The sequence below is a fragment of the Hyla sarda genome, chromosome 5, assembly GCF_029499605.1.
Source record: "Hyla sarda isolate aHylSar1 chromosome 5, aHylSar1.hap1, whole genome shotgun sequence".
NCBI classification, from domain to species: domain Eukaryota; kingdom Metazoa; phylum Chordata; class Amphibia; order Anura; family Hylidae; genus Hyla; species Hyla sarda.
Window position 1 is genome coordinate 168,133,650 of NC_079193.1, and position 253,477 is coordinate 168,387,126.

The window sequence follows — 253,477 nt, forward strand, 5'->3', positions numbered from 1 at the left end:
TAGTCCAAGGGCAGAGGGAAAGATCGAAAGGGGGTCTCACTCCTATATATTACAGAGAAAGTTCTTTTGTTTTTGGATTTCTTTTTTTATTTATTTTTTACCACAGTGCTCTCTGCTGACACCTCTGTCTGTATCAGGAACTGTCAAGAGCAGCATAAGTTTGCTGTGGGGTTTTGTTTTTGTTTTGTTCCTAAAACGGACAGAGGAGTCAGCAGAGAGCACCGTGCACAGAAAAAAAAAGAATTTTCTCTGTAGTATATAGCAGCTACTAAATACTGGAAGGATAAAGATTCTTTAATAGAAGTAATTTACAAAGCTGTTTAACTTTCTGGCACCAGTTGAAAAAAAATTTCTCCACTGGAGTACCCCTTTAACCTGTTGGGGACTAAGGGCGTACAGGTATGCCCTTGCTCCCTGGTACTTAAGAACCAAGGGTGTACACGTACATGACATCATCCCAGGACCCCCCCTTGTCGGCGATCGCTTTGATTCGTCAGTCAATTATGACAGTGATCCGATCGCCTGGAAAATAAGGATGATCCGAACTTTCAGAAACAGCCCCGACCATCCTGAACGATAGGAGCGAGGTGGCAGGGGTGCCACTCCTCCTATCCCCTGCCATTGGTCAGTCCCAACCGACCGACCAATTGCAGGAGGGGGCGGGGGGGGGGTCAAACGTCATGATCCCCCGCTCTGCTTGTCCCTGGAAGTCTGGTCAGAGAGTGATTACCTTGGTGATAGTGCCTGGACACGGTGGTAGCAGTGGCGGTGAGCATGACCGGCGGCAGAGGCGGGACAGCAGATGTGACCGGCGGTGAAGGGGACAGTGTGGGCGGGCCACAATCAGAAGATCGAGGTAAGTGATCTTCAACTGTGGCCCCCTAGAAGTTTCAAAACTACAACTTCCAGCATGCCCAGACAGCCAATTGCTGGGGATTGTAGTTTTGCAACATCTGGGGGGCTACAAACTGTGACCCTCCAGATGTTGCAAAGCTACAGCTCTCAGCATGCTCAGACAGTCCAGGTATGCTGATAGTTGTAGTTCTGCAACATCTGGGCCTCCAGATGTTGCAGAACTACAAGTTCCAGCATGCCTGGACAGTCTGGGCATGCTGGGAGTTGTAGTTTTGCAACATCTGAAGGGCTACAGTTTGGAGACCACTATACAGTGGTCTTCAAATGTGGCCCTCCAGATGCTGCAAAACTACAATTATCAGCATGCCCAGACTGTTCAGGCATGCTAGGCATTGTAGTTCTGCAGCATGTGGCATTTCAGCCTGGGCATGCTGGGATTTGTAGTTTGCCCCTCCAAACTGTGCCCCTCCAGATGTTGCATAACTACAACTCCCAGCATGCCCTTCAGCTGTCAGTGCATGCTGGGAGTTGTAGTTTTGCAACAGCTGGAGACACATTGATGGAGAAACAATGAGTTTGGGTCTGTTACCCAACCCTTGTGCCTCCAGCTGTTACAAGACTACAACTTCCAGCACACACTAACACACAGTGCATGCTAGGAGTTATAGTTTTGCAACAGCTGGAGGTACACTGGTGCGGAAACACTGAGTTAGGTAACAGACCCCAACTAGGTGTTTCCTCACCAGTGGGCCTCTAGCTGTTGTAAAACTACAACTCCCAGCATGCATGGTCTAACGGTGCATGCTGGGAGTTGTAGTTTTGTAACAGCTGGATGTTTCCCCCCCCCCTCCCCCCCATGTGAATGTACGGGGTACATTCACAAGGGCGGGGGTTTACAGTGAGTTTCCCACTGCAAGTTAATAGTTCTGCAAATTTCCTGCCTCAGCTCAAACTCCCAGCGGGAAACTCGCTGTAAACCCCCGCCAGTGCAAATGTACACTAAAAACACTACACTACACTAACATAAAATAAAGAGTAAAACACCACACAAACACCACACATATACCCCTTATACAGTTCCCCCCAACCCCCCTCCCCAATAAAATTGAAAAACATCTCGTATGGCACTGTTTCTTAAATGGAGCCTCCAGCTATTGCAAAACAACAACTCCCAGCATTGCCAGAAAGCAATTGACTGTCCAGGCAAACTGAGAGTTTTGCAACAGCTGGAGGCACACTGTTTGGGATACACTGCCGTAGGGCACACTGTTTGGGATAGACTGCCCAGTGGCTTGCAACTGGGTTTGCCCATAAGCAAATGTAATGTGCGTTTATTTGTTTTTGTATTTTTCTGTTTAGGTGTGTATTCACACACAAGTTTGTTCAGAGCAGTTTGCTATTCCACCTGTATAGGGAATAGTTAATGCTCTGAGCGAATGAGAACTCAGGTGGAGTTATTTAGCCAGAGTAATCCTGCATTCTGGGGCTGGTTAGTTAGTTTAATGCCACCATGTCTGTGTGTGCAATACACTTCCAAGTCTGCTTGAGCATGCACCTTGTATTTATCCTATGATATCATTTGAGTTTTAGCCATGGTTACATAGTCTTTTAGTCTGTGTTACATTTGTCGGTTTTAGGATTATGTCTGTTTAGCTTTGTCTGTGTTCACACTGTCTGAGTCTAGTCTAGTTTTACCTGAGCTCTGTATTTTATATTCCTGTTTGGTATCCTGGTTCTGTGTCCCAGTGTGAACAGTGTCTTTTATATTTATATCCTGTTTGGTTGATCTGATCTTTGTACTTGTACCTATATGTAAACAGTGTTCTATTTTTCCCATTCAGTTTTAGTGTTTTGGCCCTCAGTTCTTCCGCTATCCCCTTCATCTCTTGGATTCTGCTGTATACTCATATCATGTCTAGTTTTCCATTTCTGGCCTGTGACCGGCTATGTTTATTTGTTTTTACGCCACTGCACTTTAGCGCAGGAACGGACTGGCTCCAAGTTGTCGACTCACCATTTTGGGTGAGTGGGCAAGTAGGCAGGGAGAGATGTTTTAGGGTCCGTTTAGGGCTCACTCTCTCTGTCCTCCCAGTTGGTCCCTGACTGCAAATCCCTAATTTAGGCCTCAAATGCACATGGCGCTCTCTCTCACTCCTGAGCCCTGTTGTATTTCAAGGCAACAGTTTAGGGACACATATGTGGTATTTCGGTACTCGGGGGGAAACTGTGCTACAAATTTTTGGGGGCTTTTTTGCCTTTTACTCCTTATGAAAAGGTAAAGTGATGGTCTACACCAGCATGTTAGTGTAAAAAATGAACTTTTTTACACCAACATGCTGGTATTGCCCCATACTTTTCATTTTCATAGGAGGTAAAAGGAAAAAAATACCCCCAAATTTGTAACACATTTCTCCCGAGTTTGGAAATACCCCTTATGTGGATATAAAGTGCTTTGCGGGCGCACTACAGGGCTCAGGAGTGAGAGCGCACCATGTACATTTGAGGCCTAAGCTGGAGATTTGCAGAGGGGTGGCTGCTGGTTACCGCGGTTCTGACATAAACGCAAAATAAATAAAATAAAATAAAAACACCCACATTTTGATAACTAAACCCCTCACGGAATGTAACAAGGGGTAGAGTGAGCCTTAACACCCCACAGGTGTTTGACAAATTTTATCGGTACCATTTTTGTCTTGATCAGGCTTTTTATTCATTTTTTTTGTATGGTATAAAAAGTGACCAAAAATACGCTATTTTAGACTTTGGAATTTTTTTTGACGCGTACGCCATTGACCGTGTGGTTTAATTAACAATATATTTTTATAGTTCGGACATTTACGCATGCGGCGATACCATATATGTTTATTTTAATTTTATTCTCGCAGTTTTTTTTTTATTGAGAAAAGGGAGGGGGGGGGGGTGATTCAAACTTTTATTAGGGAAGGGGTTAAATGATCTTTATTAACTTTTTTTTCCACTTTTTTTTGCAATGTTATAGCCCCCATAGGGGACTATAACATGCGGTACATTGATTTAATACACTGATCACTGCCATTGTATCGCAATGGCAGGCATCAGTGTTTTCGGCGCTTGATTGCTCAAGCCTGGATTTCAGGCTTGGAGCAATCAATTGCCGATCGGACGCGCAGGAGGTGGGTAAGGCACCCTGCTGCGTTCTAGCTGATCGGGACAATTTTACCGCGATGGTCCCGATCAGCCCGACTGAGCTGCCAGGAAGCTTTTACTTTCACTTTAGACGCGGCGATCAACTTTGATCGCCGTGTCTAAAGAGTTAATGCCAGACATCAGCCCAATCGACAATGTCCGGCACTAGCCACGGGTCCTGGTTGCTTATAGCAACCGGGACCCACCAGGTATGATGCGCGCTCACCTGCTGAGCACCCATCATACCTCAGGAGACGCTTATGGACATTTATAAACGTCCATATGCATTAAGGCTCACAGTACCCCTTGTTATGTTCTTTGAGGGGTGTAGTTTCCCAAATAGTGTGCCATGTGTTTTTTTTTCTTTTTTTTCTTGCTGTTCATGCACCATGGGGGCTTCCTAAAAGCGATATTCCTCCCAAAAAACATTTCAGAAAAATTCGCTCTCCAAAATCCCATTGTCGCTTCTTCCCTTCTGAGCCCTCAAGTGCACCGACAGAGCACTTTACATCCATACTAGAGGGAAATGGGGATTACAAATTTTGGTGGGCTTTTTCTCCTTTTACCCTTTGTAAAAATAAAGAATATGGGTCTACAAAAACATGTTACAAAAAAATTAAGATTTTGCTGCTATTCCTGTGAAACACCTAAAGGGTTAACAAACTTTCTGCGGGGGTGCGGTTTTCATAATGGGGCCCATTATGGGGTACTTCTAACATAAAGACCCTTAAATTCACTTAAAAACTGAACTGGTCCCTGAAAAATTCAGATTTTGAAATTTTCCTGAAAAATTTGAAAATTGCTGCTAAGCTTTGAAGCCCTCTGATGTCTTCGGAAAGGAAAAACATGTCAACTTTACGATGGAAACATAAAGTAGACTTATTGTAAGTGTAAATATAAATAATTTGAAATGTCAATTTTCCTTACAAGTAGAGAGTTTCAAAGTTAGAAAAATGCGAAATTTGGGGATTTTTACCAAGAAATTAGGCAAGTATCAACGAAAATTTACCACTAACCTAAAGTACAATATGTCACGAAAAACATTCTCGGAATCAAATTCATAAGTAAAAGCATCCAAGTGTTATTAAAGGGGTACTCCTCCCCTAGACATCTTATCCCCTATCTAACTGCTGGGGATCCCCGGGATCTCGACTGCAGCACCCACCTGTTGCACTGGAGGCTCTCATCCTAACGCCTCATGACCACAGTGACGGGAGATCGTGACGTCACGACTCTGCCCCCATGTGACATCACACCCCGCCCCCTCTATGCAAGTCCATAGACTACCATAGACTTGCATTGAGGGGCGGGGCGTGACATCACATGGGGCGGAGTCATGACATCACGATCTCACGTCACCGTGGTCGGGAGCCGACGCCTCCAGCGTTTCTGGAAGCCACAACAGGTGGGTGCTGCAGCTGAGATCCCGGGGGTCCCCAGCGGCGGGACCCCCGCGATCTAACATCTTATCCACTATCCTTTGGATAGGGGATAAGATGTCTAGGGGAGGAGTACACCTTTAATGCTTAAAGTGACAGTGGTCAGATGTGCAAAAAATGCTCTGGTCCTTAAGGTCATAATGGACTTCGTCCCCAAGGGGTTAAGACAAATTCTATTACAGCATGACTAAAGTACAAAGGTTAGGAATAATCTCTTACCAATGATTTTAAGTATAAAATCCACAAATAGGATAACATTGGAAATTGTCTTTTATAGAAATGAAAGTGGGGTATAGGATATACTATTTGTATGTATAATCACTGAACACTAGAATGGGGATTTACAGTATCTGGGAAGGAGGGAGGACATTTGTGATAACATATATCTTCTTTAAACCTCCATTTTTAATATTTCTGTAAAGTTGGATACATATCTCTATAGAATGTACCAGGAACATACAGAGGTAGCAATTGTTAACATGATCCCTGGCACTCCATAGAGCATTGTGTCTGGTGTACATCATGGTGGGAAAATGTTTTTACCTAGTAACTAGCAGGGATGGCTTCTTTTCTGTGATTTCATGCCAGGATCGAAACTTCTCACCCCTTTGTAGTTTTAGCATATCATTCTACTGTTTCCCATCTGCAGTGTATAGTTTGGTCAACAGATGGCACTGTAGGTGAAGAAAAAGTCATACAAAACAGTACAGTATACTGCAGCACAACATGCAACCTAGAAGTCTACCCTGTGTTCTACAGACCCAACAATTCCCCAGTATGTGTGGCACGTATAGTACAATATAATGATCATGCTGTGCCTCTACCGCATCCTGCAACAGTTCTACTGAACGGTTAGCTAGCAGGGCATTAACCGGTATGAGCTGAAATAAAGATTTTTTGGTTGCTGCCTCACTAAATAATTAAAAATCTTTCTCATATAACATAATTTGTCAAAAATGACACCAGAAGTAAATCTTTTTCTGTCCTCCTGTCTGTAAAGACTGACTAAATAATGATCTATGTAACAACTAATTCCTCAATTGTCTTCTCTTTAGATACATTGTTGTAAATGTAACATTGTAATATTTCATACAGTAGGTAATAACTTTCATCTCGGTTGTCCCCTTCGCAAATGTTTTCTATATATATAAATCTTTAAGAAAGATTTTGTTCTCCATTCAATTTTCTAAAATTTTTTGTTTCGATCTGAATTTATTCGCGACGAATCTACAGGGTGGGCCATTTATATGGATACACCTTAATACATTGGGAATGGTTGGTGATATTAGCTTCCTGTTTGTGGCACATTAGTATATGTGAGTTGGGGAAGTTAGTTTCAGGTGCTGCACATCTCGTATCTTCACAGCATAGACAATTTCCTTCAGATAACCCCAAAGATTAAAGTCTAAGGGGGTCAGATCGGGAGACCTTGGAGGTTATTCAACTGGCCCACGATGACCAATCCACTTTCCAGGAAACTGTTCATCTATGAGTGCTCGGACCTGGCACGTTCCCTGAGTTTTTCCAGCAAGATGGTGCACCACCACATTATGGGTGTCAGGTCCGAGCATTCCTAGATGAACAGTTTCCTTGAAAGTGGATAGGTCATCGTGGGCCAGTTGAATGGCCCCCAAGGTCTCCCGATCTGACCCCCTTAGACTTTCATCTTTGGGGTCATCTGAAGGCAATTGTCTATGCTGTGAAGATACAAGATGTGCAGCACCTGAAACTACGAATACTGGAAGCCTGTGCTAGCATTTCTCCTGCGGTGTTGCTATCAGTGTGTGAAGAGTGGGAGAAGAGGGTTGCATTGACAATCCAACACAATGGGCAGCACATTGAACACATTTTATAAGTGGTCAGAAACTTGTAAATAACTCATGAAAGAATAAAGTTATGATAAAACCAAGCACATAATTGTTTTTCTTGTGAAATTTCCAATAAGATTGATGTGTCACATGACCCTCTTCCTATTGAAAAAACAAAAGTTGGATTCAAAATGGCCGACTTCAAAATGGCCGCCATGGTCACCACCCCTCTTGAAAAGTTTCCCCCCTCACATATACTAAGGTGCAACAAACAGGAAGTTAATATCACCAACCATTCCCATTTTATTAAGGTGTATCCATATAAATGGCCCACACTGTATATTAAAAACGGCTATTTCTGGCCTACAGAGAGCCTCAATAGGGGTATAGAGTGGAGTGTGCTGGGGTAGTGAAATAATACTGTTATTCAGAATAACAAGCAGATTACCGGCATTGCTTTTAGAATCACTGCCGCAGAGCGGCACAATCACAGAGTCTGGAGGTGGCATCAGTATGAGGAGACCATTTAGTGGCTGAATGACACAGTGTGGAGGTGTTGGCAGCATGATGAGACCATATAGTGGCTGAATGACACAGTGTGGAGGTGTTAGCAGCATGAGGAGACCATATAGTGACTAAATGACACAGTGTGGAGGTGTTGGCAGCAGGTGGAGACCTTATAGTGGCTGAATGACACAGCGTGGAGGTGGTGGCAGCATGAGGAGACCACATAGTGGCTGGATGACACAGCTTGGATGAGGCTGAAGCATGAGGAGACCATATAGTATTTGAATGGCACAGCCTGGAGTTGGCGGCAGATGAGGAGACAATAGGGCCTCACAATCTCTAATAATAAAAGATGAATTTGGAAATTGCAATTGAAGATGTATAGTATCTAGAGCTACCATAAACATATATAGGTGATGTCCTAGGCTCAGCAGCATCACTAAACTATGTAGTTGCTATATGACTCATACAGGAGCAGGCAGCAGCATGAGTACACAAGAGGGAATCACAACCCCTAACATTAAAAGGTGAATGTTGAAATCTCTATTGAATATGCATGTTAGTTAGTGCTACCATCCAAAAATGTAAGGCCCAAGCCCAGAAGCATCAGTAAGCCAAGTAATTCCTGAAAGACACAGGAGCAATCCAGAGCAGGCATCAGCAGTACACCAGAAGGTTTCATATCACCTTACATTGAAAGATCTATGTTGAAATTTCTATTAAGCATGTATTTAGCTCATGCTAAACATCCAAAAATTTAAGGCCCAAGCCCAGAAGCATCAGTAAGCCAAGTAATTCCTGAAAGACAAGAGCAGTAAGGCACAGGCATCAGCAGTACACCCGAGGGTTTCATAACCCCTTACATTGAAAGATCAATGTTGAAATCTCAATTAAGCTTAAGGCACAGGCATCAGCAGTACACCCGAGGGTTTCATAACCCCTTACATTGAAAGATCAATGTTGAAATCTCAATTAAGCTTTTATGTTAGATAGTGCTACCATAACAAATATTGAGTTAATATCCCAGTCCCAGCAGCATTAAAAAACTATATATATTGGCTGAATGACACAGCCTGGAGGTGGGGAAAGCATAAGGAGCCCATATAGTGTTTGAATGGTACAGCCTGAAGGTGACTGAAGCATGAGGAGACCATATAGTGGCTGAATGACACAGTGTGGAGGTGTTGGCAGCATGAGGAGACCATATAGTGGCTGAATGGCACAGCCAGGAGTTGGCAGCAGCATGAGTAGACACTAGGCCTTCCCAATCCCTAAGATTAAAAGATGAATTTAGAAATGTAAACCAAAGATTTTGGATAGCTAGTGCTACCTACCATAACACTATTTTTATTCCCAGACCCAGGCCCAGCAGCGGTATCAGTAAACCATGTATTGCCTGAATGAATGACACAGCCTGAAGTTGGATGAAGCATGAGTACACACCAGGGATTCACAATCTCCCCCAAAAAACACAAGAATTTTTTAAATTTAAAATGAAGACTTTGGATAGCTATTGGTACCTACCATAACAACATTTTTATTCCCAGGCCCAGCAGCAGTATCAGTAAACCATATATTGCCTGAATGACACAGCCTGGAGTTGGCTGAAGCATGAGTACACACCAGGGCTTCTTAATCCCCAAGAAAAAGAATTTTAGAAATTTTAAATGAAGATTTTGGATTGCTGGTGCTACCTACCATAACAACATTTTTATTCCCGGACCCAGGCCCAGCAGCGGCATTAGTAAACCATATATTGCCTGAATGACACAGCCTGGAGTTGGCTGAAGTATGAGTACACACCAGGGCTTCACAATCCCCAAGAAAAAACACAAGAATTTTTGAAATTTTAAATTAAGATTTTGGATAGCTGGTGCTACCTACCATAACAAACTGTTTATTTCCAGACCCAGGCCCAGCAGCAGCATCAGTAAACCATATATTGCCTGAATGACACAGCCTGGAGTTGGCTAAAGCATGAGGAGACCATTGAAATGTATGATTTTTTTTTTTAAATTTAAGATTTGAAATTTAAATTAATGATTTTGAAATTGAACTTTTAACTCCCAAGTTTTAGTGTCCCGGCCCCTGGCATGTGGGTACAAAGGGCCAAATCTAACAAGCCCCCACAGGGCTCATGTGGCTGTGAGATGTAGGCGCAACGTCTCCATTGCCCTGACCAGCCAAGGCAAAGAACAGCATGGGAAGAACAGCATGACACCTCCGAGCCCTGCACACATGGTATGCTGAAGGGCCACTGAGACTTGTCCAGGCAGTGGAGGCTGAGGACACGGTGGAGGATGAGGAGGCAGAGTCACACACTGTCACAGGACCAACAGGCTGACAGAGTAGAGCAGGAAGTAGCATGAGAACACAAGAGGGGTTCACAACCCCTAAAATTAAAAGGTGAATGTTGAAATCTCTATTGAAGATGCATGTTAGGTAGTGCTACCATCTAAAAATGTAAGACCCAAGCCCAGAAGCATGAGTAAGCCAAGTAATTCCTGAAAGACACAGTCAGGAAAAGGCATCAGCAGTATACAAGAGGATTTCATAACCCCTAAGATTAAAAGATCAATGTTAAAATCTCAATTAAGCATGTATTTAGCTAGTGCTAAACATCCCAAAATTTAAGGCTCAAGCCCAGAAGCATCAGTAAGCCAAGTAATTCCTAAAAGACACAGGAGCAGTCAGGAGCAGGCATCAGCAGTACACCAGAGGGTTTCATAACCCCTTACATTGAAAGATCAATCTTGAAATCTCAATTAAGCATTTATGTTAGCTAGTGCTACCAGAACATATTTGGAGTTAATATCCCAGTCCCAGTAGCATCAGGAAACAATATATTGGCTGAATGACACAGCCTGGAGGTGGGGAAAGCATAAGGAGCCCATGTAGTGTCTGAATGGTATAGCCTGAAGGTGGCTGAAACATGAGGAGACCATTGAAATACAACAATTTTAAATAGAAATCTAAGATTTTGAAATTGAAATTGAGGATTTTGAAATTAAACTTTTAGCTCCCAAGTTTTAGTAGCCCGGGCCCCGGCGTGTGGGTACAAAGGACCTAATCTAACAAGGAGTCCCATGTCACAACAATGACAGAGCCTGGAGGTGGCATCAGTAGGAGGAGACCATATAGTGTCTGAATGGCATAGCCTGGAGTTGGCTGAAGCATGAGGAGACCCCAGGGCTTCACAAAAATTGTCAGAATACCACCTTACATTCAAAATAATAAAATGATAGATACATTCTCTGAAGAAAAGGATCCTTCATTAGATGACAATATGAGTATTATGTGTTCCAGTGACAATAGCTCACCGGAGGAACAGGAAAAAGATGATACAACTTAATTCTGCAACTGAAGAACCACAACAAAGAATGAACGACTTAAAGCCTACTGGAACTGAGGAACTTCAAAATGGTAAATCTACCACCTGGGATAGTCAGTCATTTCCAACAGCCAGTGGTCAGCATTCACAGTTCCCTGTTTCTGCTAGTCCTTGGCAATATTCCTTTTATTTCTGGTCTGGTAACAACATGGCAATAACGCTGGGAGAGTATATATTGCCTGAATGACACAGCCTGGAGTTGGCAGAAGCATAAGGAGACAAAATAGTGGCTGAATGAAACAGCCTGGAGGTGGCAGCAGCAGCAGCATCAGGAGTCCTGAAAGTGACCCGGTGACAGAGTGGTGCGGTGGGTGGCAATACCAGTACCCGGTGATGAAGGTGGCTGGAATGTTTGTAACTGGGGAGCAGTGCCTTAAATCTGTTTGGCACTATACATATTTGTGCAGTGTTGGTGTAGCACCATGGTCAATCTACTCTGATGCATCTGGCATTAGTGGGTGGAAATCCTGGCTGATTCATGCCTGATTCATCTTGCTGATGGAGCTGGTAATGCTCCTGCCTCCCCACCCCTCCCCAGCAGCCATGGCAGTGGAAGGTGAGCGCAGAAGGCCCCCCCGAGTAAGACCTGCTAGTGGATGGACGATGGCGCCAATAGGCATCAGCCAACTGACTATGTAGGATCTCGTTGTAGTAGGTCAGTTTGTCCTCCCTCTCAGTGGGTGTAAAGAAGGCACCCATTTTGTGCCGGTAGTGAGGGTCCAATAAGGGGGAGACCCAGAAGTTATCCCGCTGCCGAATGGTGACAATTCGGTTGTGACTGCGCAAGCAAGTGAGCATGCATCGTGCCATTTGTACAAGTGACTCGGAGGGACTCCCTGCCTCCATCTCCACTGCATACTGCCATGGTGTGTCTGGGTCCTCTGTCTCGCCTTCCTCATTACCCTCTAGCTCCTCTAGTTCCTTATGCTCCTCCTCTCCTGTTAGATGACTAGAAATACCGCCCATCTCATCAAACCAAAACTGTACTTCACTGTGCCCCTCATCCTCCTCCTCCAGTTTAGCCCCCACAGGGATCACGTGGCCGAGAGATGTAGATGCAACGTCTCCTTTGCCCTGACCAGCCATCGTTTCCAACACTTGTTGTAGGAAATGAAGCAGTGAAATGACGTCGTTCATCCCGTTAACCTGGCGACTTACGTAAAATGTGGCTTCCTCAAAGGGCCTGAGCAAACGGTGTCACGTATGAGCTGCCACTGGTTCACAATGAAGTTACACACAAGATTACCCCCATCTGCTTGGATCATCAAGATGGCTTTTCTCTGTTCGTACAGTCGGTCCAACATATGCAGGGTGGAATTCGAAAGTGTGGCAACGTCACAAATCAGACTATGTTGGGGATACCATTCTGAAGCTGCAGCTCAAGGAGGGTGTGCTTTGCGGTGTACGAGTGGATGAAGTGCATGCAAATGGGAGGAACACTTCAGGAACTGCTTGACAACTAGATTTAACAAGTGTCCCATGCAGGGTGTATGGGTCACATTTCCTTGTCGCAGCGCGGCCACAATGTTCTTCCCGTTGGAGTCACCATGGTTCTCATTTCCAGTTTTTGTGGAGTAAGCCATGCTCCGATTTCTTTACGAATTACTTTTAGCAGTTCATCCCCTGTGTGACTCTTTTCCCAAGGCAAACCATATGAAGAACAGCCTTACACCGCCGTGCCCTGCACACATGGTATGCTGAAGGGCCACGGAGGCTTGTCCGGGGCGGTGGAGGTTGAGGACATGGTGGAGGATGAGGAGGCGGAGTCGCACACAGGACCAATAGGCTGAAAGCATGGAGGAGGAAGCGGCGGGACCTGTTCAAGTTGGGGTTGTGGCTGTGCAGGAACAACATTCACCCAGTGAGCCGTAAAGGACATGTATTGTCCCTGACCGTAGTTACAGCTCCAGACATCGGCGCTGCCGTGCACTTTTTGTACACATCGACAGGCTCAAGCACTGGCCCACCTTCTCTCCCTCAAAATTGTGCAGGGCTGGTACTGCCTTCTTTGCAAAGAAATGATGGCTTGGTTCTCTCCTTCTCAGCAGTTCAAAACAAAAGTAGAAACGAAGCCAGCTCACCCCTGGTCCGGATGTCGAGCACGGAGAAAGTGCGGACTTGCACTCGTAAGCAATAAGAAATATGGAAAGAACTCCAGCTCAGGTGCAAATCAAATCAGTATAGCTTTATTTCACATCACGCCAGAAGCAACAGGTAACAGGTCGGAAGTGACGCATTTCGACCAGGTGCTGGCTTTAGTCAGTAAACTGCCACACCGCCGAGTAGCTGATTTTCCCACCAACAGTCCGCACTAATTGACTGCTACTGCGACTCTCTCCAGGAACCCCTGTTCCACTACCTCTCGGAAAGGTAGGCTGCCGTGCAGCAGGTGGTCTCCCCCGGGCAAGTTTGGCTCCAGAATTTCCACTTCTGCCACCACGGTGACTGCCAACCATGCTACTGCCTTGCTGGCTCAGCTGCTGCCTGACGGGCAACCTGCAACTCTTGTCCTGATGATGATGAAGCCCCCTCTGAACCCGGCTCCCAATTGCGATCTGCTTCATCTTCATCATGGAGTTGTGTCTGCACGTCACTGATGTCCTCCTCAGGTTCCTCAACAGTGTCTGCTTCAGGACCCTGAACCCTGGCAACACCGCCTTCCACGTCACTCTCCTCATCACTACTTGCCCACCTAGCGGAGGAAGCGGCGCATGTCTCCTCCCCTTCTTGGCTGGAAAGCAGTAGATGCTGACTATCCTCTATTAGATCGTCCTCAGTGAATAGTGGAGCGGAACCCACAGCATAAGATACTTCTGTAGGAGAGGGAACAGCATAGGACAGAGGCAATGGGAGGACAGGGACTGCTCCCGGGCCATACCAACTGAGGGTTGTGTCTGAGGAACCCAACGACTGTTGACTGGGGGTGTCAGATGTCACTTGTGATGAAGTGGATAACCGTGTTAACCAATCGACGACGTCAGATGGGATTCTGGTTGAGACACGACCGCTAGCTGATAACGGGAGCTCAGGCCTCTCGCTTCGACTCCTGCTGCCACTCGCCCCTAGTCTGCTGCGACCTCTGCCTGAAGGATTTAGGCCTCTGCCACTCCTCTGTGCATGTCCTGGCACTTCACTGCCAGACATACTTAGTGCCTATATGAGGGGAGTACAATATGCTTGACTACTCTTAAAACAGCACTTGTCTAGAGCAGCAGAAGGTGATTACTTTTGGCTGTCCTTTCACAGTATGTAGGCCCTTGGAAGATTAACAGGTACAAAATAGTACGCTACTTAGATGTACGTATGCGGTATGCAATGATGAGGGCAGAAAAATGTGATACATTACACATTAAAAAGTCTGTATTTCTGTAAAACACCAGCCGGTGGGTACTATTGCTTGGAGTTTCACAGTATGTAGGCCCTTGACAGATTATCAGGTACAAAATGGTACACTACTTAGATTTAGGTTTGTGGTATGCACGTATGAGGGCCAAAAAAATGCGCTACAGTACACTTTGAAAACTTATTTTCGTAAAACACAGCCGTTGATTACTTTTGCCTGGACTTTCCCAGTATCTAGACTTGTTACAGATTTACAGATACAAAATAGTAGACTGCTTTGATGTAGGTATGTGGTATGCACTCATGAGGGCAGAAAAATGCGCTTGTAACACTCATGTTTCTGAAGACAGGAACCCCAGTGGATGTGGATCCGCTGGACCTGTGTGACAGATGACTCGGACCGTACCAGGGAGCGGAGTCTAAGGTGCCATTGGTTGTCACCAGAGCCTGCTGCAAAGCGGAATGGACTTGCTGCTGCAGGCGGCACCCAGGTCGCCACCCCTGGCACGGCTCGACCACACGGGCGGCTGAGGAGATGCGAGGCACAGGAGGGATAAGGCAACTCATATTCTGGATAGCAGAAGGTCAGGGCAGGCGGCACAGTAGCATAGTCAAAGCAAAGCAGGAGTTCAGTAGGCTATCAGGTACAAAATAGTACACTACTTAGATGTACGTATGCGGTATGCACTTAGGAGGGCAGAAAAATGCGCTACAATGAGCCTAAAAACTCTAAGTTTCGTAAAACAGCAACCGGTGGGTACTATTGCTTGGACTTTAACAGTATGTAGGCCCTTGACAGATTAACAGGTACAAAATGGTACACTACTTAGATGTACGTATGCGTTATGCACTGATGAGGGCAGAAAAGTGCGCTACAATACGCATTAAAAACTGTATTTTTGTAAAACACCAGCCGGTGATTACTTTTGGCTGTCCTTTCACAGTATGTAGGCCCTTGACAGATTAACAAGTACAAAATGGTACACTACTTAGATGTACGTATGCGGTATGCACTGATGAGGGCAGAAAAATGTGCTACAATACGCATTAAAAACTGTATTTTTGTAAAACACCAGCCGGTCATTACTTTTGGCTGTCCTTTCACAGTATGTAGGCCCTTGACAGATTAACAGGTACAATATAGTACACTACTTAGATGTATGTAACCGGTATCCACTTAGGGGGGCAGAAAAATGGACTACAATGAGCCTAAAAACGAGTGTAATTTTTGTAAAACACCAGCCGGTGAGTACTGTTGCTTGGACTTTCACAGTATGTAGGCCCTTGACAGATTAACAGATACAAAATGGTACACTACTTAGGTGTACGTATGGGGCATGCACTTATGAGGGCAGAAAAATGCGCTACAATGAGCCTAAAAACTTTTTGTAAAACACCAGCCGTTGATTACTTTTGGCTGTTTTTCACAGTATGTAGGCCCTTGACAGATTAACAGGTACAAAATATTAAACTACTTAGATGTATGCATGCGGTATGCACTTAAGAGGGCAGAAAAATACGCTACAATACGCATTAAAAACTCTGTATTTTTGTAAAACACCAGCCGGTGAGTACTATTGCTTGGACTTTCACAATATGTAGGCCCTTGACAGATTAACAGGTACAATATGGTACACTACTTAGATGTAGGTATGTGGTATGCACGTATGAGGGCAAATAAATGCACTGCTGTAAACTTGGAAAAAGTATTTTCGTAAAACAACAGCCCTTTAGCAATTAGTTTTCCCCGTCTTTTCACTGTATGTAGGCTTGTTACAGATTACCAGGTACAAAAAAGTGCACTACTTAGATGTAGGTCTGTGTTTTGCACGTATGAGGGCAAGAAAATGCGCTACATTACACTTAAAAAAGGTATTTTTGTAAAACACCAGCCGGTGATTACTTTTGCCTGGACTTTCCCAGTATCTCGACTTGTTACAGATTTACAGATACAAAATAGTAGACTGCTTTGATGTAGGAATGTGGTATGCACGTATGAGGGCAGAAAAATGCACTACAGTCTGCTGAAAAAAAACGTATTTTTGCACAGCAGCAGGAGACAACAGTGCAGCACCACAAAAAACAAAAATGCTGAATAAAGTGACTGGAAGGTTAATGGCTGGCATAAAAATCCTTCTCAGGGAGAACAAGCAAAGCACTGCACTACTTTCTGTCCAAAACACTGATGTGACTGGCAGTTTGAAGTGGAACGCTGCGGTATGATCAATTCAGCGTGTCTGTGTAACACACAGAGACATGCAGCCGTCCTATCCCTCTGCAGTGTATGGCATGAAATGAGCAGCTGCAAAATAGCTGCCGATTATATAGGGCTGTGACATCACAGAGGTCAATGAATGCTGATAGGCTGCATCCTGCATGTGATTCAGGGTCATCCCGCCTACCTCCCTTCCCGCCTTGCCTTCCCACCTTCCCAGCATCCCCTGCCCCAAGTACTGACATGTGTACCCACCATTTTAGGTGTCCTGGAGCCTGGAACGCTGTAAAATGAAGTTTAATGAAGCGATTCGTGCCCTACAATCGCAGCGATATTCGCATTAGTTGCGAATTGAATACATCCTGAATTTCGTGACAAATTCGGGTTAGTCTGCTTCGATTCGCTCATCTCTAATAAAGTGCTATATTGTGCTCAGTCTTTTCTTACATAAAGGTCCTAGGTCATCTTGTTTTAGGTTACAATATTCAGTGTTTCTTATTGTTCAGAGTCTTATCAGGAGCTATGACTTTACTTCTTTGACCTCTGACCTGTTTGTGAAACTATCTTCTTCTCTGAAACCATTTGTTAGAATAACATATAATTTGGCAGAAATGTTTATGGTCACCTCCTGTACTAAGTTGGTTCATTTGCATAATCAATATGGCCACCATACACCAATAACATTTAGATAGCATTAATAATAATAATAATCATAATAAAAATCATAACTCCTTTATGTTTTCATCCACAGACTAGTATGAGGGCTTGTTTTTTGCGTGACCAGTTTTCCTTTGTAATGACAACACTCATTTTACCATAAAATGTATGGCGCAACCAAAATAATACTATTTGTGTGGGGAAAGTGAAGAGAAAACTGCAATTTTGCTTATTTAGAAAGCTTTTGTTTTCACGCTGTACAATTTACGGTAAAAATGACATGTTTTCTTTATACTGTGGGTCAATACGGTTTAAATGATACCATGATTACATACTTTTCTGTTATTGTACTGCTTTAAAAAAAATCACAACATTTTTAACCAAATTTGTACGTTTAAAATCTCTCTATTTCGCTGACCTATACATTTTAAATTTTTCCATATAAGCAGCGGTATGGGGGCTCATTTTTTGCGCTGTGATCTGTACTTTTTATTAATACCACATAAAACTTTTTAAATAAATTTTTTATCAATTTTAATTACAAAAAGGCAGTAATTTTTTTTTTTTTTTTTTTTACGTTCACGCCGTTCACCGGACTGGATCATTAACATTATAATTTAATAGTTCGGATATTTACGCAACGCGCAATACCAAATATGTTTATTAATTATTATTTTTCAACTTTTTGGGGGTAAAATGGGAAAAAGGGACAATTTAAATTTTTATTGGGGGAGGGGATTTTTCAAATTTTTTTTTGCTTTTTTTATACCTTTTTTTTTTTTACTTGAATTTTTACACTTTAATAGTCCCCATCTCAATAACTTGATTGATAATACTGCTAAGTGCTATGCATAGGGCACAGCACTGATCAGTGTTATCGGCGATCTTCTGCTCTGGTCTGCTCGATCTCAGACCAGAGCAGAAGACCCCTGGAGACGGCCAGAGGCAGGTGAGGGGACCTCCGGCCGCCATGCTGGATGATCGGATCATTGCGGCAGCTCTGCAGGTGATCGGAGCATTCATTTTATTGACCACACTGCCGCAGATGCCATTTTGTGAAAATTAGCAGAAATGTTTGTGGTCACTTTCTATACCACAATTGATCACTAGATTTGATGGAAATATTGGATTGTGCAATATTCTACAAACACAGTTTTCTATAAAATTACTGGTCAGAACAGTGTGAAAATTAACACACATGTTCATGATCACTTTCTGTACCACCATAGATCACATGATTTTGGCGGCCATATTGGATTGCACAATATTCTGCAAACATAGTTTTCTCTAAAATAACAGGTCAGAACAGTGCAAAAATTAGCACACATGTTTATGATCACTTTCTGTACCACAATTGATCACCACATTTTGTGGCCATATTGGATTCTACAATATTCTGCAAACATAGTTTTCTCTGAAATTGCTGGTCATAACAATGTGAAAATTTGCACACATATTTGTTATCAATTTCTGTACCACCATGGATGACATGGTTTGGCAGCCATATTGGATTGTGCAATATTCTGCATACATAGTTTTCTCTTAAATTAATGGTAAGAACAATGTGAAAATTAGCAGACAGGTCGATAATCACCTTTTTCACCATCAGGGGGTCACAGAAATCATGTACTATAACCTGGCTGTGCAGCTTGGCCACCTGTTTCGCTGCTTGAAGCTATATTTTTATTATTGTCTTTATGTTGTGTACGGGCGTGACAAAGACAATAAGAACTTACTTTAGTGGGCATTGTATGCTGCTATTGTAAAAACAAATTGTACAAGAGTTTGTGGTGTTTGTGTTCCAGGACTGCTTTATAGTCTAATACTATATGGGAGCTCAGAGGAGCCTAACTATTATATGGGGGCACAGAGTAGGGACCTAATACTACATGGCCAGAGTGGGCACTATTACGGTGTGGGGGCAGTACAGGGGGGTTTGTTTTAAGGTAAGGATGGTGCTGGAATCAGGGGCCTAAAGTGTTTGTCCTGCAGATTCTGCAGGACAAAAGTCTGGAAAAGTCTTCAAGATCACCTGATCCAGATGGGGAAGAAAAAAAATGTGAAAAACTCTGATCAAGATGTCACTTGCGACTCACTGGATGTAACTGCACTGTGATCCCTTATATGGTCTACAGAGAACCTGTATAGAGCTGGTATCTACCATTATATGGTCACTGTATGGGATAATAGGAGTCGCTGTAAAGTTGACAATATTCAGTAAAAGTATAGTGATTATCATTATGTGGTGGTAATGTCCAGGTGTTGTGTGTTGGTATTATTGTCTCTTGTATACTGTTAATATTAATGTCTTAGTATACTCGGTTTGGCCAGTAATAGTATAATTGTTATGTGTATGGTGATAAAATTAGCTTCTTGTATACTGGAATTATACTGGTATACTGGATTTGGTAAGTAACGGTATGATGGTAATACGTCTGGTGATAATACCTCCTTTATAACAGTGTTAGTTAATGACTAGGGCTTATTGCCTTTATCTAATCTGAATAGAGAACTGAGAAATATTGGATATTAAAAGGCCACAATAAAAGTTAAAACGTATTGTTGTATTGTCCATAGTATCCAAAGAGAATTTAAAGACTGCACTCACCCCAGTAGCGTTGAAATACCTTAGTCTTTATTTAATATTCAGTGGATAAAACAGACACAAAGCGAGGTGCTGTACACAGGCAGGCAGGGACTGAATCAGCGACAGCTGTTTCCTGCGTAGACATGCACTTCTTCAAGCTTGAGGAAGTGCGCGTCTACGCAGAAAACAGCTGTCGCTGATTCATTCCTTGCCTGTCTGTGTACAGTTCCCCGCTTTGTGTCTATTTTATCCACTGAAGATTAAATAAAGACTATAGTATTTCAACACTACTGGGGTGAGTGTCGTCTTTCAGTTCTCTTTGGATATTATGGACTGTGTTGATTAATGACAGAGCACCACCATAGAGCATATAGTGGAGTCTGACTGCCCAAGCCTATGCCTCCATTAGTGTGAACAGTGCCATAATTGATAAGGGAGTGCCAGGCAGATCTTTTACTGCTGAGTTATTGTCGTATTGTATTAAATGTCTATGTCTGTCTGCAACCATTATATTGCCATTGATAGCTTACACATGGTGGGAAGATAAGCCTATAAGTTGGTGCAGGCACATGCTTGAATGGGTAGTTGCAAAGTTTAACTCTTTCCGGTTCTTTAAATTTACATGGAGAGACCCAGGTCCACACTGGGCGGGTGGGTGGACAAGGCCACCATCAAATGGCCAGCAAGTTCCAAGCATGAGTCCATTTCTTATGAGCCAAACTTGCATACGGAACTTGCTGGGCATTGTACAGTCACCTCGCCAACCTACCCTCAATTCCAGTGATATAATAGTAGGCTCCTTATGCAATTCCCTAACCTAATAGAGTAGTCAAAGTAGCTCCAAAGAAGTAATTTAGTTTAATTAGGTTTTCTGGTTTAGAAATCCAGTTAGCAATACCCTTTTTGTGAATTCTTGGTTTATGGAGACTTAAATAATAAGTTAGAGTCAAGAATGGCTTTAAAGTGCTCCTCTCTATTCTGAAGGGCTTAGCAAATCAGTGCCACTATGTATAATATATATCCCAAAATTGCATACATTTCTGTGAAATGAATACCTATCTCACAATATTGGATCTAGGTGAGTGATGTTCTGGACATGTATATTTATTTGGATCTGTTTCGTGTATAATTAGTTGTATCTGTGAAATCCAAGTAAAATAAACACAATTACATCATGACTAATATTTTATTTAAAACAGGAAATTCACATTATGAAGGCTTGCAAAGCTTTCTCAAAACAAATATTGTGTCAATTTTATTTGTTTACCTTGGAACATTGTATGCGGATCAGCAGCTTTAAATGTTTAAAGGGTACCTTTCATGAAAAAAAATTTTTGGACATATTATAGATTAATGTATGCTGAATAACCTTCCAATAGCATGTTATTAAAAAATATGCTTCTTTCTATTTAATTTTCCACTTTGAAAAAATGACCACTAGGGGTCTCCCTACCAGTCCTTTTTTTGTTTTATAGATTTCAGAATCATGCTGGAGTCCTAAATCTCAGACTGTATCCGGAACACAGACAAACTCACCACTGCTCACTGCCAGGGAGCAATGTTGCGCTTGTCTGTGTCCCGCATGCAGTCTGAGATTTAGGACTCCTGCATGAGTCTGAAATCTATAAAAAAAAAGGACTGGTAGGGAGACCCCTAATGGTCATTTTTTCAAAGTGGAAAATTAAATAGAAAGAAGCATATTTTTAAATAACATGCTATTGGAAAGTTATTTTGCATACATTAATCTATAATATATCAAAAGTTTTTATGATGAAAGGTACCCTTTAACTCCAATTCAATTCCACTGAACTGTTAAAGAAGAAAATTCCTCTTCTAATGGTTATATTGCGTAAAATGCTGGAGACAACAATTTAAAAGAATAGGGAAACTGCCATGAGTTGCTGCTGCAACATTAGAAGTAAATTAATACGTAAATTACACCAAAAAGAACAGAAACTGCACGTTGGAGTTGGTCTAAATAAAACAAAAATATAGTTGATCTTAACTTAGAAAAAAAAGTACAAATTTGAAAAATCTTAAAATGTGCCATAATATCAATCAGCCTCTTTGATAAATCTGACAAAAACTAGTTATTGACGTTTGTACTGTCTTAGAAGTAGACACAATAAATATGGCCCACTGTCTTTGTTTAGTCCATATTAGAGTGATTCACTTACGGAATGCATAGAAGCCTAAAAGATTGTTCAATTTTTTCACATAAAATGGTAAGGAGTAAATTTGGTTATGCATCAGGACCTTCACAGTAGCAGGACACCCCAATCTGCTTGTTTCTGGTTATGACTGACATACTTATGTCCCAACATGTACTGCACTGTTTAAGGGCCTTAAAAGCCCCGTATAACACTGTTAGGTCCCCTCAGAGTGTATCTATGTACTTCTGAGCTGTTTTAAGGCAAAGATTATTTTAAAGTTATGGCAACATGTATGGCTATGGGTAAATGGATGTTACATGGTGGTGTCTAAAAGGTTGAATAAAGACTCACTGCACTAGCGTATTTTTTTTTAGCTTTTTAAAATTAAATGTTCAAAACATGACAGGCATTGAAGACGGATGCCTGTCGGTGTTTATATGCACATAGATGTATCGAAAGAAGCAATGGCTTTTTCCAAGTGATTCAAACTTATCCCTTTTTGGCAAAAACAACAGGTTATGTGCCTGGAAAATAAAGAAGTAATGGCTTTTTACAAACATTCCAAAAATGATTCCCATTTTGGGGCATAGCAACCGGATTGGCATCCAAGAAAGAGCAGAAAAGTGACACAAAATCCTCTATTCACAATTAGTGTCCCCCCACAGAGATCTTCACCTAACACCTGTTATCTCTAAAATGGCTCCTGAAGCTATGTGCAAAGGAATTATGGGAATTCCTGAGGTCATCTGGTCCTTCCTGATGTTATTTTAGCAGGTTCTGCCGAACTGAACTGTCTGTAGCTTGGGTTATACCGGATTAGAATTTTTAACAAGTTCTACAAGTGCAGTTCACTCACTCATCTCTACACACAATCTGACATTTCCCACAATCCCAACAATTCATTAGTGACTTTATAAACAAGTAAATTTTGAACATATGGGCATTTTTTAAGGTTTCATTTATAAAAGAAAAATTAGTCTAACCGATATAAATAATCTAGTGAAGTCACCACAGTAATGACTCTAATAAGCTCTGATAAATAAAATGAACTGTAACTTTCTTATAGGGCTATTCTCAATCTTATATTACAATCGACTAGTAACTGTAATATCAAAATGCCTAAAGCTTTAAAAATAACCAATTAAATATTGGCTTTGCTGAGCCTAGTGCAATTTCGGTAAATGTAAAGCAATATCTAGTCATTAAGTTCTACTATGCAGCTAAGGACACATAACTCATTGTCAAGTGTTTAAAATATACATTTAAAAAATTTACTGATGGAAAAGCATGTTCAGATGTAACAGTTGGTCATTTAATGGGTACTGCAGTGGAAAACAATCTTTTTCATATTTGTAAGACAGATTTGTAAATAATTTCTATAAAAAAATCTTAATTCTTCTACTATTTATCAGCTCCAGAGAAAGTTGAGCTATTCTTTTCAGTCTGACCACAGTGCTCTCTGCTGACACCTCTGCCCATATAAGGAATTGTCCTGAGTAGGAGCAAAACCCTATAGCAAACCTATCCTGCTCTGGACAGAACATACAGAAAAGAACAACTAAACTTCCTGTGTATGAAAAGTACTGGAAGGATTGAGATTTTTTAATAGAAGTGATTTACAAATCTGTTTGACTTTTTGGCACCAGCTGATTTGGGGGAATTTTTTTTTCCATCGGAGTACCCCTTTAATACAAATAATCACGGTCCTGAGATATTTTAGTAATTCATTCTGGAGCAAATTGACCTCTGCTACATCTTCGCTGAAATATATTTATATACCTTATAACTTTCCTTCTTGTCTATTTTTAATTATTTATTTTAAAAACATAGCACCTACTGTATTTGTCACAGATGACAAATATGGGAGAAGCTGGCAAGTCACTATGTTTCACATAGTATTTTTTAAATGAATCTGTTGCCCCATAAACTTCAGTGGATAGAATAGTTGTTTTTTTTCTTCTATTGAGATTTATTTTATTATCCATTGTTTTAACCATGAAATCATCAGTCATTAGATTAAGTGTTTTTTTATGTTAGCAGGTTTGATTGGACTAAACAGAGGAATGTTTTGCAAGTCATGTTTTCCCACTTATTGTAAATGATGTCTATTGCCAAGATAGCTGAAAATTTAAACATTTGTGCCCAAAACAAAATCCCATCAAACAGGATGAATGCTTTCATTTACTTTCAGTTCTGAAAGATCTTTTGCTGAAAACAAACAATAGAAATTGACATAACAAACGAGTGTAAAGAAATGAATCTGACAACGAATATGATTTTGTAATCTATGAGGAAAGTAGAAAAAAACTAAAGTAATGATTGGATCATTCTTCAATATAATGTATCATTTTGGATGACGATTAAGAAACATAGAACACAACCGAATTCATGAAGTGCTAAGCATTTTGCAATGTTATGGTGGCTGCAGTAGTCTCCGAAGTTTTGCCTGACGTGATTATGCGACAACTGGTCAGCACTGGGTGTGAAGAAGGCCTTCGAGATGATTGGTCATTGCATAGTCAGCATTGTCAGTCAGAAGTTTTCTCAGTGGCCTGTAAAGAAAATAAATTCTGTTAAACAGCTAAATATACGACCTACGATGGCCCCGACATACGATAATTTTAACATACGATGGTCTCTCAGAGGCCATCGCATGTTGAAGGCAGCATCAACATACGATGCTTTTGTATGTCTGGGCCATCGCATAAACGGCTATCCGGCAGCGCAGACTTCTTCAGCTGCTGCCGGATTGCAGTTTACAGTGCCCTGGTGGTCCGTTGACGATCACTTACATGTCCACGGTGCTCCGGACCGTCCTCTTTGGGATCCCCTGCATCGCCAGCGCTCTCCTTCGTCGTCATCATGTCGCCACACACGCTGTCCCGTCATCCAATAGGAGCGGCGTGCATAACTACGTGATGACGGCGATGTGAGAGCGAAGATCCCAGGCAGTGGAGACATTTCGGAGCAGCGGGGACAGCCCGAGGACGAGGCGACAGCGATGAAGGGCAACATCCAGGGCAGCGGTGACGGTCCAGAGCGGCGTGGACAGGTGAGTATAACTGCCTATACTTTACATTGCACGCATTCCTCAATATACGATGGTTTCAACAAATGATGGTTCATTTGGAAAAGATTACCACTGTATGGTGAGGGACCACTGTAATATCCCTAGGATATCAAATAACCTTAGTCTACAGTTTTGGGGGAAAATTACTAAAAGCAGCATTTTATGCAGCATATTATGTGAAATTCTGCCTGTGTCTGCTGTTACTGTATTTATTGGCATCGGCCTTTCAATAAATCCAGCACATCTGAGGCTGCCTGTGCTACCGATCATCTGTTCAGCACAGCCATAGTACCTAGATATAAACAATGTAGAAATCCGTAAGCCTTGGCTTCGAGTGATTATATCCCATTTTTAATAACTTATTAATCAGCTCTTCCAGACTCTTGTTACGTCATGTAGGTGGATTTCTACTATGTTTTTTTTACTTCTGTAGTAAACCATAGTGTATTTTTTCCTTTACTAATTTGTTTGAAATTTTGGCCCTCATTTACTAAGCTCTTTCTGATTTTTTTTTATTTTTTTTTATGTTTGTTTTATGGAGCACGCTGTTTGTGACATGACAGAGCCAGGGATGCAGTGACATGCAACATAATACACCAGAAAACCAAATAAAATAAAATAAAACCCTTCAAAAGGGGCATGGAAACAAATATATATGGGAAACCTGCATATTTATTAAGGTTTCCTACTGAAAAAAGAGAATTCTGAAAATAACCCTACAACACCCCATTACCCAATCCCTTCACCTCTGGCCCTATGGAATGTATTGGGTTTGTTTTTTTCTAAGTGATTTTGCTTAGAACTAGGTTTCTTAGTTATGATGTGTGTTTAATCTTTCATGTGGAATGCAATTTAGAATTATTTGTTTTCCCCCATGGGCCAAGAATTCAGTGTGCGCCAAAAAACCTACACAAATGCAAATATTAATAGATAAATGAGGGAAATAAGGACATGGATTACTAAACCTACTAAAATCTATTATTAAACCTATTAAATACAACCCAATATTGTTTGAAAATAAGGGCCTTTATTTAGTTTCATTCTGAACAATTACTCCTACTGCTTTATTTAGCCATTGAAGGGGTTATCCAGGAAAAAACGTATATATATATATATATATATATATATATATATATATATATATATAAACTGGCTCCAGAAAGTGAAACAGATTTGTAAATTACTTTTATCAAAAAATCTTAATCCGTTCAGTACTTATGAGCTGCTGAAGCTGAGTTGTTCTTTTCTGCCTAAGTGCTCTCTGATGACACCTGTCTCGGGGATTGTCCAGAGTAGAAGCAAATCCCCATAGCAAACCTCTCCTGTGCAGTTCCCGAGACAAACAGAGATGTTAGCAGAGAGCAATGTTGCCAGACAGAAAAGAACAACTGTCGCGATGCCGGCTGGCAGGTAGTGGACCCTCTGTGCCAGAGAGGGATTGGCGTGGACCGTGCTAGTGGACCGGTTCTAAGCCACTACTGGTATTCACCAGAGCCCGCCGCAAAGCGGGATGGTCTTGCTGCGGCGGTAGTGACCAGGTCGTATCCACTAGCAACGGCTCACCTCTCTGGCTGCTGAAGATAGGCGCGGTACAAGGGAGTAGGCAGAAGCAAGGTCGGACGTAGCAGAAGGTCGGGGCAGGCAGCAAGGATCGTAGTCAGGGGCAACGGCAGAAGGTCTGGAAACACTGGCAAGGGACACACAAGGAACGCTTTCACTGGCACTAAGGCAACAAGATCCGGCAAGGGAGTGCAAGGGAAGTGAGGTAATAAAGGGAAGTGCACAGGTGATGACCCTAATTGGAACCACTGCGCCAATCAGCGGCGCAGTGGCCCTTTAAATCGCAGAGACCCGGCGCGCGCGCGCCCTAGGGAGCGGGGCCGCGCGCGCCGGGACAGAACAGACGGGGAGCGAGTCAGGTAGGAGAGCCGGGGTGCGCATCGCGAGCGGGCGCTACCCGCATCGCGAATCGCATCCCGGCTGACAGCAGGATCGCAGCGCCCCGGGTCAGAGGACGTGACCGGAGCGCTGCAGCGGAGGGGGAGAAGCGAGCGCTCCGGGGAGGAGCGGGAACCCGGAGCGCTCGGCGTAACAGTACCCCCCCCCTTGGGTCTCCCCCTCTTCTTGGAGCCTGAGAACCTGAGGAGCAGACTTTTGTCAAGGATGTTGTCCTCAGGTTCCCAGGATCTCTCTTCAGGACCACAACCCTCCCAGTCTACTAAAAAAAAATTTTTTCCTCTGACCTTTTTGGCAGCCAAAATCTCCTTGACCGAGAAGACGTCCGAGGAGCCGGAAACAGGAGTGGGAGGAACAGATTTGGGAGAAAAACGGTTGAGGATGAGTGGTTTGAGAAGAGAGACGTGAAAGGCATTAGGGATACGAAGAGAAGGAGGAAGAAGAAGTTTATAAGAGACAGGATTAATTTGAGACAAAATTTTGAAAGGACCAAGATAGCGTGGTCCCAACTTGTAGCTAGGGACACGGAAGCGGACATATTTAGCGGAGAGCCATACCTTGTCTCCAGGGGAAAAAACGGGGGGAGCTCTTCTTTTCTTATCCGCGAATCTCTTCATGCGTGAAGAAGCCTGTAAGAGAGAATTTTGGGTCTCTCTCCATATAATGGAAAGGTCACGAGAAATTTCATCCACAGCGGGCAGACCAGAGGGCAAGGGGGTAGGGAGGGGGGGAAGAGGGTGACGGCCGTACACCACGAAAAATGGGGATTTGGAGGAAGATTCAGAGACCCTGAAGTTATACGAGAATTCGGCCCATGGAAGGAGATCTGCCCAGTCATCCTGGCGGGAGGAAACAAAATGTCGCAAATAATCACCCAGGATCTGGTTAATTCTTTCTACTTGTCCATTGGACTGGGGATGATATGCAGAGGAAAAATTTAATTTAATCTTGAGTTGTTTACAGAGAGCTCTCCAGAATTTAGACACGAATTGGACCCCTCTATCCGAGACAATCTGCGTAGGCAACCCGTGAAGACGAAAAATGTGTACAAAAAATTGTTTAGCCAACTGAGGCGCAGAAGGAAGACCAGGAAGAGGGATGAAATGTGCCATTTTGGAGAATCGATCAACGACCACCCAAATAACGGTGTTGCCACGGGAAGGGGGTAAATCAGTAATAAAATCCATACCAATCAGAGACCAAGGCTGTTCGGGGACAGGCAGAGGATGAAGAAAACCAGCGGGCTTCTGGCGAGGAGTCTTATCCCGGGCACAGATAGTGCAGGCTCGCACAAAGTCCCCAACATCCGTCTCCAGAGTCGGCCACCAATAGAAGCGGGAGATGAGTTGCACAGATTTCTTGATGCCCGCATGACCTGCGAGATGGGAGGAGTGACCCCATTTGAGGATTCCGAGGCGTTGGCGTGGAGAAACAAAGGTCTTTCCTGGAGGAGTCTGCCTGATGGAGGCAGGAGAAGTGGAGATCAGGCAGTCAGGTGGAATGATGTGTTGCGGAGGGAGATCAACTTCTGAGGCATCCGAGGAACGAGAGAGAGCATCGGCCCTAATGTTCTTATCGGCAGGACGAAAGTGAATCTCAAAATTAAATCGGGCAAAGAACAGAGACCACCGGGCCTGGCGAGGATTCAGCCGTTGGGCCGACTGGAGGTAGGAGAGGTTCTTGTGGTCGGTGTAGATAATAACAGGAAATCTTGATCCCTCCAGCAGATGCCTCCATTCCTCAAGTGCTAATTTAATGGCTAGAAGCTCTCGATCCCCGATGGAGTAGTTCCTCTCTGCTGGAGAGAAGGTCCTAGAGAAAAAACCACAAGTGACAGCATGTCCGGAAGAATTTTTTTGTAGAAGAACAGCTCCAGCTCCTACTGAGGAGGCATCAACCTCCAATAGGAAGGGTTTGGAAGGGTCAGGTCTGGAGAGCACGGGAGCCGAAGAAAAGGCAGACTTGAGTCGTTTAAAGGAGTCCTCTGCTTGAGGAGGCCAAGACTTGGGATCAGCATTTTTCTTGGTTAAAGCCACGATAGGAGCCACAATGGTAGAAAAATGTGGAATAAATTGCCTGTAATAATTGGCGAACCCCAAAAAGCGTTGGATAGCACGGAGTCCGGAGGGGCGTGGCCAATTTAAGACGGCAGAGAGTTTGTCTGGATCCATCTGTAGTCCCTGGCCAGAGACCAAATATCCTAGAAAAGGAAGAGATTGGCATTCAAACAGACATTTCTCAATTTTGGCATAGAGTTGGTTGTCACGAAGTCTCTGAAGAACCATACGGACATGCTGGCGGTGTTCTTCTAGATTGGCAGAAAAAATTAGGATATCGTCCAGATATACCACAACACAGGAGTATAACAGATCACGAAAAATTTCATTGACAAAGTCTTGGAAGACGGCAGGGGCATTGCACAGTCCAAAGGGCATGACCAGATACTCAAAGTGTCCATCTCTGGTGTTAAATGCCGTTTTCCACTCGTCCCCCTCTCTGATGCGGATGAGGTTATAGGCGCCTCTTAAGTCCAATTTAGTGAAGATGTGGGCACCTTGGAGGCGATCAAAGAGTTCAGAGATGAGGGGTAAGGGGTAGCGGTTCTTAACCGTGATTTTATTAAGACCGCGGTAGTCAATGCAAGGACGTAGGGAGCCATCTTTTTTGGACACAAAGAAAAATCCGGCTCCGGCAGGAGAGGAGGATTTACGGATAAAGCCCTTTTTTAGATTCTCCTGGACGTATTCGGACATGGCAAGAGTCTCTGGGGCAGAGAGAGGATAAATTCTGCCCCGGGGTGGAGTAGTACCCGGGAGGAGGTCGATAGGGCAATCATAAGGCCTGTGAGGAGGTAGAGTCTCAGCTTGTTTTTTGCAGAAAACATCCGCGAAGTCCATATAGGCCTTAGGGAGACCGGTTACTGGAGGAACCACAGAGTTACGGCAAGGGTTACTGGGAACCGGTTTTAGACAGTTCTTGGAACAAGAGGACCCCCAACTCTTGATCTCCCCAGTGGACCAATCCAGGGTTGGGGAATGAAGTTGAAGCCAGGGAAGTCCAAGGAGAATCTCCGAGGTGCAATTGGGGAGGACCAAAAGTTCAATCCTCTCATGATGAGATCCGATACTCATAAGAAGGGGCTCCGTGCGGAAACGTATGGCACAGTCCAATCTTTCATTATTTACACAATTGATGTAGAGGGGTCTGGCGAGACTGGTCACTGGGATGTTGAACCTGTTGACGAGAGAGGCCAAAATAAAATTTCCTGCAGATCCAGAGTCCAAGAAGGCCACTGTAGAGAAGGAGAAGGCAGAGGCAGACATCCGCACAGGCACAGTAAGACGTGGAGAAGCAGAGTAGACATCAAGGACTGTCTCACCTTTGTGCGGAGTCAGCGTACGTCTTTCCAGGCGGGGAGGACGGATAGGACAATCCCTCAGGAAGTGTTCGGTACTAGCACAGTACAGGCAGAGGTTCTCCATACGGCGTCGTGTCCTCTCTTGAGGTGTCAGGCGAGACCGGTCGACCTGCATAGCCTCCACGGCGGGAGGCACAGGAACAGATTGCAGGGTACCAGAGGAGAGAGGAGCCGAGGAGACGAAACGCCTCGTGCGAACAGAGTCCATATCTTGACGGAGTTCCTGACGCCTTTCAGAAAAACGCATGTCAATGCGAGTGGCTAGGTGAATAAGTTCATGTAGGTTAGCAGGAATTTCTCGTGCGGCCAGAACATCTTTAATGTTGCTGGATAGGCCTTTTTTGAAGGTCGCGCAGAGGGCCTCATTATTCCAGGACAATTCTGAAGCAAGTGTACGGAATTGTACGGCATACTCGCCAACGGAAGAATTACCCTGGACCAGGTTCAACAGGGCAGTCTCAGCAGAAGAGGCTCGGGCAGGTTCCTCAAAGACACTTCGGATTTCCGAGAAGAAGGAGTGTACAGAGGCAGTGACGGGGTCATTGCGGTCCCAGAGCGGTGTGGCCCATGACAGGGCTTTTCCGGACAGAAGACTGACTACGAAAGCCACCTTAGACCTTTCAGTGGGAAACAGGTCCGACATCATCTCCAGATGCAGGGAACATTGGGAAAGGAAGCCACGGCAAAACTTAGAGTCCCCATCAAATTTATCCGGCAAGGATAAGCGTATCCCAGGAGCGGCCACTCGCTGCGGAGGAGGTGCAGGAGCTGGCGGAGGAGATGACTGCTGAAGCTGTGGTAGCAACTGTTGTAGCATAACGGTCAGTTGAGACAGCTGTTGGCCTTGTTGCGCAATCTGTTGTGACTGCTGGGCGACCACCGTGGTGAGGTCAGCGACAACTGGCAGAGGAACTTCAGCGGGATCCATGGCCGGATCTACTGTCGCGATGCCGGCTGGCAGGTAGTGGACCCTCTGTGCCAGAGAGGGATTGGCGTGGACCGTGCTAGTGGACCGGTTCTAAGCCACTACTGGTATTCACCAGAGCCCGCCGCAAAGCGGGATGGTCTTGCTGCGGCGGTAGTGACCAGGTCGTATCCACTAGCAACGGCTCACCTCTCTGGCTGCTGAAGATAGGCGCGGTACAAGGGAGTAGGCAGAAGCAAGGTCGGACGTAGCAGAAGGTCGGGGCAGGCAGCAAGGATCGTAGTCAGGGGCAACGGCAGAAGGTCTGGAAACACTGGCAAGGGACACACAAGGAACGCTTTCACTGGCACTAAGGCAACAAGATCCGGCAAGGGAGTGCAAGGGAAGTGAGGTAATAAAGGGAAGTGCACAGGTGATGACCCTAATTGGAACCACTGCGCCAATCAGCGGCGCAGTGGCCCTTTAAATCGCAGAGACCCGGCGCGCGCGCGCCCTAGGGAGCGGGGCCGCGCGCGCCGGGACAGAACAGACGGGGAGCGAGTCAGGTAGGAGAGCCGGGGTGCGCATCGCGAGCGGGCGCTACCCGCATCGCGAATCGCATCCCGGCTGACAGCAGGATCGCAGCGCCCCGGGTCAGAGGACGTGACCGGAGCGCTGCAGCGGAGGGGGAGAAGCGAGCGCTCCGGGGAGGAGCGGGAACCCGGAGCGCTCGGCGTAACAACAACTTAACTTCAGCAGCTTATAATTATTGGAAAGATTAAGATTTTTCAATAGAAGTAATTTACAAATCTGTTTAACTTTCTGGAGCCAGTTGATAAAAAGTTTTCCCTGGAATACCACTTTAAACAAAATGTTCACTACTCACACATTTCCTTGGAATTAGTCTTTCAAAAGTTTAGTTCTTTTGGGATTCCCATTTGATATTTTAGGAGAAAGTAACTTGGTTTTTGTCTTGTCTTTTGATAATCTGAATTAGGAAATGATAAAGAGATAACAAGTTATTAAACAGTATAACCTCTGTTACTTTGTAAGTTATAAATAAATATACATAGTGAAACCTCTACAATAGACAACCTCTTTAAGAAGACCACTGCTTTTCCAGACTAGATTTTAAGGTCCATTTATTATGCATGCTGGTTCTTTGAGTACACCCTCTCCCTAGATGATCAATTTTTAAAGCAATTTTTGGTGGCCGTCTGAAAGAGGTTTTACTGTTTAAAAAAATGAAAATAATTTATCCATCCAACCAACCTAACATTTACAGTATAAAATCCACAGGAAAAAAATACTACAGATGACTTGCATGATGTTGACAAATATGATCATCACTGAAAGTTATGCTTCTCTGAAACATAAAGCTTAGTGAATCCAGCCTTCTGCTTTCAGCCTAGCTGCTTCATATTAGTTAACTCCATCTGTGCTTTGCTCTGTTGCCTTTCAGTAACACATTGCATTGGCTTCTTCTATGATGAGGTCATTAAGGTTGCTTTTGCCAAATTGAGGACTCATTATGTGGCAGGTTTGTTCCTCTAGCCTGGTTTACCATTGCCTGCATATGACCTAGCTTTGTTCCTGGACTCTGCCCATGTGTAAACACTTGAATTATTTTCCTAGCCGTTGTAGCTTTATACCCAGATCCTATCCTTAGCCTTCTTCTGACTATGCTTCTGCCTTGCCCTTCTGATGCCTTGCCTGGAATATGTCGTTCTACTTCTACTACTCATATTGCCTGTGTCCAGCTTTTGGTACAACATCCAGCTAGTCACTGGTGACTCTCTGGGGGCAACCACTTAGGTATACCCTGCAGGCAGCAAAGTCTAAAACTTCTTGTGATGATATATATATAGATGAGCTAACTTACAGTAAATTCGATTCGTCACAAACTTATCGGCTCGGCAGTTGATGACTTTTCCTGCGTATATTAGTTCAGCCTTCAGGTGTTCCGGTGGGCTGGAAAAGGTGGATACATTCCTAGGAAATAGTCTCCTAGGACTGTATCCACCTTTTCCAGCCCACCGGAGCACCGGAAAGCTGAACTAATTTATGCAGGAAAAGTCATCAACTGCCGAGCCGAGAAGTTTGTGACGAATCAAATTTACTGTAAGTTCGCTCATCTCTCTCTCTCTCTCTCTCTCTCTCTCTCTCTCTCTCTCTCTCTCTCTCTCTCTCTCTATATATATATATATATATATATATATATTAGCTGAGTACCCGGCGCTGCCCAGTTTTTCATACTTTATCCTTGTGGGGGAGAAAAAGCAGCAAAGGAGGAAGCTTTTGTCCTCATATGCTGTCCTGAAATCCTGACCTCATATTCCCTCATCATATCCCGACCATAAATCCCCTCCTCATATTCCAACCTCATATCCTGTCCCAATATCTCGACCTCATTTCCCATCCTCATTCTGACCTCATATCCCATCCTCATTTCCCGTGCTCATATGCCATCCTCATGTCCCATCCTCATATCCCGACCTCATATCTCATCCACATATCCCATCCCCGTATCCTGACCGCATATCCCATCCCCATATCCTGTCCCCATATTCTGACCTCATTTCACAATCTTATATCCCGACCTCATATCCCATTTTCAGATCCCTTCCCCAATATCACAACCTCATATCCTTTCCTCATATCCCGTCCCCATATCCCATTCTCACATCCCGTCTCCATATCCTGTCCCCATATCCCAACCTCCTATCCTGTCCCCATATCCCGACCTCATATCCCAACTTCATATAACGTCCTCATATCCCACCCTCATATCCCATACCCATATCCTGTCCTTATATCAAAACCTCATATCCTGTCCTCATATTCCTTCCCAATATCCTGTCCTCATATCTTATCCCAATTTCTAATCCTCATATCCCGTCCTCAGGTGGGGCTGAGCTGTGATGAAGATATTGTAAATAAAAGGGGTGTGGCTTAAAGGGAGAGCGTGTCTTTGTGATATAGGGCATGGTATGCGGGGTGGGTGTGGCTTGCCAGCCGGACTGACGCATTCACCAGGAGATGCGAAATGGAGCCTGTGGAGTGAGGTACCAGAAGTTTCATATACTTGTATGGGACTTGAAACAAAAACCCCATACTTCACAATTGGGGGTAGGTTAGGGTTAATTTAACTATGATATATATTTATTTGACATATAAGTAACATGTGACCAAGTATTAGTGAAATATCTCCAGCTGTACGGAAGTTATGCTGGAACATACATTTCCCATAGATTTGCATGAACAAAACCCTGACCATCGCAAATGGGGGTAGGTTAGGGTTAAATCAACAGTTCTATATTTTTATTTGACATTAAAGTAACATGTGTACAAAGTTTCATCAAAATATCTCCAGCCATTTGGAAGTTATGCTGGAACATACATTTCCCATAAACTTGCATGGGACTTTAAACAAAAACCCCGACCTCTGCAAATGGGGGTAAGGGTTAATTTATCTAGCCTATGTTTGTAGTTGATATGTAAGTAAAGTGTGTACCAAGTTTCATGTTAATATCTTTAGCCGTTTGGAAGTGATGCTGGAACATACACACATATACATACATGCACACATTGAGGCAAATTTATCATTGGCTTTACACCACTTCAATGCTCTAAAAGTCCCTGCAAATTTTGGGCAATTGCGTTTTTTTGCGCATTTTTTGGTAGAAAATCTTTCAAAGTTGTCTACTGTTTGGTGCACCTTACACCACTTTTTGCAGTGGAGCTTATTCATTGTTTGCGCAAAAAACAATTAGAAGTGTTTTTTGTGCAAATAGTAAATTTTTACACAAGAATACACCACCCAAAAGGACACGTAAGAAAGTGTCCTACCGAGACAGCCAAGGGATGCTAAATTACAACTACTCCGATCATGGGACAGAGTCTGTCCTATGATGGGAGTAGTTGTAGTACCGCAGCACTCAGGGACAGCACTTGCACATCCCCCGGCTGTGGGACTATTTTGGAACTTTTACGACTGCTATTGCCATCAGGGACAGACTCTGTCCTTGATGGGAATTATTGTCCAGGGGCTGAGGGACAGATCACAGCAGGATATTTTCCAGAGATCCGCATTTATTAACTTAACAAGCCGGCAGCACATGCGGCCCAGCTGCGCTCCCCACCGGCTCCTGTCTACAGCTGTCATAATTCATAATCCCCGCCGCCGGGAGCTCTGATTGGTGAATAGCTTTTCACCAATCAGAGTTTCCATCTGCCGGCGGCAGGGATTATGAATTATGACAGCTGTATACAGTATTCCCCCCCCCCTGGAGCAGGCAGGAAGCGCAGTGGAGCTGCATATGCCGCACTAAGGATAACTTAATAAATGCAGCTCCAGGTGTGGAATACTGTATACAGCTCTCATAATTCATAATTCCCGCCGCTGGGAGACAGGAGCTCTAATTGGTGAAAAGCTATTCCCCAATCAGAGCTCCTGACAGCGGGGATTTTGAATTATGACAGCTGTATACAGGAGCCGGTGGGGAGCGCAGTGGAGTCGCATGTGCCGCCGGCTTGTAAAGTTAATAAATGCGGATCACATCGGGTCTCTGGAAAATGACTTGCTGCGATCTGCCCATCAGCCCCTGGAATATAACTCCCATAATGGACGGAGTCTGTCCATGATGGGAGTAGTAGTCCTTAAAGTCCCAGAAGAGTTCCACAGCCGGGGGATGTGCAAGTGCCATCCCTCAGCGATGCTGTACAATTACTCTCATCATGGGACAGACTCTGTCCAATGATGGGAGTATTAGTCCAAGGGCAGAGGGAAAGATCGAAAGGGGTCTCACTCCTGAGACCCCCAAAGACCTTTACTGCTCTGCCCCCTAGTGATGTCATTAGGGGGGGAGCTAACAATTCAGGTCTGACTCTGTTCTCATTATGCATTTGCGTTTTTCCAGCTGTTGTTTAACTACAGCCCCCCATGATGGGAGTTGCAGTTTAGCAACAATTGGAGGCTCCCTGTTTAGGAACACACTGCATTATGTGCGCTCTCCCCAGGGAAGAGCGCCAAAAATGTACTAACCTTTTTTCTTTGTTTTTCTTTTCTTCTCATTTCAGATATGTAAATGCAGAGGACTATATCAGATTAGGTGGATTGCGACAAGGACCAGCATTTTTTAAAATTTCAATAAAAGGGTTAACCATGGCTGTGAGGGAGAGTTTTTTTTAAATAACATTTTTTTTCAATGTGTCATTTTTTTTTATAATTGAATCTTCAGGCTTAGTATTGGAAGCTGTCTTGTAGACGGAATCCATTACTAAGCCGGGGCTTAGCGTTAGCCCCAAAAACAGCTAGCGCTAACCTTCAATTATTACCCTGTTACCCACTGCCCCAGGGGTGCCATGAAGAGCTGGTACCAACAGGCCCGGAGCGTCAAATATGGCACTCCTGGGCCTAGACGATAACAGGTTGGCGTTATTTCGGCTGGGGAGGGCCAGTAACAATGGTCCTCGCCCACCCTGGTAACATCAGGCTGTTGCTGCTTGGTTGGTATCAGCCAATGTTAACCCTTTAATTGAAATTAAAAAAAACGCTGGTCATCGTCGCAATCCACCAAATCTGACACAGTCCTCCGCATTCACGTATCTAAAAACAAAAACAAAAAAAAGGTTAGTACATTTTTTGTGCTCTCCCCTGGGGAGTGAGCTCATACTGCAGTGTGTTCCTAAACAGGGAGCCTCCAATTGTTGTCATCTGATTACTGTATCCTGTATTACTGTATCCTGTATATACAGTCATCTATAGATGGTTGTATATACAGGATAGCGCACAAAGATTTAACCCAGAACTGCTCAGCAGCAGCGTGGGTTAACTCTTTCCTTGCTTGGCTCCTGTATAGTATACATGGGTACACTGTGCACTCCAGTATACTATACAGCCAGCGGAGGCACTCTTTGGACTGGGCGCTTTGCATCCGACCCATGGAGTAATACCCTGATGGCAGTGAAAAAATTGCACAAAAGTGGGTACAAAAGTACAAAAGTGACTGTTTCCACACATCAGCAAAAATGCAAGAAAAACTGACAAAATCAGATCTTTAATTGTAATATTCATTAACTAGATTTTTTGGTATTTTTAAACTGTGAAGAAGTAATAAATACTCACGTTAATCTTTTTTTTCTATTACCGTTGACAGAAGGACAACCTGCTTTTAGCTCTGGAGGAGGATATTTGTTTATCCCCACTGTAAAGAAATCAACAGATGTACATTCAAAAGTTGTATGAGAAAAAATAGATCATACAGCTGTCAATAAATATGGCAATAACATTTTTGTGATGATTTCATCTTGGAATATTCTTCTATTGCTTCAAAAAGTAGCCAGAAAGCTAAGGCTAAACAAATAGGTATTTTAGTGTAGTTGCCAGTCTTAATGGGGTACTCCTCTAAAAACCTTTTTTTTTTTTTTTTTATCAACTGGTGCCAGAAAGTTAAACAGATTTGTAAATTACTTCTATTAAAAAATCTTAATCCTACCAGTACTTATCAGCTGCTGTATGTTCCAGAGGAAGTTCTTTTCTTTTTTGAATTTCCTTTCTGTCTGACCACAGTGCTCTCTACTGACACCTCTGTCCATTTTAGGAACTGTCAGGAGCAGGAGAGGTTTGCTATGGGATTTGCTCCTGCTCTGGACAGTTCCTGAAATGGACAAAGGTGTCAGCAGAGAGCACTGTGGTCAGACAGCAAGGAAATCCAAAAAGAAAAGAATTTCCTCTGGAACATGCAGCAGCTGATAAGTACTGGAAGGATTGAGATTTTTTTCATAGAAGTAATTTACAAATCTGTTTAACTTTCTGGCACCAGTTGATTTAAAAAAAATGTTTTCCAGGGGAATACCCCTTTAAGACAGATTGCCAGTCTTCAGAAAGAAGTTTTGTAAACTCACGAGCTCAGTACAAATAAAGCAAAAGTGTAAAGTAAGAACTTATACTTCTATATACCCTATTATTGGCACAAAATAAGCACAAAAAGCTGCATTATTAATGAAGTGTGGTCCTAACTTGTTTTAGTAGACATTTCTTTTTTTTTAATCCATTTTTAAAGCCACATTTTGGCATATTAACCCCTTAAGGACACATGACGTACTGGAACGTCATGTGGCCACTCCCGATCTATAACGCAGGCCACGGCGTGGCCCCGCGTCATAGCGGGTCGGGCCTGACCTCTAACAACAGCCAGGACCCGTGGCTAATAGCGCGCGGAATTGATCGCTGTGCCGTGCGCTATTAACCCTTTAGACGTGGCGTTCAAAGTTGAACGCCGCGTCTAAAGTGAAACTGAAACCATGCCGGTTAGCTCAGTGGGCTGTTCGGGATAGCCGCGGCGAAATCGCAGCATCCTGAACAGCTTAGAGGACAGCGGGAGGGCCCCTACCTGCCTCCTCGCTGTCCGATCGCCGAATGACTGCTCAGTGCCTGAGATCCAGGCATGAGCAGTCAAGCGGCAGAATCATCGATCACTGGTTTCTTATGAGAAACCAGTGATCAATGATAAAGATCAGTGTGTGCAGTGTTATAGGTCCCTATGGGAGCTATAACACTGCAAGAAAAAGTGAGAAAAAAAGTGAATAAATATCATTTAACCCCTCTCCTATTAAAAGTTTGAATCACCCCCCTTTTCCCATAAAAAAAAAACACAGTGTAAATAAAAATAAACATATATGGTATTGCCGCGTGCAGAAATGTCCGAATTATAAAAATATATTGTTAATTAAACCGCACGGTCAATGGCGTGCGCGCAAAAAAATTCCAAAGTCCAAAATAGTGCATTTTTGGTCACTTTTTATATCATGAAAAAATGAATAAGTAATGATAACGATCAATAAGTCCTAGCAATGCAAAAATGGTACCGTTAAAAACTTCAGATCACAGCGCAAAAAATGAGCCCTCATACCGCCCCATACACGGAAAAATAAAAAAGTTACAGGGGTCAGAAATGACAATTTTAAACATATTAATTTTCCTGCATGAAGTTATGATTTTTTCCAGAAGTACGACAAAATCAAACCTATATAAGTAGGGTATCATTTTAACCGTATGGACCTACAGAATAAATATCAGGTGTAATTTTTAACGAAAAATGTACTGCGTAGAAACGGAAGCCCCCAAAATTTACAAAACGGAAAAATAGGAGAGAGGACAGAAAATACCACAGGATACGGAATAGGAAATTGTGGAAAGGAAAAAGCAAAAAACAGGGTTTTAATTGTGAGCCCTACTGTATAGAAATGATATGAAGACTCTGTACACCGCCAACAGTTACACAGGACTTGTTTTATTCAGGTATCTTAGGCAAAAAGGACAAAGCATTTCGGCGCGTTGTCCTTTTTGCCTAAAACAATATAATTTCAATACAGTAACGCTCAGAATTGAAACCCCCGTTTTTGCTTTTTCCTTTCCACTATTTTAAAAATATGGATTGGTTTCATTTATATTTAAAGAGTATATATAGTTTGGACAAAAGGCTCCACATTTAAGCTGATCACAAGTTATTCCACAACTGGGACCCAAACAATCAGCTGTAATCTGTTAGGGAACTGGAAGCAAGTTCTTCATTCTCCTGAGGCACCACCTTAGGGAAAATGGAGTATTACACAGCTCCCATAGACAAGAATGGGCTACTTGTAATGTACTTATGTTCTACCAGAGTGTAAGGTGCTTTTTGTAGCATCTCTTAACCTTGGCTAATATATGGTGGGGGCTACATTAGAGAATTTTTTATTTAATTTAGAGATAACTCACATGGAAAAGTATTAGCCATACAATATTATGATATTAAAACAATATTTCATAGCACTTACATTTAACAGAGTTGAGAAATGCCCGGGTGAATCTGGTGGCATATCCAAAGTTTGGTTTGGAACCTTGGCCAAGCTGTAGCAGATGATGTTCGGTGGGACTGCTTGCAAGTTCGATCAACTCAGTATTATTATATGTTTTACCGATAAAAAGTACAAACAGAGCAAAACCTTGACACTTTGCTTGAAAAGAAGCTTCCCTTAAAGTTTGTTTATCCCAGTGACTTGTCTCTCCAGATAATATCATGATAATGGCCTTATTGTTCTTTAGGTCTGATGTTTTAGACATGATGTTTTCAAGCATCCATTTCAATGAAAGCCCAAAGGCAGGGGCATCTCTTAGACGATGGGTGTTTTCTTTGAGGTGTTTCTTCATAAGCTCTGGACTACTATATGTTGAAAAATCAAACTCAAGGTAAGGCTCCCCATTATTTTCTGGACGAAAGCCAGGGGGCGCACTACTGACTACAGCCACTCGAGCACCAGTGTTAGTAATATCAAGCCCATCAATCAAGGTACTAATGAAGTTTCTAGCTGCTTCAAATTCATCAAGTTTCATGTGATAGGAGCTATCCAGGAGAAAACCTACATCCATAGGGGACTTTTTCAGTGCAGAATTACTTTCCGCACAGAAAACATCCGGTTTACATGTATCTAAAAGCAGAAATAAAAGACATAACTATTTAGGAAGGAACAATAAAACTAAATTATTGTTTTTTGTAATTGTTTATAAATAAAGAAGACAATCTCAATAAAATCTTCAAACAATGTTGGGAGTCCAAACTTAGTTTGCCTCTTAAGGACACAGCCCATCTTGGCCCTGAATACGCAAAAAATTTAACTGGCTGCCTCATCATTTTTTCTTCTTGTCTTTTAAGAGGCATAACTCTTGACTTTTCCATTCATAAAGCCATTCAGGTTTTTCAGTAATTTATAATCAAACCATTGATTTTACCATAAAATGTACGGGTCAACCAAAAAATTATTATTAATAACAATTTTGCTACTTTTGGCCCCGCCAAAATGTATGTATACTTGTATAACCTGTTACGTACACTCAGTATATACCCAGTGTATAAAAGGTGGGTAGCTCTTTTTAACAAACAGATCAGCACATTATTGACTTCATACAAGCTTGTCTGTGTATTCATTAATGTAGCTTCTCATTTGGTCAAATTATACCTCTTATCCTAATTTGGACCCACACATGTGACCTGTAAGTGGATACTTATCCAGATCATTCTTAAAGGGGTACTCCAGTGCTTAGACATCTTATCCCCTATCCCCTATCCTACAGGGAGGGCGGCGTGTGACATCATGCCCCCGCCCCCATGTGATGTCACGCTCCGCCCCTCAATGCAAGCCTACGGGAGGGGGCGTGATAGCTGTCACGCCCCCTCCCGTAGGCTTGCATTGAGGGGCGGAGCGTGACATCACACGGGGGCGGGGGCATGACATCACACGCCGCCCGCCCTGCAGTCGCCGGTAATCAGTCCCGGAGCGAACACGCTCCGGGGACTGATTACAAATGGGGTGCCGCCTGCAAGATCACGGGGGTCCTCAGCGGCGGGACTCCCGTGATCAGGCATCTTATCCAAAGGATAGGGGTTAAGATGTCTAAGCACCGGAGTACCCCTTTAAACCTGTAATGTTAAGACACACTGAGTGATGCATCCAGACAGACCTATTTTCATCTTAAACTGTCTAGTCTTAGGCTGGGTTCACACCACGTTTTTGCAATACAGTTCCCGTATCAGGTTTTTGAGGATTCCTCAAAACCTGACTAAACTGTATCAAAACGTGTGTACAAATTTTAACCCGTATACAGTTAAAACCGTATACGGTTTGAAAAATGACATCCAGTTGCATCCGTTTTTTATGAAAAAAAAGTATACTTTTTTAACTTTTCACTCCATTCTGAATAAAGTTTTACTTGTTTGATTGAAATTCCAAGAAAAAAAACTGTGCAAAGTCAAAAACAGTATGGTGAAAACCGGATGGAACTGTATGCACATACAGTTCTGTACGGTTCCCATTGACTCCCATGTTTTAAAAAAACTTATACGGTTTAATACAGTTTTTCAACCGGACCTAAAACCGTGGTAGACTACGGTTTTGGGTACAGGAAAAAAACCTGACAAAACCGTACAGGATGCAAAACGGACACAACGTGATGCATCTTTTGGCATACGGTTTTCAATGGAGAGTCAATGCATATGGTTTCCAATACGATTCCATACGGTTTTCACATAGAAAACGTATACGGGAACTGTATTTCAAAAACGTGGTGTGAACCCAGCCTTAGTAAAACTAAGCAAATGTTTGACTATGTCTGTTTACTTTTAACATTTAGCTACAATAGATTGGGTAAATTATTACAAAAAAATAACGCATCATAGACATAATCGTGATCTGAAAAAGTAATTCTCACTTCTTACCGTAACAAAGGGTGCACTTCATTAAGGTTTGTAATTGTAATTTATATTCCCCATTTGCACTAATCTCAACCAGCCGAAATGTCCCCGAGTCATCAATCTGTTGAAACATCATAAGGTTGTTAAAAAAAAAACAAAAAAAAAACCTTTATATTAGTTTCTGATTAATATTCAATATAGTAACAGTTCTCTATTTTTTTTTATTTATTGAAAATGGATCCAAGCATCAATTTTTTTGTCTGCTTTGACCAGTGTGTCCTTACATTGCTCTTTACATGCATTTCTTTATAGTTTGTGTTTACAGCAGTTTTTGGAGATGGTGTTCCCATTTTCTTCATATTCTCCTTCCAAGACCTATGACTATATTTATATCATCATAGCCTTATGGATCTTGCTTTTTGTGAAATGAGTGGGCTATTCAGGGACAACATAGACTTTACCAAATAATGTATTGATATATATATATATATATATATATATATATATATATATATACAAAAAGATTATTTGTGCAGTGAAAAATATTTTGCCATGGTTGGTTGTGTTCTTACTAGGTTCACTGAGTGGAATAAAAGGCATGTTAATTTTATCCTGTATTTTTTATGTTTTACTATTTAAATGGGCACTGGCATTTAAAATTTTTTTTTTATATGTTGTACATCTTGACAAAATATTAACCTTTCTAATATACTGCATACAAAATTTTCATTTCTTTTTATAGAAATCATGGCTTATAACATCATGGCTTATTCCAAGCTGAAGCACAGGCATGGACAAAGTCCAGTAAGTGGGGGTTGGCTAGCACTCCTCTGTGTCTGATAGAACAGGAGAGAGCACAGAGGAGTACTATCATACAGGATAGAGCACAGAGGAGTGCTAGCAGACAGGAGAGAGCACAGAGGAGTACTATCAGACAGGAGAGAGCACAGAGGAGTCCTATCATACAGGATAGAGCACAGAGGAGTGCTATCAGACAGGAGAGAGCACAGAGGAGTACTATCAGACAGGAGAGAGCACAGAGGAGTCCTATCAGACAGAAGAGAGAGCACAAAAGAGTACTATCAGACAGGAGAGAGCACAGAGGAGTACTATCATACAGAAAAGAGCACAGAGGAGTCCTATCAGACAGGAGAGAGCACAGAGGAGTACTATCAGACAGGAGCACAGAGGAGTCCTATCAGACAGGAGAGAGCACAGAGGAGTGCTATCAGACAGGAGAGAGCACAGAGGAGTACTATCAGACAGGAGAGAGCACAGAGGAGTACTATCAGACAGGAGAGAGCACAGAGGAGTACTATCAGGCAGGAGAGAGCACAGAGGAGTACTATAAGACAGGAGAGAGCACAGAGGAGTACTTTCAGACAGGAGAGAGCACAGAGGAGTACTATCAGACAGGGGAGAGCACAGAGGAATACTATCAGACAGGAGAGAGCACAGTGGAGTGCAATCAGGCAGGAGAGAGCACAAAGGAGTCCTATCAGACAGGAGAGAGCACAGAGGGGTCCTTTCAGACAGGAGAGAGCACAGCAGAGTGCTATCAGACAGGAGAGAGCACAGAGGAGTGCTATCAGACAGGAGAGAGCACAGAGGAGTGCTATCAGACAGGAGAGAGCACAAAGGAGTACTATCAGACAGGAGAGAGCACAGAGGAGTCCTATCATACAGGATAGAGCACAGAGGAGTGCTATCAGACAGGAGAGAGCACAGAGGAGTACTATCACACAGGAGAGAGCACAGAGGAGTCCTATCAGACAGAAGAGAGAGCACAAAAGAGTACTATCAGACAGGAGAGAGCACAGAGGAGTACTATCATACAGAAAAGAGCACAGAGGAGTCCTATCAGACAGGAGAGAGCACAGAGGAGTACTATCAGACAGGAGCACAGAGGAGTCCTATCATACAGGAGAGAGCACAGAGGAGTACTATCAGACAGGAGAGAGCACAGAGCAGTGCTATCAGACAGGATAGAGCACAGAGGAGTGCTATCAGACAGGAGAGAGCACAGAGGAGTACTATCAGACAGGAGAGAGCACAGAGGAGTCCTATCAGACAGAAGAGAGAGCACAAAAGAGTACTATCAGACAGGATAGAGCACAGAGGAGTACTATCATACAGAAAAGAGCACAGAGGAGTCCTATCAGACAGGAGAGAGCACAGAGGAGTACTATCAGACAGGAGCACAGAGGAGTCCTATCAGACAGGAGAGAGCACAGAGGAGTGCTATCAGACAGGAGAGAGCACAGAGGAGTACTATAAGACAGGAGAGAGCACAGAGGAGTACTTTCAGACAGGAGAGAGCACAGAGGAGTACTATCAGACAGGGGAGAGCACAGAGGAATACTATCAGACAGGAGAGAGCACAGTGGAGTGCAATCAGGCAGGAGAGAGCACAAAGGAGTTCTATCAGACAGGAGAGAGCACAGAGGGGTCCTATCAGACAGGAGAGAGCACAGAGGAGTGCTATCAGACAGGAGAGAGCACAGAGGAGTGCTATCAGACAGGAGAGAGCACAGAGAAGTACTATTAGACAGGAGAGAGCACAGAGGAGTACTATCAGACAGGAGAGAGCACAGAGGAGTACTTTCAGACAGGAGAGAGCACAGAGGAGTAATATCAGACAGGAGAGAGCACAGAGGAATACTATCAGACAGGAGAGAGCACAGAGGAGTGCAATCAGGCAGGAGAGAGCACAGAGGAGTACTATCAGACAGGAGAGAGCACAGAGGAGTACTTTCAGACAGGAGAGAGCACAGAGGAGTGCTATCAGACAGGGGAGAGCACAGAGGAATACTATCAGACAGGAGAGAGCACAGTGGAGTGCAATCAGGCAGGAGAGAGCACAAAGGAGTCCTATCAGACAGGAGAGAGCACAGAGGGGTCCTATCAGACAGGAGAGAGCACAGAGGAGTGCTATCAGACAGGAGAGAGCACAGAGGAGTGCTATCAGACAGGAGAGAGCACAGAGGAGTACTATTAGACAGGAGAGAGCACAGAGGAGTACTATCAGACAGGAGAGAGCACAAAGGAGTACTTTCAGACAGGAGAGAGCACAGAGGAGTACTTTCAGACAGGAGAGAGCACAGAGGAGTACTATCAGACAGGAGAGAGCACAGAGGAATACTATCAGACAGGAGAGAGCACAGAGGAGTGCAATCAGGCAGGAGAGAGCACAGAGGAGTACTATCAGACAAGAGAGAGCACAGAGGAGTACTTTCAGACAGGAGAGAGCACAGAGGAGTGCTATCAGACAGGGGAGAGCACAGAGGAATACTATCAGACAGGAGAGAGCACAGTGGAGTGCAATCAGGCAGGAGAGAGCACAAAGGAGTCCTATCAGACAGGAGAGAGCACAGAGGGGTCCTATTAGACAGGTGAGAGCACAGAGGAGTGCTATCAGACAGGAGAGAGCACAGAGGAGTGCTATCAGACAGGAGAGAGCACAGAGGAGTACTATTAGACAGGAGAGAGCACAGAGGAGTACTATCAGACAGGAGAGAGCACAAAGGAGTACTTTCAGACAGGAGAGAGCACAGAGGAGTACTTTCAGACAGGAGAGAGCACAGAGGAGTACTATCAGACAGGAGAGAGCACAGAGGAATACTATCGGACAGGAGAGAGCACAAAGGAGTCCTATCAGACAGGAGAGAGCTCAAAGGAGTCCTATCAGACAGGAGAGAGCACAGAGGAGTGCTATCAGACAGGAGAGAGCACAGAGGAGTGCTATCAGACAGGAGAGAGCACAGAGGAGTACTATCAGACAGGAGAGAGCACAGAGGAGTACTATCAGACAGGAGAGAGCACAGAGGAGTACTATCAGGCAGGAGAGAGCACAGAGGAGTACTATAATACAGGAGAGAGCACAGAGGAGTACTATCAGACAGGAGAGAGCACAGAGGAATACTATCAGACAGGAGAGAGCACAGAGGAGTGCAATCAGGCAGGAGAGAGCACAAAGAAGTCCTATCAGACAGTAGAGAGCACAGAGGAGTGCTATCAGACAGAAGAGAGCACAGAGGAGTCATATCAGACAGGAGAGAGCACAGAGGAGTGCTATCAGACAGGAGAGAGCACAGAGGAGTACTATCAGACAGGAGAGAACACAGAGGAGTGCTATCAGACAGGAGAGAGCACAGGGGAGTGCTATCAGACAGAAGAGAGCACAGGGGAGTACTAGCCCACTCTCCCTTTGTCCATGCCTGTGCTTCAGCTTGGACATGGCCACGATTTTATTAGCCATAATTTATACAAAAAGGAAATAAAATTTTATTATGAAGTATATTAGAAATGTTAATGTTTTGCCAAGATGTACAACTGATAAAACATTTTTGAATTTGAGAGTTCAGAAGGAATCTGATGGTGAGGGCAAACAAGGAGGCATGTTAGGCTGTAACAACTTGGCCCCACCTCCCACACTTTATTAAGAAATAATAAGACAATTTTTTAGTTCTTAAAAAAATACTCACTGTATGAACTGTATTGCAGCAGTACTTTGGGATCTTAACCTACTAAAGAGTTTTTTCTCTGCACATTGATATAATTGTAACTAACAAAGGTATTTATGGGGTCATCCCTAAGTTAGTAGGGTTAATGCCACTATGGGCAAAATTTTAAGTAATATCGGGGGTATTTTTTTTTTTTTTGCGTCTTTCCGCCAAAGTTATCATTATGTTACTTTGGCTGTTATAACTTTCTAGAGTCAGCACAGGCGGTTTTTGCGACTTTTCGCTGCATACTTGTACCTTTTTAAAAAGTTAATTCATGACCACTGCAATTTTTTTGACTTATTCGTTGACTCATTTAGAATAATTTGCTTTCTAGTCTATTACGATTGTCACACAACGTGAGCACAAAAAACACTGTGCAAAACTTTTGCAACAAACAAAGACAAAAAAAGCCACCCAAACAGCTTGATAAATCCCCTATATTTCTGTATCTGAGAAGCCAAGAATACTGCCATGAACACAATTAATGTTTGCTGACTAATCTTGCACTTTACCTCTACACAGTGTCGAATATTAATCTTACTATTGTTCTGTAGTCGCACCCGTAGCATATACCTGCAATTCTACTAGTTGCCCTCTGCTCACTGGAGACAATATTCTGTTCCACCATAAGCTGTGAAACATTTTTTTTTTTTTTTTTTAACCATTCTAGAATGTTTTCTATTCTATATATGTGAATACTGCTTTTACAGGTCTTCCTACTGAAGAATGTCCCAGCACAAGGAAACATTGATGTAAAGGATGGGGTGGACAGGATGGGCAGGAAAAAAATTACAGAAAACTAAGCTGACTAAAGAACATCTGTATACAATAAGTGCGCATAGTAGTATGCTATAACATAACGTATATTCACTGCAGAAAAAAGCATGAGAACAGCACATGTACATAAAGTGAATTAGGTGTCAGTAGATGCAATAGGACAGGTCACATTGCTGTAGAAAACTGGAATCCCTGCAGCAACCTAAATGAAAGAAAGTTTAGAGAAGCTTTAATTATCAAATTAAACATTTCACTGCTCTAAATATTCATCATGAAGCCCTCGGTAATGACTGCGGGAGATAGGTAAAATGTTGGCATTGCCTTATTATTCATTGCAGCGATTTACTACACACTTAAATAAAAAATATCGTCAAACAAAATGTACAAAAGGGAAAATCTGATGATAAAACTCCTTTTTACCGAAAAAGCCCGTTTTAATGCAGGTGCTGCAGTGAATGTTATGACTGCAGGTATGATCCCAAGAGCGTTGTATTCCATTGTGGCGGTGCTGATGGAAGCGGGGTCATCAGTGCGACCATTGCTGAAGAACACTGCTATTTTTCGTACAGTGGCTCCTTGCAGGGATCTCTTGAAGACATTTCTGGCTACAAAGCTCATGCTTTTTCCAATATTGCGCCCATCAGTAGAACTTTCCAGAGGTATGTTCTTCACTGCATTGAGTAATTTTTCTTTGCTTTGGAAATCAGAAAACCTTACCAGATACCTGGGGTATTGGTTGTAGGACATCACAGCCACTCTTGCCCCAACAGGACAGTTAGTTCCTCTAATAGTAATGTTATTCAATATATATGTGACAATTTCTATCATTTTGTTATAGGTCTCTGGTTTTACATCTTTTGACATATCCAATGCAAACACCATTTCTGTTGGATACACAGGGCAAGGGGTTGGTCCTAAGACGGAAAAAATGGTTATAACATGGATGGGTTAGTGATACGTGATGGAAGTTTGCCTTCATGTGTTCATAACTAATAAAGAAAAAATACAACAATTCGATGATCCACTGACCACCTACGTGCCAGGTAATAATGATAGACTGGGATCAAAAAATGTGGTATTCATACATACACAAGGCAGCTACATACAGATACGGTGGATTGAAAGGGAGTGATCTTTAACTGTAAATTTTAGATTCTATATCAAATAAGTAACAAGTTCACTACACAATGATCAGTCATAACATTGAAACCATCCTACAGATGCCTGATCAATATGGAGGCCAAATCAATACTTTTAACTCTTTGTTATGTTGCTCCAACCATTTCTGGGCCATGCTAGTAGTGGCATTGTGCATTTTTCTGGAAGAGGCCATTACTATAAGAGGTAATACTTAAGATGCAATGATGTTTCCATAGGAGGTATATGTCAAAGAAGCATCACACTGCTTCCACTATCTTATTTTTGTGTCTTCCTATAGCACATCCTGGTGCCATCCCCTCCCCATCTAGCTTTCCATGTGATATAAAAAAAAAACATGCTTCATCAGATACTCCAATGGAAAACACTTTTTTTTCCCTTTCAACTGGCTCCAGAGAGTTAACCCCTTAAGGACCAGGCCATTTTACACCTTAGGACCGGAGCGTTTTTTGAACATCTGACCACTGTCACTTTAAACATTAATAACTCTAAGACGCTTTTACCTATCATTCTGATTCCGAGATTATTTTTTCGTGACATATTCTACTTTATGTTATTGGTAAAATTTTGTTGATACTTGCATCGTATCATAGTGAAAAATTTCAAAATTTGCTGAAAAAATTGAAAATTTTGCATTTTTCGAACTTTGAAGCTCTCTGCTTGTAAGGAAAATGGATATTCCAAATAAAAAAATTTTTTATTCACAAATAAAATATGTCTACTTTATGTTTGCATCATAAAATTAATGAGTTTTTACTTTTGGAAGACACCAGAGGGCTTCAAAGTTCAGCAGCAATTTTCCAATTTTTCACAAAATTTTCAAACTCACTATTTTTCAGGGACCAATTCAGGTTTGAAGTGGATTTGAAGGGTCTTCATATTAGAAATACCCCACAAATGACCCCATTATAAAAACTGCACCCCCCAAAGTATTCAAAATGACATTCAGTCAGCGTTTTAACCCTTAAGGTGTTTCACAGGAATAGCAGCAAAGTGAAGGAGAAAATTCACCATCTTCATTTTTTACACTCGCATGTTCTTGTAGACCCAATTTTTGAATTTTTACAAGGGGTAAAAAGAGAAAATTTATACTTATATTTGTAGCCCAATTTCTCTCGAGTAAGCACATACCTCATATGTCTATGTAAAGTGATCGGCGGGCGCAGTAGAGGGCTCAGAAGCGAAGGAGCGACAAGGGAATTATGAAGAGTACGTTTTTCTGAAATGGTTTTTGGGGGGCATGTTGCATTTAGGAAGCCCTTATGGTGCCACAACAGCAAAAAACCCTCACATGGCATACCATTTTGGAAACTAGACCCCTTGAGGAACGTAACAAGGAATAAAGTGAGCCTTAATACCCTACAGGGGTTTCACGACTTTTGCATATGTAAAAAAAAAAAAAAAATTTTTCACTAAAATGTGTGTTTCCCCCCAAATTTCACATTTTTGCAAGGATTAATAGCAGAAAATACCCCCCAAAATTTGTAACCCCATCTCTTCTGAGTATGAAGGTACCCCATAAGTGGACCTGAAGTGCACTACGGGCGAACTACAATGCTCAGAAGAGAAGGAGTCATATTTGGCTTTTGGAGAGCAAATTTTGCTTGGGGGGCATGTCGCATTTAGGAAGCCCCTATGGTGCCAGGACAGCAAAATAACCCCCACATGGCATACCATTTTGGAAACTAGACCCCTTGAGGAACGTAACAAGGTGTACAGTGAGCATTTACCCCCCACTGGTGTCTGTCAGAACTTTGGAACAGTGGGCTGTACAAAATTTTTAATTTGCACAGCCCACTCTTCCAAAGATCTGTCAGACACCAGTGGGGTGTAAATTCTCACTGCACCCCTCATTATATTCCGTGAGGGGTGTAGTTTCCGAAATGGGGTCACATGTGTTTTTTTTTTTTTTTTGCGTTTGTCAAAACCGCTGTAACAATCAGCCACCCCTGTGCAAATCACCTCAAATGTACATGGTGCACTCTCCCTTCTGGGCCTTGTTGTGCGCCCCCAGAGCACTTTGCGCCCACATATGGGGTATCTCCGTACTCGGGAGAAATTGCATTACAAATTTTGGGGGGCGTTTTTCCCTTTTACCTTTTGTCAAAATGAAAAGTAAAGGGCAACACCAGCGTGTTAGTGTAAAAAATTTATTTTTTTACACTAACACGCTGTTGTAGACCCCAACTTCACCTTTTCATAAGGGGTTAAAGGAGAAAAATCCCCCCAAAATTTGTAACACAATTTCTCCCGAGTACGGCGATACCCCATATGTGGCCCTAAACTGTTGCCTTGAAATACGACAGGGCTCCAAAGTGAGAGCGCCATTCGCATTTGAGGCCTGAATTAGGGATTGCATAGGGGTGGACATAGGGGTATTCTACGCCAGTGATTCCCAAACAGGGTGCCTCCAGCTGTTGCAAAACTCCCAGCATGCTTGGACAGTCAACGGCTGTCCAGCAATACTGGGAGTTGTTGTTTTGCAACAGCTGGAGGCTCCATTTTGCAAACAGTGGCGTACCGGACGTTTTTCATTTTTATTGGGGAGGGGAGGAGGGCTGTGTAGAGGTATGTGTATATGTAGTGCCAAGGGCTGTCTGGGCATGCTGGGAGTTGTAGTTTACAGGGTCCCAATACAGCAATGCATGTCGCTTTACGGCGACGTGCATTGCTGTAAAGGGCCCGACCGCGGCTGAAGATATACTCACCTGTCGCCGCCGCCGCCATCTTCCTCGCCGGGATCCGGGTCTTCAGGGACGAGGTAAGTACCGGGGCCGGTCCCCAGCACTCCCCCGTCCCCCGCCGCGTCCTCCGGTCTTCCTCCCGTCCTCTCCGGACTTTCCGACAGATCGCAGGGGATCGGAGGAGGTGGCAGGCTTGCCACCTCGCTCCGATACTTCAGCATGGTCCTGGCTGTCTGTGACAGCCGGGATCATGCGAAATTACCGGGCGGTCGGGTCCCAGAGACCCGATCAGCCCGGTATCGCCGCAGATCGCAAGGGCGATTTCCCTTGCGATTTGCGGCGATCGCCGACATGGGGGGCCTACATGGCCCCCCTCGGCGTTTGCCCTGGATGCCTGCTGAAGGATTTCAGCAGGCATCCAGTTCCGATCTCTGCCCGGCGAGCGGCAGAGACCGGAAATACAACAGGACGTTCTCTAACGTCCTTGGGCATTAAAGCCCAGGTAGTGAGGACGTTAGAGAACGTCCTATGTCCTTAACAGGTTAAACAGATTTGTAAATTAATCCTTCCAGTACTTATCAGCTGCTGTATGCTCCACAGGAAGTTGAGTTGTTTTTTCTGTCTGCCCACAGTGCTCTCTGCTGACACCTCTGTCCATGTCAGGAACTGTCCAGAGTAGGAGCAAATCCCCATAGCAAACCTATCCTGCTCTCGACAGTTCCTGGCAGAGAGCACTGTGGTCAGGCAGAAAATAAATTCAAAAAGAAAAGAACTTCCTGGAGCATACAGCTTGCTGATAAATACTGGAAGGATTACGATTTTCAAATAGAAGTCATTTACAAATCTGTTTAACTTTCTGGCATCAGTTGATATGAAGTTGATACCTACTTTGCATATCTGAGCACTGCAACCCCCTTCCTTTTTAGATAGATAGATAGATAGATAGAACGGGCCATCAAAATCTTACCTTGACAACAAGCTGAAAGGGAAGACATTTACAGTATTAGTGTTACGGAAAAATAGAAACATTTTAATTTAGACTACAGTTATTCTCTTCTTGTATAGTTACTAAGCCTATGTTCACAGGATTATCCTGATAGTATAAAGCTTTCTATGAACTAGTTTCCACTGCAGAATGTTTTTATGAAAGGGAATCATACAGCTATACTTGCTAAGAACTGTAAAACACAGATGGATAGTTGTTAGGGTATAAAGCAAACTGTACCTTTCCTGGAGCTGATGGTTTTTGCCAAACTTATAAAATGATCTTTTTATTTCTCAGCTAAGTGTCAAGAAGGTGGAGCCGAACTGCTGCGGGGTCTATGGCTGACACACTTACTCACACTTACCCTCACCTCCCAGCCCCTCTTTGATTGTTACAAAGATCCCTGTACATTAGCCAAGGAGGGGCTGGAAGGTAGGGGTGAGGTAGGTGATGTGCCAGTATTTTAAGCTAATGTCTATTTCGTGCTAAAGATACAGAACATGACTGGGAATGACCTATAGTGATTCTAACTCAACCCCTTTAAGCTGTAAAAGATAAAAGAGCATTTTTGTCATCTCGAGGGGCCTCTTAAGTAATTAATGATGAGACTTCTTTGTAGATAATTGTTCTGTATAGTTTATGACCTAATGAACTAGTTTTATAGTTGTGGTGTGCAATATAGGAATATGCTGACACTTCATTAACTGGGCTGTGTTTGTATGGCTGTGTTCACATGTTGCATTTTGTTGTACTGCGGTGCGAATTCTTAAGAGGCTATAACATGGGCAGATGCAAAGACGAAAAATTTTACCAGAGGAAGAATGTCCATGGAAGGATTAGGCTAATTCTGTTCATAGTTTCAATGTGATTCACGCTTTAGTTTTATTATAGTGTTTGGTAGATGGTGGGAACATTGTTTGCTTTACTGCTCGCACTCACCTAAGGGAGGGGGGGGGGCAGGATGCTAACGGGGTTTTACATAGATTTCAGGATAGAACTTATCAGAAAAGGCTAAAAGAACTTAAAGGGGTACAGGGGTACTCCGGTGGAAAACTTTTATTTTATTTTTTTTAAATCAATTGGTGCCAGAAAGTTAAACAGATTTGTAAATTACTTCTATTAAAAAAAAAAATCTTAACCCTTCGAGTACTTATTAGCTGCTGAATACTACGGAGCAAATTCTTTTCTTTTTGGAATACAGAGCTCTCTGCTGACATCACAAGCACAGGGCTCTCTGCTGACATCTCTGTCCATTTTAGGAACTGTCCAGAGGAGCATATGTTTGCTTTGGGGATTTTTCCTACTCTGGACAGTTCCTAAAATGGACAGAGATGTCAGCAGAGAGCACTGTGCTCATGATGTCAGCAGAGAGCTTGGTTTTCCAAAAAGAAAATAATTTCCTCTGTAGTATTCAGAAGCTAATAAGTACTGGAAGGATTAAGATTTTTTAATAGAAGTCATTTCTGAAGTCATCAAATCTGTTTAACTTTTTGGCACCAGTTGATTTAAAGTTAATTTTTAAGTTTTCCACCGAAGTACCCCTTTAATATGTATAGCTTGGAAGAAAGACGTGACAGAGGGAATATGATAAAAAAAAAAACTTTTAAATGCTATCCTTAATATAAGATAGGGTCAGGGACTATTGATAGTATTCAGAATATTGGACAAACTAGATGGGCCAATGGTTCTCATCTGACGATACATTCTAGGCTTCTATGGTTTTATAAAAAGTCAGTGCATGTAAGTATAGGCATTCTCTGTAAAACATAACTGTATTTTATGTAATTGCAGATCTGAAGCTATTTTTGCCTCTGGGTGTTGACAATATGAAAAGACACCCTCCCCTAGATTACTGTATTGTTGTGGGATTGTGGTTGCATAGCTAAGTACAGTATATCTTGTTGTTTTATTCCTGTTTACTTCTTTGATTTTTGTTACTCAGCTTTACTGCTTACATAAACTATATCTATTCACTAAGCTATTGTCTGTGAAAGTATTTACTCTTACACTCTATGATCCACCTTAAAGGGTACCTCTCATCAAATAAACTTTTGATATATTTTAGATTAATGAATGTTGAATAACTTTCCAATAGCATGTTAATGAAAAATATGCTTCTTTCTATTGTATTTTTCCCGATCAGTCCTGTCAGCAAGCATTTCTGACTCCTGCTGGAGTCCTAAACACTCAGAGCTGCCAGCCTGCTTTGTTCACAGCCAAACAGGCTGTGAACAAAGCAGGCTGGCAGCTCTGAGTGTTCTCCTTTGTGAACAAAGCAGACTGGCAGCTCGTAGTGTTTAGGACTCCAGCATGAGTCTGAAATGCTTGCTGCCAGGACTGGTAGGGAGACCCCTAGTGGTCATTTCTTCAAAGTGGAAAATTAAATAGAAAGAAGCATATTTTTTAATAACATGCAATTGTAAAGTTATTCTGCATACATTAATCTATAATATATCAAAAGTTTTTTTTTGATGAGAGGTACCCTTTAAGTGGAGACCATCTAAAGCATAAAAAACAAAACACTAAAATGTATGTGTTAAAAGCAATATGAAACAGCAATAATATAAGGTATTTAAAGAAATAGGAGCATACTTACGACACGTCTTCCTGATGTAGTCAATTAATTCACATGGCTGTATAACATAAAGAGTAAGTCTAATTATGGGGCAAGCATTTGGTTAATATATATGTAAAAGTATTGAACTTTACCCTAAATGAATATGGATCCAATACCAAATACAACTACTAGTTACTGATAATATGTCAGTAAAGCTATAAACTCAATTACTAGAGAAACTGCAACAAAGGTGCCCTGTATTGCTTGGATGCACAGAAAAACACATTGGGCCTCATTTACTAAAAGTTTCGGGTTTTTACTAGTGGGAAAAGTTGTTTCAGACTTGTAGGATTCCTCTCTATTTCCTATTAGGAAAAGTCCAGAACATTTTCTTACCAGCTTTTTCTAGGTCGATATTTCCAGCCATTTACCCACAGGATTTTCTGTGAATTCAATAGAAAATCGGTCGGGTTGTGAAACCACGCCCTTTTCGGACAGATCACGCCTCTTTTGTGACAGACCACGCCCCCTTTTTGGCTTTTCACAGTGCAATGTCGGGTTTGTTGGATTTTCCAGGCGCACACTGGCACAGACTGGCACAGACATGTCTCAGACACTCTTTGCCAAAATAACCAGACAAAAACTGGTGGGTTTCAGCTTAGTAAATGAGGCCCAATATTCAGTGTACAGGTAAGAGGTAAGTATCATCAGACATCTGGAAAACCTTGTACATGCCTATGATAGATAACATGCACAGAGCATTGACTTTAGACAATAAATTAACTTAAAAAGTACATACAGATCGATCAGTTTGGCTTGACATTCCTTTCGGTCCCTGGAGGGGAAATAATGGTGATGTGTTAGCTGGACATTATACACTGTCAAAACTACAAAGTGCTCCTTTATCAGCTTTGTCTGTGTCAAACAAACAGTATATATTCACAACGAGATGCCATGGCATGTTTCAAAATGGCAGGTCCAGTATATATGGTACCTCAACCAACTAATGTATTGTTTTGTTGGCACTCTATTAGCAATGTGGGGATTATTTATACGGCTTGGCTCTTGGTTTAATAATAAACAATTGAAAGAATGTCTCAATTATTAAAAGAAAATGCTTAAAATGATAACTGAAAGAATAATACTGACATGAATATAGTATAATGCTTTAGCAAATGTCTTGACCAAGTGTTATATTAGTCGTCTTACCCTCCTGCCTTGTTGTCCTGGTGAACCTGGATCTCCTATTTCTCCTTGTTCTGCAAACATCTGTGGAAGAAAAGTTATGTCTTTTATTTTTCTTGCAAAAATGAAATAAACAGTTATATATAAAAAAAAATGTAGATCAATTAAAGGAGTACTCCGGAGCTAGCCTTTTAAGGGGGAATTGGAGCATGAGGCAAAGTTATATTACATTCTAATATACTCACGTTTTCCATATGGTCTTCTTCCCGGTCTTCTCCTCGCTTTTCTCTCCGGCCGGAAGCTGGGTCTTTTGATGACGCTCGACCTGTATTTCTTCTTGATCCGCCGCCATCTTCGCCCGGTGACTCATCGCTCCCATGAGTCACTGCAGGCTGTGCCCGCCTCCCCGCCCGGAGTCGGATACTCCCCCAAAGTTAATTTATTCTGCGCATGCGCAGTACTACGCAAGTAGCGTAGGGCTAACGCTAGGCTCCTATCACTGCCTACGGTAGCCCTACGCTATTTGCGTAGTGCTGCGGCATTCTTGTGACACCGCTAGTGCAATGTTTCCCAACCAGGGTGCCTCCAGCTGTTACGAAACTACAACTCCCAGCATGCCCGGACAGCTCCGGGCATGCTGGGAGTTGCAGTTTTGCAACAGCTGTAGGCAACCTGGTTGGGAAACACTGCGCTAGTGGGCACATGGATCAGTGGGCTAGTGGGCACATGGATGGGTGGATCAGTGGGCTAGTGGGCACATGGAGAGGGCTGATGAGCTGGGAGGATGGGAGGAGATAACCACAAGGGAAGGAGCTGTGGGCGTCACTTTATTATAATTTATTATAATTTCCTGGGGGGGGGGGGAGAGGAGGGGGAGAGAGCAGCAGCTAACAGGAAGCTGGCGCAGGGAGTCATGGGAAATGTAGTCTTTATGACATGGCTGCTTACTGCTACAGGTGGCAATTACAAGAGAATGGCTGGGCCAAATTTGACAAATGAGGTATCGTTGGAAAGGTCTTTGAAAGAGCTATCAGATGAGGTAAACTTTTTTTAAGTCAGTAATAGGTTTTTAAGCTATTTTAAAAGCCTGTCTATGGGATGTTTCTGTTATTGTGCTTCAGAACCTGTCATCAGTATTAGACAACCCAAACCACAGGCAAAAAAAGAACTGCTACCATTCCACAATTCACAATTCCAGCAGACTAGGAACAGCTCGGAGATGCTCTGGCATGCCAGTGTAATAATAGTTTTAAAATGCCGCCAGCAACAAGGTAACTAGTCCTTGGCAGCTGGTGCCCACCCGATCTGCTTGAGTGACGTGTCTCTCCCTAGAAGTGCATAGGGTGAGACACATCCCTCAGAGCGGTCGGGCACAGAACATAGGCCGGGACTCATCCAGGGGACTAGTTACCCAGGTCCTTATGGCAATTTTAAACGATGATTACACTGAAATGCTGCAGCACATCAATGTAATTCATAGTGTCTCAGAATTGCGATGCCCGCACCAACTGATGACAGGTTCCCTTTAGGCTGCAATATCAGACATCCTATGAACAAGTGGCTCAGTTTTTGGAAAGAAGATGACCATACTTAAATTTTGCAAGCACCTCTTACAATAATACTCTAGAGAATTAAAACTTTCATTCGTTATACAAATACATACCATATGCCATGTTTGCTAAAAGGAGAATTGGGATTTCTTACATTAACCTCTTGCCGACGCAGGACTAGCCGGCTCGTCGTAATTTTGTGGGTACTTCCTGCATTAGGACGAGCCGGCACATCCTGTAGATAAACTGTCAAAGCATGTAAACATGCTGTGACAGTAAGGAGACATCGGTTGTCATAGACAGCTGGTTGGTTGCCAAGGCACATGCAGGACCCCCTGCAGCTTGCCCCGCCCCCTGCAGCTGCCCCCCCCCCCAATCGGCACCCACTCTTCAGGCGCATCAAAGTACTGCACTATATACTATTACATTTTCATGTCCAACTTTAGCGAAAACTCGTCAAACACCTGTGGGGTGTAACAGCTCAATGTACCCCTTGTTATGTTCCTTGAGGAGTGTAGATTCCCAAATAGTGTGCCATGTGTTTTTTTTTTTTTTTTTTTGCTGTCCTGGCACCATGGGGGCTTTCTAAATGTGGCATTTGAATCCTTTGAGTGGTGCAGTTTTCATAATGGGGTCAATTATGGGGGATTTCTAACATAAAGACCCTCAAATATACTTAGAATCTGAACTGGTACCTGAAAAATTAAGATTTTGAAATTTTCTTCAAAAATTGAAAGTTTCCTGTTATACTTTGAAGTCCTCTAATGTCCTCAAAAAGTAAAAAGTCAATTTTCCTTGCAAGCAGAGAGTTTCAAAGTTAGAAAAATGCAACATTTTCAAAATTTTCCTAAAGTTTTGGAATTTTTCAGCATAAAATTATGCAAGTATCGACAAAAATTTACCTCTGACATACAGTAGAATATGTCACGAAAAAACTATCTTGGAATCAAACTTATAAGTAAAAGCATCCCCAAGTTATTAAAGGGGTACTCCAGCACTAAGACATCTTATTCCATATCCAAAGGATAGGGGATAAGATGCCTGATCGAGGGGGTCCCGCCGCACCCCGTTAGAATCAGCCCCCGGAGCGTGCTGGCTCCAGGTCTGATTACTAGCGATCAATGCAAGCCTATGGAGGGGGCGTGACAGTTGATGTCTTAGTGCCGGAGTACCCCTTTAATGCATAAAGTGACAGTGGTCATATTTTCAAAAAATTATCTGGTCTTTAAGGTCAAAATGGGCTTCGCCCTTAAGTGATTAATGTGTAATAATTTTTTATATTTAATTGCCACATTTAATACAGTTATGTGTAACACACTATGCAATATTAAAGAGTTTATACTTACAATGTTTCCTTTTTGACCTTTTGGTCCAGGATCTCCTTCTATACCAGGGTTTCCTTGTTCTCCCTGGAAATATGTTACCAAAATTATACAAGTACAATATTTAGCACAAGTGAGTATGGAAAATGTAGTAATATATATTATTACATAAAACTTCCTCCTCCATTTGGGAGCCCTATTTCCTCTTCCCTCTTCCTACCAGCCTGATTAGCATCTCACTAAGGGATCTGCTTACTTGCTGCCCCCCGAAAGTCTAGTGGGACAGAGGGAAGGAGAAGGTGCAGAAGAGGTCAACTCAAATAGAACTGGCAATTAGAGATGAAGCCTGCAAAGGGGAAAACTGGTGAAAAATCCATACATACCTCTTATTAGATTCCTAGATCACTCTAGCACCGAAATATCAGAGTCTTGAAAGGATAAGCAAATACGGCTTTGGAGCCTTGAACATTTCCCTCAACTACACAGTTTGGCCCCTTAGTCTAATATATTATGTACAACAATTAGAAAGGCAATAAGCATGCAAAAAGTACCTTAACACCAATATCTCCTTGCCGTCCTTGTTGGCCCTATGGACAAGAGTAAATGTTTTATTAACATCTTTTATTTACCTAAATTTACCTATCAGGGTAAATCCCAATTGTGTTTTCCATGCCCCTCCCATTGGCAAACTGTCAAATTAGCATGCAGAAGCATACATGCTTGAACAGTCATTACAGGCACTACAGGGCTATACAGGCCATGTGCATTTACAAAGTCCCCATGCTGCCAGAACAATGAACCCCCCCCCCACATCCAACCCCATTTTGGAAAACTACACCCCTCATGGAATGTAATAAGGGGTGCAGTGAGCACTTACACCCCACAGGTGTCTGACAGATTTTTTGAACAGTGGTCCGTGAAAATGAAAAATTTTATTTTTCATTTGCACAGCCCAATGTTCCAAAGTTCTGTCAAACGCCAATGGGGTGTAAATGCTCACTGCACCCCTTATTACATTCTGTGAGGGGTGTAGTTTCTGAAAAGGTGTCACATGTGGGGGGGGTCCACTTTTCTGGTAGAATGGAGGCTTTGTAAACGCACATGGCCCCCGACTTCCATTCCAACCAGATTCTCTCTCCAAAAGCCCAATGGCGCTTCTTCTCTTCTGAGGCCTGTAGTGCACTTTACATTCACATATGGGGTATTTCCATACTCAGATAAAATGTGTTACACATTTTGGGGGTCTTTTTCTCCTATTACTCCTTGTGAAAATGAAAAGTATGGGGTAACACCAGCATTTTGGTAAAAAAAATCAAATTTTTCACTGTCACGTCTTACTTTAACGATAGTTTGTCAATTACCTGTGGGGTGTTAATGCTCACTGTTCTCCTTGTTACATTCCTTAAGAGGTGTAGTTTCTTAAATTGTGTGTCATGTGTTTTTTTTTTTTTTTTTTTTTTTTTGCTGTTCTGGCATCATGGGGGCTTCCTAAATGCGACATGCTCCCCAAAAAACATTTCAGCAAAATTCACTCTCCAAAAGCCCATTGTTGCTCTTTCCCTTCTGAGCCCTCTTCAGCACCCAAAGAGCACTTTACATCCACATATCCACATATCAGGTATTTCCTTACTCGAGATAAATTAGGTTACACATTTTTGGGGGCTTTTTTCACCTTTTACCCCTTGTAAAAATAGAAAAAATAGGGCTATAATAACATGTTAGTGTAAAAAATTGAGATTAAGAATTTTCTCCTCCACTTTGCTGCTATTTCTGTGAAACAATTCAATGGTTGACAAACTTTCTGAATGTCATTTTGAATACTTTGAGGGCTGCAGTTTTCATAATGGGGTCCATTATGGTGAATTTCTAACATAAAGACCCTCAAATTCACTTTAAAACTAAACTGGTTCCTGTAAAATTCAGATATTGACATTTTCGTGAAAAATTTGAAAATTGCTGCTAAAATTGGAAGCCCTCTAATGTCTTCAAAAAGTAAAAACATGTCAACTTTATGATGCCAACACTAAAATTTAATGCAAGTATCAACGAAAATGTACCATTATCTTAAAGAAGAAATCCACAGGGTAGGGGATAAGCAGCACAGCATAGAGGGTCCAACCGCTGGAGCCCCCCACAATATACGGGCGGGACTCCAGTGCTCTAACAGGGGTGCGCATCACGTCTACTGGTAGACGGACCACCCTCCATTCATTCCTATGGGAGTGCCAATGATTCCCAATTGCTGTACTCGGGTCTTTTTGGCCCTCCCTGTGATCACGGGGGCCCCAGCGCATGGACCCCCCCCCCCCGCGATCAGCTACTTATCCCCTATTTTTTGTAACGGATATCTCCTTTAAAGGGGTGCTCCACTGGAAAACATTTTTTTTATCAACTGTGGCAGAAAGTTAAAACATATTTATGTTGTGATCTGCACCCCTGGCTTTTCACCTGTCCACATTTCCATTGACCCCAGATTGCCTTTAGTGTTTGTATAGATAAGTGGTACCGACCCCTTGCTTTCTCTGGGTACAGTGCTTGTTTGTATAATGTGTGTATGTAATGTATGTATGTAACACACATCTATCATACATACACCCATCTATCACACAAACATCTATCATATATACACACACATTTTTGGTCTCGTAGAGGGGGACAGAGGAGTGTGGAGAAGACTTAAGGGTCTAGGTAGGGGGGCAGCCGAGCATGGAGAGGACTTAGGGTATGTTCACACGGTGTAATGTCCCAGGAGTATTCCACTCGGATATTCCGCTGCTGCAGAGTCTCATTATTTTCAATGGGATTCTGCTGCACTGTACACACAGCAGAAATTCTGGGGTCTGGAGGAGAAATACAGATGGGTCTGGAGGAGAAGGACAGAGGGGTCTGGAGGAGGAGGACAGGGGGGTCTGGAGGAGAAGGACAAAGGGGTCTGGAGGAGAAGGACAGAGGGGTCTGGAGGAAGAGGACAGGGGGTCTGGAGGAGAAGGACAGAGGGGTCTGTAGGAGAAGGACAGAGGGGTCTGGATTAGAAGGACAGAGGGGTCTGGAGGAGAAGGACAGAGGGGTCTGGAGGAGGAGGACAGGGGAGTCTGGAGGAGAAGGACAGAAGAGTCTGGAGGAGAAGGACAGAGTTGTCTAGAGGATGAGGACAGAGGGGTCTGGAGGAATAGGACAGAGTGGTCTGGAGGAGAAGGATAGAGGGGTCTGTAGGAGAAGGACAGAGGGGTCTGGATGAGGAGGACAGAGGGGTTTGGAGGAGGAGGACAGGGGGGTCTGGAGGAGGAAGACAGGGGGGTTGTGATTGGGATTTAGCTGAACTGAGAAGAAACAGTGTGTGTCAGTATTATTATTAGGCTAGGTTCAGACTATGGAATTTCCGCCTGCAATTCCGCTTTGAAATTGAAGGCGAAAATTCCACTTGCTAAAATGCATAGTGTAGTGAATGGGTTTCTGTTCACAAATTCACACTTCGGAATTTGTGAAGCGGAATTTGTGAATGGAAAATCCGCTTGGAATTTTCCGCCTGAAGAATGGCGTTGCTCTTTCTTCAGGCGGAAATCCGCGTGGAACACATTGCAGTCTATTGGAGACTGCAGTGTCCGTGCGGTCCTAGCCCCGACTGATTCAGTCAGTGCTGGCCGCACTCGGAATCTCCGGGCGGAAATTTTCTGCCTGGAGATTCCGTAGTCTGAACCTAGCCTTACAGGCACAGTGTGTTGCAGGTTATATTCACAAAGTACATTGCCAGTGTGTCGCAGTGTTATACTCAGAGGTTACAGTGTGTGGCAGTATTATATTCAGGGGGTACAGTGTGTGGTAGTATTATATTCAGGGGGTACAGTGTGTGGAAGTATTATAGTTAGAGGGTACGGTGTGTGGCAGTATTTTATTCAGGGGGTACAGTGTGTAGTAGTATTATCTTAAGGGGTACAGTGGATGGCAGTATTCTCTTCAGGGGTACAGTGTGTGGCAGTATTATATTCAGGGGGTACAGTGTGTGGCAGTATTATATTCAGGGGGCACAGTGTGTGATAGTATTATATTAAGGGGATAGAGTGTGTGGCAGTATTATATTCAGGGGGTACAGTGGATGGCAGTATTATATTCAGGGGTACAGTGTGTGGCAGTATTATATTCAGGGGGTAAAGTGGATGACAGTATTATATTCAGGTTGTACAGTGTGTGGCAGTATAATATTCAGGGGGTACAGTGTGTGGCAGGGTTGTATTCAGGGTGCACAGTATCTGGCAAGGGCATAATGATTATTGTCTTTATATAGAGGATCTGCTAACAAAGTAAGGAACCAATGATGTGCGGGTGTCAGACTCTGAAGAGAAGATGTAGCTGGAAGAAGTTCTGGTGCCCAGACAAAATGAAGAAGATCAGGTCATTAATATCCTTGAGTATTCTCCTGACTGTCCTATCAGAGCTGGAGTCACGATTGTACCCCGATCTGTGGCTCTCCAGGCATGATGGTAGTTTTAGCTTTGCAACAGCTGGAGAGCCGAGAGCCACTTGAACCGAGTTTGACCCCCACCAAAAAAAGGGGCTGCTTAGTCTAAAATGCCCAGACCTAATTTTGGTCCCAGTTAGACCCTGGCACAGGGGGGGGGGGGGGTTGGGGGGCCAAGTACTTTCCAGCTACCCCCTGGCACTGACGTCACATCACTTATATCTGTCATTTTCTGGCATGATTGCATCTGTGTCTCTACGGCTTATTGAGGAGGAGCGTATTGAGCATGGGCTGGGCCTCTAGTCTCTGGAGCATTCAAGAGGAGGGAGCTGCTGCTATAAGTTCAAAAAGGTGAAGACACACTGACAAAAAAGTATGTTTATTTATTATATTAAAGATTTGTCACATATTATCCCTAATGCTTCAGGACTCAGCATGTGGGGGCACAATCAGGATCTAATCCATACAGGGGACCCTGTCAGTGTCTTATCCATATCGGGGGCCACGGTATCTGGGGCAGTGTCATGCCATGACATTATTTCATCTATTTAAGGGGCCATAGTATTTAATTCATGGGGGTGTAGTATCATACCATTACAGTATCTAATTCCTTTAGGGGGGCACAGTATCAAACCCATAGTGTGACAATATCTAATTCATATGGGGGGGTACAGTATCTAATACAAATAGGGGTTACAGTGTCTAATCCATATAGGGGATCACAGTATCTAATCCATATAGGGGGCCACAATGTAAAATCCAAACGGGGGGCATAGTATCTATTCCATATAGGGGATCACAGTATTTAATTCATGCAGGGTGGCAAAATAATATTTAATACATATGTCATTTTTTTTTGGGGGGGGGGGGGGGGAGATGCCGATATGCCACAATTTTGACTAAGCATGACTACAAATTGCATACTGTAACTATGGCAAAAAAACTAAATAAAATAAGTTACTAGAAATCATAGACAAAAATTCTAGGATTTTTGCTTTGTTTTTGCTTTTATATCATCAATATCGCAATCTTACCTTATGTCCTTGTTTACCTGATGCTCCATAACTATCTCTGCCATTGTCACCCTATAGAACATATGTTTAGAAATTTTAGAGGTGTATTCCATTATTGCATATCCACTAACAAAATGAAAAAAGTATGTTTCTTATACATGTTTGTTATATACATTTAAATCTAAAGTTGTGAACAGTATAATAAACGGAGTAACTGCTAATGCAAGTATAAATACACTGCTCAAGAAAATAAAGGGAACACTAAGATAACACATCCTAGATCTGAATGAATTAAAGGGGTATTCCAGGCAAAAACTTTTTTTTATATATCAACTGGCTCCGGAAAGTTAAACAGATTTGTAAATTACTTCTATTAAAAAATTTTAATCCTTCCAATAGTTATTAACTTCTGAAGTTTTCTGTCTAACTGCTCAATGATGAGGTCACGTCATGGGAGCTGTGCGTGATGGGAGAATATCCCTTGCATGATGGGAGAATATCCCCATAGGAGCTGGACAGCTCCCGGGATGTGAGTCATCAGAAAGCAGTTAGACAGAAAATAGCAAATCAACTTCAGAAGCTAATAACTATTGGAAGGATTAAGATTTTTTTAATAGAAGTAATTTACAAATCTGTTAAACTTTCCGGAGCCAATTGATATATATAAAAAAGTTTTTGCCTGGAATACCCCTTTAACTAATCGTATGAAATACTTTCGTCTTTACATAGTTGAATGTGCTGGCAACAAAATCACAAAAAAGATTATCAATGGAAATCAAATTTATCAACCCATGGAGGTCGGAATATTGAGTTAAACTAAAAATCATACTGGAAAACCACACTACAGGCTAATCCAACTTTGATGTAATGTCATTAAAACAAGTCAAAATGATGCTCAGTAGTGTGTGTGGCCTCCAAGTGCCCGTATGACCTCCTTACAATGCCTGGGCATGCTCCTGATGAGGTGACAGATGGTCTCTTGAGGGATTTCCTCCCAGACCTGGACTAAAGCATCAGCCAACTCCTGGACAGTCTGTGGTAAAACGTGGCATTGATGGATGGATCGAGACATGATGTCCCAGATGTGCTCAATCGGATTCAGGACTGGGGAATGGGTAAATAGCATAATTGCCTTTCTCTTGCAGGAACTGCTGACACACTCCAGCCACATGTGGTCTAGCATTGTCTTGCATTAGGAGGAACCCAGGGCCAACTGCACCAGCATATGGTCTAACAAGGGCTGTGTGGCCCCCCAAAGAAATGCCCCCCCACACCATTACTGACTCACCACCAAACCGGTCATGCTGGAGGATGTTGCAGGCAGCAGAACGTTCTCCACCGCGTCTCCAGATTCTGTCACGTCAGTCACATGTGCTCAGTGTGAACCTGCTTTCATCTGTGAAGAGCACAGGGTGCCAATGGCAAATTTGCCAATCTTGGTGTTCTCTGGCAAATGCCAAATGTCCTGCACGGTGTTGGGCTGTAAGCACAACCCTCCTTGTGGATGTCGGGCCCTCATACCACCCTCATGGAGTCTGTTTCTGATAATTTGAGTGGACAGGGCTCTAGCAGTGCTCCTCCTGCTCCTCCTTGCACAAAAGCGAATGTAGTGGTCCTGCTACTTGGTTGTTGCTCTCCTACAGCCTCCTCCATGTTTCCTCATGTACTGGCCTGTCTCCTGGTAGCTCCTCCATGCTCTGGGCACTATGCTGACAGACACAGCAAACCTTCTTGCCACAGCTCGCATTGATGTGCCATCCTGGATGAGCTGCACTACATGAGCCACTTGTGTGGGTTGTAGACTCCATCTCATGCTACCACTAGAGTGAAAGCACCGCCATAATTCAAAAGTGACCAAAACATCAGCTAGGAAGCATGGGAACTGAGAAGTGGTCTGTGGTCTCCACCTGCAGGACCACTCCTTTATTGGGGGTGTCTTGCTAATTGCCTATAATTTCTACCAGTTTTCTGTTCCATGCGCACAACAGCATGTGAAATTGATTGTCAATCAGTGTTGCTTTGTTAATGGACAGTGTGATTTCACCAAAGTGCGATTGACTTGGAGTTACATTGTGTTGTTTAAGTGTTCCCTTTATTTTTTTGAGCAGTGTATATACTCCATATTGCCTGCATTACCTCGAGTCCTCTGAGTCCTTTTTGCCCAAGGTCCCCTTTTTCTCCACGATCTCCAGGCTCACCCTGCCAACAAACAGCACACAATATTTCCTCATTTGTACGTTATATGCACTTGTACTGACCATATTAGTTGTTATTAACGCTTATTTAAAGTCCTTATAGTATTCCTCACTTTGACTAACTTAACCCCTTCCCAACCCATGACATACATGTACGTCATGGGTCGCGGTAGGGCGTACATGATGGGGGCCCACAGGTCATCTGCCGGTAATGACGGACTTCGGCGATCACGCTGAGGTCCGTCATTTAACTGGTTAAATACTGCGATCCATACAGATCATGGAATTTAAACACTAAATGCCACTATTCCCTGGTGTCTAGTGGTCCCATACCCCCCCCCCCTCCCCCCGCGATTGAGCTATGGGTTGCTAGGGAAGCCCGAGGTCTTACCTGCTCCTCAGCATCTTCCCTGGCTCTGTGATTTCTACAAACTAACTTAGGCAGCCCTTAGCAATCGAGCACAAATTTCATAGATCCAGGGAAGATGCTGAGGAGCAGGTAAGACCTCGGGCATCACATTTATCTATGTAAGCCATCTGATGATGGATTATGATAGGCCCCTAGTGGGAGCCAAACAATCTGTATAAAAAGAAGTAAAAACATTTTTTTTAAAAATATTTTAAAAATCCCTCCCCTCATAAAAATTCAAATCACCCCCCCTTTTCCCCCCATTTTTAAATAAAGCACTGTACAAACAAAACAAAAAAAACATAGATTTGGTATCGCTGTGTGTGTAATTGTCCGAACTATTAAATTATTATGTGCAATGTGGGAGGAAAAAGGAGCCTTGGCACCGCTGGAGTCCCTTTGTGCAAATGCCCACTACTGCAGCTGTAATGTCCTGGACTCCTGATGTAAAGCTATGGGTGGTGCTACACGAGCAGATATAGAACATAGGCAATGATGTGTGTAGAAGAATAAATCGGAGCACTCACCCAGTAGAAGCTTGCAAAATCTTCAGGCTTTATTCAGCGTTGGAGCAGGTAACAAAAGCAGTGTGGGAGAGAGGATTGGCGTGGGGGGTTGGGCAAACGGACAGTGTTCACGCGAGATTCCGTGTGCTAGGTGTTATATAACACCTGAAGCCTGTTACCATGGTGAGGGGTGTAAACAAACTAAACAAAGGGGAAACAAGGTAACAAAGCATAAGGTAAGTTAAAAACAACTCTAAAACATACATGTGAATCAGATGTAACTGGGGTAGGTACGATAGCAATAAATATAACAAGCTTTTTTACATTTACAGAACAACTTCCGACCTGTCATTTAACCCGATCGGGCCTGTGGCATGTACTTTAGCTATCCACTTTGCTTCCCTAATGAGAAGCTGACAGTGTCTATTACCTCCCCTTCTGGGCTGATTAACTCTTTCAAGGGCTGCAAAACGCAATGCTTTCGGATTGCCAGTGTGAACAGTCCTTAAATGGTTGATTAATCTCGTGGCTCCTATACCACTAGTTATAGATTTAACATGTTCGCGAATGTGGTGGTATAGGGGGCAAATAGTTTTGCCTATATACAATAAGCCACACTCACAAAATATAGTATATATACCACGAAATTGGATCGGCACGTAAGGAATTGTTTGATATTAATTGTTTCACCTCCCAATTTTATCTCTTTTGATTTGCTGTTTAAAGGACAAAATGGACAATTACCACACAAATAATTTCCTACAGGAATGGATGCAGATAACCAATTTTTCTTTGGCTCACTTTTTTTATCCTAAATAATCATGGATTGTTTTATTTCTTTTGTAAGTGATTATTGGTTTGCTTTTGGTGGAATCTTTTAACTTGTTGTCATGTTGGAGTATGTACCAGTTTTGGTATATTGCTCGTCTAACGGCTGAATTCATAAGGGTATTATTAAATGCAAATATGAATAGGTCATGATTTTGTTTTTTATTTTTCATTTTGACTTTTGGTTTGAGCAGGTCAACACGAGAGACCAACTCAGCTCTCTGTTTGGCTTCCTCAAGAATATGTTGAGGGTACCCCCTCATTCTCAGTCTTCCACATAAATCCTCCACTTGTTTTTGGTAAATATTATAGTCATTTTTGATACGTTTTAGTCTAATTATTTGACTATAGGGTATACTATCTCTAGTTTGGGGAGGATGTGATGACTTGTAATGCAATAGGGAGTTTCTTGATAGTGACTTTCTATAGCCAGATGTAATCATTTTATTATCAACAATATTCAATTGGACATCCAAGAATTCCAATGTTTTGTTGCCAAACTGGAATGTAAAAGCCATATTTACTGTATTGGCTTGGTTGAGGTATTCGACAAAACATTGGAATTCATTCTGATCACCGCTCCCTATTAGTGTTGCTCACGAATATTCGCAATTCGAATATTATTCGCGAATATTGCGAATATAGCGCTATATATTCGCAATTACGAATATTCGTTTTTTTTTTTGTTTTTTTTTTCACAGTACACATCACAGTGATCACCCCTCTCTGCTTCCAGCTTGTGTGGTGTAAAGAAGGCTGTAATACTATTGTGTGAGACTGGCGTGCGAAAATTCGCATATACGAAAATTAGCATATGCTAATTTTCGCAAATGCGCATTTTCGCGTATGCTAATTTTATATATGCTAATTTTCACATATGTTAATTTTCGCATGCGCGAATTTTCGTATATGCGAAAATAAAACGAGAATATAACGAATATGCGAATATCCGCGAATATATGACGAATATTCGTCCATATATTGGCGAATATTCGCGAATTCGAATATGGCCTATGCCGCTCAACACTACTCCCTATTACAAACACATCATCAACGAATCTTCAAATCGCTTTGACTTGTGCGATATAGGGGTTGTCAGGGGAAAAGATATAATTTCTTTCAAATATGGCAAGGACTATATTAGCGAAACTGCATGAGATGGGTGTCCCCATCGCAGTTCCGCTAATTTGTCTATGCCATTGATCATTATACTGGAATACCTTGTTCGATAAAATTAGATGGACGGCTTCTGTTACAAATTCTATGAATTCTGATGATTTGTTTGTACTTGATAAAAATTCTCCCATGGCTTGAGTGCCAGCAGACCTTGGGATTCGGTAAATAAACTTTCCACATCAATGGAGGCAAGTTTAAAGTCGTCATGCCATTCAAATTGGTTTAGTGCTGAGATTAAATCTCCAGTATCTCGGAGATATGTTGGAATAGACTTCATAAGGGGAGAAACCAGCCACTCAATGTAACTTGATAAATATTATACTATGGGGCGCCCTGGTGGTGGTTTTCTCCCCTTGTGGAGTTTTGGGAGGATGTACCAGTGAGGTTTTATTGGATCAGTTGGAAGTAATTTCTCTGCTAGCTTAGTTGTTAGAATACCGTTCTCAGTTGACCTGCGCAAAAAAACTCTTAATTTATCCATTACTTGGGTCATTTGGTCATAGGAGAGCTTTTCATAAATTCTGGTGTCATTCAATTGAGTAAGTGCCTCTTTTTCGTAGTCTGATCTGTTCCATATAACAATTGCTCCACCCTTATCAGCTTTGGAGACCACGATATCATCTCGGGCTCCAAGCCAATTAAGGCTTTTTTCTCCTCCATTGTGATATTTAATTTAGCTTTGGGGTAAAAAATTGCTTTAACATCCCTACATACAGCTTTTTGGAACAGATCAAGACTACTTCCAGGAACTATTTGGGGATTGAATTTTGAGGGGTTTCCCCCTCCAAATTCTTCCCTGCCTTCATTCATATCTGGCATGATATGTTCTTCTCCTGTTAATGACAACAGCATTTTGATATTCTCATAATCTACATCAGTACAATCTTTAATGGGTCTAAATCCTAAGGGGCTAATCATACACTTTGTTTCACCCTCTCTTAGTGATGACTCATTTTTATTTGATTTTATTGTTGATGTGAAAAACTTTTTTAAATAAATTTTGCGCAGTCCTCGTAGAAATTCCTCTTCAAATAAATGGTATTGAAAATCCTTGTTCAGTCCAAAATTGAGTCCTTTATTCAGGACAGAAATACATGCTTCGCTCAGTTCCACATTAGTTAGATTGGCTAGAAGCGAGTCGTCCATCATTGTCTCCATGTTACCGTCTTCTTTCTCTTGTACCCTTGTGCTGGATTTTTTCCTCCTGCCGCCCCGTCTGGTTTTGCCCCTAAAGGGACTTGGGGTCCATGTTGAGATGTGTTGGCTGTGGTGTCTTGTGATCCCTCATCAGAGGTTGTAGAATCCGATTCAGTTGTTAAATAATCCGTTTTATTATATTTCTTTTGTGCTTTTCTTGTATTTTTATGACTTATATTTCTCTGTTGCGTTTTTTGTTTTTGCCATGTAAAAATGTGGTTACTGTCAAAATCGCGCTTGTCACGCAGGAATTTGTCTCGTTTTGATTCTCTTAGAGTGGTTTGCAAAGTGGTGAGTTTTTTCTCGAGATTTTGCATACATTGAGTGAATTAACTTTCATTCAATCTTGTGTGCAACTCCACTTTTGCTTTATAATTCTGCTGCGATTTTTTCGTATTCTGTGGTGTTCTTTTCAATTACCAATTGTTGTAAATTAATGGAATGTTGAAGATGGCAAGCATCCCATTTTTTCACAAAGTCCAAATCATCAATAAATTGGGAAGGATTTTTATATGCGCGTAATCCCCTTGGGGTGCGTAAATTGTCAGCATAGGCTTTCAATGAGTTAATGGTCCAGAAGGTTCTCATTTCCTGTTCTGCTAGGGAGCTCACTTTAAATTCAAGAGCTTTAGTGCTCAATACTTGGAGCTCATCCAAAGATTCACATGTCTGGAAGGAATTAATCGACCATGTAAGGACTGTTCACACTGGCAATCCGAAAGCATTGCGTTTTGCAGCCCTTGAAAGAGTTAATCAGCCTAGAAGGGGAGGTAATAGACACCGTCAGCTTCTCATTAGGGAAGCAAGGTGGATAGCTAAATTACATGCCACAGGCCCGATCGGGTTAAATGACAGGTCGGAAGTTGTTCTGTAAATGTAAAAAAGCTTGTTATATTTATTGCTATCGTACCTACCCCAGTTACATCTGATTCACATGTATGTTTTAGAGTTGTTTTTAACTTACCTTATGCTTTGCTACCTTGTTTCCCCTTTGTTTGGTTTGTTTACACCCCTCACCATGGTAACGGGCTTCAGGTGTTATATAATGCTTAGCACACGGAAGCACACTAGTGGCCTGACGAAGCACGATCTCGCGCGAACATGGTCCGCTTGACCAAGCCCCCACACCAATCCTCTCTCCCGCACCTGCTCCAACGCTGAATAAAGCCTGAAGATTTTGCAAGCTTCTACTGGGTGAGTGCTCCGATTTATTCTTCTACACACGTTATTAAATTATTATATTTCTGATCCTGCCAAGCACCAAAATTGCTGATTTTTGGTTACATTACATCCCAAATTTTTTTTATAAAAAGTGATCAAAAAAACAGAACTACACAAGTGGTACTGTTAAAAACAGCTCATGGCACAAAAACAAACCCTAAAACAGCTCTGTAGGTGAAAAGTTATAAAGGTGAGAACATGGTAATGAACAAAGTACCGTATTTATCGGCGTATAACTCGCACTTTTTAGGCTAAAATTTTTAGCCTAAAGTCTATGTGCGTGTTATACGCCAATACACTCCCAGGAAAGGCAGGGGGACAGAGGCCGTCGCTGCCCACTTCTCTCCCCCTGCCTTCCCTGGGGTCTACAGCCATGCTGCCGTCCCTTCTCACCCCCTGGCTATCGGCGCCGCTGCCCATTCTGTCCCCCTGACTATCGGTGCCGGCGCCCCATTGCCGGCACCGATAGCCAGGGGGAGAGCAGCGGCGCCGACAGCCAGGGGGAGAGAAGGGGCAACGGCACCCATTGCCGGCACCGCTGCCCCGTTGCCTCCCCCCATCCCCGGTGGCCTAATTACCTGGGTCGGGTCCGCGCTGCTGCAGGCCTCCGGCGTGCGTCCCCTTCGTCGTTGCTATGCATGGCGCGGCGCACTGACGTCATGCGCCGCGCAGCGCATAGCAACGACGCCGGGGACGCACGCCGGAGGCCTGCAGCAGCGCGGACCCGAACCAGGTAATTATGCCACCGTGGATGGGGGGAGGCAACAGGGCAGCGGCGCCGGCAATGGGTGCACTGCCCCTTCACTCCCCTGGCTATCGGCGCCGGCAATGGGGCGCCGGCACCGATAGTCAGGGGGACAGAACGGGCAGCGGCGCCGATAGCCAGGGGGAGAGAAGGGCCGGCAGCAGCGCTCTAGACCCCAGGAAAGGCAGGGGGAGAGAAGCGGGCAGCGACGGCCTCTCTCCCCCTGCCTTTCCTGGGGGTATATCGGGGTATACACGCGCACACACGCACCCTCATTTTACCATGGATATTTGGGTAAAAAACTTTTTTTACCCAAATATCCTTGGTAAAATGAGGGTGCGTGTTATGGGCCGGTGCGTGGTATACCCCGATAAATACGGTAGTTTTTCTTATATTTTAAGGTAAAAATTTTTTTTTTACAATAAAATGAAACAAAAATTGTTCAAGATTGGTATCATTGGAATCGTACAGACCCATAGAATAAATATGGAATGTCAGATTTACCGTATTTTTAACAAAAAAAAATGATTGCCCTAGAAATTTGTGCAATTCCATATTTTATTTTTATTTTGCCCTGCATATAATTTTTTTTCTGGCTTTTTGAATACAATGTATGATTAAAAAAAAAGTTAATCATTGGAATGTACAACTCGTTACGCAGAAAATAAGCCCTAATACAACTTTGTCAGTCAAAAATAATACTATTAACCCTTTAGATGCTGCGTCTAAAATGAAACGCCGCATCTAAAATGAAAGTAAACTGCTCCCGGTTAGCCCAGTGGGCTGTTCGGATCGCCGCGGTGAAATCGCTGCATCCCGAACAGCTGTAGGACAGCAGGAGGGTCCCCTTACCTTTCTCCTTGCTGTCCGATCGCCGAATGACTGCTCAGTGCCTGAGGTCCAGGCATGAGCAGTCAAGCGGCAGAATCATTGATCAACGGTTTCCTATGAGAGCTATAACATTGCAAAAAAAAGTGAAAAAAAAAGTGAATAAAGAACATTTAACCCCTTCCCTAATAAAAGTTTGAATCATCCCCCTTTTCCCATTAAAAAAAAACCCAGAGTAAATAAAAATAAACATATGTGATATCGCCGGGTGTGGAAATGTCCGAATTATAAAAATATATTGTTAATTAAATCACACGGTCAATGGCGTACGCGCAAAAAAATTCCAAAGTCCAAAATAGCATATTTTTGGTCACTTTTTATAAAATGAAAAAAGGAATAAAAAGCAATCAAAAGTCTGATCCATACAAAAATGGTACCGCTAAAATCTTCAGATCAAGGTGCAAAAAATTAGCCCTCATACCGCCCCATAAGCAGAAAAATTTAAGAGTTATAGGGTCAGAAGGTGACCATTTTAAAACGTATACATTTTCCTGCATGTAGTTATGATTTTTTTCCGAAGTTCGACAATATCCAACCTATATAAGTAGGGTACCATTTTAATCATATGGACCTGCAAAATAAAGAGGTGTCATTTTTACCGAAAAATGTACTGCGTAGAAACAGATGCTCCCAAAATTTAAAAAAATTAATTTTTTCTTCAATTTTGTCACACAATGATTTTTTTTTTCCTTTTTGCTGTCGATTTTTGGGTAAAATGACTGACGTCATTGCAAAGTAGAATTGGTGGCACAAAAAATAAGCCATCATATGGATTTTTAGTTGCAAAATTGAAAGGGTTATGATTTTTAAAAGGTGAGGAGGAAAAAATGAAAGTGCAAAAATGGAAAAACCTTGGCCTTGTTTTGAGAGGCAGTCTTGAAAACCCCTTTACTAACCCATTTGATAACCCCTTTACTAACCCATTTGATAATTCATTTACTACTGTAGACAACTTTTAAGCATTAAATCCCCCAAACACATTGAATGTTGACATTCTTCTTACTAACCTGTCCTAGAGCAATAATCCCTTTATTATCTTAAACTCCTATAGCTGTAACAATGTAACCTTTCAACATTCTAAACCTCAAGGTTGTTGCCATACTTTCATTATTACTGACCACAATGAACTTTTTCATTACCACTTGACCTGCTTATGCAAATCATGCTAAAAGGCATAAACTTTACAGCGATTTCAGTAATTTGTGGTAAAACTTGTGAAAACCAGTCAAAAACCACTGAAGAATAGGTTAAACTTTTTGACAATTTTGACAATTAAAGCAATATTGAAAAACAACATTGGGGGAGATTTATCAAAGGATTTAGACTGGTTTTTCCTGTCTAAATTTGTCGCACAGAAAGTCGCAGTCTAAATATGTGCGACTTTTCTGCAACTTTTGCTCTAGAGGATTTTTAGAACATGATGCATGCCAGTCTAATTTAGACGGAAATGCATTGCAAAATGCATTGGTGCTGAATTTATCAAGTGCGACTTTTGTGCGACAAGTCGCATCTGCCCAAAATACGCTGAAATGTCAGACCATGTTGGAGCAGGTCTAAATGCAGTTTAAGCTGTAGACCCTGAAGTCTGAGCACAGAATTTATCAAGGGCTGCGAGACCTTTGATAAATTAGGAGCACAATAGACAGGAGACTACCACATACACTGGTCTATAAGCATACCCAGAATAGACTAGATTAGTAAATGTCCCCCAATATATACAGGATTTATTGTAGAGTAGAAAATGTAATAACTGCCATGCTGATGGAGTGTTTTCCAAAACAATAATATAATATTCCACAAACCTTTTTCCCTTTCTGTCCAGGATTGCCTGGGTGTCCCTCATTGCCTTGAATACCAAACAGACCCTGTGTGAAATAGGATATGTGCAAATTTATATATATATATATATATATATATATATATATATATATATCCCTAAAACTGAAAGAAATGTAATTATTTAAAGTCTGTTACAATGATTTTGGAAAGTCTTCAGATGATTTAATTGTTTACATTTTGCTGTGTTGCAATATTTGCATGGACATAAGTATTCAGACCCTTTACTTTGACACATGACATGTATCTCTTGGGTCTCCCATATCCCTTGATCATCTCTGAGATGTTTCTGCACCTTGATTGGAGCCACCTGTGGTAAATTCAGGTGATTGGACAGGATTTGGAAAGATACACCCCTGTCTATATAGGGTCTCACAGCTGGTAATGCAAATAAGCTAAGCCATAAGGGGGAAAACTGCCTGTCTGTTCTGGAAAAAGTTACAAAATCACTACAACGCTTCATAAATCTAGTTTTTATGACCAAAAAGTAGCCAATTGTCAAAAAAGATATATAAAAGCCATCTGGAGGTTGCAAAAAAAGGTACCTTAAAGACTCTCAGATTGTGAGAAACAACATTGAACTTTTTAGCCTAAGCGTCATGTCTGGAGAAAACCAGGTCCTGCCCATGACCATCCACACAGTAAACCATGATGGTGGCAGCATCATGCTCTGGGGGTGTTTTTCACTGGCTGGGACAGGGGAACTGGTAAGGGTTGAGGAAAAGCTGAATGGAGCAAAGTAGAGAGATATTCTTGATGAAAACTTGATCCAGAGTGCTCTGGACCTCCGACTGGACCGAAGGTTCACTTTCCAACAAGACAATGACCCTAAGCACACAGGCGAGACCACACAGAAGTGGCCTAGGGACAACTCTCAATGTCCTTGAGCGGCTCAGCCAGACACCTGACCTGACCCTTATCAGACTACACTGGAGCGACCTGAAAATGGCTGTCCACCGATGGTTTCCATACAACCTGACAGATCTTGAGAGGATCTGCAGAGAAGAATGGCAGAAAATCCCTAAATCCAGATGGGTGTCACCCCCAAGAAGAATCAAAGCTGTAATCACTGCAAACGATTCTTCAACTAAGCACCAAGTAAAGGGTCTGAATACTTACGTCAATGCAATATTTTAATTTTTCCTTTTCAGTAAATTAGCAAAGATTTTTAACTATTAGTTTTCACTTTGTCATTATAGGGTACTGGGTGCAGAATGAATGGAAGGAAACTTTTTTTTATTTTATTTTAGCACAAGTCTGCAGCTTAAAATAGTGAAAGGGTCTAAAGCAGGGGTCTCAAACTGGTGGCCCTCCAGATGTAGCAAAACTTCAACTCCCAGCATTCCCGACAGCCGTTAGCTGCAGCAAATGGTTGTCCAGGCATACTGTGAGTTGAAGTTTTGAAACATCTGGAGGGCCACCACTTTGAGACCCCTGGTCTAAAGACTTTCTGAATGCATTTTACATTTAACTATACCTGAAGGCCAACTGGACCATTTCTTCCATTTTCTCCTTTAATTCCTGGGGTTCCTTCATCTCCCTGACAAAAAAGTAGACTTTTTTTTATAGAAGGAAGGACACAATATTTTTTATTATGGGTAAACCAACATTCAGAAACCAGGTGAGAAGATTAAATACACCCTATCATTCATTACCAGCATTACCAATAGTAACGTGAATTAATATTTTCTATAGAAGCTTATTTTGGAGAAAATATCGGTCAAACTTTATCTTTACAATTCAATTTATTGATTTTTTGAGGGCCAGTGTTTATGCAAAGCTCTCTTAGGACCCAGCCATGGAATCCTAAGGGGTTCTGGACTTTGCAACAACCAGATTTTTTCTGAACCGCTCAGATGTTGATTTTCAGATTCAAACTGACATTGATTCAGGTTTCTTTTCAATTGTGCCAGGTGCATTATCTACTTGAATGTGAAATATTAGGAGGAAAATAATATCATTTATACTTTTATACTATTTTCACTTATAATACACAAAATAGTTCTACAGACAGTTAAAGGCATAATAGATAAAATGAATGATTTCTTGTAGATGCAAAGCAGAAATAGAAATGCATGGTGGCTGAGACTCTTAAATCCTTATTTTTGTCATTTCCTGAGCAGTCATTAAAAATGAAGGCTTTTGGGACTGTCTGACATATAACAGGCGTAAATTTTGGCTAATGTAAACACTTTAAACCTGATAAGGCAGCGTACATATTTCTAAAGTTACAGCGAAAATCCAGTTATCAAGCTGAGGCCCCAAGGTTTTTCTTTACATAAATAACCTTGTCATTTATTCTTATTTTCATTCTTTTACTATTTTCTCTTTGTTGCAGTAACTAGTTTTGAATAAGCCAAAGACTCTTATGCTCACACCATATTTTCAGTGTGCTTTCACCATACACTCCAGGAATGCTCCCAGTATATTTGCCGGTTGTATCCATAGCTCATAATCAGCTCAACTTTCGGCACTCCTTAACCCCTTAAGGACGCAGGACGTACTCAAACGGCCCCTTTTCCGAGTCCTTAAGGACTCAGGACGTTTGAGTACGTCCTGTCAAATCCCGGCCCCCCGCCGCTAGCTGGAGGGGAGCCGGTGCCCGATGCCTGCTGAAATCGTTCAGCAGGCATCGGGGCATATCGCCCAGGGAGGTCATGATGACCCCCCATGTCGGCGATGGCCGCAGATCGCTGGACAATTCAGTCCAGCGATCTGCGGCAGATTCCGGGTCAATCGGGTCTCCAGTGACCCGGTGACCCGGAATTACAGGCTGTTCAGGGCCATCTCTGACGGCCCCGAACAGCCACAGCCAGCAGGGGTGAGGTGGCACTGGTGCCATCTCACGATCGCCCTAATTCGTCGTCCGGTTTCCCGGCCGTCCAATCAGGGCGCCTGCTGCGTGTGTCACTCCAGCAACAAGCTCCGCCCATCTTCCCGGAGGACGTGAGCGGGTGCGGGACGTGCACCCCGGGATCGGGGCCCCAGGAGCGGCGGCGGCGGCGATGACAAGGGACTGACCTGATGCAGCGTGGATTGTTGGAGGTGAGTGACAGCCTCCTGCTGTTGCTTAGCAACAGCTCCCAGCATGCAAAAAGGGCATGCTGGGAGCTGTAGTTATGCAACAGTAGGAGGCAGACCACCACAACTCCCAGGATGCCCTTATGGGCATGCTGGGACTTATAGTTTTGCAACAGCTGGAGGAACATTTTTTCTATGGAAAAGTGTACCTTCAGCTGTTGTATAACTACAACTCCCAGCTTGCACAAACAGCTAAAGTGCATGCTGGGAGTTGTAGTGGTGCATCTGCTGGTTGCATAACTACAACTCCCAGCATGCCCAATGGCTATCGGTGACTGCTGAGAGTTGTAGTTTTGCAACAGCTGAAGGCACACTGAGTTAAGTAGCAAACCAGTGTGTCTCCAGCTGTTGCAAAACTACAATCCCCAGCATCCCCAGCCAAAGTAGTATGCCTCCAGCTGTTGCATAACTACAAGACCCAGCATGCCCTTCCGCTGTCCGTACATGCTGGGGGTTGTATCTTTTGCAACAGCTGAAGGCACACTGGTTGCAAAACACTGAGTTTGTTACCAAACTCGGTGTTTCACAACCAGTGTGCCTCCAGCTGTTGCAAAACTAAAACTCCCAGCATGCACTGATAGACCGTACATGCTGGGAGTTGTAGTTTTGCAACAGCTGGATGCCCCCCCCCCAATGTGAACGTACAGGGTACACTCACATGGGCGGAGGTTTACAGTAAGTATCCGGCTGCAAGTTTGAGCTGCGGATACCCGCTCACGTCCTCCGGAAAGAGGGGCGGAGCGGGTTGCGGGAGTGACACACGCAGCAGGCTCCCTGATTGGACGGCTGGGAAACCGGACGACGAATCAGGGTGATCGTTAAATTTTGGCTGTCTTTTGGCTTTCTTTTGGCGGACAGAGCGGCACCCCATTAAGAGGGCGCTCTAGGCGGCTGCCTATTTTGCATATAGGTAGAGCAAGCCCTGACTATTCTATACAGACAAATATAATAGTAAGCGGATTTTAATCTTCGTTATAAGTGTATCTTTTTAATAGTATCATTATTTGTAAGAACTGTTTTATTTCCAAAACATTTGTCTCCTTTTCTGACTTTGGCTGTTGTTCACACGACAAGGGAAGAAATACAGTGAACCTTGATATCTTTACAACAAATGAGAACATATTAGATAAAATGAAATCTCCGGAATGACTAACGCAGACGCATTACCAGTAAATGATGCATTGTGGGAGGGGGAGGGGGGTTGGTTAGTTGGACTTGTCAAGCCCCACAGTCAGTCAATTGTCTGTGTTCTAAGGGCTAAAGGAAGATGTAGTATTACTTCAGCTGTTGTGGAAGTCAATGTCCTCTTCATGGTCCTTTGGCAGTAATACACATTTTACTAAACATCTGCATATATTCAATGTATCACACTCTGCACAAAGATTAGTGATGAAGGAGGGAGGAGAGTTTAATGGGTCAAACCTCAAAGTGCAGATTAGTCATACTAAAAGATGGAGAAAATGTTCATACATAGTTATCTGGTCCTTCAGTGTCCTATCAGTATTTTCTTTAGAAGTAATATTTTAGTGTCTCTAATATGTTATATGACTGTGGAGTTGTTTAAATCCCATAGACTTTTTTATTTGCTCTTTGTACTGTACCCTGTAGACATAGGTAAGACTTCTGTTTATTTCTTTTATAATCATTCTTGGGTAGAGTAAGGAAGTATTAGCTGGATATTGGTATTATACCAGAGAATAGGTTATATAATACTATGACTGATGCAGATTGCTTTATTTTCATTTTAGTCCTTTTAGTCAGTGCACCTTTATTTTTATTTATTTGCATTGTATTTTGGAGACACTTGAGTATGCTAGTTAAAATAATAGGGCTTATACATAGAGTTTTTACACATTACTAGCTGTGTCCTCTTCTTCAATATCCCATGCATTGACTTAGTTAAGACTTTGTGTTACCACATGTTGAGAAAAGGCTTTTATTGGCCTGAAGCTTTGCAAAAAAAATTTTATGTTTATTATGACACATGTGTGAGTACATTGGCAATGTATTTACACATGGATTATAATAAATATAGGGTGATTTAAAAAGGAAGGTGCAAAAATTATAGAATCTGTATTCTTAACCTAGAGAACATTTACTCATATAAAAAGACACAATGGCCCTCATTTACTATTGCAAACCCGACATGTTTTGTTGGGTTGTGTGCCAGATTCTGTCGCATTGCGCCAGAAATTCTGTCTGCGCCAGATTGTGCGCCAGAATTAAAAAAAACCCCGACTAACGCTCCCTTTTGCTTAGAAAACCCAAAAAAGGGGTGTGGCCACTGGGGAAAGGGGTACGGTCTCTGAAAAGGGCGGGTTCCCAACAGTTTCTCAAAAACCCAACATATTTACTAAGGTATCCACATAAAATGTGGTGGATTTGAGCTGAGGAAAACCCTACAGATCAGAGCATGTGTAAAAAAAAAAGCAAAGTGTAGGGAAAGTGGAAAATGTAGGGAAAGCTTAATAAATACTGTGGAATACAGTAAATACTGTAGGGAATTAAAACCCACAAAGAAACCTACACAACACTCTTAGTAAATGAGGGCCCATATCTGTTCAAGTTAAATTTATACACTGCAAATGTTAAAAAGGGATGTTCTTTGGTGATACGGCAGATATCTAGGCAGTAGTTCAGTTCTATCCAGACACATGTCAGTATATCCTCAAATATGACCTACAGTGGTTCAGTGATGCATTGTCTCAGGTTATTCACATCTTGTGACTGGAGGGGAAGGAGTCCTTCAGGTAGTCCTTTATGTAGTCCCACAGAAAGAAGTCACAGGATGTTAGATCGGGCGATGGTGGAGGCCAGCACAACATTGGTGAATCATTTCCTGCAAGGCCGATCCAATGTTTTAATAGAATTTCATTCAAGTATTGGCTAACATTCAAATAGAAATGTGGAGGTGCACCATCCTACTGATAAATTACATTTGCCAGATCTTCCTCTAGCTGTGGAAGAAGACAATTCTTTAACATGTCCATGTAAGTGCAACCAGTGACAGTGTCCTCAACAGAATAAAGGGGCTGTAGAGTTTGCACCTGCAGCTAACACCTTCACTTTGCGTAAGTCCCTCATGTACTTGATAAGGGCAAATGGCTTTTCTGAGCTCCAAATTCTAACATTGTGGCGACTGACTGGTCACATTATAGCTGAACGCCAGTCTGCCGACTAGTTCATCCTACTTCATTTGGCCCTGCAAGTCAGTGCCAAAGTCATGGCATTTCAGTCTGACTTTTAGTTTTGTCTCCCGAATAAGATGTAATCTGTATGGCTTACAATGGGCTGGTCTATGCTTGTATACTCAAATCCTGGTCACTGTCCTTTTTTAAGTCTTTGGGCGTCCTGGACTTTTCCCATGACATAAACACCCAGGGATTTCAAGTTTCTTCACACAATGTGAAAATGTATGCACATTTTTTGAGTTTATTCAGAAAGTTTTTTCTGTACTGTCCCCACAGGCCCTGTTCTTGCAAATTCCAACATGCAAAAAGCTTTTTAATGCTTTGATGTCACCATCTTATGTCATACTATGAAAGAATAATTCACCTTTGGCTCTTGATATTGAAAGCTGTGCTGTGATTGGTTGTTATAGGCAACTAAGCCAGTTTTGCTACTATGTCAAGTCACGGACCATTTACCATATATACTCGAGTATAAGCCGACCCGAATATAAGCCGATGCCCCTAATTTTACCCCAAAAACCCTGGAAAAGTTATTGACTCGACTATAAGCCTAGGGTGGGAAATACATCATCCCCCAATGTAATCATCCAGACCCCTGTCATCATCCAGACCCCCGTCATTAACACCCCCTTCATCATCACCACCTGTCAATCCCTTCATCAGTGGTCTTCAACCTGCGGACCTCCAGATGTTGCAAAACCACAACTCCCAGCATGCCCGGACAGCCATCGGCTGTCCAGGCATGCTGGGAGTTGTAGTTTTGAAACCTCTGGAGGTCCGCAGGTTGAAGACCACTGCGGCCTTCGTCATCATCCAGCCCCCCCCCCCTTTTGTTCTGTACTCACCCCCCTCGGCGGGAAGTTAGGGTGAGCTGGTCCAGGCTATCTATGCTGCAGGGACCGTCCGGTGGGGATGGTTAATCGTTGCGGGCTGTCCATTTTTACCGGGGGGGGCCTCTTCTCTGCGCTTCGGGCCCGGACAAGTGATGTTGCCTTGACGACGACGCACAGGGACGTTGCGCATGAGCGTCCCTGTGCGTCGTCCTCAAGGCAACGTCAATACTCCGGGCCCGAAGCACGGAGAAGAGGCCCACCTGGTGAAAATGGACAGCCCGGAATGACTAACCATCCCCACCGGACAGCCCCTGCAGCATAGATGGCCCGGACCAGCTCACCCTAACTTCCCGCCGAGGGGAGGTGAGTACAAAACAAAGGGGGGGGGGCTGGATGATGACGAAGGCCACAGTGGTCTTCAACCTGCGGACCTCCACTGGTTTCAAAACTATAACACCCAGCATGCCCGGACAGCCGACGGCTGACCGGGCTTGCCGGGAGTTGTAGTTTTACAACATCTGGAGGTCCTCAAGTTGAAGACCACTGATGAAGGGATTGACAGACGGAGAGTTCACTCGAGTATAAGCCGAGGGGGGCGATTCCAGCACAAAAAATTGTGCTGAAAAACTCGGCTTATACTCGAGTATATACGGTATGTAACTTTACCTACAGAGCTTTTCTATTGCACCATCCTTTATGAATCACCAGAGCACTAGAATCTCACTCCTGAGATGTTTGAAAGGGAATGGATGTGTCTTTTCTCTGTCAGATTTATAGAAGGATCGGTAGAAGGAAGGAAAGTACTATACTATCTGTAACACCCTCCTTGCTATTTTAGTGTTTATTATCTTTTTCTTTTATTAGTAAATTATTTTATTATGTCAATTGCTTTTGGATGAAAGTAGAACAACATGAGGCCCTTAGAAATAACTTCCTTTCACTGAGTGTAAATAAGAAAAAGAAAACAGTCTCTGGCGCCATGAAAGTTTTTGACCTTTGCGGCAAAATACAATGTTGATTTTAGTATGTACTGTAGTGTGATTTATTATTTAGATAATATGTATTCCCTAAAGAAACCCCTGCATTTCTTTTGCCTGGTCACAGCTATCTGACCCTGGTGCCTAATGGGACCCCAAAGTACATCTGCCCCATAACAGACCAGTATTATAATTAGCACATGGGGCCCTGTAGCAGATTTTGCATCAGGGCCCAGATGATACAAGTTATGCCTCTGTCACCTTTCTATGTATTGCCATCATTAAATCCAAACCAGTATTTTTTCCAATGCCAGTCCATAGGGAACAGACTACCAACCTGGTTCACCAACTTGGCAGAACACAGAACGTTCTTTACTGCTATGAGCTCTACATTCTCATTGCATAATGAAATTTATGAACAAACTTAAAGGAGTACTCTGGTGGAAAACTTTTTTTTTTAAATCAACTGATGCCAGAAAGTTAAACAGATTTTTGAATTACTTCTATAAAAAATATCTTAATCCTTAATCCTTCCAGTACTTATTACTTGAGGAAAACTTGGCTTCTGGCAACGAAACAACTGCAAAATAAGCTAAGGTAACACCTGCTATTACAAGAGAGGCCTGCATTAGAAATAAGCATTAAAACGAATAACGAAATTGTCCGAAAACGAAAGTGAAATGAATGATATATATAACGAATAGATCCGAAATAACGAATGCATCCGACAGCCGAACAGTTTCCGAATAGAACCGAAAAAATATATACGAATGCGTCCGAAAACAGAATAAAACAAATTACTGTATCTTGAAGGTTTAACAGAACCAAAACATTTTTTATCCGAAAAATAAACGAAACAAAACGGAAATTTTGGTCGTGCACAAGTCTATCATTTACCTACCCACATGTAAATGTGGGATCCAATATATTGGTCAGACTGTACAGACTCTTAGAGCGAGAATGAACAAACACCGCCATAACATTCATATAAAATTTATGCAACACAGTGTATCGAGGCACATCACCATGATCCATGCAAGTGACCCAGAGTGCGTGTCAGTATGCATAATCGAATCCATTCCAGAAGGGATTCACAATAGATACCAAAAACTGATCAAGAGAGAATCATTTTGGATTTTTAATGTAAACTCTTTATGTCCCGAAGGGTTAAATGAAATGATTGAAAAAACGACATTTTAGATAAATATACAGTGGGGATCAAAAGTTTGGGCACCCCAGGTAAAAATTTGTATTAATGTGCATAAAGAAGCCAAGGAAAGATGGAAAAATCTTCAAAAGGCATCAAATTAAAATGCATCAGGCTTGTCTATATGTTCATTTGCAAAGTACAAACACTGATTTTTGTGATGAGGATGTAGAAGAGGTTTTCTTCTGATGACTCTTCCATGAAGACCATATTTGTACAAGTATCTCTTTATTGTGGAATAGTGTACCACAACTCCAGTGTCTGCCAGATCTTTCTGGAGGGATTGTGCTGTCAAACATGGGTTTTGAATTGCTTTAACTTCCACTGTTCCTGATGACTGCCATTTCTTAATTACATTTCGATCAGAATGTATTGACATCTGAAAACGTTTTGCTATCTTCTTATAGCCTTCTCCAGCTTTGTGAGTGTAAACTATTTTCAGTTTCAGATTTCTAGACAATTGCTTAGAAGAACCCATGGTGCTGATTGTTGGGGCAAGGTCAGATGAGTCTGGGCATTTCAAACCTTTGAGATTGACATCACCTGGTCTTCCCAGATGATGATTGAGAACAATCCATGACACTGGCAGGTCCCAGCTTTGCAAAGGGGGCAGTGCATGCTATAAATTCTGCAGGGTGCCCAAACTATTGCAGACGCCATTTTTTTGTTTTCTGTTATTTTGAAAGTGTAAATGATGGAAATAAAATTTAACTTTTGTTGACATATTATAAGAATGTCTAATCTGTAATTTGATGCCTTTTGGAGATTTTTCCATCTTTCCTTGGCTTCTTTATGCACATTAATACAAATTTTTACCAGGGGTGCTCAAAATTTTGATCCCCACTGTACATGAGGAGGAACACTATTCCTGGCCATTGTCTAACTCATATATGGTATTGCTATGCAGATTTCTACTCTGCAGGCTTCATCTCTAATCTGCAGTTCTTCTAGAGTTGGTGGGCTGATCCCCCCCCCCCCCCATAGAAATGTATTGCTTGTCTTGCTGATATAGTACAAAGCTGAGCTGATTTTTAGAGAAGAACATGTGTGTGGCAGGAGGAGTGTGGGAGCTTGATAACAGGAAGAAGAATCATTTTTTTTATTATTCATCTATGCAACGTTTGTTCAAATGTCAGAGCCTGTTTTAAGCATTTAGAAAAGCTTTTTATACTGTCATATAATGTCAATACTATTGATTAATCAGGTTCTGGCTGTTCAGACCGACACCAATCGCTCCTAATCGCTCCGTAGGAAAAAAATTATATAGAAAGTATATGTAGTGGAACTCCTGCAGCGAGCAAAATTGGTAGCTGGGTGCTTCTCACAGCTGATTCTAGGAATCGGAGGAGGTCTAAGCACCCTAACTCTGACCAAAAAACTACACCAAAACCATGTTTCTATGAAATGCCAATGTTTTATTTTTTCTTTAATTATATTAACTCTTCAGATTCTGTGACCAATACCTTCTCTGTTTGCTCTGAACAATGGGAGAAGGTATCTGACACTGGCGTAGCCGCCGGGCACTACGCCAGTGTCAGGTTAGGGACCCACTCTAATGAGGTGGCCTTGACGTGGCGAGTGGGTCTGTACTTTTTGATCAAAATGTATACTAACAACCTGTTAGTTTTTGAAATTATGCTGAGAAGCAAGTAGATCAAATTACAAATGGTGGATGTGCGGCTGTGTTTCTCTTTTTGTGTTGCACATCTTTTGTTCCATTCCTGTGAGCCCCAGCAATCTCTGGGGTGATCTCTGGGGCTGATGGGTAATAAAGAAAGCCCAGGGATAAATAAAGGCTCCTAGGGATGTCTAGTCAGTGTCTGTTATGGTACATTTACATGGGTGTCTGGGTAAAGCACAGCTCTCCCTGAGCAGCGGGCAGCATGGCGGGGGGGAGGGCCCCCTCAATTTCAGATTGACTTTAATGGGAGCTTCAGTGCTGAACCATGCTAAAAAGAAGTGAAATAAAACATACATGAAATGTTCATTTTCACTTGTTTTACACATTTTAACCCTATAATAATATTAATTAAGGAGAAAAACAATGTTGAAATAGCTTTTTATACATTTCCTCATGCTGAAAAATATATCATATAAATTACATGCTACCATATTGTGGTATCCCGGTATCGCATCCTATACGGTACCTGTTTATAGGTCCCCATAGCCAGAGTCCCTAGGACATCGGTCTCCTTTTGTATAGTCCACCCCTAGTCACCTCTCACCCCTATAGTCATTGCTCTAGTCATATGCTCCTTATTTGTGGAAGTTTAACTGTATAAAATGTATATAAATAGTTAATTACCTGCGAGAAGCGTAGCAGGACCTGTGGGTCACGTGATCCGGTAAACTCTATGGTATTTCTGCTTGAGGACCTTTGGAGGTCCTTGTGACCTAATGCACTCATTTCCTTTGTGACGGTGAGTGACAGATGGCTGGACCAATAAAAATGGCCCTGCCCCTGCCCATATAAGGGTGCCGCGGCCATTAATCTCGCTCTTGTTTCCTGGCTGTTGATGAGAAAGGATCTGTGCTGCTGTCATCAGTGAGTCTTGGCCATAGCCTTGCGGCCACGGCTGTTCTATTCCAAATTGTGAGTGTATCAATCCCTAAACACTCTGCAAGACCACCGGACCTTATCTACCCCCTAAATCCGGACAGATCTTCGCAATATACCCTGAATTCAGAGACTATTATCTAAAGTCAAGGTCCGCAACATCTGTCAGTCATTGAAGTATAGAGAGACTGTTTGATTGAGACTGTTACTACTCTGTGGATGTACCGCAAGCCGTTAAGTAAAGTTTATGCAAGTTCAAATTCAACTACCTTGTGGACCTTCAGTCTTTATTCTTATGCACCTATTGTTACTGGGAAGGGCAGCGATAGGCCGGAGAGTCATCTCAGCATACTAGCCCTCAGCCTGGCGTCACAAACTATAGGGTTAACAATAACCCCTGATATACCAAAGCAAATCCCTGACTGTACCACCCCTACCCCTGAGGCCTACCACAAAGCAGCTACACAAAATGTATGCTTGAAAACAATTACCACATATCCAATAAGAAAAAAGGCCTAAAATAGTTATGTAGTCTTAAAATACAAAAGTTATTGCTGAGGAAACGCAAGGAAGCTAAAACAAAAAATTGTCTTGGACATTTAAGACAAACTTGGCTTAGTCCTTAATGGTTAATGTTATAAAATTCTTAAATGAATTAACTTTTTCCCTTTTTAAAGAACAATAAAATGTTGCCAAGGAAGCCAAGTTCTATCATTTTTTCTCAGGAAAGATCTGGGACTATCTGTAACTGACTTTTTCTTTGGTGAGATCATTTAACAATTAAGTGTTATTGTGCATGAATTTTTATCTGTTCTGTGACTCTGTTTCCTGACCAGCTATGTTTTCATGTATATACCTTCCAGATCTCATTATAAGTCAGTTTAGGGCTGCAAAACAGCTTAATAAATTGGACAATATAACTGTCCACTTTAAAATGATGGTAAATAATTATAAAATTTTAATTGTTTGAGAAACAAAGCAAAGGAATCATGGAAAGTGATAATTCCTTAAAGAGCTACTCCAGCGGAAAAATACGTTTTTAGATCAATTTGCACTAGAAAGTTAAACAAATTTGTAAATTACTGCTATATAAACATCTTAACCCTCCCAGTACTTATCAGCTGCTGTATGCTGCAGAGAAAGTTGTGAAGTTCTTTCCAGTCTGACCGCAGTGCTCTCTGCTGACACCTTTGTTTGTGTCAGGAACTGTCAGGAGCAGGAGAGGTTTGCCATGGGAATTTGTTTCTGGACAGTTCCTGACAGCAGACTTGTCAGCAGAGAGACTATGTTCAGACTGAAATGAACTATACAACTTTATCTGGAGCATACAACAGCTGATAAGTACTGGAAGGATTAAGATTTTTAAATATAAGTTATTTACAAATCTGTGTAACTGATTTGAAAACATTTGTTTTCCACTTGCTTTCCACCAGAGTACCCCTTTACTGATACCCAATAGCATAATGTGTGTAGATATTGCTTTTATAGGGGTATAATTGGGCAATATGGAATTCTAATAATCTACTCTCTGAAAAAGAAATCTACTTAAGAATGGAATAAAGAAATATCTACTGAAAATTTTCATTTCAGAGCATACTTTTTGGTGTTCTTCTTCTTCATGTAGAACAGCGTGAAACAAAATATATGAAAAAATGAAATTCTGGAATTTAATGGGCAATAATTCTTCTAAATACAACGTACAGTAAAACTAATATGTTAACTTTATTCCACAGTTCAGTACAATTGCAATGATACTGAATCATGGACTTAAAAAAAATTTAATTAATGAATTTAAATGATCCCCATATTCTTCTAAGTACTATAACTTTTTTGTCCAATGAGCTGTCTGAGGGCTAATTTTTGGCACTGTGATCTGTAGTTTTTAGTCATTTGCATTTAGGAGTGGGACTTTTTGATCATATTTGCAAATCTGGAATTTAGTATTATCCCATTTAAAGAACTTATCATGCAAGATCATTAAAATTATATTTAAATACTGAATGGCACGAGGGTTGCATGTTAGCATCCCTCGATATTGAAAGCTTGTATACCAGCATAATTAAAAATGAAGCCATCGAGTGCATTAGAGAATTGTTGAGAAGAAAGAATGGGGACCATGACTTTATAGAATTTGTGGCGGAAGATCTGTCTCTGGTCCTGTCCAATAATGTATTTCAATTCAACGATATATGGTACACTCGAAAAAGCGGCGTAGCCGTGGGAACACCTGTGGCATGTTCCCTGGCTAATCTATACATCGCAGCCTTTGAACAAGAATATATTTTTTCCGCCAATAACCCCCATCTTAAATATGTGAAGAATTACGTCAGATTTGTGGATTACGTCTTGATCATTTGGACAGGAACAGAGACAGACTTTAAAACTTTTGTAGAGACACTCAACAGCAAAAATAACATGAATTTAAAATGTACATTTAAAACCAGCAGCAGAGAGCTACAGTTTTTGGATGCACTAGTCCAAATTAAGGATAATGGGCTGTAGACGGTGGGATACAGAAAACCCACCGCCGGGAACACATTACTGCATTACGAGAGCTACCACCCCCAGCACACAAAAATGGCCATTCCATACGGACAATTTTTAAGGTTCAAAAGGATAAACCGTACCCAAATCAGTTTCAAAAACCAGGCAGAAGATCTATATAAACGATTACTAGACAGGGGCTATCCACACGATATGTTAACCAAATATTTACCAAAGCATATAATAAAGCTAACGAACAGGATCGAAATACTCTACTAGCAAGATCTACTCATAAGCATAGAAAGAGAAGGAGAGCCTCCACTGAAAATCATAGGTTCTGCTTGACTTTCGCATATAGTCCCATGTCCAACACTATCAAAAATGCTATATATCGTAATTGGTACCTAATAAAAAGAAAATACGTGCCGAATAAACCTATGATAGCATTCAAAAGCGTACCTAACCTTAGTGATACTATCACAAGTGGCAAATATTCCATAGTCAAGCACAACTGGTTAAGTGATTCCTCTCCAATAGGTAATTACAAGTGCAAGAATTGTCATTGGTGCCCCCACTATGCGACAGGTAAATACTTCTGCATAGGGGGAGTCCCAGTCAGAATACAATAATTAATATGTTGTCGTTCCGACTATGTCGTCTATTGCCTTACCTGCGAATGCGGACGATTCTTTGTCGGCAGTACCACCAGCCCTGTGAACGTCCGCTTTTGCAAACACATATATTCATTAAAGGGGTACTATGGCGCTAAGACATCTTATCCCCTATCCAAAGGATAGGAGATAAGATACCTGACTGCGGGGGTCCCACCGCTGCGGACCCCCGTGATCTTCCATGCCGCACCCCGCTAGAATCAGCCCCCGGAGCGTGCTCGCTCCGGGTCTGATTACTAGCGATCACAGCACGGCTCCGCCCCCGTGTGACGTCACGCTCTGCCCCCTCAATGCAAGCCTACGGAGGGGGCGTGACAGCTGTCGCACCCCCTCCATAGGCTTGCAATGAGGGGGTGGACAAAAGGCGACAAAAGCTCCGTTTTGTGCTAAGGATGCACTTCCTCCGGTCCTACGAACTCTTGTCTACAAACCAGAGCACCATAGTACTTTCAGCAGCGTTTCCCAGTAAGCTGTAGAGATCCTCCCATGTCCTCAGTGCCGTATGCACATCTATGAGTGATCTTTATTTTAATTGTTTTTAATGCACTTGCACATTTCTGTCACATGTTCACCTGCTGACGTCAGCTCCCACAGGTCTCATAACCAATACTGATGTCGACAGGAGGCATGATCTGAAGAAGTAGGAGTTTCCTATGAAACAGCTGTCATCAGTGTCTGGAGCACCCGGTGTCCTCACCCGCTGTGAATCATTATTATTCACAGGTGGTGAGTGCTATCCCTTATATCTATCTTTATATATTATATTTAAATAGTTTGGACATTTCCACACATGGTGATTTGTTTTCTTCTCTTTTTTTTATTTTTATTTTTTTTTATTTTTTTTGCAGTTCAGACTTTTTATTTTTTTTTAAATTTAAAAAAGGAGTCGAAGATGTTACATGGTAGCCACAGAGGACTTGGGTTCCCATGAAAACTGATTCGCCCCCTCAGGATTGCAATGCAAGGGGGCCATATAGAACTCTAACAAGCCTGTCAAAAACTCACTAGATACCGTGATCACAAATGATTTTGGAATTTAGTGAGTTAGATGACTAGCATCAGATTGACCTTCAATGCTGGTCACTGACAGTGAATGTCAGCTGTTGATAGCGCTGACACCTGCTGTGTTGGAAATAGTCTAAGCTTTAAAGAGTTAAAGGGAAGGTGTTTCCTATAGATATTTATTTATTTATTTTTGTTAGTTAGAACCATATGCAGTGCTAAAACACATTTTGTTATAAACTATTTTTGTTTCATGAATGAAAGTTTTATTTTCTGTACATATTTACGTGGTGGCCACCATGCCTAAGCTACTCATCTCCTCTGTTAGTTTAGAAAGTTGACTGATTGACTTCTATAAGATAGTGTTCTAGGAATGCTCTGTGACCTGTGCAGAGAGCCTTCTCAATCCACCATTGTCAATTGTGGGCCATGTGTGACGGCATTGGCCTCCAGCTTTACAACAGAAGTGTTACCTTTCACTTTAGTCCTGCCTTTCAGGAGAGTGTGATGACTACTGAAAAGTTATCTCTATGGAATATAAGGTAAGACTCAGTGGCTCAAAAACTGCTAAATTTCAGGCCACTTTAAAGGGGTACTTCTCTGGAAAACATTATTTTTTAAATCAAGTGGTGCCAGAAAGTTAAACAGTTTTGTAAATTACTTCTATTTAAAAATCTTAATCCTTCCAGTTCTTATCAGCTGCTATATGTTGCACAGGGAGTTCTTTCCTTTTTGAATTTCCTTTCTGTCTGACCACAGTGCTCTCTGCTGACACCTCTCTCCATTTTAGGAACTATCCAGAGCAGGATAGGTTTGCTATGGGGATTTGCTTCTACTCTGGACAGTTCCTGACATGGGCAGAGGTGTCAGCAAAGAACACTGTGGTCAGACTGAAAGGAAATAAAAAAAAAAGAGAACTTCCTGTGCAACAAACATTATACACTGATAAGTACTGGAAGAACTAAGATTATTAAATAGAAGTAATTTACAAATCTGTTTAACTTTCTGGCCCCAGGTGATTTAAAAAAAAAAATAAAAGTTTTCAGAGGAGTACCCCTTTAAAAGCCCCTTCCAAGATAAAGAAGATTATTCATTTATTTTATTAACATTGGTCATGGTGGGAGGAGGAATGAATAATTATAAAATGATACTCACACACCATCGATCCCCTGCCAGTGCTGGTCCCTGCTGCTTCCTGCTTAAATCTTGACACATAGAAAATGCCCTCTCAGCCAATGAAATGCTGAGACAGGTCACTGATGTGGTCATTGATTGGCTGACTAGAAATTTCCTATGTATTTCCTTTGTGTCAAGCAGGAAGCAGTGGGAGCTAAAATGGCACTGGTTGGGAATCAGTGGCAGGTGAGTACTATTGTATGCTCCCATCCATGATCACTTTCAAAGACTAAAAAATATTTGTCCAGAAAACCCTGTTAATATAGATAATGACATGGAAAATTAGGGAAAAAACTTTAACAGATGTTTTTTTTTTATTTATTTATTAATATATCATGAAAATTCTATTTAAACAATAAGTCATTTTCTGATAATTTATTGAAATAAAGTTATTTACCTGTGGGCCCCTTAAGCCTTGTTCTCCATTAAGCCCTGGCATACCAGGATCGCCTGTAGTCCCCTGTGGATGAATATTGATTATGTTTCTGCATCATTATTTTCACATTTAGCACATTTATCACATATCACCTGTTATCTGTCCATTCAATTATGTCTCCCCTGATTCCATGATTTTAATGTGAACCATAGATTGTAAAATAAATACAAAGGAAATATTGTACCTTTCTAGATGTTTTAAATAAAATATTATTTTCAGATGTCTTATGTAAAATGTATTACTGTTTGTGTTTTTTGTTATTACTGTGTGTTATTGTGTTGTTTTTTTTTTTTTTTACTAAGGTTGAATGACTTCTACCCACAAAATGTTGAGAAATCGGGCCTAGCTTTATTATCTAAAGGTGATTGCAATAAAGTGACACACAGGCCTCTAGTGACTACTATAGAATGCTGTAGAGTTAATCTTGGCTAAACAGTTTGATTTAAGCATACCTGTGGGCCGATAACACCTCTTCTACCAGGAAGACTCTGAAAGAAAATGGAGTTTTAGCATAACCCTATTTATTTTATTTCCCTTTGTTTATATAGAACCAACATATTCGGCAGTGCTGTACAAATATTGCAGTTCTCTACAAATACATTGGACATTGTTTTTTTTTTTTTTTAGAGCTAATAATCTATTACTATGTTATGAAGTATGATATAAAATGGACAACCTGGAGGAAACTTGTGAAAACACAAGGAGATCACACAAACTCAATTCAAACTTTAAGACAACTGTGCAAACCACTAAGCCACCGTGGCAAAATTATTTATCAACTGATGTGTTTTTCAGTAGTTTGTAATTATTTTTTTTTTTTTTGATTTTCTCCTTTTATAGCCTTTCTTGACCTGTTGGCACTTATGAAAAGTGATAATGTGGTATAAGGTATACACTGGAGATCAAAAAAAGGATAGGGGATAAGATGTCAGATCGCCGGGGTCCCGCTGCTGGGGACCCCGGGGATCGCTGCTGCAGCACCCCGCTAATCATTACTGCACAGAGCGAGTTCGCTCTGCACGTAATGATGGGCAATACAGGGGCCGGAGCATCGTTACATCACGGCTCCGCCCCTCGTAACGTCACGGCCCGTCCCCGTCAATACAAGTCTATGGTAGGGGGCGTGACGACCGCCACGCCCCCTCCCATAGACTTGCATTAAGGGGACGGGCCGTGATGTCATGAGGGGCAGAGCCATGATGTCACGCTGCTCCGGCCCCTGTATCGTACGTCATTACGCACAGAGCGAACTCGCTCTGTGCAGTAATGATGGCGGGGTGCCGCAGCGGCGATCCCCGGCAGGACCGCGGCGATCTGACATCTTATCCCCTATCCTTTGGATAGGGGATAAGATGCCAGGGGCGGAGTACCCCTTTAAGCTTGTTTCATAAATTGTATTTATTCTAAAGCAGAGAATAAAAATGTAAATAATATAATTGAAAAACACTTTCAGATACCTGCAAGTTATTGGTGATTATCTGCAACTGGTGCTAATTTCCTTAATGATCTGACAAACCCTATTTAACTGGCAGCCTAACTTTCCAGTTTTCACTGACTTTGCACAAATGTTGTGCCGTTCCAAAGTGACTGAAACCCTCTAGCAGCAGGTTGTCCAGTTGGGTGACCCTAAAAGCCATAGCAAGAGAAGTTGGTCGTTCCAAATCTGTGATTTCTAGAATATTGCATCTTTATAACATCCCAAACTCCTTCAAGTCCCCCAAGAAGGCTAGTCACCCTTGAAAGGCAAATGCAAGAGAGGACAGAATAATGCGGAGAATTGCCATGGGTAATCGTATCAACACTGCGGCTCGAATTGCTCGCCAGTTCAGCACTGAACAGGGTAAGGATCCCTCTCGTCATACAGTGTCTCGACATTGAAGAGCATTTGGTCTGAAAGCCCACTCTGCAGTGACCAAACCTCTCATTGCCAGAAATAATCTAAAGGCTAGACTCACCTTTACTGAGGAGCATGTTATGGGGACAGAGGAGAAGTGCTCCTGAGTTCATTTTAGTGATGAAATAAGTTTAATTTATTTGGGTCTAATGGGAAACATTTTGTTCCTCGACAAACTGGAGAAATACTGAACCCAAAGTGTGTAAAGAAGTCAGTGAAAGGTGGAGGAGGAAGTGTCATGGCTTGGGGAATGTTTTCTGCAGCAGAAGTTGGACCTATCATACAGCTACATGGACAAGTGAATGCAAGTGTGTATCAGAACCTTCTTCAACAACACATGGTTCCTTCCTTGCGTTCATCACTTAATCAGACAGCAATATTCATGCAGGACAATGCCCCCTATCACACAGCAACATTGAAACAATGAAATGGCCAGCCTAGAGTCCTGATCTAAACCCAACAGAAAATCTCTGGAAAATCCTTGGTGAAAAAGTTATCACCATGAAACCCACAACAGTCACAGAACTGTGGAAAAGACTGGAAGAAGAGTGGGTGAAAATCACACCAGAGCAGTGTGAGAGACTAATGATGTCCTGTGGCAGCAGATGTGCTTAAGTCATTCAAAGCAAAGGCCTGTACACTTTTTAGGGATTGGTCACTGGTCTAACCTTCAGAAAATGTTGTTAGAATCTTTCTCGGTGCTACAGTCATTGCTGTTCTCTAATTATTAGGGATGAGTGAATCGAATCTGATGAATCCGAATTCGTTACGAATTTCAGGAAAAATTTGATTTGCAACGACTGCGAATATCGCCGCGATTCGATTGCGCGAATTGCTTCATTAAACTCCATTTAGTGCGGTCCACGCTCCAGGGCATCTAAAATGGCTGATCAACATGTGAGGACATGGGGCAAGGTCATCCACTTCATCACAAGTGATATCTGACACCCCCAGTCAACATTCGGTGGGTTCCTCAGACACAATCCTCAGTTGGCATGGCCCGGGAGCAGTCCCTGTCCTCAAATTGCCTCTGTCCTATGCTGTTCCCTCCCCCACAGAAGTATCTTATGCTGTGGGTTCAGCTCCACTTTTCAGGGAGGATGATATACTAGAGGACAGTCAGCAGCTAAGAAGTGGAGGAGACATCCACCACTTTCTCCACTAGGCGGGCAAGAAGTGATGAGGAGAGTGGTGTGGGAGGTGGTGCTGCAAGCGTTCAGGGTCCTGAAGCAGACACTGTTGAGGAACCTGAGGAGGACATCAGTGACATGCAGACACAACTCGATGATGATGAAGCGGATCACACTTAGGAGCCAGGTTCAGAAGGGGCTTCATCATCATCAGGAGAAGAGGGTTGCAGGTTGCCCGTGAGGCAGCAGTTGAGCCAGCAAGGTGGTAGCATGGTTGGCAGTCAGCATGGAGGCAGAAGTGGAAAGTCTGGTGCCAAACATGCCCGGGGTAGACCACCTGCTTTGCGGCAGCCTATCTTCTCAGGAGGTAGTGGAACAGGGGTTCTTGGAGTCAGCGGCAGTAGCAGTCAATCATTGTGGACTTTTGGTGGGAAAATCAGCTACTCGGCGGTGTGGCAGTTTTTCATCAAGCATCCGGAGGATGTGAACCTGGTCACATGCAAGATGTGTCGACAGAAGGTGAAGCATGGCCAGGGTTCCAATGTTGGCACCACGGCCCTGCATCAACATATGCAGCATCACCATAAAGCGACCTGGGAGAACCATGGCTCCGATGTGGTGGTCCAGCCTTCTGCATCACCCAGTGGCACACCACTCCCTGTTTCAGCCAGCCAAAGCTCCACCACATCAGCCAAAGGGTGCTGTGTGTCATACCCATCCTCTGTTGCTCCAGATTCTCCTGCTCCACCTATTTTGAGTCAGTCATTCCGCCAGCAATCCATCGGCAAAGCCATGTCCAAGAGACAACAGTATGGGCCTACTGATCCAACGGCGCAGAAGCTGAATGTGCTCCTGTCCAAGTTGCTGGTGCTGCAGTCCCTCCCTTTCCAAGTGGTGGACTCTGCATCTTTGAGAGAACTGATGGCTTGTGCCAAGCCGAGGTGGAGAGTACCAAGCCACCCCAGCGCCGACGTGTGGAGCTGTATCTACGGTCAGGGACAAATAATGTCCTTTACGGCCCACTGGGTAAATGTGGTTCCTGCACAGCCACAACAGCAACTTGGACAGGTCACGCCGATTCCGCCTCCCCGCTCTCAGGCATTGATCCTGTGACAGTGTTCAACTCCTCATCCTCTACCGAGTCATCAGCCTCCACTGCACGGACAAGTCTCAGTGCCCCTCCAGCATACCATGTGTGCAGGGCATGGCGGTGTCACACTGTTCACATAATTCACACGGAAATAGGAACCATGGTACCGACAACGGGAAGAATATCTTGCCTGTGCTGCCACAAGGAAGCCTGAGACATGTGCCCTGCATGGCACACGTGTTCAATCTGGTTGTCACTGTTCCTGAAGTGTTCCCCCATCTGCAAGACATCCTAATAATGGGAAGGAAACTTTGCATGCACTTCAGCCACTCGTATACCACAAAACACACACTCCTTGAGCTGCAGCATCAGAACAGGATCCCCATCATAGTCTGATTTGCTACATTTCCACACAGTGGAATTCCACCCTCCATATGTTGGACTGACTTTACGAACAGAGAAAAGCCATCATCGATTTCCTGATGATCCAAGTGGATAGGGGGACTCCCCTGTGTAAATTCAATGTGAATCAGTGGCAGCTCATACGTGATACCTGCCGTTTGCTCAGGAACTTTGAGGAAGCCACATTATTAGTCAGTCGCCAGGATTGCGGGATGAACAACGTCATTCCACTGCTTCATTTACTACAAAACGTGTTGGAAACGGTGGCTGGTCAGGGCACTGGAGATGTGGCACCTACCTCTCACGGCGGTATGGGCACAGTGGAGCACAGTTTAGGTTTCGTGAGATGTCCAGTTTTTCTAGTCATGTGACAGAAGAGGAGGAGCAGGAGAAGCTAGAGGGTTATGAGGAAGGTGAGACAGAGGACCCAGACACATCGGGGCAGTATGCAGTGGAGAAGGAGGCAGGGAGTCCCTCCGAGTAACTTGCACAAATGGCACGATGCATGCTCACTTGTTTGCGTAGTGACCGCCAACTTTTCACCATTCGGCAATGGGATTACTTCTGGCTCTCCACCTTATTGGACCCTCAGGGGCCTTTTTTACACCCACTGAGAGGGAGGACAAACTGGCCTACTACGGAGACATCCTGCGTAGTCAGTTGGCCAATGCCTATCTGCGCCATCGTCCATCCTCTCGCAGTTCTGACTCAGGGTGCCCTCTGCGCTCACCTTCTACTGCCATGGCTGCTGGGGAGGGATGGGGTGGCAGGAGCAATACCAGCTCCATCAGCAGCCTGAGTCTACACTCGCTGATGAGTAGCTTTTTTCACCCGCATAGTGAAGCAACTCATCAGCAGCAGGTAGACCTGGAGCAGGACCCGAACCAGCAGGTGGTGGCATACCTTGACATGACCATGCCAACACACCTTGAAGATCAGCTGGACTCCTGGGCAGCCAAACTTGATTTGTGGCCGCAACTAGCAGAGTTTGCCCTGGAAAAGCTGTCCTGCCCGTCCAGTTGTGTGCCATCAGAGCGGGTGTTTAGTGCGGCGGGGCCATAGTAACCCCCAAGGAGAACTCGTCTGTCCACGAAAAATGTCGAGAGACTGACCTTTGCGAAGATGAATCAGGCATGGATCAGCCAGGATTTCCACCCACCATTGCCTGATGCATCAGAGTAGATTGACCATGGTGCCACATGAACACTTCACAAATATGGATAGTGCAAAACATATTTAAGGTGCTGCTCCCCAGTTGGTATTAGACCACAAGCAAGTATTGAGGATATGCATTAGCTAAAATGTAACTTTTCTTTTAATAAAAATATGTACCCACATGTTTTTTTTTTAAATCAAACAAAAGGAAAGATGTGCAAAAAACACTATGTGCCACCTACACCACCAAGTATTGATGTGATGCAAAAAGGGGTAGGGAACAATATATTTTCCATTGTAACCGGTGGTGGTAAAAACTTCCCCTGTAAGGCCCTACTCTCGCATTATTAATTCCTTTCTTGGCAAGTGTTACTCGCCCTAAAAAGGGTGGCCCCACACAGGAACCTCTCCCTATTTTCACCTACAAACACTGCCATTTCACAGGGTTTTTAGGTGGAAATAGGGAGAGTTTCCTGTGTGGGGTCACCCTTTTTAGGGCAAGAAACACTTGCCAAGAAGGGAATTAATAGAGCGAGAGTAGGGCCTTACAGGGGAAGTTTTTACCCCCACCGGTTACAATGGACAATACATTGTTCCCTTCCACCTTTTCAAGGAAAGTGTTACTCCTCTTCAAAAGGGCAGCCCCACACAGGAACCTCTCCCTATTTCCACCTTAAAACACTGGGAAATGGCAGTGTTTGCAGGTGGAAATAGGAAGAGTTTCCTGTGTGGGGCCACCCTTTTTAAGGTGAGTAACATTTGCCAAGAAGGGAATTAATAGTGTGAGAGTAGGGCCTTACAGGGGAAGTTTTTACCCCCACCGGTTACAATGAACCATACATTGTTCCCTTCCACCATTTAGAGGTCTTTGCATCACATCAATACTTGGTGGTGTAGGTGGCACATGGTGTTTTTTGCACACCTTTCCTTTTGTTGGATTTCAAAAAAAATTTGGGTACATATATTTTATCCTAACAATATTATTAAATATTAAGTTTTACATAATGCATATCCTCAGTACACTTTTAGAAAAGAGACCGTTTTCTTCTGCCTACCTGCCTCAGCTACTATTCTGATCCTGCCACCCACCTAATGCAACACATCTGATGCGAAGTTCTCCTTTTTTACCCACCTTCGTCACTGGGTACTGGTATTGCCATCCACCGCCCCACTCACCTGGTCACTTTCAGGAATCCTAATGCTGCTAATCCCACCTCCAGGCTGTCTCATACTGCCACCATGTGTTGTCCTTATGCTGATGCCAGCTGCAGGCTGTCTCATTCTGCCACCATATGGTCTCTCCATGCTGCTGCCAATTCCAGGCTGTCATTCACCCACTATGTGGTCTCCTCATGCTGCCGCAAACTCCAGGCTGTGTCATTCAGCCACTATATAGTCTCCTCATGCTGCCGCCAACTCCAGACTGTGTCATTAAGCCACTATATAGTCTCCCCATGCTGCCGTCAACTCAACACTGTGTCATTCAGCCACTGTATGGTCTCCTCATGCTGCCGCCAACTCCAGGCTGTGTCATTCAGCCACTTTCTGGTCTCCTCATACTGCTGCCAACACCAGACTGTGTCATTCAGCCACTATATTGTCTCCTCATACTGATGCCACCTCCAGGCTCTGTCATTGTGCCACTCTGCGACAGTGATAATAATGATAATGGGGAGGTTGTCAAGGGCGATCAAGAGAAGGCGGAGCTACTGAATGGGTTCTTTAGTTCTGTATATACTATGGAAGAAGGAGCTGACATTGGCCAGGTCAGTGCTGGTAACACATCATATAATGTATTGAACTGGCTTAATGTAGAGATGGTACAAGGTAAGTTAAGTAAAGTAAATGTAAGCAAATCTCCAGGGCCGGATGGACTACACCCAAGAGTTCTTAGAGAGGTAAGTTCAGTAATATCTGTACCCTTGTTCATGATATTTAGAGATTCTCTGGTGTCTGGTATTGTGCCAAGGGACTGGCGCAAGGCTAATGTGGTACCAATCTTCAAGAAGGGCTCTAGGTCTTCGCCAGGCAATTATAGACCGGTAAGTCTAACGTGCATTGTGGGTAAATTGTTTGAAGGACTTATAAGGGATTACATACAGGAATACATAGGGGATAATAGTATTATAAGTGATAGCCAGCATGGGTTTACTAAGGATAGAAGTTGTCAAATCAATCTAATTTGCTTTTATGAAGAGGTGAGTAGAAGCCTTGACAGAGGAATGGCTGTGGATATAGTGTTTCTGGATTTTGCCAAAGCGTTTGATACTGTCCCTCACAGATGTCTGACAGGTAAGTTAAGGTCCTTGGGCTTGGAAACTTTAGTTTGTAACTGGATTGAACACTGGCTCATGGATCGTACCCAGAGAGTGGTGGTCAATGATTCGTACTCTGATTGGTCCCCGGTTATTAGTGGTGTACCCCAAGGTTCAGTACTGGGCCCGCTGCTGTTTAATTTATTTATCAATGATATAGAGGATGGTATTAACAGCTCTGTTTCTATCTTTGCAGATGACACCAAGCTTTGTAGCACGGTACAGTCTATAGAGGATGTGCATAAGTTACAAGATGACTTGGATAGACTAAGTGTCTGGGCATCCACTTGGCAAATGAGGTTCAATGTGGATAAATGTAAAGTTATGCATCTGGGTACTAATAACATGCATGCGTCGTATGTCTTAGGGGGGATTAAACTGGCAGAGTCACTGGTAGAGAAGGATCTGGGTGTACTTGTAGATCACAGACTACAGAATACCATGCAATGTCAGGCTGCTGCTTCCAAAGCCGGCAGGATATTGTAATGTATTAAAAGAGGCATGGACTCAAGGGACAGGGACATAATACCCCCCCTTTATAAAGCATTGGTACGGCCTCACCTGGAATATGCTGTTCAGTTTTGGTCGCCTGTTCATAAAAGGGACACTGCGGAGTTGGAAAGGGTGTAGAGACGCGCGACTAAACTAATATGGGGCATGGAACATCTTAGCTATGAGGAGCGATTAAAGGAGTTACAATTGTTTAGTCTTGAGAAGAGACGTTTAAGGGGGGATATGATAAACGTATATAAGTATATAAATGGCCCATACAAAAAATATGGAGAAAAACCGTTCCAGGTTAAACCCCCCAAAGGACGAGGGGGCACTCCCTCCGTCTGGAGAAGAAAAGGTTTAGTCTAAAGGGGCGACACGCCTTCTTTACCGTGAGGACTGGGAATTTATGGAACGGTCTACCTCAGGAACTGGTCACAGCAGGAACAATTAACAGCTTTAAAACAGGGTTAGATACATTCCTGGAACAAAATAACATTAATGCTTATGCAGAATTATAAAACTACATCCCTTTCCCTTATCCCCTTACACCCTTCCCTTCAATTCCCTGGTTGGACTTGATGGACGTATGTCTTTTTTCAACCATACTAACTATGTAACTATGATTCTAATAGCGACACCTCTAATCTGCATGTCATACTGAATAACAGTATTATTTCACTAATCCAGCACACACCCTATGCGTGTTACAGCAAGGCAAAGTGCTCTACACCCCTATTGAGGCTCTCTGTAGGCCAGAAATAGCCGTTTTTAATACAGATTTGCGGCAAATTAATTTGGACCAAACCAAATTGTTTCGGAAAATTCGGTGAATCAGCCGAATCAAATTTAAAAAAAATGTGCTAATCTCTACTAATTATCATCCTAACATGTTTTTTTAAATAAAGGTTTTATGTTGATACACTTTGGTTATTTTGTAAAACACTATTCTAATGGCATGTGTACCCCTTACAAAAAATACTTCAAATGATGATCAATGTAGATTACATTATTTCTGAAAAAATCAAGTGTTCAAAAATTGGTCTCTAATTTGGATCTCCAGTGTATATTGATGAGTGGAAAAAAAAGTGAAAACTTCTACAATAAATCCTTTGATTCCATTAAAGACGTTTTTGACAAGCATTGGTGAAAGTTAATTTTCTTGTGTTGTCTTTTAGCAATATATACATGATGTTCATATTATGCAAAATACTTTAATTACTGAAATAACACATTGATAAATATCAAGATATGGTATCCTTTAAGGAACTAAGAAAGTTTAATTCTTACATCAGGTCCATTAGCGCCAGGTTCTCCAGATTCTCCTTCTATTCCAGGTTCACCCTGGAAAGGTTATAAATATATCAATGAATAAAGTATGGTATCATGCGAGTTTCTAACTTAATAGCATTGGTAATGGTTGAAGATTATTTACATTATTTACATGAAGTAAAAATGGGGAAAACTATATCTGCAATCATACAGATAAGGAACTTATTGTGGGGTCCCGGTAGTGTAGACCCAATATTATTTATCCTGTGGATAATAAGTATATAATAGAACAACTAATAGTTAATTGTCACAGGGACTTCACAGCACAGATAATAAATATATGATCATAATTCTCAGTGCAGGGAGCAGAGGTAATGATCAGGAATAATAAACAGTACTATCACAGTACACAGGAGAAAGAACTGTTACTTGTGGGGCAAAGTTGTTTTTGACCCTCTTAGTGGAGCTGTGATCTATGTTCCCCTCATAGTAGTGGTCCTCAACCCAGGCCTCAAGGCCTTTCAACATTCTAGGTTTTTTCAGTTACTCCATTGGAATAGCACAGGGAAAAGTTCAATATCTGGACTGTTGGGGAGCCTTCAGGACTGGGTTGACAGACAAACAATTCTCACATCTTTAATATACACGTTATTTTAGTAAATTCACATTCTAGTTGTTTTCCAACATTTTCATACACGCTGTCTGAATCCTACAGATAACTCAAATAATTTATGAGTCTGGAAAGACTGGGACTGCACTCGCTGTATAGCTCAACTATAACGCTGGCCTAAAGGGATTATAAAATGCCCTCATTATGTAGTAGACAATAACCTGCATTCCTGGTTCTCCTTTAAGACCTGGAGGTCCAGTTATAGTGCTGTCATTTCCAGGAGTTCCCTGAAGGCAAAGAAAAGTTTATACAGAAGTTAAATTAAGTGAATAAAAATAAATATTACAATTTTATTATGTACAGATGAATATTTTTTTTTTTTATCTTCAAGGGGCTAATACCTAGTTAGAAAGGTCACTTGACAATAAGCTGATCACAACATGCCCCCTGCTATAAGGGAAGGCAATCAGCTGTTATCTGTTCTCAGCTTTTGCGTCCCAAATTGTTTTGCAAGTTTCATGCACCAGATATTGCAACCAAAAATTCCCAAAAAACAGGCCAACTCTCTGCTTTACTTAGAAAACCAGAAAGGGTGCTCGGCTGATTGGAAAAGGGTTGTGGTACCAACAAAAGTGGAGTGTCCCTGACAGTTTTGAAAAATCCCAACAAATTTACTAATGTACCCACATAAAACGTGGTGGATTTGTGCTCTGAAATACTCGACAGCTTAAAGCAGGTGCAAAAAAAAAAAAAGCAAAGTGTAGGGAAAACTTGCCAACTTAGTAAATACCATGGAAAAATACCTGTCGGGAGAAAAACCCACAAAAAAAATTACACTCCACTCAGGGCCAATGTGTTCCATAGTTGTCAATGGAAAAATGGCCATTAGTGTAGGCATATGGGGAAAAAAATCGGCTGTTATTGTAACAGCCACTAAATTAGTTAACATGTTTTTCATTTTTATCTGTTTTTTGGGTAAAAAAAAAAAGGCCAAAAAAAAAAGGATACTGAAAAGAGAAGCCTCTTTCATTAACTCAATTATAAAATGTATTAATATACATCATATGTGCTAAGAATAATACATCATGTGGACTATATCACATAAAGTATGTGCACATATCATTATACACAATTAGTAGTAACTGAATGTAATGGTGCATTAATGCTATATTATGCATGAGCTGTATGTTCAGCAATACAATTTTATGACTAATTCACACTAACTTTTTGGTTATTGAGGAATAATCAATTGTAAATATCATTGTGAATGTATGAAAAATCATTCATATCATGTAAATTTACCAGGTCACCCTTCTGGCTTTTTAATCCCTTAGGTCCTTTAGTTCCCTTTAATCCAGATTTGCCCTGTTAAGAAAATTGGTTAGAATGAATCAGATACATTGTTTCTGTACTTGTTGTTCACCAGATGTTTTTAAATATAATGGTCTCTGCAGACTGAATAGACACCCTACTAGCTGCTCTCATAAGGCTGCATCAAACTGAAACTCACCGAAACCAGACAAAACAGCTGTAGGAGTATTACATAATAATACAAAAGGTTGTTGGTCAGACTGGCTCACCAAAGAGGACACAACATCATCATATACAGGACACATCATTAAGTACATCTTATATGTTATTCACCCCTTAAGAAAAAGTCAGCTGCAAATTGGGGTTGTATTTTTGCACCAATGGGGCCCATTATTGAGTAAGCCTGAAATCCTAGTAAGCTCTGAGATGCAACAACAGACAACCCAGTTGGCAGCTAGAAGACCTTTGAAATTATCAGTACTATAAATAATTTATCCATAGATGAGACAAAATAATGGGAAGTGGAAAAAGATTAATTACAGTCAAATTTAATTGACTGAATGTGAATTTATAGATGTTGGCAACCCTTTATGCCTAATCTTAAAAGTAGCAGTTTACCAGTTCTCCTATTTCACCCTTCTCTCCTTTCATTCCTGGAGGTCCAGACTTTCCCTAAAAAAAGATAAAAGAAATCTGAAGACGGAGACTGTAAAGATAAATAGAAGGTCATATGCATGTATAATAAAGAGTTTACCTCTTCCCCATGAATTCCATCAATTCCTTGTTCTCCATCTCCATTCTACATAAAAAAGGATACAAAATATATGACCCTGTTATTTTAAGCTGCGTTGTTTTAATATGTGGCAATATGCATACAATTGTGAAAGCGGTATACATTTGGGCATTTTTTACATACATTCCTCGTTTTGATTGGGTAAATAATGTAAAAATAATTCTCTGCATCAAATGTATGTATACTTCGCCTGAGAAAATCTCAGAAGAGTAAGTATTCTGCATATATGGTCAAAAATTGGTAAAAGTGAGGAATCAGATTCACCAAATCTAATTACCACTTGTAATCATAGAACAACGCTGAACAAATCTGCAGACAGACTGAATGCTTGATGATAAAGAATGTGACAAATTTCTCATGGTATTATGTGTCATGCGGTATTATGTTTAATATCAATCTAAAAGGCTGTGACACATGCAGATCTTGGCCAGAAACATAATAGCTTTTCATTTAGAAATCATTTGGAGGATGGGAAAATGAAGATAAAGAATATTATCTAAAAATAGTTTAACAATCTGTGCTCAAACATCATAAAAACATCCATTGCTTGCTGTTATTTTCAACTGGATTAAATGGGGTTGTCAAGGGAGTAGAAAAGATCCTACATGTTCTGCTCCCTGGTGCTCCACTTCCGCTCCCTGTTCATCTTAGAATTATACTGAGACGGGAGGGATGGTGTTTGTCCCGATCATCATGTGGGGGTTAAACCATACAAACAAGCAATGTCCAATAGATTACATGATGTTGCCGCAGCATCGGTAACATCATGGAGCTTTTGGACATCACATGTGGGCGTGGTTGTGCCAAATGTAATAATCGGGGCAAACATCAGCCCCCTCTTGTTTCAGAACAGTATACTTTCGAGATGACCAGGAAGCAAAGTGGAGCATCAGGGAGCAGAACAGGTAGAACCTTTTCTGCTCGCCGGATGACACTTTAATCCTGTTAAAAATAACAACACTAAAAATGTTACAGGCGACAAACAAACATACACAGAAATACAGACCTGATCTCCTGGAAGCCCTCTGGACCCCTGAGAAAGATGAAAAAAGGAACACACAAATATATTAATGCTTAAATAGCAGATTAACAAAAAAAACAAAACAAAAAAAAAAAAAATATATATATATATATATATATATATGCATTTATTTCTTTATGTGACACCTAATCCTTTATTGTGAATGATTTATTCTCCAGGCTGCTTCATAAGTTCATTGCCAGTCATCTCCGTTATGCCCTGGAGTAGGCTGAGGTTTGGACACTGCCTGTGACATTAATGTTGCTGTCTGAGGTGTCTAGTATGGAGCCTTACCTGTGCCTTTTTCCGTGTCTTTAGGTGCATATTATCTAGACCTATGCAAAATGGTCGTTCAGTTGACAGGCAAAAGTCCCCCCCCCCCCTCCCATACTATACACGTGCACTCTTCAGCCAAGCATACATGTGTTCTCAGTAAGGAAAAGGGAATAAATTGCAGCTTCATATGTCTGGCAACAGTTATCTCTTAGGAGAACAAGAGAGAGAGAGAGAAAAGTAAAGGCACTGTTATAGTTTTGGAAGTTTGACAATTGCTCCTCTCTGCTCTTCCTACAATGGATTAGGATGTCTGAAGTATAACTTCTGTATGGCCATGGCTTCCATATCATTTACTGATAGAGGCTTATAACCTCTAAGGCTGTATTGCACAGGCTGAAGGTAAGTGTACACTGACAGTTATACTGTGCTGTAGTACAGATGTACTGCAACATAGTATAACCTGTAAAAAGGGAAAAGTAAAAAAAATAAAAGGTTTTTAAATGGGCAATGTCACCAACTTTATTTTTTGATATGTTGTAGTACTTATGTACTACAACATATCTCTAATATACTTTTATTATTTTTTTAAAATTAAAATAGTTTAATTTACATTTGAAAACCGGGCACTAGGGGTCTCCCTCCTAGTGGCCGGCTGCAGCCTGGCGTGACGTCACGCCTGAAAAAGGACCGATGCGGCCGGGCATCGGTCCTTTTTCATTCAGCCTGCGCTCGCTCCCTGCCTGTCAATCAGACAGGCAGGGAGCGAGCGCATTGGCTCCCCGGCCACTGGCTGGGAGGCCACTCCTCCTGCACATCGCCACCACCTCCGTCTCCTCGTCGCCGCCTCCGCCTCATCGCCGCCTCGTCGCCGCCGTTGTCCCTGCACGCCCGCTGCCGGACTCTGCAGTAAGTTTAACGGGGGGGGGGGGGGGGGTTGTGATGGAGGGAACGGGGTATGGCGCGGGGGGGGGGAGGGAGATGGAGGGGACGGGCTAGCGTCGCATGTAACTAATAGTTTATCTACACAGGGTGCCTCCAGCTGTTTCAATACTACAACTTACAGCATGCCCTGACAGCCAATAGATGTCAGGGCAAGCTGGGAGTTGTAGTGATGAAACAGCTGGAGGCACCCTGTGTAGATGAACTAAGGGCGGAGGTCCCCCCCAGCAGGCATCAGTGACATGGTGCCTGCTGGGGAAGTCTGCCTGGTAGTGAGCACACTGCCAGGCAGACAAAAAGCATTTTTAATATAGTAAAAATTAAAATTAAAAGCAGGGAGGGGGTTAGGGATAGATTGGCAATAGGCAGGGACAGAAAGAAAAAAAAATAGGATGGTGGGAGCTACCCTTTAAATAAACTTAAAAAAATAAAATAAAAGCCCCTTTTTCAATAAAACCCTCTATTATCATCCACCAAAAAATAAACACCCAAACCTATACATAATAGGTATTGCCACATTCATAATGACTAATAAAACGATAATGGTATTTACCCCGCAAGGTGAACACCATAAAAAAATGGAATAAAAAAGATCAAAAGATAGCATGAATCGCAAAAATGGTACCAATAAAAAGTACTGCTTTTCTTGCAAAAAATAAGCCCTCACAAAATGGGGTAGGACGATAAGTTAAAAAGTTATGGAAGTCAGAACAGAACAACACAAAAAAAGGGGAAAAAAGGTAAATTGGGTATCGCCATAATCGTACCAACCCACAGAATAAAAATAACATACTTTTTACCATACAGAGAATGCCATAAAAAAAAAATTTAAACGCCAGAAAATTTCCAATTTTTCACAATATTTAGGAGTTTTTCACCAAAAAATGCTGCTTGAATCAACAAAAATTTAGTACTTATATAAAGTACACTATGCAATGAAAGAACAATTGCAGAAGCGTGTCGCTAAGTAAAAGCATGTCAGAGGTATTATCACTTAAAGAGACACAGGCCAGATTTGAAAAATTTGGCTTGTTTGTTAAGGTAAAAACAGGCGGTGCCCTTAAGGGGTTAGAAAGGAAAAAAGTGGCATCCAAATGCTATGTAAGTATGGTACACATACAAGCCATTTATTACATTGTATTTACCACAGCATATCCTCTTTCCCATTTCATATAAATGATCCTCTTCCCATATCTTGAATGATGTTATAAACTCATTATTACTGTGCCAATGTTTCAATATTTTATTAACAAACTTAAAATGTTTATTCAAAATGACATTGTTACCTTGGGACCTTTGACTCCTTCACATCCTTTGTCACCATGCTCGCCCATTGCACCAGGCAATCCTCTGTTACCCTTAAGAAGATAAACATCATAATTTACTTAATACCAACAGAATACCATAAATCCCCTATTGGTTTATTGATTTGTCTTATCTATTTATTTATTTATTTATTTATTTATTTATTTATAATTATACAGACTTTATTTATCATTCCATACAGTTGCTAACATGTTCAGTTTATCAGTTATTATATGCTCTGCTGAGCACTTCTGCCCCTTTGTTTTTGTGATCTGTGGGGGTCTCAACACCTGGAATTTCAGCAAACAAAATTATTGACAAGTCAATATGACATGTCAGAAGTTTGTAAAATGAAAGGCATGTGTTAAAGGGGTATTCTGACATGAAATAATTATCACCAATTCACTGAATAAGTGCTAGAATGGTGGTGACCTCTTAATCATAAGAATAGAGGACCGCTTATTCTCCTATTACTACCAGTTGTGTGGCCATAGCTAGAAGGCTAGGTTATTGTTGTCAAAGCCATAGACTTCGATTGGAGCAGCAGGGCACATGCTGGATTTTGGCTCAATTCAGACCCTCCACTAGTCAAATATGCTTTTAGTCCTTGTAAGTTTTAAAGTACATGTGAAGTTTATCTCATCATCTCAAGATTTACAAACTAAATTTGACAAAAAAATTAAATGAAGGCTGAATATAACTTTTTGGGTGACTTTGCAGATAACCAGATTTGTTTTGGGGTTGAAGAAGTTGAATGTTTGCAATATATTTACAGCTCACTGTAAAAAAAAAATTTTTATAATAAATCGTAAATTGTTGTCGCTTTTGCATCTATATCGGGATCAAGTACTAAATTAGGAAAAAGAAATTTGGAAACTCACATCTGCTCCTTGTTCCCCAGCATGTCCTGGATGTCCTTTTTGTCCAGGTAGTCCCTGTAGAAATGAAAATTATGTTGGACATGAGTTCAGACAGTAACATATTTATGCTTATTAGTATATGATTAAGGATCGAAATTCCTAAAGTGTATTGTGAGTAGTGTTGAGCGCAAATTTTCGAATAGCGAATTTTAATCGCGAACTTCATCACTTCCACGTGTCATCAGAAATTACTTAGACAGAAAAGAACAACCTTAACTTCAGAAGCTCATAAGTACTGAAAGGATTAAGATTTTTTAATAGAAGTAATTTACAAATCTGTTTAACTTTCTGGAGCCAGTTGATAAATAAAAAAGTTTTTTTCTGGAATACCCCTTTAACACAACACATCAGACATATGGCTACTTAGCTATGGATGTGTCCTTGAATTTAGTCAAGTACTACGATTTCTCATGATACAAATACAATATTGAGACATATTAGCAAAACCCTCAACAGGCAGCAGTTTACATCACCACCACTGGGTGGCCACACATAGACACATATAGCATATACATCTCCTGACAGAGTATTGTAAAATCTTTTTTTTTTTTTTTTTGTAAGCTAGCCATCTCTTGGCATGCATATTAGGATATAGGACCAGACTGCCGTTTGGACACCAGGCATATTACCCATGGGCCAGCTTGGCAGCAGTTCTGGCTGGTCCATGACCAATTTAACTATATACGCTTTTTATTGATGCGCCTATAGTTAAATGTGGCGCTAGGCTGTTAGGGGACTTTTAGGAGGAATCATTAGGTTTCTCATACAGATCAATGAAGTTCCGTAGAACTTCATTGATCTGTGTGCTCTGTAATCATTTGGTAGAGCCTGGTGCAGCCAGGGATGGTTTAAAGCTCCCTCTAGACAATGCTGTCAGCTTAGACTGCGGCGATCTAAAGGGTTAATAGCCAGCTGCGGTGATAACTGCATGCCAGCTATTAGTGGCGGCCCCCAGCAACAGCAATCAGCGGGGGGCCACCGGGTATAGAGCGGGCTCAAGTCAGGAGCCCACTCCATACACCCTCAGCGGCACCATGACGTACTAGGTCTGTCATGGGTTGCAAAGGTGCCTCCTGGGTCCATTAGGCTCAGCGTGACCCATTGTAGGGCCAGCCAAGGTCACCCTATGGACTGTTTGGGAGCCAGAGGTAAGTATGTTTTTTTTTGTTTCAACTACCACAAAAGTTATCTACTACTACTACTACGACGACCTTAAGGGGGCTGCTGCTACTACTACCTAAAGGGGAATACTACTACTACCACCTAAAGGGGCTGCTGCTACTACTTCCTAAAGAGGGCTCCTACTACCTTATGTGGGGTACTGCAACCATATACAGGAGACTGCAACTATATACAAGGCACTATTATTTACATGGGGACCTGTTTACAGGTTGCACCTGCGTGATGGGGAAAACCATGTAAAGGGACCTGCCTACCTACTGGAGTGACCTAACTACTTTATTGGGGGACGTATCTACTCCTTCTCAACCCACTTATCCACCCATTCTACTATCTGGGACCGGATTGAGAAAAGAAAAGTAATGACTCCAATTAAAGAAGACATCACCTATGAGTCACCCAATAAAACTGTACTGTAAACACTTATATGGTCTGCAAAGCCTGTGTAGAACTGATATCTACCACTATATGGTCACTGTATTGGGAGAATATTTCCTCCTTGTATTATTGGTAATATTGGTTCCAGTATACAGGATTTGGTGAGTAACAGTATGATGTTAATATGTATGGGGAGAGATATTATTTTGTTATGTATCCTATTATACCCAACAATGATGGGGTGCTTAGTTTTATGCACTGGCCTATTTTTGGTCCCTGTCAAGCTCTGTTTGAATATATTGAACCATGTGAAAAGGTAAGGAAGGACACATTTGTATGCCAAGTTGTTCCTGAAATAGTAAACCTTCATTTTTTTGTGCAGGAAAAATGTGCACATCTTTCAAGTATTTTTATTGTGTATGACTTGCTCTCTGCTCCACTTGTTCTGACTATGGAAAATCCATAGATGTCACAGAGAGTGGCAGGGATTTTGTTACATATGGTGCTCAAAGGGGAAACCAATAGCTATTTACAGTTGATCACTACTAATATAGACACTAGAGATGAGCGAATTTACAGTAAATTCGATTTGTCACGAACTTCTCGGCTCGGCAGTTGATGACTTATCCTGCATAAATTAGTTCAGCTTTCAGGTGCTCAGGTGGGCTGGAAAAGTTGGATACAGTCCTAGGAAAGAGTCTCATAGGACTGTATCCACCTTTTCCATCCCACGGGAGCACCTGAAAGCTGAACTAATTTATGCAGGAAAAGTCATCAACTGCCGAGCCGAGAAGTTCGTGACGAATCGAATTTACTGTAAATTCGCTCATCTCTAATAAACACAGTAAAACGTAACTTTTAATTTGCCAGCTATCAAAATACTCAAACAGTAAGGTCTCATCCATAATATCACAGTAATTTGTAACCAATACAGCATGTAGCTACATGCTAATGAAGTGAAAAACACCTACTATTGTTGCAGCTGCAGTCCGCAACTAATAGATTTAGATATCTTATGGACCTAACTGATGATTATTAAAAACAATATAGACATTGCCCCCCAACTGGAAGCCAAGTCTTTTCCAAGCAATGAAGGCTGTGTTGGGTAGTTATGAGATATTAAAAAGATTATGTAATTTTTATTGTGATAAATTTTTACTGAGAACGTAGATATTCTTTTTACTTCTGAAAGTAGCTTATTATAGTTACTATGGATGATCCAACTGGGGCCCTGCCAGTGACTGTTCTTTTTAATCCTGCTCCTGCTTGATTTCTGACCCCCCCACCCCCCCGGAAGTTGTGTGTTTCAATACTGCCCACTCCCACAACATGTGTGTCCAATCCCACCCACTCCCTCAAACATTTTGGCACATGCTTTAGAAATAGTACCCCCCCCCCCCCCATGCAATTTCAACACCCCCCTTGTGCCATTTCATTACCCTCTTTTTCAACCTCCTGTGGCATTTTAGAGGTTTGCGAGACTGCGCAAGATTTTCTGGGACCAGCCGTATGTTTTGTGACCACCCACTCCCAACTGCAACATCCTCATTATCACCCTCATTATTGGATCCCACGGTACCCGTGGGATCCCAAACCCAATGAAGGGCTCTAGATCCAACTGGCACAAATAGAACATATCATTTATTAAATCACTTATCTAAGCCACTATACAGTATGTATGTCTTAGTATGCACACGTTGGTCAAGCAAATTCACCTTAACTTTATTTTTTATCATGTATGTGAACTACAATATAAGTGTTGTTTGGCCAAGTATGCCATGTTTGACCCTCAATGTCAATATGGAGGCAAAGTGACTGGTGATAATCAGTATCTGTAGAGAATGCGGCTCACCCACTCTATTGTCGAGTGTCTGCTCTGGTACCACACAAAAGGCACTAAATGCAAATAGGCACAAAAGAACAGGGCGACTCTTCAAAGCCCACAACCTATATCTCAAAAATAGTGTCAGTAAAAGTAAGACAGGGTTGACTAAATGGTATCAGGGGTGTAATATAATAGCTGATGTATGAGCAGAAGTGTGGTCCCTTCTATCAAATCGATAACCTGTATGTCAGGAAATATACGGTGAGTCCCAAAATGTCCTTACTGCAAAGAAATGATGCATATGGGGACAGTGTAAGAGAGAAGCAAAGTTACGAGTATAGACCAATGATGTAGAATATCAGGGTTAAAGCTCCACAGTAACTATGATGACAACTGTTATTATGCTTAATGAAGTAAAATGTATTAGTGCACAGTCAGAAATAGATACAGCAGACAATATACTAAATATCACTAACAATAGCTAGGGATCCCTATGTGCAATAAGAGCTATAAGTATGAATTCATAATTAATATGGCTATAAAAACAACATATATAAGATAGCATAAAATCAAATAAAATACAATAAAAAACAAAAAGGGGGAAGGTGGTGGAACGTTACCGCAGTTGCAGTAATGGGATATCCTTGATGTATAGTTAATGATTATTCTGAAGTTTCAAATAGGTATATACTTTATTCCAACAACATACACAGTGCCAGATTGATGTTGATCTATTCAGCTCGCTCTGTGAGCACAACAGACGGAATGTGTGTAACAAAGGTATCTTAATCCCGGGCAGCAGTACTGCAGACTCTATCTTCCGCTCTGGCAATACCCATGTGCAGGGCCCGGCGTTTTGAGATGCTCTCCACCTCTTTTTCAACAGCTGAAAAAGAGGTGGAGAGCACCTCGAAACGCGTTCAGTGTCCCAATGTGGAATCATCACGCCACCAGCATCTTGCTGGATGATTGATATACATCAATTGCTAACTTTTGCTAATTTGTTTATGCAAGCTATTGGTAAGGACTGCATTGCTTCACCAGACTGCTGTATACCTGCCACTTCCTGATTACAACAGCTGAATGACTACAGGGCACAGCAAACCAACGGAACTGAGAACCCATACGCACAGACTGCACTACACTAGGATCACAGCATTTACCACTGCTGCTCTCTGAGGAAGATTCCTCTCACTTTGGGATACCGGGACTCCAGGCCCTGCATGTGGGTATTGCCAGAGCCAAAGATAGTGTCTGATGACCAGTACTGCTGCCCAGGATTAAGATACCTTTGTTACACACATTCCGTCTGTTGTGCTCACAGAGCGAGCTGAATAGATCAACATCAATCTGCCACTGTGTATGTTGTTGGAATAAACTATATACCTATTTGAAATGTCAGAATATTCATTAACTCTACGTCAAGGATATCCCATTACTGCAATTGCGGTCACGTTTCATCACCTCTCCCCTTTTTGTTTTTTATTGTATTTTATTTGATTTTATGCTATCTTATATATGTTGTTTTTATAACCATATTAATTATGAATTCATACTTATTGCTCTTATGGTGCATAGGGACTCCTAGCTATTCTTAGTGATATTTAGTATATTGTCTGTTGTGTCTATTTCTGACTGTGCACTAATACATTTCACTTGATTAAGCATAATAACAGTTGTCATCATAGTTACTGTAGAGCTTTAACCCTGGTAGTCCACACCATTGGTCTATACTTGCAACTTTGCTTCTCTCTTACACTGTCCCCATATGCATCATTTCTTTGCAGTAAGGACATTTTGGGACTCACAGTATATTTCCTGACATACAGGCTATCGATTTGATAGAAGGGACCACACTTCTGCTCATACATCAGCTAGTATATTACACCCCGATACCATTTAGTCAACCCTGTCTTACTTTTACTGACACTATTTTTGCGATATAGGTTGTGGGCTTTGAGGAGTCGCCCTGTTCTTTTGTGATAATCAGTATCTGTCAGACAGATAATCACAGCCGTACACTTTTGATTTTATAAATGATATTTGATATACATACTTTTTTTCCACTTTGTCCATGTATTCCCGGTGCTCCACTTTGTCCAAAACATTTACAGAATACACAACAACATGTCTTCTCATTAACATGGGACTAACAGAGAAATGCACATGTAATTAGTTACAGTTTGTTATAAAGTTTATATAAAACAGTTTATTATAGTGCAATTATATTTAATGTTTAAAAATTTACAAATTACTACAGTGATGGCAGGAATAGCAACCAAAATAAAGCACATTAAACTATCTATCTCCTATCCAATATATACTATGAAGGGGATTTATCATTCTTTTCAAACGTATGGCTTTTATATGACAATTTTTTTTAACTTACTTATGCTTACATGCAAACTACCGTATATACTCGAGTATAAGCCAACCCGAGTATAAGCCGAGACCCCTAATTTCAACCCAAAATCCCAGGAAAAGTTATTGACTCGAGTATAAGCCTAGGGTGGGAAATACATCATCCCCCCCTGTCATCATCCAGACCCGTCATTAACATCCTCATCATCATCACCGCCTGTCATCATCCAGACCCTCATCATCATCACCTGTCAAAATACATCATCCCCTTGTCATCATCCCACACATTCCCCCTTCATCATCCCCTTGTCATCATCCCACACATCCCCCCTTCATCATCCCCTTGTCATCATCCCACACATCCCCTCTTCATCATCCCCTTGTCATCATCCCACACATCCCCTCTTCATCATCCCCTTGTCATCATCCCACACATACCCCCTTCATTATCCCCTTGTCATCATCCCCACCCCCCTTCATCATCCCCTTGTAATCATCCCACACCCCCCCTTCATCATCCCCCCCCCCTTCATCATCCTCTTTTCATCATCCCACACCCCCCCCCCTTCATTATCCTCTTCTCATCATCCGCCCTCAGTGGTCTTCAACCTGCGGATCTCCAGAGGTTTCAAAACTACAACTCCCAGCAAGCCCGGGCAGCCATCGGCTGTCCGGGCTTGCTGGGAGTTGTAGTTTTGAAACCTCCGGAGGTCCGCAGGTTGAAGACCACTGCGGCCTTCGACATCATCCAGCCCCCTCTCACCCCCCTTTAGTTCTGTACAGTACTCACCTCTGCTCGGCGCTGGTCCGGTCCCGCAGGGCTGTCCGGAGAGGAGGTGGTCCGGTGGGATAGTGGTTCAGGGCTGCCATCTTCACTGGGGGCGCCTCTTCTCCGCGCTTCCGGCCCGGAATAGAGGCGTTGCCTTGACAATGACGCAGAAGTACGTTGGCAATGAACGCACCTCTGCGTCGTTGTCAAGGCAACGTGACTATTCTGAGGCTGGGCCCGAAGCACTTAGAAGAGGCCTCCCCGGTGAAGATAGCAGCCCGGAACCACTATCCCACTGGACCACCTCCTCTCCGGACAGTCCTGCAGCACCGGACCAGCGCCGAGCGGAGGTGAGTACTGTACAGAACTAAAGGGGGGTGAGAGGGGGCTGGATGATGTCGAAGGCCGCAGTGGTCTTCAACCTGCGGACCTCCGGAGGTTTCAAAACTACAACTCCCAGCAAGCCCGGACAGCCGATGACTGCCCGGGCTTGCTGGGAGTTGTAGTTTTGAAACCTCTGGAGGTCCGCAGGTTGAAGACCACTGCGGGTGGAGAGTTCACTCGAGTATAAGCCGAGGGGGGTGTTTTCAGCACGAAAAATCGTGCTGAAAAACTCGGCTTATACTCGAGTATATACGGTAGTTATCAAATAGTCGCACGACCTTGATAAATAAATTGCACGTAAGCAAATCCCGGGAAAACCTTATGTTAATAGCCAAAGTTCTTTATCTACCCTTTATTACCAGAAGCGTCGCTAGAGAGTGGCGGGGAGGGGGGCATACCGCATCGGGTGATGCCCTGACTGTCCTGCCTGGCACTAAATAGCTGCACTCCAACTATTCTGCAACAACCCATCCACCCTCCTCAGAAATAAAAAAATATTAAAAACATACTATGCCGCACCATGAATATCTGTACTCTGGCTTTTTGTTTAAATTTGAGCCCGCATTTTGTGACATTGGTGGGCGGAGTCTGAGGCTGGAGTTTACATCAGGAAGGAAGACAGCACAGCACCAACAGGCACATAAACAATAGTGAAGCCACAAAAAAAATGGCTCGGTATGTTACCCACCCCAAAATGTGCATGAAGCTGTACTACTATGGATGTTTCTTTTTTTTTTTAAGGAAAAATTTTTGCGCCACATATGGGTTATTAACATAGTCTGTAAAAATTCTTACACAATTATTTAGTGCCTTATTCTATTTTAACACAACGTTCATTTTAATATATAGTGGGTACGCCAGCATGTACATGTCCTAAAATTAACAAGGTGTGCAGTGTGTATTTTCAAACTTAAAATTAAGAGTTATTAGTTATATAATTAATTTCTTCTATAAATAACATTAACATTAATGTAGCAGCTTTGTTTCATGATGCAGAACAAGAACAGTTGTTAAAGTGGGTGTTAATGTCCTTTTCTGCAGACGTATGCACTTTCTGTAAGCCCGGTTGGACCTGGAATACATATACGACTTTTAAATGGAGATGCGACTTTTTTTCTTCATAAATTGCAACTATGTGAGCAGATTTCAGAAATGTGCTTTGGCATAAGCAAAAATCAAAAAGTAGCAGCATTTATAGAAAAGTCGCACGTGCACAAGTACGTGACACTTTTTTACGCATAAAGAAAATCTACTACAGGGCTTGATAAATCTCCTTCTATATACTTGTCTATCTAGGGTTTAGTATGTGTCACTAGTTAGATTTGCCTGGTGATCATAACATTATATGCCAGAGAGGTTATTAAAGTGACATTTCATATAAGAAAACTTACCGCTTGTCTGGCTAGTCTAACTCCAATATCAGGCATCCCGATGTGCATCTGATAACTGTACTCAAAGCCTCTGCCAAATTCTATATGTTTGATATCATCATATCCTGTTGCTCCTTCCAAGGCAATTGTTACTAAGGCAGTTAGCCCTAGAATGTTTATGTATAGAAAGGTTACATAATAAAATAAAATAAATATTGTGACATATTCAATAATTCATAATAAACTGTATCAGTATAGAGTAGAACAATAATAATCTATGAGGGGTCAATATATAAAATAAGCAAGGTTTTCACATTAGTTTAAGAATGTCATTAACATATCTAAAGGAAACGGACAATGTAGCAGTGAGTGACATATAGGACTGAATTGGTAGCCTTCAGAAATGTTGTAGCTCATAGAGAAGAGATAAGTAAAAGAGCCTCTGTTTGAGATGTTTGCTAAACAGAACATTTTTAAATTCATATGTAGTATTCCAGTACCTGTATTCCACCTGGGAAGTTGTGTGGCTGAGAAATCCCTTTCCTAACTGCATAAATCTGTGTATGTGGTAATGTGAGTTAACCTGCATAACTGTTTTTGCACGACATTACCTTATTAGCATTCAATGAGGTCTCACATCTGTGTAAGGGTTAAAGTGTACCTCCACCAATCAAAAGAACAAGCCGGTAGAAGTCTGCAAGGCCGCGTGCTCCTATCCCTCCTGTGTGTCATATGATTAAGACTGGCTTCATAGACTTATATTATAAGTATGTCTCATTTATGTGACAAAAAGTGCCCATTTAAGTGCCCATTTAAGTATTTGTATAAGCTGTAAATATAAGTGATTAATTGGTCACATGACATGCTCCCCTGCTAAGCTTCTAGGCAGAAGTTTTTTGAAAGCTGGGGAAAGAGTCCCTAGTCCAACCCCTTCTCTCCAAAGGTCTGGACCCAATGCAAGCCAATCTAGGTCTGCATAAGGCAAAGGCAACATTTCTCCAAGCTCTTCTTCAGACATACACTTAGTGTAAAGTGTTTCTCCAGAAGTTCTGTAAAGTTAAATCCAGAAGAGAGAGAGAGAAAGGTAACCCCAAATTGACTCTACCTCCTGGGAAAAGTTCAAGCCTATCCTGTTTAAGTTAAAGTCTGCTTCAAGCTTGCCACTAGTCTTGTACCAGTTTCAAGTCCTATTAACTGGGCCAAGTGTGTGCAGTGATCAAGGCTTGGAATATTTTACCTAAAAGATCGTCTCCAGTAAAGGCGTTATGCTCAAATTTCAAGCTCAAAGAAGGAGGAAACAGAGGAGGAAAAAGACAAACAAGGACCCCTCTGCACACATTAATCTCTTCAGTAAGCTATGAATGGAGTTAGTGGTGTGTGGCTCAACACGCCACACAAATTCTTCAACGTATGCCCTACACATAAAGAATTGTGCCACAATCCCATGAGTATAAGTACAGGGATGTGCACCACAGTAAGCCAACCTGTATCAACCATCCACAGTAGAGTTTGAACTAAATGGATGGTGTCCTGTCTGCATTTTACTAGAAACCTCATGAGTGAAAAGCACACTGGAGGTTTTCCAGTCAGTATATATCTGCTGTAAAAGTAAATCTAAAAAGTACAGACAGTGATCAACTTCTCCATCATCTACTTAATAAGTGTACTATTACATTCTGTTCAAAATAGAATGTATTTTTCTTCAGTGAAGTTTCAAGCTGTTTCCACATTAACAGATTGCCCAGATTTTTAGTTCTTGCACAAAGGGGAACAACCCTTTGACAAAAGCATTGTGGGCTTAAAGGGGGCCACCAGGTTAGCAAGACCACTCGGTAATGACATTTCCATCCTTAAGGGACCAGTACTCCCAACTAGTCTATGCTACAACACCTATCATCTTCTTGAGTACCACACATCTTTCTCAAATTGAGAGAACTGTTTTAAATTATATGACACATGACACAACCCAACTATATTTTTGTCGTCCCCTCTTGACACTACTTAACCATTCTATTCCAGTGTCAAATCGATCCACCTCTCTTTCTTTATCCATTAAACCCCTATAAAAAAAAGAAATAGCACAGTACCTTGTTTTCGTAGATTTTCTACTGTTTGTTCCAGGTCTTCAACATTTTCATCTAAGCCATCAGTAAAGACTAGCATCATCTACACAGCAAAAAACATTTATTAATTGAAGTAGAATTCATATAATAAGGAATATAAATTGTGTATCAATGACTGCACATGCCTTTGCTCTTCCTGTAACTGAGTTTTGAAACATATTCCACATCGACTGTAGAACATCTGATCTTACAAAGGAAGGGCCATTGACATTAGTGTCTTTAAGGCGCTGAGCTAAATCAGGACTATAGGTGTGAAAGAGAGGAGAAATTGATGTGTTAGCATTTGGCACATAAAAGGCTACACTGATTTGAGGGGTAACACCAGGGTTGCAGGTTGGACTTCTCAAGTTCATCATGCTGTTTAAGATATCAGTGATGTGGGCTTCTAGATGGTCTTGCCCACTGAATAATTTGGTATAATTGATATAGGATGAAACGTCAAAACCAACTACGACATCAACTGAACAATCTAAAAGAAGAGAAAGATACAATAAAGTTGTGTAAGAAAATATCAAGTAGTACAAACAATTATAACAATTGGTTTATTATAACATCTTCAAAGAATACTGGCTGTGGCCCAAGTGTACATTTACTTACAAATATATATTGCATTGTAATGCAAATGAAATTATCCATCCACAGTAGAGAAGGATCTGGGTGTACTTGTAGATCACAGACTACAGAATAGCATGCAATGTCAGGCTGCTGCTTCCAAAGCCGGCAGGATATTGTCATGTATAAAAAGAGGCATGGACTCAAGGGACAGGGACATAATACTCCCCCTTTATAAATCATTGGTACGGCCTTACCTGGAATATGCTGTTCAGTTTTGGGCACCTGTCCATAAAAGGGACACTGCGGAGTTGGAAAGGGTGCAGAGACGCGCGACTAAACTAATATGGGGAATGGAACATCTTAGCTATGAGGAGCGATTAAAGGAGTTACAATTGTTTAGTCTTGAGAAGAGACGTTTAAGGGGGGATATGATAAACGTATATAAGTATATTAATGGCCCATACAAAAAATATGGAGAAAAACTGTTCCAGGTTAAACCCCCCCAAAGGACGAGGGGGCACTCCCTCCGTCTGGAGAAGAAAAAGTTTAGTCTCAAGGGGCGACACGCCTTCTTTACCATGAGAACTGTGAACTTATGGAACAGTCTACCTCAGGAACTGGTCACAGCAGGAACAATTAACAGCTTTAAAACAGGATTAGATACATTCCTGGAACAAAATAAGATTAATGCTTATGAAGAAATATAAAATCTCATCCCTTCCCCAATATCGCGCCACACCCCTACCCCTTAATTCCCTGGTTGAACTTGATGGACATATGTCTTTTTTCGACCGTACTAACTATGTAACTATGTAACAGTGTCATTTTAGTGATGTAAATATTTTTTGTATTACACGGTGATGTATTACACATCATGTAAGCAGTACTGCCATACAATAATCCTTACTGCTTCTCTTTCTAAGCAAGTCCTTTTGAAGATCCGCATGAACATTTTGGAAAACTTAGATTAACAACATAACCATGTATTTCACAATAGCAAAGGGACCATTTGAAGCTAAAGATTAGATCATACTCACTGTTAGATGTTTTTGGTTCACATATATCTCTGACAATTCTCTTCTTAATATTTTTTAATTCATCAAAATTGTCAACAGAAAATCTTGAGCTTGAAGATCCGGCAATCTGAAGAAGCTGCGTTTCAGACACCTTTCCCACGCCCACAGCATAGGTATAAACACCTTTACTTCTGAGAGCTTCTGCCGGTTGTGCAACTGAATCACTTGAGATGCCATCGGTTATCACAAGTAATATCTGTTGTACACCTTCACTGATACGACTATTAGCTGCTGGACTCAGTAGGGCTGAATCTGTGAGTCTGAGAGCATTTCCAATATAGGTGTTTCCATTGAGCTTGACAATATCATTAACCTTTTTCTTTAAAGTTTCCTTATCCAGGAATGTTTTAAGTTGAAACTCTGTTCTGAATGTATCACTGTATTGGGCAACACCTACATGAACCTTGTTGGGACCAATGTCAAAATCTTCAATCACAGAAACCATGAATTTTTTCATTTTTATGAAATCTGGAACTACAATGCTCCCAGAACCATCAATCAGAAAGGTTATATCGGCCTGTTCTTGTTGGCATTCTGCAAAAAACATCAGTATCACATTAAATTTTATAAATATGGAATGAAACATAGAGAAATAAATCTGACACCAATATTGTACATGTTAAAAAGCAACTGGTAATATCATATCTGTTTGGAAAAACATCAGCAGTAATAATTGTTTCCTACTGTATTTATTGTAATTCCAACTATCCAAATACATAAAGAAAGGTTGATCAGCTTCCTATCAAACTAAGAATTGGTTCACGCACAGTAAAATGAAAAAGCAAAATACAGGTGTAAAATTCAATAAAAAAACTGACATATTTTTAATGTAATGATGTATATTATGGAAGTCTAATGAAAAGTGGCTTTCAGCTCACACAATGGCCCTGACATGCTATTATGAGCACGACCAATTTGGCACTTTGTGCCATAAAGTTTGCCTGCGCCATAATAATCCTAGGTGTGGTTGCCTGGAAAGGGGTGTGGTCAATTAAAAAGGGGCGTGTGGTCGCAACCCGACCTATTTCCTATTAAAGGAAATCTGTCATCAGTGTCACCTGCAAAATCCAAAACAAAAAGAAGGCGTATCTAGATCAGGTCATAACAATAAGTCACTTTATTGATACATAAGTGCAAAATGATGACATACAATAAAGACCACTTAAAAAATGTATAAGAAATTACAGACAGGTAGTGCAGGTGACACTGATGACAATGGCATTTACCTTGTTCCATTTCATGCTGTCGTTCTCATGCTGCTAGAGAACAGAAGCGGTGACATAACTAAGCTCCGCCAATGCTCCAAGTTGGGCCCGGAGCTGAAGATAAAGAAGAAGATAGCGCGAGAATGACAGCACGGAACGGGACAAGGTAAATACCATTGTCATCAGTGTACCGACAGGTTAGTGCAGGTGACACTGATTACATATTTCCTTTAAATTCACACAAAATCCTGTAAATAAATGGCTTCCAATTTCCACCAAGAAAAAGCTGGTCAGAACTTTCCTGACCTGTAAATCCCAATAATAAATAGAGTTGAATCCTGCAAGACTGGAATAATATTTCTTACCAATAAAAACCCAACATTTTTAGCAAATTAGGGCCATTAAGTAAAAATGGACAGATTTTTTTTACAACCAGGTAAATAACTGACATGACATAAATACTAGGGATAGTTTTGATTGCTAGAAATTATCCTTTCCAGACTAAATATTTCAAGAACTTTTTTCATGTCTATCAAATATTTAGTAAATAAAGGAGCCCTGGGCATCTATGACCCTATCACCAGTTCACTGGTTCTTCTTCCTTGAACCATTTCTTTGCCCTGACTTTTGTATACCAGGAATACCCTACAAGACCTTTGGTTTTGGAGAGACTTTGAACTCAGATAATTATGCTTGCCATTTTTTTTCTGTTTCCAACACATTCTTCTTAAAGGGGGACTCTGGAAGAAAACTTTTTTTTTTTTAATCAACTTGTGCCAGAAAGTTAAACAGATTTGTAAATTACTTCTATTAAAAAAATCTTAATCCTTCTAGTACTTATTAGCTGCTGAATACTACAGAGGAAATTCTTTTCTTTTTGGAACACAGAGCTATCTGCTGACATCATGACCACAGTGCTCTCTGCTGACATCTCTGTCCATTTTAAGAACTCTCCAGAGTAGAAAAAAATCCCCATAGCAAACATATGCTGCTCTGGACAGTTCCTAAAATGGACACAGGTGTCAGCAGAGAGCACTGTGGTCATGATGTCAGCAGAGAGCTGTGTTCCAAAAAGAAAATAATTTCCTCTGTAGTATTGAGCAGCTAATAAGTACTAGAAGGATTAAGATTTTTTAATAGAAGTAATTTACAAATCTGTTTAACTTTCTGGCACCAGTTGATAATAAAAAAAGTTTTCCACAGGAGTACCCCTTTAAAGAACTAACCACTCGCTTCCTAATATATTCCACCTCTTGACAGGACTTTATTGTTGTGGTTGATCAGTGAACAGTACTATATCATATTAACCCCTTTCCCATTATCTGTTGTGCACATACATCATGGCAATAAGGTACTTATCACTGTGTGACAGCTATACCTATCACTGAGCGTTTGTGGGCTTAGCTTCTGTCATACATAAATGAGCACCTGCTATAACTGTCAGGAATGGAGCAGGGCTCCGATCTTGACAGTTAACCCTGTAGACATCGCAATCAGTGTGATTGTTGGATTCTGATGGTTGCCATGGCAATCGGAGGCTAAATCACACTTTGGCTTCCTAGTCTGACAGTTATGGTAGCACAGGAGTCCCCGTCATAGACTAGGCTCCCCAGGCTGAGTGTCAGTATAAGGGTAAGGTCACACGTAACGGATCCACAGCGTATTTTATGCTGCTGATAAGTGACCTGATCCATAGTGTGCTTCCAGCTGTTGCCACCCCCACCCTGCCTCTCCACTGGCCTGCTCGCAGTGGCAATCCACTGCTCCGAGCTGCTGCACAGGGGCCTGCGAGTTGACAAGTGCACCGTAGTGTACACAGACATTACGGAGCAGCCGCGATATCTGAGTACACTGCGCATATGCGTGGCGATTCGTAAGCCTGCAGCCACCTGTCAATTGCAAGTAAGCTATAGTCATCTAATTGTCATTCATCAAGTCAGTCAAGTCAAGTCAAGTCTACTGTCGAGTCACCGTGGCCTGCATTATAGTTTGTCAAGTCCCTGCAAGTCCCAGCAATCCTACGAAGTCTCTCTGTGTCACTGGCCACCTCTCTGGGATATTGGCTGAACTGCATAGACTGTACCATCTGTCTTACCTCAGTAAAGTTACAGTTACCCTTAACCTGGCCTTGGACTCTTTATTGCTCCTGCCTAACCTAGTATTAGCGGTACTACCTTCGGGTGGTTATAAGGCCAAACCACACCCTGGCGTCACAACAAGAATGGGTTAATACCATCTACCCCTGGGGCCATAACGTCTGCCCGTTCCACCTCACATCACACCCTGTGGTGCACCACACATACGTACCCCTTAAAAGTATCAATAAAATCTACAGCTCGTTCTCCAAAAAGCGAATATTGTGCTTGATAAGAACCCTAAGAAAAAGAGCCTCAAAATCCACAGGGTGATTCTTAATTTTTAAAGGGGCTCTCCGGTGGAAAACTATATTTTTTTAAAATCAACTGGTGCCAAAAAGTTAAACAGTTTTGTAAATTACTTCTATTTAAAAATCTTAATCCTTCCACCACTTATTAGCTACTATATGCTCCAGAGGAAGTTCTTTTCTTTATGAATTTCCTTTCTGTCTGACCACAGTGCTCTCTGCTGATACTTCTGTCCACTTTAGGAACGGTCCAGAACAGGAGAGGTTTGCTATGGGGATTTGCTGCTACTCTGGACAATTCCTAAAATGGACAGAGGTGTTAGCAGAGAGCTGTTACGCCGAGCGCTCCGGGTCCCTGCTCCTCCCCGGAGCGCTCACGGCGTCTCTCTCCCTGCAGCGCCCCGGTCTGTCCCGCTGACCGGGAGCGCTGCTCTGTCATGGCCGTCGGGGATGCGATTCGCACAGCGGGACGCGCCCTCTCGCGAATCGCATCCCAGGTCACTTACCCGTCCCGGTCCCCTGCTGTCATGTGCTGGCGCGCGCGGCTCCGCTCTCTAGGGCGCGCGCGCGCCAGCTCTCTGAGACTTATAGGGCCAGTGCACCAATGATTGGTGCCTGGCCCAATTAGCTTAATTGGCTTCCACCTGCTCCCTGGCTATATCTGATCACTTCCCCTGCACTCCCTGGCCGGATCTTGTTGCCTTGTGCCAGTGAAAGCGTTAAGTGTTGTCCAAGCCTGTGTTACCTGAACTCTTGCTATCCATCTTGACTACGAACCTTGCCGCCTGCCCCCGACCTTCTGCTACGTCTGACCTTGCCTCTGCCTAGTCCTTCTGTTCCACGCCTTCTCAGCAGTCAGCGAGGTTGAGCCGTTGCTAGTGGATACGACCTGGTTGCTACTGCCGCAGCAAGACCCAGTCCCGCTTTGCGGCGGGCTCTGGTGAACACCAGTAGCCTCTTAGAACCGGTCCACCAGCACGGTCCACGCCAATCCCTCGCTGACACAGAGGATCCACTACCTGTGAGCCGAATCGTGTCAGTAGATCCGGCCATGGATCCCGCTGAGGTGCCGCTGCCAAGTCTCGCTGACCTTACCACGGTGGTCGCTCAGCAATCGCAGCAAATTGCCCAACAAGGACAGCAGCTGTCGCAGTTGACCGCCACGTTACAGCAACTTCTGCCTCTGCTACAGCAGCAACCATCTCCTCCGCCAGCTCCTGCACCTCCTCCGCAGCGAGTGGCCGCTCCTAGCCTCCGCTTGTCCCTGCCGGACAAATTTGATGGGGACTCTAGACTCTGCCGTGGATTTTTGTCTCAATGTTCCCTGCATATGGAGATGTTGTCGGACTTGTTTCCTACAGAACGGTCTAAGGTGGCGTTCGTAGTGAGCCTTCTTTCAGGAAAGGCCTTGTCTTGGGCCACACCGCTCTGGGACCGCAATGATCCTGCCACAGCCACAGTCCAGTCCTTCTTCGCTGAAGTCCGGAGTGTCTTCGAGGAACCAGTCCGAGCTTCTTCTGCCGAGACTGCCCTGCTGAACCTGGTCCAGGGTAATTCTTCAGTGGGCGAGTACGCCATCCAATTTCGTACTCTTGCTTCTGAATTATCATGGAATAATGAGGCTCTCTGCGCGACCTTTAAAAAAGGCCTATCCAGTCGCATCAAGGATGTGCTGGCCGCACGAGAGATTCCTGCCAACCTGCAAGAACTTATCCATTTGGCCACCCACATTGACATGCGTTTTTCTGAGAGACATCAAGAGCTCCGCCAGGAAAAAGACTTAGATCTCTGGGCACCTCTCCCACAGTCTCCGTTGCAATCTACGCCTGGGCCTCCCGCCGAGGAGGCCATGCAAGTGGATCGGTCTCGCCTGACCCAGGAAGAGAGGAATCGCCGTAGGGAAGAAAATCTTTGTCTGTACTGTGCCAGTACCGAGCATTTCTTGGTGGATTGCCCTATTCGTCCTCCACATCTGGGAAACGCACGCACGCACCCAGCTCACGTGGGTGTGGCGTCTCTTGGTTCTAAGTCTGCTTCCCCACGTCTCACGGTGCCCGTGCGGATTTCTCCTTCAGCCAACTCCTCCCTCTCAGCCGTGGCCTGCTTGGACTCTGGTGCCTCTGGGAATTTTATTTTGGATTCTCTGGTGAATAAATTTCGCATCCCGGTGACCCGTCTCGTCAAGCCGCTCTACATTTCCGCGGTCAACGGAGTCAGATTGGATTGCACCGTGCGTTACCGCACAGAACCCCTCCTGATGTGTATTGGACCCCATCGCGAAGTGATTGAGCTCTTCGTCCTCCCCAACTGTACCTCTGAGGTCCTTCTCGGTCTGCCATGGCTCCGGCTTCATTCTCCCACCCTTAACTGGACCACCGGGGAGATCAAGAACTGGGACTCTGCCTGCCATAGGAAGTGCCTCTCCCCCCCTCCCAGTCCCGTCAGGCAAGCCTCAGTGCCTCCTCATGGCCCCCGTCCTGGTGACACACTGCCCCGGGCTTCGCCCTCCGTTGAGGAAACACTCCATTCTTTCCCTGTGTCCTCGTCCCAGGTAAAACAGTTGTCGGACAAAAAAAGGGGGAGACCTAAGGGGGGGGGTACTGTTACGCCGAGCGCTCCGGGTCCCTGCTCCTCCCCGGAGCGCTCACGGCGTCTCTCTCCCTGCAGCGCCCCGGTCTGTCCTGCTGACCGGGAGCGCTGCACTGTCATGGCGCCCGCTCGCGAATCGCATCCCAGGTCACTTACCCGTCCTGGTCCCCTGCTGTCATGTGCTGGTGCGCGCGGCTCCGCTCTCTAGGGCGCGCGCGCGCCAGCTCTCTGAGACTTAAAGGGCCAGTGCACCAATGATTGGTGCCTGGCCCAATTAGCTTAATTGGCTTCCACCTGCTCCCTGGCTATATCTGATCACTTCCCCTGCACTCCCTGGCCGGATCTTGTTGCCTTGTGCCAGTGAAAGCGTTTAGTGTTGTCCAAGCCTGTGTTACCTGAACTCTTGCTTTCCATCTTGACTACGAACCTTGCCGCCTGCCCCCGACCTTCTGCTACGTCTGACCTTGCCTCTGCCTAGTCCTTCTATTCCACGCCTTCTCAGCAGTCAGCGAGGTTGAGCCGTTGCTAGTGGATACGACCTGGTTGCTACTGCCGCAGCAAGACCATCCCGCTTTGCGGCGGGCTCTGGTGAACACCAGTAGCCTCTTAGAACCGGTCCACCAGCACGTTCCACGCCTATCCCTCGCTGACACAGAGGATCAACTACCTGTAAGCCGAATCGTGACAAGAGCACTGTGGTCAGACAGAAAGAAAATTTTAAATGAAAAGAAATTCCTCTGTAGTTTACAGCAGCTGATAAGTACTGGAAGGATTAACATTTTTAAATGGAATTCATTTACAAATCTGTTTAACTTTCTGGCACCAGTTGATTTGAAAAAAATAAAAATGTTTTCCAGTGGAGTACCCCTTTAACCCCTTATCGACCAAGGACGTATATTTACGTCCTTGGCTGGCTCTCGTGATATAACGCGGGGTCACGCGGTGACCCCCCGTCATATAGGGTCGGTCCTGGCATGTATCTGAAGCCGGGACCCGGGGCTAATAGTGCGTGGCAGCGATCGCGGTGCCACCCGCTATTAACCCTTTAGACGCGGCATTCAAAGTTGAACGCTGCGTCTAAAATGAAAGTGAAAGCTGCCCGGCTGCTCAGTGGGGCTGATCGGGACCACCGCAGTGAAAATGCGGTGTCCCGATCAGCTGGGACCCGAGCGGAGGTCCTCTTACCTTCCTCCGGCGTGTCCCTTCGGCGATTGATTGCTCCAAGCCTGAGATGCAGGCTTGAGCAATTGACCACCGATAACACTGATCACTGCAAAAAAAAAGTGTAAAAAAAAAGTTAATAAATGTGATTTAACCCTTTCCTTAATAAAAGTTCAAATCACCCCCCCTTTTCCCATAAAAAAACACACCATGTAATTAAAACTGAATATAAACATATGTGGTATCGCCGCATGCGTAAATGTCCGAACTATAAAAATATATCATTAATTAAACTGCACGGCCAATGGCGTACGCGCAAAAAAATTCCAAAGTCCAAAATAACGTATTTTTGGTCACTTTTTATATAATGAAAAGATGAATAAAAAGCGATCAAAAAGTCAGGTCAATACAAAAATGGTACCGCTAAAAACGTCAGATCACGGCGCAAAATATTAGCCCTCATACCGCCCCATATGCAGAAAAATTAAAAAGTTATAGGGGTCATAAGATGACAATTTTAAACGTATAAATTTCCGTGCATGTAGTTATGATTTTTTCCAGAAGTACGACAAAATCAAACCGATATAAGTAGGGTATCATTTTAACCGTATGGACCTTCAGAATAAAGATCAGGTGTCATTTTTACTGAAAAATGTACTGTATAGAAACAGAAGCCCCCAAAAGTTACAAAATGGTGTTTTTTCTTCAATTTCATCGCACAATGATTATTTTTGGTTCGCTGGGTAAAATGGGTAAAATGACTGATGTCACTGCAAAAGTAGAATTGATGGCGCAAAAAATAAGCCCTCATATGGATTTTTAGGTGCAAAATTGAAAGGGTAATGATTTTTAAAAGGTAAGGAGGAAAAAACGAAAGTGCAAAAAACGAAAAACCCTCAGTCCTTAAGGGGTTAAGGCCAAAATAGGCCACACCATTAATGTGTTAATATGATACTATATTAATATTTGTATTCTCTTCTTATGCAATCTGTCTTTACATTAATAGATAAAATATTTACATTTTGCTGGATTAGAAATACCGGATTGTATGGGAATGCACGGACAGTGAATGGCCTGTCCACTGATACTATGGCAATATTATTTTATTACAGGAGTAGTTTATTAAATAATATCTGTAGTCTCTTCTGATTTATGCAGTATGTTTTACAGTAATAGATATAACACTTACATTTGAATTTGATGGATATGAAATATTAGATTGTGCAAAGACAACACTACAGACTATCTCTACAGGATATAGTTTGTGAGAGGTATTTACTGTAAGAATATTACTCACCTGTTCTTTTACATGCAGCATCTGAAATATTTTTAAAAATATCATTTAATCCATCGAAGTTGTCAACAAAGTACCATTTGCCCTTGGTTCCTGCCATTGTCTTTAGCTCTTTAGTTTTGGCCTTATCTACACCAATGGCATATATGACAATCCCGGCGTCTTGTAGGTGTTTTGAGACTTCAGGAAGTTGATCCTGATCATGAGATTCACCATCAGTTATAACAATCAGATATTGAGGAACCCCTCTGCGTTGACGGCTGCCTTGTTTTTCTGTAAAAAATCTTTTGGAAAATTCTAAGGCCTCAGCTGTGTATGTGTTTCCTCCTATCGACCGATCATCTTGAATAAACTTAATAATTTCCTGTTTATTGTCATGTTCATTAAGGTAGAATAACCTATGAGGGTCATCTGAATATTTAAGGGCACCAAACTGGACATTATTTGGACCAACAATAGATTTATCCACAAACGATATAATAAAGTTTTTCATTGTGACATATTGCTCATCACTTATACTGCCTGATGAATCCATAATAAAGACAATGTCTGCAACTTCTATTCTTGCACATTCTGTAGATATAAAAAAGACATGTAAATCAGAAAAAGACTTTAGCTAAGAATTATATTAAACGTTAAGATTATTCAAATGTCTTTTAATGTACATGCTGAAGTTTTTAGGAGCCTGTGGAAGGGAATTAGTGTACAACAAGCTTAAACTGTGTCTACGTTTTTTCACCCAAGTGTGTCTAAGGACTAAAGTATAGTTGTGTCCTTTCTTACCTCATGGCTCAACATAGCCAACCATGTGTGTCACAAAATTACTTTAAAAAACATGGTTTTGTGATACTTTTGTTATCAGTGAATGTATAATACATGCCATATGTGTCTATGTGTGGCCATCTATTGAGATTTATCTGGATTCCTACCTGTTCAGCCTGTAGTTTATGAATGGCCACATCTGCTAGAGTAGTAGTTACTTATTATGGGGACCTCCTCTATAAGTATACCCATATGCCCTACTATGATATGTGGGTAGGGTCTGTCTTCACTGGACAACTCCTTAAAGGGGTATTCCGGGCAAGAACATCTTATCCCCTATCGAAAGGATAGGGGATAAGATGTCTGATCGCAGGGGGCCCGCCGCTGGGACCCCCCGCGATCTCCCTGCAGTAGCACGCATTCTATGCGTAGCTGCGTCTGAAGTTTCAGAAACCGCCGGGCTTCCGAGACGGGGACGTGACATCACGCCACGCCCCCGCCATTCATTTCTATGGGAGGGGCGTAACAGCCGCAGCGCCCCCTCCCATAGACATGAATGGAGGGGGAGTGGCGTAACGTCACGTCCCCGTCTCAGAAAGCCCGGCGGTTTCTGAAACTTCAGATGCAGCTACGCATAGAATGCGGGCTGCTGCAGGGAGATCGCAGGAGGTCCCAGCGGCGGGCCCCTCGCGATCAGACATCTTATCCCCTATCCTTTCGATAGAGGATAGGATGTTTTTGCCCCGAATACCCCTTTAAAAACTACTTTTATGTTTCACATTGAAAATTCACTATTAGCTTTTGTTTGAGTTTATTATAATTGCTTACTAAATGCATTGTTAGGGAAATAAAAACCACTTTCTTAGAATAGAATGTCCTCAAAATAATTTTCAATGAGAAGGGAAGTTTACTTCAAAATATACATATCATTTTTTTTCTTCATAAAAAAATCCCAAACTTTTTCAATATGACATTTTGTGTTGTGTATAATACTTTTATGGGCCATGTACATTTGTTGTATACTGACCTTCAGGAGGATTGCATATTCCAAACACTAATTCATCTTCTATACTTTTCAGTGTATCAAACGTTTCCAGATAGTGCACTCGTTCTATCTTCCCACTTATTTCTAAAAGTTGAGTCTTATTTGCATTAAAAATGCCCACAGAGATTATGTTCACACCACTATTCCGCAGAGACTCAGACTGAAGTTTAACGTCATCTTGTGATTGTCCATCTGTTATAAGTATGAGGAATTTATTCACCTTGGGTCTGGCACCTTTTTTTTCTGTGAAGTATGGAGACAAATATTCCAAAGCTTTCCCAGTGTATGTACCCTTCTCCATGTATCCCATTTTGTCAATAGCTTCCCAGATAACAGCTTTGGTTCCATTTTTATTTAGCTGTAGCACCTCCATGCTGTCATCACTGAATTGGACAATTCCAAACTGTACCTTATCTGGCCCTACCTCTGTTTTGTTCACCAGGTTTTTCATAAACTCCTTCATTTTTTGGAAATTATCCCCACCTATACTTCCAGAACTGTCCACCAGGAACATTATGTCAGCCTCTACATTTTGACAAGCTGTAAAGACAAAATAACACTCTAGATAAGGATTTCTCATAACCTCTCAAGGTAATAGCACTTAAAAAAAACCAATAAATAATTTCATCAAAATTAGACTACAAATAGTTCAAAGAAGTTTAAATTAAGGTATGTACACACAGTGTAAAATTTAGCAGTGTATTTTATTTTAACTGTGCACTTTCATCTGCAATGGGCAAAAATGGGGCCACAAAAAAAAATTGTGGCCACAATTTTGTTGATTATGTCTGAAAATGAGCAATTAAAAGAAGATACATTGGTAAATTTGACACTATGTGAACATACCCTTATATTAACAACTCTACAAAAGAATGTGTTTAACCTTTTCATATTTACACCAAAAATGGGCAATGTTTCTGTTTCTTGTAATATTACGATTTAACATCTAAGCACACAAACTATTGGAAAAACCTGTTGTGGACTAAATTATGTTTGTTGACTCAATGTTTGAAATTCAGCAATGTTTAAAATATCTCCTTAGTTATAGAGGTGGTTGACCTCTAGTGCCACTACGATAAGGAATAAAGATAAGGAACATTTACTATGTTCAGTTCATATAATGAAGTTAGAGAGGAGCGAATTTTTGAAAAATTCGTTTAGGCCGATTCGCCAAATTTTCCCAAGAAATTTGTTTTGGGCCGAATTTATTTGTGGCAAATTGCTATTAAAAGCAGCTATTTCTGGCCTACAGAGAGCCTCAATAGGGGTTTAGAACACTTTGCCTTGCTGTAACACGTATAGGGTATGTGCTGGGTTAATGAAATAATACTGTTATTCAGTATGACATGGGGATCGGAGGCATCGCTATTAGAATTACTGTCACAGAGCGGGACACAATGACAGAGCTTGGAGTTGGCATCAGTATGAGGAGACAATATAGTGGCTGAATGACACAGCATGGAGGTGGCAGCAGCATAAGGAGATCATATAGTGGCTGAATGACCCAGTGTGGAGGTGGTGGTAGCATGAGGAGACCATATAGTGGCTTAGTGACACAGCCTGGAGTTGGCGGCAGCATAAGGAGACCATATAGTGGCTGAATGATACAGCCTGGAGTTGGTGGCAGCATGTGAAGATCATACAGTAGCTGAATGACACAGTGTGAAGGTGGCAGCAGCATGAGGAGACCATATAGTGGCTGAATGACACAGCCTGGGGTTGACAGCAGCATATAGTGGCTGAATAACACAGCCTGGAGTTGGCGGCAGCATGAGAAGACCATATAGTGGCTGAATGACACAGCCTGGAGTTGGTGGCAGCATGAAAAGATTGTACAGTGGCTGAATAACACAGCGTGGAGGTGGCGGCAGCATGTGGAGAACATTTAGTGGCTGAATGACACACCCTGGGGTTGATGGCAGCATGAGGAGACAATATAGTGGCTGAATGACACAGTGTGAAGGTGGCGGAAGCATGAGGAGACCATATAGTGGCTGAATGACACAGCCTGGAGTTGGCGGCAGCATAAGGAGACCATATAGTGGATGAATGACACAGGGTGGAGTTGGCGGCAGCATAAGGAGAACATATAGTGGCTGAATGACACAGCCTGGAGTTGGCGACAGCATGAGGAGACCACATTGTGGCTGAATGACACAGCCTGGAGTTGGCGGCAGCATATAGTGGCTGAATAAAACAGCCTGGAGGTGGCAGAAGCATGAGATGACCATACGTAGTGGCTGAATGACACAGCCTGGAGTTGGGGGCAGCATTAGGAGACCACATAGTGGCTGAATGACACAGCCTGGAGGTGGCAGAAGCATGAGATGACCATATATAGTGGCTGAATGCCACAGCCTGGAGTTGGGGGCAGCATGAGGAGACCATATAGTGGCTGAATGACACAGCGTGGAGGTGGCGGCAGCATGGGGAGACCATATAGTGGCTGAATGACACAGTGTAGAGGTGGCGGAAGCATGAGGAGACCATATAGTTGCTGAATGACACAGCGTGGAGGTGGCGGCAGCATGAGGAGACCAAATAGTAGCTAAATGACGCAGCGTGGAGTTGACAGCAGCATATAATGGCTGAATGACACAGCCTGGAGTAGGCGGCAGCATGAGGAGAACATATAGTGGCTGAATGGCAAAGCCTGGAGATGGCGGAAGCATGAGAAGAACATATAGTGGCTGAATGACACAGCCTGGAGATGGCAGAAGCATGAGGAGACCATATAGTGGCTTAGTGACACCGCCTGGAGCTGGCGACAGCATGAGGAGTACATATGGTGGCAGAATAAGACAGCCTGGAGTAGGCGGCAACGTGAGGAGACCATACAGTCGCTGAATGACACAGCGTGGAGTTGGCGGCAGCATGAGGAGACCATATAGTGGATGAATGACACAGTGTGAAGGTGGCAGCAGCATGAGGAGACCATATAGTGCCTGAATGACACAGCCTGGAGTTGGCGGCAGCATGAGGAGACCACACTGTGGCTGAATGACACAGCCTGGAGTTGGCGGCAGCATATAGTTGCTAAATGACACAGCCTGGAGATTGCGGCAGTATGAGGAGAACGTATAGTGGCTGAATGACACAGCCTGGAGTTGGCAATAGCATGAGGAGACCATATAGTGGCTGAATGACACAGCGTTGAGGTGACGGCAGCATGATGAGACCATATAGTGCCTAAAAGACACAGCATGGAGGTGGCGGCAGCATGAGGAGAACATATATTGGCTGAATGACAGCCTGGAGGTGGTGGAAGCATGAGGAGACCATATAGTACCTAAAAGACACAGCATGGAGGTGGAGGAAGCATGAAAAGAACATATGTTGGCAGAATGAACAGCCTGAAGCTGGCATCAGCATGAGGAGAACATGTGGTTGCAGAATGAGACAGCCTGGAGGTGGCATCAGCATGTGGAGAACATATGGTCGCAGAATGAGACAGCCTGGAGGTGGCAGCAGCAGCATCAGGAGCCCTAAAAGTGACATGCGGTGGGTGGCAATACCAGTATCCAGTGACGAAGGTGGGTGAAAAAAGGAGAACTTGGCATCAGGTGGGTGGCAGGATCAGAATAGTAGCTGAGGCAGGTAGGCAGAAGAAAGCAGTCTCTTTTGTAAAAGTGTTAGTGTGCACAAGTAAGTATTGAGGATATGCATTACGTAAAACTTAACTTTTAATAATATGCTTAGGATAAAATTAATGGACCCACATTTTTTTTAAATCAAACAAAAGGAAAGGTGTGCAAAAAACACCATGTGCAACATACACCAATAAGTATTGACGTGATGCAAAGACCTCTAAAAGGGGGAAGGGAACAACGGAAGGTCCATTGTAACTGGTGGGGGTAAAAACTTCCCCTGTAAGGCACTACTCTCACATTATTAATTCCCTTCTTGGCAAGTGTTACTCGCTCTAAACTGGGTGTCCCCACACAGGAACATCTCCCCATTTTTTCCCTACAAACACTCCCATTTCACAGTGTTTTTAGGTGGAAATAGGGATTGGTTCCTATGTGGGCCCTCGCCCTTTTTAAGACGAGTAACACTTTCCCTCGAAAAGGTGGAAAGGAGCAACGTATTGTCAATTGTAGCAGGCGGGGGTAAAAACTTCCCCTGTAAGGCCCTACTCTCGCCCTATTAATTCCCTTCTTCGCAAGTGTGGCAAGGGCAGCCGCACACAGGAAGCTTTCTGTATTTCCAAATAAAAACCCTTGAAAATGGCAGTGTTTGCAGTGGGAAATAGGGAGAGGTTCCTGTGTGGGGCTGCCATTTTTAAGGCGAGTAACACTCGAGAGTAGGGCCTTACAGTGGAAGTTTTTACCCCCACCACCCCTACAATGGACCATAAGTTGTTCCCTTCCACCTTTTAGAGGTCTTTGCATCACATCAATACTTGGTGGAGTAGGTGGCACATGGTGTTTTTTGCACACCTTTCCTTTTGTCTGATTAAAAAAAAATTGGGGTACATATATTTTATCCTAAGAAAAGTTAAGTTTTAGCTATTGCATATCCTCAATACTTACTTGTGGTCTGATACCGAGGAATGTCTGTTTCTGGAGAGAAGCACCTTAAATATGTTTTGCACTATCCATATTTGTGAAGTGTTGGTGTGGCACCATGGTCAATCTACTCTGATGCATCAGGCATTGGTGGGTGGAAATCCTGGCTGATCCATGCCTGATTCATCTTCACAAAGGTAAGTCTCTCCACATTTTTTGTGGACAGACGAGTTCTCCTTGGGGGTTACTATGGCCCCCGCCACACTAAACACCAGCTCTGATGGCACACTACTTTTCAGCTTTTCCAAAGCAAACTCTGCCCAGAAGTCCAGCTGATCCTCAAGGTGTGTGTTGGCATGGTCATGTCAAGGTATGCCACCACCTGCTGATTCAGGTCCTGCTCCAGGTCTACCTGCTGCTGAGGAGTTGCTTCATTATGCGGGTGAAGAAAGCTACTCATCAGTGACTGTAGACTCAGGCTGCTGATGGAGCTGGTACTGCTCCTGCCACCCCACCCCTCTCCAGCAGCCATGCTAGTGGAAGGTGAGTGCAGAGGGCCACCGAGTCAGACTTGCGAGAGGATGGATGATGGCGCAGATAGGCATCAGCCAACTGACCATGTAGGATGTCTTTGTAGCAGGTCAAATTGTCCTCCCTCTCAGTGGGTGTAAAAAAGGCCCCTATTTTGTGCCGGTAGCGAGGGTTCAATAAGGTGGAGAGCCAAAAGACATCCCGGTGCCGAATGTCAAGCAAGTGAGCATGCATCGTGCCATTTGTGCAAGTGACTCGGAGGGACTCCCTGCGACCATCTTCACTGCATACTGCCACGGTGTGTCTAGGTCCTCTGTCTCGCCTTCCTCATAATCCTCTAGCTCCTCTAACTGCTCCTCCTCTCCTTTCAGATGACTAGAAAAACCGCCCATCTCGTAAAACCTAAACTGTGCTCCACTGTGCCCCTCCTCCTCCTCCAGTTTAGCTCCCTGACCAGCCATTGTTTCCAACATGTGTTGTAGTAGATGAAGCAGTGGAATGATGTTGTTCATCCCGTAATCCTGATGACTGACTAATAATGTGGCTTCTTCAAAGGACCTGAGCAATCGGCAGGTGTCACGTATGAGCTGTCACTGGTTGCCATTGAAGTTACACAGGGGAGTCCCCCTATCGGCTTGGATCATCAAGAAATCGGTGATGGCTTTTCTCTGTTCATATAGTCGGTCCAACATATGGAGTGTGGAATTCCAACGTGTGGAAACGTCACAAATCTGACAATGTTGGGGGATACCGTTCTGACGCTGTAGCTCAAGGAGGATTTGCTTTGTGGTGTACGAGTGGCTAAAGTGCATGATAAGTTTCCTTCTTATTGTTAGGATGTCCTGCAAATGGGGGGAACACTACAGGAAACTGCTTGAAAACAAGATTGAACACGAGTGCTATGCAGGGCGCATGTCTCAGGCTTCCTTGTCATAGCGCAGACAAGATGTTCTTTCCGTTGTCGGTCACCATGGTTACCATTTCCAGTTTTCGTGGAGTAAGCCATGATTCGATTTCTTGATAAATTACTTTTAGCAGTTCCTCCCCTGTGTGACTCCGTTCGCCAAGGCAAACCATGTGAAGAACAGCGTGACACTTCCATGTCCTGCATACATGGTGTGCTGGAGGGGCACTGAGACTTGTTCGTGCAGTGGAGGCTGAGGATTCGGTGGAGGATTCGGAGGTGGAGTTGCACACTGTCACAGGACCAATGACCTGAGAGCGTAAAGGCGGAAGCGGCTTGACCTGTCCAATGTGCTGTTTTGGCTGTGCAGGAACCACATTCACCCAGTGGCCCGTAAAGGACATGTATTGTCCCTGACCATAGTTACAGCTCCAGACGTCTGCACTGCCGTGCACTTTGGTACACACGGACAGGATCAAGGAATGGTCAACCCTCTCTTCCACAAAATTGTGCGGGGCTGGTACTGCCTTCTTTGAAAAGAAATGACGGCTTTTGACTCTCCACCTCGACTCTGCACAAGACATCAGTTCTCTGAAAGGTGCAGAGTCCACCACTTGAAAAGGGAGGGACTGCAGCACCAGCAACTTGGACAGGAGCACATTCAGCTTCTGCGCCTTTGGATGAGTGGGCGCATACTATTGTCTCTTGGACATGGCTTCGCCAATGGATTGCTGGCGGAATGAAAGACTTGAAGTAGGAGGAGCAGGAGCATCTGGAGCGACAGAAGATGGGTATGACACACAGCTCCCTTCGGCTGAGGTGGTGGAGCTTTGGCTGGCTGAAACAGGGAGCAGCTGGACCACCACATCGGAGCCACGGTTCTCCCACTTTATTGTGTCAATGCATATGTTGACGCAGGGCAGTGGTGCCAACATTGGGACCCTGGCCAGGTTAACATCCTCCGGATGCTTGATGAAAAACTGCCACACCGCCAAGTTGCTGATTTTCCCACCGCACTGATTGACTGCTACTGCCACCGACTCCAGGAACCCCTGTTCCACTACCTCCTGGGAAGGTAGGCTGCCGCGAAGCACGGGATATACCCCTTGCATGTTTGGCTCCAGACTTTCCACCTCTGCCACCATGCTGACTCCCAACCATGCTACCACCTTGCTTGCTCAGCTGCTCCCTCATTGGCAACCTGCAACCCTCTTTTCCTGATGATGATGAAGCCCCTTCTGCACTTGGCTCCCAAGTGCGATCGGCTTCATTATCATCGAGTTGTGTAGGCATGTCACTGATGTCCTCCTCAGGTTCCTCAACAGTGTCTGCTTTGGAAGCCTGAACACTCGCAACACCACCTCCCATGCCACTCGCTTCATCACTATTTGCCTGCCTAGCGGAGGAAGCGGCAGATGTCTCCTCCACTTCTTGGCTGGGCAGTAGCTGCTGACTGTCCTCTAGTAGATTGTCCTCACTAAATAGTGGAGCTAAACCCACAGCATAAGATAGTTCTGTGGGGGTGGGAACAGCATAGGACAGAGGCAATGGGAGGGCAGGGCCATGACAACTGAGGGTTGTGTCTGAGGAACCCACTGACTGTTGACTGGGGGTGTCAGATGTCACTTGTCATGAAGTGGATTATTGTGTTAACCAATCGATGATGGCAAATGGGTTGCTGGTCGAGACATGACTGCTAGCTGATACCGGGAGCCCAGGCCTCTCGCTGCAACTCCGGCTGCCACTCACCCCTAGTCTGCTGCAACCTCTGCCTGATGAATTTAGGCCTCGGCCACTCCTCTGTGCACGTCCTGGCACTTCTCTGCCTGACATACATAGTGCGTATATGAGGGGAGTACAATACGCTGCACTACACTTAAAACAGTATTTGTCTACAACACCAGCAGGTGTGTACTTTTGCCTGGCCTTTCACTGTATCTAGGCCCTTAAGACTTTAGATGTACGCACAGATTCTTAATAGAGGAAAATATGCTTTTAGTGCTCTGCTCACAGTTGCTGTATACTACACCAACAATTGCACTTTCTCTCTCAATCTCACTCCCTTCCTATCAACGCTTCTTGGCTGGATTTGGGCTTGAGGTGAATCGCTGCTGTAAAAAAGCTTTTCTGTGCAACACACACTGCTGTCTGTCCCCCCTCTGAAATAGAACGCTGATGTGACTGGCTCGATTATATAGGGCTGTGACATCAAAGGGATGGCTGGCTACTGATAGGCTGTATGCTGCATGTGATTCAGGGTCATCCCGCCGATCCTTGTTCCCACCTCCTCAGGATTCCTTGCCCCATGTCCTCACAAGTGGATCTGCCATTTTAGATGCCCTGGAGCCTGGACCGCAATAAATGGAGTTTAATGAAGTGATTTGCACGATCAAATCGTGGCAATAGTCGCATTCATTGCGAATTGAATTTTTCCTGAAATTCCTAACAGATTCATATTTGTCAGATTCGATTCGCTCATCCCCAAATGCAGTGCTTGGCAACATTTAGAAGACCTATAGAGAATGAGTGGAGTGGCGGCCGTGCATGTAGTGGCTGCTCATTATCTGGTTTAGAGGGGGTCTCAGTGGTCAAAACCCCACAAGTTTTCCCCTATCCTTTCCTGAAGTGAGACTAACCCATTACTTAAGGGTCTTTTCACAGTCATTTAGTTTATATTGAATTCTGCAGCTTCAAATCCTGCACATCAAATATACGCAGAATACTATACATGTGAGTACACCCTAAATGGGTATTCTGAAAATTGTATTTAAATAAAATTATCACCCTAAGATATATAACTTACCAATATAGTGTCATCACTAACTGTACTGGCTAAAGCATGTTTTTGCTTTAAAAAAAACCCTGACAGAAAGTTGTGTCCTTTCATTTTCAGTGTTGTATTGTCTCCAGTTCCCTGGCTCCATCCATTGCTGTCTCAGGAGGTTTAGCCCTGCCCCCTGTGTGCTGCCATCATGTCTGTCCAGCCCCTACAGCCTACATCATCATCTCACTGTTGTATAAACATAAACATATATTTCTTTATTGAGCTACATAAGTTGCAATGAGGTATGAGCATGCTGTCTTGTGCTAAACAATGCTACAGCCAGAGGAACATGCCAAAAATTTAAACAGCTGTTGTAGCCATTCGGCATGTAAAACTGGCATGTGTGCTGTGGGAGGCATGCTGGGAGGGTTGTAATGAAGAGCTGAGGGAAAGCAGTGCATTCTGGGATTTGTAGTACATAAAGAACTGGTCATCCGGGAAGTGGTGATTTTTGACACGGTAGGAACGAGAACTACAAACCTACAAAACAAATAGATTTTTGGTGGATTTAAAACTAGGTATGCCAGTTAAGCAATACTTAAAGGGGTATTCCAGGCAAAAACTTTTTTTTATATATCAACTGGCTCCGGAAAGTTAAACAGATTTGTAAATTACTTCTATTAAAAAATCTTAATCCTTCCAATAATTATTAGCTTCTGAAGTTTTCTGTCTAACTGCACAATGATGATGTCATGTCACGGGATCTGTGCATGATGGGAGAATATCCCTTGCATGATGAGAGAATATCCCCATAGGAGCTGGATAGCTCCCGAGACGTGAGTCATCAGAAAGCAGTTAGACAGAAAACAGCAACTCAACTTCAGAAGCTAATAACTATTGGAAGGATTACGATTTTTTAATAGAAGTAATTTACAAATAAGTTTAACTTTCCGGAGCCAGTTGATATATAAAAAAAAGTTTTTGCCTGGAATACCCCTTTAATGCTTATACAGCCTTTTTATTTTAACCTCAAATATCCATATAACCCTTTAATAAGTGGAGGATACAAAAATAATTCTGCTCAATTATTTCTTTAAGATACCATGCTGTATTTTTTCGCCTAACTATAATATAGTTTTATTTTTTGTGTGTGTGTGTTTGGTGATACTTCAATTTACTAGATCACTATTCATTTAAAGAAGACTTGTTTCCGTGAGAGGACTCGAAAGAAGGAGATAAAAACAGGTTTTTCAATAGGCACACACCACTACGGTAGGTTAAAACAACAGACACCAAATTAAAATAATAAATGTGGCTATATGGACAAATAGATGACACGTTTCCAGAGCGCCTGCTCTCTTTATCAAGTCATGTAACAGTATATAGATTTTCGTGCTTTATATATGTTAAACAAAATTTGAAAAGACCCGGGAAATACCTGGTGTGGTGATGTAACCGCACCTTGGACAACATATCCTGTTCACATTAGACTAAAGAACAGGTGAAAATATTTAGTTACATAAACATTTGCATAATATTATATATAAAAAAGTTATACATAAAACTAAAGTTTATTACAATTGTTGAACTTTGGATGGCAAAAACGAAGGTATTATTTATATTTAAAAATATATATCAATAATACCTATGTTTTAGCCATCCAAAGATCAACAATTGTCATCAACTTTAGTTTTATGTATAACTTTTTTATATATAAATTCTTATGAAAATGTATATGTAACTAAATCTTTTCACCTGTTCTTTAGTCTAATGTGAACAGGATATGATGTCCAAGGTGCGGTAGCATCACCACACCAGGTATTTCCCGGGTCTTTTCAAATTTTGTTAAGCATATATAAAGCACAAAAATTTGTATACTGTTACGTGACTTGATAAAGAGAGCAGACACTCAATGTAGCCACTTTTATTATTTTAATTCAGTGTCCGTGGTTTTAACCTACTGTAGCGATGTGTGCCTATTGAAAAGCCTGTTTTTATCTCCTCCGTTCGAGTCCTTTCACGGAACCAAGCCTTCTCTGCCACCTTTGTGCTTCTACAATGCAATCATCCATCATTCATGTGAAAAAAGGTATTGAGCTCTAAGCCCAACATGTCCAGGTACGTGAGCAATTAGCTAAGTGAAAAGTACTATTGTGTTGCCGTGGTAACGGCACAAGGTTAGCGCCACCACTGTCTGTTTTTCTCTTAGGGTCCACTGAGCCCACTGAGCTGACCGGCAACAGTTTTCTCCCATTTTAGATTCCGCGATCAACTTTGATGGCATCTAAAGTGTTAATACCAGACATCAGACTGATCGGAGATGTCCGGTATTAGCTGCGGGTCCTGGTTAGCCCCTGAGAACGCTTCATATATAGGGAGCCGGTGCAGGACGTAAATATACATCCTGCGTCGTATAGGGGTTAAAGACAATGGACGTAAATGTACATCCTGATGCGCTGGTACTTCGCGCACCAGGGCCTACATTTATGTCCTGTACATGACACGAACACTGGAACAGCATCTGCAGCATTGTGGCACGGCATGGCCGTGGGAATCAGCCAAGATGGCGGACGGAGTTCCCCTCACCAGCTCCTGCCATCATCCTGGGGTCTTCTTCTCTGGTCTGCCTTCCAGCAAACCAGAGAAGTAGATCGCAGATAACACTGATCAGTGCCTATGCATAGCATTGAACAGTATTAGCAATTTAATGATTGCTATAAATAGTCCTCTATGGGACACAAAAAGTGTAAAATAAATGTGAAAAAAGTAAAAAGCCCTTCCCCCAATAAAAATTTTAATTGCCCCTTTTCCTCATTTTACTAATATAAAGCATTAAAAAAAATGTATGACATTTTTGGTATCGGGGCATGTGTAAATGTCAGAACTATCAAAATATATTGCTAATGATCCTGTATGGTGAACAGCATAAACATAAAAAAAAAAACAGAAATCGCTGCTTTTTGGCCACATCACATCCTAGAAAAATTTTATAAAAAGTGATCAAAAAGTAACTTATAATCAAAAGTGGTACGAATAAATACTACAAATCATGGCACAAGAAATGAGCCCTCACACAGCCCCTTATACAGAAAAATGAAAGAGCTATAGGGGTCACAAAATGGTAATTTTAAAACATACTAATTGTGTTTAAAATTTTTATATATTTTAAAGTTCAATAATAAAAAACTTTCAAACATGGGTATCATTTTAATCATATTAACCCACAGAATAAATTGAACATGTCATTTTTACAGTAAAGTGCACATAAAATTGCGTTTTTCTTTTCACTTTCCACACCAAATAATATTTTTTTGGTTTTGCTGTACATTTTATGGTAAAATAAGAGGTGTTATTACAAATTACAATTACAACTGGTCACACAAAAACAAGCCATCATATGGGTCTTTCGATGGAAAAATGAAAGTTATGAAAGGATAGGGGATAAGCTGCCTGATCGCGGGAGTCCCACCGCTGGGGACCCCCATGATCTTGCACGCGGCACCCCATTTATAATCTGTCCCCGGAGCGTATTCGCTCCGGGTCTGAATACCGGCGACCACAGGGCCGGCGGCGTGTGACGTCACACTCTACCCCTCAATGCAAGCCTATGGGAGGGGGCGTTACAGCTATCACGCTCTCTCCCATAGGCTTGCATTGAGGGGCGAACACGCTCCGGGGACTGATTACAAACAGGATGCCGCGTGCAAGATCACGGGGGTCCCCAGCGGTGGGACTCCCGCGATTAGGCATCTTATCCCCTATCCTTTGGATAGGGGATAAGATGTCTAAGCACCGGAGAACCCCTTTAAGGCCAAAATGGGCTCCTTAAGGAGGTTAAACAAAGTCATATTAAGACTATAATGTACCATAAAGAGTTAAAGCTGAATAATGTGCAATGTGCATCATGGAGATTTTTTTGGGAGTCAAAAAAGTGGCATGTATGTATTTAAAGGAGAATATGGAGATTAATGGACAAAGCCTATATCCCCCTATTTGTCAACTTTTTTCTTAACATTATCGACATTTTCAGTTATCAGGATCAATAGTAAAATTGTACAAAATTATATTTTACCTTTGGTAGAACAGATTTGCTGGGCTATCACATTTTTTATGTCTTTCAAAGAATCAAAGTCATACACAAAATGAACTCTTTTGGGATCTCCAGCAATTTCCATCAATTGAGTCTGGTTAGCTTCTTTTACTCCAATGGCATATATATTTACTTTGCTTGCTCTGAGGATTGCGGCTGCCTCCTTCACACTGTCTTGTGATTCTCCATCTGTAAGAACAATAAAATACACAGGCACATTTCCTCTCCTGACATTGCTGGGATCTAATATTATTTCACGAGTGTAATTTATTGCCGCTCCTGTGTTGGTTCCTCCACCTTGCTGCCTGATGTTCTGAATGGCCAGTTTTAGGTTAGTTTTGCTATAATGAGTAGCAATGCCAAACTCTAGTTGACTACCATGAAAGTACTGTACAGCTCCTACTCGAACCTTCTGAGGTCCAATGTCAAACATATCTATTAGCTCCACCAGAAATGTCTTCATAGCTATAAAATCGGTGTAAGAAATACTACCAGAACCATCAATGAGAAGATGAATATCAGCAACATCTGTGTTCAGACATCCTGCAAAGAAAAACATTTGCAATTAAAAATATTGAAACATTATATATTATTACATGACTGTTACCATTATTTTAAATTGGTATTTAAAAAAGATAAAAGTTCTGATCCCAATAGATATCAACATATAAAATATATGTGTATACAATGGGCCTCATTTACTAAGCTGAAACCGACCAGTTTTTGTCTGGTTATTTTGGCGCAGAGTGTCTGAGACATGTCTGCGCCAGTCTGCGCCAGTGTGCACCTGGAAAATCCAACAAACCCGACATTGCACTGTGAAAAGCCGAAAGGGGCGTGGGCTTTCACAAAGGGGGCGTGGTCGACCAGAAAAGGGGCGTGGTTTCGCAACCTGACCTATTTACTATTGAATTCACAGAAAATCCTGTGGATAAATGGCTGGAAATTTCCATCTAGAAAAAGCTGGTCAAAAAATGTTCCCAACTTGTAAATCTGTGATCCCCATAGTAAACAGAGGAATCCTACAACTCTGAAACAACATTTCACACTAATAAAAACCCAACACTCTTAGTAAATGAGGCCCTATATTGTATTTAGAACTTCTCAGTTAGAGTCTGTACAGGGGCACATGGAGTCCCTACAGCTCTAATTTACAGAGCCTAAATCAATCCATATACTGATGTATGGTGACTCTCTATGAATATGTGCACCACTCATCTATTCTCTGAATAGAGACAGTGGAGCAATTCTGCCCCTTCATTTTAGCGATTGGTCAAAGACAACCCAGACCCCCACCATTCAAATGTGTGACATCTCACTATGTGGTGTGTAGGATGATATAGGTACACTTGAACGGTCAATGAGTTTTCAAGACACTTTTGACATGCCTTGAGAAATGTTTTGATCTGTCAGATCTGGGTGTTCAGATCCCAATTGATCGCTAGAATGAGCCAGGAGAATGCTGCACTAAGTATGTTCTTTTCCGACTTTACGCCATGTGACCGAGAAGTTTTTATAATGTAAGACTGAGGTCACATGAACAGAGAGTGGGGAGAAGCAACAGCCATGGGGAGAGTGTTGCTAGTGCTGCTAGTTCCAGCGATCAGTTGGGATCTAGATGCCCAGACCCCAAAAGATGAAAATTTTTCACTTGTCTAGGACATGTTTTTTTTTTTTTTTTTTTTACTCAGGTACCTTTAAAACTTCTTGGTGTGCCTGTTGCTATGTGTCTGTCTAACCCAGGAGACAGCAATACAAATATTTAAAGCTACCACAAATATTTGCTTTATTTCAGTCGTTAGAGATATGAGAATAGTACCTTGTCTGATCAGATCTGTTTGTTCTGGTGAGGAAATATCTTGATCAACAACATTCAAAATCTTCTTTACTAAAATGTCTGCCTTATTTGAAAGATCGGAAAAAGTCTTTACCCTGATCTGATAGAGGTGGGTTGGATGAGATACAATGTAGTTCATCTGTGTTTCATTAGCTTGGGAAATACCCACAGAAAAAAGTCGGACATTTTCCTGTCGGAGTAGATGGCCAGCCTCAATAACACTGTCTGCAGAAGACTTATGAGTGACCAGGATTGCTAGTTGTTGTATTCCCTGATTCTTTCTGCTTGCCAGAGTATCATCAAAAACTTCACTTCGTGTATAATTTATTGCACCTCCGATATTTGCGGTCTTCTCACGTGACACTTTCATTTCTGCTATAAAAGCCATCACAACAGATTTGCTGATCCCTTGATTAAGGGAACCAATTAATGTTGCTTTGCTGTTGAATGCCACCAGGCCCACGTGGACACAGTATTCACTTATCTCCAGATTTGATAGGATGTTAGTTAAGAATTTCTTCATGTCGTCACTTTCTGAGCTTGTATGTTCTGAAATGTCCACCATTAGCACAAGATCTGTCGCTATACCTTTGTGACACACTGTGGAAAATAAGAAAATGTGAGTACAATTTATTAGAACATCAACTCATATGTCAATATAGCTTAAGCTCCAAAAATGGGGAAAAAAATGAATACTGAGAAATCCTAATCATTTCCCTATTTACAGTCTGCCCATTTTAACCTTACAAGTTATAACATAAGATGCAAAGCAGAAATTGTCATATTTTATTATTGAAAAAAAGTGTCCAAAATTTTTGTATCTGAAATATCTTTATTTCTAGACATGGGCTTCCTAACCCTACAATGACATTTCACATTGTTATTTATTGGTTTCCAAAGATTGAGTTAGTAGGGTTTTTTTTTTTTTTTTTGTAGCAATTCTGGGACACGACACATGTGACATAAAAACCTACTTGGAAAAGCCTTAGTAACTGTTGCCCATTGTTCTCACACTCTCACATGGGAGCTGCCCATTGTTATCACTGAAAATCAGCTTCTTTTTCAAGGAAAATTATAGCCAGATAATGGCAGTAACCACTGTAGGGGAAATATAGTGTAACATTACGGTCCTTCAGATGATTTGCCATCCATGTCATGTATGGACAGTGTGATTTTGAGTGGCTTACTTTCTTAACACAAATGAACAAATAAAACAAAAAAATACATCATTTTAATACAATTAATATCCAACCAGAGAATATTACCTGCAGTTATGTTATTCACAACAGCTGTTGGGGAGGATGCAGTAGTAAATACTACAGTTCCTAAGAAAATAGTGAAATAAAGAATAAAAGTTGGAGATGAAGTCAAAATTCTTACTAAGGTTTCTTAAAAACCATTGTCATTAGTGTGAAAGGGAATAGGGTTAAAGGGGTACTCCGGTGAAAAACCTTTTTTTTTAAATCAACTGGTGCCAGAAAGTTAAACAGATTTGTAAATTACTTCTATTAAAAAATCTTAATCCTTCCTGTACTTATTAGCTGCTGAATACTACAGGGGAAATTCTTTTCTTTTTGAAACACAGAACTGTCTGCTGACATCACGAGCACAGTGCTCTCTGCTGACATCTCTGCCCATTTTAGGAACTGTCCAGAGTAAAAGGAAAGAATTTCCACTGTAGTATTCAGCAGCTAATAAGTACAGGAAGGATTCAGATTTTTTAATAGAAGTAATTTACAAATCTGTTTAACTTTCTGGCACCAGTGGATTAAAAAAAAAAAAAAAAAAAAAAAAAAAGGTTTTCACCGGAGTACCCCTTTAAACTGTCAGTAGTCTTCTTAATGAAAAGCTTAAAAAGGATTTCTGTAAAAATGTGGTATAATGCAGAAAACTGCTCATTAGTATTAATGCATATAGATATTATTTTTGAAAGTTAAAAGAAAATATTTGGCTAAAAGCAAGAATTTGTATTTTCATGCTTAATTTATCACTGGCAGAATTTGTGAACATTTTAAATTAGGCTGGGTCCCCACATTAAAAAATTTAAAGCAAAATACGGCTGTAAAATCTTTTTAAAAACAGACATGTTTTTAATCTTACAATGTGCGTAATGAAAGCCTATGGAAAAGCGGGCATCAGTGCATGCATTGTTTAATAATACTATGTTGGAATTACAGACTTTTTTGAACATTGTATGCATTGACGGCAACTTTTCCAGAGACTTTCGAAGTGCACAATATTATATAAAATAGTTCTTTTAAAGGACATGTCCGGTGCTCACTTTTCTTATTGTATCCGTTCCGGGTTGCAAAAAAAAAAAGAAAATAAGCTTTCTCTTGCCTGCCTACGCTCCCCCGGTGCTCCGGTACAGGCGTTCGGTCCCTGGGCTGTATTCTTCTTACTTCCTGTTAGCCTGGCACGTCACACGGAGCTTCAGCCTATCACTGGCCGAGGCGGGACATCGCTGCGGCCGGTGATAGGTTGAAGCTGCGTGTGACGTGCCGGGCTAACAGGAAGTAAGAAGAATACAGCCCGGGGACCGAACACCTGTACTGAAACACCGGGGGAGCCTAGGCAGGTAAGAGAAAATTTGTTTTCTTTTATTTTTCCGCCCGGAACGGATAAAATAAGAAAAGTGAGCACCGGACATCTCCTTTAAGCTGATTTTATGGCTGTATTTTACTTTTAAAGTTACTGTGTGTGTGTGTGTGAACTCGGCCTTAGGCCATATAGGTTTTTTTTTTTTATCCGATTAAGGGAAAAATTCAGATGCAAAATAAAAAATTTTACAGACAAATCTACAACAGAATTTTTTATTAGATATAAACACAACCTATAGAAGCTTTTTACAATGACACATTTTAATCTGAATAATAATATCATAATCTTTGTTTACCACATGATCATTGAAAAAATTTTATGATTTGAAATTATTATTTCAACATTTTCTTTACTAGTGCACATGTCATGTTAATGTTAATTTTAGATTATTACTTTAAATGTAGTATTCATTATGACTTCTTACATGCAGTGAAAAAAAAAAGTCTGAAAAGATCTTTTAGTGTTTTGTTATTGAAGGCTGAACTAGTAAAGGTTAACAAGTTACATTTTATTATTTGTGAGAGAAAAGAGTTCTGTGTACAAGTTAAGTTTAACTGAGAAGTTATGGCTAGGAAGTTGTGACTTGAAGGTGCATGCTCTATTTTTATAGCATTTGTTAAGGTTTTGGTGGTTATTATAATGTGCTCTTGCTGGACTCTTCTTTATGTCCTTTCCAGTAGATGTTAATCTATTAAAGAGGAAGGGACAAATAAAGGAAAATAGTTGACATGCTCTCACCTTGTGTGCTTGGCAAATAATAGTTATTTTTAACCACATCTTGAATTGTGGTGACCATATCCTTTGAAAATGTAGTTAGCTCTCGGACATTGTTTATCATAAAAGCAAGCGTGGGTGATGTAGCCATTGCTTCCAGCTGATTTTTAGAGGCATTCTTTAGTCCCATTGTAATAATCCTGACACTTTCCTGTTTTAAAGCATCAGCTGATAATTGAACATCATCTAGAGAAGGCCCAGACGTGATCACAACAAGAACTGGTGGATACTTTGATTTATCTCTTAAATTTATTTCATTAAATAAGGATTCCTTTATTTTGCCAAGGGCATTACCCGTCATTAATGACCCTCCGCCAAAATCAAACTTATTTTTAATATAATTTATTATGGGGTTTTTTGCTTTGAAGGTAGATAGAGAGAAATCAACATTTAGGTCATCATTGTAATGTGCTAAAGCAATTCGATATTGGTTAACACCTATTTGCATTTGAGAAACTGTTCTTGATATAAAGGTTTTCACTTGGTTGAAGACATTTTTTCCCATATTATTTGAATTATCCACCAGAAATACAAGATCTGCATATTCCGGGACTGTAATCACAAAGAACAAATTAGAAATGAAATAGATCAAGGAGGAACCCATGCATTTGATGACCAGTATTTTGCATTGATAGGCTTACCAGTATCTTGACTAGATGATAGCTCCAGCCAGCTAGCCATCAGAAATAAGCCAAAAAGGAATCTCATTTTGAGAGCACCACAATGTAATTATCGAAGGGTTCTAAAGGTAAAAATGTATAGTAAGCAAGACAAATGTTAGTAACATAACAATATTGAAAAGGTAGGTACATATAGATACATAAAAAAACATATTGTAACACAGAATGGCATAAAATATATTTAGAATATTTAGAAAAAAATCATTAAGAATTTTAGACTTAAAAGGGACCTGATGATCATAGGTGGAGATTTACTTTAATGTGAAGCACTTAAAGACTGTCTATAATTTCAGGAAGCTTTTCAGGATAAGCTGCTATGTGTGTATACATGGGGGTAGCACTATTTCTAATGTTTAAGTTCCCCTTAGCTATTGGTGGAGATTAGCTTCTATGATGGCTCCTCTACGCTGCCAGATTCGGCAAGATGGATCACCAGACACTGCTTCAAATTGACAACTTTTCCCTATTTATTGTAATAGTACAATACCCATCATTGTGAAGAATTTTAGTCCCATCCATGAGGTTCCTATAAATGTGATATAAAGGCACAACTTGCTCATAGTGGGATGTATCCCCTAGTAGTTCTGCTCTGTGGTCTGCATGTAATTAAGGGCAGCATAGAATGGGGCAGGTCTGCTTTTCTATAAGTCAAAATTGCACAAAAAAGTTGCTACATGATATTAAGTGTCTTTTTTATATGCTTCTCGAGTCTTTTTTGCTAACAAATATTTTTCATAATCAGGGCAGTTCCATTAGGACATGGATATCTTCAAGGATTTAGAGGTATTTGCAAATCAGTCTCTAATAATTTTAGGTCTTAGGTCTAACAATTTGGCCTTAGACCTTAAACTTGATACCTTGTTAGGTGTGTCACTCTCCTATGCATTTACTTGATTTATGGTATATCCAGAAGCTTCAGACTATAACTTAATCTGCTATGCACAATCTCACTTAAAATGTGATGTCATGTTGGTGTCTTAGACCTTATTGGATTTTAAAGTCTTAGCCCAGGTTAAGTAAATCCAATGGTTGGGTCATGCCCCAGTAGATAGGTCTAAAATGTTCTCAGTTCTTGAAAGCAATTTCAATTATATAGTACTAAAATCTACTGCAAAGTCCACTTGCAAATTTTAGGACAACCACTGGATCACAAAAGTGACCTATTTTCTGCTACAATTAAAAGTGATACCCTAAAGAGTGTATCTCTCCCGGGGCTCCCAACAGAGTACAAATACTGAAGATGCTAATTTGGTAAAATGGGCATTACATTTTACATATGAATGGGGCTGAACAAACTTTTGTTGCACTCGCTATTTCCTTAATTTATTATGCCTGCAGCATTATTTCTCAAAAGGGTGCCTTCCCCTCATCAGCTCTCCTAGCACCACATCTTCCCATAAACTAATACAGGAAATTATATGCAAAATCTATTGCCAACCATAAACTATATTAACCATAAATTGCCAACTTAGTTAAAAATGTAATATCTTTGTTTTTTATTTTCTTTTCTTAAATATGACCCTCCAAAATCTGAAAATCTCAGGGCAGGCCTATAATGAATGTGTTAAGTCTGAATCTGATTGTTCACATTTAAGACATAAGGCAAATAATACAATCTGTAAAGAATCTTCAGTTGGAACCGTTTAGCCAACCATCGGCTGAGGGTTCCGTCAGGGTCCCGTCATCCAGGAGATCACAGGGGTTCCCAGTGGCCAGACCCCTGCGATCAGACACTTATCCCCTATCCTTTAGAAAAAGAACGCGTTTTTATAAAGTGCATAATCTCTTTAATTTGCAACACTACTGCCCAAGGCTCCATAGTCAAAACAGTGAAAAAGATGAGAGGGGACCCTGTCTCAGCCAGTGATTGGCTGAGCGGGCCATCACTTCTGTTCAGTAAGAGCACATGTTTGGGAGTAGGGGCCAGATCATGCTGAGGAGAATTGGCAGTCCTTGCAAGCTGAGATGAGAGCCGGGGACCTCGCATAGGAGATCGCTGAGAGGATTCTTGCTGTTGGACCCCCCCAGCGATTAGGTACTTATTCATTTTGTATGGTTTATTTTTTCAAGCATTTTGTAAGAACCAGTAAAACTGAATTCAACCTAAATGTGATTTCATCTAAAAGTAACACAAATTGTTACAAATTTAACTGACCTGTGTGTGTGTGTGTATATATGTATACGGTATATGCATATTTTTGTGTGTGTCCATAAAGATGAGGAGATTGTGAGCCATTTTGGGGAGATAAATTAATAAAACTGAATGCAATCTGAGTGCAATGTTGTTGAATATAAATAATGCAAAAAATAAAATAAAAAAAAACTGTTGTAACCTTCAATAGCAAACTAACTTAGTGATGGTTCATTTGTTCATTACCTGGTAATCCTGGACAAGTATTTCAGGACCATGGAGAGCAGTAGAGTTCTGGGAATATGAGGCAAATGATACTAATAAATAATGTCAGCTAATCCTATTATTATTCTGACATTCTAACTAAATTATATCATTGCTTGTATTTGTGGTCTACAGTAGAAATGCTGGTGTTAAAGCTTACCTATACAAAAAAAACAACAACATTATTTTTATCTCTATGGTTGCTGTGTGTGCTAAAACAATGCCTCCTCCTGCTTCTCCTTCTCTGACTTTGTTGACTGAGATGTCTAAATGCTCAAAGACAACCAGGACTCGACTGTCCATTTTTGGCTAATATCAGATGGGCCGATCCCCATTTTGGGCCAGTCCCTAGGCAGTGCAGTAAAGGGCTAGGAAGTGGCTAGCATTGGTGATGCACATCTCTGTAACAGTGCCCTAGTGTGTCCTGGCATTGGCACTCCAGTGCGGAGCAACCCCCCCCCCACCCGACATGAGTCAACGTAGCATCATTCAAAAGCACTGCAAGTTTCAAACCCCACCCTACACAGCCCATGAGGACCTTTCTTCCCTTTTTTTTTTTAAATAATATTTCTGTGGCAGCACTGTTGCTAGGCCAGCAGTGCTGGAACCAAATTCCAACGAGCCATCTTCTTCTTATTCCCTTTAGCTGCTTGGTGCCACCTCTTCTCATTCGGCACCAGTGGGAGTAAGAAGGTGTCATCCAGAAGCACTTCTCAGGCCAACAGTGTCAATGTAAGGTAGGTATTCATTACCAGAAAAGATTAATGAAAGCATCATGTACACAGCCTGGGGCCAAAGCCTTAAGCTCAGTGCTCAAAGAACACTCTACAGGTTGCTTATCTTAGAGCTGGACAATCATCTAATAGAAGGGACTCAATAGGACTTGTAATATTATATATGGGCTGCTGGGATTTATGTGCCAGGGCTGCCTTTTAGTCCCAGTCCAACCCTGCAGACAATAGAAAACAATGGTGCAGCACTCCAAAATTGCAAAAAAGTGTTAAAAAATTTATTCCTTCATGTCAAAATTCAAAGCGACGTTTCAGCTCCCCACTGGAGCTTTTTTCAAGCATGCTTGAAAAAAGCTCCAGTGGGGAGCTGAAACGTCGCTTTGAATTTTGACATGAAGGAATAAAATTTTTTACACTTTTTTGCAATTTTGGAGTGCTGCGCCATTGTTTTATATATATATATATATATATATATATATATATATATATATATATATATATCTTACAGAGAGAATTTAAGATATTTTTAAAAGTCTCCTACCTAGTGTCAGTATTCTTGTTTTTTAAGACATTATCCCAATTTTTATTGTTAAGGGCTTCTCTGAGTTGATCAAAGTTTGCCTTCCTAAAGTTCATTGTTTTTGTGGCCCCTCGAGAGATTCCCTTATGGCAGGACAAGCTATAATGTATTATATTATGATCCTAGTTGTATGATCTACCTGCACATTAGTTACTCTATTAGGTCTGTTAGTTAATATTAAATCCAGGAGGTTGGGCCCTGCACCAATTGGGACAGATAATTGTCTTTAGCTATGGTCAGAAACCTGTTTCCTTTATGAAATTCACAGGTCTCAGTCTCCCAGTTTATATCAGGATAGTTAAAGTCCCCCCATTATTATCACATCATTTTGATTTGCTTCCTTGTTTATTTGCCTCAGTAATTGATCTTCTGAATCTTCCATTATTTTTGGTGGCTTATAGCAAATCCCATTAGAATTTTTTTTATTTTTATCTCTATATAATTCTACCCATAATGACTCCACATTATTGTTTCCCTCCCGTATATCCTCCCACAGTGCGGCCTTCATATTGGACTTTACATAAAAGCAAACTCCTCCCCCTTTTCATTTTGTCTGATCCTTCCTGAATGGACTATAACCCTGTATGTTGACCGCCCAATCATAGCTATCGTCCAACCATGTTTCAGTTACACCCACTATGTCATAATTCTTCTCAGACATCCTATTCTCCTATCAACTCCAGTTCCTCTGTTTTATTGGACAGACTTCTGGCATTAGTCAACATGCAATTTAATGGTATATGTTTTTTCTTCCTATGAAGCCTATCCCTATTAACTGTTCTAACCCCTCCCTCTGCTCCACCCCCAAGTACATTAATAAGTCCCACCTCTCTATCTACGCTATCTTCGCCCTCTATGTTATAGGTTCCCACCCCCAGTCCTTAGTTTAAACACTCCTCCACTCTTCTGGCCATCTTCTCCCCAAGCACAGCAGCACCCTCCCCATTGAGGTGCAGCCCATCCCTATGGTAGAGCTGGTATCCGACAGAGAAGTCCGCCCAGTTCTCCATGAATCCAAACCCCTTCTTCCTACACCAGCTTCTGAGCCACTTGTTTACCTCCCTAATCTCCCGCTACCTCTCTGGTGTGGCTCGTGGTGCAGGTAATATTTCAGAAAGTATTACCTTTGAGGCCTTTGCCTTAAGTTTGCCGCCTAAGTCCCTGATATCATTTTTAAGGACACTCCAGCTACCTCTTACTAGGGCTGTGGAGTTGGTAGATAAATGTTCCGACTCCGCAGTTTTTTGTACTTCCGACTCCGACTCCCTGACTCCTCTGTATTAATATGTGAATGTATTTATAAACACTTACAGTTGAATCCAATAAGCTGTTCCACCAAGTTCTTCTAAGCTCTTCTAGCAGAGAGAGGTAGTTGGGCAGAAGCTGCTGCCTTCTCCTTTTTGTGTGCTGATCTGCTGGTGAAGATAGAGCAGTGGGAGGATCCAGGAAGGGGCATTTATTATAAAACATGATTTCCCTAGTAGAATCCCATAGACATGTTTAAAGTTTAAGCTAACAATCAGAGTTTACAAGTTTTTATAGCCTTAGCTGAATGGCAGCAGTTTTTCCAATGGATTGCAGCTTCAGTCTTGAACTATTGACCCTCCATTCCCTTCACTTATACAAGTGTCTCTAGTCCTGCAAAAAACATATTTACTTAATCCCTGATCAGTGAGAGGCTAGGTTACCCATGGGTTCCCTATAATAGCAGAACACAACACTATGGAAAGTATAAGTATTGCCGCTCCTAATTGTGCGTTGGGTGCCATATAGTGAAGCACATGAAAAGCATGCTTCTTCACGGTCACTTAACGTGTTCGTTTTGTGGTTACGTGAGGCACTGCATGCATTGGTCTTTATTCTTACAGAAGAGAAGTCATTAATTATAACTTCTTGTGAATTGGGACATTTAAACTTGCACCCCTGCACTCCTCCTTCCATTCCTTACTGGAGCAGACGCCCCCCTGGCGGTCAAAGGCAGATTCCTGCTGCAGTACTGCCAGCTCTGAAATAGCATCCCCCTCATCTGCCAACCAGGCAAACTTGTTGGGGTGTGCCAGTTCACTACTAGCCTCCCTGACACTTTTCCCTCTACCCCATTTTCTAACTGTAACCATGCTAGCTACCTGACTGTCCTGCACCTCCATCCCACTATCCTCCCCCCACCTCTACCCCAGAGAGTACTTGCCCAGTGAGCAGCAGACTCCTCTCCAAATTGCCAATTCGTCTCAGTGTTGCCAGTTGCTCCTCTAGATCCAGGATCTGGGCTTCCAAATGAACAACTCACACACATCTAGCACAACAATATGCACCCTCAAACTGCCATTCAAGGATTGCATACATCATGCAAGATGTACACTGGACTGCATTTTCCAACATGGAGGCCATCTTGGTTTTGGGGATTGTAAAAATAAGCACAGAAGCAAAAGATTTCAATTAAACTCCCTGAATTTAAAGTCCCTTAATTTTAAGTCCCCCTCATTTTTATACTTTCACACACTTGTATACTTTCATACGATCGCCAGCTCACACAATCGCTTATTGTACTTGCTTTTATAGTTACCAGTTACCACTTCTCTGTTGCACTGCCTGGAAGTGAATGCAAATGCTGGATGCTGTCACCTCTTTGCTCTGTTATTTATTTACAAAGACTGCAGACACTTTAAGGCTACAGCCTATGAGCTGCTGGGACAGGATCCAAGCACTTGCATGCACATTGATATAACATAATAGTGCCTATGGGGTGGGTGGGACTTGAACTCTACTGTCAGTCACAGTCTGTGTCATGCTGATCACAGTGGCTTAAGGACTTTTACAGGGACCACAATTTATAGTTGGGTATGGTGATGAGGGGGCTGCACTGAAGATAATGGTGGTTGTAGTTTCTCCTGGGCACACTCTGCATAGTGTCTGGCCTGATGACATTTTGGAGTTTGTGTTATGGTGAAATGAAGTAAGGAGGCCAAACACTGTGATCATTAAAAGAGGTAACAGTGTTTAGTGGAACAACTCATTCTTCCACAAATGGAGGCATATAGTCTCTGGAACAATATAATATGCAGGTTATGGCTGGAGCAGGGTAACTCACAAAGCTGGTGTGAACTAGGTTACCTGGAGCTTGTTCTCTTTACTCTAGATCATGTGCTTGTCACTTGCCATCTTTGTAGAATGCCCTGGAGCAGATCCTAGCTAGTTGGCTCCCAATTTGTACCAAAGTAAGTCTGTACTCAAAACCTGTGCTTCTGTTCTCAACAGCAGGGCGGATGTATTGAGGCCACTGAGGTCCTAGGATGATGCTATTTAACCCTTGTGCAGGCTTTGCTCACTTACTGTTTCTCCATCTACTCTCAGGTGCAACCAGGTAGAGATGACCAAGATGATGTTCTCAGCAGAAGGTGGTATAGTCCCAACCTATCCTGGCTCTCTCACTGTTATAGGGAGAGAGGCTAATTTGTTCCTCTCCCCTCCACACTCTACACTAGACTAAGGCCATGTTCCCACATTGGAATTTCCGTACAGAATTCCGCTTGGAATTACAGCACAGAAATTCCGCTGCAGCAGAGTCCCGTTGAATTCAACGGGATTCTGCTACACTGAAATTTCCATGCCAGATGTTTCTGCAGCGGAAATTCCAATTTCCGCGACTGCAGAGAGAATGAACACATTCATTCTTTCTGCGGACTCCACATGGAATGCATAGCCATCTATAAGACAGCACATTTCTGTGTGGTCCTAGCGCCAGCATAAAGCCTTCAGTTTGCAGAGTGTCCACACGGAACATATCCTAACACTTACTTTCTGAGACAGGCTTAGAGCTTCCTCTTTTTTTTTTTTTCGTTTAAAAGTTATTTATGGAGATTAAGCAAAACCTGTACAGAGGAAAAGTTGACCAGTTGCCCAAAGCAACCAATCAAATTGCTTCTTTCATTTTTTATAGGCCTTTTCAAAAATGAAAGAAGTGATCTGATTGGTTGCTATGGTCAACTGGTCAACTTTTCCTCTGCAAAACTTTTGATAAATCTTCCCCATTGTTCAGTAGAAATTCCATTCTAACTTTATTGTCTAGGAAAGTACAATTTCAGCTATACATACAGTACAGACCAAAAGTTTGGACACACCTTCTCATTCAAAGAGTTTTCTTTATTTTCATGACTATGAAAATTGTAGATTCACATTGAAGGCATCAAAACTATGAAGTAATACATGTGGAATTAAATACATAACGAAAAAGGGTGAAACAACTGAAAATATGTCATATTCTAGGTTCTTTAAAGTAGCCACCTTTTGCTTTGATTACTGCTTTGCATACTCTTGGCATTCTCTTGATGAGCTTCAAGAGGTAGTCACCTGAAATGGTCTTCCAACAGTCTTGAAGGAGTTCCCAGAGATGCTTAGCACTTGTTGGCCCTTTTGCCTTCATTGGTTCAGGTCTGGTGACTGTGGGTTCAGGTCATCTGGCGCAGCACCCTATCACTCTCCTTCTTGGTCAAATAGCACTTATACAGCCTGGAGGTGTGTTTGGGGTCATTGTCCTGTTGAAAAATAAATGATGGTCCAACTAAACGCAAACCGGAGGGAATAGCATGCCGCTGCAAGATGCTGGGGTAGCCATGCTGGTTCAGTATGCCTTCAATTTTGAATAAATCCCCAACAATGTCACCAGCAAAGCACCCCCACACCATCACACCTCCTCCTCCATGCTTCACGGTGGGAACCAGGCGTTCACCTTTTCTGCGTCGCACAAAGACACGGTGGTTGGAACCAAAGATCTCAAATTTGGACTCATCAGACCAAAGCACAGATTTCCACTGGTCTAATGTCCATTCCTTGTGTTCTTTAGCCCAAACAAGTCTCTTCTGCTTGTTGCCTGTCCTTAGCAGTGGTTTCCTAACAGATATTCTACCATGAAGGCCTGATTCACACAGTCTCCTCTTAACAGTTGTTCTAGAGATGTGTCTGCTGCTAGAACTCTGTGTGGCATAGACCTGGTCTCTAATCTGAGCTGCTGTTAACCTGCGATTTCTGAGGTTGGTGACTGGGATGAACTTATCCTCCGCAGCAGAGGTGACTCTTGGTCTTTCTTTTAATGGGACGGTCCGCATGTGAGACAGTTTCTTTGTAGCTCTTGATGGTTTTTGTGACTGCACTTGGGGACACTTTCCACCTAGAATATGACATATTTTCAGTTGTTTCACACTTTTTTATGTCTATAATTCCACATGTGTTAATTCATAGTTTTAATGCCTTCAGTGTGAATCTACAATATTCAAAGTCATGAAAATAAAGAAAACTCTTTGAATGAGAAGGTGTGTCCAAACTTTTGGTCTGTACTGTATATATGTACCAAATTCAAATAGTTGTTCTTTATATTTTATTATTTTGCAAAAAAATTGTAATTTTCTTACACAATAAAACAAGACCTATAACTCTTCTATTTTTCTCTTCGCACAGCTGTGTGGGACTTGTTGTAGTTTTAGGCTTTTTATAGTTTCATTGGTACCATTTAAAGGGGTACTCCGCCCCTAGCATCTTATGCCCTATCCAAAAGATAGGGGATGAGATGTCAGATCACGGGAGTCCCTGCCTTCCATAGACTTGTATTGAGGGGGAGGGCTGTGACATCATGAGGGGGTGGAGCCATGACGTCACTATGCTCCGGCCCCTGTATCGCCGGTAATTATGCACAGAATGAGTTTGCTCTGTGCAGTAATGATAGCGGGTGCTGCAGCGGAGATCCCAGGGGTCCCCAGCAGCGGGACCCCTGTGACCTGACATCTTATCCCCTATCCTTTGGATAGGGGATAAGATGCTAGGGGCGGAGTACCCCTTTAAGGGTATATATGACTTCTTGATCACTTTCATTTCTGTTTCCTTGTTTAATAAAATACAGTGATTCTAGCATCCTTTGTTTAAAGGGTACCTCTCATCAAAAAAACTTTTGATATATTATAGATTAATGTATGCAGAATAACTTTACAATTGTATGTTATTAAAAAATATGCTTCTTTCTATTTAATTTTCCACTTTGAAGAAATGAGCACTAGGGGTCTCCCTACCAGTCCTGGCAGCAAGCATTTCAGACTCATGCTGGAGTCCTAAACACTACGAACTGCCAGTCTGCTTTGTTCACAAAGGAGAACACTCAGAGCTGCCGGCCTGCTTTGTTCACAGCCTGTTTGGCTGTGAACAAAGCAGGCTGGCAGTCAGAGTGTTTAGGACTCCAGCATGAGTCAGAAATGCTTTCCGACAGGACTGATCTGGAAAAATACAATAGAAAGAAGCATACTTTTCATTTACATGCTTTTGGAAAGTTATTCACCATTCATTAATCTAAAATATATCAAAAGTTTATTTGATGAGAGGTACCCTTTAATTATAATTTGTATAGTGTCTACCATGTGAGGTAAATAATGAGATCACTTTAGAGTTTGGATCATTTTGGACATGGCAATACCAAATAAGTATGCTTTGTTATATTTTTTTGTAAAAATATATTTTGTAAGAAGAACATGCATTTTCTATCTATTATTTGAGGATAGGGTTTTTTTTATATGATATTTTATTAAAAATAAATTTTTAGTTAATACCACAAGAGCACTAGAGCAGATGATCTCCTGCTCACTCATATAATATACTGCACTACTATTGTAGTGCAGGTTTTAAGCCTGTTAGCATTCATTTAGATGTGCTGGAGGCACAGCTGTATGCATGTGTATTCATGGCAGACCTTGGGACCTTCATTAGGTCTGCCATGGAAAACCAATAGTAACTGGAGATCCTGTTGCTAGGCTGCCAATGGGGTGACAGTTCACCCAATTTTTTTTCACATGTAAAGGGTTGCAAGGGATGCAAGGGGTTAAACTACCAAGAGCAGAGAATTTTCCACTCCTGATAGTTATATCAGCAGCCCGGCTATCATGAGTTATCGCTATCCCTGTCACAGAGATTTGTATTGTTTTTTTTAACCCGTTCTATTAAAATATGGGGGCTAGAATGTATCACTGCAATGACCACATATTGATGGTAATTAAGGGGTTAAATGTTCGGTTCTGTATATTTTGGTGCACTTGATAAGTAGTAAAAACACCATTCCTTAGGCCACTCAGTTCATCTACATTTTTTCTATCCTCTATCCATAAAATAAATACTGGCTGAGGGAATGTTATCAGTTTTATTCCAAAAATAGTTCAGTGTTGTTACACTTTTATTTCCCCCTGTAAAGCAGACGGGATCATTATGTAGTGTGTTTATTTACTTTTCATCTAATTTCGTCAGATTCTTTGTGCTACAGCAAACTGATTTTTAGCAGACCCAATCTAAAGTTCATCTGGGCCAAATTCAACATGCGCTCCTGTCTTCCTGCCAGCAAATGTTGGGCAGAGAAACTTGACATATGAGATGTTTGCTAGGGAGATCTAATGACAAAGAAGCAGACAGTGGAGAGGGGGATTTCCACTATGAGAGATAGAGAAAAACCCAAGAAAGCATAAACACCCCCATTCTTCTACACAAACTTTTCAAAAGTTTGATTCTGCTGATTCGCTGAACTCTGCCAAATATTTCTTGCTCTAGTGTATCTATGTACCCATGGGCTGCTTGAAAAGGAAAATTAAAGAGTACCTGTCATATCCCACAAAAATAAGTCAGATGTTCCTCAGTACCTAATCCTGATCATTTCAATATATATTTCTTTGTTTATAGATCCTATATTTCTCTCACAAATACTGTCTATCTGTTACTCATTCTGTTTGTTATTCTGTGACTTAGTGAGGGTATATCCTCACTCTGCATGACTCATCTTCCTCCCTGAGTCTGCTATGCTGTGCTGATCTGTAACCCCATCCTCTTTGTTTTCAGGCAGGAGTTTAATAGAACAGGAGTGAGCACCCTCACTTATTGGACTTTGTCTCAGCCTGTGCCTCAGCTTGGACTAATATGATGTTTCAACTGAACAGGATTATGTTCTGGATGGTATTATTTTTTAAAAGCCATGTTTTATTTTTATTTTTTTATAAAAAGGAGATATCATTTATTATTAGAGAGGTTAATGTTTTGCCGAGATGTACAACATATAAAAGGAATAAATAAAAAATGGCAACCTTAACTTCCAATAAAAATAGATTTTGCACTGACAGAAAAGATGTAGAATGCTACCATCCCCCCCCCGCAATCTCCTGCCGAGCGCCTGGATTTTCACATGAATGATGCTGTATCGACCACTGCACAAAGCGGTGGCCAACACAACCTCTCTATGTATTTTTATGAGAGATCCAGAGATCCAGAGTTTGGAGATCCCAGGGGTCCCAGCGATCGGGCTCCCTATGATCAGACACTTATCCCTATCTTGCAAATAAGGGATACGTTTTTTTTCACACTGGACTACTCCTTTAACCTCTTAAGGACCCAGCCATTTTACACCTTAGGACCCGGCCATTTTTTGAACATCTGACCACTGTCACTTTAAACATTAATAACTCTGGAATGCTTTTAGTTATCATTCTGATTCCGAAATTGTTTTTTCGTGACATATTCTACTTTAACATAGTGGTAAAAAAAAATTGTAACTTGCATCCTTTCTTGGTGAAAAATTTGAAAATTTTAGGAAAAATGTGAAAATTTTGCATTTTTCTAACTTTGAAGCTCTCTGTTTGTAAGGAAAATGGATATTCAAAATATTTTAATTTTTTTTCACATATACAATATGTCTACTTTATGTTGGCATCATAAAATTGACAAGTTTTTACTTTTGGAAGACACCAGAGGGCTTCAAAGTTCAGCATCAATTTTCCAATTTTTCACAAAATTTCCAAACTCCCTATTTTTCAGGGACCAGTTCAGGTTTGAAGTGGATTTGAAGGGTCTTCATATTAGAAATACCCCACAAATGACCCCATTATAAAAACTGCACCCCCCAAAGTATACAAAATGATATTCGGTCAGTCTTTTAACCCTTTAGGGGTTTCACAGGAATAGCAGGAAAGTGAAGGAGAAAATTCACAATCTTCATTTTTTACACTCGCATGTTCTTGTAGACCCAATTTTTGAATTTTTACGAGGGGTAAAAGGAGAAAATGTATACTTATATTTGTAGCCCAATTTCTCTCGAGTAAGCACATACCTCATATGTCTATGTAAAGTGTTCGGTGGGCGCAGTAGAGGGCTCAGAACCGAAGGAGCGACAAGGGGATTTTTGGAGAGTACGTTATTCTGAAATGGTTTTTGGGGGGCATGTTGCATTTAGGAAGCCCCTATGGTGCCAGAACAGCAAAAAAAAAACACATGCCATACCATTTTGGAAACAAGACCCCTTGAGGAACGTAACAAGGATTTAAGTGAGCCTTAATACCCCACATGTGTTTCACGAATTTTGCATATGTAAAAAAATAAAATAAAATTTCACTAAAATGTGTGTTTCCCCCCAAATTTCACATTTTTGCAAGGGTTAATAGCAGAAAATACCCCCCAAAATTTGTAACCCCATCTCTTCTGAGTATGGAGGTACCCCATAAGTTGACCTGAAGTGCACTACAGGCGAATTACAATGCTCAGAAGAGAAGGAGTCATATTTGGCTTTTTGAGAGCAAATTTTGCTCGGGGGCATGTCCCATATAGGAAGCCCCTATGGTGCCAGGACAGCAAAAAATACCCACATGGCATACCATTTTGGAAACTAGACCCCTTGAGGAACGTAACAAGGAATTAAGTGAGCCTTAATACCCCACACGGGTTTCACGACTTTTGCATATGTTAAAAAAAAAAAAAATAAATTTCATTAAAATGGGTGTTCCCCCCCAATTTCACATTTTTGCAAGGGTTAATAGCAAAAAATACCCGCTAAAATTTGAAACCCCATCTCTTCTGAGTATGGAGGTACCCCATAAGTTGACCTGAAGTGCACTACGAGCGAACTACAATGCTCAGAAGAGAAGGAGTCATATTTGGCTTTTTGAGAGCAAATTTTGCTCGGGGGGGGGGGGGGGGGGGGGATGTCGCATTTAGGAAGCCCCTATGGTGCCAGGACAGCAAAATAACCCCCACATGGCATACCATTTTGGAAACTAGACCCCTTGAGGAATGTAACAAGGGGTACAGTGAGCATTTACCCCCACTGGTGTCTGTCAGATCTTTGGAACAGTGGTCTGTACAACATTTTTAATTTGCACAGCCCACTGTTCCAAAGATCTGTCAGACACCAGTGGGGTGTAAATTCTCACTGCACCCCTCATTACATTCCGTGAGGGGTGTAGTTTTCAAAATGGGGTCACATGTGGGTTTTTTTTTTTTTTTTGCATTTGTCAAAACCGCTGTAACAATCAGCCACCCCTGTGCAAATCACCTCAAATGTACATGGTGCACTCTCCCTTCTGGGTCTTGTTGTGCGCCCCCAGAGCACTTTACGCCTACATATAGGGGAATCTCCGTACTCAGGAGAAATTACATTACAAATTTTGGGGGGCTTTTTTCCCTTTTACCTCTTGTCAAAATGAAAAGTATAGGGCAACACCAGCATGTTAGTGTAAAAAATTTATTTTTTTACACTAACATGCTGGTGTAGACCCCAACTTCACATTTTCATAAGGGGTGAAAGGAGAAAAAGCCCCCCAAAATTTGTTAGGCAATTTCTCCCGAGTACGGCGATACCCCATATGTGACCCTATTATGTTGCCTTGAAATACGACAGGGCTCCAAAGTGAGAGCGCCATGCGCATTTGAGGCCTGAATTAGGGATTTGCTTAGCGGTGGACATAGGGGTATTCTACACCAGTGATTCCCAAACAGGGTGCCTCCAGCTGTTGCAAAACTCCCAGCATGCTTGGACAGTCAACGCCTGTCCAGCAATACTGGGAGTTGTTGTTTTGCAACAGCTGGAGGCTCCATTTTGGAAACAGTGGCCAGACGTTTTTCATTTTTATTGGGGAGGGGGGCTGTGTAGGGGTATGTGTATATGTAGTGTTTTTTACTTTTTATTTTATTTTGTGTTAGTGTAGTGTAGTGTTTTTAGGGTGCAGTCACATGGGCGGGGGGGTTACAGCGAGTTTGAGCTGCCGCGCAAAATTTGCTGCATCGCAAACTTGCAGCCTGATACTCACTGTAAGCCCCCTGCCCATGTGAATGTACCCTGTACATTCACAAGGGGGGGACCTCCAGCTGTTGCAAAACTACAACTCCCAGCATGCACAGTCTATCAGTGCATGCTGGTAGTTATAGTTTTGCAACAGCTGGAGGCACATGGGTTGGGAAACACTGAGTTAGGAAACAGACAATGTTTCCCAACCAGTGTGCCTCCAGTTGTTGCAAAACCACAACTCCCAAACATTCTCAAGCATGCTGGGAGTAGTAGTTGGCAACATCTTTAGAGCCAGATGTTGCCGAACTACAACTCCCAGCATGCTCGGAGTTGTAGTTTTGCAACATCTGGAGGACTACAGTTTGCAGACCACTAATACAGTGGTTTCCAATCTGTGCCCTTCCAGATGTTGCAAAACTACAACTCCCAGTATGCCAAAACTGTCCAGGCATGCTGGGAGTTGTAGTTCTGCAACATCTGCAGGGCCAGATGTTACAGAACTACAACTCCCAGCATGACTGAACAGTAAGGGCATGCTGATGATGTGTAGTTTTGCAACATCTGGAAGGACACAGTGGTCTCCAAACTGTGGACCTCCAGATGTTGCAAAACTGCAACTCCCAGCATGCCCAGACGTCAAGGGCTGTCTGGGCATGCTGGGAGTTGTAGTTTACAGGGTCCCAATACAGCAACGCATGTCGCTTTACGGCGACGTGCATTGCTGTAAAGGGCCCGACCGCGGCTGAAGATCTACTCACCTGTCGCCGCCGCCGCCGTCAGGATCCGGGTCTTCAGGGACGAGGTAAGTACCGGGGCCGGTCCCCAGCACTCCCCCGTCCCCCGCCGCGTCCTCCGGTCTTCCTCCCGTCCTCTCCGGACATCCAGGGGCCGGGCAGGACGGGAGGAAGTAACCGCCCCCCCTCCTGCGATTGGTCGGTTAACTAACCGACAGATCGCAGGGTATAGGAGGAGGTGGCAGGCTTGCCACCTCGCTCCTATACATTAGCATGGTCCTGGCTGTCTGTGACAGCCGGGATCATGCGTAATTACCGGGCGGTCGGGTCCCAGAGACATGGCCCCCCTCGGCGTTTGCCCTGGATGCCTGCTGAAGGATTTCAGCAGGCATCCAGTTCCGATCTCTGCCCGGCGCGCGGCAGAGACCGGAAAACGCCAGGGCGTATGGATACGCCCTGGGTCCTTAAGGCCCAGGGTGTGAGGGCGTATCCATACGCCCTGGGTCCTTAAGAGGTTAATACACACAAAATATGAGCACGAACACAGAGGTGTCTTAAAGGGGTACTCCAGTGGAAAACATTTCTTTTTTTAAATCAACTGGTGCAAGAAAGTAAAACAGATTTGTAAATTACACCTCTGCTGAAACCTCTGTCCATGTCAGAAACTGTCCAGAGCAGGAAAGGTTTGCTATGGGGATTTTCTCCTGCTGTGGACAGTTGCTGAAATGGACAGAGGTGTCAACAGAGAGCACTGTGGTCAGACAGAATATATATTCAAAAAGAAAAGAATTTCCTGTGGAACATACAGCAGCTGATAAGTACTTGAAGGATTAAGATTTTTAAAGGGGTATTCCAGGAAAAAAAATTTTTTTTTATATCAACTGGCTTTTTATATCAACTGACTTATTTTTGTCTGGCAACAGTGCTCTCTGCTGACATCTCTGCTTGTCTTGGGTACTGCACAAAGTAGAAGAGATTTGCTATGGGATTTGCTTCTACTCTGGACAGTTCCCAAGACAGGTGTCATTAGAGAGCATTTATACAGAAAAGAACAACTCAACTTCAGCAGCTCATAAGTACTGAAAGGATTAAGATTTTTTAATAGAAGTTATTTACAAATCTGTTTAACTTTCTGGCACCAGTTTATTAAAAAAAAAATGTTTTCCACTGGAGTACTCCTTTAAGGTAACAACTAATTTAACCATGACAAAAATGACAAAAAACGTATTTGTTTCAACATGCTGCAGTATTCATTCTTTTTTTTTTTTTTTTTTTTTTTGGGAACATAAACACAAAACTTTAGAACATCTTTTTTTATTTTTGCTTTATATTTTATGGAAAATAGATTTCTGCCACTGTCTCTGTATCATTTTAATATATGCTTCTAAATGACCTTCTAAAAAGTATCAATCTTTCTCAGTATGTTTTTGCAGACAGCATATGTGCATGATTCTGTATCCAGACTTGTTATTATAACTGTAAGCTCTTTGATACAATTATTTACATATTAGACTAGCGCTCAGCCACTTCCATTCTGGACAATACAGCCTTTGTTCTCTATATTTAATGCCAAGTTCTCCTCTCCAGTTCAGGGTTTAACACGTGTAGCAGGTGTTTGGGTTTGTGCCTGGATTCTATCATCTAGAGAGCACAAATACAAAGTAATTCCTACAAAAGCTTTCTTGTTCCATGAAAGCACATAAAACGAGGCCATACTTGTGTCTTAGCCCCTATGTGCTCTACCGTTTTAATAATTTGCTATACAGAGAAGTGGAAATTTTAACAACTTCATTTGTGATTTTTAAAGCATTGGCAGAAAACCGAAACTTCTTGATTTATAATTTTTCCTGTATAACAACTAGTGTTGAGCGGCATAGGCCATATTCGAATTCGCGAATATTCGCGAATATATGGACGAATATTCGTCATATATTCGCGAATATTCGCATATTCGTTATATTCCAGTTTTATTTTCGCATATGCGAACATTCGCGTATGCGAAAACTATCATATGTGCATATTAGCATATACAAAATTAACATACGCGAAAATTCGCATATGTGAAAATTCGCATGTGCTAATTTTCGCATATGCGAATTTTCGCGCGACAGTCTCACACAGTAGTATTAGAGCCTTCTTTACACCACACAAGCTGGAAGCAGAGAGGGATGATCACTGTGATGTGTACTGTAAAAAAAAAAAAAAAAAAAAAAAAAAAAAACGAATATTCGTAATTACGAATATATAGCGCTATATTCGCGAAATTCGCGAATTCGCGAATATGTGATATTCGCGAATAATATTCGAATTGCGAATATTCGTGAGCAACACTAATAACAACTCATTGATAAGCTAACACACATAATATTTATAAGGACATAATATAAACGGCTTGTTATTGGTTCCAATTACTTAAATATCATTGCTTATAAGAAGCTTATAACCCAGGAAAAAGCAAAACTTATCAGTGGATATTTGAATTGCTGTGAAAAAGTAAATGCCTCCTACTAGGTGTCCTATCTACATGCATTTGCGCAGATTTAAAAGTTTATATGACTTGGGCTGTATTTATTGTAAAATTGTAAAACTCTTCCCCCTAAATCTCACAAAAGGGATATGCCCTCTATAGGACCGTCACGCCCCCTCCCATAGAGTTTCATTAAGGGGGCTTGGTGTGACGTCACGAGGGGCGTGCCCATGACATCACAAGCCCCGGAGTCCCACACTCAGAATGTTCCAAATGCTGAGGCAGTGGAGTACCCCTTTAAGATGTGACACTGTCCACCAAACACACCCTTGCTTAATTTTAAGAGAACCTGTGGTCTTTTGTACCATTAATAGCACTGGGTGTCCTGTTTCAACAATTCCCTGGTTCCTAAGATATAGGGACTTTTCAATTTGGTTGACTATCTGCAATGAATAATTAAATAGGGATTTCATAAAAAAAAGGTGTATATTAGGCTGTCGGTAAATACAAAGCTGAAGGGGTGTAAATCAGGCTCTGGGGTATGAATATGAGCCTGAAGGCACACGAGTCAGGTGCACAAACCACAAGCGTAGCATTCACATCCACTTTTTGATGAAATTAGATCTTCTTTTTGAAAATTTAGGGATACGTGCAGATGCTAAATCAGATTGTAAAAACCCCATATCTAGAGGCAGTCATAAAGCTTTACTGTAATTTCAAAAACTTTTCACATGTCAGAGAACCTTGTCAAAAGTTATGATCAATTAGGGACTCAGGGCTGGGACCCCCAGTGATCTCTAAATATAGCGAGGAAAAGTTAAAGGGGTGCTCCAGTGGAAAACATTTTTTTTTAAATCAACTGGTGCCAGAAAGTTAAACAGATTTGTAAATGACTTCTATTAAAAAAAATCTTTACCCTTCCAGTACTTTTTAGCAGCTGTATGCTACAGAGGAAATTCTTTTATTTTTGAATTTCTTTTTCGTCTTGTCCACAGTGCTCTCTGCTGACACCTCTGTCCGTGTCAAGAACTTTCCGGAGCAGCATAGGTTTGCAATGGGGATTTTCTCCTGCTCTGGACAGTTCCTGATACGGACATCAGGTGTCAGCAGAGAGCACTGTGGACAAGACAAAAAAAGAAATTCAAAAAGAACAGAATTTCCTCTGTAGCATACAGCTGCTCCAATACTAGACTTCTGCCTTGTGGACTAAGAATCAGAATCCAATTAATATCAATAGAAGGATACTGTAAGCAGAATCCTCACCTAAGTCCTTGTGGATATTCTGTGCCGATTCTCCATAGTGTGGAGTCTAACACAGGGCACCTATGTCTAATGGAGAAGAGGCGGAGTCCTTTCAAAATAAATAGGCATCTATGAAAATGACATTTGTAAAGGCGGGGAGTTAATAAGATAGGCATGCCCACATATAGGAGTACCAATAAATAATCCTGTACCCCTGACTCCAGGATCGATGCAGCACATCGGGCAGCATTATGAGTTAAACACATTTACTAGGTTAAATATTTAAATGTTGTATTCATTATTTCTTTTGACCACTGACTATAAACTGTTCTACATTGGGGATTTATTGATTGCTTCTACATTCTAAAAAGATGTATGCTCTTAAGAAATTACTCTATTTGCAGTTCAATAAAACATCAGCCAAAAAACTTATAGTCAATTTCGGTTCCAAAGTTTCCAGTATGCTCAGAAGTCCATGGATAGCCCCAAGTTTTGAGGGTTTTTGTTACCTTTTATAATGTTATAATGTTCTTATCTTAGTAACCAATCTTTAACTATGTATCCCAAAAATATTATCCACCATGAAAAAATCTCAATAAAACTAAAAACAACTCAATCAGAAAATATTTGAAGTTGTACTATCTTTTTGACATGTCGTACATCATATCGTGATTAGTGCTCTGAGGGTAAATATATCCAGGCCTGAATGTATCACATTGCTGGAAAAAGTACAAAGAAGGTACAGAAATGTTGCTGCTGTGAATACTATATATTGTTGATTTAAGTACTAATTTTAAGGGAAATAGACAACCGGTTCACCCGCACAAAACCCAATACACAGGGTTATAGTGCGGGTGAACTGGATGAAAATGATGTAAAGCTTATCTGGATCAGCAGCAGTGTCCCAAACATACAGGATATGTTAAACTCTGTTTCTAATATGTAAATGTTATCCTTAAAGGGGTACTCCAGCACTTAGACATCATATCCCGTATCCAAAGGATAGGGGATAAGATGCCTGATCGCGGGGGTCCCGCCGCTGGGGACCCCCGTGATCTTGCAAGCAGCACCCCGTTATAATCAGTCCCCGGAGTGCGTTCGCTCTGGGTCTGATTACTGTTGATCACGGGGGCCAGAGCATTGTGACATCATGGCCCCGCCCCCGTGTGATGTCACGCTCCGCCCCCTCAATGCAAGCCTATGGGAGGGGGCATGGCAGCTGTCACCCCCCCCCCCTCCCATAGGCATGCATTGAGGGGGCAGAGCGTGACATCACACAGAGGCGGGCTGTGATGTCACAATGCTCCGGCCCCCATGATAGCGGTGGGGTCCCCTATCCTTTGGATAGGGGATAAGATGTCTTAGCACTGGAGTACCCCTTTAAGTAAAATAATTTGTAAATGCTAAGTTAAAATATGTTTTTTAATGTATGTACTTACTACATTTACTACATTACATTTATCTACAGTAAGCCTGAAAATGGGGAGTTCATGCTGTATACTGTATACAGAGGACTGCTAAGCTCAGCAATATACAATGAAGAGGCCTAGTAAGACTCCTGTATTTGGTGACTTAGGGTTCATACTACGGAATCTCTGCCTGGATGGGAAATTCCCCATGAGTGGCCGCCGACTAAATGCTTTCCCGTTAGGGCTGAACAGACTACATTGCTTTCAATAGTAATTTATCCAAAGAATGAATATGTTAATTCTTTCGGCGGGTGAATTTCTGTGGCACAATTTTCCGCTACTGAAATTTCACAGTGTGAATGGGTCAACCCATTCACGCCAATGTTAGATTAGTGCAGAATTAAACATATAGAGTTTCATAGTGTAAACATACCCCAACAGTGAGGCAATACTAGTAAGTAGAAAAATGAAAATAAGAGATCAAAAATGATTTACTGGCTACTGTAGTCAACTGTAATTCTGAAAAACTTTGAAATTCTGGAAAAACTTGTCTTAGATCTTAATGGCTCAGTTTAAGGGCCATATTAGACTAACTGTCACACTATATGAGCATATATTACATGGTATTAGGCACGCAGGACCACACTATCACTGCATCGTTCGAGCAGCCCTTTTAACGTCTGACCACACTCGACTTGCTACTAGTGTTGAGCGGCATAGGCCATATTCGAATTCGCGAATATTCGCGAATATATGGACGAATATTCGTCATATATTCGCGCATATTCGCATATTCGTAATATTCTCGATTTATTTTCGCATTTGCGTAAATTCGCGTATGCGGAAAATTAACATATGCGAAAATTAGCATATACATTAATTAAAATAAGCGAACCTTCGCATATGCGAAAATTAGCATATGCAAATTTTCGCATTTGCGAAAATTCACACACCGGTCTCACACAGTAGTATTAGAGCCTTCTTTACACCACACAAGCTGGAAGCAGAAAGGGATGATCACTGTGATGTGTACTGTGAAAAAAAAAATAAAGTAAAAAAAAAAACAAAAACGAATATTCGTCATTACGAATATATAGTGCTATATTCGCGAATATTCGCGAATTCGCGAATATGCGAAATTCGCGAATAAAATTCGCATTGCGAATATTCGCGAGCAACACTACTTGTTACATAGGAGAATGTGCACCTGTTAAGTAACAATTTTTGAACTTTTAAAATCAGCTGTTGTGCTTGTTCGTCAGCTGATCGCTAGCCCTATTAGAGTGTGTTCACAAATTCTGTTTTTTTTTAGCTTAAAGCCAGGAATGGATTTGGGAAGAGAAGTCTAAGTCCTTTATACATGTCATCCATTTATGATCTGTTCCTGGATTTGTATTCAGCAATTGCAATTAAATCTCGAACGTGTGAACACAGTCTTACACAGGGTGATTATCGGCCTGTTCAGCTGGAAATCGCCCAGTGAAATAGGGCACTTCACAATTGTTGCTATTTTGACTGGGCCCCAAAGCTGGCCTCCCTCACCACAATAGCACTCCCCCCCCCCCCCCCATTAATTATTAAACAGAGAACTGAATTGCTGATCATACAGGCTGATCCTGATCATACAGAGAACTGTCCGCTGTGCGGTCAACCCCATCCCCTCCCTGTCCTAATGACCAGTTAGGACAACACTGGAGCATGAGGTGGTGGTGGGTAATTCCTAGACCCCTGGTATGAAACATTAACACTTTTACTGCCCCCAACCTGAGGTGTTTTTCCCTAGACCACAAAAGATTCTGACATTAAACCATTCACTGCCCCCAAGGGGTTATCCAGGAAAAAACTTTTTTTTATATATCAACTGGCTCCAGAAAGTTAAACAGATTTTTAAATTACTTCTATTAAAAAATCGTAATCCTTTCAGTACTTATGAGCTGCTGAAGTTGAGTTGTTCTTTTCTAAGTGCTCTCTGATGACACGTGTCTCGGGAACCGCCCAGTTTAGAAGCAAATCCCCATAGCAACCCTTTTCTACTCTGTGCAGTTCCCGAGACAAGCAGAGATGTCAGCAGAGAGCACTGTTGCCAGACAGAAAACAACAACTCAACTTCAGCAGCTGATAATTATTGAAAGGATTAAGATTTTTTAATAGAAGTAATTCACAAATCTGTTTAACTTTCTGGAGCCAGTTGATATTAAAAAAAAAGTTCTTTCCTGGAATACCCCTTTAACCCCTTTATTACTCTAGAACACCAGGAAGGCAGACAATAATCTTCATGGCATTAGACCTGAATGCATTGTATTACTATTTGGATGGACGTAATATGAACCTACATATCTGGCTGTCTAATACTTCATTATTAGGGCCATGTATGGTAATATTTTTTTATGCTATTCTGTGTTGCCCAGTTTAGCAGGAATAGTACCCAGACCCCTACCTGCCCAGCTCAATAGCTACAAAGAAGCAGGAGACATTAAATGGTCTGCTGCTAGAAGCTTTCTGGAAATAAGGGGACCCAAGGTGCATGTATGCCAAGGGCCCATTAGCCATTTAGCTATACGCCTGCTCTGCATTATGTCATTCCTCTGGCATATCTTCTGGAAAGGTATGAATAAATTAGAGCCTGGGTGTTCACTTCCAAGTGGTAATAGATTGTGTTCCTACATACTATCACACAAGCACAAGTCTTCTGTTAGGGCTTTAATGCAGATATATTCAAATATCTATATATAAGAAGCGTAATGTGTGTACATATGTTCCAGTATCATTTCCAAATGGTTGAAGATATTTTGATAAAACTTGATACATATGTTTCTCATATGTCAACTAAAAATATAACATAGTTAAATTGACTCTAATGTACTCTCAATAGCGAAGGTCAGGATTGTTGTGTAAAGTCCCATGCAAGTCAGGTGATTTCTGATACCTTTCTCCACAAGCTCTGCTCTCCATCTCCTGGTGAGTGTATTGGTCCAGCTTGAGGATGGGATATAAGGACAGGATATGAGGATGGGATATAAGGACAGGATATGAGGTTGGGATATAAGGACAGGATATGAGGTTGGGATATAAGGACAGGATATGAGGTTGGGATATAAGGACAGGATATGAGGATGGGATATAAGGACAGGATATGAGGTTGGGATATGAGGACGGGATTGAGGACGATACATAAGGTTGGGATATGAGTGCGGGATATAAGGACGGGATTTGAGGTCAGGATATGTAAACAGGATATGAGGACAAAAGCATCATTGTCCCTTTTCCTCTCCCACAAGGTTAAAGGGGTACTCCACTGGAAATCTGATGAAAGGTCGCATGACCTTAAACGCGTCATTCTGGACGTATCCTGAGTTTTATGCAATTGTATTTGTGTCTGAGACGAATCCATGTCGATGTTTTAATCTGGATGAAAATAAAGGTGAAGTTACTGAAGGTGAAGGTGAAGTTATAGCTGGCTATTGCTGTTTTGTATCTTTGTTGGAGGTCTTCTGCCATGCGATAGGATCAGGTGAGCTGACGCCTTCTACTCCATACCTTAATTTACAAATCTGTTTAATTTTATGGCATGAGTTGATTTAAAAAAAAAAAAATGTTTCCTGTGGAGTACCCCTTTAAGGTAGGGAGACCAGGCAACATCGTGTACTCTGCTAGTATTCAATAAATGATTAATAAGCTATCACTACTAGGTTGTTTACTTGGATATAATGTTTGATGTGGTCCATTTTCTCACATAGTATAACATTTATATCTCAATCTTTTTTTATTACTGCAGTTGTGTTCAGCATTATTGCTTCCCTTTATATTAAGGACACGATGGCAAATATTTACTGACAAAAGGGGGAGATTTATAAAAACCTGTCCAGAGGAAAAGTTGCCCAGTTGCCCACAGCAACCAATCAGCTCGTTCTTTCATTTTTAACAAGGCCTCTGCAAAATGAAAGAAGCCATCTTTTCCTTTGCACAGGTTTTGATAAATCTCCCCCAAAGTGTTTAGCGAAACAGCATATATAATGGCCTCGGTATTCAGTCTGATATTAGACTCACCTCTCCCCACCTTGTCTGCTCTCACATGATTTTCGCTAGCTTATAAATCGTGGCTTTGGTACTTAAAAGGACATTTTTATTCCTCGTTCCTTGTTCACAATGTCAAAGACAAAAGAGCTGTCTTTCTGCAGACCAGAAATACTATTATGGTCTGCTGAGACAATCTAAAGGATGGACTGTATCCAATGTCCCTAACATCCTGGCTTTAAAAGTTCTTATGTTATTAAAAAGATTGCACTTGTGGAACAGTGAAGAACCATCCAAAATGTGGTGAAAAAGGAACATCGATGAGAGAATCCTACAAATGTTGGTTTATAATGTGGCAAATAAACCATGTACAAAATCCCCAAAACTTCAGCTGAGCTGGAGACGTTTTAAATGATGGTTTTAACGTGTAGCATTGTCTAGCTTCACATCTGTGTCCACGGCTCTGTTAGAGACCTCTGTGGCACATTCTGAAGATCAACTGGCTCCAGAAAGTTAAACAGATTTGTAAATTACTTCAATTAAAAAATCTTAATCCTTTAAGTACATATGAGTTGCTGAAGTTGAGTGGTTCTTTTCTGTCTAAGTGCTCTCTGATGACACGTGTCTCGGGAACTGTCCAGAGTAGAAGCAAATATCCATAGCAAAGCTATTCTGCTCTGTGCAGTTCCCGAGAGAGACAGAGATGTCAGCAGAGAGCACTGTTGTCAGACAGAAAAGAATAACTCAACTTCACAAGCTGATAATTATTAGAAGTATTAAGATTTTTTAATAGAAGTAATTTACAAATCTGTTTACCTTTCTGGAGCCAGTTGATATATCAAAATAATTTTTTTCCTGGAATGCCCCTTTAACCCCTTAACCCCTTAAGGACGCAGGACGTAAATGTACGTCCTGGTGAGGTGGTACTTAACGCACCAGGACGTACATTTACGTCCTGTGCATAACCGCGGGCATCGGAGCGATGCCCGTGTCATGCGCGGCTGATCCCGGCTGCTGATCGCAGCCAGGGACCCGCCGGCAATGGCCGACGCCCGCGATCTCGCGGGCGTCCGCCATTAACCCCTCAGGTGCCGGGATCAATACAGATCCCGGCATCTGCGGCAGTGCGCGATTTAAATGAACGATCGGATCGCCCGCATCGCTGCTGCGGGGATCCGATCATTCATAACGCCGGACGGAGGTCCCCTCTCCTTCCTCTGTCCGGCTTCCGGCGTCTCCTGCTCTGGTCTGTGATCGAGCAGACCAGAGCAGAAGATGACCGATAATACTGATCTGTTCTATGTCCTATACATAGAACAGATCAGTATTAGCAATCATGGTATTGCTATGAATAGTCCCCTATGGGGACTATTCAAGTGTAAAAAATAAATGTAAAAAAATGTAAAAGTAAAAGTTAAAAAAAGTGAAAAATCCCCTCCCCCAATAAAAAGTAAAACGTCCGTTTTTTCCTATTTTACCCCCAAAAAGCGTAAAAAACATTTTTTATAGACATATTTGGTATCGCCGCGTGCGTAAATGTCCGAACTATTAAAATAAAATGTTAATGATCCCGTACGGTGAACGGCGTGAACGAAAAAAAAAAAAAGTCCAAAATTCCTACTTTTTTAATACATTTTATTAAAAAAAAAATTATTAAAAATGTATTAAAATTTTTTTTATATGCAAATGTGGTATCATGGCGCAAAAAATTGGCCCCCATACTGCCGCTTATACGGAAAAATAAAAAAGTTAGAGGTCATCAAAATAAAGGGATTATAAACGTACTAATTTGGTTAAAAAGTTTGTGATTTTTTTTAAGCGCAACAATATTATAAAAGTATATAATAATGGGTATCATTTTAATCGTATTGACCCTCAGAATAAAGAACACATGTCATTTTTACCATAAATTGTACGGCGTGAAAACAAAACCTTCCAAAATTAGCAAAATTGCGTTTTTCGTTTTAATTTCCCCACAAAAATAGTGTTTTTTGGTTGCGCCATACATTTTATGATATAATGAGTGATGTCATTACAAAGGACAACTGGTCGCGCAAAAAACAAGCCCTCATACTAGTCTGTGGATGAAAATATAAAAGAGTTATGATTTTTAGAAGGCGAGGAGGAAAAAATGAAAACGTAAAAATTAAATTGACTGAGTCCTTAAGGCCAAAATGGGCTGAGTCCTTAAGGGGTTAAGGACCAGGCCATTTTACACCTTAGGACCAGAGCGTTTTTTTTGCTTTTAGTTATCATTTTGATTCCGAGATTGTTTTTTCGTGACATATTCTACTTCTGCATCCTTTCTTGGTGAAAAATCCCCAAATTTGATGAAAAAATTGAAAATTTTGCATTTTTCTAAGTTTGAAGCTGTCTGCTTGTAAGGAAAATGGATATTCAAAATAAAAAAAAATTTTATTCACATATACAATATGTCTACTTTATGTTTGCATCATAAAATTTACAAGTTTTTACTTTTGGAAGACACCAGAGGGCTTCAAAGTTCAGCAGCAATTTTCCAATTTTTCACAAAATTTTAAAACTCACTATTTTTCAGGGACCAGTTCAGGTTTGAAGTGGATTTGAAGGGTCTTCATATTAGAAATACCCCATAAAAGACCCCATTATAAAAACTGCACCTCCCAAAGTATTCAAAATGACATTCAGTCAGCGTTTTAACCCTATAGGTGTTTTACAGGAATAGCAGCAAAGTGAAGGAGAAAATTCACAATCTTCATTTTTTACACTCGCATGTTCTTGTAGACCCAATTTTTTAATTTTTACAAGGGGTAAAAGGAGAAAATTCATACTTGTATTTGTAGCCCAATTTCTCTCGAGTAAGCACATACCTCATATGTCTATGTAAAGTGTTCGACGGGCGCAGTAGAGGGCTCAGAAGCGAAGGAGCGACAAGGGGATTTTGGAGAGTATGTTTTTCTGAAATGGTTTTTGGGGGGCACGTTGCATTTAGGAAGCCCCTATGGTGCCAGAACAGCAAAAATAAAAACACATGGCATACTATTTTGGAAACTAGACCCCTTGAGGAACGTAACAAGGAATTAAGTGAGCCTTAATACTCCACAGGTGTTTCACGACTTTTGCATATGTAAAAAAAAAAAAAATTTCACTAAAATGTGTGTTTCCCCCCAAATTTCACATTTTTGCAAGGGTTAATAGCAGAAAATACCCCCCAACATTTGTAACCCCATCTCTTCTGAGTATGGAGGTACCCCATAAGTTGACCTGAAGTGCACTACTGGCGAACTACAATGCTCAGAAGAGAAGGAGTCATATTTGGCTTTTTGAGAGCAAATTTTGGTCGGGGGGCATGTCGCATTTAGGAAGCCCCTATGGTGCCAGAACAGCAAAAAAAAAACACATGGCATACCATTTTGGAAACTAGACACCTTGAGGAACGTAACAAGGAATAAAGTGAGCCTTAATACCCCACAGGGGTTTCACAACTAAAATGAGCCTTAATACCCCACAGGGGTTTCCCCCCAAATTTCACATTTTTGCAAGGGTTAATAGCAGAAAATACCCCCCAAAATTTGTAACCCCATTTCTTCTGAGTATGGAAATACCCCATGTGTGGACGTCAAGTGCCCTGCGGTCAAACTACAATGCTCAGAAGAGGAGGAGCGCCATTGAGCTTTTGAAGAGTGAATTTGTTTGGAATGGTAGTCAGGGGCCATGTGCGTTTACAAAGCCCCCCGTGCTGCCAGAACAGTGGACCCCCCACATGTGACACCATTTTGGAAACTACACCCCTCACAGAATTTAATAAGGGGTCCAGTGAGTATTTACACCCCACTGGCATTTGACAGATCTTTGGAACAGTGGGCTGAGAAAATGAAAAATGTAATTTTTCATTTTCATGGACCACTGTTCCAAAAATCTGTCAGACACCTGTGGGGCGTAAATGCTCACTGCACCCCTTATTACATTACATGAGGGGTGCAGTTTCCAAAATGGAGTCACATGTTGGGGGGTCCATTGTTCTTGCACTATGGGGGCTTTGTATATACACGTGGCCTTCAATTCCGGACACATTTTCTCTTCAAAATCCCAATGGCGCTCCTTCTGTTCTGAGCATTGTAGTTCGCCCGCCAAGCACTTTACATCCACATTTGGGGTATTTTCTTACTCAGAGGAAATGGGGTTACAAATTTTTTTTGGGGGGGGGGCTATTTTCCTATTTTCCCTTGTGAAAATGAAAAATTTAGGGTAACACCAGCATTTTAGTGAAATTTTTTTTTTTTTTAATTTTCCCATCCAAATTTAACGAAAATTTGTCAAACACCTGTGGGGTGTTAATGCTCACTATACCCCTTGTTACATTCCGTGAGGGGTGTAGTTTCCAAAATGGGGTCACATGTTGGTATTTATTTTTTTGCGTTTATGTCAGAACCGCTGTAAAATTAGCCACCCCTGTGCAAATCACCAATTTAGGCTTCAAATGTACATAGTGCGCTCTCACTCCTGAGCCTTGTTGTGCGTCCGCAGAGCATTTTACGCCCACATATGGGGTATTTCCTTATTCAGGTTAAATTGCATTACAAATTTTGGGGGTCTTTTTTTCCTTTTACCTCTTGTGAAAATAAAAAGTAAAGGGCAAGACCAGCATGTTAGTGTAAAAAAATTTTTTTTATACACTAACAGGCTGGTGTAGACCCCAACTTTTCCTTTTCATAAGGGGTAAAAGGAGAAAAAGCCCCCCAAAATTTGTAGTGTAATTTCTCCTGAGTACGGAGATACCCCATATGTGGCCCTAAACTGTTTCCTTGAAATACGACAGGGCTCCAAAGTGAGAGAGCGCCATGCGCATTTGAGGACTAAATTAGGGATTGCATAGGGGTGGACATAGGGGTATTCTATGCCAGTGATTCCCAAACAGGGTGCCTCCAGCTGTTGCTAAACTCCCAGCATGCCTGGACAGTCAGTGGCTGTCCAGAAATGCTGGGAGTTGTTGTTTTGCAACAGCTGGAGGCTCCGTTTTGGAAACACTCCTGTAAAATACGTTTTGAATTTTTATTGGGGGGGACAGTGTAAGGGGGTGTATATGTAGTGTTTTACCCTTCATTTTGTGTTAGTGTAGTGTAGTGTGTTTAGGGTACATTCACACTGGTGGATGTTTACAGTGAGTTCCCTGCTAGGAGTTTGCGCTGCGGCGAAAAATTTGCCGCATCTCATACTTGAAGCAGAAAACTTACTGTAAGCCTGCCCGTGTGAATGTACCCTGTACATTCACATGGGGGGGGGGCAAACCTCCAGCTGTTTCAAAACTACAACTCCCAGCATGTACTGACAGACTGTGCATGCTGGGAGTTGTACTTTTGCAACAGCTGGAGGCACACTGGTTGGAAAACCTTCAGTTAGGTTCTGTTATCTAACTCAATATTTTCAAACCAGTGTGCCTCCAGCTGTTGCAAAACTACAACTCCCAGCATGTACTGATCACCGAAGGGCATGCTGGGAAATGTAGTTATGCAACAGCTGGAGGGATCGCAACTACAACTCCAAGCATGCTGGGATTTGCAGCTTTGCAACATCTGGAGAGCTACAGTATAGAGACCACTGCAAACTGTGGCCCTGCAGATGCTGCAAACTACAAATCTCAGCATGCCCGGACAGCAAACAGTTGTGTGGGCATGCTAGGAGTTGTAGTTTTGCAAGATGTGGAGGGCTATAGTTCAGAGACTACCATATAGTGGTCTCAAACTGTAGCCCTCCAGCTGTTGCAAAACTGCAACTCCCAGCATGCCCAAACAGCTGTCTGGGCATGCTGGGAGTTGTAGTTTTGCAACATCTGGAGTGCTACAGTATAGAGACCACTATATAGTGGTCTCGGACTGCAGCCCTCCAGATGTTGCTAGGCAACTTACCGCCTTCCGTCGTTTCCAGAGAGCTTTCTGCACAACATCGCCGCCCGCCGATCTCTGACGCCGATCGTCGCCAGCAGCCTCCGCAGATCGGTGGACTCCGGCGCCGGTTGTTTCCCCCTTCTGCCCCGCCTATTGTGGGTGGGCAGAACGGGGAAAACGAAAGTTAACCCCCCCGCCCCCGATCTGCTATTGGTGGTCGCGTCTAGACCACCAATAGCAGGGAGAGAAGGGGTGGCACCCCTGCCACCTCACTCCTATCTCTTCAGGGGGTTGTGGGTGTCATGGACACCATAGACCCGTAATGACCCGGAATCGCGCAAATCGCAAGTGTGAATTCACTTGCTATTTGCGCCGATCGCTGACATGAGGGGGTTTGATAACCCCACTGGGCATTTGCGCGGGGTGCCTGCTGATAGATATCAGCAGTCACCCCGGTTCGGTCCCCGCCCAGTGCGCGGCGAGGACCGAAATTCCCATGGGCGTACATGTACGCCCTTGGTCTTTAAGTACCAGGGGGCAAAGGCATACCTGTACACCCTTGGTCCTTAAGGGGTTAAATAGGGTCAGACAGGTTTCTGGTTAGTGTCTTTTTTTTGCTGGATTTTAACAAGACATAAAGACTGCATGCAAACCGAATCTGCAACAGAGGCCCCAACTTGAGTTTCTGCAGATGTGAATCCAGCCATAGGCCATACACAGAACAAAACAGGGCTCTATGGGCAATGTCCAAGGTGGACCACACTGCTTCAAGAGGTATAAAATAAAGACTGGACCTTTGAAAATGGTACATAGGAAAACCCCAATCCTTCTAGAAAAATGTTCTATGGGCAGATAAAACTAATCTACAGCATTTTGGCAATGCATACCAGCATTATGTTTATAGATGATGAAATGACATGTCACTTTCTATGGGGTGTAAAAAAAATGTCCTTTTTATGTACTGTATACATAGACAACCACTTTCCCATAGACTTATATAGAGCACATTAATTTAAAAAAAAAAAATGCCTGAAAATTCTGTGTGAACAAAAACATATCCCCTATCCTAAGTATAGGGGATAAGTGCCAGATCGTGGGGTCCGACCTCTGTCTAACCAGCGCAGCTCTATAGGAGATAAGGGTGGGATGCAGGGGATAAGTTTTTGTATTGTGATGTACTCCTTTAATAAATGACATGGACAGGGCTAAGGCTATGGCCAATTTTTTTGGACATGCTATTAAAATATTCCAAGAACCTTTCCACGTATTTCTTCAAATATTGGCTTGTTTAACAATCAGTGGTGCCTATGATTGAACAAATCTTGGATCATGAATCTGTAATTTATCTCTTGGTGCTTAGCAGAACCTACCTTATTCTGCCCAGGAAAAAGCTGATAATATTGTTTGAGATAAAAAAAAAAAGTCGGGAAATGTTTGTTTGGCAGGGAAGACACAGAAAGCAGAGAGCTATAGAGATGCTGGAACTGATATATAAGTGTAATTACTTTACATGTGATTGCTGATACTGAAAAATGTATACAACAGACCATATTACCACCCATGAATGATTGGAGAAGAGGTTACCTAACAATACATTGATATCACTAGTAGAAATTATGTAATGATCTATCCCAATATGAAGTGTAATCACTTTTATCCTTAAATGGGCACTGTCAGATACAAAAAACCTTGATATGTTGTAAAGCATGCAAAAGCAGTTGCTTTCATTAGAAAATGTTCAGTATTTCATACTGAAAAAAACAGTCAAACAACTGCCCCCCCCTGCCTTCTTGGACACATACTAGTCCTGCTGTGTCCATGCATCATGGACACACTTCCTTGATTGACAGCTGCGAGCACAGGGCTCACAGTTGGAGGAAAAATCCTCCCACTGTCAGCTTGTGTCCCGCTCCTGTCAGTGAGGACAAGCTGGGAGTTGTAGTTTTGCTAGGGTTAGGGGAGATGTGAGCAGACAGCATACTGAGGGAGGGGGCGGAGACCTGCACAGTAAGGCCACGCCCCCTCCTTTGAGAGGAATTCAGACTAGTGAGCTAACTTAAAAGTGTAATAAAAAAATAAAGGTGCTAGACACATAAAAATTAGACGTACATGGTCAGGATTAGGTACTGAGTGATATATTTTAAAAAAATGTATTGGATCTGACGGGTACGCTTTAAAGAGACTGTCCAAGATAAAAAATAAAAATAAAACATAGTTGTTGACAAGGTGTGTGCTTTTGCCTTATTCACTTCAATAAAGTTGAGCTGCAATACAACACACAGAACTATGGACAGGTGTAGCATTGTTTTTGGAAGAAAGTGGTCTAGCTTTTAAAGTCCAATATGACCCCTTTAACTTTAATTTCTCCTTTAAGCCATTTGATACCAATTTCTAAAGAAAATGAGACAGTTTGAATTCCAGCAATATGCTAAGTAAATAATGCTCAATCTATGTTGCATAGTTTGCCAAAGACAATATAGGGTATATGGACTCTGTCGTCTACTGGCACGCACCCTGGAAATTTTGATATACTCTTGGCAATGGAATTAGAGTATAAAATAAAGCGAAATGTTCCCAAAAAGCATGTGCTTACACATGGAGGCGGCAGGTTTACATAAAGTACCGTAACTGAGCCAAGCTATGACCTAGTGGGAGTTTTCTACTAGTTTTTCTTAGTGTGGACCTGACCAGTCCAGTAATACTGAGCAGACATGTGAATGCACAATGTCACAACATTCTCCAGAAAACAGGTAAGTAAATACAAGCAGTGTTGTGATGACATATAGAGAACATTCAAAAACTGGTTGTCTTGACTTGTTTGGATTTTACCATTGCATATAGTGCAGAGGACAGGGTTAAGTAAGTAGAATTTATTTTTCATTTTTACCAGCCCCAAAGCAACATGAGAAAACCAGAATGACCTATTAACAGTAGGAAGCAAAGCTGTTTTCTTTATAAACAGGCCATAGGCCACAGGGTTAATGTTTTTCCCATGTCCTGCACTGAACGTGCAGCTGAATAATCATTAGTGTTGAGCGGCATAGGCCATATTCGAATTCGCGAATATTCGCGAATATAAGGACGAATATTCGTCATATATTCGCGAATATTCGCATATTCGTTATATTTTCGTTTTATTTTCGCATATGCGAACATTCGCGTATGCGAAAAGCAACATATGTGAGAATTCGCATATGCGAAAATTAGCATATGCTAATTTTCGTATATGCGAATTTTCGCACGCCAGTCTCACACAGTAGTATTAAAGACTTCTTTACACCACACAAGCTGGAAGCAGAGAGGGATGATCACTGTGATGTGTACTGTGAAGAAAAAAAAAAAAAAAAAAACGAATATTCATAATTACGAATATATAGCGCTATATTCGCGAAATTCGCGAATTCGCGAATATGCGATATTCGCGAATAATATTCGAATTGCGAATATTCGCGAGCAACACTAATAATCATTTAATCACTAGTGTTGAGCGGCATAGGCCATATTCGAATTTGCGATATTTCGTGAATATATGGATGAATATTCATCATATATTCGGGAATTTCGAATATTCGTTATATTCGAGTTGATTTTTAAACATTGCGAATTTTCGGCAATTGCGAAAATGATTGCGAAAATAACTGATTGCGAAAATTCCGTCGCTCGCGTGCATGCGCGCTATTACATCACACAATAACAGAGATCGTTTCCTGGATGCTTGCCAGTGAGATCGCGATCGCGAATAAGCTAAGCGAAGCGAAGATGGTGGGAAGTAATTTCGGCGAAAGTGAGGAGAGAGTTCTGATTTGTGTAAGTATTTTCACCACTGTTAGTTCATTATATTTAACTGCATTTTAGACTAGATTAAAAGTTATGAATCATAACTTTTAATCTAGTCATGATATAAGATCATATAGCGGTGTTTCCCAAACAGTGTGTCTCCAACTGTTGCAAAACTACAACTCCCAGCATGCCTGTACAGCTGGAGGCACTCTGGTTGGGAAACACATCTGTTGCCTGGACAGTCTGGCCATGCTGGGAGTTTTGCAACATCTGCAGGGCCACAGTTTTCAGACCACTATACAGGGGTCTCTAAACTGTGGCCCTCCAGATGCTGCAAAACTACAATTCTCAGCCTGCTCACTGTCCAGGAATGCTGGGCATTGTAGTTCGGCAACAACTGGCAGAACTCTCATCATGCCTGGACAGCATCTGCCTGGACAGTTGTAGTTTTGAGGCATCTGGAGGCACACTGGTTAGTAGGGGTGTGAATCGTCAATAATTTGGCGATTCGATTCGAATCGCGATACCAGGGTGGCGATTCGATATATCGCAATATATTGCAATACTGTCATGTTGGCGATAAATCACGATATATCGCGATATTCCCTATTAAAAGCTTGGGAAAACTTATTCTAGCTGAGTAAGAACAAGATCCCGCGAGAGTTGTCCTGTGAGTGCGTACGTTCTCCTTCCTGTTTGTTCTGAGTCTGTAGTCTCGTGGTAGCAGCCTGCGAGTGGGACAGAGCTGATAACAGGTACACTGCCAACTAGTGGTCAGGAGTTTAAGTGTTATAAAAAAAATAAGACAGACAAATAGGACTGTGACTCAGTGAGTGAAATACAGTAAAATGTTAATTATAATAATTTATAAAAAAAATCGATTCTCAGAATTTTAAAATCGATTCAGTATCGCGGAACAAAAAATCGCGATAATCGCGACAATCGATTTTTTCTTACATCCCTACTGGTTAGGAAACATTGTCTGTTTCCTAACTTAGTGTTTCCCAACCCATGTGCCTCCAGCTGTGGCAAAACTATAACTCCCAGCATGCACTGACAGACCATGCATGCTGGGAGTTGTAGTTTTGTAACAGCTGGAGGCACATTGGTTGTGAAACACTTAGTTAGGTAACAAACTCTCAGTGTTTTGCAACCAGTTTGCCTCCAGCTGTTGCAAAACTACAACTCCCAGCATGCAACTCCCTGCATCCCCCCCCCCCCCCCTCTCCCCCAATGTGAATGTACAGGGTACACTCACATGGGCGGGGGCTTAGAGTGTGTTTCTAGCTGCAAGTTTGATATGCCGCAAATTTTCTGCCGCAGCTCAAACTCTCAGCGGTAAACTACTTTGATCCCCCGCCCGTGTGACTGTACCCTAAAAACACAACACTACAATACACTAACATAAAATAAAAAGTAAAAAACACTACATATACACATACCCCTACACAGCCCCCCTCCCCAATAAAAATGAAAAACGTCTGGTACGGCACTGTTTCCTAAATGGAGCCTCCAGCTGTTGCAAAACAACTACTCCCAGTATTACCAGACAGCCACTGACTGTCCAGGCATGCTGGGAGTTTTGCAACAGCTGGAGGCACCCTGTTTGGGAATCACTGGCATAGAATACCCCTATGTCCACCCTTATGCAAATCCCCAATCTAGGCCTCAAATGCGCATGGCGCTCTCTCACTTTGGAGCCCTGTCGTATTTCAAGGCAACAGTTTAGGGTCACATATGGGGTATCGCCGTACTCTGCAGAATTTGCCTAACAAATATTGGGGGGCTTTTTCTTCTTTATCCCCTTAGGAAAAGGTCAAGTTGGGGTGTACACCAGCATGTTAGTGTAAAAAATTCAGAATTTTACACTAATTTGCTGGTGTTATCCTCTACATTTCATTTTCACAATAGGTAAAAGGGAAAAATGCCCCCCCAAAATTGTAACGCAATTTCTCCTGAGTACGGAGATACCGGATATGTGGACGCAAAGTGCTCTGGGGGCGCACAACAAGACCCAGAAGGGAGAGTGCACCATGTACATTTGAGGTGATTTGCACGGGGGGGGGGGGGGGGGCTGATTGTTACAGCTACAGCGGTTCAGACAAAAGAAAAAAAAATACACCCACATGTGACCCCCATTTTGGAAACTAGAACCCTCGTGGAATGTAATGTAATGAGGGGTGCAGTGAGAATTTACACCCCACTGGTGTCTGACAGGTAAAAGTGATCTGTGAATATGAAAAATGTCATATTTTATTTGCACAGCCCACTGTTCCAAAGATCTGTCAGACCCCTGAGGGGTATTAAGGCTCACTGTACCCCTTGTAACGTTTCTCAAGGGGTCTAGTCTCCAAAATGGTATGCCATGTGGGTTTTATTTTTTGCGTTCCTGGCACCATAAGGGCTTCCAAAATGCGACATGCCCCCCCCCAAGCAAAATTTTCTCTCCAAAGCACTGTTATCTGTGGTCTTACATAGGACTGCAGGTCACATCAACTACATCATCTGTACTCAGAGAGTTATCATTGTGTTATCTGTGGTGTTACATAGGACTGCAGGTCACACCAAGTACATCATCTGTACTCAGAGGGTTATCACTGTGTTATCTGTGGTGTTACATAGGACTGCAGGTCACATCTACTCCATTATCTGTACTCAGAGAGTTATCACTGTGTTATCTGTGGTGTTACATAGGACTGCAGGTCACATCTACTCCATTATCTGTACTCAGAGAGTTATCACTGTGTTATCTGTGGTGTTACATAGGACTGCAGGTCACATCTACTACATTATCTGTACTCAGAGTTATCACTGTGTTATCTGTGGTGTTACATAGGACTGCAGGTCACATCTACTCCATTATCTGTACTCAGAGAGTTGTCACTGTGTTATCTGTGGTGTTACATAGGACTGCAGGTCACATCAACTACATCATCTGTACTCAGAGAGTTATCACTGTGTTATCTGTGGTGTTACATAGGACTGCAGGTCACATCAAATCCATTATCTGTACTCAGAGAGTTATCACTGTGTTATCAGTGGGGTTACATAGGACTGCAGGTCACATCTACTCCATTAACTGTACTCAGAGAGTTATCACTGTGTTATCGGTGGTGTTACATAGGACTGCAGGTCACATCAACTCCATCATCTGTACTCAGAGAGTTATCACTGTGTTATCTGTGGTGTTACATAGGACTGCAGGTCACATCAACTACATTATCTGTACTCAGAGAGTTATCACTGTTATCTGTGGTGTTACATAGGACTGCAGGTCACATCAACTACATCATCTGTACTCAGAGAGTTATCACTGTGTTATCTGTGGTGTTACATAGGACTGCAGGTCACATCAAATCCATTATCTGTACTCAGAGAGTTATCACTGTGTTATCAGTGGGGTTACATAGGACTGCAGGTCACATCTACTCCATTAACTGTACTCAGAGAGTTATCACTGTGTTATCGGTGGTGTTACATAGGACTGCAGGTGACATCAACTCCATCATCTGTACTCAGAGAGTTATCACTGTGTTATCTGTGGTGTTACATAGGACTGCAGGTCACATCAACTACATTATCTGTACTCAGAGAGTTATCACTGTTATCTGTGGTGTTACATAGGACTGCAGGTCACATCTATCCATTATCTGTACTCAGAGTTATCACTGTGTTATCTGTGGTGTTACATAGGACTGCAGGTCACATCTACTACATTATCTGTACTCAGAGAGTTATCACTGTTATCTGTGGTGTTACATAGGACTGCAGGTCACATCTACTCCATTATCTGTACTCAGAGAGTTAGCACTGTGTTATCTGTGGTGTTACATAGGACTGCAGGTCACACCAACTACATCATCTGTACTCAGAGAGTTATCACTGTTATCTGTGGTGTTACATAGGACTGCAGGTCACACCAACTACATCATCTGTACTCATAGAGTTATCACTGTGTTATCTGTGGTGTTACATAGGACTGCAGGTCACATCAACTACTTTATCTGTACTCAGAGAGTTATCACTGTGTTATCTGTGGTGTTACATAGGACTGCAGGTCACATCTACTCCATTATCTGTACTCAGAGAGTTATCACTGTGTTATCTGTGGTGTTACATAGGACTGCAGGTCACATCAACTACATCATCTGTACTCAGAGAGTTATCACTGTGTTATCTGTGGTGTTACATAGGACTGCAGGTCACATCAACTACATTATCTGTACTCAGAGAGTTATCACTGTTATCTGTGGTGTTACATAGGACTGCAGGTCACATCAACTACATCATCTGTACTCAGAGAGTTATCACTGTGTTATCTGTGGTGTTACATAGGACTGCAGGTCACATCAAATCCATTATCTGTACTCAGAGAGTTATCACTGTGTTATCAGTGGGGTTACATAGGACTGCAGGTCACATCTACTCCATTAACTGTACTCAGAGAGTTATCACTGTGTTATCGGTGGTGTTACATAGGACTGCAGGTCACATCAACTCCATCATCTGTACTCAGAGAGTTATCACTGTGTTATCTGTGGTGTTACATAGGACTGCAGGTCACATCAACTACATTATCTGTACTCAGAGAGTTATCACTGTTATCTGTGATGTTACATAGGACTGCAGGTCACATCTATCCATTATCTGTACTCAGAGTTATCACTGTGTTATCTGTGGTGTTACATAGGACTGCAGGTCACATCTACTACATTATCTGTACTCAGAGAGTTATCACTGTTATCTGTGGTGTTACATAGGACTGCAGGTCACATCTACTCCATTATCTGTACTCAGAGAGTTAGCACTGTGTTATCTGTGGTGTTACATAGGACTGCAGGTCACACCAACTACATCATCTGTACTCAGAGAGTTATCACTGTTATCTGTGGTGTTACATAGGACTGCAGGTCACACCAACTACATCATCTGTACTCATAGAGTTATCACTGTGTTATCTGTGGTGTTACATAGGACTGCAGGTCACATCAACTACTTTATCTGTACTCAGAGAGTTATCACTGTGTTATCTGTGGTGTTACATAGGACTGCAGGTCACATCTACTCCATTATCTGTACTCAGAGAGTTATCACTGTGTTATCTGTGGTGTTACATAGGACTGCAGGTCACATCAACTACATCATCTGTACTCAGAGAGTTATCACTGTGTTATCTGTGGTGTTACATAGGACTGCAGGTCACATCAAATCCATTATCTGTACTCAGAGAGTTATCACTGTGTTATCAGTGGGGTTACATAGGACTGCAGGTCACATCTACTCCATTAACTGTACTCAGAGAGTTATCACTGTGTTATCGGTGGTGTTACATAGGACTGCAGGTCACATCAACTCCATCATCTGTACTCAGAGAGTTATCACTGTGTTATCTGTGGTGTTACATAGGACTGCAGGTCACATCAACTACATTATCTGTACTCAGGGAGTTATCACTGTGACCCAGGGCTAAACTGTGGTGGACTGAGGGAAACAGCTGACATGGAGCCGCTAACCTGGCTCCGCTGTCCCCTCACTGATGCCTGGGTCTGACTAGATGCGGGTGTTTCTTACCCAAAAACACCCGCACCACTTGGAAGGGATGTCTCTGGGGTACTGACAGCAGGTACCCCTTCCTCCTCCTCCATCATCCCTTCCAAAAGGTCCTAAGCATCAGGACAGAACTGGATGTCTGCCTGATGCAGGGCCTCCCCCAAGATATCCCTCTCACTGTCGCTGTCAAACAGTAAGAGGCTTGACTCTTGGGGGCAGGTCCTAAAGGCACCACCGGTGTACTGGTGGTGCTGCTGTGGGGGCTGCTGGGAGTCGGGACTGAGGACTCCGTGGCACTGCTGTGCCCCCTAAACTCCACCACTATCGGAGCCTGAGATGTTAATGTAGGGGCGGCTGCCCGCGGAAAAAAAACGCGGATCAGGCGGACTCCCCTTCCACCTGATCCACTTGTAGGGGCGCGAGAGCTACCCTGTGCCGGCAGCGACCCAGCATTGGGAGTAACTCCCCTACCCCTGCTGCCACGGCCACGTATATTGCTCATACTTGCTGATGGGGGGGTGAAACTTTATTGGGGGGGGGGGGGAATGTGAGATGTAGACAAAGATGCAGACAAAGACTACTCAACTACAATAATTTTTTTTTTCACAAGGACAAAGACGTAGACAAGGACACAGACAGCTACTAAACTAGAAGAACTAAACTACTACAGCTAAAACTTTTTTCTTTTTTTTCTTACACTAACTGACGCAGACACGGACGATGACAACAAATACTAAACTATATGTAAACTACAACTAACTTTTCTTTTTTTTTTTCCCACAAAGACAAAGACAAGGACACAGACAACAACTACTAAACTGGAACTAAAACTAAACTAACAGCTAAAACTAAACTTTTTTTGTTTTGTTTTGTTTTTTTTAAGCTAACAGACAGACGCTGACACGGACGATGAAAACAAATACTAAACTAATATAAACTAAACAATAACTCTACTTACACAAACTAATATATGACTAAACAAAACTAAACCTAATTGTTTTCTTCTTTTTTTTTTTATTAAACACAAAACACACAAACTAAACACACTAAATTAACCTACCTTAAAGAAATTTACACGTAAACTAACTACACAGAAATCTAACACTAATCTACACTAACCTAGACAAAAAAACAAAGATATGTGCTTTGAAAAAAGCAGTTGGGTCTAAGGTAGTACTATGAAGCACAAAGCTCAAAGGACGCTGTAAAAATGACAGAAGCCGCTCCACTCTCAAAACCACCATGTGAATCTGCAAGCAAATACTGCTGGGAGTGATCTTATATACTGGTCGTGCCAGCAAGTTTCTATTGGTTGCTTGGGAGGTTGCTAACCTCTGACAACTGTGGTTGCAGAACTATCATTGGCTCAGAGGCATAAGAAGGGCGTGGAAAATATTCGCAAATATTCTCAATACGAATATTCGCAATACGAATATTCGCATGCACAAACTAATCGCCTTAGATTCTCCCCCCCCAGGGTCTCTAATCATACCAGCAATGTAATTATCCGTCGATGGAGATCACTATAATGTGATCTGTGTTTAAACAAGTTTGGGAAAAAAACGAATATTTGTAATCGCGAATATTATTCGCGATATTCTAAATATTCGCGAATATGCTATATTCGCTACGAATATTCACTTTGCGAATATTCGTGAGCAACACTATTAATCACATGCCAGTTCCTGACAATTATTGCAGGAGAAAGAGCCTAAAATACCAACTCACTCAGTATGATACCTTGGTATGATGCTTTGACGTAAAACGAGTACTGAGGAGTATTGGAGTTTTGATCTGTCCTCCCGGATTATTCCGTGGTATGGAGCAATAGAATAAATCTAGTAACCACAAATGAAAGAAAAAATCCGGCACTGACACTTTATTAAACAGTGGTAATTATGTGAAATGGCAATGGGTGTAACAACAGTCCTGGTTTCTATGGGGGGTGCTAGACAATATGGAAGTATGCATGGAAAAATGTGATCACAGAAAGATAAGCGTAGTGACTCACCCTTGGGTAGTAAATAGTCAGCTGCAGATATGTCACTCCGGTGGCATCCGATGACCAGATGGAGGTAGGAGCAGGGAGGCAGAAGATGTTACAGGGGAATCAGGTGTCGGGCCACAGCCGTATCGACCTGGTCACAGGGGCCTGACGAAGCACCAAACGGTGCGATACGGCTGTGGCCCGACGCCTGATTCCCCGTAACATCTTCTGCCTCCCTGCTCCTACCTCCATCTGGTCATCGGATGCCCCCGGAGTGACATATCTGCAGTTGACTATTTTCCACCCAAGGGTGAGTCGCTACGCTTATCTTTCTGTGATCACAATAAAATAAATCTGTTTGCAAATACAAGTCTCGTGCCATGAATCTTCTACTGTGAGTGATTTGAACTTAGCATAAGGATTGAATGCAGTCTTTGCCTGTCTCCTAGTGAGAATTGACTAGCAGTGGAGCAGTGTAGTGCTGCCCTAGATATCTGCTGTTATGTATACCTTACATATGGGTCACACACCTGTCATGTCACCAGTCTAGTCTACAATCAAGTTATTCTTGAACACTGTTCCAGCCCACACTTCAAGGATACGTCTTTCTGCGTTTCAGCTCCAAGAGGAAGAATTTCTTTCATATTTCAAAAGAGAAGAAGTTGCACAAGGGCCTTTCTGACTTTCACAGATTTTTTTTAAAGTTGGGTTAGTGCCAGTCTGTCTGCAAAGTCAGTGTGACTTCCCTGGATGCTCCTTTTCAATTGTCATGTTACAGGTTAGCACTAAAAGAGAGAGAAAAGCGTGTCTGCACCTTACACCATGGTTATACAACCCGTAAACATCTTTGCTCAGTTGGTTCAGTAACTAGGACTTGCAAACAAGGACATGCAAGCTACCTTAGGCACCTCTACATACATCGGCAAAAGACAGTACAGTGCTAGCGCACCTTTAGATTTCTAACATTCAGCTGCTAAAAAAAAAACACTATGTCAAGGGACAGTGACCAAATCTACATTTTCTGACTCCTAAGTTGTACTATTAAAAGCTGTATCAAAGTAACCGTATTTCTCTGGATCTGCAAAGATGTTCAGTAAATATTGCAAGTTATTTCACAGAATCTTAGTGTAAGAAGTTTTATTCCTGTGCTTTGCATAATAATGTTCTTGGGACCAGGGCCAGATTTAGGCTTCCTGGAAGACGGAGCACTTCATTGTGATGACCCCCCTCCCCCCCCCCCGACAGTTCCCCCACATTAGGTTCAATATAGTTCCCCACATTAGGTTGGCTGTATAGTTCCCCCGCATTAGGTTGTAGTTCCCCCACATTAGGTTGGCAGTATAAGTCCCCGCACATTAGGTTGGCAGTATAAGTCCCCGCACATTAGGTTGGCAGTAGATGTCCCCGCACATTAGGTTGGCAGTACAGTTCCCCCACATCAGGTGCAGTATAGTTCCCCCACATAAGTTGCAGTATAGTTCCTCCACATTAGGTGCAGTACAGTTCCCCCACATTAGGTGCAGTATAGTTCCCCCACATTAGGTGCAGTATAGTTCCCCCACATTAGGTGCAGCATAGTTCCCCCACATTAGGTGCAGTATAGTTCCCCCACATTAGGTGCAGTATAGTTCCCCCACATTAGGTGCAGTATAGTTCCCCCACATTAGGTGCAGTATAGTTGCCCCACATTAGGTGCACTATAGTTGTGCGACATTAGGTGCAGTATAGCTCCCCACATTAGGTGCAGTATAGTTGCCCCACATTAGGTGCAGTATAGCTCCCCACATTAGGTGCAGCATAGTTCCCCACATTAAGTGCAGTATAGTTCCTCCACATTAGGTGCAGTATAATTCCCCCACATTAGGTGCAGTATAGCTCTCCCACATTAGGTGCAGTATAGTTCCCCCACGTTAGGTGCAGTATAGTTCCCCAACATTAGGTGCAGTATAGTTGGCCCACATTAGGTGCAGTATAGCTCCCCACATTAGGTGTAGTATAGTTCCCCACATTAGGTGCAGTATAGCTCCCCACATTAGGTGCAGTATAGTTGCACCACATTAGGTGCAGTATAGTCCCCCACAGTAGGTGCAGATTAGCTCCCCACATTAGGTGCAATACAGTTCCCCTACAGAGATAGAGCCTTCAGCCATATACAGTGTATGGCTGGAGGCTGTATGCCTGTTTACTGTCCCACTTCAGTATTCCGACCACCACTCCACCGGGCCGGGGTCACAATCTACTGCTATGGCCATAGCAGTAGGTCCCGGGACCGAAGGAGCGGAGGTCGGAACACTGAAGATAACGTGCCGCTGGTAACATTTACCATACGCGCGCGTCCTCCTCGATGCTGCGCTCCACTCTGCTTTTCTCGTATGGGCGCACGCAGGGACGTCTGCATGCCCTACTTCCCGGTGGACCCTGCGTTTTTAAAGTTAACGCGGGGGCCACCGCAAAGAGGTAACTGCCGGGACACCCTTGTGTCCTGAAAAGATTTTTTGGGACACAGGGATGTCCCGAATGTGATGGGGGCCCGGGGCCTGGAGCCAATGATGATCCGGCCCTGCTTGGGACATTAGCATCCCAAGCCAAATATCAGTATGTTTTTAGTGTGAGAGTGTGAGAGTACTGAACGTGAACAAAATCCATGAAAAATAGATATCATTTTTTATACTCATTGCAGATGTTGCCATTTAACTGATACCAATCTAGAACCCCATTGTTTTACTGTGAAAAATAGTTCAAGACAATAGTGAAACTATAAACTACTTAAATGGGCACTGTCAGATCTAAAAACGTTTATATGCTGTTGGTGATGGAAATTAAAGACCTTTTGTAATATTATTGTTTGCAATTTTTTTTTAAATATTTTATAAAGAAAGAGGCTCCTGAAAGTCCCACAACTAGGGGTCCCCTACCAGTCCTGCAGCAGCATCAGGCTTGTCCATGAGTCATGGACAAGCGATGACTTATGGATAAGGCTGCAGACACACCAATCCCCTCCCACCACCACAAGGGAGAGACATGCCCCCTCCCACCACACACCAATAACCTCCCACCACCACAACGAAGGGATACGCCCCCTTCCCCTGAGATAAGTTTAACACTGTTAGCTAATGAAAATAGCTATTTGTAATAATAAATATAGGTGTTAGAGACATAATTATGAGATGCAAATGGTAGATCTGACAGGTCCATGATAACTAATATAAGAACAGTTTTGCAGTCATACTTGGACCCTCTGACCAAATGCCACCCTGCCATTTAATTATTGCAATGAACAGTGTGCTATAAATGACACATTGTGGTTGGAAGTTTAATTAAAGATTTTGAATTTGGACGCTTCAGACTACCAATGTGCTTTGAATTGTGCTGATGGGAAAAATGCACTGAACTGTAACTTTAAAAAGACTATAACTAATACTAAGAAAATCTATTAAGTACTGGAAGGATTATGATTTTTTAATAGAAGTAATTTGAAAATCTGTTTAACTTTCTGGCATCAGTTGATTTAAAAAAATAAAATAAAAAGTTTTCCACCGGAGTAAAGGGGTTATCCACCATAAGGTGATTTTAGTATATAAACAATTATTAACCACACCTCAGGGATACTACCTTATAGGTACACAATAAAGAATACTGGAGACAGTTTATTTGAGGATCATGCAAAGATATTTATTAAAACACAATATAAAAATCCTATAAATATAAAATAAAGGAAAACTTGGTTTTAGAAAAATATTGCACTAGTAATGTAATCATTTGCCATTGGGTCCTAATGGCAAAAAAATAGGAGATATAACACTGCCAATAGTGATGATGAATGTCAGTAGTTCAGTGCCAGCGATATTAAGGCAATTTGTGAATATTGATCATTCAGAAAACTCTGCTAGTCCGGCAATTGGCTGTTGAATGCATATTCAGTCTCTGCGTTAGGTAAACTGAGCTACTCGCAGTCATTACAAAGATAAAGAGTTGTTTCTCACCATATCTGCAGCCGCTGGTCCAGTGCTGCGATGGACCAAAGATGACAAGTCCTGCGGTTGCTGGGATATTGCCGGTGTTGGGTTTGCAGATTTTGCTCACAAGCCTGTTAAGGGTATGGGCTCCGGCAGGAGACTCCAGCAAGCGGGGTCCGTGATGGCAGAGCTCACCCGCTCAGATGTTAAACGAGATACTCGTGGCTAAGACAAACAGCTGACCATACGCCCGGTGGATGGAACAGATGATTAAAGGATCAGATGCGGAGAGCAGTTTCCTTCAATTGTTTTAAGCCGGCTTTGATATGTAGATTGGAAGAGCGTCTCTATAGTGCTCTATTCAGACTGGATGTAAGCCTAGGCCTACATCCTGTGACCTTTATGTTACAACAGATTATGCATACCACAGGGCTCTACCTTTGGGCAAAATTTTATGAGTTTTGATGTAACAGTGAGTCAATTGCAGCCATATGAAAAAGCCCCATAGAAAAAATATACATTTTTTATTTTTTATTTACAGAACTGAATATGCCCGCCGAACCATGTGGTTAAATATCGTGAAACGAACATGTATGAGTCTAGATCACAGTGTCACTATACACAACTGTTTGTAAATCTGAATCTGTAAGAAAGACAGGTGTTTACATATGGAACTGAATATTGTCATTAGAGATGAGCAAATTTTTCAAAAATTCTATTTGGCCGATTTGCCGAATAAAAAATTAAAATCTATTCGATCAAAAAAAATTCTCGCCAAATTTTATTAGTAATGTATCTTAATAATGTGTTTAATAAAGTGTGTGTTTCACTTTTTTTCTCTATATTTTTAAATTTTTTAGGTAGTACTACTACTCCCAGCATGGAACAGACTGTTCCATGATGGGAGTAGTAGTACCTGTGCTAATAGACAGAACGCCCCGGGTGTCACTCTTGACACCCACTGCGATCATCCTGTATAATGTATAGATGCGAGCGGCTTTCTCGCATCTACATAGGACAATCACATCGGGTGTCAGGGGTGACACCCGCTTTGATCTGACCCTAACTGCAGGTACTATTGCTCCCAACATGGAGCACACTCTGCTCCATGTTGGGAGCAGTAGTACCTGCATTAATAGACAGATCGCAGGGAGTGTCACTTCTGACACCCGATGCAATCGTCCTGTATAATGTATAGATGCGGGCGGGCGGCCGCTCTTCTCTGGTCCCGCTGTAGTATTAGTATATGCTTATATATATATACTGTGACAGTGTGGCAAGGAAAGGGTGTATTTCCCTTGCTGATCCTGGAGGAACCTCCACCTGGTGCCTAATCAATGAGGCAGCAGAGAGGGGAAGTATGTTTAAAAGGAAGTTAGATAGTGTAGTCTGGGCTCTCTCCAGAAGACAGCAAGGTGGCTTTGGGGGGAGGCTGGGGTCTTTGCGAGGAGCACACACAACAGTGAAGGGGACAGTCTAGGATTTTGGTTTGTTCTTGTCTCATGTTTTTATGTATCCAGCAACCTGTCTAATAAAGCTGTCAGTTGTCTCCTTGATAAAGCCACAAAAGTGGCGAAACATGTCGGGGGTGACAGCTTTGAATTTTAATTAGCAACTCCACTGAACCTATGTCTCATTAAAGTCGCAGAACAAAATCAGTTGTGTAGCCCACACCTGCAGTGCACGGCAGGTGGCAGGTGCCGAGGTTGGGGTCTTCCCCAATACCCTTTTTTGGGGGATACAAGACTATAGTACTGTTACATGTATAAGTGGTCCAATAGAGACTACTGTGAACTCTGCAGTGGGAAGCACATCAGAAGTGACTCCGTATTCTCTAATCCAGGGGACATGATAATATGAGTCCCAACTAATTCAATTGTATAGGTTCAGTAGACAGGGTAGTCTCACCCACAACTGATAGGCTCATCTCATAGACGCTTATGAGGAAAGTGGAGGTGTGGTTTTAATATTTGTGTTCCTCACCGATTATTTTGTTCACAATAAAAGTTACGTTTTAATAATTAGTGTGGCACATGTAATATAGAGGCTTCTTTGACCCCTGTGGCTGTGTCAAGGACAATCCCAGAGCTATCCCCATGGTGAAATCCTTACAATACCTATTATTCATATTTCCCGCAGAGAGTTGTGAGTGGCTGGAACCATCTGGCCAATAACAGCTCTCAGCTGGAAATATGAATAAGTGATGTCAATTCTTTTCACATCACTAGCAGGCTGGAGTCTTGTGCAGAGATGCAAGCGCAAGAGAAAGCCGCTTCATCTCTGCAATAGTAAGGGCAATCGCATCGGGTATCAGGAGTGATACTTGCTGTGATCTGTCTATTAGTACAGGTACTACAGCTCCCATACACACTCTTTATTAAACACAATATTAAAATACATTACTAATAACATTTTTTTTAAATTAATTATTAAAAAAACTGTATAATTTTTACATTTAAATGGGCCCTTTCTACATTTTTATCATTGCCGGCTACATTTTTAGGTCCCTGCCCACCCACATAAATTGATCCCTGCTTAAAAATTTACATTTAACATTATGTTTTTTTTTTTTTTGTCCTTTCATTTTTCGGGAGTGGGCAGGGACCAAAAAATTCAGCGCTCAATATAAAAAATGGGGCTAAAAAAGTAAAGGTAAAATAAAAAAAATGATGATTTAGAATATAAACTAGAAAAAAAAATTATGAAATGCACTCTTCATAAATTTTAAATATTGAGCTGTGAATTTTCTGGTCCTTGCCTGCTCCCGAAAATTGAAAGACAGAAAAAAAAAATGCTAATGTTGAATTTAAACAGTCTCAATTTATGTGGGCAGGCAGGGCACTAAAAATGTAGTAAACAATAATAAAAATGTAGTGTGTGTGTGTGTGTGTGTGTGTGTGTGTGTATGTGTGTGTGTTTAACTTTTATTTTCCTTATATTATGGATGATTTCCACCTGATGCAATCATCCATAATATAGCAGAGATGCGGAGCAGCTCTATACAGTGTTCGCCTCTCTGCACTATACTCTGGGCTGGCCAGTGATGTGAATAGAAATTCACATCACTCATTCATATTTTCCGCCCAGAGTGGGGATTGGCCAGATTGTGGCAGCCAATCACCTCTCTCAGCTGGAAATATGAATGGTGAGTGGCCGGACGGAGTATAGAGCAGAGATGCGAGCACATCTCAGGGATGAAGGATGATCGCAGCAGTTGTCAGGACTGACACCCGTTGTGATCTGTCCTTAACTGCAGGTACTACTGCTCTTAACATGGAGCACGCTCCAAGCTGGGAACTGTAGTACCTGCATTAATAGACAGATTGCAGCGAGTGTCACTCCTGACACCCGCTGTGATCCTCCTGTATAGATGCGGGCGGCCGGCCACTCTTCTATGGTCCCCTGCACTGACGTATATATACACCTATTCATATTTCTCACAGAGAGTTGTGATTGGCTGGAACCATCTGGCCAATCACAGCTCTCAGCGGGAAATATGAAAAAGTGTATATATATACGCAGTGCAGGGGACCACAGAAGAGCAGTCGTCCGCATCTATACATTATACAGGAGGATCACAGCGGTTGTCAGGAGTGACAAGGCCAATCTGTCAATTAGTGCAGGTACTACTACTCCCATCATTGAACAGTGTGTTCCATGCTGGGAATAGTAGTACTACCTAAGAAAAAATCAAAAAAGTGAAAAACACACAATCAGCGCACCGCCAGGACATGTCTATTCTCTTCTGCTCCTCACCGTCGGGTACAGGAATGAGCAGCAGAGAATAGACATGTCCCGGCGGTGCGCTGATTGTGCTAGGTGCAAAGCAGCAGTGGGGACATGTCGGGCGGCAGCGGTAAATGAATGAAGCCTACATGTGGGACAAGTCGGCTTCATTCATTCACCGCACCGGTTCCAGACATGTCCCACTGATGCCCTAATCCAAGAAGATGAGGGGGGAAATTTATCAAATCCTGTGTAGAGGAAAAGCAGTGCAGTTGCCCATAGCAACCAATCAGATCGCTACCTTCATTTTTGAAAAGGCCTGTGCAAAATGAAAGAAGAGATCTGATTAGTTGCTATGAGCAACTGCACTGCTTCTTCTCTACACAGGTTTTGATAAATCTCCCTCGAGGAGCATGCCAATGAATTATTATGAGGGGCCAATGAATTATTGTAAACATGCATGGGGGCATAAATTTGGGGGACAAAGTAGTAGTTTAAAACCCTGCCGGGAGCCCTGAATGGCTCCTTGGTGCCGGCCATTCAGGGCTCCCGGCGGTGGATTTCAAAATGAAAGTTTACACAGTAGTATATAAATCGCAGGGGAGCGGAGCATGCTACTCTCTCCCCTGCTTTATAACTGCTGATCGCATCGGGTCTTAGAAGTGAGACCCGGTGCGATCAATCCCTATCCCCTGTACTACTACTCTAAACATGGAACAGACTCTGTCCCATGTACAAACACTAATGTAGCCTCCCCAGCCACCGGCAGGCTCCCGCAGCCATGGAACTACTACTCCCATCATGGAAAAAGTCTGTTCCATGATGGGAGTAGTAGTAGTCCCTCAGAACTGCAGGAGTCTGTTGATGTCACCACTTCTGAGCATGCTCAGAAGTAATAACATTTCAGAAATGGATATTATAAACCGGGAAAAAGGATGACATTAAAGGTTCATCCGTTTTCCAAAGACTTCAATGTTAAATTTATAATATCCATTTCTATTCCGTTGTTTTTGATGGGAGGAAAAATGCTGCATGCAACGTCTTTTCTCCCATAAAAAAAAAATAACAAAAAAAAAAAACTGAACAGGAAGCAAACGGGTGCAAATGGGTAATAAAGGATTGTAAAAATAATCCCATTGACATCAATGGGATTATTTTACAGCCGTTTGCAACCCGTTTAAAAATTGCAGAACGGGCATTTATTAACGGAGGCAGATGGCCATGTGAACGAGCCCTTAATGTTAATTTTTAAACAGGGATCAATTTATGTGGGCGGGCAGGGACTTAAAAATGTAGCCGACAATAATAAAAATCTAGAAAGGGGCCATTTAAATGTAAAAATAATATATATATTTTTTAAAATGTTTTCTAATGTTTTATTATTGTGTTTAATAAAGTTTTTTATCTCTATTCTTCGCATTTTTTAGGTAGTACTACTACTCCCAGCATGGAACAGTCTGTTCCATGATGAGAACTGTATTATCTGTTCTAATATACAGATCACAGCAGGTATCACTCCTGACACCCGATGCGATCATCTTATCTATTGCAGAGATGGAGCGGCTTTCTCCTGCACTCACATCTCTGCACTATACTCCGACCGACCAGTGATGTCAATAGAATTCACATCACTTAGTCATATTTCCCGCTGAGAGCTGTGATTGGCCACATGGTTCCAGCCAATCACAGCTCTCTGTTGGAAATATGAATAATAGGTATATACACGGCATATACTCATACTACAGTGGGACCAGAGAAGAGCGGCTGGCCGCCCACATCTAAACATTATACAGGACGATAGCATCGGGTGTCAGAAGTGACACTCGCTGCGATCTGTCTATTTATGCAGGTACTACAGCTCCCAGCATGTTGGGAGCAGTAGTACCTGCAGTTGAGGACAGATCACAGCAAGTGTCACTCCTGACACCCACTGCGATTGTCCTAACTATTGCAGATATGCGAGCGCAGGAGAAAACCGTTCGCATCTATACATTATACAGGACAATCGCAGGGGTGTCGCTAATGAAGAAATTCATTATTTAGAATCGAGTCGAAGTTCGGATTCCTTCCAAATCGAATTTTTCATGAAATTCGGAACGAATTCGACTTCGTCAGATTCCATTTGCTCATCTCTAATTGTCACCTAAAACAAGATGACTGTCAGCTCATGACCTCTATATTATAATACATTTTGGGGAGCATTTTCTCCTATTACCCCTTATGGCGGCCAAAGCATGTGAACAAATGTAGTACAGATAGTGATCATGAACATGTGTGTTCATTTTCACATAGTTCTGACCAGCAATTTCAGAGAAAATTATGATGCAGAATATTGCGCAATCCAATATGGCTGCAAAATCTGGTGATCAACTGTGGTACAGTAAGTAATCACAAACGTGTGCTAAATTTCACATTATTCTGACCAGTAAATACAGAGAAAACTATATATGCAGAATATTGCACAATCCAATATGGCCACCAAATCTGGTGATCAACTGTGGTACAGAAAGGGATGAAGAACATGTGCACTAATTTTCGAATGGTTCTGACCAGTAATTTTAGAGAAAACTATGTTTGCAGAATATTGCACAATCCAATATGGTCACCCAATCTGGGGATCAAATGTGGTACAGAAAGTGATCATTAACATGTGTTCCTATTTTTGCATTGTTCTGACCAGAAATTTCAGCAAAAACCGAGTTTGCAGAATATTGCGCAATCCAATATGGCTGCCAAATCTGGTGATCACTAGTGGTACAGAAAGTGATGACAAACGTGAGCTAATTTTCACATTGTTCTTAGAGAAAACCACATATGCAGAATGTTGCACAATCCAATATGGCCGCCAAATATGGTGGCCAATTGTGGTACAAAAATATAACTTTAAAATTAACAGTGTACATATTAAACATATTTAACAAAACTGCTTATCATTATTAATGCTATCTAAATCCTATTGGCGAGCGGTGGCCATATTGATTATACAAATGAACCAGCTTTAACAACCTTGGTACAGGAGGTAACCTTAAACTTGTCTGCCAAATTATAAGTTATTCTAACAAATGATTTAAGGAAAGAAGATGTTTGTAGAATATTGTGCAAACCATTATGGCGGCCACACCATGTGACCAAAAGTCTTATAATGAACAAATCTAACTCAGGACAACAGTGTCACAACATACAGTAAACAATATAACTGTAGCTTTAGCAGATCCAAAGAAGAAGATTTTTGAATATTGTGCAAAATTGCCACAAAAACAAAGATGGCGGCCTCACCATGTGACCTATGACCTTTATATTACATAAGGTTATGCACAGCTCATGGGTCTACTACTGTGCAAAGTCTCATGAGTTTTGGAGTTACAGTGCAGCAGATATAAGCATTTGAAATTTGCGGTGAAATAGTAATAATAATCTGAACAAAAACAATAGGTGTCCAGTGCAACTTCGTACATCCTACAAATATTCCCTCTACATTTGCTAGTTAATAACACTTAAAAATGTTTTTTTTTCCCAACCAATGCATATTGTTTCTTTGGCCTATATCCAGGAAAGGGAATAACATCGAGTTAGAAGCTTTCATGGAAGGCGCAGCAGATCTGCCAGTCCATTACACCATCTGCCTTAATGATCTGTAAGGAAGCCTGAGATACATGCTCTAGCCATAGAAAACACAGCACAGGCGTCTGCATCATAAAACATTCTCTTCACATGAAGCCAATCTGGATGAGGCAAAAATAGGGAGATGGGTGCTGAACATTTTAGTAGGTTTATACTGTCCAAATTCACAGGACCTGCACCTATCTCTGTTCGTTTAACTCACAGTGATATTAATGGGAGTCATGAATACAGTGTAGTGTTTGGTGCTACACAGTTTACACAACTCTCATTAAAGAGGTTATCCAGGAAAACCTTTTTTTTTTATATATCAACTGGCTCCAGAAAGTTAAACAAATTCGTAAATTACTTCTATTACAAAATCGCAATCCTTTCAGTACTTATGAGCTGCTGAAGTTGAGTTGTTCTTTTCTGTCTAAGTGCTCTGTGATGACACCTGTCTCGGAAACTGTCAAGAGTAGAAGCAAATCCCCATAGCAAACCTTTTCTACTCTGTGCAGTTCCCGAGACAAGAAAAGATGTCAGCAGAGAGCAAAAGAACAACTCAACTTCAGCAGCTGATAATTATTGGTAGGATTAAGATTTTTTAATAGAAGTAATTTACAAATCTGTTTAACTTTCTGGAGCCAGTTGATATTAAAAAATGTTTTTTCCTGGAATACCCCTTTAACCTCTATAGGAGTAATGTAACATGCATAAAACAGTCTTATCAACTGTTTTTGTCTTCCCAACACCTCCTACAGCAACAACAAAGCAAGAAGGGCCCTAGGGGATCTTTATCTTGAGATAGGTATTGGTCTCGGTGGTGGGACCCGCAACTGCTGACGATTATGGCATATGGAGGGGGGCAATTAACCTTGGGGCTGCATTCAGGGATGATGAAAAATAAATTTGCTTGGTTAATAAAATATTGGTAAGAAATGGGTTACTTTAGTCTAGGTGAAAAGTAACTAGATCCTTCATGAGTGTTTTAGCATTGTCAGTAGTGAAGACAGATGACAATACTATTTTTAGGACCGGAAAATAGACTAGATGTAATGTAAAATACATAAATCAGATTTGTAAGATCTACATTAGGGGTCTTCAGAGAGATGGTCACCAATTTGCGCACACGAGTTTCTAATCATAGGAAATGTTTGAGATGATTTTAGTATTTAATTGGGCACGAATGCTGTTCACTTCATGAGCATTTGGGCAACCACTGCATACTTGAAAGAGAAATGAAAGGTCCTAGGGAATATCCTGGACATTTATCATCGTTGCTTTGGTAAGCGAGTTCTGTAGGCATTTTTTTTTTTTTTTTTGCTTTAGTTTGGCTTATGTATGACATATTTTTTATACTATCACAGGGAGTTGATAAATTTGGCTCACATAAGCAAAAACCAATAAATCGCTTTTGAATACCATTTTTTTTTAGCACACATAAGTAAAAAACAATAAAGGACTTCAGAACACCAATTTGCAGCTTTGAAAAAATATGCGATAATATATATGTGTATATATATATATATATATATATATATATATATACAGTATATATATATATATATATATATATATATTTATTTATATTTACCACTTTTTTCCCCTAAATATACTAACTCATTTATTTTTTTATTTTTATAAATATATACAGTGACCAGTGTTTTTTTTGTTTGCTTGTTTAATGTTAATAAAATGGTTAACAAGGTCTTTTGGGGGAGTGTTTTTTTGGAACAAAATTTTTTTTAATCGTGTGTTTTTATTTTATTTACTTTACAGGCTTAGTAGTGGAAGCCGTCTTATAGAAGGAGTCCATTACTAAGCCAGGCTACGTGTTAGCCACAAAAACAGCTGGCGCTAACCCCAAATTATTACCCCGGTACCCACCACCACAGGGGTGCCGGGAAGAGCCAGTACCAATAGGACCAGAGCGTCAAAAATGGCGCTCCTGGGCCTAGGCGGTAACAGGCTGGTGTTATTTAGGTTCGGGAGGGCAAGTAACAATGGTCCTTACCCACCCTGGTAACGTCAGGCTGTTTTCTTGCTTGATTGGTATTTGGCTGAGAATAAAAATAGGGGGAACCCCATGCATTCTTTTTGCATAAATAAGCATTAAAAAAATGCATACTGTTCCCCCTATTTTTATTTTCAGCCAAATACCAACCAAGCAGCAACAGCCTGACTTTACCTGGGTGGGCGAGGACCATTCTTACTGGCCCTCCGCAGCCTAAAAAATGCCAGCCTGTTACTGCCTAGGCCCAGGAGCGCCATTTTTTATGCTCCAGGCCTGTTGGTGCCGGCTTTTCCTGGCACCCCTGTGGCGGTGGGTACCGGGGTAATAATTGGGGGTTAGTGCTAGCTGTTTTTTGGGGATAACACTAAGCCCCGGCTTAGTAATGTATTCCTTCTATAAGACAGCTTCCCCTACTAAGCCTGTCAGGTAAATATAAAAATGTAAAAAAAAACACAAAAGGTTTAAAAAAAAAATTATTCCCCAAAAAAACCACTCCCCCACAAGCCCTTGTTAACCATTTTATTAACATTAAACAGAAAAAAAAGCTGGTCATCGACGCAATCCACTGAATCCAAAGCAGTCAACAAGATACACGGATCTGAAATGAGAGCAAAAAAAAGAAGAAAAATAGTATAATACATTTATTGTCACCTGCCCGTGCATCTCCCGTGGCGCACGACCACAACTCCCAGCATGCTCTTAAAGTAAGGACATGCTGGGAGTTGTAGTCATGTGGTGCAGGAGATGTGCAGGCGAGTGACAAGCTTGTCACCTACCCCCCGCTGCACGACTACAACTCCCAGCATGCCCTTACAGTAAGGAAATGCTGGGAGTTCTAGTTGTGCGACAGGTGACAAGCTTGTCACCTGCCCCAGAACTAAAACTCCCAGCATGCCCTTACTGTAATGGCATGCTGGGAGTTGTAGTAGTGTGGCTGGGGGCAGGTGACAAGCTTGTCACCCGCCCTCACCGCACAACTGCAACTCCCAGCATGCTCTTACAGTAAGGACATGCTGGGAGTTGAAGTTGTGCGGTGGGTGACAAGCTTGTCACCTGCCCCCTGCCGCTGTAAGGGCATGCTGGGAGTTGTAGTTGTGGGGCAGGTAACAAGCTTGTCATCTGCCCCCTTCCGTACACTTACTTACGTCATGCAAGCCAGGGAAGCGGGCAGTAATGCGCTTCACTCCTTGACCGGCGGTGATCAGAAAATCACTGTAATATCATATTTCCCACTGGGTCGCGTGACACAGGACCCGGCAGGAAATTTGAAATGACAGTAAACTCTGCGGTGATGTAGCAAAGGGAGCCCAGGCTGACACATCACTGAAGCCGCCCGGGACTCCCTCAGCTGGGACGGGAGATGTGCAGTAGCCGTCCCTGCCATCCCTCAGCGTATATCCCAGCACTCAGTGATGGCAGGGATGGCTCCTGCACATCTCCCAGCCCATCTGCAGGAGTCCCGGGCGGCTGCAGAGTGAGGCCAGCCCGGGCTTCTTTTAACATATAACGGAGCAGCAGACTTTTAGTCCCTACTGTAAGATCAAATTTCCCGCCAGGTCCCGTGATTGGCTGCTCGGTCCTGGCCAATCACTGGACCCAGCGGGTAATATGAAATTACATTAGGGACAAGAAAAACTCTGTGGCACCGAGGTATGTGAAAAGGAGCATGGGCTGGCCTCACTCTGCAGCAGCCCGGGCTCCGTCTGATTCTATCCCCGCTACCCTAACTTAATGATAAGGCACTGATTTACATCACCCCCTTGTCTCCCACTCGCATGCTACCTCACATCACCAGCCTGGTACAAGACTACAACTCCTAGCATGCCCTCACTGTAAGGGCATGCTGGGAGTTGTAGTCTTGCAACAGGTAGCAGACAGATGGGAGATGTGCGGTGCGGGCAGGTGGGAGACAAGGGGGGATGTAAATCAGTGTCCCTGTCATTAATTTGGGTAGCAGGGATAGGCTCAGACAGAGCTCCGGGCTGGCTTACATTTACGCTGTTTTGGAGGGCTTGCGACTTTTTGTGAGACTTTCGCACTTGATAAATCCCTGACCACTGCAAAGTGAAAAATAATATTTACTTTCGTAAACTCTTACAGCCAAAAGTCACACAAAAATTTGTTTAGGTGGGGGGCGGAGTCTGGCCGCGGACTGGTATGGCTGTGCGAGTCTGAGCGCTCCTGCCTCGCACCTCCAGAACACCCTTTTATTCCCACTTCACCTCGCCAGGAATGGTGAAAATCGGTTGCTATACACCCAGTGACTCACCTGCAATGCCCAAACAGCAGAAAAACCAGGCAGACGTTACGAAATACTTCGCAAAGCGCTCCGACTGGTCCCCCGCACGAGCACTCAAGATGGTGCCTGATCCCGCCACACACTGTAACTCCGAGGAAGTGGGAGGCCAGGATAGCGACTCGGAGGGTGGAGGAACGGCGGCACTTACACCGGTTTTCTTCAATGCGCTTATGAAGAAGGCGCTATCACAAGCCCTGAAACCAGTCAGAGCGGACCTGGCAGAAATCAAATCGGAGGTACGAGCCATAGGCTTCCGTACGGAGGCCCTCGAGTCGGCGTGCGCGGAGCTTACTACACACTCTGCTGCACTGGCCTCCAGGGCCGAAGTCATGGAGGCGCACGTAAACAATGTCCTTACTCTGATTGAGGATCAGGAAAACCGCAGCCTGTGGAAAAATATCCGCTTCAAGGGACTTTCAGAATCCTGGGCCCCAAAATTGCCTGCGAAATCTTCGCTGGACTGCTGGGAGATGATCGCGCTGCCTGCATCACCATAGAGCGCATCCACAGAGCCCTACGATCTAAGCCGAAGCCTGCTGAGCCCCCCAGAGATTTCATATGCGGCCTCTTATCGTTTGTAGACACTGCAGCCGTCTTACAAGCCGCAAGAGAGAAAAGATCAATCCACTACGGAGCAGATTAAATCTCTCTATACCAGGACATTGCATCTACCACTCTTATGAAGCGGCGCATCATGCGTCCTCTACTAGAGAAACTCAGGGAGAACAACCTGACCTATGCCTGGTTGTTTCCATTTGGACTCTCAGTTCTCAAAGGAGGAAAGAGAATCATCATCAAGACCCCTGAGGATCTGCAGAACGCCTGGCGAGCTTTGGATATCGCCCCGGTTGAGGTACCATCGTGGATGCCGCTCTCTGATCACATACCTCTCCCGCAGCTTCCGCACCTGGGCGAATGGAAACAAGTCACTTGTTCCAAATCCCCGAAGCAGAAGAAAACCCCGGTGAAGACGCATCCCCCTGAGGGCTGAGATAAGTAACCTTTCTGCCTTTATCCTTGCCTACTTACCCTACCTGTAGGGATGGTGGGGTTACGTACTTTACTGATACCTCCACGCCCTGTGGAATTCACCCTGGCATAGACTGCCCTCATGCTTGACCCTCTGATCGGACTTCTGTCTCCGGACTGATTGAGGACCATGCCTGTTTGGTACTGTAGCTGGAGCCCATCTGCTTTATGTCTCGACTCCTCTACCTCCGAATGTGGGGTCATGGGGGGTTCCTCTATAACCAGGATTGCTATGTGGTCCCAAGGACAACTCGCTGTTCCCCCCCCCCTCACCTCTACCCCCTCACCGCTCTTCTAGGATTGCATTGGTTGAGAGGCGCTGCGCATATCCTTGCACAATGCTCTGCGGCTTACCTTGAACACCTGAACACTATACGGTTCTCATTGTTGGCCCCACTCGGTGTGCAAACCTCCCGATCGTAGTACCCCCACTTTAGTTTAGAGTTTTCATCGCGATGGGGACTGATACCGTTGCTCAGCTGCTGCCTTCACAGTCGGAGTCAAGCCATATGCTTAATTACTGACACTGTTACATGTTATGTGTGTATATATTACATTGCAAAATTCCACTGCTAACCTTGATTCTCTTCACCCTCGCTTGCTTCGCCTCCTTCGCTTTCCCTCATACTTTACCCTGCTCCTCGCGTCCCTCTCTTCCATTCCCTGTGCTCCCTCTCCTTCCCTTTTTTCCCTCTTCTTATCTTCCGGTCTCCCCCCTGACACCATCATTCTTTCGAAATCATGCCCCCCTTTCCCCCTCTTCCCCGCTCCTCCCCCTTCGCCCCTCCCCTCCTCCTCCCCCCCTTCGCCCCCCCCTTCCTCCCCCCCTTCTCTCCTTTCCCTTTCTCCCTCCCTGCTCCCACCCCCTGACACAGTTTTCCTAGCTACCCACTACTTACCTGTACCCATTACCTGCTTGGCCCACGCTGAGTGGACCACGAAGCAGGTCCCATCCATATCCCCGTTCCTGCCCCATTTGGAATCCCCTACTCCCATCCCTATCGATACCCCTGACCTTCCTCCTTACTACCCCTTCCTTACCCCCCTCACTAGCTCCTAGTTCCGTGCTTGCCCTCCCCTCCCCCCTCTTTTTCGATCTCCTCTTCCCCTCCCCCTCTCTTTCCTTCTTTACCCCTCGTACCCCCTTTTCCTTCTTCTCTAACCCTCTGCCCTCTCTGATACTGGTCCTCACTTGACTTTACTCACTCAATCTCTTTCTGTTGTCTTGTCTCTATTTCTTCTCACGTCGCTCTCTTCTTCTCTTACCTCCTGACACCGCAGCCATGTCCTCAATCTCCTGTGTCTCATTTAACGTTAGAGGGATGCTAACCCCAAATAAGAGAAATCACATACTCACAGTGACCAAACATTTTAATCCTATGATCTTGTTCCTACAAGAAACCCATTTTAAACAGGACAAAATCCCTAAACTACCAACGAAATCTTACTCCACATGGTTTCACTCTTGTCAGCCAACCTCTGCGTCCAAGAGTGTATCGATAGGTCTTCATAATAAATTGCCAGTAAAGATACTCCAACAGCACTCAGATGCTGAAGGGAGAGCACTCTTTCTGAGAGTACTGCTCCACAACTCCAAATTCCCCTTGGTGAACATTTATGCGCCTAATCATGCACAAGTTCCATGGCTGCTGAACACCCTTGATGACCTGAGGTTGTTTGCAGATGGCCCGATCCTTTTGGGGGGAGGCCTTAATGTTACCCTAAATCCTTCTTTAGACACCTCGTCCTCGAGACCCACCATATCCAATCGCGCCCTTGCCTGCGTACTAAACTCTCTGATTTGTCCCTAATAGATGCCTGGCGGACGCTGAACCCCACAGTCAGAGACTACTCCCATTTTTCAGCTGCTCACGACTCCTTCCAGCGACTGGACTACATCTTCATCCACTCATCTCTACTGCCCTCCCTTACGACTACAGGTATCGATGTTATTACCATCTCTGACCACGCTCCTGTCTACCTTTCTCTTAGCTTCTCTGACCACACATCTCCTACGACACGCTGGCGTCTTAATGAACATATCCTAGAAAATAATGCAGCTAGAGAGGACATTAAAAATCACATAATGTCCTACTTTGAACTCAATGGAGGGTCAGGCCTGGCCACCCCCATTGTGTGGGAGGCCCACAAAGCTTACATCAGGGGAATCTTCATTGCATGGGGTTCTAAATTGAAAAAGACATACCAGAAGGAGATTGATATGCTCCTGCATAAAATAGCTGACCTGGAGAGAATTCACAAGGTCACGCTTGCTGCCACTATTCAAGATGAACTTCGCTCGCTCAGGGAAAAATTATTGACTCACTTAAATTGTAAATCCTCTAAAGCATATCTTAACTTTAGACATCGCTTGTATGCCCACGGTAACAAAGGGGGCAAGCTCATGTCATCTCTACTTAAGAAGGCTAAGGCAAGGCAGCATATCCATGAAGTCAGAGATGATAGGGGTAACTCATGCACTACAGCGCAGACCATTGCGGTCACCTTCCAGAAATTTTACTCCAAATTATATGACCTAGACGGCTCTGAAGACCCCCCCGACACCCATAGCAAAGGCCTCGCTCATCGAGGGCTTTATACAACACCTCTCCCTGCCCTGTGTGAAGGAGGGGATTACCGATAGTCTGTTAGCTCCCATCACAGAGGAGGAGGTGAGGCGTGTGCTGACCTCTTTCCCCCAGGTAAGAGCCCAAGCCCTGATGGCCTTCCCCTCCTGTATTATAAGAAGTATCAGGAAATACTGCTCCCCCATCTGACCGAATGGTGCAGCTCTCTATTTGAGGGCTCCCAATTGCCCAAGCAATCCTTAGAGGCACACATCACTCTCCTGGCCAAGGAGGGTAAGGACCCCAGCGAATGTGGCAGCTTCCGCCCGATCTCACTTTTAAATATGGACCTCAAGCTGTGGGCTAAACTCCTCTCCCTGCGTATTACAAAGGCTGCTTCCACACTTGATAGGTGAGGAACAAGCCGGCTTTGTGCCTGGCAGGGAGGGTTGCACCAACATGGAAAGACTCCTGCAGACTATCTCTCACGCACAATCATCCAAACAGTCATTGGTCCTTCTCGGAGTAGATGCCGAGAAGGCCTTTGACAGAGTTGATTGGCAATTCATGGTGGCGACTCTTCGGAAATTTCAATTTCCAGAACAGTTTGTATCAGCTGTTATGTCCCTATACTGCCACCCCTCTGCTTCTCTCCTGGTGAATGACTCCATATCACCGCCCTTCCAAATAAAAAACGGTGCGAGGCAGGGTTGCCCTCTTTCTCCTACCTTGTTTATCTTGGTGATGGAGACGCTGTTGCAGAGGGTGCGCCAGTGGATGTTACTCAGGGGATTCCCCACGCCGAGAGGCGAACTGAAAGTCTTGGAATTTGCCGACAACCTCTTGTTTCTGCTGGCGAACCCTCTGGACGACTTGCCCCCCCTGATACAACTATTCAACGACTTCGGTGCTGTCTCCAATTTCAAGGTGAATGTGTCGAAGTCGGAGCTACTGAACATCACCCTCCCTTCTAAAGCTTCCCAGATGCTCCGTTCTCAATTTGACTTTAAATGGTTAGACACGCACATTAAATATCTAGGGGTGCATATCACCGCGCAAACTGCCTCCCTGTACGATGCCAACTTTGTACCGCTATTGAATGACATCAAGACCCTTTTGGGGGAATATGACCTGCCCCTGATTTCGTTGCTGGCTAGGCGTAATGTCATCCAATGCTATGTCCTCCCCAAAATTACCTACAAACTCACAATGATACCCATTGCACTTCCGAATCGTTTTTTCACCACAATCAGGAGGTTGTTCTCCGCCTTCATATGGAAACAGAAAAGACCCCGCGTGTCACATACACTTCTTACTCGCTTAAAATCTGAAGGGGGCATTGGGCTACCGGATGTCCGCAACCTACATAGGGAAATTCAGCTTCAACGGTGGGTACGACTCCCCCCTTCATCACATACATACCTTAGCTCCATTTTGCCCTGTATGCCCACTGATGGAGACCAGCTTGCGGAGGCCTGGTTGCCCCCTGCGTCCCAAACCCAATACAATGTGAAAAGTATACACATATTACTAGATGGTATCATCTCCTCTTGGTCCTATCTCTCCTCCTTTCTCTCTCCTGGAGTTTCCCCTCTTCTTCCTTCCCATCTTATACCTGTGGTCGTGGGGATGGAGTCACCTACCTTCGCCCCCTTATGGAAAAGGCTATGGAATATCCCGGTCTCGCAGCTGTTCTCTGGCGGTGGGGCTCCGGCTGAAGCGGACAAACGCCAATTACTCCCTGAGGTAAATCTTAACTTCCTGCACTTGAACCATATTGTATCATCCTATGAGGCTTTTGCCAAACGACACCTACCCCTCCGGGCACTCACGGATTTCGAGAGCTCCCTGCTTTCCCTTGGGGATAGACCTTGGAGACTCAGTCTCACACCCTCCAACTTATGCTGGAGATGTAAATCCCAGGTAGGCACACATTCGCACATCTGGTGGCAATGCCCCAATATTGCTTTGTTCTGGAATGAAGTTGAGTCTAAGCTAGCTACCATTACTGGGAAAAATATCCAACTCACACCGGAGGCAGTACTATTGGGGTGTCCCTCTGTCTCATATGTCCCTGCATCTGACACTCTGATTTCACAGCTTCTAGCAGCCGCTAAATCACTAATCCCCTTACATTGGTTGCAAACCTCGCTTCCAACAATGCAAGACTGGTATGCGAAAATCTCCCAGATCTGTAGGTTTGAAGCCGCGTGAATAGATCTCATGACACCTTCCTAATGATCTGGCAACTATGGCTGGACTCCCCTTACTCCTTGTGAGGCCCCTGGCTGCGGGCGTCTCTTCCCCCTCAAACCCATCTCCCTCCTGTGCACCTCTTATGCCTAGGGAGAGTGCTCTGTGCTTCATCTCGTCCAACTCCTTCCTTCTTAATCTCTATCTTTATTTCCTCCTCATCCCCTCTCCCTTTTCCTTTCTTCCATCTTGCTTTTTCTAATTTCCCCCTCCCTATTGCCTTTACTTGCCCCACCCACTCTTCACCCCTCCGCTTCTCACTACTCTACACCTCTTACCGCTTGCCCCCCCCTCCCCTCTCTCCCCCCCCTCTCCCCCCCCCCTCTACCTGCACACCCTTACCGGTTATTTGCCCACGCTCTTAATACCGTTTTGCTTGACGCTTCCACCCTCTTAGCTTACTTACTCCCCCTCCCTCGTTACTAGACCCCTCCTTCCTCCTCAACACCACCCCTTCACCCTCCTGTGTCAGGACAACAAGTTCAGACTTTCTGGTTCTCACACCTGATTTATGACTGTTACGATTTCAGATTCTTATTGGTTGCTGTGTTATGTTATGTATTGAAAATCTCAGCATATTGCACTTGCTCCACCTGCGTGTGGACTTCTTTCCTTTATGTTTCTATTGTTCAATAAAAATTATAGTTGGAAAAAAATAATTTGTTTAGGTGCTAATGCAACTTTTTTTTTTAAGTAAAAAAAAGAGCTCTAAGTCCCTTGATAAATGTCCCCATATAAGATTTATTATTTTTGTAAAATTGTTTATAGACTTTAACTGCTGGCATATGCAAGTAAATAAGAAAACAATTTCAAGATTTAAAGATTTGTCTTTTACCCTACATACAATACTTATGTTATGGCTGGTGATTATAAAAAGAAAAAAAAAAAAAAAAAACGTACCCCTGGAGCTGAATGTGAACCGGGCAGTGATTGGCTAAGGCGCGCACACCCTAGGCTACAGGGACACAGTTTTCTTCTTATTACAGTAGGACACAGTTATCAGCATCCCTTCTTCTGGCTCACCTGACTCACTATTCAGCTGATGACAGGGAGTCTGTCTGCTTCAATGGGTGGAGAGATCGCTTGGTGGGAGAGAGATCAATCTGCAACTAATGCAACAGCTGTAGGCACCCTGATTGAAAACCACAGGTCTTTTGAATGGATGCAGCTCATTTATGTTTCAGTGGGTGGGGTGGCTGATGTGTGGGAGGGAGGAAAATGGAATTGTGGGATTTGTAGTAAAAAAAAAAAAGTCAAACAGGAAATACCAGTTCACAAAAAGCTAGCCACAGTATTATGGTCATCTCTCAACATAGCTATTTAGCCCCAAGACAAGTGCAGATCCTACCTAAGCATGTCCATTACTGTCTGCCAAATACGTACTAAAATCACCTTATGGTGGATAGCCCCTTTAAATGCAGTATGATAAGGTAATTTTTTTTTTTTTTTTATCTTGGCTCAAGGCCTGAAGTTAACAAAATGTGAAAAAAGTGTCATTGTATGACAATGTGGAAAATTTAAGGACTATCGGATGCTCTAAAAACACAACCAATGAATAAACAATGACAAAGAAAAAAATGCAATTTATAGCATTGTAACTAACAAGTAAAAATACACGCTTTGATCTGTTCGTAATGTTATTGGGCTAGTTATTTAGGATTTTTTAAATAGATTCCCTGGGCTTGCTGTGCCAGACCCTGTGAGTTTTACCCCTGCACCACCAATTACCAATTACCAATTACGCCATTGAGGGAATCTATTACAAATAACATAACGTAAAATCTGGTTCCGACAGATTTATCAAATTATTTCCAAACAGTAAATACATCTGGCTGCTTTTTTGTCAGTATCCATGTTGTTACTGCAGTACCGAGTGTGAGAAATAACCTGACTAGCTTCCAGGGTGTGCAGTATGTGCAGCTAGCCAAGAAAAACAGAATTAAGTCATTCCCATTCTTCTTTACTCCAGTATACCCTTAGTGTACTTTTAAATTATTATACTTGCTAAAGTATAAGTCTGCCACCAGTATTCTCCAGTCAGCTTAACAGTTGCCAATTTTCCCATTTTTCAGTGACTATTGAGAGCTAAGTTTGGTCTCTAAAATAAGAATCACTAGAGGGTCAGGGGGGCCTGAATAAGGCATACTAAATCTAGAAAATAAATTTTAGGACCTTTGATGTCACCCCAGTCCTTTAGCTCTAGCTCCAACTGAGGAGAAGGAGGTAATGGGTAGCATAGGGGGTTTGTGAGAAAAGGGAAGGGGCACATGGAAACAAGTGTGTGGGGCTGAACAACATTCTGTGTGAGAGGGGGCATGAGGCCAGTCTATCTTTTGGTCTAAATTGATTTCAAGGTCTGGTTGGGGGACCATTATTTTGTAGTTTCACCCCTGCTGTGACTTTGATCCCCATTTTCAGACACTATTGTATCTGGAGTATCTGATGGTTTTGGGCAATAATGGGGGCACATGGGGCAGCAGTATACATAGTATTAATGGTTGCAGAAGGGTAGCAGTGTAAAAAATGTGGGTTTTGTTGCTATAGAGGCTGGGGGGATGGCAAAAGTGAGGTGCAAAAGATGTCTGTATGGTCTACAGTCTGCTGGAGAAGTTGTTATATTGGTTTGGGCTGATTTTGTCAGAGCAGTAGTACATAGAGGAAGGAGGGCCCATGCAAAAATTAGCTACGGGGACCAGCCTTCGCTAGTTACACCGTTCCTGGGCAGCAATTCAATATGGACAGGGATAAATATGGGCAGAATTTTATTATTGCTACTAGTCAAACTTAGACTGGGTTTTCATGGTAATTTTGGGCACAACATTGGTCATATAACCAAACAAAGTTGTGTTGCACAGAAATGATGACACTGTGTCAGAGCTGAGGTGACTGAATGCGGTCATGTTGCAACCCACAAATGCCTGTGGCCACAACCAGCCAGTCACAAAACAAATCCATTGTCTGCAACTATCAGGTCGCGATCGTAATCACTTGTGGGTCACATAAGAACCTATGTTACCTTAGCTGTGAAATCAACTGATCATTGCTGTGTAATTTAGGGTAGTGGAACCTCTGTCTAGGTCAAAAATCTCCATGTAGACATAGCCTATTCTTCCTTCCACATTTTGATCTGGTTTTGTTAACCTTTGTGATGCAATATTCAAAGTGGTATTCCAGGAAAAAACTTTTTTTTGTATATCAACTGGCTCCAGAAAGTTAAACAGATTTGTAAATTGCTTATATTAAAAAATCTTAATCCTTTCAGTACTTATGAGCTTCTGAAGTTAAGTTTTCCTTTTCTGTCTAAATCCTCTCTGATGACACCTGTCTCGGGAAACGCCCAGTTTAGAAGCAAATCCCCACAGCAAACCTCTTCTAAACTGGGCATTTCTCCAGACATGTGTCATCAGAGAGGATTTAGACAGAAAAGAACAACCTTAACTTCAGAAGCTCATAAGTACTGAAAGGATTAAGATTTTTTAATAGAAGTAATTTACAAATCTGTTTAACTTTCTGGAGCAAGTTGAGATATATATATATATATATATATATATATATATATATATATATATATATAAAGTTTTTTCCTGGAATACCTCTTTAAGGCCAAAAGCAGTTGTGGATCATACTAAAGAAGAAATAATCACAAAACCCAAAGAAAATCTGATCAAAATCTGAACATGTAAGACCACCCTTTTTATATAATACATTACACACAATATTAGCTTTATACTTGAAATGTATTGAATTAAAGGGGTACTCCAGAGGAAACCTATTTATTTATTTTTTTCATATCAACTGGCTCCAGAAAGTTAAACAAATGTTTTAAATACCTCTATTAAAAAAATCTTAATCTTTCCAGTACTTATCAGCTGCTGTATACTTCAGAGGAAGTTGAGTTGTTCTTTTCTGTCTGATCACATTGATCTCTGCTGACATCTCTGTCTGTGACAGTAACTATCCAGAGTAGGAGCAAATCCTCATAGCAAACCTCTCCTGCTTCAGACAGTTCCTGACGTGAACAGAGGTGTCAGCAGAGAGCACTGTGGTCAGACTGGAAATAAATTCACAACTTCTTCTGTAGTATACAGCAGCTGGTAAGTACTAGGGGGAATAAGATTTTTTAATAGAAGTAATTTATAAATCTGTTTAACTTTCTGGCACCATTTGATTTTAAAAAAAATATATATTTTCCACCAGAGTCCCTGACTCTTCCTGACACTAATCCTGTCTTTTTTTTTTTTTTCTAAAACCCCTTTTCCTACCTTAATCTGACCATGCTTTCCTGCTCTGCCGTCTGTGGGAGAGGAAGGGGGAGTGGCCGGCAGGCGTGACATCAGCTGAAGCCTTCCACGTAGAGGCTCAGCACACGGCAGCTGCTGAGTCTCCTCCTCTCTGTTAAGCACTGCACGTGCCATACATTGAGGAGGAACCTGCCTGCGGGCACAGCACTCGCTCCCGCCTGTCTGACAGGCAGGTAGCTACGCTGAGCTCGTCAGTGTCCCAGCTGCACTATGAGTTTCCAGACTCATGCCAGGCCAGCATGAGTCCGAAATCTATAAGAGACTTGCGGTCAGGACCAATATGGAGACCCCTAGTGGTCATTTTTTCAACGTACAAAAACACATAGAAAGAAATATATTTTTTAAACACATGCATTTGGAAAATTATTCAGCATACTTTAATCTATAAAATAGCAAAAGTTATTTTTATGAAAGATACTCTTTAAAGCCTTATTGGGGGCCAAATAAGCAGAAGAATTTTGAAAACATGCCTGGTTTGGAGTGGTGACGGGGATTTTTGGGCTCTTTGCCATTATTGAGCTCCTGAGAGTCCCTTCCATAGTGCACATATATTTTTCATCTCTTTAGGGAGTGAGTTCAGAGCTTGACTGTTTTCCAGCAGCAATCCCACATGGTCTGCTTTTGCCTTACTTCTCTAGTAGTTACATAGGGTTACACTCTATGTAACTACTCTATACTTAAATAAAAAAAACAAAAAAAAAACAAGGGGTGTCAAGTCTCTGAAATTTTTGCTAAAACAAGTTATAAAATAGTCCACAATAAATATTAATTATTCATTGCAGCACCATGGGAATCAGGCAAAATTTCATACATTGATCATGTGATATGACCTAGGTAGACTTCCCCCCATTGAAAAAGTCAACAATCCAGATTAGAGACTGTTTTTGTTATCATTGCTATTAAATTTGTATACCACGCAGGTGCAGAAACAATCTACTCTACTTGGACTCAATAGCTTTCTGGGCATTTGCAACCTCAGCACAGGGGCTAGGCAAATGGACAGATATGTTCATAGTATAGCTCGATACAAACTAAGGGGTAAAAATAGTTTGTTTCTATAGAGGGAGAAAGTATATAAGGGATTTAAGGTGATGGATAAATTAGGGTGACATAAGCCTCATCAAATTAATGGAAAATAATTTTTTTTAACCCCTTTAGCTTAGTATTCTATAAGAAAGTAATAGTAGAAAATAAGTAGAAAGGTTTTAAAAACCAGGCAACTCTTTCAATGTAAAGAAACATTTGCTTATGTTTTGATTTATTCGTGACTACTACACAAAACAATGAACAACAACTCTATAAACACATAAACAGGGATATATCAATACAAGTATACTAATGTAATAAACAGATAAAAATGTACAATATTAAAACATAATGCATGAATAGAGATCTCATTTTTCATATATGATCTTTTTTTTCTATCTGCACTGAACCTTAACAGCAAAAGCATTTCTAAAACTAAAACTAATGCAAAACATTTTTTCAATATTTTGAAAAATATTGAAAAAAAAAATCAATAGTTAGCAGAAAAGCGTTTACGGTAAGTAAAATCTTGAATCTAAATCCAGCAGTGTATTATCAAATCACAGTCAGGATAAAAATGATAAAATTCCCTTATGTTTAGCTCTTTATATTAAAACACAAACTAATATACATGTCAGAAATTAAAACATGTGACTTAACAAAATAATTTGTAATTGAATGCTTTAGTTTGGGAATGAAAAAACATTTCCTTACACAACTAATTATTTAATAGAATTACTATAATTCTAACTAAATAAAAAAAAACTTTATGGCAGCTTATGGCAGCTTCATATGAAACCATTTATTAATTCTGAACAAAATGATAATGTTGTTATCTTAAATAAGAAGTCAAAATAATGTGCTGCACAATATCTTTTCTTACACGTTTTTTGGCTCTCTAGAAATTCACAAGTGAGAACAAGAATGAAATGCAAGCTACATCAGCAGTAATGGTTTACTTACAAGTACATGGAGAAATTCCCATTCAATCAAACATCAGAGCTTTCAGAATGTTCCTGCAAGTGTTACACTAGATGATGAAGTATCTTATTTAAATGAAGGCAAAGCCCACCCCTGTTCTGTGCATGGAACTCCCCTACACTGGTACAGATGAAATTCTCTGGAATTTTGTAGAATTCTGTGGTGCATTAGAGTATAAAAAACACCATTAATTTTAGAGTGTAGATTCTTCCAAATGCCTACATATGTGGATGTGTATTTCTGGTAGCCACATTTCCTTATGCTGACATGCTACTAACTGTACTTGACCATTATTGCACTGTATGGTCTGTCTTAGTTACAGTTTAATTAGCATTAAGACACTTTCAATATTTTGTATCAATATTTGTCATCCAAAACCAGAAGTGAAAAAAGGAGGGGAAAAAAGGAAAGTGGAAGAAATTGTACCTGTATTTTGAACTAAGTCCCAGTTTTGGCTTACAAATGCTGGAGCAAAATAATGTCAAAATGCTGCCATGTGAAAGTAGCCCTATGCTTTTTTAGACATGAAATACCCCCAAATTAAAGTGTACCTGTAATTAGCAAAGACTTATTTTCTAAATTATATATAAAAAAAAAAACATTAGATGTATATTTGTAACATACATTGGTTAAAAAAAAAAGTGCATATTTTTGTCCCTGCAGCTCTGTGAGGAGACATAAGGGAGAAAATTGGGTGGAAGAGCAGGGTTCTGTGCAGTGAGGACAAGCAGGGCTCTGTGCAGTGAGAACAAGCAGGACTCTGTACAGTGAGGACAAGCAGGGCTCTGTACATTGAGAACAATCAGGGCTCTGTACACTGAGGACAAGCAGAGCTCTGTGCACTGAGGACAAGCAGGGCTCTGTGCAGTGAGGACAAGCAGGGCTCTGTACATTGAGAACAATCAGGGCTCTGTGCACTGAGGACAGGTAGGGTTCTGTACACTGAGGACAAGCAGGGCTCTGTGCACTGAGGACAGGCAGGGCTCTATACACTGAGGACAAGCAGGGCTCTGTACACTGAGGACAGGCAGAGCTCTGTGCAGTGAGGACAAGCAGGGCTCTGTGCAGTGAGGACAAGCAGGGCTCTGTGCAGTGAGGACACGCAGGGCTCTGTGCAGTGAGGACAAGCAGGGCTCTGTGCAGTGAGGACAAGCAGGGCTCTGTGCAGTGAGGACAAGCAGGGCTCTGTGCAGTGAGAACAAGCAGGGCTCTGTGCAGTGAGGACAGGCAGGGCTCTGTGCAGTGAGAACAGGCAGGGCTCTGTGCAGTGAGAACAAGCAGGGCTCTGTGCAGTGAGGCTCTGTGACAGGCCCCTGGCTCACACAGCAGGATGATGCATGTCCTGCCAATGTGTCCTGTATTTGGACTCCTCATAGAGACACACAGGCAATAGCAGCAGGGGAAGCATGTTTTCACCCACAAATATACAAATTTTTAACCAATGTATATTACAAATTTACATATAATGGTATTATCTACATTAACTTATGACAGGTACACTTTAACCCCTTCCCGACCCAGGACGTACCGGTACGTCCTGGGTCCTTTCCTTTTCTATAACGCGGGCCCATGGCGTGGCCCTGCGTCATAGAGGGTTGGGCCCGGCACCTAGCAACTATCATGGCTAATAGCGTGCAGCATTGATCGCTGTGCCGAGCGCTATTAACCTTTTAGATGCGGCGTTCAAAGTTGATCGCCATGTCTAAAGTGAAAGCTAATAAGTGCCAGTTAGCTAAGTGGGCTGTTCGGGACCGCCGCGGCGAAATCGCGGTGCCCCAAACAGCTAGAGGACACAAGGAGGGTGCCTTACCTTCCTCCTCCGTGTCCAATCGCTGAATGACTGCTCTGTGCCTGGGATCCAGGCATGAGCAATCAAGCGGCAGAAACACTGATCAATGCTATGCTAAAGCATAGCATTGAACAGTAAGAGAAATCAATGTACTGCATGTAATAGTCCCCTATGGGGGCTATAACATTGCAAATAAAATGTGGGGAAAAAAAGTTAATAAAGCTCATTTCCCTAATAAAAGTAAGAATCACCCCCTTTTCCTATTTGAAAAAAAAAAACTGTGTAAATAAAAATAAACATATGTGGTTTCGCCACCTGCAGAAATGTCCAGATTATAAAAATATATCATAAATTAAACTGCACGGTCAATGGCATACGCGCAAAAAAATTCCAAAGTCCAAAATAGCGTATTTTTGGTCACTTTCTCTATAATGAAAAAATGAAGGAAAAAAAAAAAACGATCAAAAAGTCCAATCAATACAAAAAAGGTACCACTAAAAACTTCTGATGACGTCCCGTATGCGGAAAAATAAAAAGTTATAGGGGTCAGAAAATGACAATTTCAAACATATAAATTCTCCTTAAAAAAATTTACTGCATAGAAACGGAAGCCCCCTAAATTTACAAATAGTTTTTTTTTCAATTTTGTCACACAATGATTTTTTTTCCATTTCACTGTTGGTTTTTGGGTATAATGACTGATGTCGTTACAAAGAACAATTTTGGCGAAAAAATAAGCCATCATATGGAATTTTAGGTGCAAAATTGAAAGAGTTCTGATTTTTTAAAGGTAAGGAGGAAAAATCGAAAGTGCAAAAACTGAAAAACCCCTGTTTATGAAGGGGTTAAAGTAATTTTCCACCACTGGTATATATGGATAACCGAGGGGGTCAGTGGGTGCAATGTAAGAAAGCCTTTCCTTTTATCTTGTGAATTTCCACAGTGATTTTAATTAAAGATGAACGAATTGAATCTGATGAAGTCGAATTAGTTTCGAATTTCATGAAAAATTCGATTCGGACCGAACTACGACTTGATTCTAAATAACTAATTTCTTCATTAGCGACACCCCTGCAATCGTCCTGTATAACGTATAGATGTGACCGGCTTTCTCCTGAGCTCGCATCTCTGCATTAGATGGGACGATCGCATTGGGTGTCAGGAGTGACACTTGCTTTGATCTATCCTAAACTGCAGGTACTACTGCTCCCAACATGGAGCACACTCTGCTCCATGCTGGAAGCTGTAGCACCTGCATTAGTAGACAGATCGCAGCGAGTGTCACTTCTGACACCCGATGCGATCGTCCTGTATAATGTATAGATGCGGATGGCCGGCCGCTCTTCTTTGGCCCCACTGTTGTATGAGTATATGCCGTATATATACCTATTATTCATATTTCCCACAAAGAGTTGTGAGTGGCTGGAACCAAAAAATCACAACTCTCTGTGGGAAATATGAATAGGAGTATACTGTATATACGGCAGTACAGGGGCCCATAGAAGAGCGGCTGCATCTATACATTATACAGACGGATCGCAACGGACCCAGGGCAATCTGTCAATTAGTACAGGTACTACTACTCCCATCATAGAACAGTGTGTTCCATGCTGGGAGAAGTAGTACTACCTAAAAACATTTTGTTTTTTAAAAGTGAAAAACACACACACACACTACATTTTTATTATTGTAGGCTACATTTTTAGTGCCCTGCCTGCACACATAAATTGATCCCTAAAAAGTAAAAAGGTGGAGGGACTCTATCTATAAAATGTCTGAGAATTCTGTCCTTGTAAATGAGATGGGATATGGAGTGAGTTCATGTAAATGATGGTCGTGGATGTGGATAAATAGGTTAATTTGGATATTAAGAAATAAATTATGGTAGCTTAAATGTATGAATGTTCTGTTATATGGGTAAATTGAGTGGATATATATGTATTGTAGTGGCTGAATGTGTGTAATCAGATCTACATGTATCTAAAGGGTTAATGGTCAATGTATAAAATAGTAGGTAAGCAAATTTCCAAGGTACAATAGTGATTTATTAGTTTTTACACAAAATAATAGCAGGGGGGATGCAGGATCCTTGCAATGTGGGGGACTATACTGCACCTAATGTGGAGGAACTATACTGCACCTAATATGGGAACTATACTGTGCCTAATGTGGGGAGCTTTACTGCACCTAATGTGGGGCAACGATACTGCACCTAATGTGGGGCAACTATACTGCACCTAATGTGGGAGAATTATACTGCACCTAATGTGGAGGAACTATACTGCCCCTAATATGGGAACTATACTGTGCCTAATGTGGGGAGCTATACTGCACCTAATGTGGGGCAACGATACTGCACCTAATGTGGGGCAACTATACTGCACCTAATGTGGGGAGCTATACTGCACCTAATGTGGGGCAACTATACTGCACCTAATGTGGGGCAACTATACTGCACCTAATGTGGGGGAACTATACTGCACCTAATGTGGGGCAACTATACTGCACCTAATGTGGGGCAACTATACTGCACCTAATATGGGGAACTATACTGCACCTAATGTGGGGGAACTATACTGCACCTAATTTGGGGAACTATACTGCCAACCTAATTTAGGGGGAACTATACTGCCAACCTAATGTGGGGGAAATATACTGCACCTAATGTGGGGGAACTATACTGCACCTAATGTGGGGAACTATACTGCATACCATATGTAGGGGGAACTATACTGCCAACCTTATGTGGGGGAACTATACTGCACCTAATGTGGGGTAACTATACTGCATCTAATGTGGGGGAACTATACTGCACCTAATGTGGGGTAACTATACTGCACCTAATGTGGGGAACTATACTGCCAACCTAATGTGGGGGACTATACTGCACCTAATGTGGAGGAACTATACTGCACCTAATATGGGAACTATACTGTGCCTAATGTGGGGAGCTATACTGCACCTAATGTGGGGCAACGATACTGCACCTAATGTGGGGCAACTATACTGCACCTAATGTGGGAGAATTATACTGCACCTAATGTGGAGGAACTATACTGCCCCTAATATGGGAACTATACTGTGCCTAATGTGGGGAGCTATACTGCACCTAATGTGGGGCAACGATACTGCACCTAATGTGGGGCAACTATACTGCACCTAATGTGGGGAGCTATACTGCACCTAATGTGGGGCAACTATACTGCATCTAATGTGGGGCAACTATACTGCACCTAATGTGGGGGAACTATACTGCACCTAATGTGGGGCAACTATACTGCACCTAATGTGGGGCAACTATACTGCACCTAATATGGGGAACTATACTGCACCTAATGTGGGGGAACTGTACTGCACCTAATTTGGGGAACTATACTGCCAACCTAATTTAGGGGGAACTATACTGCCAACCTAATGTGGGGGAAATATACTGCACCTAATGTGGGGGAACTATACTGCACCTAATGTGGGGAACTATACTGCATACCATATGTAGGGGGAACTATACTGCCAACCTTATGTGGGGGAACTATACTGCACCTAATGTGGGGTAACTATACTGCATCTAATGTGGGGGAACTATACTGCACCTAATGTGGGGTAACTATACTGCACCTAATGTGGGGAACTATACTGCCAACCTAATGTGGGGAGAACTATACTGCACCTAATGTGGGAGAACTACACTGCACCTAATGTGGGGGAACTATACTGCACCTAATGTGGGGGAACTATACTGCACCTAATGTGGGGGAACTATACTGCACCTAATGTGGGGGGAACTGTACTGCCCCTAATGTGGAGGAACTGTACTGCACCTAATGTGGAGGAACTGTACTGCACCTAATGTGGGGAACTATACTGCACCTAATTTGGGGGAACTATACTGCACCTAATGTGGAGGAACTATACTGCACCTAATGTGGGGGAACTATACTGAACCTAATGTGGGGGAACTGTACTGCCAACCTAATGTGCAGGGACATATACTGCCAACCTAATGTGGGGAAACTACAACCTAATGCAGGGGAACTATACAGCCAAGCTAATGTGAAGGGACTGTCGGGGGGGGGGGGGGGGGCATCATAATGAAGTGCTCTGTCTTCCAGGCAGCCTTAATCTGGCCCTGGGTAATACCAGCATTTTAATGAAAACAATCACATTTTTCATTTCAACATCCAACTTTAGCGGAAATTTGTCGAGCACCTGTCAGGTGTTATGGCTCACTGTACCCCTTGTTCCTTGAGGGGTCTAGTTTCCAAAATAGAATGCCACATGTTTTATTTTTTTTTGCTGTTCTGGCACCATAGGGGATTCCTAAATGTGAAATGCCCCCCAAAAAACATTTCAGCTAAATTTGCTTTCCAAAAGCCAAATGTGACTCCTTCTCTTCTGAGCATTGTAGTGCGCACACAGTGCACTTGAAGTCCAAACATGGGGTATTTCCATACTCAGAAGAGATGGGGTTACGAATTTTGGAGGGCATTTTCTCCTATAACCTCTTGTAAAAATGTAAAATTTTGGGGGAAACCAGCATTTTAGTGAAAAAAAATTAATTTACACATCCGACTTTAACGAAAAGTCGTCAAACACCTGTGAGGTGTTAAGGCTCACTGCACCCCTTGTTACGTTTCTTGAGGGGTGTCGTTTCCAAAATAGTATGCCATGTTGTTGTTTTTTTGTTTTGTTTTTTTTTGTTCTGGCATCATAGGGGCTTCCTAAATGTGACATGCCTCCCAAAAACCATTTCAGAAAAACTCACTCTCCAAAATCCCATTGTCGCTCCTTCCCTTCTGAGCATTGTAGTACATCCACAGAGCACTTGACATCCACATATGAGGTATTTCCTTACTCGAGAGAAATTGGGTTACACATTTAGGGGGGCTTTTTCTCCTTTAACCCCTTGTAAAATTTCAAAAACTGGGTCTACAAGAACATGCGAGTATAAAAAATGAAGATTTTGAATTTCCTCCTTCACCTTGCTGCTATTCCTGTGAAACACCTAAAGGGTTAACACACTTTCTGAATGTCATTTTGAATACGTTGGGGGTGCAGTTTTAATAATGGGGTCATTTATGGGGAATTTCTACTTTGGAGACTCCTCAAATCCACTTCAAAACTGAACTGGTCCCTGAAAAATTCAGATTTTGAAAATGTTGTTAAAAATTGGAAAATTGCTGCTGAATTTTGAAGCCCTCTGATGTCTTCCAAAAGTAAAATCATGTCAACTTTATGATGCAAATATAAAGTAGACATATTTTATATGTGAATCAATATATAATTTATTTGGAATATCCATTTGCATTACAAGCAGAGAGTTTCAAAGTTAGAAAAATGCAAAATTTTCTAAATTTTGATGAAATTTTGGGATTTTTATCCAAGAAAGGATGCAAGTGACAACGAAAATTTATCACTATGTTAAAGTACAATATGTCACGAAAAAACTGTCTCAGAATCAGAATAATCGGTAAAAGCATCCCAGAGTCATTAATGCATAAAATGACAGTGGTTAGAATTGCAAAAAAGGACTCAGTCCTTAAGGTGAAAAAGGGCTTAGTCCTTAACCCCTTAAGGACCAGGCCATTTTACACCTTAAGGACCATAGCGTTTTTTGCAATTCTGACCACTGTCACTTTAAACATTAATAACTCTGGAATGCTTTTAGTTATCATTCTGATTCCGAGATTGTTTTTTCATGACATATTCTACTTTAACTTAGTGGTAAAATGTTATGGTAACTTGCATCCTTTCTTGGTGAAAAATCACAAAATTTGATGAAAAAAATTAAAATTTTGCATTTTTCTAACTTTGAAGCTCTCTGCTTGTAAGGAAAATGGATATTCAAAATAAAACATTTTTGGGTTCACATATATAATATGTCTACTTTATGTTTGCATCATAAAATTTAGGAGTTTTTACTTTTGGAAGACACCAGAGGGCTTCAAAGTTCAGCAGCAATTTGGAAATTTTTCACAAAATTTTCAAACTCGCTATTTTTCATGGACCAGTTCAGGTTTGAAGTGGATTTGAAGGGTCTTCATATTAGAAATACCCCATAAATGACCCCATTATAAAAACTACACCCCCCAAAGTATTCAAAATGACATTCAATAAGTGTATTAACCCTTTAGGTGTTTCACAGGAATAGCAGAAAAGTGAAGGAGAAAATTCACAATCTTCATTTTTTACACCTACATGTTCTTGTAGACCCAATTTTTGAATTTTTGCAAGGGGTAAAAAGGAGAAAATTTTTACTTGTATTTGAAACCCAATTTCTCTCGAGTAAGCACATACCTCATATGTCTATGTTAATTGTTCGGCGGGCGCAGTAGAGGGCTCAGAAGGGAAGGAGCGTCAAATGGTTTTTGGGGGGCATGTCACCTTTAGGAAGCCCCTATGGTGCCAGGACAGCAAAAAAAAAACACATGGCATACCATTTTGGAAACTAGACCCCTCAGGGAACGTAACAAGGGGTAAAGTGAACCTAAATACCCCACAGGTGATTCACGACTTTTGCATATGTAAAAAAAAAAAAAAAATGTTTTACCTAAAATGCTTGGTTTCCCAAAATGTTTACATTTTTAAAAAGGGTAATAGCAGAAAATACCCCCCAAAATTTGAAGCCCAATTTCTCCCGATTCAGAAAACACCCCATATGGGGGTGAGAAGTGCTCTGCTGGCGCACTACAGGTCTCAGAAGAGAAGGAGTCACATTTGGCTTTTTGAAAGCAAATTTTGCTCTGGGGGCATGCCGCATTTAGGAAGCCCCTATGGTGCCAGAACAGAAAAAAAAAACACATGGCATACCATTTTGGAAACTAGACCCCTCGGAGAAAGTAACAAGGGGTAATGTGAACCTTAATACCCCACAGGTGATTCACAACTTTTGCATATGTAAAAATAAAAAATAAATTTTTACCTAAAATGTTGGTTTCCCAAAAATTTTAGATTTTTAAAAAGGGTAATAGCAGAAAATACCCCCCATAATTTGTAACACAATTTCTCCCGAGTACGGCGATACCCCATATGTGACCCTAAACTGTTGCCTTGAAATACGACAGGGCTCCAAAGTGAGAGCGCCATGCGCATTTGAGGCCTGAATTAGGGACTTGCATAGGGGTGGACATAGGGGTATTCTATGCCAGTGATTCCCAAATAGGGTGCCTCCAGCTGTTGTAAAAGTCCCAGCATGCCTGGACAGTCAGTGGCTGTCTGGTAATACTGGAGTTGTTTTGCAACAGCTGGATGCTCCGTTTTGGAAACAGTGGCGTACCAGACGTTTTTCATTTTTATTGGGGAGGGGAGGGGGGCTGTGTAGGGGTATGTGTATATGTAGTGTTTTTTACTTTTAATTTTATTGTGTGTTAGTGTAGTGTAGTGTTTTTAGGGTACAGTCGCACGGGCGGGGGGTTCACAGTAGTTTCTCGCTGGCAGTTTGAGCAGCGGCAGAAAATTTGCCTCAGCTCAAAATCCTCCGCCCATGTGAGTGTACCCTGTACGTTCACATTGGGGGGGGGGGGGGGGGGGGAACATCCAGCTGTTGCAAAACTACAACTCCCAGCATGTAGGGTCTATAAATAAGTGCATGCTGGGAGTTGTAGTTTTGCAACAGCTGGAGGCTCCGTTTTGGAAACGGTGGCGTACCAGACGTTTTTCATTTTTATTGTAGGGGTATGTGTATATGTAGTGTTTTTTTACTTTTTATTTTATTGTGTGTTAGTGTAGTGTAGTGTTTTTAGGGTACAGTCGCACGGGCGGGGGGTTCACAGTAGTTTCTCGCTGGCAGTTTGAGCTGCAGCAGAAAATTTGCTGCAGCTCAAACTTGCAGCCGGATACTTACTGTAATCCTCCGCCCATGTGAGTGTACCCTGTACATTCACATTGGCGGGGGGGGGGGGGGGGGGAACATCCAGCTGTTGCAAAACTACAACTCCCAGCATGTACGGTCTATCAGTGCATGCTGGGAGTTGTAGTTTTGCAACAGCTGGAGACACACAGGTTGTGAAACACCGAGTTTGGCAACAAACTCAGTGTTTTGCAACCAGTGTGCCTTCAGCTGTTGCAAATGCTACAACCCCCAGCATGTACAGACAGCGGAAGGGCATGCTGGGTGTTGTAGTTATGCAACAGCGGGAGGCATACTACTTTGGCTGGGGATGCTGGGGATTGTAGTTATGCAACAGCTGGAGACACACTGGTTTGCTACTTAACTCAGTGTGCCTTCAGCTGTTGCAAAACTACAACTCTCAGCAGTCACCGACAGCCAACGGGCATGCTGGGAGTTGTAGATATGCAACCAGCAGATGCACCACTACAACTCCCAGCATGCACTTAAGCTGTTTGTGCAAGCTGGGAGTTGTAGTTACACAACAGCTGAAGGTACACTTTTCCATAGAAAGAATGTGCCTCCAGCTGTTGCAAAACCATAAGTCCCAGCATGCCCATAAGTGCATGCTGGGAGTTGTGGTGGTCTGCCTCCTCCTGTTGCATAACTACAGCTTCCAGCATGCCCTTTTTGCATGCTGGGAGCTGTTGCTAAGCAACAGCAGGAGGCTGTCACTCACCTCCTGCTGCTGCTTGATCACCGCACAGGTCAGTCCCGCCGCCGCCGCCGTCGTCGCTCCTGGGGCCCCGATCCCAACATTAACGCCGGGGATCAGGGTCCCCAGCACCAGAGGTGCACGTCCCGCACCCGCTCACGTCCTCCGGAAGAGGGGCGGAGCGGGTGCGGGAGTGACACCCGCAGCAGGCGCCCTGATTGGTCGGCCGGTAATCCGGCCGACGAATCAGGGCGATCGTGAGGTGGCACCAGTGCCACCTCACCCCTGCAGGCTCTGGCTGTTCGGGGCCGTCTCTGACGGCCCCGATCAGCCAGTAATTCCGGGTCACCGGGTCACTGGAGACCCGATTGACCCGGAATCGCCGCAGATCGCTGGACTGAATTGTCCAGCGATCTGCGGCCATCGTCGACATGGGGGGGCATAATGACCCCCCTGGGCGATATGCCCCGATGCCTGCTGAACGATTTCAGCAGGCATCGGGCGCCGGCTCCCCTACGGCTAGTGGCGGGGGGGCCGGGAAAGGACAGGACGTACTCCTACGTCCTCGGTCCTTAAGGACTCGGAAACGGGGGCGTAGGAGTACATCCATTGTCCTTAAGGGGTTAAAGGGGTTCTCCAGGGCTTAGACATCTTATCCCCTATCCAAAGGATAGAGGATAGGATGCCTGATCGCGGGAGTCCCGCCGCTGGGGACCCCCGACGCTGGGGACCCCCGTGATCTTGCACGCGGCACCCCGTTTGTAATCAGTACCCGGAGCGTGTTCCCCTATGCTTTGGATAGGGGATAAGATGTCTAAGCACCGTAGTACCCCTTTAAGCGGCTAATATGGGACAATGAAAGAGGGCCTTAATAATATGGGGACAACGTAAGAGGACATTGTAAAAACAGTGATCCCTCAAGTTACAATATTAATTGGTTCCAGGACCACCATTTTATGTTGAAATCATTGTATGTTGAGAACATAACTCTATGGAAACCTGGTATTTGGTTCTGAAGCCACCAAAATGTCATCCAAAAATAGGAAACATGAGGATTAAAGAAAAATAAGTAGATAACTAATACAGATAAAGCAAGTCCCTACATATAAAAGTAAGAAAGATCTGCTGGGAGCTGTAAATCACTGTCTATGTAGTGAACAGGAGCATGCACTTCAGTAATACAGTAAAATGCCCATTCTGGTTGGTCAGTTCTTCCAGCCATTGACACTTTTCACAGATCTGGACTATCCGTAGCCAGGGGCGGACTGAGCGGCTGGTCCATTCGGCCGTCGTCCGAATGCCAGGCTGGGAAAGGGCCCTCTGTCCTGCTTGTCTTCAGTGTACAGAGCCCTGCTTGTCCTCAGTGTACAGAGCCCTGCTTGTCCTCAGTGTACAGAGCCCTGCTTGTCCTCAGTGTACAGAGCCCTGCTTGTCCTCACTGCACAGAGCCCTGCTTGTCCTCAGTGTACAGAGCCCTGCTTGTCCTCAGTGTACAGAGCCCTGCTTGTCCTCAGTGTACAGAGCCCTGCTTGTCCTCAGTGTACAGGGCCCTGCTTGTCCTCAGTGTACAGAGCCCTGCTTGTCCTCAGTGTACAGAGCCCTACTTTTCCTCAGTGTACAGAGCCCTGCACGTCCTCAGTGTACAGAGCCCTGCTTGTCCTCAGTGTACAGAGCCCTGCTTGTCCTCAGTGTACAGAGCCCTGCTTGTCCTCAGTGTACAGGGCCCTGCTTGTCCTCAGTGTACAGGGCCCTGCTTGTCCTCAGTGTACAGAGCCCCGCTTGTCATCAGTGTACAGAGCCCCGCTTGTCCTCGGTGTACAGAGCCCTGCTTGTCCTCACTGCACAGAGCTCCGCTTGTCCTCAGTGTACAGAGCCCTGCTTGTCCTCAATGTACGGACCACTGCTTGTCCTCGGTGTACAGAGTCCTGCCGAAGAAGTGCCCTGATCTCTGCCGGCTTTCTCAGTCGGCATCTGCATGGACACATAAACAGGCTAGCCTGGCCAGGCAGGTGGGTGGCTTATGAATTGTATAGTTGTATGTATCTTCTACCTGCTTTTCACCGCTCCCTACATGATGGCACAGTCTGACATATAAGTTGTGTAAGTGAAATATAACTTATATCTCTGACTGTGCCGTCATGTAGGGGTGGTGAAAGGCAGGTAGAAGATGGAGTTTGCTTCCCAGCAGCACAGAGTATTTCTGACAGGAACTGTAGTGAAGCAGACAGTCTGCCTCACAACAGTTCCCTCCAGAAATACTCTGTGCTGCTGTGCTATTTCTTTAATAAATCTAAGAGGCCTCAGCCTCACCCAAGCAGGGGGCAAAAAAGGTAAAGTGTGTGGCTTCAAAATGGACCAGTTGCTATTTTTTACCTGCCATTCACTGCTCACTATATGATGGCCAGCCAGAGATGAGTTATACATCTGTTTGTGCCATCATGTAGTGAGCGGTGAAAGGCAGGTACTCCTGTGAAAAACTTTTTTTTCTTTTTTTAAATCAACTGATGCTAGAAAGTTAAACAGATTTGTAAATTACATCTATTAAAAAATCTTAATCCTTCCAGTACTTATTAGCGGCTATATACTACAGAGGAAATTCTTTCCTTTTCGGATTTCTCTTCTGTCACGACCACAGTACTCTCTGTTGACACCTCTGTCTATGTCAGGAACTGTCCAAAGCAGGAGAAATTCCCCATAGCAAACATATGCTGCTCTGGACATTTCCTAAAATGGACAGAGGTGTCAGCAGAGAGCACTGTGGTCGTGACAGAAAAGAAATCCAAATAGAAAAGAATTTTCTCTCTAGTATGCAGCCGCTAGTAAGTGCTGGAAGGATTAAGATTTTTTAATAGAAGTAATTTACAAATCTGTTTAACTTTCTGGCACCAGTTGATTTACAGAAAATGTTTTCCACTGGAGAACCCCTTTAACCCCTTAAGGACTCAGCCCATTTTGGCCTTAAGGACTCAGACAATTAAATTTTTACGTTTTCATTTTTTCCTCCTCGCCTTCTAAAAATCATAACTCTTTTATATTTTCATCCACAGACTAGTATGAGGGCTTGTTTTTTGCGCGACCAGTTGTCCTTTGTAATGACATCACTCATTATATCATAAAATGTATGGCGCAACCAAAAAACACTATTTTTGTGGGGAAATTAAAACGAAAAACGCAATTTTGCTAATTTTGGAAGGTTTTGTTTTCACGCCGTACAATTTATGGTAAAAATGATGTGTGTTCTTTATTCTGAGGGTCAATATGATTAAAATGATACCCATTATTATATACTTTTATATTATTGTTGCGCTTAAAAAAAATCACAAACTTTTTAACCAAATTAGTACGTTTATAATCCCTTTATTTTGATGACCTCTAACTTTTTTATTTTTCTGTATAAGCGGCGGTATGGGGGCTCATTTTTTGCCCCATGATCTGTACTTTTTTTTATACTGCATTTGCATATAAAAAACTTTTAATACATTTTTTATAAAAAATTTTTTTATAAAATGTATTAAAAAAGTAGGAATTTTGGACTTTTTTTTTTTTTTTCGTTCACGCCGTTCACCGTACGGGATCATTAACATTTAATTTTAATAGTTCGGACATTTACGCACGCGGCGATACCAAATATGTCTATAAAAAATGTTTTTTACGCTTTTTGGGGGTAAAATAGGAAAAAACAGACGTTTTACTTTTTTATTGGGGGAGGGGATTTTTCACTTTTTTTTTACTTTTACTTTTACATTTTTTTTTACACTTGAATAGTCCCCATAGGGGACTATTCATAGCAATACCATGATTGCTAATACTGATCTGTTCTATGTATAGGACATAGAACAGATCAGTATTATCGGTCATCTTCTGCTCTGGTCTGCTCGATCACAGACCAGAGCAGGAGACGCCGGGAGCCGGACGGAGGAAGGAGAGGGGACCTCCGTCCGGCGTTATGAATGATCGGATCCCCGCAGCAGCGCTGCGGGCGATCCGATCGTTCATTTAAATCGCGCACTGCCGCAGATGCCGGGATCTGTATTGATCCCGGCACCTGAGGGGTTAATGGCGGACGCCCGCGAGATCGCGGGCGTCGGCCAATGCCGGCGGGTCCCTGGCTGCGATCAGCAGCCGGGATCAGCCGCTTATGACACGGGCATCGCTCCGATGCCCGCGGTTATGCACAGGACGTAAATGTACGTCCTGGTGCGTTAAGTACCACCTCACCAGGACGTACATTTACGTCCTGTGTCCTTAAGGGGTTAAGGTGAGTGAAGACTGGATACAAGTTGGACTGGGTATCACAGACAGCGTTCCTAAGTTGGCATTAAAAGGAGGAGGTTAGTTCAGTGTTTTTAAGCGCTTGGTGTAGTTAAGGTGATTGGCATTGCCATCCCTCAAAGTACACCACAGCCTCAATTGCACTGCATCCCCTATTCCTTTCTATGGCACATATTCATATACATACTGGGCGGGAATGGGGGCAGTGCAGAAGTGGGGCCAGGGGTGGAGTCTTGCTGGGGGCCCTTGCTTTATTTGGTCAGGGGGCCCTGAGTGGTGTCAGTCTGCCCCTGTCCGTAGCATTGTATGTTGAGTCTGGTTTCAAGTTACAGTGGTCCAGAAAAGACCATTGTATATTGATACTTTTGTATGTTGAGGCCATTGTAAGTTGAGGGATCACTGTATGGGGGCAATGTAAGAGGGTCTTATTAATGTAAGAGGCAATGTAAGGGGGCCTAATTAATATGGGGACAATGTAAGGGGCCTAATTAACATGGGGGCAGTGTAAGAGGGCCTATTTAACATAGGGGTAATGTAAAGGGGCCTAATTAACATGGGGACAATGTTTGGGGCCTAATGCTATATGAGGACAATGTTTGTGGTCTGCTACTTTTTTGGGGCAATGTGAGGGAGCCAGCTACTCTGGGGGGAGAGCCTTATGCTATATGGGAGCAATGTAAGGGGGCCTAATTCTGTATGGGGGCAATGTGAGGGAGTCTAGTACTATACAAGGACACAAAGGGATCTAATACTATATGTGAGAGTGTGATGTGGTGGCTCAGTATGGGAGTTGTTACCCCGACTCCTTGCTGCCCTGTCAGGCAGCCTCCCTGCAGTGTTCTACTATAATTGTATAGTATCCCCTATATTATGTATATAAGAATGTTGTATCTCTAAGAAAGGTTAACATGTGATCACCAGTTGTCATGTGAGTTGTCATGGGATTGTTATCCAGGAGGTATCAGTGACCAGGAGACTTAAGGGTGACCAATGGGACCCCACCATAGTCTCCCCCATAAAAGCCCTGGAAGGAGTCTCTTCTCGCTCTTAGTTCCTGAGTCTTTGCTGAGGTGCAGTCGAGCCTAAGAGTGTGTCTGGAGTCATAGGAGGCCTCAAATCAAGTCTGAAGCCACAAGTTACAAGTCTACAAGTAAGCTAAAGTCACAGTTTAATGTGTCTCCAGTCAAGTCAAGTCAGTCACTGTCATCCATTGTCAAGTCAACGTGGCCTGCACTAAATTGTCCAAAACCACTGCAAGTCCCAGCAAGCCCTTAAGGTCTCTGAAGTCACTGGTCACCTCCGTGGACCCAGCTACACTGTATAGACTGTACCATCTGTCACTCAGTAAAGCTACCGTTGTCCATAACTTGTGGAATCTGATATGAGAAAAATAGAGCAAAGCTTCCTCTAAGGACAGTATGTCTGTATATTGTACACAGAAATAGTGAATACACATCACACGGATGTGTACTAACCTGAGGGGGTTGTGTGCCAGACACAACCACCACGAAGCTTAGTTCAGTAATTATAACGGAGCTGCCTACCGGGAGTTCGGCTGGGATCACCCCCTGCCGACTTGTAGACGTCTCTGGAGTAATGAAAAAGGGTCCGGGATCTTCGGCGCGTACCGTGCAAGGATGACAGGAGCGCTCCTGTCATCCTTGCATGGTACACGCAGAAGATTCCGGACCCTTTTTCATTACTCCAGAGTTGTCCATAACTTGGCGTCGGAGTCATTACTGCTCCCGTGCCTAGCCCAGGATCCAGCGGTATACCTTCGGGTGGTATTGAGGATAAACCACGCCCTGCCCCTAGGATAATTCCATCTTCCCTTCATCTCACACCCCATACCACAGTGATACACATAGGGGGTTTGCACAGAGGGGAGCATGTAGCAAGAAGCCTAAAATGTTTGTCTGGCAGATTCAGTGGAAATGAGTTGTGGTCGGGAGAAGTCTTCAGGATAACCCAGGACAGATGGAGAAGAAAGAGAAGGGACAACTGCTACCAGAGAAGATGCCCCCAGTGAGTATGTACCTGTAATCACTTCTATGGTCTGCAGCACCTGTGTCAGCTTGTGATATTCTGTACGGTCACTCTATGGGTAGGGCCACTTACAGCACATCCACAACGTATTTGATGCTGTAGATGTGCTGACAGCAATCACAGAGCGACTGTAAAGCAAGTGACTGCTGGCAGCACATCCACAGCACCAAATACGCTGTGGATGCGCTGTGTGTGACCCTACCCTGTATAGTGTTTTTTATTCAATAACAATATAGCAGTAATAGTTAGTGGTCATGGTGTAGCGCAAATATTTGTCCTTTGTATAGTGGTGTTATCAATGATACTGGTCTGTATAAAGTGGTTTTGTTTCCTCACTGTATGATGGTATTATTTAGTCACTGCAGGAGTAATAGTCATGGACGTAAATGATGGCACTCCTGAAACTTTTCAAGAAAATAAAGTATTTCTCACAGAAAAGGATTGCAGTAACACATGTTTTGCTATACACATGTTTATTCCCTTTGTGTGTATCGGAACTGAACCAAAAAGGGAGGAAAAAAAAACAAATTGGGCATAATGTCACACCAAAACTCCAAAAATGGGCTGGGCAAAATTATTGGCACCCTTTCAAAATTGTGGAAAAATAAGATTGTTTCAAGCATGTGATGCTCTTTCAAACTCGCCTGGGGCAAGTAACAGGTGTGGGCAATATAAAAATTACACCTGAAAGCAGATAAATAGGAGAGAAGTTAGTTTAGTCTTTGCATTGGGTGTCTCTGTGTGCTACACTAAGCATGGAAAACAGAAAGATGAGAAGAGAACTGTCTGAGGACTTGAGAACAAAAATTGTGGAAAAATATCAACAATCTCAAGGTTACAAGTCCATCTCCAGAGATCTAGATCTGCCTTTGTCTGCAGTGCGCAACATTATCAAGAAGTTTGCAACCAATGGCACTGTAGCCAAACCGGGGCGTGGATGGAAGAGAAAAATTGATGAAAGGTCAACGCAGAATAGTCCGGATGGTGGATAAGCAGCCCCAAACAAGTTCAAAAGATATTCAAGCTTTCCTGCAGGCTCAGAGAGCATCAGTGTCAGAACGTACTATCCGTCAACATTTGAATAAAATGAAACGCTATGGCAGGAGACCCGGGCGGACCCCACTGCTGACACAGAGACATAAAAAAAGCAAGACTACCTTTTGCCAAAATGAACTTGAGTAAGCCAAAATCCTTCTGGGAAAATGTCTTGTGGACAGATAAGACCAAGATAGAGCTTTTTGGTAAAGCACATCATTCTACTGTTTACAGAAAACAGGATGAGGCCTACAAAGAAAAGAACACAGTACCTACAGTGAAATATGGTGGAGGTTCAATTATGTTTTGAGGTTATTTTGCTGCCTCTGGCACTGGGTGGCTTGAATGTGTGCAAGGCATCATGAAATCTGAGGATTACCAATGGATTTTGGGTCGCACTGTACAGCCCATTGTCAGAAAGTTGGGTTTGCGTCTGAGATCTTGGGTCTTCCAGCAGGACAATGACCACAACCATACGTCAAAAAGCACCCAGAAATGGACGGCAACAAAGTGCTGGAGAGTTCTGAAGTGGCCAGCAATGAGTCCAGATCTAAATCCCATTGAACACCTGTGGAGAGATCTTAAAACTGCTGTTGGGAAAAGATGCCCTTCCAATAAGAGACCTGTAGTAGTTTGCAAAGGAAGAGTGGTCCAACATTCCGGCTGAGAGGTGTAAGAAGCTTATTGATGGTTATAGGAAGTGACTGATTTTAGTTATTTTTTCCAAAGGGTGTGCAACCAAATATTAAGTTAAGGGTGCCAACAATTTTGTTCAGCCCATTTTTGGAGTTTTGTGTGACATTATGTGCAATTTGCTTTTTGTTCCTCCCTTTTTGATTTAGTTCCAAAAACACTAAGGGAATAAACATGTTTATAGCAAAACATGTGTTACTGCAATCCTTTTCTGTGAGAAATACTTAATTTTCTTGAAAAATTTGAGGGGTGCCAACATTTATGGCCACATGACTGTATGTTGTCCTTAAGTGGAGATATTATGTTAGGTTTCTTAGACCAACACTGTGATAAAGTGCAGCATGTGCCATGGAGAGGGGGGGGGGGCTGACCTACAGCTGTGTAAGGGGCCCCAAAATTTCTGATGGCAGCCCTGATTATGTCCACTGAATAAAGATTGTTGCTTTTGCACTTGTGCTGTTGGTGCCATTTCTTTGGAGTTAATGTTTTGTTTTGGCACAGCAGCTATTGCATTATATTGGCTGCCTATTGCTTTTTAAAGTTAAGATTGAAAAAGTGTTTTAAAGCAGATAAAGACATCTGATGTGCAAGCAGAGGGTATCAACATTCAATGTTGCTTTGTGGTCAGGGAACAATGTTTCAGGGGCAGACCACACCTTAATCAAGCGCTAACTTCTTTAACCCCTTAAGGACCCAGGGTTTTTCCGTTTTTGCATTTTCGTTTTTTCCTCCTTACCTTTAAAAAATCATAACCCTTTCAATTTTGCACCTAAAAATCCATATGATGGCTTATTTTATGTGCCACTAATTCTACTTTTTGATGACATCAGTCATTTTACCCAAAAATCTACAGCAAAACGGAAAAAAAATCATTGTGAGACAAAATTGAAAAAAAAAAAACGCCATATGATTAAATAATACCATACCTATATAGGTTTGATTTTGTCGTACTTCTGGAAAAAATCCTAACTACATGCAGGAAAATGTATACATTTAAAATTGTCATTTTCTGACCCCCATAACTTATTATTTTTCCGCATATGGAGCAGTATGAGGGCTCATTTTTTGTGCAGTGATCTGAAGATTTTAGCGGTACCAATTTTGTATTTATAGGACTTATTGATCGCTTTTTATTCCTTTTTCATGATATAAAAAGTGACCAGAAATACAATATTTTGGACGTTAGATTTTTTTTAGTGCATACGCCATTGACCGTGCGGTTTAATTAACAATATATTTTTTATAATTCGGACATTTCCGCATGCGGCGATACTACATATGCTTATTTTTGTTTACACTTTTTTTTTTTAATGGGAAAATGGGGGGTGATTCAAACTTTTTATTAGGGAAGGGGTTAAAGGGGTACTCCGCCCCTAGACATATTATCCCCTATCCAAAGGATAGGGGATAAGATGTCAGATCGCGGGGGTCCCGCTGCTGGGGACCCCTGGGATCTCGGCTGCAGCACCCACCTGTACGGCTTCCGGCAACGCTGGAGGCTTCGGATCCCGACCACAATGGCGGAAGTGCGTGACGTCACAACTCTGCCCCGAGATCCCGAGGGTCCCCAACAGCGGGACCCCCGCCATCTGAGATCTTATCCCCTATCCTTTGGATAGGGGATAAGATGTCTAGGGGCGGAGTACCCCTTTAAATGATCTATATTCAATTTTTTTTTGCAATGTCATAGCTCCCATAGGGGGCTATAACACTGCACACACTGGCCCACGTTTATAATTGTCTTTAGACAGTTTTTTGTGTCTTAAAAAAGGGGCAAAAAAGGAGCAAGCAGGGTTTTTTGCACCTTTTTTTTTGCCCCTTTTTGTTTACACGTTTCTGCTGATTTCGAGTTGCAATCCACTGATTTTGGCAATAGACATAATTGGAAGTTTTTTTTTTCCAGAATAAGAGTTTATTTATTTGTATATAACAGCAAGAAACAATATGACTTAGTCATTAATATAGGTACAGCAATGTGGAGAAAAAATAATGGCAGTCTAAAACGGTCGGAGTAGCAAAAACATGTACAATGCTTACACTTATAGCACGACAGACCAAATGTTCAAGTAGCAGACTCCACTACCATAAACAGATAAAGCTATCAACAAGAACGGAGAAAAGAAGGAAAGTATAGTGGCAGGTCTGGGAGAATAAGGGGGAGGGTATGTAGGGGGGGAAGAGAGGAGAGAGAAAAAAAAGGGGGGGTGGGGGGAAAGCTAGAGAAGACAAAGTAGAAAGGAAGGAAGAAGAAAGGAAAAGGGGAAAGAAAAAGCAAGAAAGAGAGACTAGATGGGTGGCATACCTCGTTTGAGAGTCCCAGCTCCGAGTACCCCAAGGATTGCAATAGAAGAGAGCAGCAGTTCAACCTGAGTGGGAGGAGGGCGAAAGGGTGGACGGGTGGGTCAGACCGCTAGAGGTGGGTGTGTGCAAGGTCCTAAAGTCTGGTGAAGAGATAAGGGTCGTCCACGGGGACCAAATAGTAACATATCTGGTCAACGTGCGGTGAGTATCCGCTGTCAGTTCCTCCATTCTATGTAAATGGGATACCTCCTGAAGCCAGGACGAAAGTGTAGGCAGGGTAGTGGAGCGCCACAGGCGTGGTATAGTTCTAGCAGCAAGGAGTAGAAAATACAACATAGGCCGCACACGGTTGGGGACCAAAGAGGGGAGAATCGACAGGAGCAGAACGGCCGAATCAAGGGGCAGACGGACGTCAGTCAGTCGGTGAATGAGGTCAAGCACTTGGGACCAAAAAGAAGCAAGGGAGGGACAGTCGAGCCAAATATGTTCAACAGATCCACCCGCTGAACCACACCTCCGGCAAACATCTGGCACCGATGGATAGCAGCGGAAGAGAAGGGTCGGTACCCTGTACAATCTCGTAAGGAGTTTGTAGTTAGTTTCCTGAGCCTTACAGGAGAGCGAGGTTTTGTGGCACATCCGCACCGCTCCTGCCCACTCCCAATCTGTCAGCGTCCGTCTGGCTCTTTCCCAGCCACGTTCGAAAGGAAGCAGTGCGTCCCCTTGGGAGTGCAGGAGAATGTCATAAATGGCGCTAACTGGATGGACAATATGGAAGGGTTTTATCAACTGCGCCTTTTTGTGAAAAGGAGCAAAAAAGGCGCAAAACCACTGAAAAGTCTCTAAAGCTACACCAGCCCAGACATGGTGTTGCTTTTTGGTGTATGTGAAGAGAGAAATTTCAGAAAATGTGACCTGCACAAAATTTATCAAATGCTCTTTGACTATTTAATAAATTTGGTGCTCCTACACATTACCGACACACAAAAAGGTGTAAAAAAATGCTTCACTTACACTACAATGATAAATGTGGGCCACTGATCTTTTACATTGATCAGTGGTTTCTCATAGGAAACCATTGATCAATGATTCTGCCACTTGACTGCTCATGCCTGGATCTCAGGCATTGAGCAGCCATTCGGCGATAGGACACCAGGAGGCAATGTAAGGGACCCTTCTGCTGTGTCACAGCTGTTCGGGATGCCGCGATTTTGATTTCGCCGCGAACATCCCGAACAGCCCCCTGAGTGAACCGGCAATGATTTACTTTCACTTTAGAAGTGGCGTTCAACTTTGAACACCGCGTCTAAAGGGTTAATAGTGCGCAGCACCGCATTTAATTAATAGTGCGGTGCCGCGCGTTACTAGCCACGGAGTAGCCGTGGCCCCGTGTTATAGACCGGGAGCGGACTCATGACTTACCGGTACGTCATGGATCCTGTAGGGGTTAATCATTTTATGCACGATTAAGGCGGTCCACCCCTGAAACATCTGCTTGCACCTGATACATCTGCTTGCTTGAAGCACTTTTTCAATCTTGTAAGCCTTTAAAGGACAACTGCAGCGGTATGACACTTATCCCCTATCCACAGGATAAGGGAGAAGTGTTTGATTGCGGGGGGGTCCGACCGCTGGGACTCCCCGAGATCTCCCTAATGGGGCGCCACCATTAGCGCTCATGGTGAGCACTAAGGCGCGTAGCGTCGACCTAAAGGTCGACGGTGATGCCCTGTCTCCTCCGCGTCCCCATACAGTTCTATGGGGGAGACGGGGCGGCACGAACGCTGCCTCGCTGCCTCTCCCATAGAGATGTATTGAGGAGGCGTGCTGGCTGCAACGTCATGCTGCGGCTGGCACGCACCCTGTACGGAACAGCCACGGCCCCATACAGGAGATCACAGGGGATCTCAGCGGTCGGACCCCCCGCAATCAAACACTTATCCCCTATCCTGTGGATAGGGGATAAGTGTTAATCATGCTGCAGATGTCCATTAATGAAACAAGGAATGATTTTCTGTCATTTGACGTGTCTCCACATACTGACTAATACATGCCCCAGCCTGCTGATTTTGAAGACCAATGGTGAGTGACACGTTTTCATTCTATATACTACTTGATATTATTCCTTTAAAGTTTTCCAACATCTCAATATCCTGAGACCATCAATATCAGATTACTAGGAGAGGGGGAGCAAATCTTGCTTTCCCCAATTCCCAATAAGCTGTTCGAAGGGCATGTGGCCCTTTAATGTTTAAAGAGGAGCATATATGTATATCATGTAGGAGCATCTGTGCAGATTATTGCAGCGCTGTCACTTAACCCCTTAAGGACTGAGCCCTTTTTCACCTTAAGGACTTGGCCATTTTTTGCAAATCTGACCACTGTCACTTTAAACATTAATAACTCTGGAATGCTTTTAGTTATCATTCTGATTCCAAGATTGTTTTTTCGTGACATATTCTACTTTAACGTAGTGGTAAAATTTTTTGGTAACTTGCATCCTTTCTTGGTGAAAAATCCCAAAATTTGATGAAAAATTTGAAAATTTTGCATTTTTCTAACTTTGAAGCTCTCTGCTTGTAAGGAAAATGGATATTCAAAATAATTTTTTTTTTATTCACATATACAATATGTCTACTTTATATTTGCATCATAAAATTGATGAGTTTTTACTTTTGGAAGACACCAGAGGGCTTCAAAGTTCCGCAGCAATTTTCCAATTTTTCACAAAATTTTGAAACTCGCTTTTTTTCAGGGACCAGTTCAGGTTTGAAGTGGATTTGAAGGGTCTTCATATTAGAAATACCCCACAAATGACCCCATTATAAAAACTTCACCCCCGAAAGTATTCAAAATGACATTCAGTAAGCGTTTTAACCCTTTACGGGTTTCACAGGAATAGCAGCAAAGTGAAGGAAAAAATACACAATCTTCATTTTTTACACTCGCTTGTTCTTGTACACCCAATTTTTGAATTTTTGCAAGGGGTAAAAAGGAGAAAATTTTTACTTGTATTTGAAACCCAATTTCTCTCGAGTAAGCACATACCTCATATGTCTATGTTAATTGTTCAGCGGGGGCAGTAGAGGGCTCAGAAGGGAAGGAGCGTCAAATGGTTTTTGGGGGGCATGTCACCTTTAGGAAGCCCCTATGGTGCCAGAACTGCAAAAAAAACCACATTTTTAAAAAGGGTAAAAGCAGAAAATACCCCCCAAAATTTGAAGCCCAATTTCTCCCGAGTACGGCGATACCCCATATGTGACCCTTAACTGTTGCCTTGAAATACGACAGGGCTCCAAAGTGAGAGCGTCATGCGCATTTGAGGCCTAAATTAGGGATTGCATAGGGGTGGACATAGGGGTATTCTACGCCAGTGATTCCCAAACAGGGTGCCTCCAGCTGTTGCAAAACTCCCAGCATGCCTGGACAGTCAACGGCTGTCCGACAATACGGGGAGTTGTTGTTTTGCAACAGCTGGAGGCTCCGTTTTGGAAACCATGGCGTACCAGACGTTTTTCGTTTTTATTGGGGAGGGGTGGGGGGCTGTGTAGGGGTATGTGTATATGTAGTGTTTTTTACTTTTTATTTTATTTTTTGTGGTAGTGTAGTGTAGTGTTTTTAGGGTACAGTCGCACGGGCGGGGGTTCACAGTAGTTTCTCGCTGGCAGTTTGAGCTGTTGCAGAAAATTTGCTGCAGCTCAAACTTGCAGCCCGATACTTACTGTAAGCCTCCGCCCATGTGAGTGTACCCTGCACATTCACATTGGGGGGGACATCCAGCTGTTGCAAAACTACAACTCCCAGCATGCGCTGACAGACTGTACATGCTGAGAGTTTTAGTTTTGCAACAGCTGTAGGCACACTGGTTATGTATCACGGAGTTTGTGACCTTACTCAGTGTTTCAAAACCAGTGTGCCTCCAGCTGTTGCAAAACTACAACTCCGAGCATGTACGGTGCATGGTGTAAGGTGACTGCTGGGAGTTGTAGTTTTCAACTGCTGGAGGCACACCGGTCGTGAAACACTGAGTTAGGTAAAAAAAAAAAAAACTCTAAGTTTCACAACCAGTGTGCCTTCAGCTGTTGCAAAACTACAACTCTCAGCAGTCACCGACAGCCAATGGGCATGCTGGGAGTTGTAGTTATGCAACCAGCAGATGCACCACTACAACTCCCAGCATGCACTTTAGCTGTTTGTGCAAGCTGGGAGTTGTAGTTATACAACAGCTGAAGGTACACTTTTCCATAGAAAAAATGTGCCTCCAGCTGTTGCAAAACCATAAGTCCCAGCATGCCCATAAGGGAATGCTGGGAGTTGTGGTGGTCTGCCTCCTGCTGTTGCATAACTACAGCTCCCAGCATGCCCTTTTTGCATGCTGGGAGCTGTTGCTAAGCAACAGCAGGAGGCTGTAACTCACCTCCTGCTGCTGCTCCATCGCAGGCTGTCCCTCGCCGCCGCCGTCGCTCCTGGGGCCCAGATCCCAACATGGACGCCGGGGATCGGGGTCCCCAGCACACGGGGTCTTCTTCCCGCACCCGCTCATGCCCTCCGGAAGAGGGGCGGAGCGGGTGCGGGAGTGACGCCCGCAGCAGGCGCCCTGATTGGTTGGCCGGTAATCCGGCCGACGAATCAGGGCGATCGTGAGACGGCCCCGAACAGCCAGTTATTCCGGGTCACCGGGTCACTGGAGACCCGATTGAACCGGAATCGCCGCAGATCGCTGGACTGAATTGTCCAGCGATCTGCGGCGATCGCCGACATGGGGGGGCATAATGACCCCCCTGGGCGATATGCCGGGATGCCTGCTGAACGATTTCAGCAGGCATCCGGCTCCGGTCCCCAACCGGCTAGCGGTGGGGACCGGAATTCCCACGGGCGTATGGATACGCCCTGCGTCCTTAAGGACTCGGGATGCAGGGCGTATCCATACGCCCTGCGTCCTTAAGAGGTTAAAGAGGTACTCAACTGGAAAACATTTTTTTTAAATCAACTGGTGCCAGAAAGTCAAACAGATTTGTAAATTACTTCTATTAAAAAATCTTAATCCTTTCAATACTTATCAACTGCTGTTATGATACATAGGAAGTTATTTTCTTTTTGAATTTCCTTTCTGCCTTACCACAGTGCTCTCTGCTGACACCTCTGTCCATTTTAGGAACTGTCCAGAGTACAAGCAAATCCCCATAGTAAACCTCCCCTGCTCTGGACAGTTCCTAAAATGGACAGAGGTGTCAGCAGAGAGCACTGTTGTCAGGAAGAAAGGAAATTCAAAAAGAAAATAACTTCCTGTGTATCATAACAGCATCTGATAAGTACTGAAAGGATTAAGATTTTTTAATTTACAAATCGGTTTTACTTTCAGGCACCAGTTGATTTTAAAAAAAAAATGTTTTCCAGTGGAGTACCCCTTTAAGGGTGCATTCACACGGAGTAAATCAAGAGTAATTCACGCAGAAATTTGTGGGAAATTCATGTGCAATCTGCGCGTAATTGCGTGCGGAATTGGGAGAGAAAGAAGTGAAGGGTTTTTCACCCATTTCTGTGTGATTTCCGCACAAATTGCGTGCAAAAACGATGTTGTGCGGAATTTTTTTTCCATTGACTTCAATTGATTTCTGCTAGCAGATTCTGCTTGAAAAATGGACATGCTCATTCTTCAAGCGAAATGGAATTCAGCATCGGAATTCTGCTAGCAGAATTTCCGCAGTGTGAACAGTAGTGATGAGCGGTATATGCCATATTCGAATTCGCGATATTTCGCGAATATGAGGACAAATATTCGAAATTCGAATATTCGTTATATTCGTGACGTTTTTTTGAATTGCAAAATTTTGCTATTGCAAATGCGAAATGAATAGCGAAATTTCACTCGTCTGCGCATGCGCGCTATAACATCATGCGAGGGACGTTGCTAGGGACGTTGCTAAGCTCTGACAACTGTGCTTGCAGAACTCTCATTGGCTCACAGGCATAAGTAGGGCGGAATTTCCACGAATATTCGCATGCATAAACCTTTCGCCTCACAGTCTCATCCCTGGGTCTTTAATGAAATGATACAAGCATTGCATTTATCAGTCGAAGGAGATCCCTACAATGTGTTCAGTTTTTAAAACAGTTTGAAAAAAAGACGAAAATTCGTAATAGCGAATTTTAATCGCAAAATTTTTAATATTCGCGAATTCGCGAATATGCGATATTCGCAATGAATATTCGAATTGCTAATATTCGTGAGCAACACTAGTGAACAGGACAGCGGAAAAAAAATGAAAGTCAGTGGGCAGAGGAGAAGTGCATTAATTTGGAGCGTAGAATTCAAGAGGAATTACTTGAGTAAACTAAGTAAACTAACGCACCCTAAGTAAAACAATGCTGCAACACACTACCCAGCTTTTACTCAGCAGGCCCATGTAAACAAGAAATAGTATACAGAGTTCCAGTCTAAGGAAGACCTTCATTCAGGGTCGAACACATAGTACTGCATAACTTTGGAAATTGGAGGGAACAATGGGCTATCCCGCTACGATGGATCTTTCCAACCCCTTAGGAAGGTTTTCTTGATTCTCGGTTCGGATTAGGCATGCTTTCTCCCAACTTCCGAGGTGTCAAGAAACAAATGATTCCACATTGCAGTTCTGACCAAAGCATGCATGACTCCCCTGATGAGAGTAAACCCTCCATATTGTCCATAAAAACACTACACCTAGATTGTGCCCTTTATACTCAAGCTTCTGGTGACCCTATTTCCTAAATATAAAAAAAAAATGGGTAAAGAAAATGTCATAAAATACTTTATTCCAATCAAATAGATGCAAAATACAATTGTACAACAAATATTAAATTCTTGAACCCCATCCCCTAAATCATTAACAATAAACACACTGAATTTTTTTTTTTGGTTTCATTTGGGCATTTTAAAAGCAATTTTTGAATAATGAAGAATGGAAAAGAATAGAAAAATACTGAAGAGGGGAAAAGCTTAATTGATCTCTTCACAGATAAAAAGTCCATAAAGACACTAAGGTTGTGTTTACACTTGTGGGGGCAGTGGTCCTAGCAGGGAAGTGTACCAGCCCTCAGCACCTCATGGGCTTAGGAACATCTCTTTGACACTTTGAATAAGAGAATAAAAGCATTTTTCTATGTTATAAAGGCACAAACAGATATATGAAATGCAACGTGTGTATCCTTGTCCTAACACTTATGTAATGGGAAATCCATTGGTGTAACTGATAACTCAGTTACTCATGACACATGTGGGCTAGAAATATGATCTAATGTAAAACATCATCCCTCTCTAAAACTTAAAGGGGTACTCCAGTGGTAAATGTTTTTGACTATATGGCATCTTCTTTGTAAGTTTAGTTTTTTTGCAATATACATGTGTTATAGGTTTTGGCAGCATATATGTGTTTTTCTTACCTGTTTGTTGGGCAGGAAGTTCTGTAGTTCAGAGGGTTTTCTTTTACTGTTGTCCACAGTTCTGAGTCTGTTGTGGACAAGATGTCACAGCTTTTTTTTTTCTGTCTGCATGAGAGGAATAAACCACGCCCCCTCATCTCATCCAGCTGAGTACACAGCTCCTAACCTCCCCCCTGCTCTGTATTCTAAGGACACAGGTCTGCACAGGAGAAGGACCTCACAGAAAAGATAAGTGTTATCTGAAGGGGAGGATGAGAAGGTGCACGGGCTGGGGATGTATGGACTGCAGGGGAATAAATCTTATACTGGGAATGATCTCTATGGGGGAGATTTATCAAAACCTGTGCAGAGGAAAACTTGCCCAGTTGCCCATAGCAACCAATCAAATTGCTTCTTTCGTTTTTCACAGGCCTTCATAAAAATGAAAGCAGCAAGCTGATTGGTTGCTATGGGCAACTGGGCAAGTTTTCCTCTGCACAGGTTTTGATAAATCTCCCCCTATATGTGAAGGGGGAGGGGGGGGGGGGGGGACTCCTGAATGACACATGCTGGGAGTTGTAGTCCCTGTTGTGTGTGTGTGTGTGTGTGTGTATGCTAGTGTTTACAAACCAGTGTGCCTCCAGTTGTTGCAAAACTACAACTCCCAGCATGCCCTGACAGACTTTGGGCATGCTGGGTGTTGTAGATTTGCAACAGCTGGAGGTACACTGGTTGGGAAACACTGTTCTAGCCTATTCAGCATACACATCATGTTACACCAGTGCTTCCCAACCAGTGTGCCTCCAGCTGTTGCAAAACTACAACTCCTAGAATGCCCAAAGGCTGTCAGGGCATGCTGGGAGTTGTAGTTTTGCCACACCTGGAGGCACCCTGGTTGGGAAACACAGGTGTATGCTCTATAGAAGTGTAGTGAACTACAACCCCCAGGAGACTACAGAGGCAGCATGCTGGTGTTATACCACAGACTGAAGACTCCTGAATGACACATGCTGGGAGTTGTAGTCCCCTGTGTGTGTGTGTGTGTGTGTGTGTGTATGACAGTGTATCCCAACCAAGGCTGATTATATTAGTTTGCTGTGTATAAGGGGGCCGATCCGGGAAAATAGTAGGGTGGGTAAAGGGTGGAACAAACAAACAAAAAAAAGGAGCAGCCCCAAACCAGCAAGGCATGTGGCATGCTGGGATTTGTAGTTTTCAGCACAGCAAGAAACAGGAAATAGAAGCAAAGATAGGAAAACAAAGTGGGGGATAAAAAGATAACAAAGAACGGAAATAGAGTAGGCTAAACAACAAGAATAGAAATGAAACAAAACAAATAGGGTAAGTCAAAAACGGAAAAACACGTTGACCACCAGAGTACACCTTTAACCTTTATTCATCATTAAAAGATCAACTTAAGAAAACAAAATGATAAACCTAATAATTGTGCCACCGTGACTATGAAAAATACATGAAATACAGGTCTATCACAGGCTGAATTACCATCAGCACTCTGCTGTGTTTGTTCCTAGATGCCACCAGTTCACGATCTCAGGCAGCAGTTAAGGTTTTCTCATAATTCTTATGTGATTTTCCTCTCAATATTTATTTTTAACAGCATACAAAATGACTGCTGTCTTGGATTTTTGGCAATGTACTAATGGGAAGTAAATTGGGCCACTTTCATCTTGGTAGGCCTATCACTAAGATGGTTCTTGGAAAGTATAAACAGTAGTAGGCTAACCTATTCTGGATATTCAGCACATAACTATAGTCCCTTAACCCCTTAAGGACCGGAGGTTTTTCCGTTTTTGCATTTTCGTTTTTTGCTCCTTGCCTTTAAAAAATCATAACTCTTTCAAATTTACACCTAAAAATCCATATGATGGCTTATTTTTTGCGCCACCAATTCTACTTTGTAATGACGTCAGTCATTTTGCCCAAAAATCTATGGTGAAGCGGGAAAAAAAATCATTGTGCGACAAAATTGAAAAAAAAATGCTGTTTTGTAACTTTTGGGGGCTTCCGTTTCTACGTAGTACATTTTTCGGTAAAAATGACACCTGATATGTATTCTGTAGGTCCATACGATTAAAATGATACCCTACTTATATAGGTTTGATTTTGTCGGACTTCCGGAAAAAATCATAACTACATGCAGGAAAATTAATACGTTTAAAATTGTCATCTTCTGACCCCTATAACTTTTTTATTTTTCCGTGTATGGGGCGGTATGAGGGCTCATTTTTTGCGCCGTGATCTGAAGTTTTTAACGGTACCATTTTTGCATTGATAGGACTTATTGATCACTTTTTATTCATTTTTAAATGATATAAAAAGTGACCAAAAATGCACTATTTTGGACTTTGGAATTTTTTTGCGCGCACGCCATTGACCGAGCGGTTTAATTAATGATATATTTTTATAATTCGGACATTTCCGCACGCGGTGATACCACATATGTTTATTTTTATTTTTATTTACACTGTGTTTTTTTTTTTATTGGAAAAGGGGGGTGATTCAAACTTTTAATAGGGGAGGAGTTAAATGATGTTTATTCACTTTTTTTTTTCACTTTTTTTTTGCAGTGTTATAGGTCCCATAGGGACCTATAACACTGCACACACTGATCTTCTATGTTGATCACTGGTTTCTCATAAGAAACCAGTGATCAACGATTCTGCCGGATGACTGCTCATGCCTGGATCTCAGGCACTGAGCAGTCATTCGGCGATCGGACAGCGAGGAGGCAGGTAGGGGCCCTCCCGCTGTCCTGTCAGCTGTTCGGGATGCCGCGATTTCACCGCGGCTATCCCGAACAGCCCACTGAGCTAGCCGGGATGCTTTCGGTTTCACTTTAGACGCGGCGTTCAACTTTGAACGCCGCGTCTAAAGGGTTAATAGCGCGCGGCACAGCGATCAATGCCGCGCGCTATTAGCCACGGGTCCCGGCCGTTGTTAGAGGCCGGGCCCGACCCGCTATGACGCGGGGCCACGCCGTGGCCCCGCGTTATAGATCGGGAGTGGACACATGACGTTCCAGTACGTCATGTGTCCTTAAGGGGTTAAGGAAATGCACCTTAAATGTACAGCGCTGCTAAGAGGAGCTTAGCGCACAGAACCGTACATTTATGGCGCAGGTTTCCGGGATCATCACATCTCCGGACGCGGTGATCAGAACGGGATGACTGCTGATAACTATCAGCAGCCATCCCAGGACATTGCCTAGGGTGTTCCTTCTCTTCTGAGCATTGTAGTTACATCCACATATGGGGTATTTCCACATATCGGGTATTACATCCACATATGGGGTATTTCCCCTCAATGCAAGTCTATGGGAGGGGGCGTGATGGCTGTGATGCCCCCTCTCATAGACTTGCATTGAGGGGGCAGGGTGTGACATCATGAGGGGCGGGGCTATGATGTCATGAGCTCCCGGCACTACCTCCAGGGTTCGGAACAGTTTGTTCCAAACACTGAGGAATGGAGTACCCCTTTAAGTGAAAATGGGCTGAGTCCCTGAGGGTGAGGGGATATACTATAACCTACTACAAACCATTTTTTCCCCTTCTGGATGTCCTTCACCTTTAGACAGCAAGGGCCCTTACCTAGGCAATATAGAATCTCACTTTATCTGGTTGATTGTTTAGAACACTCTAGATGAGCCCAACATGTGGTCATTGGTTTCACATATTTCCCATAGTTCGAGTGGTGCACGGATAAGATTTATTATTTCAGTTTATTATGTTGATATTTCAATGATCAGCAATTTGGAATGTGATAGCAGCTTTCTCCTTGGGCTAAAAAGGAAGTGTATGAATCTTAGCTACAGCTACAAACAGACAGAATTTGATCCTTTATCTTAATGGTTGTATGTAAGGAATTTGGAGTGCTGTATCACAAAACCAGAGCTCTGATACCCATCAAGAATTCTGGACTTTAGATACCACAAATAGTCCATCCATGGAATAAAAAAATTGTCATGTTTGAACGGGCCTTCACGCGTGTTCCATCATGCCCGCTCCCATAGACTTGCATTGAGGGGGCGGGGCTATGACATCACAAGCACCCGGTGCCAGCTCCAGTGTTCGGAACAGTTTGTTCCAAACGCTGAGCAGCGGAGTACCCCTTTTAAGACCCCCAGCAGTGTTACAAGGAATACTATCACTAATCCCTGAACCAGTATGAATGTAGTGCTTGTAGAAACATTAAAGCGTACATCTAAAGATGGTCCCACCAGTAGGATATCTG

General features: G+C 42.5%; 1 protein-coding gene across 5 annotated transcripts; it reads right to left on the reverse strand.

Moving 5' to 3' along the window:
* Positions 1–21,703: 21,703 nt before the first annotated feature.
* On the reverse strand, positions 21,704–221,271 carry LOC130273601 (collagen alpha-6(VI) chain-like). 5 transcript variants are annotated; one of them, XM_056520675.1, is made up of 39 exons: positions 221,135–221,271; positions 151,541–151,641; positions 150,864–151,451; positions 148,790–148,849; positions 147,507–148,124; positions 145,670–146,230; positions 132,873–133,430; positions 131,087–131,656; positions 122,413–122,985; positions 120,946–121,289; positions 120,785–120,863; positions 118,719–118,864; positions 115,870–115,962; positions 110,393–110,446; positions 109,493–109,564; positions 106,977–107,003; positions 105,932–105,976; positions 105,796–105,849; positions 105,169–105,231; positions 104,088–104,153; positions 103,275–103,328; positions 93,959–93,994; positions 93,468–93,530; positions 77,369–77,431; positions 75,858–75,920; positions 67,027–67,089; positions 64,912–64,962; positions 59,973–60,008; positions 59,446–59,508; positions 56,574–56,633; positions 56,164–56,199; positions 55,404–55,440; positions 52,790–52,801; positions 48,401–48,894; positions 42,723–42,819; positions 40,288–40,938; positions 37,595–37,673; positions 32,354–32,455; positions 21,704–24,671 (listed from the first exon to the last, which is right to left on the reverse strand). In XM_056520675.1, exons 2-38 carry the CDS (start codon positions 151,605–151,607, stop codon positions 32,368–32,370), a joined length of 6,684 nt encoding a protein of 2,227 aa, XP_056376650.1. In that variant the 5' UTR covers positions 151,608–151,641; positions 221,135–221,271; the 3' UTR covers positions 21,704–24,671; positions 32,354–32,367. The 5 variants fall into 5 exon arrangements, with proteins under 5 accessions (XP_056376650.1, XP_056376651.1, XP_056376653.1 ...); XM_056520676.1 differs by lacking the exon at positions 221,135–221,271 and adding an exon at positions 156,597–156,615; XM_056520678.1 differs by lacking the exon at positions 150,864–151,451.
* Positions 221,272–253,477: the final 32,206 nt, after the last annotated feature.

Coding starts and splice junctions, on each gene's coding strand:
- LOC130273601 (XM_056520675.1), bottom strand. CDS start 151,607: ATGAGATTCCTTTTTGGCTTATTTCTGATGGCTAGCTGGCTGGAGCTA. Junction 146,231..147,506: donor AACAGATCTGATCAGACAAG/GTACTATTCTCA, acceptor TTTTCTTTGCAG/GATGTCTGAACACAGATGTT. Junction 40,939..42,722: donor GAAGTGCACCCTTTGTTACG/GTAAGAAGTGAG, acceptor TTCTGCTTTTAG/ATACATGTAAACCGGATGTT.